The sequence below is a fragment of the Bufo bufo genome, chromosome 6 (genome assembly GCF_905171765.1).
Source record: "Bufo bufo chromosome 6, aBufBuf1.1, whole genome shotgun sequence".
Taxonomy (NCBI): domain Eukaryota; kingdom Metazoa; phylum Chordata; class Amphibia; order Anura; family Bufonidae; genus Bufo; species Bufo bufo.
In genome coordinates this window covers 277061774-277350131 of record NC_053394.1, presented here as the reverse complement: position 1 = coordinate 277350131, position 288358 = coordinate 277061774, and the positions used below count along the sequence as shown (strand labels likewise).

At 45.0% G+C, this 288358-nt stretch overlaps 2 protein-coding genes across 15 annotated transcripts; one reads left to right on the top strand and one right to left on the bottom strand.

Annotated features, from left to right (window-relative positions):
• Positions 1 to 81437: 81437 nt before the first annotated feature.
• On the top strand, positions 81438 to 179519 carry LOC121003737 (KAT8 regulatory NSL complex subunit 1-like). 4 transcript variants are annotated; one of them, XM_040435610.1, is made up of 17 exons: positions 81438 to 81454; positions 87246 to 87341; positions 89900 to 90014; positions 110787 to 111765; positions 160645 to 160786; positions 160942 to 161064; positions 163498 to 163559; positions 163649 to 163805; positions 165470 to 165629; positions 167059 to 167220; positions 167420 to 167560; positions 167639 to 167775; positions 176443 to 176561; positions 177034 to 177088; positions 177758 to 177867; positions 177968 to 178190; positions 178530 to 179519. In XM_040435610.1, the coding sequence occupies exons 4-17, from the start codon at positions 110882 to 110884 to the stop codon at positions 178731 to 178733; spliced, it is 2679 nt and encodes an 892-aa protein (XP_040291544.1). In that variant the 5' UTR covers positions 81438 to 81454; positions 87246 to 87341; positions 89900 to 90014; positions 110787 to 110881; the 3' UTR covers positions 178734 to 179519. The 4 variants fall into 4 exon arrangements, with proteins under 4 accessions (XP_040291544.1, XP_040291545.1, XP_040291546.1 ...); XM_040435611.1 differs by lacking the exons at positions 81438 to 81454; positions 87246 to 87341; positions 89900 to 90014 and adding an exon at positions 94704 to 94828; XM_040435612.1 differs by lacking the exons at positions 81438 to 81454; positions 87246 to 87341; positions 89900 to 90014 and adding an exon at positions 103000 to 103357 and having other exon boundaries at positions 167642 to 167775.
• Positions 179520 to 188686: 9167 nt separating this feature from the next.
• On the bottom strand, positions 188687 to 259084 carry LOC121005866 (microtubule-associated protein tau-like). 11 transcript variants are annotated; one of them, XM_040438673.1, is made up of 17 exons: positions 237655 to 237715; positions 235786 to 235858; positions 231912 to 232060; positions 222988 to 223074; positions 218659 to 218724; positions 216335 to 217063; positions 208010 to 208056; positions 205676 to 205864; positions 203703 to 203811; positions 203355 to 203408; positions 200636 to 200907; positions 200273 to 200365; positions 197232 to 197313; positions 196450 to 196562; positions 192858 to 192881; positions 190391 to 190523; positions 188687 to 189022 (listed from the first exon to the last, which is right to left on the bottom strand). In XM_040438673.1, exons 2-17 carry the CDS (start codon positions 235791 to 235793, stop codon positions 189018 to 189020), a joined length of 2160 nt encoding a protein of 719 aa, XP_040294607.1. In that variant the 5' UTR covers positions 235794 to 235858; positions 237655 to 237715; the 3' UTR covers positions 188687 to 189017. The 11 variants fall into 11 exon arrangements, with proteins under 11 accessions (XP_040294607.1, XP_040294610.1, XP_040294600.1 ...); XM_040438676.1 differs by lacking the exon at positions 200273 to 200365 and having other exon boundaries at positions 237655 to 237713; XM_040438666.1 differs by lacking the exons at positions 190391 to 190523; positions 192858 to 192881 and having other exon boundaries at positions 237655 to 237716.
• Between the last annotated feature and the right edge of the window lie 29274 nt (positions 259085 to 288358).

Here is a 288358-nt window from a genome sequence, read left to right as displayed (position 1 = left end):
TGCCATCAGTGTTTCACGGATCATTAGGAAGAGATGATTTGAAAATTATTTTCTCGCCCATATTCATTGGGGGACACAGAGACCGTGGGTATAGCTATGTCCTCTAGGAGGCGTTGACACTAGTAAAAGCTGTTAGCTCCTCCCCTGGCAGCTATACTCCCTCCAGCCTGGAGAGAGAGCTTCAGTTTTTTCTAGTGTCAATAGGAGGCAAGACCTCCCTGCTCTGCAGGGATCTCCTGAAGATTTTTTATTTTAGTTTATTTTTTTCCTTCTTTTTCAGATGGGAAAACAGTGGACGCCTCGCCTCCCTGTTCTCCCGGGGTCGAGTTGCGCCAGTGCCAGTCACCCGCACTGCTGCCTCCCCCACAGAAGACAAGGTGGACCAGGGCAGCCTCGCTCCCCTGCATCCCGCCAGCCAAGGGTTCACCCATCCAAGCCCCCCTTTTCCAGCGTCCTGCCACTACGGTGCCAGTAGCTGAAGGGGTGACCCTGCTGGACCAGAGGGGTGAAGATGGCGGCAAGACAGAAGATGAGGTGAGTATACGGGACTAGGTGAGTATTTAACCCTCTGGGTTGGTCCCCCCTCCCTCTTGGTGGCAATAGTCTGCGACCAGACAGGGCTTCAGTATAGCCCAGCACCCCTGAAGCATTCCCCTCCGGCACAGGCCGTTTGGTTGATTTGAGGGGGACATAGGGGGTTAATAGATGCGGTATTCTTACTGGCGCCAAATTAGGTTGCCTTATTTACATGCAAGGAGCGGCACATATTCCGCTCACAGACAAGGCGGCATTTACCTTTTTGCCACCAGTGGATACTACACCCCTTCGGGACAGGATGCCGGGCGCATCGCTTTTAAGGGGAGTTATCCACCCTGCAATTCTTTTTGCCCCTGCTCAAAGAATATGGCGGCCGTTCACACATGCGACGAGCTCCGCTCCCCGACACCCCCCACATTTACTCCCCTTGGAGCGGACGCCGTCGCACCGCTCCGGGAAGGGGTTAACCACCCTGCGTTCGGCCGGCACCACTTCGGTGCTCCGGCTGCGATTTTCTGCCGCCCTGCTCAAAAAATAGGGCAGCCGTTTACACATGCGACAAGCTCTGCTTGCGAAGGAGACTCCGCTCCCCGACACCTCCCACATTTACACCCCTTGGAGCGGACGCCGTTGCGCCGCTCCGGAAGGGGTTAACTACAGCGCGATTGGCCGTGCACCGCATCGGTGCGCCGGCCAGGCCTTCTCTGCTCGACCCCCGCTATCAACGGCCCGGCCGGCGGGGGGACGCCCGCATTCAGTCCGGCCGGTCTGTGACACAGCCGGTGCTGCAAGGGGGGGAAGGCAATCTCTGAATAGCCGCGCTGCGGCTTGCTGGGGCAGCGGCCTTCGTCCCTGGGGGCGAGTTCTTCCCGCCCCCCCTGCTGAGCTGCTGCCGCCTTAACCCTTCATGGCCACCCACCATTGGCTGGCACCTGGTTATCTGGGCCCCTTCCCCTGAGTGCACTGTACATAAGCGGAGGATTTAACCCCTTACTCCCTCTTGTCACTGAGGCCGGTTTCCTAGTTTTATTTAAAAAATATATATAATAATAATAAAGGATATGTCCGTCCATACGGGTCCCCCTCCTCAGCCACACTCTCATAGTTCCCAATACCGCCTCCGGGCCGTTTGGTTGATGATTCTCCACCTGGGCAATCCAGTGAGGGACCCCTGCAGGATCCCAATCAGTCCTCCTGGGCCGTTTGGTTGATGATTCTCCACCTGCGCAATCCAGTGAGGGACCCCTGCAGGATCCCAATCCGTCCTCCTGGGCCGTTTGGTTGATGATTCTCCACCTGCGCAATCCAGTGAGGGACCCCTGCAGGATCCCAATCCGTCCTCCTGGGCCGTTTGGTTGATAATTCTCCACCTGCGCAATCCAGTGACGGACTGCTGCAGGATCCTAATCTGTCCTACGGGCCGTTTGGTTGATAAATTCTCCACCTGCTCCATACAGTGAAGGACCACTGCAGGATCCCAATTCCGTCCTCTGGGGCCGTTTTTGGTTGATGATTCTCCACCTGCACTATCCAATGCGGGACCACTGCAGGATCCCAATCCGTCCTCCGGGGCTGTTTGGTTGATTATTCTTTACCTGCGCAACTCAGTGAAGGTTCTCTGCAGGATCCCAATCTGTCCTACGGGGCCGTTTGGTTGATAAATTCTCCACCTGCGCCATACAGTGGAGGACATCTGGGATTCCCAATCCACCCTCTTGGTTGTTGGTTACTAATTCTCTGGGGTCCGCTGCAATCTCCCATCCACCCTCCGGGGTTCTTTGGTTGATAATGCACTGCCTTCGCAACCCGGTGGAGAGACTTCTGGGAGTTTCTGTTCCACCCTCGGGTGGTTTGGTTGATAAGTCCCCGCCTGCGCAGTCCACAACTGCCAGGGGCGAGATTCTGAAGGGTAGCTCTACGAGCAGGCGAACCGCAGCAGGACAATTTTCTCCTCGAATATTTCCGCTCCCCTACTCCTTCCTCCCTAAAAATCATGCTCAGACACACCCTCCCTCACTGGGGCGGGTCCGTCCAGAAAGAGGGGAGAATCTCTGATTCGGATCCTGATACGAGTCCGAAGCAATCTTCAGAGATTGCGTCTAGTTGGCCAGCAGTACTGTCGTATGCATTACCCACTTCCTTTGGTGGTGTAACTGCACTACTTCAGGATACAGTACCTGCTTTATACATTGTCCCCTGCCATAGGTGGACTAAGTACACTGACTTGGGGTTCGTGACCTGCCATATGCAGATCCATCGGTGGCGCGATGACATTGTCACTGGTTACATTATGCGCTGTATGCATTACCCCCTTAGGTGCACTATTGCACTCCACGGGGTACAGGACTCGCCATATCCGCTAGTTCGCTGTGGGCATTCGCCCCCCTTCTTAGGTGGGGTATTCTCCCTACCACTGACCAGTACTTGCCGTATGCTCACCTTCCTTAGGTAGCTGATTACTCTACCATTGAATACGGTTCCGACTGTCCGCTATCCTTCCATAGGAGGAGTGTTGCACATCACCGTGCTTCTGTCGCATTTCCCCCCTCCACTAGTGATCCACTAGCGGGGAGTAACATCTTCTGCGGAACTACGGCTCTAGGTGCCTTCGCTTATTCCTAAGAGGGCGTGGCTACAGTTGGTTCTCGCAGGCGCCCGACACTCTTGCCCTAGTGTTATATGGGTGCCGTATCAGTGGCTATTCATCGTTACATTCTTCTTTTGGTGCTGGTTACGCACCTGATTATGACATACTCTGTCTTCCAGGGGGGTTCCTAGCATCACTTGTGGGTCTTACGGTCGTCGTCGTCGTCCCCCCCCCCCCCCCCCCCCCATCGGCCTCTGTTGCTCTGGTCGGTCCTGATATTGTCCGTGTCAATACATAATACATACTCCGTTGTACTTACCTAGTGAGTACGTTCCAGCGGGTTGGCTCTTTTCGCTGACTCCATATGCGCTATTCACCACTCCCCATTCTCTGGGGAGGTGGTTATGCTGGCGACTCTGATTTAGCTCCTACAGCTTGTTTTCCTCCACAGGTGCGGCTTGTCGCTAATATTCGAGTTCATGGTGGCTGCAGTGGGCACCCCCCTCTGGTAGGGGTCCTACCCTGGAGCTAGCTTGGCAGTTGCGCCTGTTAAGCGCCCTTCCAGGTAGGGTTCTTTAGGGTTAGCTCCACGTAACTGGGGCAGTGTGGCACATGGTTTCTATGGATAGTATCGGGCCACTCCCTCAGTTTTTGCGTTGCCGGGGCAAGCGCTGGCTACCACTGTGGTAGCGGTATTATTTTCCCTACATGCTTGGGTTCTTACTGCACAGCCCCTCGCTAGGCGGTGGACTCATTGGCACCGGATCGGTGGCTTCTACGGGTGTTCCCTCCTCTGCTGGGAGATGGGACTGGCATTGCAGTGTGACTTCCCTTGCCTGGCTTCCCTTCTCGGGTGGAGTTCTTTTGGCACGGCCGCTTGATCTTTGGCTACTTCTGTATAGCGTTGGTCTCTTACAGGGTAGGGGCTTAGACCTAGCCTATTGCTTCTCCTGTCTTACCCCTATGGCTCATGGTTCATTGTCACCCCATATGCCTTGGTAGTTCCTACGTTGCTACCTTCCCTCACCTGCGTTGCATGGGATATTTGTTTGGTGCCTTTCCATTCCAGACACGATCTGGTCCCAACTGGTGGGCCGTGCCGCCCTCCACATTCTTCCTCCTACAGGGACTCTTCCATTGGTCCGGGTGTGCTAACGGTATCTGCACAAGGGCTTCTGCCTTCTCTCCAGAGCCAGAGTTCCGGAAGCATCCGCCATGGAGGGTCCTGATTCTCCTTGGCGGGAGTTTCTTCCCCCTCCTTCTCAGGGTTCTACGGAAGGTCCGGATGGAGGACATTTAGACATATTCTAGTCACTCCGATACTGACCCGTCGTGCGTGATACGCCGACCTCGTTCTCCTGGAGACGTCCCTTGGTCACTGCCACTCAGAGATGTCCTTCTTTGAAGGGGTTCAGTCTTACTTGACCTTTTCGATGATGGTGTGGCTATTGAGACCGCCGTTCTAACGTGGAGGTTTTTTTTCCGACAGATATCGTCTTCACTATGATTCAGGACAGGAGTTCTGCATAGCCAGTATCTGTTCTGGGACCTGCAGGTCCTTCTGAGGCTTCTCTGAAGCCAAGACGTCCCCCTCACTTTGGGGTTTTCTCTCTCCTTTTCTACTTTAAGTGTTGGACCTTTTGTTTAGCCCTTGTTTCCTTGATGGGTCAGGTGTTGGCTCTTCCATCTTGGGCAGCCTTCCAGGTTCCCTGGTGCCCATGGGAATCTTCTTTTTAAAGGAGCGGCACATGTGGCTCCTCTGTATCGTCTTTACAGCCTTGGCATCTGAATATGGTTTCCTTTTTCTTCGCGCCCTACGGAAGGGAGTCACATTATGGACGTTGTCAGTGTTCTACTCATTATTAGCAGCCTCCAGTCCCTTTCGGCGTACGGACCCCCTTTTTTTTACGTCCGGAGGGTCATCGCTGGGGATTGGTGGCCCCCAAAGGGCGATTGCACGTTGGATTCGGTCTGGCAGTGCTACAGCTTACCGCGCTTGGAGCGGGGTTCCACCCTTAGGTGTCACGGCTCACTCCCCCAAAGTGATGGGTGTTTTCTCGTGCTAGGAGGAATCGCGCTTTGGCTGCAGAGTAATGTGAGGTGGATCCGGTCCTCCTTGCACATGTTCGCAAGCAGTCGCCAGGTGCATACTTATGCATCGATGGTCGCTGTGTGGTCTGCAGGCGACAGTTCTTAGTTGCCTGCACGGGCTTGCTTCATGGGTCTGTGGTTTTTCCCTCCCTGTTGGACTGCTCTCGGACGTCCCATGGTCTCTGTGTCCCCCAATGAATATGGGCGAGAAAACGAGATTTTGTAAAACTTACCAGTAAAATCTCTTTCTTGCTCTTCATTGGGGGACACAGCACCCACCCAGTATTGTTTTTCAGCCACAGTTGTGGCTGTTGCTGGTTAGAACCTGGTTCGGTTCTTGGCATTGTTGCTGTTCCACGTTTTTTCGTTGGTTTACTTCTCACAAACTGAAGCTCTCTCTCCAGGCTGGAGGGGGTATAGCTGCCAGGGGAGGAGCTAACAGCTTTTACTAGTGTTAACGCCTCCTAGAGGACATAGCTATACCCATGTAGAAAGAGTAGAGGGCCACAGCAGCATATCCAAAAAAATTCTTCTTTATTGTTCAATTACCGCATGCCACGGCATAAAAAGTAGCAGCAACGTTTCGGCTAAGGTTAGCCTTTGTCAAGCATATCTTACAATTAAAACAACAGGTATATAACCAACATGTCAATGCCACCCACAATGTCAATAATCCAATCAACAGACATTTCACTATGTTACACCCACCTAGTTAATATTCACCAAGCTGTTGTATCACATTCATTAACAATACCAACATACATGAACAAAGATCACACATTCACATAGTCACCTGCGTTGCCTGTCGGTGTATACACATCCTCATGGTGGCTGGCGTCTCAGAATGGAAAGTGCGCATGTCCGCGAGCGTCATCAAGAGGCGACTCACCCAGGGCAGCACCGCAACTGTTGATGACGAACTTCACAACGTGGTGGTTGGCGTCCCAATGTGCACACTGCGCATGTCCGTAAACGTCATCAGAGGGCGGCCGGCTAGCGTCACGACGCCGCACCATCAATTGACGTGACAGGCAGTGCGGCAGGGGAGGCAACCTAGTTGTGTGACAGTAGAGGCAACGCAGCTACAGAAATCGAGCATGTCAGCGTTGCCTAGAGACCGAACAGCGCGCACTGTAAAGGATACAATGACACATGGTATGAATACAATGTGTCACGTAACATCGTGAACACAGAGATCGCCCTACAGGAGGATAGATACAATGCCAACACAGGTGTATATACGTATAAAACGTCAGTATAAAGTATGGCACAGATATAACACATCACATATCATGGTTGGGACAAAGTTCACCTAGTGGCTGGATAGACACACAACCATCACAGGTATACACATGCGATGATGTGTATCCACACAGCAATATACAACAAGTGTGCCAGTATAAAGTAACATAATAAAGAAAGAATATCCTGGTTAATAACTTGTCTGTTGAAAAACAGTAATATGGTGGTTATCGATCATTAATCATACGGTATAGCATGGTCATGTATTAGATTGGTTTTCATATATAAAATGTAAAATCAAAGCTAAGTATACAGAGAAGAGTCTAACTAATTCCAGCCACATTGAACTCAAGATTGAGTCCCAGTGGTTGCAAGGACTTCAATGTAAAGATCCATTTGAGTTCCTTTTTTCTCAGTATCGCATCCTTGTCGCCACCTCTCCGAAGAAAACCCACACTGTCTATAACTCTGAAGCGAAGCTGGTTGACAGAGTGCCCAGCCTCAACAAAGTGTTTGGCAACGGGCTTATCCATGTTTTTATTGCGTATAGTGCTCTTGTGCTTATTAATGCGTTCCCTCACCTCCATGGTGGTCTCTCCCACATAGGTGAGGCTACATGGGCATTGGATCGCATATACCACATCCCGTGACCTGCAGGTATAATAACCTTTGATTTTATATTTTTTGCCACTGTATGGATGGAAAAAATGATCTCCTTTAAGTACATTACCACAATTACAGCAAGACAAACACGGATAGGTACCATTCTTGCGTGGGGCAAGTAATTTCTGTGTAGCCATTGTTTGGTCACAAACATCAGTTTTAACCAACCTATCACGTAGGCTAGGGTTCCTCCTGTATGCCATCATCGGCGGGAACTTAAATTCTTCTATATCTGGCAACCCCCGTTGGAGTATATGCCATTCCTTCCTGAGGACATGCGCAATATCGCCACTGTCCTGGCCGAAGATGGAAACAAAAGGAACCCTAGCCTTAGGTCTGGTCTTGGTGGATTGTCGAAGTGTGGAACCTCTGTCAACCAACTTCACCCTACGTCTAGTTCTGTCTAGAAGATGTTTAGGATAGCCACGTTCCACAAAACGTGTACACATGGCATCCACCCTTTGTGTACAAACATCTTCATCAGAAACTATGCGTCTAACCCTTAAAAGTTGACTCCAGGGTATGGAATCAAGCATTTTGCGTGGGTGATAGCTATCATGCATAAGGAGGGTGTTTCTATCAGTGGGTTTCTGATAGAGGTCCGTTGCTAAAAGACCCTCCATCACATAAACCCGTACATCAAGGAACTGCAATTCACTTGCTGAAACAGTAGCTGTGAATTGCAGTCCTGGGACACCCGCATTCAAATGTGAGTGGAAACTGTCCAACTCATCAGTTGTCCCTGTCCAGATCATGAAGATGTCGTCGATGTAGCGCCACCAACATAGGACCCTCCCAGCAAAGGAGGAGCGATACACCAGCTTGTCCTCAACCTCGGCCATAAAGATGTTAGCATAAGTTGGGGCCATATTGGACCCCATGGCCACACCCCGTTGTTGCTGGTAGAAGGTATCCCTGAAGAGGAAGTAACTCCTCCTCAGGACAACCTCCAAGAGGCTGAGGACAAACCGGCGCACCTCCGGGGAGAGTCCCATGTCGGCAAGGGCCACATCGACGACACCTAAACCATAAGTATGGTCAATAGATGTGTACAGGGACACTACATCAAAGCTTACCAATAAAAATTGGGAAGGTAACTGCAACTCATATAGCTTGAAAAGAAAGTGCCCTGTATCCTTGATATAGGATGGGGCGGAGGTCGCCCGGACCTGCAGCAACCTGTCAAGAAAGACAGACAATGGGTTAAATACAGAGCCCCTACCGGAGACAATCGGTCGACCCGGAGGGTTGTCCAATCGCTTATGGATTTTGGGGAGTATGTATAACATCGGGGTGATAGGGTGTGGCACCGTTAGATATTGAAGTAAACCATCATCGATGATTAAGTTAAGTCTTGCCTCACCTAATATCACCCCGATGTCCCGCATAATATCCCACTTGGGGTCCCCTGGCAACCGTTTGTATACTTCAAGATCACCCAATTGTCTGTCTATCTCGCAGGTATACATTGCAGTGTCCATAACGACCACCGCCCCACCCTTATCGGCAGGTTTGATGGTAATGCGGGTGTCACGTTCTAGTGATATGATAGCCTCCCGCTCGGATTTAGAGAGGTTATTCCTATCTGGAAAAGTGGTTTTCAAGGCATTGATCTGTCTGTGCACTATGTGTATATAGGACTCCACCACGTGGTTTGAATGAGGTGGTGAGAAAGTGCTAGGTTTCCTGAGCTGCAGCTCATTACATGTTAGCAAAGTATCACTAGCTTTGTCAGGTAACAATACTCTGCCATCAACATTTTTGGATGCAAAAAAACTTTTTAAATGTAAATTTCTAAAGAAACGCTGTAAATCAAGCTCTAAGGAAAAAAGGTCCCTCTCAGTGGTGGGAGAGAAGCTGAGACCCCGACTTAGTACTTGGATCTGTACAGGTGTAAGTGTCGTTGACGAGATATTCACAACGAGTTGTATTATCTCCTCGGATTGCGCCTGGTTGGCCTTCCAGGCATCGCCTGTTTCGTTGGCGGTTTCCCTTTTATATGACCGGTGATGCTTCCTTCCGCCCCGGCGGCATCCCCATCGCCTAGCTGACCTAAAAAAGGAGCTGACGTGGAGGGTTCATCCGTGGAGTCGGAGTCAAAGGTGGAAAAGCCAAAGTGGCTGCGGTCAAATCTTCTATTGCGTCTTTTCCTGGGTCTACCTTGTGACTGTTGAGAGCGCCAGTTGTACACCTTGCCAGTTTGATAGTCCTCAAGGTCCCTGTGCCATTTCTCCCTTTTAACCCGTTCGGTTTCACTTCTATGGCGTTGGACCTGTTGTACAACTTTGTCAGTGTGCGCTGTAAAATCCTCTGTGCTGCTGAGGCCTTGGATTTGCACATTCAAATCAGTCACAATTCCTTTAATATTCTCGACCTCTCTGCACAGATAGTCAATATTAAGCAGGATCAGGTCAAAGGAGTATTTGTTACTCACTGCCTCAAATTTGGCACAAAAGTCAGTGTCATTTGGGAAAAGGTTCGGCCGCAAATGGGAGCGCAATCCCCTAGGAATACGACGATTCCGATAGAACTCTCTCAAAGTACTAAGGTGTAGTTCCATGGTAGTCAGCCTCTTTGATTCCTGCTCACATTTGCGTCTGAGCAAATCAATGGAAGGAGTGCTGAGAAAGGAAACATCACTGGAATCTGTACCAATAAGTTTCTGTATCTCCTCGTCTGTATACATATAAGCCGTGTCATTTGGCAAATCAATGCTCTTACCGGAGCCTGAGAGGGGGTCCATGTTCACATATAGTGTAAGAAGGCAGGTCCACTCCCCGGTGCTCGCTCCCCAGAGGTGCGCCGACATGGGACTCTCCCCGGAGGTGCGCCGGTTTGTCCTCAGCCTCTTGGAGGTTGTCCTGAGGAGGAGTTACTTCCTCTTCAGGGATACCTTCTACCAGCAACAACGGGGTGTGGCCATGGGGTCCAATATGGCCCCAACTTATGCTAACATCTTTATGGCCGAGGTTGAGGACAAGCTGGTGTATCGCTCCTCCTTTGCTGGGAGGGTCCTATGTTGGTGGCGCTACATCGACGACATCTTCATGATCTGGACAGGGACAACTGATGAGTTGGACAGTTTCCACTCACATTTGAATGCGGGTGTCCCAGGACTGCAATTCACAGCTACTGTTTCAGCAAGTGAATTGCAGTTCCTTGATGTACGGGTTTATGTGATGGAGGGTCTTTTAGCAACGGACCTCTATCAGAAACCCACTGATAGAAACACCCTCCTTATGCATGATAGCTATCACCCACGCAAAATGCTTGATTCCATACCCTGGAGTCAACTTTTAAGGGTTAGACGCATAGTTTCTGATGAAGATGTTTGTACACAAAGGGTGGATGCCATGTGTACACGTTTTGTGGAACGTGGCTATCCTAAACATCTTCTAGACAGAACTAGACGTAGGGTGAAGTTGGTTGACAGAGGTTCCACACTTCGACAATCCACCAAGACCAGACCTAAGGCTAGGGTTCCTTTTGTTTCCATCTTCGGCCAGGACAGTGGCGATATTGCGCATGTCCTCAGGAAGGAATGGCATATACTCCAACGGGGGTTGCCAGATATAGAAGAATTTAAGTTCCCGCCGATGATGGCATACAGGAGGAACCCTAGCCTACGTGATAGGTTGGTTAAAACTGATGTTTGTGACCAAACAATGGCTACACAGAAATTACTTGCCCCACGCAAGAATGGTACCTATCCGTGTTTGTCTTGCTGTAATTGTGGTAATGTACTTAAAGGAGATCATTTTTTCCATCCATACAGTGGCAAAAAATATAAAATCAAAGGTTATTATACCTGCAGGTCACGGGATGTGGTATATGCGATCCAATGCCCATGTAGCCTCACCTATGTGGGAGAGACCACCATGGAGGTGAGGGAACGCATTAATAAGCACAAGAGCACTATACGCAATAAAAACATGGATAAGCCCGTTGCCAAACACTTTGTTGAGGCTGGGCACTCTGTCAACCAGCTTCGCTTCAGAGTTATAGACAGTGTGGGTTTTCTTCGGAGAGGTGGCGACAAGGATGCGATACTGAGAAAAAAGGAACTCAAATGGATCTTTACATTGAAGTCCTTGCAACCACTGGGACTCAATCTTGAGTTCAATGTGGCTGGAATTAGTTAGACTCTTCTCTGTATACTTAGCTTTGATTTTACATTTTATATATGAAAACCAATCTAATACATGACCATGCTATACCGTATGATTAATGATCGATAACCACCATATTACTGTTTTTCAACAGACAAGTTATTAACCAGGATATTCTTTCTTTATTATGTTACTTTATACTGGCACACTTGTTGTATATTGCTGTGTGGATACACATCATCGCATGTGTATACCTGTGATGGTTGTGTGTCTATCCAGCCACTAGGTGAACTTTGTCCCAACCATGATATGTGATGTGTTATATCTGTGCCATACTTTATACTGACGTTTTATACGTATATACACCTGTGTTGGCATTGTATCTATCCTCCTGTAGGGCGATCTCTGTGTTCACGATGTTACGTGACACATTGTATTCATACCATGTGTCATTGTATCCTTTACAGTGCGCGCTGTTCGGTCTCTAGGCAACGCTGACATGCTCGATTTCTGTAGCTGCGTTGCCTCTACCGTCACACAACTAGGTTGCCTCCCCTGCCGCACTGCCTGTCACGTCAATTGATGGTGCGGCGTCGTGACGCTAGCCGGCCGCCCTCTGATGACGTTTACGGACATGCGCAGTGTGCACATTGGGACGCCAACCACCACGTTGTGAAGTTCGTCATCAACAGTTGCGGTGCTGCCCTGGGTGAGTCGCCTCTTGATGACGCTCGCGGACATGCGCACTTTCCATTCTGAGACGCCAGCCACCATGAGGATGTGTATACACCGACAGGCAACGCAGGTGACTATGTGAATGTGTGATCTTTGTTCATGTATGTTGGTATTGTTAATGAATGTGATACAACAGCTTGGTGAATATTAACTAGGTGGGTGTAACATAGTGAAATGTCTGTTGATTGGATTATTGACATTGTGGGTGGCATTGACATGTTGGTTATATACCTGTTGTTTTAATTGTAAGATATGCTTGACAAAGGCTAACCTTAGCCGAAACGTTGCTGCTACTTTTTATGCCGTGGCATGCGGTAATTGAACAATAAAGAAGAATTTTTTTGGATATGCTGCTGTGGCCCTCTACTCTTTCTACACGTTCTTTGGATCACTCTGGATCTGTGGTCCCTTGCCCAGCTGCTGCATGACCTCCATTACCGCTCTACACTAGCCGTTTGATGTGCTGCTTCTGAACAACCTTTCTTTCTAGCTATACCCATGGTCTCTGTGTCCTCCAATGCTGAGCGAGAAAGAGATTTTACTGTTAAGGCTACTTTCACACTAGCGTTCGGGGCTCCGCTTGTGAGCTCCGTTTGAAGGGTCTCACAAGCGGCCCCGAACGCATCCGTACTGCCCCAATGCATTCTGAGTGGATGCGGATCCGCTCAGAATGCATCAGTCTGGCAGCGTTCAGCCTCCGCTCCGCTCAGCAAGCGGACACCCGAACGCTGCTTGCAGCGGTCGGGTGTCCGCCTGGCCGTGCGGAGGCAAACGGATCCGTCCAGACTTACAATGTAAGTCAATGGGGACGGATCCGTTTGAAGTTGACACAATATGGCTCAATTTTCAAACGGATCCGTCCCCCATTGACTTTCAATGTAAAGTCTGGACGGATCCGTCTGAACTACTTTCACACTTTCAATTTTTTTTAAAATATATAATGCAGACGGATCCGTTCTGAACGGATCAAAACGTCTGCATTATAGGAGCGTATCCGTCTGTGCAGACACCAGACGGACCCGCTCTGAACGCAAGTGTGAAAGTAGCCTAAGTTTTACAAAATCTAGTTTTTTCAGCTGAACAGTGTCGGTGAAACACGGATGACACACATACAGCAAAAAAACGGACACACGGATCCATTACGGACTACGTTTTCACGGATTTGAGCACGGACACGGGATGTGTGAATGAGGCTTTAGGGGGTTTGGAGCCCCACTTGCCACTTTACCAGAGAGTGGGTAGGTCCTGGGCCGGTTCGTCATATTTGTTATAATCTACGCCACGAAACTGGCATAGATTACAGTGGAAATCTATACCAGCAATAGACAGGGTAAGAGTGGCGTAAAATCCGCCAGGCTTAGTAAATTTCCCCTATAATGCAATAAATGAGACAAGTGATTTAGAACAGAACAATCAATATGGGGAGAGGAATTGGAGCAGTTCATAGAGCAGGAAAGTTTTATCGTTCTCTGACTGATATCTGGTGCATGGTAGTGATGCCCCCATCAGGTCTGACGGGAACACCATTAAGGCTCCATTCACACGTCCGTAATAACGGGTGCGGACCCATTCATTCTCTATGGGGCAGGAATGGATGCGGACAGCACACAGTATGCTGTCCGCATCCGCATTTCCGGAGCACGGCCCCGAACTTCCGGTCCGCGGCTCCGCAATTGCGGACAAGAATAGGCAGTTCTATGGGGGTGCCGGCCGGGTGTTTTGCGGATCTGCAATGCACTACAGACGTGTGAATGGACCCTTAACCACCTCCCGACTGCCTAATGCAGGGATGCGTCCTGCGGGCGGCCGGGTTATTCCTCCTAGACGGATCGGCGCGTCATCTCGCGAGACGTGAGATTTCCTGTGAACGTGCGCTCACAGGATCGCAAGGTAAACGAGTTGATCTACAGCCTTTTTTTTTTTTTTAACATCAGAAAGGTATATTAGACGCTGTTTTGTTAACAGCGTCTAATATACCTGCTACCTGGTCCTCTGGTGGTCCCTTTTGCTTGGATCGACCACCAGAGGACACAGGCAGCTCTGTAAGTAGCACCAAGCACCACACTAAACTACACCCCCCCCCCCTGTCACTTATTAACCCCTGATCACCCCATATAGACTCCCTGATCACCCCCCTGTAAGGCTCCATTCAGACGTCCGTATGTGTTTTGCGTATCCGCAAAACACGGAAACCGGTAATGTTCTTTCCGCATTTTGCGGATCTGCACATTGCCAGAACTATATAGAAAATGCCTTTTCTTGTCCGCAATTGCGGACAAGAATAGGACATGTTCTTTATTTTTGCGGAACGGAAGTGCGGACCCGGAAGTGCAGATCCGCAATCCCGGATCTGAGTGGGACAAAGTCTGTCCCCATAGAAATGAATGGGTCCGCAATTACGCTCCGCAAAATGCGGAACAGAATTGCGGATGTGTGAATGGGGCCTAAGGGTTCCTTATCACCGCCAGTTAGTTAGCCACTTGTTAGGTAGTTAGCGCCCACTGCACCGCAGTCGCTGATTAGCGTCATCGATGTCGCTAATCAGCACTAGTACTATACAGTATCTGTAAGTGATCAAGACTGATCGCAATCAGATCTATATCAGTACATTAGGGTCACCTTAGGCTCTAAATCACAGAGAAAATGCACCAAACGGATATGCCACTGACTATACTGGCTAGTCATAAATGCAGATATTAAAAGCTGAGACTTTCGCCAATATATTCCTGTCAGGAAAATATCGGAGCCCATCATTGCACCACGTCACGGTCACTCAGCATGGCAAAGGGTCCTACCACTACGCTACCTATGGTGTGAACACGGTCTGAAGGCGATGTAATCCAGCTCGCAGCCAGGCTTCCACACAAACGCCTAGCAGGACAACTAGTGCAATGTGAACAAAGCCAAGACTGCAAGCCACGCCCATATCAGACCCTGTGATGGAGGTCACCAGGTGCAAAAGAGTGTTTAAATGCCAGGTAACGGCACATACACTACATATAAAACAAGACAAAAACACAGAAATATAGTGGCAATACTGGAGGAGCGGCTCAACCCCTAACACTGTAGCGTGTTTTACATTGGGGGAGCAGCCCCACCGCGTGTGGACCGCAGCAAACGACTATCCCCAGCAAAAAATGCACCTTAGGCTCTACAAAAAACGCAGTGTTCGGCCGATCAGGCCTGATCTTGTGTGCACACTTGCGTTCAGTCCGCCCCACCGCAGTGACAGGAATGTTTTTTTTCTGATCACTGCAAAAACACCGTAAAATCGCTGCGGCGCTATAAAGATCACTTTTGAGCTTTTTGGATCTTTATTAGTGATCACAGCTTTTTTTTTTTTGCACATTTTTTGGCAGAGATTTTTTCATCCACATTGATCGATGCGAATGAAGAAATCTGTGCCGTTCATTTTTTCTTTCAGCCCAGAGGCTGAACGAAAAAAAAAAATTTCATTACCCGTATGCTCAATATAAGGCCTCATGCACACGTGCCTTTTTTTGCGGTCCGCAAACCGCGGATGTGCAAAAAACGGAAGGCGCCCGTGTTGACTTCCGCAATTTACGGAACGGGCGCCGGCAATATAAATGCCTTTCCTTGTCCGCAAAGCGTGGACAAGAATAGGACATGTTATATTTTTTTTAGCGGGGCCGCGGAACGGAGTGCTGTCCGCATCTTATGCGGCCCCATTAAAATGAATGGGTCCGCATCAGAGCCGCCAAAACGTGTGCATGAGGCCTAAGGAGAATAGCAGAAACTCCTAATGCTGGCCAAACATGTAATGATTGCTGAGACCCTCCATTGCCAGGGCAGTAAAAACACCCCACAAATGACCCCATTTTGGAAAGAAGACACCCCAAGGTATTCGCTGAGGGGCATATTGAGTCCATGAAAGATTGAACTTTTTGTCACAAGTTAGCGGAAAGGGAGACTTTGTGAGAAAAAACAAAAAAAATAATTTCAATTTCCGCTAACTTGTGCCAAAAAAAAATTATTCTATGAACTCAACATGCCCCTCACGGAATACCTTGGGGTGTCTTCTTTCCAAAATGGGGTCACATGTGGGGTATTTATACTGCCCTGGCATTTTAGGGGCCCTAAAGCGTGAGAAGAAGTCTGGAATCCAAATGCCTAAAAATGCCCTCCTAAAAGGTACGCGTTGGACTTTCGGCCCCTTTGCGCATCTTGGCTGCAAAAAAGTGTCACACATGTGGTATCGCTGTACTCAGGAGAAGTAGGGCAATGTGTTTTGGGGTGTCTTTTTACATATACCCATGCTGGGTGAGAGAAATATCTCTGTAAATTGACAACTTTGTATAAAAAAAATATTTGATATTTCTCTCACCCAGCATGGGTATATGTAAAAATACACCCCAAAACACATTGCCCTACTTCTCCTGAGTACGGCGATACCACATGTGTGACACTTTTTTGCAGCCTAGGTGCGTAAAGGGGCCGAAAGTCCAACGAGTACCTTTAGGCTTTACAGGGTTGCTCACAATTTAGCCCCGCCCAAAATGCCAGAACAGTAAACACACCCCACAAATGACCCCATTTCGGAAAGTAGACACCCCAAGGTATTCACTGAGGGGCATAGTGAGTCCGTGGGAGATTTTATATTTTTTTGCCAGAAGTTAGCAGAAATGGAAACTTTATATATTTTTCTTTTTCTCAGAAAGTGTCATTTTCCGCTAATTTGTGAAAAAAAATTAAATCATACATGAACTCACCATGCCCCTCCGTGAATACTTTGGGGTGTCTTCTTTCTAAAATGGGGTCATTTGGGGGGTATTTATACTATCCTGGCATTCTAGCACCTCAAGAAACATGACAGGTGCTCAGAAAGTCAGAGCTGATTCAAAATGCGGAAATTCACATTTTTGTACCATAGTTTGTAAATGCTATAACTTTTGCGCAAACCAATAAATATACACTTATTGGATTTTTTTTTATCAAAGACATGTAGCACAATAAATTCTGACACAAACTTGTATAGAAATGTAATTATATTTGAACAATTTAACCAGAGAAAGTTAAAAATACACTTTTTTTTTTGAAAATTGCGGCCTATTTTGATTAATATCGGAAAAACGAAAAATCTTAGCAGCAATCAAATACGACCAAAAGAAAGCTGTATTAGTGAGAAGAAAAGGAGGTAAAATTAATTTGGGCGGTAAGTTGTATGACCGAGCAATAAACCGTGAAGGTAGTGTAGTGCAGAATTGTAAAAAGTGGTCTGGTCATTAAGGGGGTTTAAGCTAGGGGGGCTGAGGTGGTTAAAGTGATGTAGAAGGACATAAATCCAAAGGTTGTTTTTTCATCCATTTTTTTTTTTTTTTTACTTTTAGTGAAGTATATGGGTAATGCCTGAAAATATCCAGAATATACTGTGTGTATGTATGTGTGTGTATACACATTTTTTTTATTTATTTTTATTTTTCCCCAAGGCGTTTTCCCAAAAACATTCCCCAAAAACATTTTGTGGCAAAAAAAACAACATCCCTAAAAACACTAGTAGAAAACGCCAGAACTTTTTCAAAACAAAAAAAAAAGACGGATTGGCAGCACCTTAGGGGGCTCTACACCCCTTTCTTTCACCACTAAAAAAAGCCATAGAAACCGCTTGTGTGTGTGTGTGTGTGTGTGTTTGCATTTGGCTTTTTATGGTATTTTTTTTTAGCTGCATTTTTTTTTAAACCTCTGTTTGAATCACTTCATTAACAAGTGCCAGTAGCGAGATAAACACTTGTGTGTCCCATATTCCATATTTCCCATAAACTTTCAGATAGAAGTGGGGTTTTTAAAGCAAAAAATGCAACAGAAACCACAGATGCAGAAAAGCCACTAAAACCTGTGTAAACCCACCCTTATGGCTGTATTACACAAACAGATTTACACACACAGATCGTTTGTTATATACACCAACTACTGGTCTGATTGGACAGAGATTGGTCAGATAATCTGTTGGTGTAATATAGCCCTTAGGCCCCTTTCACACGGGCGAGTAGTCCGCGCGGGTGCAATGCATGAGTTGAACGCATTGCACCCACACTGAATCCTGACCCATTCATTTCTATGGGGCTGTGCACACGAGCGGTGATTTTCATGCATCACTTGTGCGTTGCGTGAAAATCGCAGCATGCTCCTCTTTGTGCGTTTTTCACGTAACACAGGCCCCATAGAAATGAATGGGGTTGCGTGAAAATCGCAAGCATCCGCAAGCAAGTGCGGATGCAGGTGACGATCGGGATGGGGACCCAATCATTATTATTTTCCCTTATAACATGGTTATAAGGGAAAATAATAGCATTCTGAATACAAAATGCATAGTACAATAGGGCTGGAGGGGTTAAAATAAAATAAAAAATAATTTAACTCGCCTTAATCCACTTGCTCGCGCAGCCCGGCATCTCTTCTGTCTTCTTCTTTGCTGTGTGCAGGAAAAGGATCTGTGGTGACGTCACTCCGGTCATCACATGATCCATCACCATGGTAAAAAAAAAATCATGTGACGACCGGAGTGACGTCACCACAGGTCCTTTTCCTGCACACAGCAAAGAAGAAGACCGAAGAGATGCCGGGCTGCAGGATCAAGTAGATTAAGGTGAGTTAAATTATTTTTTATTTTTTTTAACCCCTCCAGCGCTATTCTACTATGCATTCTGTATTTAGAATGCTATTATTTTCCCTTATAACCATGTTATAAGGGAAAATAATACAATCTACAGAACACCGATCCCAAGCCCGAACTTCTGTGAAGAAGTTCGGGTTTGGGTACCAAACATGCCGATTTTTCTCACCAGCAAGCGCTGATTTTTAAGCATGTTTAAAAATCTGAGTTGCTCGATGAATAAGCATTTGCTCGTTCATTGAGCAATCTGCAGCAGTATTAGGCTACATGCACACGAACGTTAGGGCACAGACCGTGGGGCAGCCGCATGCGGATCTCGGACCCATTCACTTGAATGGGGTCCGCTATCCGCATCGCAAAAAAGTAGTGCATGCGCTACTTTTTTGCGGTGCGGAGGCACGGCCACAAACACCACGGAAGTACTCTGTAGTGCTTCCGATCCGTGCCTCTGTTCCGCATCTCCGTGATTGCAGACCCATTCAAGTGAATGGGTCTGTGATGCGGAATGCACACGGCCGGTGCTCGTGTATTGCGGACACGCTGTATGCAGGCCGCAATACGGCCACAGGGGGCACACGGTCGTGTGCATGTAGCCTTAGACTGCAAGAAGATCACTACCGAGGGTTCATGTGAACACTCGTTAGCGATTATTGACCAAAAAATCGGCCAGTGTAATACAGCTCTAACAGTAAATCTGCACAGATTTTCGTGCGGTTTTCTGTGCATATCCCTACCAAAAATCGTATGTGTTAGGCTACTTTCAAACTAGCGTTTTTGCTGGATCCAGCAGGGTTCAGCAAAAACGATTACATTACTGATAATACAACCATCTGCATCCGTTATGAACGGATCCGGTTGTATTATCTGTAACATAGCCAAGACGGATCCGTCATGAACTCCATTGAAAGTCAATGGGGGACAGATCCGTTTTCTATTGTGGCAGAGAAAACGCATCCGTCCCCATTGACTTGCATTGTGGGTCATGACAGAAAGCAAACCACAGCATGCGGTATGAGAACGCAAACAAACAGAACGGAATGCATTTTGGAGCATTCCGTTCTGTCCAGTTACGTTTTGTCCCTATTGACAATGAATGGGGACAAAACAGAAGCGTTTACTTCCGTTATTGAGACCCTATGACGGATCTCAATACCGGAAAATATTAACGCTAGTGTGAAAGTAGCCTTACTTGCTGTTTTGGTGCAAATTTTCCACAGATCTTAACCTTGCATTGAAAAGGATGAAATTCACACAAACAATTGACATGCTGCAGATTTCTAAATCCACACGGCACGTCAATTTCTGCACGGAAAGAAAATGCAGATTTGTCTAATCTCATACACTTTGCTGGTATAGTAGAGAATCCACTCTGAAAAAACGCCTAATCCGCAAAGTGTTCAGGTAGCGTAAGGCTACCTGTTAATAGGTCTGGGCTGTCTTGCAGAAATTCAGCCCGGATTTCTGTGCGCTTCTGTACTATATCCTCACCAAAAACCACGTGTTACTTGCAGTTTTGATGCAGATCTTACCCTTTTCATTGCAAAGGGTGAAATTCGCACAAACAATTGACATGCTGCGGATTTCAAAAATCCGCCAGGCAGGTCAATTTCCACACAAAAGAAAAAAAGCAAAGTATACATGAGTTTTGTCTAATCTCATACACTTTACTAGTGCTGTATTAGGGCTCATGCACATGACCGTATGTATTTTGCAGTCTGCAAAAAACGGATCCGCAAAAAATACGGATGACCTCCTTGTGCATTCCTTATTTTGCGGAACGGAACAGCTAGCCTTTAATAGAACAGTACTATCCTTGTCCGTAATGCGAACAATAATAGGACATGTTCTATTGTTTTTTTGCAGAACAGAAATACGGAAACAGAATGGTTCCGTATACGGTCCATAAAAAAAACGAATGGAAAGTGAATGAAAATATGTTCGTGTGCAAGAGGCCTTAGGCCTCATGCACACGACCGTTGTGTGTTTTGCGGTCCATAAAAAAAACGAATGGAAAGTGAATGAAAATATGTTCGTGTGCAAGAGGCCTTAGGCCTCATGCACACGACCGTTGTGTGTTTTGCGGTCCGCAAAACACGGATGGCGTCCGTGTGCGTTCCGCAATTTGAGGCCATTAATATAAATGCCTATTCTTGCCCTGTGCAATTCAGGTGAAAATGGGGATCTCCAGTACGGTCTTCTGCATAGTATGACCCCCTAAGCCTCATTCAGAAGGCCGTAATATAGGCACATTTTGTCGTCTGTGTTACTGCCACAAATCCTGGCATGACCGCAAGTCTAAGGCCAAGTTCAGACAGACAGAGCACCGGCCGTGTGAACGCTGTACTGCGGTGCGGACTCATTGACTTTAACGGTTCCGCAATCCGCAAGATATGGCAAAAGATAGGACATGTCCTATCTTTTGTGGTGCGGAGACACTGACCTGAAAGCCCACGGAAGGGCTTCCGACTGTTTCCGTGGGCTTCTGATCCGTGCCTCCATTCCACAAAAGATAGCATGTGCCCCATCTTTTGCAGATCGTGGACCCATTCAAGTCAGAGTTCATACGGGTGGGGCTGTGTTTTGCGGACCTGCTGTTTGTGGTCTGAAACACAGCCACGGCAGTCATGTGAATGGGCCCATGTTGTCAGCCAAAACCAGCTGTGAAGCCTACACCGAGATAAGGTATAATGGAAATAGGTGCACCTGTTCTGTGTTTTTGTCCTGACCTGGTTTTGGCTCACAATAACTGAAGTGTGAACTCGGCCTTAGGACCCTAACTACTACTAGCAGCATAGGGGTCGTTGATGCTGTAGGTACCGGTCATGAGCCCTGTGGACAGGCCAGGATTTGCAGCTAAGATGTGTCCACTTTACGGCCGTCTAAATCAAGCCTTGGTTTTGTATAATACACCCTTCATTGGTTATTACAAGATGATATTGCTACAAGATACCAGAGTGCCCATGGGGACAGCTTGCCGCCATAAAAAATGCTGCACACCTTGCCATTTGTGTTTCTCAAGCTGAGCTGAAAAACAATAGTTTTGTCTGAGACAAAAATGCAGAAAAGGCCACACCTAGAGCATGTTTGGTATTGACCACAAAAAAACAACATTTGTACTTTTTGTACTTTGGTTAATAACTCTAATAGACTTCCAACAAACAGCTGGAGCTCGCGTTTTTTTTGTTCAAAACGCTAAAGCAAAGCCTGTGTGTTAAACTACCCGAAGGGCCTGCTCAGAGAGCAACTGGACTTTTTCTATATTTTTTTTTCTTGAAGACATTTTGTTACTCGTCCAGCTGGTTTTCTCAATTAGAATGGTTTGTACAAGAATTCGTGTATGAATCATGGAGGTAAGATGTTGATTTCATTTGCATGACTAAAGCTATTAAACTCAGGAGGATAGTTTGATAACAATGAGGTTTGCATCTGAGGCTGTTTTGACACTACAGTCAGAGTTCAGTCAGTGATTTCCATCAGTGACTGTGAGCCAAAACTAGGTGCGGCTCTAAACACAGAACAGGTGCAGACCTTTCCTTTATACCTGATCTCTGTGGAGGCTCCACTCCTGGTTTGGGCTCACAATCACTGATAGAAATCACTGACGTGTGCATAAGGCCTTAGACACAGAGAAGCACTCGTTCAAAAGAGGTGTGAAAGAAGCCATTTATGTTAGGGTACTTTCACACTAGCGTTATTCTTTTCCGGTATTGAAATCCGGTAAAGGGTCTCAATACCGGAAAAAAACGCTTACGTTTTGTCCTTATGCATTCTGAATGGAAAGCAATCCGTTCAGAATGCATCAGGATGTCTTTCGTTCCGTCCCTTGTACGGTATTTGACCGGACAAAATATCGCAGCTTGCTGCTGTATTTTTTCCAACCAAAATTCCAGAATAATACTGCACTTGCCGGATTTCCATAGAGATGTATTAATGCCGGATCCGGTACAAAGTGTTCCGGAAATTGTCGCATCGCCGAGATCCGGTTTTCCGGTCTGCGCTTGCTACTTTCTCTTTTGACCTTTGAATTTTTTTTAATACCGGGTCCTTTTATTCTGGATGATACCGGATGAGATGGATCTGTCTAACGGATCCGTAAAAAAAAGCTATCCGTTTGTATACAGCTTGCCGGAACTGCCTGCCAGATTCCAACAATGCTAGTGTGAAAGTACCCTTAAATTGGAGAAACCAAGCTTGAATAGAGGTGGATAGGCATGGCATCTATTGTCTGCCACTTACAATACTGTTCTAACACCCTTCCCAAGGCAGTTTAATCACACCTAATAGCTTTAGTTATGCAAATACCATCAAAACTTGTTGTCAGTTGCTCTGACTTATTAACACTGATATGCCAGGACCTGGATAAATGAGAACCTTCACAGACACGTAAGGCCTCATGCACACGACCGCGTGTGTTTTGCGGTCCACCAAGGGCGGATCCGCAAAACACAGACACCGGCCATGTGCATGCCGCCATTTTATTTTTCCCTTCTGTAGAAATGTCCTATCCTTGTACACAAAATGGACACGTATAAGACATGTTCTATTTTTTTTTTTTTTTTTTTACAGGACTGCAGCATGGACATACAGATGTAGAGAGCACATGGTGTGTTGTTAGCATTTTTTGCTGCCACATTGAAATTAATTGGTCAACATATGATCCTCAAAAATGCGGATCAAATGTGGAACACAAATACAGTCGTGTGCAGGAGGCCTACATGTGAACTCTAGTAAAAACTGCTGCTCACTGTTCATGAGAAGAGAAAATTTAGACTAGCACATCCGTAGCCACAGGTGGACATCCATAAAGCGAGCATACAGACAGCAAACAAAAACGTATGGCAGCACACAGGGCCGTTTGAAGGAATTTGGGGGCCCCAAGCAAAATAGACATGGAGGCCCCCCCTCCACGCCCTCCCCACCTTACGCACGCAAAGCCTACAGGAACCACAGTATAGCCATACAGTTTAAGTTCACTCACACTTTATATAAATAAAAAAGGAGGTTTACAGTGCAAATACTGCTGTTGCATTTAATGTGCATGAAATTTGAACATTTTCAACAAATGTCCTACTTACTCTCCCCCTCCCTGTTTTTTTTTTTTTTTTTTACTCCCTACCCTACCTTAGATAAGTTCCTAAGTTAATTCAGTCCTCCGGCTCCTTCCCTGGACCCTGTAGCGTGGCCGAGCTCATCGCTCTCTACCTCCAGTCCTGGCTGTCACTCAGTCCGGCCGGGAACCGCGTGGTACAGGTCAGGAGATTCAGTTTCCTGTTCCTGGCCGCGGCCGGACTAAAAGGAAGTGAGCACTCAGTGTACACTTCCTGTCAGTCCGGCCGGGAACAGGAAACTGAATCCCCTGTTCCTGTACCGCGCGGTACCCGGCCGGACTGAGTGACAGCCAGGAGGTAGAGGAGGAGAGCTCGGCCACGCTACAGAGCAGCAGTCAGTAGAGGAGGAACTTGGGAGGTAACCAGGAGTGCTGCAGCCGCCTGAGGCTCTCTATAGAGTGCTCAGGCGGCTGCAGCCTTAAAGGAAGCAAAACAAGCACCGGCTCTGCTTGGGGCCCTGGGCCAGCTAGGGGCCCCAAGCAATTGCTTGTTTTGCCTGTCTGTTAGCGACGGGCCTGGCAGCACACCATTACACATGCAAACAATAGAACTAAAGATTGGGGATTATTCTGGATTAAAGTAGTACTTTACCTACTATACATTAAAAAATGGAAGCTCTTTGCGCACATTTTTTATCAAATGTGTGTCGGGCCCATCTACCGGCATCAAGGCGGCTTCCGCAGATGGGCATTTCTGTTAGTGTTAGGTACCCATCTGTGGAAGCCACCTTGATGCCGGTAGATGGGCCGGACACACGTTTGATCAAAGCTGTGCACTGCTCAAAAAAATTAAGAGAACACTTTAGCATCACACTGTTAACCACAAGTCACTTAAACAACAGAGAGATCCGTCTGCCTAGTTTGGAAGCATATGACATGTCATTGTGTTTTCAGTGAATTACACACAGTAAAGATTTTCAACTTGAATCTTTCATTCATTCGTACTATCAGCAATAACCTATTGTATAATACCAGTGTATTAATCAGCTTTGATCTGCTTTTATTAGCATTTGTGTTGGAGCTACTGCTCCACCTAGTGGTAACCAACAGATAGTACACATAAATTAAATTCATAAACAAATTACTGGAATGATGATTTATTCCTTGGCATAAAATTCATCCAAAAATTCTATATCGTACCTATATTAAAGGTGTATGCACTGATAAGTGGATTATTGCTCTGCAGTACTGAGTCACATTTTTCACAAGACAGTGGATATAGGAGTGCTCAGTGAAGGTAACATAGTATATAAGGCCGAAAAAAGACATTTGTCCATCCAGTTCAGCCTGTTATCTGCAAGTTGATCCAGAGGAAGGCAAAAAAAAAACAACTGTGAGGTAGAAGCCAATTTTCCTTCCCGACTCCAATCAGGCAATCAGAATAACTCCCAGGATCAAAGACCCATCTTTAGTAGCTATAGTCTATAATATTATTACACTCCAGAGATACATCCAGGCCCCTCGTGAACTCTTTTAGTGAACTCACCATCACTACCTCCTCAGGCAGAGAGTTCCATAGTCTCACTGCTTTTACCGTAAAGAATCCTTTTCTATGTTTGTGTACAAACCTTCTTTCCTCCAGATGCAGAGGATGTCCCCATGTCACAGTCACAGTCCTGGGGATAAATAGATGATAGGAGAGATCTCTGTAATGACCCCTGATATATTTATATATAGTAATTAGATCTACCCTCAGTCGTCTTTTTTCTAAAGTTAATAACCCTAATGTTGATAATCTTTGAGGGTACTGTAGTCCCCCCATTCCAGTTATTACTTTATTTGCCCTCCTCTGTACCCTCTCCAGCTCTGCTATGTCTGTCTTGTTCACAGGAGCCCAGAACTGTACACGGTACTCCATGTGTGGTCTGACTAGTGATTTGTAAAGTGGTAGGACTATGTTCTCATCACGGGCATCTATGCCCCTTTTGAAGCAACCCATTATCTTATTGGCCTTGGCAGAAGCTGCCTGACACTGTTTTTTACAGCTTAGTTTGCTGTTCACTAAAATTCCTAGGTCCTTTTTCCATGTCAGTGTTACCCAGTGTTTTACCATTTAGTATGTACGGGTGACTTGCATTATTCCTTCCCATGTGCATAACCTTACATTTGTCAGTGTTAAACCTCATCTGCCACTTATCTGCCCAAACCTCCAATCTATCCAGATCCATCTGTAGCAGTATAATGTCCTCTTCAGTGTCAATTGCTTTACACAGTTTAGTGTCATCTGCAAAAATGTATATTTTACTGTGCAAGCCTTCTACAATAAATATATTGAAGAGAATAGGGCCCAATACTGACCCCTGAGGTACTCCACTAGTGACAGTGACCCAATTTAAGTGTGTACCGTTAATAACCACCCTCTGTTTTCTATCATTGAGCCAGTTACTTACCCACATACAGACATTTTCTCCCAGTCCAAGCATTCTCATTTTATATACTAACCTTTTATGCGGTACAGTGTCAAATGCTTTGGAGAAGTCCAGATATACGACATCCATTGATTCGCCGCTGTCAAGTCTAGAACTTACCTCTCATTGAAATTGATTAAATTAGATTGACATGACCGATCCCTCATGAAGCCATGCTGATATGGCGTTATTTGCTTATTTTCATTGAGGTACTCCAAGATAGCATCTCTTAGAAAACCTTCAAACTGTTTACCCATGACAGATGTTAAACTTACCGGCCGATAGTTTCCAGGCTCTGTTTTTGCACCTTTTTTGAATATTGGCACTATATTTGCTATGCACCAATCCTGTGGCACACTCCCTGTCAGTACAGAGTCCTTAAATATCAGAAATAAGGCTCTGGCTATGACATTACTTAATTCTCTTAGGATACGGGGGTGTATGCCATCTGGTCCTGGCGATTTGTCTATTTTAATCTTTGTAAGATGCCGCTGTACTTTTTCCTGGGTCAGACAGGGCACTTTTAATGGGGAATTAACTTTTATATTCTGCATTTCATCTGACAGTTTATTTTCTTCAGTGAAAGTGATTGTTAAAGAGGACCCACCATCTCTCCTGACATATTGGTTTTAGTAAATACTGTACTTGTGTTCGTCATTTGCAATGAGCTAAGGAGGAGCTGGAGCAGAAGATGGGAGTGGTAGTGCGTTTTGCTGTAACAACTTTCCTTACACAGTTCTTCCATAGGGCCATGCAATGAAAGTAGGATGCCCCCTGATTCTGGGGCTCCTGCCTGATGTTAGCTATGGTGCTCCCTGCAAGGCAAGGGGCATAGAGTTGAATGGCTGGGATATGGTGCAAGAGTCAGTAATTAGGCCAGATTTAACAAAATAAAAGTGCAAAATAGAAGTTTTAGTACATCCAACTACAGCACAGTTCCAACTATACACAGTACAATTCTCTCCCAGATAGTGATTTATGCAAGAATGGGAGTTATCGCCATCTTCTGTTGACAATCTATCTTGAGAAAATCTCCTCCAATACAATTTTTGGCGGGCAATAGTACTTTTATAATGGTAGCTATAATGTGGGATACATGGCTTTAGTGATACGACTGGCCAAGTTGTGTCTAGGTGTGAAGGATGTCTTAACAGTGTCCTTCACAGCCACAAAGTCTGAATAGCTGAAGTAGCAGGTTACCTTGCTGATTCCTATGCTACACCATCTCTTGTTTGTCTTTCTCCTCTCCTTCTATAGACCATGCAAAGATCTGTCTTTGTAGCTTTCTGAGCCTAAGAAGAGGAAGCCTCCTTTGCCTCCTCTCTCTTCAAATTCAACTAACTAACTAACTAACTAACTGAGCTGGGGTGGATTCTGGATTTCATGCAACTTCATGCAAGGATTGAGCCGGGATTGTTTTTTTTAATAAATATATATTTTTATTTTCCAGATCATAGTATTAATTCATAAAACAATAATAATCACAACGGTATGCCTAGCATGGCAATCATAGACATCCTTACAAAAAATTGTATATAACATCCTAAGAACACCCTCACGACAATATATAATAATAACTATATCAACCCCCCCCCCCCCCCCCATTGGCTGCCGTCCACTCCATTCATTAATGTATAAAATAGTATCATTATTAATTATAGCTATGTAGCTCTGCGTGCAACTCTCCGTTTCCTTTCAATTTCCTCATATACTCTAATTTTTTGAAGATATGAACTCCACTCCCTTGTTGAGGGCGGGGAGACAGAGCCCCAATACTTTATCAATATAGCTTTAGCGACCATCAATCCCCGCATCCAAATCCGTCTGACCTGGGGCGGGACTTCCACTTCTGACCCACAATCTCCAAAGATCACAATCAAAATCCCCGGGTTATAGTTCATTGAACTCTCCTTTTGTAGAGTAGCGAAAACCTCATCCCAATAATTTCTTATTTTGCTGCAGCTCCAAAGCAAATGGACATAGTTTGCGTTAACATATCCACATTTAGAGCAGCAGCAATCCCGATCTTTATTTTGGGGAAATTTTCCTTGGGTTTTAGGCGTATAGTAGAGTCTATGGAGGATCTTAAATTGAATTAACCTATGCGCACTGAAAACTGTCACCTTTCTCACATTCCTATAAATAGTAGACCACTGTAGTGGAGGGCAATTCAACTCTTGCTCCCACTTATCTGTACTTTTGAAAGGTGTTACAGTTGCCAGTGCCATTCGGAGTTTCGCATAAAGTCTAGATAACTTCACTTTTTCATACTTCTGAGCGTCACAAAAATCAAAAAATATATTTTCTCGTGGAAAAATGAGGCCCCTATTCCTAGAGGCTTCAAATATATGTTTCAAACGTGAATACATGAATAAATCTAATGGTGAACTATCAGTAAAACCAAATTCCAAAAATGATTTAAACCGACCCATATAAAAAAGGTCAGACACCCTGTTGATGCCGTTACGTATCCAATAGTCAAAATCTATAATTTTGAAGAACTCCTCCAGCCCCCTATTCTCCCACAGAGGGGTGAAGACAAACGGACCAGAAGATTTAAGGACCTTCTTCAGTCTGTTCCAGACCCTCTGCAGTGAGCACGGGATCAGCAAGGACCTCCTCATTCCCATAAACCCATTCTCTAAACATGCAAAAATATTATCAACTGGTTTATCAAAAAGTTTTGTCAAATACCGTGAAAGCAAACTCTCTTTTGAGTAACAGCAGCGCTGAATCTGTGCACATAAATAATAACCTTGAAAAAAGGGTAATGACAGCCCACCATCTACCTCCGACAACCATAGATATCTCTGCTTTATACGAACCCTCTTCCTTCCCCAAATTAAATCATTAATCATAGTCTCCAACCTATGGAAGAAAATATCGTCTATCCAGATGGGGGAGGCACACAACGGAAACTAAACTATTGGTAAGATAATCATTTTAATCAAAGCTATTCGGTCCGTCTGTGCCAATAACAATTTCCGCCAAGCACTGATTTTGTCCCTGACTTTATTCAGAACCGGGGCCAGATTAAGATCATAAAACCTATTTATAGGGACCCCAATCTTAACCCCCAAATAATCTAAGGTGTCATTGGGGACCAAAACACGAACTCGCCTCCCCTCATCTACAGCTTTGCGGTTCAGCGGGAGGAGCGATGACTTTGACCAGTTGATTCTATAGCCTGATAGTTTACCATAATCTTCTATTACCTCTATGACATACGGGAGAATTTTCCATCCCTGATCCAAAAACAGAATCACGTCATCGGCATATAGACTTATTTTATCACCCGCTCCCGCCACCCCAAAACCGTCTATACGACTATCTAAACGAATCCGGGAAGCCAATGGTTCAATAAAAAGAGCGAAGAGGAGAGGAGACAGGGGACAACCCTGTCGCATCCCTCTCTGCATCGTAACGGGGGAAGAACTAATACCGTTAACACTGATATATGCAACTGGATGTGCATATAGCATTTGAGTCATTTCCAAAAAAGGATTCCCAAGACCAAAATGGGACATTGTAGCCCACAAAAAAGGCCACTCCATCCTGTCAAACGCCTTTGCGGCGTCTAAGGACAGAATGGAGTGGTCTATACTACCCCCAACAGACAGATTCAAATAAACCCTATATAGACTCATCTGTATTTGCCGTCCCGGGATAAAGCCCGTCTGATTGGGGTGTACCAAACCCGCTATAACCCTCTTTAAACGATTGGCCAGAATTTTTGCGAAAATCTTATAATCCGTGTTTAGGAGTGATATGGGTCTATATGACCCCATATCACACGGATCCTTCTCCTTTTTTAAGATCAAGATAATCACTGCCTCACCAAATGATGGAGGTAACGAGCAGCATGCACGAGATTCATTCAGGACTAGAAGCAGGATCGGCAAGAGTACTCTAGCGTGGTACCTATATAGATCAAACGGCAATCCATCTGATCCAGGGGCTGATTTATATTTTAGAGAGGAAAGAGTCGCTTGGAGTTCCTCTAAGAGAATGGGGGAGTCCAAGCGCTCTCTATCTTGAGAACATAACTGGGGGAGCTCTAACTTTTGAAGATATTGCTCCATATCGGTGCAACTAAACATAGACTCAGATTTATACAGAGTAGAGTAATATCTCGCAAATTCCTCCCTTATCTCCTCTGCAGAACTCACCCCAGCACCCTGTAAGTTCCTGATTTCTCTTATACTGGTAGACTCTCTCTGGTTAGCCACCAGACGAGCCAAAAACCTGCCCGTTTTACCAGATTCGCAAAAACGATTCTGGCCTTGAAATAGGAGCTTATGTTGTGCTTTTTTATATAGGAGCGTCTTAAGCTGTAAATTGGCTTCTTTTAACTGATTAATGGATTGCTCCGTATAGGAGTCAATTAATGCGGCGCGTAAACTCCTTATTAAGTCTGTCAATTGTTGTTCCCTGCGCCGTACTTCCGTTCTGAACCTATTAATTTTACTAAAGTATAAGCCCCTTATAAAAGCCTTCAAAGCATCCCACACATAGTGAATATGTGCCGATCCTACATTAAGGTCCCAAAATTCCTGAATATCTTGGTCTATTCGGGATTGCTCCCCTATCACATCAAACCAATGTGGGTTCAGTTTAAAAATTCTACCTGTATTTGGAGCCTCCTCAAATATAACAAGAACTGGGGAGTGATCCGAGATTCCATGAGGTTCATACCTCATTTTTAGGACACGACCGCACAGATCCCGACTTGCGAACGCCAGATCTATACGGGACATTGACCCGAATGACTGGCTAAAACATGAAAAGATTTTTTTATTGCCGTAGAGGTGTCGCCAGATATCAACCAACGCCAGCTCCTGGCATACAGCGGTCAAGGGGGATCCCGTGCGGCCGCGCCCAGAGAACGACGAGAACCGATCCAACTCAGGATCAGGTACCGCATTAAAGTCACCTGCCACTAAAAGTGCGCATTGATTTTTTGTGGATATATATTGGACCAGCTGTGAAAACACCGTTGCATTAAATGGTGGGGGGATATAAATAAAAGCCAATATGACCTCCTGCCCTTTCCAATACCCATGAAGAAATACAAATCTACCTTCTTTATCAATCAGATTATCTAGCGGTTGATACTCCATCCCATGATGAATATATACGCTAACCCCTCTTGCATAAGAAGAGTAGCAAGCGTGATACTCAAGAGAAGCCCATTTCCTTTTCAGTGTGTAAATCCTATCTACTGTAGCATGGGTCTCCAATAGAACCACAATCGCCGGCAGATGGCGGACTACGAGGTCAAATACCACCGTCCTCTTCACCCTGTCTCCCAGCCCTCTCACATTCCAAAATAGAATGTTACACGGCATATCCTATAAATAAAAGGATTTCCAAAACCCCCTTCCTTAACGGAGAGGCACGCATATCTACACAGCAAACGACGGCAGCTAAACCCTCCCTTAAGCCCACCCCAAAACCCCCCCCTACCTGGTTGACAGGGCATTTCACAATACCCATCAACCTCTCTCCTTCCACCAAACCTCCCCCCCGCCACCTCCCCTCATTAACCTTCCACCTCGCCCACCTTGCGTACATTTCATAGGCCCTTTAGGTCCAACCATTGCGCCACTTCCGTCTGTGTGGAAAAAAACTGCACAGAATCATTATATACCACTCTCAATTTAGCGGGATATAGCATTGAGTAGTTAATCTTAGCTGCAATCAATCTTTTTTTCACGTCAAAAAAGGATCTTCTTTTATTTTGGGTCTCTCGCGAAAAATCGGGAAAGATTGATATCAGATTACCATTAAATTGCATGTCTGCTACTTCTCTTTTGCGTCTAAGGACCCAGTCCCGATCCTTTGAGCAAACAAACTTTGCCAGGATAGCCCTGGGAGGGGCCCCTGGAGGGTTTTTTTTGAAGGGGATTCTATGGGCTCTTTCCACACAGAAGGTAGACACATCATAGTCTGGTCCCAGACTTTCTACCAGCCATTTCTGAATGAAATTCGAGGGGTTATCCTGCTCTGCCCCTTCGGGAAACCCTACTAACCGCAGATTATATCTACGGGATCTATTCTCTAGCTCTACCACTTTTCTTCTTAACCAAGAGCGATCTTCATCTATCTCTTCTAATCTGTTCTTTAATGCGACATTCTCTACGGTGACAGAGTTGACTGCAGATTCCAATTCCTTCACCTTTAGTCTCAACTTCGACATTTCGTCTTTTATTATGGTGACATCGCCTTGAACTACTGCAAGGGAAGACTTCAACTCTGCCACCGAAGTATTAGTAGCGTTTACTACTCCCAATATATCCTGGAGTTTTTTATTAATACTGTCAAAACCTTCACTATGGGAGGAGCTGGCCTTTGATAAACCCCGTTCTAACTGATCCGTACTATCCAATCCTGGCTCGATCTGAGAGGCGGATCTATGTACACCTCCTCTAGTTTTGGGTGGTGGTGACTTCAGAAATTTATCTAATCGGGCCTGTGGGCTCCCCCCTGATCCTCCTTTTGGGGAGGTCACTCCTCCTGATTTGCGAAACTTTGGCGGCATTTTTATCTAAGTAAGTGAGCTACCGTTATAAGCACACTTCAACACCCCAACTATGGACCCAACTCAGCCCCGCAAAAGGCCGGTTATTAATAGTATCAGATAAACATAAGCAGGAAAAGATAAGTTACAAGTAAACCTAACTCCCAGGGAGAGCGAGTACAGAATAAATACGCACCCCTAAAGACAAAATAATTACAGACTGAATAAATAGTTACATCCCCCAAATAAAGGACTATAAACGGTTACAGGTAATTATATAACACTCATCACCCAGAACAGAGAACGGTACAAAACCATTAACAAAGAAAATATATTTCTTAATCATTCTATGAGAATCATATTCATGAAAGTGTGCCAGGACCACTAAATAACTAGATAACGTATTGAAATTAAGTAGCTTATTGCAGTTAGGATTAGTGTGTGAATCCAGTTTACAAGTACGACAGCAGGATACCCAGTACTGACGCCGCTCTTGCTTCCTGATTAGAGCCCCAAAAATATAGCTTTCCGCCACCCCGCTATAATGACACGAGTACCCAAGTAAAGGCCCCCCCTGTCAAGTGCAATTTTCAAAAAGTCAGTCCATCTAGGCAATCCATCCAAATAGAAAAAGACAAAGGGGGTCCTAACATCTATCGGTGGAAAGGGATCCTCTTGGGCCTTGTTACTTCATCTGTAAAAAAAAAGGGGGGGGGGGAACCGTTCCCCACTGAATGACCCAGCTCCAGTGACCACTACGAGTCATACAGCTGACAGTCATACGAGGATCCAACTAGGACCACAGAAATATCGTGGAGTAGAGTATCCCCCAACCTCACAACGCCCCCCGCCAACCACACCAAACCACTGCCGCCTCCCAAAGGAATGTTAGTATGTCAGTATGTTAGTAAAGAAAAAATCACCGAATTCACCCACCGGTCACCAAGCCCGGGCTCTCCACTCCACCCACGGAAACCGCGGCTCAGCAATCCATCAGGCTCCCCAGCTCCAGTGCCCCCAATACTTCACAGGCTGCAGACCACATGCGGCAAGACACAGGGACATCACCGGTCAGAGGAAATAAACAGCATGAGGCGATTCACAGCCAGGAGGCAAACGAAGGGCAGAGGAAACACAATACAGCGGACCGCAGGCAGTGGAGCAAGGCAGGTACCGTGAGGCAGGCAGCAAGCGGCAGGACGAAGCGGATCACATCAAGTAGCTGGGGACCGCTCAGGGCAGGGCAGGTTACAGACGGATCCCAGCAGGCGGCAGGACGGAGCGGCAAGCGGCATGGCACATCAGGAAACCGCTCAGAGCTGGTAACGGAGCGGCAGGCGGCAGGCAGATCGCAATCCATCAGTCACATCTGGGCTCAATTAGTCAGGGCTGGTCTGGAATCGGTCTGGAATCGGCGCTCCTACCAGCGGTTACATCCAGGAACGAGGTGAGGAGAGAGGGGAGAGGGCGGCCAGAGGAGGAGCGCGGCACACCTACGTCATGCCGCTAGTTCCTCAGCTAGTTAACCCCCAGCTGTGCCATCTATACATGGCTATGCTGGGTACACATTACATAAAAATACAATACATTAAACAATGAACCATTTACAGATAACCCCTGCCCGGGGTACTGCACATGAAATCATTGTTGAGCATCTTTTCTTAGATTGCTGAGTTGTACCTTTCCACTGTTATTTCTTCTGGAAAGTTAGGAATTAATGATAACTAGGTGTTACCAGTTGGGGTGAGTGCCTACATGTCTGACATTGTCCAGTCAGTTATGACAGAGCTAAACGGTGTAGGGGCACACTCCTTTGAAAAAGGGAATGGTAAAGTCCAATGTATTCATAATTATTCAATAGGAATAGTAGAGGAATTGAACAAAGCAGAGTTCTGAGAAGAGATACTCTAGAATAGCTATTCCATGGGAATAAAACTATTCAGACACTAACAGACATGACAAGAGTGGTGATGGGTCCTTTGATTCTGTGGTAGAAGGGGGAAACAGCTGCCGGACACCTTTCCAACCCTCTTTCCCCATGACATGACTATGGATGAAGGTCTACAAAAATACTGTGTATGGCTGAATAACTTCAAGGAAGACTTCGTGCTTTGTATGGAAACAGCACCGGCTGACTATGTTATTACCTGACCCCGGACACAACCATGGCAAGCACAATAAAAACATCCAGGCCTGCGTTCTGTGGGAACAATGGCTGTGATTCACATGAGATTATGTCCTGTGAGACCTGCATGGTGATTTTTACAGGCAGGGCATAGGGAGAACTTTGCAGTTTCTCCGTGCCCTGCTTTGTTTGATTGACAGATCTCTTCTGATTTGCAAATAACAAAAGACTTGTCAATTAAGCAAAGCACATAGCAGACTTTTCTCCCCGCCCCTGCTATGTTTTCTCAGAAATACCACAGCATGTAATGAGGGAGCCTTACGGTTTTCATACTGCCTGTGAACTAGGAGCAAGAAATGGATGACGGGTTCCCTTTAAAGTGGTTGTCCTAATATGCCACATGCTCAGGAACCCCTTCATTAGCCTCCTGTGGATGACTTGGAGCAAGCAAGTGCAATGGGCGCCTCCCCCTATGGCCCTCTATATAACGCGTCCCAGGTGTAGGAAATGCCGAGTGGTATAGTGTGGCCTAAAATGTCTCTTTATGTGTCACTGTGCTCCTACCTGGATACGGCTGGACTCCAGGCTTTGGCTCCGAAACAATAAATAGGGGGAATAATTACGGGATTTGAAGAAATAACTTGAGTCCAGACCTTGAGAGGAAGTTCAATGGCAGCTTTACTTGAATAAACGTTTCTCCAAACAGTTTCAGGCTTTGTCTTGGTTCCAGCAGGCTTTAGCATTAAACTGGCAGGCAAACTCAACTCTGCTATATCTCACTTTGCTGTCCTGACAAACTTAATTAGTGTCTTTGCTTTCTTCGTGATGCTGTGCTCCACTGTTTGGTCGAGCTTATTTTCAGCCAAGGGATGTGTTAGAATCCGGTGAGCTCCAACATGGAGTACCTACCAGCACACACACTACCACTAGCACTAGAACCCGTTTTAACTGGTCCCCACCCTTACTGCAGGAAATAGGACTCGCCCACTTCTCTCCAGAGGGGGGTTAGAATGGAATGAGCTCCATTCTACATAATTACAGCTCTGCTGGGTTTGCTGCCACCTGCTGGTGAACCAGGCATATTACATGTTATAAACAGTTGCAAACATTATTATAGATGCACATTATGGAGAGGACCTGGAACATAATGCATAGATAACTTTATGTTAGACCAATTAAGGACAGTAGCAGGGTGTAGGAGTGGCAACACCACTCGGGGGTGTTACACAAGCACGGTCACAGTTTTTATGGGAGCTTTCAGCTTCCCAAGACGAGACACTCACTTAACTTTCGCTAGCAAGAGATTATTGTAAGCTGCCAAATAGCATCAGTCTCCAACAGTATGGCGCCAGGGTAGTCTGCAAGTTTATCATTTGAGGGTGCTAGGTTGCCAGGAACCTGAGAGCTAAAATGATTTTTATAAACTCCTTAAAGTTGGATGGTACTCTTAGCCGCACCTTTTATTGAAGTTTCATGCCTATATGGTATGCCATATTGAGCCCAAATATTACAACTAGTGTTGAACGAAGCAAAGCATTTGAAGCAGAATTCGGTTCGAAGTTTAGGAAAATTTTGATTCGCAACGAAGCCGAATTTTCTTGTGCTCCGTGATAACGAATAATTTTTTCCTAAAATGGCAGCTGCAGGTGTTACAAAGTGAAAGTAAGAAGCCCGGGAACGAGAGATCACCCATAATGCCGTGCAGCCAGCCAATCCACAGGTAGTCATCCTCTGTGATCCTCACAATCCTATAAAACTCTCATCCTGCACAGTTTCCACCATTGTCCTGTGAGCTGAGTATAGGGAGAGACGTGGCAAGTGTTTATGCGCTAGGGACAGTGTTGCTGAAAACAGTTTGAAAGAACAATATTGGAGAGTGTGAGTGTATCACCATGTGCATTATGTTCTAGTGCATCGACGTTCAGAGTTAATCCACTATTTTAGTGATACAATTACTGTTCCTCAGTATTAAATGCAGGTGTCACTATGCAGTCAACAGACATTCATAGCTAATCCATTCTGTTAGCTGTAGCATTATGTTGCGTCCATATTAGGGGAAGGTGTAATTTATTGCCCTGTACATAACTGTGCAGTGGAGCAAAATTTATCATAGCTAATCCCTTCTGTTACCTGTAGTATTACGTTGCGTCCGTATTACAGGCAGGTGTAATTTATCACCCTTTACATAACTGCAGAGAAACTAAATCTATCATAGCTAATCTGTTCTGTTAGCTGTAGCGTTATGTTAAGTCCGTATAATGGGGAGGTGTAATTTATTGCCCTGTACGTAACTGTAAATACCCAAAAATAGACTCAGAACAGCATGTAACATAGAATCACAAATTTTTTATTGGACATACACTTGTATAAAACATAGAAATCCATATACATTAGCAGCATTAAATCACACAGGATAGATATCCACAGGTCTGTCACATTATAGTACATATAACTTGCAATAAAAACCCCCGGGCTGTGAGAAAAGAATAATAAATCACAGCCCACAGTTAATATATATAAAGTGCATAGTGCCACAACTTACAAAATCACATAGGGGAGATAAATGCAGTCAAAATAAATACAGACCAAGACAGTCCTGGATCCCAACATGTGTTTCGCTGTCGCTTTCTCAAGGGATAGTGGTGGTGTGTATACACTGATCATATTTAGTCTGCAAATTAGGTAAATTGGGAGCACATGAACTGCCAACAAACGCCCAGGGACAGGAACCGGAAGTGCAATGCGTTCCACACTGGAACGCACCAAATCACTTCCGGTCCAGTCAGTGTCCGGACACTCATACATTCATACTATTCACACGTCATAATATGGAGAGGGAGAGACACAAGTCAAGTACAGAGAGGGTCACTCATGGCCGCAACCTGCATAGTGATCCTGCGGCGGCTGGCAGAGGCAGATCACTCCACGGGGGACCGCGCCGGCCATACCGGATATCCGGCATGCGGTCCACCGTGGAGCGCACCAGCCCCAAACCAGCCAACGCAGTCTCCTCCAACGTCAGGAAAAAGGCCGTAGATCCCGCGAGAACAGCGGGGCATGATCACATAATGCGTTCCACACCGGAACGTAAGCGGCACTCTGCGGCACAAGTTTGAACTGGAACTCTCCATTCATTGTGCATGTAACTATTAAGGAGACCATACATATACACTCACCTAAAGAATTATTAGGAACACCATACTAATACGGTGTTGGACCCCCTTTTGCCTTCAGAACTGCCTTAATTCTACGTGGCATTGATTCAACAAGGTGCTGATAGCATTCTTTAGAAATGTTGGCCCATATTGATAGGATAGCATCTTGCAGTTGATGGAGATTTGAGAGATGCACATCCAGGGCACGAAGCTCCCGTTCCACCACATCCCAAAGATGCTCTATTGGGTTGAGATCTGGTGACTGTGGGGGCCATTTTAGTACAGTGAACTCATTGTCATGTTCAAAAAACCAATTTGAAATGATTCGAGCTTTGTGACATGGTGCATTATCCTGCTGGAAGTAGCCATCAGAGGATGGATACATGTTCTCATTCTGTTTACGCCAAATTCGGACTCTACCATTTGAATGTCTCAACAGAAATCGAGACTCATCAGACCAGGCAACATTTTTCCAGTCTTCAACAGTCCAATTTTGGAGAGCTCGTGCAAATTGTAGCCTCTTTTTCCTATTTGTAGTGGAGATGAGTGGTACCCGGTGGGGTCTTCTGCTGTTGTAGCCCATCCGCCTCAAGGTTGTGCGTGTTGTGGCTTCACAAATGCTTTGCTGCATACCTCGGTTGTAACGAGTGGTTATTTCAGTCAACGTTGCTCTTCTATCAGCTTGAATCAGTCGGCCCATTCTCCTCTGACCTCTAGCATTAACAAGGCATTTTCTCCCACAGGACTGCCACATACTTGATGTTTTTTCCTTTTCACACCATTCTTTGTAAACCCTAGAAATGGTTGTGCGTGAAAATCCCAGTAACTGAGCAGATTGTGAAATACTCAGACCGGCCCGTCTGGCACCAACAACCATGCCACTCTCAAAATTGCTTAAATCACCTTTCTTTCCCATTCTGACATTCAGTATGGAGTTCACGAGATTGTCTTGACCAGGACCACACCCCTAAATGCATTGAAGCAACTGCCATGTGATTGGTTGACTAGATAATTGCATTAATGAGAAATAGAACAGGTGTTCCTAATAATTCTTTAGGTGAGTGTATGTAGCCTAGATAGTGCAAATAGTGCATATAGCATAATAATCCATTATATATATTCATGCCCATCATAAATAAATATATAAATAACAAAATTCTTATCTCACAATTCATATATCACAAGACCCAATAGAGGAAGATAAATATATAATAAAACCACATGTGATGATGCAATACGAATTTCAATAAATTTATATGTATATACTGTATACATTCTGATCAAGTGAATATAATCAGTAAAAATATATATATATGAAAATTAAAAAAATCGTGCAAAAATAAAAAGTGAAAAAAGTGATGAAATAAAAAGTGAGGTAAAAAAGTGATGTTAATCCAGTGACATACTCTATACAATAGCATTTAATAAATATAGTATTCCCTTATTGATAATATACAATATACACATATATGTATATATGATACAAAGAAGAATATAGTGATACGTAAATATATATGTCCATTCGGTGCAGAAAGTACTTTTGCCTTTTTCTTTTTCATTATTTTTTAGATTTGTTGTTTCAAAGACGCTCTGTGTATTCTCCATTTACACCCCCTCCTTACTGATGCTCTCCATCACATACAGTTCGTCTCGTTCATCACCAGGTTTTGTCAATCCATGTGTTTTAGTATGCTATCAAATGTAGCCATCAAGGCTTAGCAACCCAAGATAACCTAATAACACAGAAAAGTATTTATTAAAAGCACAATATAAAATTGTACATTAAAAAGGTCAAGAAGATCAACACCACTTAGACCTACAGACGAATTAATTAGCACAAGAAACAAATGGGAGTATATTTAAAGGACTAGCCCAAGAATGGTGAGAAACTTAGAGCCTCATTCAAACCAGATGGCATCACAGTATTAAGCTCAAAAATCCATTTCACTTCTTTCTGAGCGAGAACCTTTTTCCAGTTGCCTCCCCTCTCCCCTATCAGGACCCTGTCAATCCCTCTTACCTTGAGGAGAGAGGCGTCACTATTATGATGGATCTTGAAGTGTCGTGGGATAGTTTTTAAGTTCTGGGGGTCCTCTTCGTCTTTCGCCCCCATAATCCCGAGGATATGCTCTCTTGTTTGTCGTTTCAGTTGTCTCCCTACATAAGATAAATTGCAGGGACAGGTGGCAACATAAATCACCCCCATTATTGTGCACGATATTGTGTGCGTGATCTCATTTTTCTTCCGCCCAGTGCAATCTGTAAAAGTATTTGTTCGTACAATGTTGGGACATGCAACACATTTTCCACAAGGACGACAGCCCCATTTCGGACCCTTAAAACCGAACAAATTCTCTGTGATTTTACCTTCATAGTGACTATGAACTAGCATATCTTTTAAGTTCCGTTCCCGTCTAAAGGTGAGAGAGGGATGTTGGGGTAAATAACCCCGCAAGGTATGATCCATCCGTAATATATTCCAGTGTTTTTCAAGTATAGAGACGAACTCCTTATGGCCAGAGTTATATGATGTAATAAATCTCACTGTTTTACCACCATCCTTTTGTTTGCCTTGATCTTCCAACAATTTTTCTCTTTTAAAATGTTTGGCACGTACATACGGTTTCTTACCAAGCGATCACTGTATCCACGATCTTTGAATCTGTTAGTTAAATCAACCACCCGTTTCTCAAAATCATCATCCCTGGAGCAAATTCTTCTCAATCTCAAAAACTGTCCAATGGGTATGCCATCCAATCGTTTTTTTGGGTGATAGGAGTCGGCACGGAGGAGACTGTTCACAGCGGTGGGCTTCCAAAATAGGTCTGTGTGTATAAAACCATCATTATCCACATGTAAAGCCACATCTAGAAAGTCCATCTTGGTCCTCCCCATTTTATACGTGAGATGGATATTCACGTTATTCTCGTTGAGGAGTGCCATGAACTCTTTCAAATCCTCGCGGTGCTACCCTGCCAAATCATAAGCACATCGTCGATATAGCGGCACCACATGTGGACCTTCTCTATGTGCTTGATCAGGTCCGTTAAGAAGATATTTCTCTCCCACAGCCCCAGGAAAAGATTCGCATAAGAGGGCGCACAAGACGCCCCCATTGCGGTTCCCTGGAGCTGTATGTAGAAAGACCCCTTAAAGATGAAAAAGTTGTGTCGCAGTGTAAAATCAAGCAGATTGAGGATAAATAGAGCATACTCATTTCGTATGTTGGAAGTCATCAGGTAGTGTGTTGCCGCCAGGATGCCGTCGTCATGACGAATGGACGTATAAAGTGCTTCTACTTCACACGTGACCAGAAGCATGTCTTCATCTAATTGCAATCCATCAACTTTCCGTAGCAAGTCACCTGTGTCCTTAAGATATGAAGGTAGAACATGGTCAATCAGCTTGCTGACGGCTTCACACATGTTGTTATTACCTGAGACTATCGGGCGTCCTTGCGGAGTCTTAGCATTTTTATGGATCTTAGGCTACATATAGAATGTCGCTATAGTTGGATCAATGATGAACAGACACTTCTGTTCTTTGGGATTGATTATTCCCATATCGGCTGCTTTCTGCAAAATCCCGCCCAGGTCATCCTGGAACGCAATCAAGGGATTGAAGGTTAATTTCCAGTAGCAATCTGGGTTCCTTAGCTGTCTAAAAGCCTCCCGCTCATACATGTGGGTTGGCCAGAGGACCACATTGCCTCCTTTGTCCGAGGATTTAATTACCAAGTTCTCAATTTTATTAAGTTGTTTCAGTGCAAGACGTTGTCGTCTATTGAGGTTGTCCCCAGATGTAAATTTTTGGACCAACCTCAATTCATCTGTCACAACCTTAACAAAGATATTTATATTGGAGAACAGCGATATAGGAGGAAATTTCTTGGACTTTGGTGTCATCGCTGCTGGTAATCTACTCTCCGATACATCGTCTGTTTGTTCATCCTGCAGTTCCTCTAAAGTACGGATTGCTTCCAATTCCACCACTGTGAACAAAGTGTCCTCCGTGCCACCCCTATGATACTTCTTAAAAATTAGGCTTCGTGCAAACATCTGTAAATCCTTCACCGCTGTGAAGAGATTGAATCCAGTTTTAGGAATAAAGTTAAGACCCAGGCTCAACACCTCACATTGTTCATCACTCAGAACATGATTAGATAGATTAATTACCTGTAGACGTTGATTGTTGGGATCACCAGTTCCCTGAAATCTCCTTGTTGGGGGACGACTTCTTGCTACCTCCTTCCGTTTTCTCCCATACCGTGTGACATGTGGTCTCATATTCATATCTGAATTATTCCCCTCATTGTCAGTCGAGAGGAGTGACGATACCGATACACTTCTACTACATGGCTCAGACCTCTTCTGTTTCCACTTATAGATCCTGTTCTGATCCAAATCCTGTAGATCTCTTTGAAATTTACTGATCTTTCTTTCCTTGATTTGTTTTTCCCATATTTTAAAAGCTTCATCGACCTCACATTTGAACACCTCCCGTTCATTCTCATTCAATGTTTGATTTAATTGTTCTTCTAAATTCTTCAGATCATTATCCACTTCTACAAGCATCATATCATTCGTAGTAATGAGAGTCTGCATAAATGTCAAGGAGCATAAATTACATGCCTCTTCCCATTTCGTATTGAGTTGTACTGTACCAAGTTTATGGGACGGAAAAACTTGTACTCTCATGCCACGAGGGATCAAGTTCCTCATAATATACTGCTCAAGTGAGGTTCTATTCCACCATATTTTTAGGCGTCTATGTGAAAGATTTTTAAATTTCACCTTAATTTCTCGTGAATTCCTCTGTTCCACATCGTGTGAGCGGCTGCTGCCACTATAAAAGATGCTTTTTGCCTGGGACTTCCACGAGGCCTCCTGGACTGAAAAATCCATTGTAATGGATACTGAATATCTGCAAAGAGAATAAATTCACTTAACAGGGATAGAAACCCAAATCGCGAAGCGAAAAACGCCCAGAATATTGCTGTCCAAACTAACTACAAGTAAATACCCAAAACTAGACTCAGAACAGCATGTAATATAGAATCACAAAATATTTATTGGACATACACTTGTATAAAACATAGAGATCCATATACATTAGCAGCATTAAATCACACAGGATAGATATCCACAGGTCTGTCACATTATAGTACATATAACTTGCAATAAAAAACCCCGGGCTGTGAGAAAAGAATAATAAATCACAGCCCACAGTTAATATACATTCACCTATTTCTCATTAATGCAATTATCTAGTCAACCAATCACATGGCAGTTGCTTCAATGCATTTAGGGGTGTGGTCCTGGTCAAGACAATCTCCTGAACTCTAAACTGAATGTCAGAATGGGAAAGAAAGGTGATTTAAGCAATTTTGAGTGTGGCATAGTTGTTGGTGCCAGACGGGCCGGTCTGAGTATTTCACAATCTGCTCAGTTACTGGGATTTTCACGCACAACCATTTCTAGGGTTTACAAAGAATGGTGTGAAAAGGGAAAAATATCCAGTATGCGGCAGTTCTGTGGGCAAATATGCCTTGTGGATGCTAGAGGTCAGAGGAGAATGGGCCGACTGATTCAAGCCTAATAGAAGAGCAACGTTGACTGAAATAACCACTCGTTACAACCGAGGTATGCAGCAAAGCATTTGTGAAGCCACAACACGCACAACCTTGAGGCGGATGGGCTACAACAGCAGAAGACCCCACCGGGTACCTGTCACGACCATGGTCATGGTCGCGACTCCTTGAGCCGCACGCAGTTGCCTGCGGTCTGCTCTTGTTGTCAACCACAGGTGAGGGCTGTTAGTATGTTGCCTCACGTGTGGTTGCCGTTGGCAACATGAGGTTGTTGGCAGTGGAGCAGCCTGAGCTGGTTGCTAGGCGGTCCGCTGTCTATGCATACGGTTGCATCAGGCAATGTGTGTTTGTATGTGAGCACTTTCTTTGTTTGGTATGCACGGGATTAAGTTGTATGTGCACTTCCCCTTTAGGTGGCTACCTTACCTTGTCTGGTGTTGGAAGGGTTAACTCCCTTCCTAGTGTGTGTCTGTGTGGGTGTGGCTACTTGGACTATTTAGCTTCTGCTGGATCCCTGAAGCAGAGGGGTACTCCAGCCATGCTGTATGCTGGAGTCATCCTCCTGGTCTTCTTATGCCATCTATCCAGTGAGGGCCACCCTTGTGATCATAGACGTTAAGATGTTAAGAATATGTTAAGATGTTAACTTTATGTTCTTGTGATGTCTCACCTTTTGCAGCTATGGTTTCCTGGGTTCCTGTGTGATGTGTGGTGTGTGCTGTGTCCTTTTATGTTGGTGTGGACATCAGCACTTGTGCACGGGTTCCAGGCTGTGTGTCTGTGGCAGCTAGGTGTGGTACTAGTTTCACTTACCTGCCATTGCCATATGCTGTATATGTTCCCCTTTCCTTGCAGCTTGGCCAGTGAGACTCCTGTTCGTCCGTGTCTAGGAGGAACTGGTCGTCTTACCCTGCTCCTAGTCCAGGGATTTCCTGAGGGCTAGTAGGGACCCGAGGTTCCGGAGTATGAGTCCTCCTACCATCTGGGTTGGCTCATACGGTTAGGAGTCAGGGTCAGAGTTAGGGACGCATTAGGAGGTGACCTGCTCCCTGATTCCTGTCCTGGCCAAGCAGCTTCCCATTATCCCTTTAACATCGCACGGCGGGGGGTTTCCCCCACTCTCCGCCGTGACAGTACCACTCATCTCCACTACAAATAGGAAAAAGAGGCTACAATTTGCACGAGCTCACCAAAATTGGACTGTTGAAGACTGGAAAAATGTTGCCTGGTCTGATGAGTCTCGATTTCTGTTGAGACATTCAAATGGTAGAGTCTGAATTTGGCGTAAACAGAATGAGAACATGTATCCATCCTCTGATGGCTACTTCCAGCAGGATAATGCACCATGTCACAAAGCTCGAATCATTTCAAATTGGTTTCTTGAACATGACAATGAGTTCACTGTACTAAAATGGCCCCCACAGTCACCAGATCTCAACCCAATAGAGCATCTTTGGGATGTGGTGGAACGGGAGCTTCGTGCCCTGGATGTACATCCCTCAAATCTCCATCAACTGCAAGATGCTATCCTATCAATATGGGCCAATATTTCTAAAGAATGCTATCAGCACCTTGTTGAATCAATGCCACGTAGAATTAAGGCAGTTCTGAAGGCAAAAGGGGGTCCAACACCGTATTAGTATGGTGTTCCTAATAATTCTTTAGGTGAGTGTATATAAAGTGCATAGTGCCACAACTTACAAAATCACATAGGGGAGATAAATGCAGTCAAAATAAATACAGACCAAGACAGTCCTGGATCCCAACACGTGTTTCGCGGTCGCTTTCTCAAGGGATAGTGGTGGTGTGTATACACTGATCATATATAATCAGCAAATTAGGTAAATTGGGAGCACATGAACTGCCAACAAACGCCCAGGGACAGGAATCGGAAGTGCGATGCGTTCCACACTGGTAACTGTGCAGTGGAGTGTAATTTATCCTAGCTTATCCCTTTTGTTAGCTGTAGCATTATGTTGCATCCATATTATGGGCAGGTGTAATTTATCGCCCTGTACATAACTGTGAAGTGGAGCGAAATGTATCATAGCTAGTCCCTTTTGTTAGCGATATAGTTATTATACACTATGGCCAACAGACAGTTGTCAGGGCTCTCCAAAAGAACGTCAGTGGCAAAAATGTTGCTGTAGCCGAAACAAGTAATAGCAGCAACAGGCCGGAGCTGCCACTGTCATCAGGTGGTCATGTTGTTACCAACAATCCAGTTGTATTGGAATCGACTCGCTCTTTAACATCATCTCAAGTGACAATAGATACACACAGCCAGGAATCGGTGGGTTCCTCTGACACCACACTTATTTGGCATGGCAGAGGAACTGCCTCTATGCCCTCACCTGTCCTGAACCTGCCTCTTGCTTTTGCTTCTCTGTCTATTAGCCAAGTAATGGTATTCGCCGACTTTGCTCTGATTTTCAGCAACAATGAGCTTTGTGAGGACAGTCAACAGTTACAGGCCAGTGGGAGCACATGTTGCAAGAGGTCAGGGACCTGCGCAAGAGACAGATGAGGGTGACACAAGTGACGACCAAACATTTGTAGATGATGGGAGCCGGATAAAGAGGGGGCATCATCATCGGGGATGGGGGGGGGGAGGGGATGCCATACTCGGCAGCGAGGGATTTTTTCACCAAGTCACTGTGGGACATCAGCGTGGCAGTAAGCAGGATGTGTGGGCAGAAGGTGAGCTGCGGCCAGGGTTCTAATGTTGGCACAACGACCCTGCATCAGCACATGGAGCGTCAGCATAAAGTGGCGTGGGAAAACTATGCCACTCATTTAGTCTTACAGCCTGATGCAGCAACTGCATCTCCCACCGGCCCGCACCCCTTCTCAAGCAGTCAGGACTCGTCAATGTCAGCAGAAGGAAGCTATCATTCCTTCCCATCGACTTCAATGTCGTCTATTGCTCCTCCTTCTCACTTGTTTCTACAGCAATTGATCACCTAGGCCAGTGGTGTCTGAGGGCCGCACTAGACTTGGTATAAATTTTGCGGGCCGGAACCAGGTAGCTTTGCCAGAAAGAAATGCAAACGCTGTGAGGGGGCACGTGTGAGCATTACTACTGTGAAGAGGGCACATATCTGGCATAACTACTGTGAGGGGGCACATATCTGGGCATAACTACTGTGAGGGGGCACATATCACGGCATAACTACTGTGAGGGGGCACATATCAGGGCATAACTACTGTGAAGAGGGCACATATCTGGGCATAACTACTGTGAGGGGGCACATATCTGGGCATAACTACTGTGAGGGCGCATGTGCGAGCATTACATCTGTGAAGAGGGCACATATCTTGGCATTATTACTGTGAGGGCACAAAACTGGGCATAACTACTGTGAGGGGGCACATATCAGGGTATAACTACTGTGAGGAGGGCACATATCAGGGCATAACTACTGTGAAGAGGGCACATATCAGGGCATAACTACTGTGAGGGGGCACGAGTGAGCATTACTACTGTGAAGAGGGCACATATCTTGGCATTATTACTGTGAGGGGGCACATATGTGGGCATAACTACTGTGAGGGGGCATGTGTGAGCATTACTACTGTGAAGAGGGCACATATCTTGGCATTATTACTGTGAGGGGGCACATATCTGGGCATAACTACTGTGAGGGGGCATGTGTGAGCATTACTACTGTGAAGAGGGCACATATCTTGGCATTATTACTGTGAGGGGGCATGTGATGTATACATGTGTGTAATGTACAGTCGTGGCCAAAAGTTTTGAGAATGACACAAATATTAGTTTTCACAAAGTTTGCTGCTAAACTGCTTTTAGATCTTTGTTTCAGTTGTTTCTGTGATGTAGTGAAATATAATTACACGCACGTCATACGTTTCAAAGGCTTTTATCGACAATTACATGACATTTATGCTAAGAGTCAGTATTTGCAGTGTTAGCCCTTCTTTTTCAGGACCTCTGCAATTCGACTGGGCATGCTCTCAATCAACTTCTGGGCCAATTCCTGACTGATAGCAACCCATTCTTTCATAATCACTTCTTGGAGTTTGTCAGAATTAGTGGGTTTTTGTTTGTCCACCCGCCTCTTGAGGATTGACCACAAGTTCTCAATGGGATTAAGATCTGGGGAGTCTCCAGTCCATGGACCCAAAATGTCAAAGTTTTGGTCCCCGAGCCACTTAGTTATCACTTTTGCCTTATGGCACGGTGCTCCATCGTGCTGGAAAATGCATTGTTCTTCACCAAACTGTTGTTGGATTGTTGGAAGAAGTTGCTGTTGGAGGGTGTTTTGGTACCATTCTTTATTCATGACTGTGTTTTTGGGCAAAATTGTGGGTGAGCCCACTCTCTTGGATGAGAAGCAACCCCACACATGAATGGTCTCAGGATGCTTTACTGTTGGCATGACACAGGACTGATGGTAGCACTCACCTTTTCTTCTACGGACAAGCCTTTTTCCAGATGCCCCAAACAATCAGAAAGAGGCTTCATCAGAGAATATGACTTTGCCCCAGTCCTCAGGAGTCCATTCACCATACTTTCTGCAGAAGATCAATCTGTCCCTGATGTTTTTTTTGGAGAGAAGTGGCTTCTTTGCTGGCCTTCTTGACACCAGGCCATCTTCCAAAAGTCTTCGCCTCCCTGTGCGTGCAGATGAGATCACACCTGCCTGCTGTCATTCCTGAGCAAGCTCTGCACTGGTGGCACTCCAATCCCGCAGCTGAATCCTCTTTAGGAGACGATCCTGGCGCTTGCTGGACTTTCTTGGACGCCCTGAAGCCTTCTTAACAAGAATTGAACCTCTTTGCTTGAAGTTCTTGATGATCCTATCAATTGTTGATTGAGGTGCAATCTTAGTAGCCTTGCCTGTGAAGCCATTTTTATGTAACACAATGATGGCTGCACGCGTTTCTTTGCAGGTCACCATGGTTAACAATGAAAGAACAATGATTTCAAGCATCACCCTCCTTTTAACATGTCCAGTCTGCCATTTTAACCCAATCAGCCTGACATAATAATCTCCAGCCTTGTGCTCGTCAACATTCTCACCTGAGTTAACAAGACGATTACTGAAATGATCTCAGCAGGTCCTTTAATGACAGCAATGAAATGCAGTGGAAAGGTTTTTTTGGGATTAAGTAAATTTTCATGGCAAAGAAGGACTATGCAATTCATCTGATCACTCTTCATAACATTCTGGAGTATATGCAAATTGCTATTATAAAAACTTAAGCAGAAACTTTTCCAATTTCCAATATTTATGTAATTCTCAAAACTTTTGGCCACGACTGTATGTAGTGCAGTATGTGATGATCACACACTGCACTACATACATTACACACATGTATACATCACATACTGCGCTGTCACCTTCTTCTGCAGGTCTACCTTGATGTCTGGTCTTTAGGCTTCAGTCAGATCCTCCACCGCCATGCTTGCGCCGTGTGCCCGACACCACCAGGAGCTGGCCCCTCCTCCTTTTATCTCCTACAGCAGAGCGCTCTATCGCTCCAGTGCCCGCCCAATCTTACCAATCAGGTGCATAGCTAGAAATGACTGGGCCCTATAGCAAAAAAATGTATGGCGCCCCCCCTCCCGGATCTCCCACCCCCACATACCTATTGGACCTCCCACCCCTTCCAGAGCTCCCACCCCAACATCCCCACACCCCTCCCTAGATCCCCCTCAGTGTCATCGACAGATCCCCCCTCAGTGTCATCGACAGATCCCCACTCAGTGTCATCCACAGATCCCCCCTCAGTGTCATCCACAGATCCCCCCTCAGTGTCATCCACAGATCCCCCCCTCAGTGTCATCCACAGATTCCCCCCCTCAGTGTCATCCACAGATCCCCCCCTCAGTGTCATCCACAGATCCCCCTCAGTGTCATCCACAGATAACCCTCCCTCAGTGTCATCCACAGATAACCCCCCTCAGTGTCATCCACAAATATCCCCCCTCAGTGTCATCCACAGATATCCCCCCTCAGTGTCATCCACAGATATCCCCCTCAGTGTCATCCACAGATATCCCCCCTCAGTGTCATCCACAGATCCCCCCCTCAGTGTCATCCACAGATCCCCCCCTCAGTGTCATCCACAGATAACCCCCCTCAGTGTCATCCACAGATAACCCCCCCTCAGTGTCATCCACAGATAACCCCCCCTCAGTGTCATCCACAGATCCCCCCCTCAGTGTCATCCACAGATCCCCCCCTCAGTGTCATCCACAGATGACCCCCCCTTCCCTCAGTGTCATCCACAGATACACCCCCCCTTCAGTGTCATCCACAGATACACCCCCCCTCAGTGTCATCCACAGATATCCCCCCCTCAGTGTCATCCACAGATATTCCCCCCATGTCATCCACAGATACCCCACCTCAGTGTCATCCACAGATATCCCCCCCTCAGTGTCATCCACTGATATCCCCCCCTCAGTGTCACCCACAGATATCCCCCCCCCACCCAGAGCCGCTTCCTAGCTAATTTATTCACTGCACTTGCCTTGCCTCTGTGAAATTGAAGAAAAGCGCCGTAATCTCGCACAGGCGCACTGGCAGAGGCCAGGAAGACGGTACATGCGCACTTCAATGCCTCTGCCAGTGCGCCTGTGCGAGATTACGGCGCTTCTCTTCAATTTCACAGAGGCAAGTGCAGTGAATAAATTAGCTAGGAGGCGGCGCTGGGCGGGGAGATTGCAAGATTGCCATTCACAGCGCTCCCTGCGCTGATAAAGTCCGGTCACTGCGCGGGCCGCATGACACGGCTTCACTGGCTGCATTTGGCCCGCAGGCCATAGGTTGGGCATCACTGACCTAGGCGATTGCAAAAAGTCAAGAGTGTGCGTGTACTCATCCAACGGTGCAGAAGCTGAATGTGCACCTGATAATACAGTCCCTCCCTTTCCATGTAGTTGACTCTGCACATTTCAAGGTGAACCAAGGTGTAGAGTCCCAAGCCAACATTGCTTTTCCAAAAAAGCTGTACCAGCCCTGGGCCTCTTGGTGTCTGGTAGAGTTCATGCCAGCGCTGACGTAAGGAGTTGTAACTATGGTAAAGTACAATATACACTACTACAAAAAGTTAGGGTTATTTGTCTTTCCAGTGAAATTTATGGAAAATGTAAAAAGTTCACGCTACAGTGATATTATATCATGAAAGTAGGGCATTTAAATAGAGGCATGCAGTAGTGATTTCCTTATCACAAACAATTTATTGAAACAAAAGCCAACAACAGTGGTGGGTATACCCCCACAAAAAATGTCAATGTCTCAAAAACTTGTCATGTAACCTTGACTATCAAGACGTCTCATGCTGTTCACAAGTCGACTTATTGTCTGCTGAGGTATGGCATCCCACTCTTCTTGAAGGGAAGCCCTAAGGTCACTGAGGTTCTGGGGTACAGAGTTACGAGCCTCTACACGGCGACGTAGCTGATCCCATAGGTTTTCAATGGGATTCAGATCTGGAGAAACTGCAGACCACTCTATTTGTGGTACTCCAGTCTCCAGCAGCCATTTCCTAATGATACGACCTCGATGAGCTGGCGCATTGTCATCCATGAAGATGAAATTAGGCCTGTGTTGTTCATGCAGTGGCACAATGACAAGATTAATTATGTTATTCAAGTAGTATGGGCTTGTCACTGTACCATTCACAAAGTGTAGGGCAGTTCTGCATTGATTAGACACACCTGCCCACACTGTGACACCAACAAAGATCTTGACGTCTCCAACATCGTTGGCAGCCATCATTTCTGCTCAGCGTGAATCACATTTCATCAGTGAACAACACTGAGGACCACTGGTCACTCGTCCATCGTAGATGCTCCCTGGCCCATGCAAGATGATTACGCCTGTGCCTGGTGTTGTGGTCAGGTCGTCTAGCACGCAGACCACTCTGATGTAAACGGTTTCTAATGGTCTGATGTGACACTTGGGTGCCTCTCACCTTCCTTAAATGTGCTTGAAGTTGTGTAGCATTCATCATCCGGTTCCGTAGGGCATTGTTCACAATGAAGCGGTCATCAGTGTGGGATGTAGCGAAAGTAAGTCCACTTCTATGCCTTTCTGTGACTCTTCTAGTCTCTCTGGATCTCTGTTGCAACCTGCTGATACCACTACGTGACACTCTAAGCTCAGTGGCCACTTTCGTCTGAGAACATCCTGTTTGAAGCTTTGCCTTGGCGAGATACTGTTCATCAATTGTTATGTGTCGTCTTGGTCTCATGATGTCAAAATGTGAACAGCATGATGAGGAGGACTATTTAAATACCAATTCTAATTTAACCAGGAAATTTATTGGGTGATTCATGGATCAAACATCTGTTTTGAATTTTGCCATTACGTTCCAGCAACTTGGCCATATGTTAGACCACCTGTATGAGCAGAGGAGGGCAGTCAACAAGTTATTATTGCTGCAGGCGGACAGGTCTACTCCCAAGTGTAACTTACACATTAGCCAGTGGCAGCTCATTCGTGACGCGCCGTTTGCTAAAGCCCTTGCCACTTTATTTATCAGTTGGTAGAACTACGGGATGAAAGATGTCATTCCACTCATATTCTGGAGGAGATGTTGATAAATCTGATTGGCGAGGGAACAGAAGATGTGGCGCCTACATCTCATGGCCACCTGAGTCCTGAGGAATATAGAGTGGCAAAGGAGGAAGAGGACATAAACGCCCAGAAATTTTATACACAACTAGGTGGTTTATCTTCCCAAGTGACAGGAGAGGAGCATGAGGAGCTGGAGGGCGACAACAAACATGACACACGTAACCCTGACAGACTGTGGCAGTATGCAGTGGAGATAGAGGAAGGGAGGCCCTTCAAGTCCCTTGCGCAAATGGCAAGATACATGCTTTATTATTTGTGTAGTGACAACTGCATTTTCAGGTTTGGGAGAGGGATGACTACTGGCTATCCACATTGCTAGACCCTCGCTACCGGTCAAACATAGTTGCATTTTTTACACCGTCTGTAGTCAGTTGGCTGCTACCTACGAGCACAATTGCATGTCCTAAAGAAGGTCTGACCGGGGGGACCCTCTGTGCTCATGCACCACTACCATGACTGGAGGGCGGGGGGGGGCACAGAAACAGCACCAGCTCCATAAGCAGCAACTTAAGTCTGGAGTCTCTGACTAGCAGTTTTTTTTAGCTGCCTTCTAAAGAAACCAACTGGTAGCAGTGCAGTGGGCAGGTTTGGGGTGGCCAAAATGCTATACTGGGTCCCCCAGACACCGTCGAGGTGTCAGCACGTGTTGCTGCTCTCCGGAAGGGATGGTAAGGCGTGGTGCACCCCATTGGGAAATAAGTCCAGAGAGTCAGGGTCTGCAGTAAACCAGGGTGCTTCTTTACTGGAGGAATTCAGGTACAAAACAATGCAGGTGAGGCATTGGGCTGATTTCTCCAGTCTCCAGAAGAAGGGTTTGATGCTGAGGAAAGGCCTGAGAAAGCTGTCCCTTTATTTCTCTGGTACGATGGTTAAGGCTGGTGATCCAAGGTCTGTGGCAGAGTATCCACATCTCCAGTATCCAGTATCTTCTTCTGGTCACTCAGTAGTCTGGCAGAGTCTCCTCTTTCAAGCACTGTTCCCTAACTGCAGAACACTAGGGGCTCTGACTGCTCTCCTTACCGTTTTAGCTAGACTAGAACCTTCTAGTGGGAGGGGTGGAGTGGAGAAGCTCAGCACAAACAGATACATTGTTTCAACTCCCGTCTGGCATAGACTTACATTTAAACTTCAATGATACTCAATGGCAATGACACAGCAGTTTTTCCAGACAAAAACAAGTTACCAGACATAACAGGGTTAAACCAGACAGTCACAAGGTCAGGTTGTCTGGGTTTGGTGGTAAACAACGTCAGTTTTTTCCCCCTCCATAACTATGTATAAATATATCAGGGGTCAGAACAGAGATCTCTCCCATCATCTATTTATCCCCAGGACTGTGACTGTGACAAGGGGACATCCTCTGCGTCTGGAGGAAAGAAGGTTTGTACACAAACATAGAAGAGGATTCTTTACGGTAAGAGCAGTGAGACTATGAAACTCTCTGCCTAAGGAGGTGGTGATGGTGAGTTTACTAAAAGAGTTCAAGAGGGGCCTGGATGTATTTCTAGAGTGTAATAATATTACAGGCTACAGCTACTAGAGAGGGGTCATTGATCCAGGGAGTTATTCAGATTGCCTGCTTGGACTCGGGAAGTAATTTTTTTCACCTTAGGTGGGGAAAATTGGCTTCTACCTCACAGTTTTTTTTTGCCTTCCTCTGGATCAACTTGCAGGATAACAGGCCGAACTAGATGGACAGATGTCTTTTTTCCGGCCTTATAAACTATGTTACTATGTAACATGTTCTTCTTCAAACTGTACGGCAGCTGTGGAAAATTATCAACTTCTTATTCAAAGTCCTAACAGTCTTTCAGTATTCATTAACTCTTTCCACAGAGCCTTGCAAATACAGTGATAATGAACAGAATATATATCACAACATATGAAATGCAGTTACACAGTATTTAACAGTATAAGTTAACCTTTTCAAGTGAAATAAAGTAAGATGTTTATAACTTTGCATAGGGGAAATAGGCAAATGTCCAAACGTCAAAGTGCCCCCTGCTCCAGGGCACTACAACAGCAGTTGGACATGCAGCAGAACTGCAACCAGCAGGTGGTGGCATATTTGGACTGCACCCTGTCACTCATGATCCAAGATCCCCTGGACTACTGGGCATGCATTGGCCGAATTTGTCATGGGCATGCTTTCCTGCCAGTAGTGTGGCATCAGAGCAGATGTTCAGCGCAGCGGGGGCATAATGACCACTAAGAGAACTTGACTTTCCTCCCAAAATGTTGAGAGACTAACCTACATAAAGATGAATCAGGCATGGATCAACCAGGATTTCCAGACACCAGTGCCTGATGCAACATAATAGATCATTCTGCCACTAATGATTGGGCTGGGTATACCAGATTTATAGCAATTCATGATAAATTTATTTGGATCAAAACAAAATTCTTGGCGACCTTCGTTGAAGCTGCCGAATCGAATTTTTCTAAACTTCGCTTCTTTCTAATTTCAACCATGCAGTGCTCAAATAACCTTATCATAAAGTCCGTAAATAACACTGCCCTAGCAATAAATTGGATAAGGAAGTGTCATCTTGAGAACCTATCTTTCCATAGGTGTGGGACCTTAGGCGCAGACCAGTCTATAAAATTCAATGATGCCTCCTTCAGTTATGACAGGTGAGGTACCTTGTGAAAGCACACAGATAGACTTCTACCAGGATATGACTGTCACATTTCATGTTTACCATGAAATCCCATGCTATGGGATTTATTACAAAGAGCTTCTCTTCTTGAGGCAGTGACCGTTATCTCCTCTGGGATGATGATACATACAGCTGTCTAGTCTGTTTTCTGAAAAAATACTATGTCATTCCTTGGAGATGACTAATAGTCCATTACTTGAACCCATTTTGACAACGTAATTTGGAAACACAAGCACATAGACCCTTGGGTACTCTTATCAAATGCTGGATCTAGATAAGGTAATTAAATAATTATGTAGCATTAAAGGGGTTGTCTCACTTCAGGAAATGGCATTTATCATGTAGACAAAATTAATACAAGGCACTTACTAATGTATTGTGATTGTCCATATTGCTTCCTTTGCTGGCTGGATTTATTTTTCCATTACATTATACAGTTGTGTTCAAAATAATAGCAGTCAGACATCACTAACCTGATCAATCACTGTTTTTGGTAGAAATGATATTTCTGCATGGCAAATCATTTACTAGCAGGTGTAGTAGTGTAATAGAAATCCAACAGACCCAACAGTCATGACATGCATGCTGCTGATTCTGTATAATTTAATCACTAATTGAAAGAGGCATGTTCAAAATAATAGCAGTTCAATTAGTGAGGTCATTCATTCTTTGAAAAACAGGTGGCAATTATTGCCCTTATTTAAGGAAGGAAGGCAGCAAATGTGGTACATGCTAGTTACAGTGCATTTCTCTCTGAAATTCAGAGGAGAATGGGTCGTTCCAGACATTGTTCAGAAGAACGGTGTACCTTGATTAAAAAATTGATTGGAGAGGGGAAAACATATAAAGAAGTGCAGATAATAATAGGCTTCTCAGATAAAATGATCGCAAATGCTTTAAAATGGCAACCAAAACCTGAAAGACGTGGAAGAAAGTGAAAAACTACCATTCAAATGGATATAAGAATAGCCAAAATGGCAAGGACTCAGCCAACAATCAGCTCCAGGAAGATCAAAGAAGGTCTAAAGTTACCTGTGAGTACTGTTACAATTAGAAGACGCCTATGTGAAGCCAATGTCACGGATGATGTTGCAGATAGCTGGAACATATGAATAAACGTCCGACTAGCTTGATCCCAAACTAAGGAGCATATAGGTGAGCCCTATAAAACCCTAAGAGCTCTCCCTGACTGCTATGCCCATGCAAGGGTCTCAATGGTAGACGATTGCATGCCCACGTACCTAAGACTGTGTGACACCTGAAAACCCTATAATAGTGAGGGGACACGACCACCGGCTCCCTGCACTTAATACGGACGGAGTCAGGGTCACCTAGAATCAAGCCAGCAAGGAAACACAATACATGAAAAGACTTATCTGAGCAAACAGCAGCAGCAGCCTCCAGCAGTGAACACTTCATCCAGGAAGTAGTATAAACCGCAAAGTGAGGCAGTATGGGAGGGAATATAAAGGGAGATGATTAATCTAAATAGGTGACACCTGGGAGAAGGAAAGGAGATGACAAAGTGAAACCAAAACAAAGAACGTCATGCAAGAGGTAGAGAAGGACGTCTGCCAGACCTTCTCACAGAACTGGCGGTGACAGTACCCCTCCCTCTACGGGTGGACTCCGGACACTCAGAGCCCACCTTCTCAGGATGAGACCTATGGAAAGCCCTGATGAGACGAGTGGCCTTAATGTCCACCACTGGGACCCACATCCTCTCCACAGGACCATAACCCTCCCAATGACTGAGGTACTGGAGAGAACCGCGGATAATGCGAGAATCCACAATCCTAGAGACCTGAAATTCAAGATTACCATCAACAACAATCGGAGGAGGAGGCAAAGAGGAGGGTACCGTGGGTTGGACATAAGGTTTTAATAGGGACCTGTGAAAAACATTATGGATCTTCCAAGTCTGAGGAAGATCAAGATGGAAGGCAACGGGATTGATGACGGACAAGATCTTGTAAGGCCCAATAAACTTAGGACCCAACTTCCAGGAGGAAACCTTCAGTTTGATATTCTTTGTAGACAACCACACCAGATCACCCACATTCAGGTCCGGACCAGGCACACGTCTCTTATCCGTCACACGCTTATATCTCTCACTCATCCTCTTCAGATTACCCTGAATCCTTTGCCAAATAAATAACAAAGATGAGGAAAATCTCTCTTCATCAGGTAAACCAAAAGACCCCTCTCCAGAGAATGTCCCAAACAGCGGATGAAACCCATATGCACCAAAAAATTGTGACTTATCAGAGGACTCCTGGCGACGGTTATTTAAAGCAAACTCAGCAAGAAACAAAAAAGAATACCAATCCTCCTGATTCTCCGCCACAAAACAGCGCAGATTTGTCTCCAGATTCTGATTGACGCGTTAGGTCTGATCATTCGACTGCGGGTGAAAAGCAGAAGAGAACGACAACTGAATCCCCAAGCGAGAACAGAAGGCCTTCCAGAATCTTGAAACAAATTGCGTGCCCATATCAGAAACGATGTCTGAAGGAATGCCATGCAATTTAACAATGTGATCAACAAATGCTTGCGCCAACGTCTTAGCATTGGGTAACCCAGGAAAGGGATTGAAATGCTCATTTTGCTAAAACAGTCTTCCCCGAGGAACGAGGCAGGTCCGTAATGAAGTCCATGGACAGATGCGTCCAAGGACGGGAAGGAATGGGTAACGGGAGGAGAGAACCCGATGGCCGTGAATGAGGGACCTTGGCATGAGCGCAGGTCTCGCAGGCTGCCACAAAACCCTCAACCGTCTTACGAAGAGTCGGCCACCAGAATCTTTGAACAATGAGATCCACTGTGGCTCTACTCCCCGGGTGCCCAACAAGGACAGTATCGTGGTGCTCCTTAAAAACCTTGTGTCGTAAAGCGAGAGGCACAAACAACCTCCCAGGAGGACAAAGATCAGGAGCCTCTGCCTGGGCTGCCTGAACCTCTGCCTCCAAATCAGGATAAAGAGCAGAGGCGACCACCCCTTCAGCCAAAATGGGACCATGGTCTTCAAAGTTCCCCCCTCCCGGAAAACAACGTGACAGGGCATCCGCCTTCACATTTTTAACCCCAGGGCGGAACGTGACAACAAAATTAAACCTAGAAAAGATCAAAGACCATCTGGCCTGTCTCGGGTTCAGACTCTTGGCCGATTCCAAGTAGGCCAGATTTTTATGGTCGGTAAACACGGTAATAGGGTGTCTGGCTCCCTCTAACCAATGGCGCCATTCCTCAAAAGCTAATTTGATGGCCAACAACTCCCTATCTCCCACATCGTAATTTCTCTCTGCAGAGGATAGTTTCCTTGAGAAAAAGGCACACGATCGCCATTTGGCAGGAGAGGGACCCTGAGATAAAACCGCACCCACACCCACCTCAGAAGCATCCACCTCAACAATAAAAGGTAGAGAGACATCAGGTTGTACCAAAATGGGAGCCGAAGCAAAACTCTCTTTGATACTAGAAAAGGCTTTAAGCCAGGCATCCTCAAACTGCGGCCCTCCAGCTGTTGTAAAACTACAAATCCCACAATGCCCTGCTGTAGGCTGATACCTGTAGGCTGTTCGGGCATGCTGGGAGTTGTAGTATTGGAGGGCCGCAGTTTGAGGATGCCTGCTTTAAGCGCATCTACCGACCCTTTTTAGTCATATCAGTGAGTGGCTTAACAACAGAGGAATAATTCAAAATGAACTTTCTGTAATAATTGGCAAAACCCAAAAACCGCATCAGCGCCTTCTGATTCTCAGGAAGCTCCCAATCAAGCACAGCGCGGACCTTCTCAGGGTCCATGCAAAAACCAGAAGCGGAGAGAAGAAAACCAAGAAATTGAATCTCCGGAACCGCAAACACACATTTTTCCAGTTTAGCGTACAATTTATTCTCCCGCAGAATCAGCAAGACCTGACGTAGGTGGTCCCGATGAGTCTTGAAATCAGAAGAAAAAATCTAAATGTCATCTAGATACACCAGAACAAATTTCCCCATTAAATGATAAAAAAATGCTGTTCACAAAATGTTGGAAGACGGCCGGAGCATTCAACAAACTAAAGGGCATAACCAAATTCTCGAAATGACCCTCAGGGGTATTGAAGGCCGTCTTCCATTCGTCCCCTTCCCTGACCCTGACTAGGTTGTATGCCCCTCTTAAATCCAACTTAGAAAAACTTTAGCCCCAACAATCTGGTTTAACAGGTCCGGGATCAGAGGAAGCGGATATGGGTCACGAATTGTGATACAGTTCAGCTCCCTGAAATCCAGACAAGGTCTTAAAGAACCATCTTTTTTCTTAACAAAAAAATACCCAGCGGCAACAGGGTCGGATGTGTCCCTTTCTCAGGCTCTCAGAGATATAAGTACGCATAGAGACTCTTTCAGGTTGGGAGAGATTCTATAAACGTGATTTTGGCAGCTTGGCGCCTGGGATGAGATTAATAGGGCAGTCGTACTCCCGGTGAGGGGGCAACTCCTGGACACCACTCTCGGAAAACACATCCGAAAATTCTGAGAGAAAAGATGGTACAGTCTTGGTAGAAACCTCTGAAAGAGACGCAGTGAGGCAATTTTCTCTGCAAAACTCACTCCAACCATTTATTTGCCTTGCTTGCCAATCAATGGTGGGGTTATGTTTAGAGAGCCAGGGTAGCCCCAACACTAGAGGAGTAGGTAATCCGCTTAGGACGAAACATGACATATCCTCAACATGAGCGTCACCCACAGTCAAATGGATATTTTGAACTATGCCCTTTAACGATCTTTGAGAAAGTGGAGCGGAATCGATAGCAAAAACAGGTATATCCTTTTCCAAAGTGCATACCTGGAAACCATGCGTTATTGCAAATTAATTATCAATGAGATTGACAGCTGCTCAACTATCTACAAAAATCTCACAAACAATGTTCTTGCTGTCTAGCGCCATCCTGGCAGGTAGGAGAAAACGGGAACTACAAGCAAACGGCAAACCTTCAATTTCCGCATCAACCTTGCCAATAGTAGCAAATGGAAAGTTTTTAGAGGGTTTTTTTCTTTTTTTTTTTTTTTTTACCCTCAGAAAACTCCATGAATCTCCTAGAGGGACAAACATTAGCCAAATGATTTATACCCCCACAACAGAAACAAACCCTCCTCTGAGAGCTGAATCCTCTACTATCAGAGGCAAGCAAACCCAGCTGCATGGCCTCCTCCTCCGAGGGGATTGAGAGAGACTGAGACCTCTGTGCACTGAATGAGACAGCCCCACTGTCCTTGGGCTGAATATGACAGGAAGGAGTAGTCTCCTCTCTCTCTCTAAGACGCCTGTCAATACGAACAGCTAGAGACATGGGTGACTCTAACGACGCTGGTCTCTCATGAAAAGCAAATGCATCTTTCAATCTTTCCGAAAGACCATGGCAAAATTGACTTCAGAGTGCAGCATCATTCCAACCAGTATCAGCTGCCCATCTCCGAAATTCAGAACAATATATCTCTGCGGACTGTTTACCCTGGCATAAAAGACGCAGTTTAGATTCAGCCAGAGCAATACGATCCGGGTCATCATATCTCTGCACAAGGGCTACAAAAAATTCATCCGCCAATCAGAGGGGCCGTGCCCCCACCGGCAGCGAAAAGGCCCAAGACTGAGCGTTATCCCTGAGCAGCGAGATGATGATCCCCACCCTCTGCTCATCACCAGAGGAATGGGGAAGTAGGCGAAAATGGAGTTTGCAAGCCTCTCTAAAGCGAACAAAATTCTCACTACCCCCGGAGAACATATCCAGAAGCGAGATCTTAGGCTCGGAACAAACTCCATGAACGCCAGCAGAACCAGTCACCTGAAACTGAGACACAGTTTTACGGAGATCTGCTACCTCCAGCGAAAGACCTTGCATGCGGTCAATCAAGGCTGAAACCGGATCCATGCTTAAGTTTAGGCGGTTTATAATGTCACGGATGATGTTGCAGATAGCTGGAACATATGAATAAACGTCCGACTGGCTTGATCCCAAACTAAGGAGCATATAGGTGAGCCCTATAAAACCCTAAGAGCTCTCCCTGACTGCTATGCCCATGCAAGGGTCTGTCACGGCGGACAGGATATAGAAATGCAGATAAATAAACAAACAAGGTCACCTCCTGATAAATCCCTACCAGCTCTCCCTATACTGCTAAGCCCACGTTCAGACCCTAACGTGTCCTCGTGCCTGGGCTGAGAATACCCTAAAAATCCCTAAGATGATGAAAGGGGAAATAGAGGCAGCCTGCTCCCTCCGAACCTGGAGGGGCAGGCATCTCTCTAACAGCCTAGACCGCAAACCACAAGAGAACAAAAAACCAACTTATTTTTTGAGCAGGAATAGCCAATCCTTCCTTCCTTGCAAACACAGAGCCAGACAGAAGCTATAACCCGCAGGGAACACTGGGAGTGGGTGTGATTTAAACTGAAACCAACAACCCCACCCAGTGCACCTGAAGGGAGGCAGATCTAGCCTGACTCCAAAACAAAACAAAAGGCTAGACACGTGCTAGACATCTGGCAGACCTCCGCACATAGCCTGAGCAGGGCATGACAGTACCCCCCCTTCTACGGGTGACCTCTGGACACCCTGGCCCAACCTTATCCGGGTGGGATCTGTGAAAAGCCTTCACCAGACGGCTGGCACTAACATCCCGAGCCGGAACCCACATCCTTTTCTCAGGGCCGTATCCCCTCCAGTGTACCAGGTACTGAATGGAACCCTGAAGAACTCTTGAGTCAAGAACCCTGGAGATCTCGAACTCTAAATTTCCATCAACCAGAACAGGAGGAGGAGGAGGCAAAGGCGATGGTTCCACCGGTTTCACATATTTTTTCAGTAAAGACCTGTGGAACACATCATGGATCCTCCAAGTCTGCGGAAGATCCAGACGAAACGCCACTGGATTGACCACCGCAGATATTTTGTACGGTCCAATAAATCTTGGACCCAGTTTCCAAGATGGCACTCTCAGTTTAATATTTTTAGTAGACAACCACACCAGATTACCCACACACAGGTCCGGACCAGTCATACATCTCTTGTCAGCCATTCGCTTATACCTCTCAACCATCTTCTCCAAATTCACTTGGATCCTCCGCCAGACAAGGCAGAAGAAAATCTCTCCTCCTCTGGCATCCCAGAGGAACTAGTCCCAGAAAAGGTACCAAACTGAGGATGAAAACCGTATGCGCCAAAAAATGGCGACTTACCCATGGACTCCTGCCTACGGTTATTCAAAGCAAACTCTGCTAGGGACAAGAATGAGGACCAGTCCTCCTGATTCTCAGTCACAAAGTACCTCAAGTAGGTCTCCAGGTTTTGATTAGTACGCTCTGTCTGCCCATTCGACTGCGGATGAAAAGCCGAAGCGAACGAAAGTTGAATGCCAAACCGAGAGCAGAACGCCCTCCAAAACCTGGAGACAAACTGTGTGCCCCTATCAGAAACCACATCCGAAGGAATGCCATGCAATTTCACGATATTATCCAAAAAAATCTGCGTTGGGCAGACTAGCTAACAATATAAAGTCAGCCATTTTACTAAAACGGTCAACAACCACCAAAATTACTGTCCTCCCGGAGGAACTCGGCAGATCCGTAATAAAATCCATAGACAAGTGCGTCCAAGGACGAGATGGAATAGACAAAGCAAGAAGTGAACCAGCAGGTCGAGTATGAGCAACCCTTGACCGTGCACAGGTTTCACAGGCTGCCACGTAATCCTCAACGCTCTTACGTAACCCGGGCCACCAGAACCTCCGGGACACAAGATCAAAGGTGGACTTACCACCAGGATGTCCAGCAAGGACAGTATCGTGATGTTCCTTGAACACCTTATATCGCAATCCGTCAGGAACAAACAACCTCCCTGGGGGACAAGAACCAGGAGCCCCCTCCTGGGCTCCCAACACCTCCATCTCCAACTCGGGATACAGAGTGGAGACCACCACCCCATCAGCCAAAATCGGAGCAGGATCCTCTGAATCACATCCCCCAGGAAAACTGCGAGACAACGCATCTGCCTTAATGTTTTTAACCCCCGAGCGAAAAGTAACTACAAAATTGAACCTAGTAAAAAACAGTGACCATCTGGCCTGTCTAGGGTTCAGACGCTTGGCAGATTGCAGGTAAGCCAAATTCTTATGATCCGTATATACAGTAACGGGGTGAGACGCCCCCTCCAACCAGTGACGCCATTCCTCAAAGGCCAATTTGATGGCCAGCAATTCTCTATCTCCTACATCATAATTCCTCTCAGCGACCGAGAGTTTCTTGGAAAAAAAAGCACACAGAACCCATTTGCCAGGAGATGAACCCTGAGACAGCACTGCTCCAACCCCCACCTCTGATGCATCAACCTCCACCACGAATGGCTGAGACACATCGGGCTGCACCAGAAAGGGAGCAGACGCAAAACATTCTTTAATAGTCGAAAAGGCCTGCAATGCCTCATCCGACCAGACAGAGACGTCGGTGCCCTTCTTACTCATATCGGTTAGAGGTTTTACAATGGTAGAATAGTTCAAAATAAATTTTCTATAATAATTAGTAAATCCCAGAAACCGCATCAAAGCTTTCTGATTCTCCGGTCGGTCCCATTCCAGAACGGCCCGGACCTTTTCGGGGTCCATACGAAAACCAGAGTCAGAAAGCAGATAACCCAGAACGGAAGCTCCTGCACAGAAAACACACATTTATCCAATTTGGCATATAATTTATTCTCCCGAAGGATCGTCAAAACCTGTCTCACGTGATCCTGATGGGTCTTCAGATCAGGAGAGTAAATTAAAATGTCATCCAAGTAAATCACTACGAACCTCCCCACAAAATAATGGAAAATGTCATTGACGAATCGCTGAAATACCGCTGGCGTGTTCGTTAACCCAAAAGGCATAACCAGATTCTCGAAATGACCCTCATGTGTGTTGAAGGCCGTTTTCCACTCATCCCCTTCCTTGATTCTGATCAGATTGTAGGCCCCTCTTAAATCCAACTTGGAGAACACCTTGGCTCCAACAATCTGATCAAAAAGATCGGAGATCAAAGGAAGGGGATACGGATCACGGACCGTAATACGGTTCAATTGCCGGAAATCCAAACAAGGTCTCAGCGATCCATCCTTTTTCTTTACAAAGAATAAACCCACTGCCACTGGAGACTTAGATGGCCTAATATGACCTTTTGCCAGACTCTCGGCAATATACTTCCGCATGACCTCTCTTTCAGGTTGAGAAAGATTGTAAAGCCGAGATTTTGGCAACTTAGCCCCTGGGATGAGATTAACTGGACAATCATAGTCACGATGAGGGGGCAATTCCTGAGCCCCACCCTCCGAAAAGACATCCGCAAAATCTGAGAGATACAGAGGTAGAGCCATAGTAGACACACCAGAGATAGATGTGCGAAGACAATTATCTGAACAAAACTCACTCCAACCAATGATCTGTCTTGCTTGCCAATCAATAATTGGGTTATGTTTTGTCAACCATGGTAACCCTAAGACTATAGGAGCGGGAAAGTCCTTCATGACAAAACAAGACATAATCTCAACATGTGAATCACCCACCCTTAACAAAATACCATGAGCAATATGAGTGAGACTCCTTTGAGAAAGAGGGGAAGAATCAATTGCGAAAACCGGAATCTCTCTTTCTAAAGTGCAAGTACTTAGACCCAGATTTTGAAGAAAAAGAAAATCAATAAGGTTTACCCCAGCACCACAGTCAATGAATACTTCAACAACAAAAAATTCTTGAGTCTAGCGCCACCATAGCTGGAAGGAGAAAACGAGTACTACAGGGAGCTTGCATACCTGTTTGCTCCACCACTCAATTCACACTACCAAGTGTCAGGAATGTTTTTTTTTTTTCTTTAAGTAAACCTCTTGGTGATTCTTTCTCGTCAATATGCGGTTTAACGGAAGGACAAGCAAAAATAAAATGACCACTTTTTCCACAGTAATAAAATAGTTTATGCAACCTCCTAAAGTCTCTACGACCAGAACCGAAAGATACCTGACCCAGCTGCATGGGTTCCTCCCCTACCCCAGAGTTATATGTAATATCACTCTGGGGAGCAGGTGAGACGAAACCACTCACAGAAGAGATCCCTTGCACGGAGGGAGCCTTACACCTCTCTCTAATACGTCTATCTAACCATACTGCCAAAGACATTGCATTCTCCAATGTATCCGGGTACTCATGAAAGGCGAGGGCATCTTTCATTCTCTCAGATAACCCCTGACAAAACTGACTACGTAACGCGGGGTCATTCCACTCTGACTCGGTAGCCCATCTTCTAAACTCAACACAATAAGCCTCTCCAGTATGTTCACCTTGTAATAAATTGCGCAATTTAGATTCCGCCATCGAGACCCGATCTGGATCATCATATATTAATCCCAAGGCTTTAAAAAATTCTTCCACCGACCGGAGGGCCAGAGAACCGGGCGGCAGAGAAAAGGCCCAGGATTGCGCGTCCCCTTTTAACAGAGAAATGATTATACCAACCCTCTGACTTTCATCACCAGATGAAGATGGACGCAGCCGAAAATACAACTTGCATGATTCTTTAAAGCGGATAAAGACATCCACACCCCCTGCAAATCTATCAGGGAGCGCGACTTAAGGCTCCCCATAAATTTGACTTGCACCTGATGCCAGAGCATTCTGACACCGTGTGACCGAATTACGCAGATCCGCAACCTCTAGGGATAATCCCTGCATGCGATCAACTAGCGCATCAAATGACTCCATCTCAAAACCGCTGAGCAATGGCAGTTACAGTATTGGCGGGTTAGGCTACTTTCACACTAGCGCTTGATCGGATCCGTTCTGAACGGATCCGATCATATTAATGCAGACGGAGGCTCCGTTCAGTACGGATCCGTCTGCATTAATAACTTAGAAAAATTTCTAAGTGCGAAAGTAGCCTGAGCGGATCCGTTCAGACTTTCAATGTAAAGTCAATGGGGGACGGATCCGCTTGAAGATTGAGCCATATGGTGTCATCTTCAAGCGGATCCGTTCCCATTGACTTACATTGTAAGTCTGGACGGATCCGCACGCCTCCGCACGGCCAGGCGGACACCCGAACGCTGCAAGCAGCGTTCAGCTGTCCGCCTGGCCGTGCGGAGGCGAGCGGAGCGGAGGCTGAACGCCGCCAGACTGATGCAGTCTGAGCGGATCCGCATCCATTCAGACTGCATCAGGGCTGGACGGAAGCGTTCTGCTCCGCTCGTGAGCCCCTTCAAACGGAGCTCACGAGCGGACAGCAGAACGCTAGTGTGAAAGTAGCCTTATAATGTCACGGCGGACAGGATATAGAAACACAGATAAATAAACAAACAAGGTCACCTCCTGATAAATCCCTACCAGCTCTCCCTATACTGTTAAGCCCACGTTCAGACCCTTAAGGTGGGAATAACGTGTCCTCGTGCCTGGGCTGAGAATACCCTAAAAATCCCTAAGATGATGAAAGGGGAAATAGAGGCAGCCTTCTCTCCCCGAACTTGGAGGGGCAGGCGTCTCTCTCACAGCCTAGACCGCAAACCACAAGAGAACAAAAAACCAACTTATCTTTTGAGCAGGAACAGCCAATCCTTCCTTCCTTGCAAACACAGAGCCAGACAGAAGCTATAACCCGCAGGGAACACTGGGAGTGGGTGTTAAACTGAAACCAACGACCCCACCCAGTGCACCTGAAGGGAGGCGGATCTAGCCTGACTCCAAAACAAAACAAAAGGCTAGACACGTGCTGCTAATCTGGCAGACCTCCGCACATAGCCTGAGCAGGGCATGACAGGGTCTCAATGGTAGACGATTGCATGCCCACGTACCTAAGACTGTGTGACACCTGAAAACCGTAGTTTGAAAAATTTGACCCAGGAACAAGTAAATGTATAAAAGTCTCTTTTTACTTAATGCCAAATATAACTTGTGGCACTTCCAGCAGTATTAAGGAGATGAGGAGCTATTGTGGCTGGTTGGATGGAAATTTAATTGCACTTGCAGGAACTCGTAAATATAGTTGTCCACTGTGATACTGGCTTGATATTTGTATGGCCTGCTCGTTAGCTAGGTAATAGGTGTCTGTGATGTAGTCCCTCACGTGCAGCAGTGTCTGTAAAGCTGTAAGCTAATCACCCTGCTGTCTTGCTACACTAATGCTTTCTGGAAACAGTGTTGGTCTTAGGCTACTTTCACACTAGCGTTCAGAGTGGGTCCGTCTGATGTCTGCTCAGACGGATCCGCTCCTATAATGCAGACGTTTGTATCCGTTCAGAACGGATCCGTCTGCATTATAGTTTGAAAAAAATTCTGAGTGTGAAAGTAGCCTGAACGGATCCGTCCAGACTTTACATTGAAAGTCAATGGGGGACGGATCCGTTTGAAGATTGAGCCATATGGTGTCATCTTCAAACGGATCCGCCCCCATTGACTTACATTGTAAGTCTGGACGGATCCGCTTGCCTCCGCACGGCCAGGCGGACACTCGAACGCTGCAAGCAGCGTTCAGGTGTCCGCTCGCTGAGCGGAGCGGAGGCTGAACGCTGGCAGACTGATGCATTCTCAGCGGATCTGCGTCCACTAAGAATGCATTAGGGCTGGACGGATGCGTTCGGGGCCGCTTGTGAGCCCCTTCAAACGGAGCTCACGAGCGGACACCCGAACGCAGGTGTGAAAGTAGCCTTACAGGAGAATTAGATAGGATACCTAGGAGTAGGAGCTTACTCTTCCTTCACTGTGTGAACTGGAATTCCGCCTCCTGGCAGGAAGTTGGACAATCCCATTCTTACCAAGAGCGGAGGAACAGGGTGGTTAGCCCCATTAAAAGTGGCCTGTTTGACCCAGGAACAAGTGCAGCGGTGTCTTAAAAATACTAAAATAGACAAATCGCTGGGACTAGATGGCATACACCCCCATAAGAGAACTAAGTAATGTCATAGCCAGACCCGTATTTCTGATATTTAAGGACTCTATATTGACAGGGAGCGTTCCACAGGATTGGCGCTTAGCAAATATGGTGTCAATATTCAATAAGGGGTAAAAAACAGATCCCGGAAACTATAGACCGGTAAGTTTAACATCTATCATGGGTAAACTGTTTGAAGATTTTCTAAGAGATGCTACGTATCTTGAGTACTTCAATGAAAATAAGTAAATAACCCCATATCAGCATGGCTTCATGAGGGATCGGTCATGTCAAACTAATTTAATCAGTTTTCTATGAGGAGATAAGTTCTAGACTTGACCGCTGTGACTCAATCTGTATATCTGAACTTCTCCAAAACATTTGACACTGTACCACATAAAAGGTTAGTATATAAAATGAGAATGCTCGGACTCGGAGAAAACATCTGTAAGTGGGTAAGTAACTGGCTCAATGATAGAAAACAGACGGTGGTTATTAACGGTACACACTCAGATTGGGTCACTGTCATTAGTGGAGTACCTCAGGGGTCAGTATTGGGCCCTATTCTCTTCAATATATTTATTAATGATCTTGTAGAAGGCTTGCACAGTAAAATGTCAATTTTGCAGATGACACTAAACTGTGTAAAGTAATTAACACTGATGAGGACAGTATACTACTACAGAGGGATCTGGATAGATTGCAGGCTTGGGCAGAGAAGTGGCAGATGAGGTTTAACACTGACAAATGTAAGGTTACGCACATGGGAAGGAACAATGCAAGTCACCCGTACATACTAAATGGTAAAACACTCGGTAACACTGACATGGAAAAGGACTTAGGAATTTTAGTTAACAGCAAACTAAGCTGTAGAAACCAGTGTCAGGCAGCTGCTGCCAAGGCCAATAAGATAATGGGTTGCATCAAAAGGGGCATAAATGCATGTGATGAGAACATACACAGTAGTCCTGCCACACACTGCACATCGTAAATCACACACTACACTACAGTATATACATCACACACGGGCACTATATACATCACACACTGCACTACGTACATCACACACAACGCACTACATATATCACACACTGCACTACATACATCATACACCGCACTACATACATCACACACTGCGCACTACATACATCACACCAGGGGCGTTGCTAGGTTTAAACATTCGGGGTCTGGGCCCCTGATGTTTTGTCTCAGGCCCGAATGTCCTGCCTGCCAGCTAGATACAACTGTATTACTGTCCTCAGGACGCAATACAATTGAATGTAATGCACTGGAAGAGCTGAAGGACCTGTGATGACATCACAGATCATGTGATCAGTTCTAAATGCAGTAGCTGAAATCACCATCATGTGACCAGTGCAGCAAAGGACGGCTCAGCAGTAAAGAGAAGTCCTGGGAAGAAGCTGTGGTGAGGTCTGCTAATGAGGAGAGGTAAGTGAAGGGAGAGGCAGAGCAATGTTGGGAGTTGTAGTTATTTAACTGGGACTATATGTTAAGGCTGAAGGGAGGGAAGTTATTTACATGGGACAGTGGGGTGGAGTGATGTTATTGACATGGCAATGCATGTTTGAGGTGGCTGGGGCAGGGTTATGTTATTTACATGGGACTGCATGTTGGAGGCGGCTGGGGAGGGAGTGATGTTATTTGCATGGGACTAATTATTGAGGGGTGATTTTATTTACATGGGACTGTATGTTGAAGGCTGCTGGGGAGGGGGTGATGTTATTTACGTGGGACTGTATATTGGAGGGGGCTGGAGAGATGGTGTGATGGTATTTACATAGGACTCTGGCTGAGGGAGGGAAATAATGTTATTTACATGGGACTGTATGGTGGAGGGGCTGAGGAATTATAATTTCTGAGGACAGTAAATGGAGGAATATAACTACAGGGGGGCACTGCAGTGGGCATTATAAATACTGGGGGCGATTCCAGGCAGGCATTATAACAGTACGGGGCATTATAAATACTGTGGGCACTATAGGGGCTTTTTAAATTCAGGGGACACTATACGCGTTCTTATTACTACTGGGGGCTCTATAGGAGAAACGTATAGATCCGCCTTATTTCTAGTAAGAGCACTATGGGGGTCTGTAGAGAGCTTTATTACCACTGGGGGAACAATAGGGGGCCTTATTTCTACTGGGGGCTCTGTGAGGGCATTATTAATACTGTGGACTGTTCTACTAATGGAGGCATTCTTGGGGAGCATTATTGCAGCGTACTCAAGTTAGGTTTAGAAATGTTCCTGGGTGTTGTAGTGCAATAGACACCAGGGCTGGGACAAGGCCATTTGGTGCCCAGGGCGAAGATGGCAAACTGCGCCCCCCCCCCCCCCCCCCCCCCCCCGTTTTTAAGAAAGAATCAATGTTGTTTCAAAACAAGAATATACTTAAAGCAATAGAACAAAGGACTGTGGGACTTTGAAAGTCACAGACACTATAAAGTTCCCCCCCATCATCATGTGCCAGTATAAAGTCCCCCCCATCATCATGTGCCAGTTTTGTAATAAGCCCCCCCAATGTGCCAGTAACACTATTGTAAAAAACAAACAAAAAAAAAACACTTATACTTACCTAAGTGTCAGCGATGCGATGCAGCCTCTTCCTGTGTCCCACGCTGTAATGTAAGGCTCAGGCGGCACGATGACGTCATTGCGCCGGCCTCTGATAGGCTGCCGGCCTAGTGCCTGCAGCCAGGGGCGTACATAAAAATCACTGGGCCCCATAGCAGGAATCTAAATTGGGCCCCCATTCCCCTTTTATAGCCCCTCCCTTTGTTCCATGAACTATTCTTGCTGCTGCGTTTTATAATTTATGCCATCAGGGCCGGAATGGGATTACAAAACAGCCCTGGCACACAAAAGAGGTATAATAGATGCAGATGTATATTATATACAGCAGTGTACAGTTATGTGAGGTACGCGGTATAATAGATGCAGTGTGTACAGGTATATAGTATATTCCCTAGTGTTCTGATATGTGAGGTACAGGGTATAATAGATGCAGTGTGTACAGGTATATAGTATATACAGCAGTGTACTGATATGTGAGGTACGGGGTATAATATATGCAGTGTATACAGTATATACAGTAGTGTAATATGTGAGGTACGAGGTATAATAGATGCAATGTGTACAGGTATATAGTAAATACAGCAGTGTATTGACACCTCGTACCTCACATATCAGTACACTGCTGTACACCCTGTACAGAATTATTAGGCAAATGAGTATTTTGACCACATCATCCTCTTTATGCATGTTGTCTTACTCCAAGCTGTATAGGCTCGAAAGCCTACTACCAATTAAGCATATTAGGTGATGTGCATCTCTGTAATGAGAAGGGGTGTGGTCTAATGACAGCAACACCCTATATCAGGTGTGCATAATTATTAGGCAACTTCCTTTCCTTTGGCAAAATGGGTCAAAAGAAGGACTTGACAGGCTCAGAAAAGTCAAAAATAGTGAGATATCTTGCAGAGGGATGCAGCACTCTTAAAATTGCAAAGCTTCTGAAGCGTGATCATCGAACAATCAAGCGTTTCATTCAAAATAGTCAACAGGGTCGCAAGAAGCGTGTGGAAAAACCAAGGCGCAAAATAACTGCCCATGAACTGAGAAAAGTCAAGCGTGCAGCTGCCAAGATGCCACTTGCCACCAGTTTGGCCATATTTCAGAGCTGCAACATCACTGGAGTGCCCAAAAGCACAAGGTGTGCAATACTCAGAGACATGGCCAAGGTAAGAAAGGCTGAAAGATGACCACCACTGAACAAGACACACAAGCTGAAACGTCAAGACTGGGCCAAGAAATATCTCAAGACTGATTTTTCTAAGGTTTTATGGACTGATGAAATGAGAGTGAGTCTTGATGGGCCAGATGGATGGGCCCGTGGCTGGATTGGTAAAGGGCAGAGAGCTCCAGTCCGACTCAGACGCCAGCAAGGTGGAGGTGGAGTACTGGTTTGGGCTGGTATCATCAAAGATGAGCTTGTGGGGCCTTTTCGGGTTGAGGATGGAGTCAAGCTCAACTCCCAGTCCTACTGCCAGTTTCTGGAAGACACCTTCTTCAAGCAGTGGTACAGGAGGAAGTCTGCATCCTTCAAGAAAAACATGATTTTCATGCAGGACAATGCTCCATCACACGCGTCCAAGTACTCCACAGCGTGGCTGGCAAGAAAGGGTATAAAAGAAGAAAATCTAATGACATGGCCTCCTTGTTCACCTGATCTGAACCCCATTGAGAACCTGTGGTCCATCATCAAATGTGAGATTTACAAGGAGGGAAAACAGTACACCTCTCTGAACAGTGTCTGGGAGGCTGTGGTTGCTGCTGCACGCAATGTTGATGGTGAACAGAACAAAACACTGACAGAATCCATGGATGGCAGGCTTTTGAGTGTCCTTGCAAAGAAAGGTGGCTATATTGGTCACTGATTTGTTTTTGTTTTGTTTTTGAATGTCAGAAATGTATATTTGTGAATGTTGAGATGTTATATTGGTTTCACTGGTAAAAATAAATAATTGAAATGGGTATATATTTGTTTTTTGTTAAGTTGCCTAATAATTATGCACAGTAATAGTCACCTGCACACACAGATATCCCCCTAAAATAGCTAAAACTAAAAACTACTTCCAAAAATATTCAGCTTTGATATTAATGAGTTTTTTGGGTTCATTGAGAACATGGTTGTTGTTCAATAATAAAATTAATCCTCAAAAATACAACTTGCCTAATAATTCTGCACTCCCTGTATATACTATATATCTGTACACACTGCATCTATTATACCTCGTACCTCACATATATAGTATATACAGAAGTGTACTGATATCTGTACACACAGCATCTATTATACCTCATACCTCACATATCAGTGCACTGCGGTATATACTATATATCTGTACATATTGCATGTATAATACTGTGTAATATATGCAGTGTGTGTGCATGTATGTGTGTGTGTGTATATATATATATATATATATATATACAGAGCAGTGTATTGATGTGACACATAGAAGGTATAATACTGTAGATGCAGTGTTTATAGAAATATGTGGTCAGTTATGCATTATAGTCACTGTGAGGTACATGAGGTAGTGGTAACTGTCTGAAGTAGTATACATGAGTGAGCAATGAGTAAAAACAGGGCATGGAGGGGGGGGGGGGGGTAAATGATGAAAAGTGGAGGACCTCCTCTTACCTCTCCATTCCAGTCTGTATGGATCAATACAGAGCTGCTTGTGAACTTTTAATACTTGCTGTTAGGGGTTGAAGGACCTGTGATGATGTCATCACAGGTCCTGGCAGATGTACCTTTGAAACCTAGGAACTACACCATTTTTGGTGCAGTTCCTTTGCTAGATTCTGCAGGACCTGTGATGTTGAAGATGATGTCATCACAGGTCCTGGCAGATGCACTGTTCTAACCTGGGAACTACACTTTACACTGTGCAGTTCCCTTACAGGACCTGTGATGACATCATCAAAGGTCCTTTAGCTTTAGAAAGGTAAACAGGAGTAATTAGGGGGCGGGGCCTCTCCTCCACTTCGGTGCCTGCCTGCAGCCTATCAGAGGAAAGGGAAGGGACACGCCTCTCCCTCCCCTGCACCTCCGCTGGCACAGACAGTTTACAATGGAGATGAGCGCAATGGAAGCGCTCATCTCCCTGTGCCCGGCGGCGGCTGCTCACTTGGGGGGGGGGTCATTTTAGTTGGGGGGGCACATGGGGGGGCACAGCATGATGTAGGGGGGGCCGTGGCTGGCACTTCACCTGCGCCCCCCTCCTGTCCGCAAATGGTAGCGCCCAGGGCACCCGCTCCTTCGGCCCCTGCCTTGTACCGGCCCTGATAGACACTAACCTGAGACGGCTGACTCTCTGCAAGGGCAGGTGATGATGAGAAATGTTCGTGACGCCAGTGCCAATTAAACGGTGGCACGCCGTTTGCTGATAGCAGGAATAACTGAGGAACCACGTGATGTTAAAACAGAATTCAAACTTTAGTAGTCATTATTTAGGGACATTGACGGAAGCGCAGTTCCTTTGAAGACAGTTGATTTTCAATACAGTTGATGCAGGCAATATACATATATATATAGCAAGGTGACTTTAGAGTGTTAAACACAGGACTTGCAGTACAGGCAGCTTGCACTCTATTCCTGACTGATCCTGGAACATAGAAACTGTTCTCCAAGGTCTAATGCCCTAGCTCTGGCGTATATCCTTGGTTTTATCTCTATCAAGTACCTCCTCTGTTGTCTTGAGTACCTCTTGCTTTTCCTGACTTGCCTCTGTCTCTCTCTCAGTTTCCTCAGGCTCTAGAAACTTCTGAACTCTCCCAGTGTCCTCAGGCTGATCAGCTGTGGTGTTCCTGCTTCTGCATATATATATTTAGGAGGGGAACCTTCTCCTTGGATCTGGAACCCGGTTACAGGGACTGCAATACCCTCTCCTGGTCTGCAGGCTTCAGGCCTGGACTTGACTCTGACATTGTCTAATCTCTGGTTAGACTAGACTATCAACCTTAGACTGACTTTCCCTTCCCTGACTGGGCCTTATATAGACTAGGGCTCCCTAGCTCCCTCTAGTGACTAAGAGCTGGAATGACACCCCTAGCAGGCCTGTACATGCACATTTTACAGCAACAGGGAAATACATAGCATTACATTACATTACATTTTATAAAGACGACTTATACCAACTTCCCCATAGATAAGGGGGACGACAGCACACAAGTGACCCTTCTGTAGTGACGGGCATTACAGTCCCCGTACACTACATTATCACTGTTGGGGGCACATTAGGGAGCAGTATTACTAATGGGGGCATTCTAGAGGGGAATTACTATTGGTGGGACTATAAGGAGCACTGTTACTATGGGGGGGCACAATTTTTTTTTAAAGATCATATTTTGGGGTATTGGGCACAGCGAGCAGCAGGATAACACTGTGGGAACTCCAGGTTGGGGGATGATGATAGAAATGTGAGGAAGCTAAGATGTCTGTGTGTCACACTCTGCAAAGACGAGGCGTCTGAAAGAAGTTATACGGACCAAATGGAGAAGATGATGACAGGAGACATCACCTGGGAGGCTCTGGATGTGACAGGTATGTGCTGCTGTATAGCAAGTACAGCAAAATGTCTTCAGTGCTAGTGTTTGCGGGGGTAAGGGGGGGGGGGAGGCCATCATTCAACTTAGAGAATTGGGCCATATGCATTGGGTCTTGGACCAGGATCTTTTGAGAGCCTAGCATCACACACTGCACTACATACACTACTCTCCTGAGTACAGCAACTCTCGGGAGCTAGCCCCTCCTTACAGCTCCAGAATATGATATGGCTGCGGCAGCCCGCCTAAGCCAACCAATATCGAAGCTCCTTGCTTTATGGAGCTTTGTTATTGATTATTTCAGGCACCAGCAGCATCGCTGCACCACTTGTACCATTCACAGTGCGCCCTGTCCTGATGAATAGCAGGGGAAAGGCTAAGGCAGCGTTCCTCAACTCCAGTCCTCAGGGCCCACCTGCCGGTCATGTTTTCCGGATTTCCGTAGTAATGAGCAGGTGATATAATTAGTGTCAGTGCATCAGGACTTACCGCAGGTATTCATTCTGTGGGATATTCTCAAATCACGATTGGCAGATCTCTGGACTGGAGTTGAGGAACACTGTCTAAGGCGTATTGGTATTAGCCTTAGACTTTTTTTTAAGGGGTAAATGGCGTGAACAGGCATTATTGCAACTTGTGACTGCAGGGGTTGGAACGTTAAAAAAAAAAATAAAAAATCCAATGAAATTCATCTATTTTTAAAGGTCGTTAAAAACAGTCTCGAACTGCCCCTAGTCCCCCACCCCAAGTAGCACATGGCACAGTAGATTGATATACTACATACAGGTGGGCAACATACAGCATCTCAACCAGTCTATGATCATATAAAAAACTGGGTAGATTATTTAGCTAACTACCCAGTTTATTATTATACTGTAGATGCATTAGGTGGCAGAGAAGACTTCTAGGTACAGACAAGTCAGCATCTTCTTTCTCCAGAAAATTGCGTTCCTGAAGTCGCTGCAGGGACCCTCTATAATCAATCATCTTGCTGCTGTCTGCCGCTGTGTGAGCAGGTAAAATTTGCATGTAGTTTTACAGTTTTACAGTATCTATCTGTTTTTAATGGCCGTTAAAATGGATGAATTTTATTGGCTTTTTTTTAGCATCCCAACTTCTGCTGTGCCGTCAGTATATATAATGTCCCCCATAGTACCACTGGAATAAATAATGACCCCCATAGTTCCCCTGGAATAAATATTGCCCCCCTTTGTGCCTTTCTTTATAAATAGTGCACCCCCCAGTATAAATAATGCCCCTCTTAGTGTCCCCCAGTATATATATTTGCTCTCCATGTATCCACAGTATATATAATGCTTTACTTTACATTTAGTCTAAGGCTATATAGTGCCTTATTTTATCATCTGTCAGTTGAAAGACTAAAACTTCACTTTTATTTGGTTCATTAAAAATAAGTGTTTAGAGGTAGAAAAAAAAGATTAAAACTATCAGTGGTGGCACAGACAGTTATCATAGAGACACCGATGCTCATATATCTGCAGCAGTGTATGATGGTGGTGTGACACACTTCAGCGTCGGCGGCTGCGCGCTGCCACCGGCGCTGCTCCTGCTATAGTATCATTGCTTCTCCTTCTCTATCTTTCCCTCGTGTACATCATAGATCAGTGCCCCTGACTGCACTGAAAAATTCTCAAGCTCTGCGGCGTCTTCAGGGGAATTTGGCAGGGCATAACTATATATCTAGGTATATAAGATACCTATACAAATATATAAATATGTAGAAAAGCTGTTCCATGTAAAATCCACTCAAAAGACAAGGGGGCACTGCCTCCGACTGGAGAAGAAAAAGTTCAGTCTCCAGAGGCATCAAGGCTTCTTTTACTATGAGAACTGTGAAGCTGTGGAATAGACTTCATCAGGACGTGGTCACAGCAGGAACAGTCGACAGTTTTAAAAAGGGCTTAGGCTACTTTCACACCAGTTTTTGCTGGATCTGTCATGGATCCGCAAAAATGCTTCCGTTACTGATAATAAGAGATGAGCGAATTTTTCTAAAATTCGATTCACCGGTTCGCCATTTAAAAAAAAAAAAAATTGGTTCGATCCGAATATATTTGCAGCAAATTTCATTAAAAAACGTGTATTTCCTGGCTGCAGAGAGCCTCTATAGTGGTGTAGAACACTGTGCCTTGCAGTAACACGCATAGGGAGTCTGCTGTGGTAGTGAAATACTGTGAGTCAGTATGACATCCAGATGACAGGCTTCGCTCTTAGAATCACTGCATACTTTACTTATTTGGGCAGTCATGGGGCCAAAACTGATCAAATAACGCTTATACAAGTAGAGCCCCCCGACAGAGTGGAGAGGGTGTCAGCAGTAAGTTTGTGTTGACGTCACTGATTATTTTGCCCTTCCTCTGATCCATCAGAACAATAACCCCCAAAAAAACGCTGAACGGAAAATATATTTTACTTTTTCCACTAATACACAACAAAAAGGGCTTTAGAACATATAGCTGCACCGCTGAATGGCAAATATATTTTTTCTTTTTCCACTTATACACGCCACAAAAGGCTTTATAACATATAACTGCACCGCTAATCGGCAAATAGATTTTTTCTTTTGCCACTAATACACGCCACAAAAGGCTTTAGAACATATAACTGAACCGCTGAACGGCAAATATATTTTTCCACCAATACAAGCCACAAAAGGCTTTTGAACAGATAACTGCACCGCTGAACGGTAAATACAGTATATTTTACATTTGTCACTAATACACGACAATAAGGGCTGTAATTTTCGCACTCCACCACACAACGGCTAATAAGCCCTTTTTTCCCACTAATACAAGCCAAAAAATGCTTTAGAACATATAACTGCACCGCATAAGGGCAAATAAGACGTATAAATATTTCCTTGTAATAAACCCTGTTAATGGCTGTATCAAACAGCATTTGCTCCCCAATAACAAGAACGGTTTGCTGGAATTACAGAGCTGTATAATGGCAATTTGGGTCCCCAGTCAGTGAAGCAAGGTGTGATAGGATTGTTCCTATTACCCAGGCTGTAAACTCCCCTACTGAGCATAAATGCTATGGAATGATTACTCCCTATCATTTCCCTACACCTTGAATAATCTTTCCCTAGACTTGTATATTGTTTTTTTTTTAGCACAATGAAGTTTTTTCTAGCACTGTCCCTAGTGCCTGCTGACGTCTCTCCCTGCACTAAGTACACTGGAAAATGGCAGAATCCAAGATGGCTGAGGCTATTTATAGGGCTGTGACATCACAGGGCTGGCTTCTGATTGGCTGCATGCATGGCATTATGGGTGATCCCACCCTCCCAGAGTTCTTGCTCCATGTCCTCACACGTGCAGCAGCCATTTTAGGAAAAAAATGCGAATTGCAAGGAAATTCAGCTTCAGTGCGAATCGAATTTTTCCTGAAATTCGGATCAAATTCCACTTCGTCAGCTTTGACTCGCTTATCTCTACTGATAATACAACCGTCTGCCTCCGTTATGAACGGATCCGGTTTTATCTTTAACATTGAAAGTCAATGGGGGACGGATCTGTTTTCTTTTGTGTCAGAGAAAACGGATCCGTCTCCATTGACTTACATTGTGAGTCATGACGGATTCGTCTTGCTCCACATCCCAGGACGCACTCAGAAATGCTGCTTGCAGCGCTTTTTTGTGCATCATGGGATCGCAATGAAACGGAACGGAATGCATTCTGGTGCACTCTATTCCCTTCCGTTCTGTCCCCATTGACAATGAATGGGGACACAACTGAAGCGTTTTCCCCCACTATTGAGATCCTATGACGGATCTCAATAGCGGAAAGGGAAACCGCTGGTGTGAAAGTAGCCTTAGATGAATTCTTAAAAGTGAATGACATTAATGCTTATGAAATTATGTAGAAATTTGGTTCTCACTCCCCTTTTCTAAAATTGACATCCTCACCCTTTCCTTGGTTGAAGTTGATGGACTTATGTTTCTTCTCAACCGTATTAACAATGTAACTATGTGACTGTGATGCGACACTCCAAAAAAGATTTAAAGGGTACATTCATACGACCGAACGGTAAGTGTTCTGCAACCTGCATAGGATAACGTGTGCTTCTGTATCCATGTGCCCCCGCCGCAACAGATAGGACATGTCCTATACTTCGCCACAATATGTGGACCACGAACACATTGAAGTCAATGGGCCCACACCGTAATGCGGGCATTCACACGGCTGGTATCCGTGTTTTGTGGATTTGCGGTTTTTGGACGGAGAACACTTACGGTCGTGTGAATGCACCCTGATGCTGTTGAATTTCTGGTTGCAGGTCACAAGTCGAACGTGATTTTGCCATTATAAACCACAACGCAAGTCGCGTTTTTACATCACAGCTCTAAAATAGCCGCCAACTCCAGACAAGTAGCACAGCTATCCTCAGATATGCCATATAGCCACGTGACCCAGTGATATGACACATGAGTGACACGTCAACTCTGCGACCAGTCATTAACTACAGCGGTCACATGACCCATCATCAAAACGGATGTTGACGCGGGGAGACCTATGACCTACAGAGCTGGAGGGACAGCACTGCAGCCAGAAGCCAGCGGTGGGGATCAGGTAAGAATTAGTACTACAGCGAGTCCAGCACTGCTGGGTGGGGGGCGTCGGGGGCTGTAGCGTAGCATGTGACCATAACCATGCTGCACCAGATGTCAACATTGAGGGGACCGGAACATGGAGGCAGTGCGGAGAACTGGAGTGGTGGGGAGCAGGTAAGTATAACTCTTCTAGTCAGAGAGGCAGGCTGTGGGCACTTGACAAAATGTAATTATTCCCTGAAGACCCCTTAAACCAGGCGTGCACAACCTGCGGCCCAGGGGCCACATGCGGCCCTCGATACCATTCTGTGTGGCCCCCAACCCTCTGGTCACAGACATGTAAGTCTATGTCTCATGGATGCTTACATGTATCTTTTATGTATTCTCCCATTAGATGGGAGTCCTGGAACTGTAACTAGACATTTATAATATATACTGTATGTACAATATGCCAAAAATATAGTTTTCAGTTGGTAATACCCCTTTAAGTTTTATTTACGGTCCTTGGAATTGGTTCAGAAATGTGGCCCCCAACCAGAAAAGGTTGTGCACCCCTGCCTTAATGCAATAGCCTGACCTTGGTGGTGGTAGCTATTTTATTTCAAAAGAAAAATGCACTCATCAGGCTACCTGCACACGGGCGCGGGCTTCAAATCCGTGCATTGTTTCTGTGCGGATGTCTGGGCACTTACGCACGAAAAACCGCCTGTGTTACTTGCAGGGTTTTTTTGGTGCAGATTTTTCCACAGATCTCCCCCTTGCATTGAAAAGGATGAAATCCGCACATAAAATCGCACAAAGAATTGCCATGCTGCGGTTTTCAAAATCAGTATAAGGGTCCATTCACACGTCCGCAATTTGGGTCCGCATTCGTTCTGCAATTTGCGGACCCATTCACTTTCAATGGGGCTGGAACTGATGCGAATCTGCATTTTCGGGATCCGCATCCGTTTTTTCGGGATCCGCAATTCCGTTCCTGAAAAAAATAGAACATGTCCTATTCTTGTCCGCAATTGCGGACCAGAAAAGGCATTTTCTATTATAGTGTCTGTGATGTGTGGTCCGCAAATTGCGGATCGCACATTGCAGGTGTCCGTGTTTTCCGGATCCGCAAAATACTTACCCTGCAGCTACTCTTATAGAGCGGCCCTCTAACTTCTGATGCCCTAGGCACCTGCCCTTGGTACCTACTGGCAAATGCAGCCCTGATGATGGGACACATCCCTTCTTATGATCCTCCCTGAATAAGGGTTCTGATTGTAAAGCATATCGCGCTCGTCAGATTGTCGGAAATCTTTACGTCTATGCCAACATCATTTGGAAAGATGAAAAGCTGCAAATGTCAGCTTTGCCATGCCAGACTAGAGTCTTACATGGGGGGCACATATGTGATTAACAAATGATAGTGGTGGCCCTGTGAGACTAAGTCTTTTGAAAGCGGTGATGTTCCAACAAAGGATTTCTTATTAAAAAGGCGTTTTCTGACCCGAATGAGGACTTCTTATCAACGGTAGGTCTGCGGCCAACTCTACCCATGTACAGCTATGTAAACATAGGCCCAGTATGCTGTATATGGCCTTTTCTGATGGGCCGAAATACACAGCGCAGGATGAATGGTGACAGAACCTCAGAAGTTCAGCACCACTGGGAATACAGGCCAGTATGTGACCATTCTGACCCATGGAAAGTGGGGGCACAGATACCTGATGTGTTACATTGAGATAAGGGTGCATATCCCCACTAGAGCTGCCACCCTCCTCACCCATAGAGAGGGTATACAGGGGCATGGTGGATACACAGTGGGGGCCAGTGTCACATAGTCATGGGTCACTCTCTCATACCAAGACATGCTTGCCCCCCTTCCCCCCTAACAAGCCCGAACCCAAGCACACAGTAACGGCGCTAAACCCCGCCCACCAGCCCGCCCTTAACGGCTTGACTGACAGCTCGACAGCCAATCTGGTTTCGAGTTCCGCACCATTCTCCAATCAGAATCTGGCAGGGAGGGTGATGGGAGAGGCCGTAGCCAGCAGTCCTGGTTGAGCTGTGCAGGTAGGTGCAGACATAGGGGTGCGTGGGGAGTGGGGTTCATGCACCAGGTGGCACTGGGTGGGGGCAAGATGGGCACCCTTGGGTATGTAGGGAAGCAGGGGCAGGTCCAGGTGTGGGCCATTGTAGTGGCTGGGTATGGAGAATGACTGTAATATATGCCTCCGTCTCTCCCAGCAATAAACAGGCCAGATACTGGAACTTTGTATGATCAGCTGGGCTATGACACTCTGTGCCAGTGCACGGTGCAGGATGCAGCTGGTGCATGACAGGAGGGGATGCCTAAAGAACCATGGCTCACTGGGCACCAAAGAGGTGATCTATAGATTGACAGATGGGTAGCATGCCTGTATGCATGCACATTCATATACTGACATCTATACATAGTGATAATGTCTGTAAAGCGCTACCGAATATGTCAGCGCTATATAAGTAATTCAAATAAATAGACACATATATGCATATAGTCATGTGCGCAAATTTTCATATAGACATATATACACACACGGGCACAAGCTGGATGAGTTATTTGGAAATTTAAAACCCCATCCACTGTTTTTGATATATTCGCACGTTGCCTAGGCTATTTATTTCGGACATCTGTGTCACAAAAAGGGTCTTTAGAGTTGGACACGGACTCTTCCACTCCTTATTTGTAACTTATTTACCCCAGAAAACTGTAAAGACATCATAAATGCATCACAGATTTGCACCTATTATGTACAGATTCGCAGCCAAACATATAGTCATACACTGGCAGTGCCAGCACAACCGAGCTACAATACCTGGCACTGCCACTGCCAAATGTACGGAGCTGACCTTCTGATTGCTGAGGCCCCCTTTAGGCCTCATGCACACGACCGTTGTTGTGTCCGTTGTTCCGTTTTCCGTGATTTTCTGCGGACCCATTGACATTCAATGGGTCCGTTGAAAACTCGGATAATGCACCGTTTGTCATCCACGTCCGTGATCCGTGTTTCCAGTCCATCAAAAAAATATGACCTGTCCTATTTTTTTCACGGCCAACGGTTCGCAGACCAATTCAAGTCAATGGATCCATGAAAAAACACGGAGGCACACAAGATTGTCATCCGCGTCCGCGCGTCCGCGTTCGTTTTTTCCTATCATTTGCAAGGCAAACTTGACTTAGATTTTTTTTCACTTTCCTTCATGTCTGGTGATCCTCCAAAAATCAAGGAAGACACACGAAAACGGATCACAGAACAACGGAACCCCGTTTTGCGGACCGTGAAAAAATACTGTCGTGTGCATGAGGCCTTAGATGATCAAGCGGGTATCGGGAGTTGCACCAACCTCATATTGAATCCTTATCCTAAGGCCTCATGCACACGACCGTGGTTTATTGGGACCGAGTCCGAGCCGCATTTTTTATTTTTTTTTTGGGTGGGATGCCGACCCATTCACTTCAGTGGGGCCACAAAAGATGAGGACAGCACGTTTGTTCTGAGCCTCACAAAAAAATATGGACAAGGATAGGTCTGCTCTATTGAGGGCTGGCATCCGCAATTTGCAAACCGCAAAATGGACACGGTCGTGTGCATGAGCCTTAAGGTCCCCATCACACTTCTGTGATGACATCCGTGTTTGGTCTGTGTGTCCTTCTTTTTTAATTTTTTTATTTCAAGAGCATCTCCTACCAATGGTCTGTGAACATCAGGGACCAAACATGGACGGCATACGTGTTGTGGACGTTGTTTTCACATAGACTATAATGTGCGTAATCACGGACATAGGGCATGCTTCAGTGGTGAATACACACGTTAAAGTCAGTGGGTACGTGAGATTCACTGATTTGTGAAAGATATTGATGGCCTATCATCAGGCCTCTTTCACAAATCGATATTTTGCTGTATTTTCTCCAGCCAAAATTCCGGAACACTTGCCGGATTGCCGGATCCGGCATTAATTTCCATTGAAATGTATTAATGCCGGATCCGGTACCAAGTGTTCCGGAAAAAAATGATCCAGTTTCCCGGTCTGCGCATGTGCAGACCTTTGAATCTGTGAAAAAGATAAATACCGGATCCATTTTTCCGTATGACACGGATCCGGTATTGTAGTGCATTTGTCCGGATCCGGAAACAAATGATATCCGTTTGCATACGGATTTCCGGATCTGGCAGGCAGTTCCGACAACGGAACTTCCTGCCGGATTCTTCTAACGCTAGTGAGAAAAGTACCCTAAGGCTGGGTTCACACTTGAGCGTTTTACAGCGCGTTCAAACGCGCTGTAAAACGCTCAACACATGAAAACCAATGCTTCCCTATGGCCCTGGTTCTCACTTGAGCGTTTTACAGCGCGTTTGAACGCGCTGAAAAACGCCCTACGCTCAAAAAAGTTCTTGAGCTTCTTTGGGGCGTTTTGTCGCGCGTTTGCAGCCATAGGACACTGCTGTCAATCACACAAACGCGCGTAATACGCGCGTTGACTATAGACAAAAACACGTGACAAAATATGCGCGACACAAACGCGCGTTAAACGCGCATATCAAATATGCTCAGGTCTGAACCCAGCCTCAGTCTTGCTGCACACATACATTTCTATATTTTTTCTATAGCACATGCACTTTTTATGGGTTGTTTGTTTGTTTCTTGTTCAATTCAGATGTGTTTGGATGGTGTTTCCGGGTGTTTTTCCCCTATAGAGAAGGAAGTGAAAAATGTTTGAAAAAATGTCATCACTTCAGCATTCTGTGTTGCTGAAAATGCCGCAGACACAAAAAAAGGCACTAAATAGAAAAGAAAATGGCAGTAGCAAAAAGAAAAAAAAACATAAAATAGCAAATACTACTTCTTTTTTGGCAAAAGCTGACTGTGTACAAAATGGCGCTAAAACCTGTGTGTGAATCCAATCTTAGGGCTGTTTTGCACGAGCGAGTCCATTGCGGGAATCGTGCTCCGTGTGTGAGCGTGATCCTCCGTTCTGGACTTTTAGGAGCGCAGGGCATTATCATGATTTATAATGCTGTTTGCCTCTGCTTCTACAGAATCCTAGTGACATAAAGCTGTCAGTATGAGGTCAAGCAGAGACACACAGTATTAATGATAAATCATGATAAGGCTACATGCACACGACCGTATGTGTTTTGCGGTCCGCAAATTGCGGATCCGCAAAAAAAAAACGGATGACGTTCCGTATGGCATCCGTTTTTTTTGCGGATCCATTGTAATAATGCCTATCCTTGTCCGCAAACTAGAAAAAAATAGGACATGCACAATTTTTTTTGCGGAGCAATGGAACGGACATACTGATGCGGACAGCACACGGTGTGTTGTCTGCGTTTTTTGCGGACCCATTGAAATGAATGGGTCCGTATCCTATCAGCAAAAAAAACGGATCGGACACAGAAACAAAATACGGTCGTGTGCATGAGGCCTAATGCCGTGGGAGCGTGATTCCTGCAGTGGACTCGCTCTTGTGAAACAGGCCTTAGTGTATGTTCACAGAATGTCTTTTGCCATGGAACTTTGGCGCGGAAATCCACTCTGAATTTTTTTTCCAGTGGCCACGTGGTTTCTGACAACCATTCATTTAAATGGGAGGAAGCACTGAGGATCATGGAGTGGAGGCGTAAAGCCGTGACCCAGCCGAGAAGGGACTTCTCAGCGTGGCCATGGCTTTAAGCCGCCGCTCTGCGGTCCTCATTGCTTCCTCCCACTGGGAGGCAGAAAGGACACAGCTGCCAGTGGGATTTCAGTGACATTTTGGCGTGGCTGTCTGCGATAAAAATGCGAGAACCACACTGACATTGACCTCTGCTTCCCTGACAGGATCACACGGTATGATAATGATTTTTGTAAAGCTGTCCCTGCCAGACCTGTATCTACTGAATTACACAGGTGGCAATATGTCAGAACAAGTCAGTAGATTCCAGGTCTGGCGGGGACACGCCGTGTGATCCTGTGAGAACAGGAAATTACGCTGCCACATGCACCGTGTTTGTGTTTCTCACACTGAACACGCTTGCCTGTAACTAGGCTACATTGACACGGCAAAACGGTCCTTTTTTTTACGGCTGCTTTTTTCACTGATGCCTTTCTGAGAAATAGACATTAACAGTCACCTTCAATTGTTTGGGGGCTGTCCGTCCGTAAAAATGGACAAAATAGGACATGTCCTATTTTGTAAAGAAAAACAAACAAAAAAAACGGCTGTGTGAATAACCCCGTGGACTACCATTGTTCTTAAAATGGACATGTGACGGCCATTAAAAAAATGTAGCCTTAGGCCCCTTTCACACGAGCGTGACGGATTAGGTCCGGATGCGTTCAGGGTGCATTCAGTGAAACTCGCACTATTTTGCAAGCAAGTTCAGTCAGTTTTATCTGCGATTGCGTTCAGTTGTTCAGTTTTTTCCGCGCGGGTGCAATGCGTTTTGATGCGTTTTTCACGCGCGTGATAAAAAACTGAAGGTTTACAAACAACATCTCGTAGCAACCGTCAGTGAAAAACGCACTGCATCCGCACTTGCTTGTGAATGCAATGCGTTTTTCACTGAAGCCCCATTCACTTCTATGGGACCAGGGCTGCGTGAAAAATGCAGAATATAGAACATGCTGCGATTTTCACGCAACGCAGAACTGATACGTGAAAAACAACGCTCATGTACACAGACTCATTGAAATAAATGGGTCAGTATTCAGTGCGGGTGCTATGCGTTCACGTCACGCATTGCACCCGTGCGGAAAACTCGCTCGTGTGAAAGGGGCCTTATAGAGGTTAGGCTGGGTTCACATCATGTCTTTTCCATCCGTTTAACATAATGCCTGAGACAAATGCCATACAGTGGCATCCGTTCACCATAGAGTTCCATTTAAAAAAAAAGGTATATTTTAACGTATACATTTTTTACCAGATAGAAAATCGCGGTGTGCGTGTATGTTAAACAGATGGCAAAATCATGATATGAACCCACCCTTAAAGCGTTATTCCAGTTTTAGCAAACACATTTTATTATATGATATATTTATTTTTTTGGTATGATGAACAGTTAGGGTCCATTCACACGTCCGTAACGTTTTTTAGTCGGATCCGCAAAACACGGACAGCGGCAATGTGCGTTCCGCATTTGCGGACCGCACATTGCCGGCAGTAATAGAATATGCCTATTCTTGTCCGCAATTGCGGACAAGAATAGGACATGTTCTATTTTTTTCGGGAACGGAATTGCGGACGCGAAAGTGCGGGTCCGCAATTCCGTATCCGGGCAGCACATCGTGCAATGAATGGGTCCGCAATTTCGTTCCGCAGGCTGGGTGCACACGTGACTGAATACCTGCAGATTTGCCGCAGTAGATTTTTGTGTCACAAATCCGCAGCATTGTACAGTACCAGCATAGCGGATGAGATTTCTTAAAATGCAGATTTTTAAATCCACAGTCGATTTAAGCCTCATGCACAAGACCGTATGCGTTTTGCAGTTGGCAAATGGCAGATCCGCAAATCACGGATCCTGGCCATGTGCATGTTTACACCTGTAGAAATGCCCCATCCTTGCCCACAAAATGGACGAGAATAAGACATGTTCTATCTTTTTAGCGAGGCCACGGAATGGTGGTGTTTTGAAATGAATGATTCTAGCCTCATTTTGTAAATAGATCAGAGAGAACAATAGTACTGTACATAACTGGTTAAAAGTCGACAGAGAAGCGCAAATTATGTTTTTCCGTAAGCAAAAATAATAATGTAGAAGATGTGTTCACACAAAAAAATTGCAAATAATTTAGTGTAGTAAAATCAAAAAGACATTTATTTAGCTTTTTTGTTTTATAGGACAAAAATATCCCACCGCTGGTGTACTTTATTATTTTGAAGGCACATTTGGAGTCTGCGTTGTGTGACCTACAGAATGCCGCAGCCATCAGGGCGGTAAGTATACAAATATATATTTTGGCATTGGGGCTGGGAATAGGCCTTCAGATTGCAGCTTCCTAGCTTAGACCCACAGCTCACGCCTCCTTGGGTTGGGCCCCTGTTGTTGGATTACAGCTCCCAGCATGCTGTACTAGATTATGGTAGTAGTTCCATTTCCTCTTAAATAATATAGGCTGCAAAACCAGCCTTTTAATATCTTCTAATGAGCCATACGTTCTTCTGGCTTCTCTATCCCCAAGGGCCCTTGCACACGACCGTATGCCCTCCGAGATACACGGTCCGTGAGCGGCCTTGATCGTGCGTATGGGAGTACACAGCATCATAGATTACAATGATGCTGTGCACGTCGGACTGCCCGTGGGACTATTGTCCTGCACTCATAAGATCATATGAGTGCAGGACAATAGCCCCGGTGGCGGCCTGATCTGCACAGCATCATTGTAATCTATAATGCTGTGTACTCCCCTGTGCACAATCAATGCCGCTCCGGGACATATGGCCGCTCACGGACCGTATGTTTTGGGGGGCATATGGTCAGGGCCCTTAGAGAGATAAGTCTCCCCCCCCCAGCGGTGTCTGGAGGCAGCTTACTTCCCTCTCAGAACACATGCACACTCAGCCGAGTGCATGGGGCAGCCGAGGTAGCAGTCAGCTGACTCTTGAAAACCCGACCGTGTATCTCTGAGGGCATACGGTCGTGTGCAAGAGGCCTAAGGGTACGGCCACACGGTCAGGTTTCTGATGCAGTTTTGGTACCAAAAGAGGAAGTCGTACCCTTCCTTTCTACTTTCTTTCCTTTTATGATCCACTCCTGATTTGGGTTCCAAAGCTGCATCAGAAAACCTGACCGTGTGGCTTCATGTAAACGGCCATGTCCATATTTCAGTCTGGAAAATACAGATATCTTCTTTGTACATTCTGTATTTTTCTCACAACCATCAGTAGAAAGGACTGTTGCGATACTCGATACCATTCGGTAACACACATTTTATGGAATGTCCGGCCCATAATAGAACAGTCCTATCCTATTTTTTGGGGAAGACAAGGTGATAAAAAAAATGGCGAATCATGTATTTATTTATTTTTCCTCTTACGACGTTCACCGCATAGGAGATATTTTTCAATATTTTAATAGTTTGGACTTTTTTGGACGTGGCGATATGTAATGCGTTTATTTTTTTATTGTTTATTTATTTTATATGTAAAATTAGAAAAGGGGGTGAATTAAACTTAATATTTTTATGTTTTTAAAAAACATTTTTATTTTTATTTTATTTTATTTTTTACTTTTTATTTAATAACTAATAAGAGGTGCGGCACCTGAGGAGTTAATTGCCACGGTTCGGCGGATCACAGCGCCGTGTCATAGAGGGCGGGTGCCGGGTATGTGATACCGCGGTGCAACCCTAAATAGGACAAGTAGAATCATAGAGGCCTAAGGCCTCTTTCAGATGAACAAGACGGATTGTGTCAGGATCTGTTCAGGAAAAAACGGATGGTTTTGCACGCAAGTTCAGTCAGTCTTGTCTGCGATTACGTTCAGTGTACTGTCCGCATCAGTATGTCCGTTCCATAGCCCCGCAAAAAAAAAAAAATATAGAACATGTCCTTTTCTTGTCCATTTTAGGCATTGTTTCTGTATTTCCGTTGTTCCGTTCAAAGATAGAACATGTCCTATTATTGTCCTCATAACAGACAAGGATAGGACTGTTCTATCAGGGGCCAGCTGTTCTGTTCTGGAAAAAACGGAATGCACACGGACGTCCATCCGTATTTTTTGCGGACCACAAAATACTGAAAAACCATATGGTCGTGTGCATGAGGCCTTATTATGTAGATAGGGGATACATTTCTAATTTGGCACATCCCCTTTAGTCCTCTCGCACACGGCCGTTGCCCTGCCGTGGCCGTATTGCGGCCCACATTCAGCGGGTCCGCAATATACAGGGCACTGGCTTTGTGCATTACGCATCACAGATGCGGACCCATTCACTTGAATGGATTCCGCAAATCCGGAGATGCGGTGCAGAACGGAAGCACGGAACTACGGAGTGCTTCCGTGGGGTTCCGTTCCGCAAAAAAATAGAACTTGTTCTATCATTTTACAGAATGGACGGATCGCGGACCCCATTCAAGTGAATGGGTCCGCGATCTGCATGCAGCTGCCCCACGGTCTTTGCCCGTGCATTGCAGACCGCAATTTGCGGTCCGCAGCAAAAGGCCCGGCCAGCACACGGTCATGTGCAAGAGGCCTTAAGGTAAGGCCGAATGCACACGGCCATGAGCGGTCCGTGGTATCTCGGCCTGGCATCCTGCTGACAGCAGGAGTTCATGGCGTCATTGGTTGCTATCACGCCGTGCACTTCATGCCGCCGCTGCACTACAGTAATACACTCGTATAGATCATACGTGTGCATTCGGCCTAAGGAAAAGCTCATTGGTTGCCCTTGGGGAACATTTGCACCTTTCTTTGATCTAAGTAATTCATTTTGATTGGCGCCAAGTACATTTAGCTCTCATACATGAAAACATGTCCCTTCTTATTTCTACAGATGCTTCATGGCCAAACTGGATTTCTCCATTGGATTGTTTGTATGTGGAATCAGCTTCATGACTACATATGTATTGAAACATCTAGCCATCAACATGTGGCTCTTCTGGATGCAGGTAACCAGGACACACTGTATATCTACCAGAAAGCTTCTGGACGTTCTGGCTGAGAGTCTATGACCAATAATCTAAGCGAAGGCTGAGACACTTTATGCTCTGTGGTCCAAAGATGGGCAGATGTATCACATGGCTATCACTATGCAACTACTATCATGTAGGTTCAGGGTCAATGGTAGCTTACAGTCTCGGTAAAAACGCTAATTACTACAGCCATCTTCCCTATGGGGAAGAAGATAGGTAAGCCCTCTTTCACACCAGCGTGACGGATTAGGTCCGGATGCGTTCAGTGAAACTCGCACCATTTTGCAAGCAAGTTCAGTCAGTTTTGTCTGCGATTGTGTTCAGTTGTTCAGTTTTTTCCGTGCGGGTGCAATGTGTTTTGATGCGTAAACTGAAGGTTTACAAACATCTCTTAGCAACCATCAGTGAAAAACGCATTGCAACCGCACTTGTTTCCGGATGCAATGCGTTTTTCACTGAAGCCCCATTCACTTCTATGGGGCCAGGGCTGCGTGGAAAACGCAGAATATAGAACATGCTGCGATTCTCAGGCAACACGGAAATGATGCGTGAAGAAAAAACAACGCTCATGTACACAGACCCATTGAAATGAATGGGTCAGGATTCAGTGCGGGTGCTATGCGTTCACGTCATGTGTTCTCTGTCCCATATGGAAACTTTGGGGTAGATTTATAATTTAAATGTGCTGGAATTCTAGCTTAATTTGAAAAAAAATAATAATTATGATTTGCACCACATTTATTTCAGGGGAAAGGGTTGAGACAAAGGGGTGTCAAAATATGGCCACAAATTGGTGCAAACTATTGGAGTTAGACAGTGTTTAAAGATGTACCAACTTCATTAGAGCCACTTTGATACATTTTGTACATTTTTGGACTCATTCACACGACCGTATGGAAATGGAATACTCACGGAGTTCATTTAGTTTTTTTTGCGGACCCATAGAAATGAATGGTTCCGTATATGGAACGCAAAAAACAGCCTGTATACGGAATGCAAAAAACGTTCGTATGAACAAGCCCTAATAGTGTTGAGCGAACTTGTGTTTTAAGTTCGGCGTCTAAAGTTCGGAATCAGGTTATCGAAGAATCGATTATTGATTCCGCTACCACGGACCACAATGGAATTCGGAATCCATATCGGGATTCTTCGATAACCCGAAGCCGAACTTTAGACGCCAAACTTAAACCACAAGTTCGCTCAACACTACTCTCTAAGGGCTCATGCACACGAACGTATTTTCTTTCCGCTTCCGTTCCTTTTTTTTTGCTTTCCGTTCCGTTCACTTCAATGGAGCTGTAGGAAATACAGAAGTTACTCCGTGTGCATTCTGTTTCCGTTTGTCCGCATGGCCGTTCTGCAAAAAAGTAGTGCATGTCCTATTATTGTCCGCAAATCACGGTCCAAGGCCCCATTCAAGTCAATGGGTCCGCAAAAAATACAGAACGCACAGGGAACACATCCGTATGTCATGCGTATTTTGCGGATTCATACTGTAGAAATTCTATGCCCAGCCCATATTGCTCATGTGTTTGGTGATTAATAAGTTACTGTTTCTGTATGCGATCCGCAAAAAAAGGATCAAATACGGAAACCATACGGATATGTTTTGTGCAATAACGGAAGAGGACTTAAATTGGGGAAAAAAAAATACGGAACATCAGATCAGTGAAAAACGGACTGCAAAACAACAACAATAGTGATGAGCGAACTTGTTTTCAAGTACAGGTTCGGATTATCTAAGAATCCCGTTATGGATTCCGCTACCACGGACCATAACGGAATTCTATGACGGCATGCTCCACCGAAGCCTGTAAGAGGCATTCCGTATCGCATTCTGTCACAATAGAAGTCTATGCTGGCCATTATTGCTATTTTGACAGAATGCGATACGGAATGCCTCTTACAGACTTCGGTGGAGCATGCCGTCATAGAATTCCGTTATGGTCCGTGGTAGCGGAATCCATAACGGGATTCTTAGATAACCCGAACCTGTATGCCGAACTTGAAAACACAAGTTTCCTCATCACTACTCTCTATTCTAAAGGTCCACATACACATTGTTGGGCGAACACACCGAGAACAATGGTTTCAACCAATAGTTTAAGGCCTCTTTCACACTACCGTTTTTTTTTTCCGTTTTGCGGGCCGTTTTTTGCATTCCGTATACGGTACCATTCATTTAAATGGTTCTGGAAAAAAAAATGAGTGTACTCCGTATGCATTCCGTTTCCGTATTTCCGTTTTTCCGTTACGTTAAAAGATAGAACATGTCCTATTATTGCCCGCAAATCACCTTCCGTGGCTCCATTCAAGTCAATGCAAAAAAAAACGGTACACATACGGAAATGCATCCGTATGTCTTCCGTATCCGTTCCGTTTTTGCGGAACCATCTGTTGGAAATGTTATGCCCAGCCCAATTTTTTCTATGTAATTACTGTATACTGTATATGCCATACGGAAAAACGGAAATACAACAGAAACAAAAAAAACGGAACAACGGATCCGTGAAAAACGGACCGCAAAACACTGAAAAAGCCATACGGTAGTGTGAAAGAGGCCTAATGTGTACAGGGAGCCCCCAACTTGTTCCAACATGGGGTATTGTTAGGAGAGAGAAGGATCAGGCAAAGTAAATATTTTTTTACCCAAACCTTTTGTTCTCTGAGAAGTATCTGATAGCAGCTTTCTGCTCTCCCCCATTGACAACACATGCACACTCAGCTGAACTGAATTGAAGCTTAATCAGGTGAAGGACCGTTTGGCTGACAGCTGTCTAAGGCTACTTTCACACGAGCGTTCGGAGCGGATCCGTCTGATGTTTCATCAGACGGATCCGCTCCGATAATGCAGACGTTTGCATTATTACTTAGAAAATTTTCTGTCAGAAAGTAGCCTGAGCGGATCCGTTCAGACTTTACATTGAAAGTCAATGGGGAACGGATCCGCTTGAAGATTGAGCCATATGGTGTCATCTTCAAGCGGATCCTTCCCCATTGACTTCCATTATAAGTCTGGACGGATCCGCTCGCCTCCGCACGGCCAGGCGGACACCCGAACGCTGCAAGCAGCGTTCAGGTGTCCGCTCACTGAGCGGAGCGGAGGCTGAGCGCTGGCAGGCGGATGCATTCTCAGTGGATCCGCCTCCACTGAGAATGCATTAGGGCCAGACGGATGCGTTCGGGGCCGCTCGTGAGCCCCTTCAAACGGAGCGCACGAGCGGACACCCGAACGCTCGTGTGAAAGTAGCCTAATGGGTATGGCCATCTTAGGGCTCATGCACACGACCGTTGTTTGGGTCCGCATCCGAGCCGCCGTTTTGACTGCTCGGATGCGGACCCATTCACTTCAATGGGGCCGCAAAAGATGCGGACGGCACTCCGTGGGCTGTCCGCATCCTTGGCTCCGTTCCGCGGCCCCGTTAAAAAAATATAACATGTCCGCAGATGTCCTATTCTTGTCCACGCTTTGCAGACAAGAATAGGCATTTATATTGCCGTCTTCCGTTCCGCAAATTTGTGCAAAAAACTGACGCAAATTTGCGCAAAAAACGGCACGGCCGTGTGCATGAGGCCTTAGGTTTACACTGCCACGTGTTACTGTTAGTTGTCCAATAATGCTATAGAGCAGCCATGGCCAACCTGCGGCTCTCCAGCTGTTGTAAAACTACAACTCCCACCATGCCCCGCTGTAGGCTGATAGCTGTGGACTGTCCGGGCATGATGGGAGTTGTAGTTTTGCAGCAGCTGGAGAGCCTCAGGTTGGCCATCCCTGCTATAGAGCATTGGTTTTCAACCTGTGGCCATCCAGCTGTTTCAGAACTAAAACTTCCAGCATGCCCATACAGCTAGAGGCTAAGCTGTAGTTTTGCGGATAGCAGAGAGCTGCAGGTTAGACACTACTGCTCTCGAGCATGCTGGGAGTTGTAGAGACCACTGTGTAGAGATACTGAAAGCAAGAGCTGTTTTTGCATCTAAATCACGTGTTGCATATTCTGCGTCGGCACTATAATAGAAAATGCCTTTTCTTGTCCGGGAATGGAATTGTGGATCTCGAAATGCGGACAGCACATAGCATCCGTTCCGGCCCCATTGAAAATGAATGGGTCCGCAAAACCCGGAACGGATCCGGGAAAAAATTGCTGACGTGTGAATGGACCCTTAGTAGTAGAACAGTGTCTGGATTTCATACGACTTTCTGAAGGAAGCTTATTCTCGGGATTTTCTCTTATGTTCAGAGATGTTAGCAGCTTGTTTGATTCTTGCATTAGGTGCCTGTTGCATAATAGGTTCTGTGTTATATGAACTTCAGCATATGACACGTTGTGTTCGCTTTGATGCCCTCTGGTGGTCACAGCCCTGTACTGCACTCTCATTTTTCTGAGCAAGCAGCAGTTGGCAATACCATTGAGGCTGCACAGAGGGTAGAGCTGCCCTCACGTAAATGCAAAGGTTTCGCTCGATTGGCCCCCCCCTGGGTAGACTCCTATTCATGGGAATGACTGCGGTGCGGACGCAAGCTGTTCAGGCCTCGCTTAGACTGCTTTACTTCCACATTGTGGTTGTGAGGCTTTGATGTCCTTGGTGTCCTCCCCTGGGGGTTACGTGGACTCATCCTGGTGTGGGGAGAGGGGAGGGGGTGTTGCAGGAGCTCACATTAGTGCAGCTTGTGTGTGGTTAGTGCAAAGCTGGAATATGATTCAGAGACAGCAGCAATGATCTGCGTTGTCTCTGTGCTGAGATCTGCAGCTTTTCTCTCGCCAGCACACAGGAGCCCCCCTCGTCTGCCTGTAAGTACACGCTTTGCCTTTAATAGGGCTTCCTTACACATTTGCTGTGGGTACACGCCTTCCACCTCTATTGTTTTGGAATTTCCCTCCATGCCAGCCTGCCATGCTTAGGAACCTCCCCACCAACCCCCAATTCTGCTGCAAAAGTGTAAGCTCTGCAGACTAGCCCCCCTACCCACCCCCTTTTCACTTTTTGCATGATGCCTACTCATGAATAGACTTTTTTTTTAACTACGCATTTATGTAACTTTTTTTCTTTTTTTAAGATCTTATAGATTTGTATTTTTATTTTTTTCCTGTATTTTTTTTATTTTTTATATTACAGCATGACATGCCCTGGCGTGATTGTCATTATTATTATTCATTATTAAAGCGCCATTCATATGATGAGGGGTATACATACATAATACAGACAATTGCACTGAGCATGAACAAGACGAGTTACAGACTGGTACAGAAGGAGAGAGGGGCCTGTCTAATCTTTTAGGTTTTGTTCCTATCCCAGAATGGGTTTTGTTTTATGTTTTTTTTTAATAATACTCTTTATATTGTGTCCTGCAGCAGAACATATTTTTACGTTCCATTTAGGAAATACAACTCTTATGTAACAGTTGTAAGTGAGGTACCAGTTTGTTTTGTTTTTTTGCTAATATAGTATTTAAAATATTTTTGGAGCAAAGGAATGTGAAACGAGCTTGAGAGAGGGCAGGTTGGTGGCGGCATAAGCGGGCACATTGGCTGAATGGTATGAGGGCAGGCTGGGTTTTTTGCCTAATGTACTGTGACCTCGTGGTTGGTGTCTAATGTGATAGAATGACAGACTACGGCACTGTGCGCTTTGTTTTCCATTAGCACAATGAACCCCCTGCCTGCAGATTACCAGGACACCCCTGGATTGTATAGAAACAGGAGATAATTATTCCGTAGAGATTGTCAAGGCCGCTCCGTATAATGACCGGAACGGTGACGGCTTTAATCCAAAGTGTATTGTGTTGGGATCCTTCCACGCAGGGTTGTGACATATGTTGCACTGTAATGGGAAGGGATTAATTTAGAGAAAATATGATATTTTTTTGAAAGTGTCCTAATCTAGAAGTGTTTCGGATGGTAAACTGTTTGAACTGTTACAGTATCCTACATGTCCTGCATTTCTATTGGATTGTAAGCTCTTCTGTACAGCGCTGTCATTCTGTGTTATACGTCAAGTTCTTGATCTCTCCGAATAGGCTGACCCCTTGTAAATGTAAGGGAACTGATCTGCAGTGTCAGATGGAAGGGTTCTAGATCATGCATGCAATGCCGCGTGAGTCGGTTGAAATTCTACGATTATAGGTGTGTGCTTCACTGCAGGCGTCCAGTACAGGCTGCTGCAGTGCTGTTTTATGGCATCCTCCTGTCTATTGAATGCTAAGGCAAGTGCTCCTGCAGTGTGGGAGTCAGCTCCAGCCCCTATCTGTAAGCAGAAGCATGCTGCACTGAGCTGTAGGCAGCAGCATGCTTGTTTTGCATTGTGCCTGTGGGCTCCGCCAGGACTACATTACCCTGCATGCTTTGCACTCTCCCCCCCTCTCCCCTCTGTGATGTCACGCCCCTCCCTAGGTTGTTTGTGTTGTGCGCGGGAGGCTCTTTGGTGCATTCCTGGTGTGTGGCTCCCTCTAGTGGTCAGCGCTGCGGCTGCTGACAGTGTGCTTTTATTTATAGTGTCAACATATCCTGCAGGGTTGTACAGTAGAGAACAAAGACTAGTGCTTATGCTAAGCTCAGTGTGCTGAGGTGCTCAAGAAAATCGAGGGCCGGGAAGTTTTACTTGATGTGTCTGAAGGCTCGTGCTGGAAAATCATTGAAATTCGCCAGATCCTCTGAGAGTATTACTAGTCCTACACTGACCCATATAGAGAGAGAGAGAAGGAAATTGTGGCATGCTCCATCTTGAGCTGCGGTACCATACGGCGGCACCATATGGCAGCACACAGTATGCCTACCGGGCTGTAATCCTACATGTTGGTATACCATGTGAATGGACAGTTTAGACGTACTGTATCTGCTGCTGAAAACATGTACCGCGTGTTGTGCTTTATTTTTTATTTTTATTTTTTTTGGCCTGTATATGGTTGTTTAAAAAATTTCTGTGTTCTGGTGCTGCGGGAGCCTGACGTATCCCGGATGCAGAAAGGACACTCCCTTTGGCATATGTTCGCCCATCAAAGTGTATGGGCATGTCGGGAGAGCTTGTGTTGGCAGACCATAGGTTGATGCCGTAAGCTGCATATGTAAGGGTTTCCCATTATGGAATTGCACTGCTGTATGGATGCAGTAAGGAACAGCCGTAGTGTTATTGGCCTAACGTACAGATAAAAGGCGTCTCGCAGGCCAGAGCCTAGTGATTAACATTCCCAGGCTGTGGCGCAATGCCATACAGGTGTGTATGTGTGCACTGTAGCCACCCACAGCCGCACCACTGTGTGCACTGAGTACAGGCACAGTCCTCCGCCTGCAGCACTGACTGTGTTATGTGCATGTAAGCTCACCGTGGATGGGATTGTTTGCTCCCAATCCAATCAGTGCTATGATATTTGACTATCTAAAGCCCATCACGTTAAAGGAACCTACACTGCCAGTGATTTTTCCATATGGATAATTGCTCCCAGTACTGTAAGGGCTCATTCACATGTCCGTGTCGGTGCTCAAATCCGTGAGAAGGTGGTCAGTGATGCATTCGTGAAGGATCCATGTTGGGTCCGTGTGTCCGTTTTTTGCTGTCCGCGTGCCATCCGTGTTTCACTGTCCCTGCACAGCTGAAAAATTAATTTTCAAAGCATCTCTTCCTAATGATCCGTGAAACACGACCCATAGACTATATTGGGCGTGATGGATCCGTGAACACGGAAAAAATAGAGCATGCATCCGTGCTATAAACAGACCCACGGACTGTGCTAAAACACTGATATCTGAATACACACATTAAAATGAATGGGGACGTGTGCTGTGCACGGAGAACACAGACAGCACACATCCGTGGAACACTGACGTGTGAATGAGGCTTAAAGGTATATTCGGATGGAGCAGTTGGGGTGCGGTTCTTATGGGCTGTTTCACACGAGTGGATGCCGTGCGTGACATCCGCTGCGTGAATGACAGCGAAGACCCGATGCGGACAGCAGAGACACGGAGCATTAACATGATTGATAATGCTCCGTGCCTCTCTGTGATCTCTTTACTACAAAATCACAGTGAGATGAAGTTGTCACCGTGATTTTGTAGTAAAGAGATCACAGAGGCACGGAGCATTATCAATCATGTTAATGCTCCGTGCTTCTGCTGTCCGGAACAGGGCTTGGCTGTTATTCACGCAGCGGATGTCACGCACGGCATCCGCTCGTGTGAAACAGCCCTTATTTGGTCAGTTATTTCCATCAGTTATTGTGAGCCAAAACCAGTAGTGAAGCCTACACAGAGATAAGGTATAATGGAAAGATCACTTGAATCGGTCCGCAATCTACAGAGCAGAAGTCCACGGAAGCACTACAGAGCGCTACCGGGGGATTTTGGTGCGTGCCTCCGCACCACAAAAAATAGAATGTTTTATTTGTTCGCGGTGCAGACTGAATGTTGTGGATCGCGAATCCATTAAAGTGATCAGGTCCTCCTACGCAAACGGCGAGCACACGGCCAATGCCCGTGCGTTGCTGACCACTATTTGCTGCCTGCTGCATGGGCCGCACACGTTCATGCGCATGAGCCCTTACAGGTAAAAACGCATCAAGGACTGCAACCCAACCAGTACACTTAAATATACCCCAAATCTGAGAGCTTGTGAAAATTGGATATGCCTTTCTGGTTGTGGAAGTCCCGATGATCCCTAGAATTGTGTGCGGGGAAGGGGCTGCAGTTTTTTTTTTCTTCAAAGCACTGCTTCTGTCTAAGGCCTCTTGCACACAAAGCTTGTGTGGCCGTATTGCGGCCTGCAACTTGTTCTATTTTTTTTTTGGCGGTGCGGAGGCACGGACAGAAACACAGCGGAAGCACTCCGTAGTGCTTCTGTGGTGTTCTGATCTGTGCTTCCGATCTGCATCTCCGTGATTGCGGACCCATTCAAGAGATGGGTCCGCATCCGTGATAGTCTTTGTTGTAGTTCCAGTACTCAGAGTAGACTTGGGTCCATGCTGTCTAGAGAAACTTGTGAAGTGTTCTCTGGATAGGTGGGGGGGGTCTCCGAGGTTGGACCCCGCCAATCATAAAGTTTAGGGGTTAAATAACACCTTTTAGGGGTTAAATAAATTACTGGGTTTTCTATAATTAGAGATTGTAAGGCTGGGTTCACACCTGAGCGTTTTACAGCGCGTTCCTACGCGCTGTAAAACGCTCAACAGGCAAGAACCAATGTTTCCCTATGGGAATGGTTCTCACCTGAGCATTTCACAGCGCGTACGATCGCGCTGTAAAACGCCTGACGCCCCAAGAAGTACAGGAGCTTCTTTGGGGCGTCTTGTCGCGCGTTCCTGTACATAGACTTCCGGGAACGCACGACAATGGGCGTTCGCTTGTTCCGGAGCCGCGTCTGTAAACGCGCATAAAATCGCGCATACAGAGCGCTCCATCCCGTACGCTCAGGTCTGAATGCAGCGTAAGAGTCTGTCCACACAGTCGGGTTTCCTGATGCGGTTTTGGAAGTCGTATCTGTCCTTTAGGCCTCTTGCACACGACCGTATGGCTTTTTCAGTATTTTGCAGTCTGCAAAAAACAAATCCGCAAAAAATACGGATGACGTCCGTGTGCATTCCGTCTTTTGCGGAACGGCTGGCCCCTGATAGAACAGTACTATCCTTGTCCGTTATGCGGACAATAATAGGATGTGTTCTATCTTTGAACGGAAATACAGAAACGGAAGGCATACGGAGTACCTTTTTGCGGATCAATTGAAATGAATGGTTCCATTTATACGGTCGTGTATAGGTGTACACTAAGTATCCCTGTCATTTAGGATAAGATGATTCCATCACACTGGGAGCACCCATAGCAACCATATCTGGTTGCCATGGGCAACACCTTTGCTTTTTCGTTGCACTGGTTTTTCTAAATCCCCTCCACGGCTGCTTTTTTTTTTTTTTTTAACAGTGTATGACAGGGATGCTCAGTCTGCGGCCCTCCAGTTGTTGCAAAACTGCAAGGCCCCTCTCACATGAGTGAGTTTTTAGTGCGTGTGCGATGCGTAACGTGTTCGCATAGCACCCGCACATTCATTCCAATGGGTCTGTGTACATAAGCGCGTTGTTTTTCACGCATCACTTCTGCGTTGCGTGAGAATCGCAGGACGTTCTATATTCTGCATTTTTCACGCATTTGCCCCATAGAAGTGAATAGGGCTGCGTGAAAAACGCAGTGCGGATGCAATGCATTTTTCACTGATGGTTGCTAGGAGATGTTGTTTGTAAACATTCCGTTTTTTATCACGCACGTGAAAAACGCATCAAAACGCATTGCACTTGCGCGGAAAAAACTGAATAACTGAAGGCAATCGCAGACGAAACGAACTGAACTTGCTTGCAAAATGGTGCGAGTTTCACTGAACGCATCCGGACCTAATCCGTCACACTGGTGTGAAAGGGGGCCTAACTCCCAACATGTCCTGATAGCTGTAGGCTGTCCGGCATGCTGGGAGTTGTAGTTCAGCAACCGCTGGAGGGCCGCAGGTTGGGCATCCCTGGTGTGGAGAAATTATGTACATACATAATCATTTTCCATGACTGTTGACCAACTTTTCCATCTTGACCTGAAAGGTTGTTTTTTTTGCCCACCATAATAGGATGTGGCCCACAGACATAGTGATGAACGTGTTTCACCCAGCGTGTTGTTCAGTACAGACAGGCGCTGCCTCTTTTGGCTTGAACTTTGCCCCTTCCATAAAATGCTCTCGCTGTTCCTCCACTTGGTAATTGCAGTAAAATAATTATTCATGACGTGAGATAGGAGTCTAAGGCCTCGTTCACGTTGGACTTCCATGGGAAATCTGTCGTATTTCATCCAGGTTTTTTGCGCTCCATGTGTCATCCGTGTTCCACGGACACTGCTGACCAGAAAATTAATTTCCAGAGCATCTCCTACCAGTGGTCCGTGAAAAACCACTGACAGAACATGGATGCCATCTGTGTTGTGTCATTGTTTGTTTTTACAGACCCGTGGGTGTGTTTGGTGCACGAACTTTCAGATGAGCGAGTGTCACGCTGTGGACTCGCAGCTCCCGCCCTGAACTTCCAGCACTGCTGGGGTCACATAGCATTATATTAGTTTATGATGCTATGTAATCCTTATAGAGGTCTGGAATGTACTGGATAACACCGACATAATACATTCCAGAACTGAAGGGTTACATAGCATCATAAATGAATATAATGCTATGTGACCCCGGCAGTGCTGGGAGTTCAGGACGGGAGACTGTGCTGCAAGTCCAGAGCGTGACACTTGCTCGTCTGAAAGCGACCTTAAAGTCAGAGTGCTTGTGCTGTCCGAGATTCACTGAAGTGTGAACGAGGCCTTAGGCCTCGTGTACACGACCCGTAACTGGCCCGGGAAACGCGGTCTATGTGACGCTGCCTCTCCCGGGCCGACCGTGGCTCCCCTGACCCGAGCTGACTGTAGTGATAGTCAATAACTGATCGCCGATCTGTTGCACTGTACTCACATCATCCTGTGAGTACACAGCAACAGCCGCACAATCACAGAGAGATTGCGGGTCATAAAGCACTGATACAGTCAGCTCGGGTCAGGGGAGCCGCGGTTGGCCCGGGAGATGCAGCGACTCCATGGTCTTTGTTTCCCCGGACCAGTAACGGTCGTGTACACGAGGCCTAAGGCTACTGTTAAATCTGTGTTCTGTTTTTCAAAATGCAGAATCCACGCAGCCGTTATCCGTGTTTTGCGGACTGCAAAACAACCAACGGTGGTGTGCATGAGCTCTTATTCACACGTCAGTGATTGTGAGCCAAAACCAAGAGTGCAGCCCACACAGATATGAGGTATAAGCGAAAGCTCTGCACCTGTTCTCTGTGTAGAGCCGCACCTGGTTTTGTCTCACAGTCACTAATGGCAATCACTGACCGAACTCTGACGTGTGTTAAAGTGGCCTAAGCCTGGCCTCGCACATGTTTCAGATTTGTATGCAGAAAATCTGCACTATTTATCGCGGTTTTGGTGCGGATTTTCTCTTTAAAAACCTCCATTAAAGTCTGTGCGGAAAAACCACTCTACACAAGGTGCCGAATCACACAAATAATTGACATGCTGCCGCATGGAAGAATAAAGCAAAGATTATTAGACCTACAGTAGAATAGTCTAATAAAATAGTCCAGTGTGTGATAATCCAGAAAGTCTAATGATTGAGGCCTCCGCCGAAAGGGCTACCTCAGGACAGTAAGGACGCCATCACACACCGCGGATTTTGTTGCAGAAATCTCCATGACTGAAAATCGCTTCCATTCACCTGAACGAGGCTTGCAGAAATCCATGTGCTTGCCGCCCTGTTCAAAAGAATGGAACTGGTTTTCAGTCACAGAAATTGCTGCAACAAAATCGCCAGCGTGTGAAGGCGTCCGTTCTGTCCTGAGGTAATCCTTTTGGCGGAGGCCTTTAATTGAAGCTTCTACACCCCCAATGCAAAGTCTGCAATTAAGGGTTCCCACATACCATGTGGCATTTGGGCCCCCTGAGGCTCCAGGGCCTGGGTGCGTGACTACCCCTGCGTTTTGGTATCTAGCTACCCCCGTTTATCTCCATATGGTCGTCACAAAGTTAATTTACGCCTTGTTGGTAGCTTACAGGCTGTCAGCGCCAAATGAGGCAAAGTTTCTGGACAATTTTAGCTTGTGTGAATGGTTTCTCCTGGAAAGTGGTCATGGCTGAGGAGAGTACCCAGCCCCTTCTTTTACTAACACAATGGAGGCTTGTCACCCTGATAAACACAGCAGGGAGAGAACTGCGGCAATTGTATTACTCCATGTCCTCATTGTGCAATAGACTTCTGATTCGCAGTACTCTGGGCTCATTCTGTGTGCTGCGCTGTCGTCCCTCGGGTTGTCCACACGGGGGAGCCTGGGAGCAGCCGCCTTTAGTGTCAGTCCCCTCCTCTCCACACTTCCTCCCCCCGATCTATTAGAGTCTCCACCTCCCCCTCCCTCGCAGTCTTCCTCTCCGTCCGTCTCTGTGACGGCGCCATTTTGCCCCTCTCCTCCCCAGGATCCGGCGATAGATCGGGGGGGTCACTGCAGCACCCCCGTACCCCGCTGGGCCGCTCGGGGAGCCTCTGGGGCCGTTTTCTTCCTCTTGGGGCTCGGTGCATTCTGTTCTGGGAACTCTTGACTAGAAGCACGTTACATTTTTTTTATTACCCCCCCGACCTTCCCTATTGCCCCCCTGTGGGGGGGGGGGGACGTCGACACAGAAGAATTTTGTTGGGTAGTAAGGCCTCCGAGTGCAGGAGGGGCCCCTGGCTGGACTGCTGGACCCTCACACTTTCCTCCGCGAGCTGCATCCTGTGTAAGTCTCCTTTTCATTCTCCTCTCCCCGCCTTTAACCCCTTCCCGTCCCGCTCCGACTTTAAATGCCCTTATTTAAATAGCTCTTAAAGGGCCCGGGCCCTGTGTGGTTCCCTCCAGTAACCCTTGGCGTGCCGCCGCCCTGGCTGGCGGGGGAGGAGGGCTGATGCCTGTTTTGTTTGCCTGTAGTAGTAGTCCAGGAGTAAGTCCTGGAGGTATAGATCACAGCTGGATTTCTGGGGCTGTCATGTGACAGATGGAAGTGTGGTTAGCATTGCCGCCTGCCCAGTGAGGCCACTGTCCCCCCCTGCTTGCTCCATCTTGCTGATTAATAAGGCTTTGCAGTCCTTGGCAGCCTTGCCCGCGCTCCTTTTTATAATCTGGATCCCTGCATGCTGCTCTGCCATGCCCCCCACTTTTATTTCTCGCCTGCTTCCTTCCTGCCGGACCCCCTGAGAAGTCCCCCCCCTTTTTGATTTTCTGTAGTTGGGAGCCCTGCTTGCTTCCAGTGAACGCACTTTCCTTGTGTTGCTATCTCATCCGCAGATCACTCGCTGCAGCTTCCCACCCACCTCTTTCTCCTTTCGGGTCCTTTGTGTTCTGCATTGATCCATCCTTGCCCTCTCTTCTTTCATTTTCTAGTCTCATCATTCTCCGGGTGAATGTCCCACCTTTTTTTTATTTTTTTTGGACCCTCTGCGACTGTCGCCTTCTCTGCCACTTCCAGCTCCTCTCCTGCCCTCACGTCCACCATGCTCGTTGCCCGGGTGGTTGACTTGTAGTCATGTTTCCATTTACCTAGCCTTTTTTAGGCGCCCTCTAATTAAAGTGTGCCCACTCCATTATAGTCTCCATCTGGAAGATCCATGTCTCCATAACCTTTATGGAACCTTTGGCGGTCTATGATCCCTGGCATTTTCCGTGTGTTGCAGTATACACTGACTTTTCTTCTAACATTGTATCTCCATGTCTTTGTGGACCCCTCCGCACACGTCTTACCTAGATTGCAAGCTTTGGAGTCCTCTTAGCTCGCCCTTTGTTTCTGCCTTAGTTCCTGCAGTGCTAGGAATGTATTCTTCTGCCCTAGAGCGCTGATGATCATGTTGGTATTTCTTGTAGCCGTCTCGTATGGCATGTCTGTCTTCATAAAACAGCACCACAGCTGTCCACAGGTTGTGTGTAGTATTTCATCTTGGTCTCATTCACCTTAATGCAGCCTAACTGACTCATGCTGCTGTTTTTGAAAGAAAGCAGCCATATTTTTATAGTCTTGGACAGCCCCCTTTAGTCTCTAAAGGGGTTTTTCGAGACTTTTATACTGGTGACCTATCCTCTGGATGGGTCATCAGCATCTAAATGGTGGGGGTCTGGCACCCTGGACCCCTGATGATCAGCTGTTTGAGAAGGCACTTACGGCCTTCCTGCAGCTTAGCCTAGGCCATGTCACGTTCATCAGTCGCATGGCCTAGGCACAGCTCAGCCCCTTTGCTATACAATGTACGGCGCTGTGCTTGGTGAGCTGGGAGAAGGCTGCAGCGCTGGTGCCTTCTCAAACAGCTGATCAGCATGGGTCCCAGTTGTCGGACCCCCACTAGTCAGATACTGATGACTTATCCAGTGGTTAGGTCATCAGTATGAAGGTCTCAGAAAACCCCTTTCACAGTGGTATTATGGGTGTGATGGTGATCCACCATTTTTGTTGTTCTTGGCTTTGCAGAAAGTCACACGTCTTGTGTGTGTCGCACCCTAGACAGGGTATGCTTGTGTAATTATTTTGTTGTGTGCGTGGAGAACATTTTGGTTTATTTTATAGAATAGAATCTGTATAGAAAGGTTTGTTGATGAAGTTTCTTTATGTGAAACCAGCCCTGGATGACCCTTTGTATGTGGTCTTCTGAGGTGGCCTTTATGCCCTAAGATCTGCGGATCTTCTTTGGTCCTGACAGTAAGTCAGTGTGGTCCATCAGGCACCAGTGGTATCCAGAATTTGACTGATCTGGCACTTCATCATTGAATCACCGTTTCTCGTTTCAGAATGTAGAAGTGTCGTAAGTTGGAGACGGAAATCAGGGCCCAGTTAGCCCAGTCTCAGGCAAGAGTGTTCACTGCGTGAAACGGTCCATGTAGGAGCATGAGTTCCCCTACTGGACTCTGCTCTTTTGTCCAGACCCCCACGACATTATAATGCTGTGTGTCCCTTCCTGACATCATCTGTAATGGTTTGTACTGACACATTATGTGAGTACCAAACATTACAGCTGATGTCCGCTATAAACACGTTTTTTTCCTGAAACTGGCCTTGAGGGTAGCAATTCAAGATAAGTCAGCTGATGGCACAACGTTGGGTGTAGGCTGGTTTGGAGCCTTTCAAGGCCTCCATAGAAAATAACCGAAACCTTAGGTGCCCATAGCAAACTTTTGGAGGGTTGTTCGGCCTTGATATATAGGATAAACAAGCAGAGAATTTGTGGTGTTATGGTAGCATTTAAGATGGAATGTGGAAGTAAAGGTGATAAAAAAAAAGCGAGGTGCAATTCGGAGGGCAAGTCAGAAAAATTAGTCGTGATTTCTTAGATGAGACAGCTTGGTTCAATTATGATGGTCTAGATCAGGCATGCTCAACCTGCGGCCCTCCAGCTGTTGCGAAACTACAACTCCCAGCATGCCCGAACAGCCTACAGCAGGGCATTGTGGGAGTTGTAGTTTCACAACAGCTGGAGGGCCACAGGTTGAGCATGCCTGGTCTAGATTGTACAGTTACGATTACTGTGTTTTGACCACATTAGGTAATTTTAAAAGTTTTGTGTGATGTTGTTCAAGGGTGGGTGGTACTTAATAAGAAAGTAAAGTGGTTGTTTCATGCCCTGTTAGGCAATATGGACATTATGGGGTGATAGGGTACCCGAGAGCTGCTTTCGGTGATGTGGACCTGAGCATGTATTACGAGGACGGACATTCATCTGTAGTGCCACCTTGCCATGGCAGGGTGAATGCTTGGCAGACCACAGCTTCCACCTGGCAGGGGCTGTATTCTGGAAAGGGTTTATTTCTAAGACAACCCCTTTAAGGCTTTGATGACTATCTGGTTGACGCTGAAAGGCCAGATGTGGGTATGCTATTGCTGACCTAGCAATCTGACAAATGCAGTACTGTTTTGTCTAACAGGGTCCTGTTAGACACGAGTGAGTATTCCGCGCGGGTGCAATGTGTGATGCAAACGCATTGCGCCCGCACGGATTCCGGACCCGTTCATTTCAATGGGTCTGTGTACATGAGCGTTTTTTTCTTTTCACGCATCACTTGTGCGTTGTGTGAAAATCGCAGCATGTTCTATATTCGCATCCGCTCTTTAGGGATCGACCGATTATCGGTTTGGCCGATATTGAGGATTTTGAACGTTATCGGTATCGGCATCTATTTTGCCGATATTCCGATAACGTATTGGGAACACAGAACGCGCTGCTGACAGCGCGTTCTGTGTTCCCTCCGCAGCACAGGGGAGAAGAAAGCAGTGTCTCCTCCCCCTCTGCTGCCGCTGCCGCCAATGGCAGGAGAGGAGACAAGAGGAGGGGAGGGGCTGTGGCCGCTGCGCCACCAATGAAGATGAGTCTTTCATTAATTCATATACAGGAGGCGGGAGCTGGCTGCAGAATCACATAGCCGGCTCCCGACCTCTATCAGCGGCAGCTGCGGTCCGCGGTAGTTAACCCCTTAGGTGCCGCGGATCGCAGCTACCGCTCATAGAGGTCGGGAGCCGGTTATGTGACTCTGCAGCCAGCTCCCGCCTCCTGTATATGAAAGAGAGGTATCTTCATTGGTGGCGCAGTGCGCCCCCCCAACCCCATCCCAATAGTAAAAACATTGGTGGCGCAGTGCGCCCCCACCCCCCACCCAGTATTACTCATTGGTGGCAGTGGCCACAGGATCCCCTCTCCCCTGCTCCTCCGATCGGAGCCCCAGCAGTGTAATCCTGGGGCTCCGATCGGTTACCATGGCAGCCAGGACACTATTGAAGCCCTGGCTGCCATGCTAAGCTCCCTGCTGCCGTGTGCACAAAGCACAGGGCAGCAGGGACAGTGTGCGATCCTATTCACCCTGATAGAGATCTATCAGGGTGAATGGGACAAGGGTTCTAGTCCCTAAGGGGGCTAAAAGTTTTATAAAAAAAAAAACACCAAAATATTAAGTATAAATGAAAAAGATTTACAAAAAAAAAAAAATAATAATACACAATAACAATAAACATTAATTTTCAGCAGATTTGTGTAGGAAAAAAAATTTTTTCTCAAAAATAAAAATACCCAGAATATCGGTATAAATTATCGGCTATCGGCCTGAAAGTTGACAAATTATCTGTATCGGCCCTAAAAAATCAATATTGGTCGATCCCTACCGCTCTTGCTTGTAGTGCGTTTTTCACTGATGGTTGCTAAGAGATGTTGCATTAAATCGCATTGCACCCACGCGATAAAAACTGAACTGAACACGATTGCAGACAAAACTGAATGAACTTGCTTGCGAATGAATGCATCCGGACCTAATCCGCTCGCGCTCGTCTGCAAGATGCCTAAGGCCCCTTTCACACGGACGTTGCGGGAAAATGTGCGGGTGCGTTACGGGAACATTGTAATGCGTTTTGCACTCGCGTGAGAAAAATCGCGCATGTTTGGTACTTCTTCACAGAAGTTCGGGCTTGGGATCGGTGTTCTGTAGATTGTATTATTTTCCCTTATAACATGGTTATAAGGGAAAATAATAGCATTCTGAATACAGAATGCATAGTAAAACATCGCTGGATGGGTTAAAAATAAATAAATTATTTAACTCGCCTTAGTCCACTTGATCGCGAAGCCCTGCTTCTCGTCTGTCTCCTTTGTTGAACAGGACCTGTGGTGAGCATTAATTACAGGAACAGGACCTGTGATGACGTCACTCCGGTCATCACATGACCCATCACCATGGTAAAAGATCATGTGATGACTGGAGTGACGTCATCACAGGTCCTGTTCCTGTAATTAATGCTCACCACAGGTCCTGTTCAACAAAGGAGACAGACGAGAAGCAGGGCTTCGCGATCAAGTGGACTAAGGTGAGTTAAATAATTTTTTAATTTTTTTAACCCCTCCAGCGCTATTTTACTATGCATTCTGTATTCAGAATGCTATTATTTTCCCTTATAACCATGTTATAAGGGAAAATAATAATGATGGGTCTCCATCCTGATCGTCTCCTAGCAACCGTGGGTGAAAATCGCACCGCATCCGCACTTGCTTGCGGATGCTGCGATTTTCACGCAACCCCATTCACTTCTATGGGGCCTGCGTTGCGTGAAAAACGCAGAATATAAAGCATGCTGCGATTTTCACGCAACGCATAAGTGATGCGTGAAAATCACCGCTCATGTGAACAGCCCCATAGAAATGAATGGGTCGGTATTCAGTGCGGGTGCAATGCGTTCACCTCACGCATCGCATCCGTGCGTAATACTCGCCCGTGTGAAAGGGGCCTAAGGCCTCTTTCACACGAGCTTGATGGATTGGCTCCGGATGCGTTCAGGGTGCTTTCAGTGACACTCGCACCATTTTGCAAGCAAGTTCAGTCAGTTTTGTCTGCGATTGCGTTCAGTTTTTTCCGCGCGGGTGCAATGCGTTTTTCACGTGCATGATAAACTGAAGGTTTATAAACAATATCTTCTAGCACTGCATTGCAGAATACAGAACGTGCTGTGATTCTCACGCAACGCAGAAGTGATGCGTGAAAAACAACGCTCATGTACACAGACCCATTGAAATGAACGGGCCAGGATTCAGTGCGGGTGCAATCGCGCGGAAAACTCGCTCGTGTGAAAGGTGCCTAAGAGTGAATCTGGATCGCATGTTCTCATACTATGCTTTGATCTAATAGTTGCTTCTCAGCATAATTGACATCGCTTCTCAGCACAGTTAGTGGTATACCGCCCCCCTATGTAAAATGCTGTACATGAGGCATTAGTTTACATTTTGATCAAAAAGCATAGTCCCACTCACCACAAGGTTGCCTCCTCGAGTGGGAACCTACTCTACATTTGGCGCAGCGATGCAGAGCAGTAGGTTCCCACTCGAGGAGGCAACCTTGTCGTGGTGAGTACAGCATTTTACATAGGGGGCGGTATACCATTAACTGTGCTGAGAAGCGATGTTAATTATGCTGAGAAGCAACTATTAGTAATTAGTTCAAAGCATAGTATGAGGATGTGCGATCCAGATTCACTCTTATATTTTAGATATGTTTTGGAGAATCTGTCCCTTTTTTTCTTCTTCTCTGGTATCAGCACTCCTCCCCATTCGGTCCAGGTGATTTTAATTAGCAGGAGTCTGCATAAGGCTGGGTTCAGACCTGAGCGTATTTGATATGCGCGTTTTTGTCGCGCGTTTTTATGCGCGTTTTTTGCAATAGTAAACGCGCGTTTGACGCGCGTTTGTGTGATTAACTGCAGTGTCCTATGGCCACAAACGCGCGTCAAAACGCCCCAAAGAAGCTCAAGAACTTGTTTGAGCGTAGGGCGTTTTTCAGCGCGTTCAAATGCGCTGTAAAACGCTCAAGTGAGAACCAGGGCCATAGGAAAGCATTGGTTTTCATGTGTTGAGCGTTTTACAGCGCTTTTGAACGCGCTGTAAAACGCTCAAGTGTGAACCCAGCCTTAGGGTTTACAAATCCCTACAGTTGGAGTTCCTGAGAGCAGGTTATCAGGTGAGCTTTGACAACTCTTCACATGGTGCGGTGCTGTTCGGCGGCCATTGTTGCTTTGGTGCTGTGCTGGTGGGGCCCAGTGCCAGGGTGGCTTAGCCAGGCAGCGGGGGCGCTGTTTTGCTGCTGGATCCTGCCGCTTGCCGGTGCGGTGCTGCGGCGCCGCGCCAAATGTAGAGTAGTAGGTTCCCACTCAAGGAGGCAACCTTGTCGTGGTGAGTGGGCCTATGCTTTTTGATCAAAATGTATACTAATGCCTCATGTATAGCATTTTACAAAGGGGGCGGTATACCATTAATTGAGCCAAGAAGCAGCTATTAGATCAAAACGTATTATGAGGATGTGCGATCCAGATTTACTCTCATATTTAGACTATATTTTGTCTAACAGTTTGTATCTCTGTGATGGCTCAGCGCAGAGGCTTTATGATTTTTTATTTTTTCTATTTGTCTCTAATGTTGTTTTTAGATTGTATAATTCTTTTATTCTTGTTTCTAACCATTTTCTGTTGGGTCCTCCCACTGAACAGTGTGGAGGCCTAGAAATGGATAAAACAGGGGTGTCAAAGGGAGTACCTTGGGTGCCATTAGTCAATTTGATCTCCTTCCAGGCTGGGACATGTTTGCATTTAATGCATTGTAATATATATATTTGTTTTTATTGCATCATGATGTTAATTGTTTGTTTTTAATCTTTTCCTCTAGGTACGCCTCATTGGAGTTGCCTGGAGGCAGTGTGGCCAACGTCGGCTCCCCCACTGGGGAAATATCCCCCTCCCCTGCCCTATTCCTTGTGCTGAATGGCTGCGATGGCACCTGCTCTCACTGACCCTGCCCCTGACGCCCACAACCTGCACTTCAAGCTGGCGCCCCCATCTTCCTCCCTCCCCCTTGGTGAGACCAACGGCGGCTGTCTATCCCCACCGGCCCCGCCAGACCTGGTAACAAATTATAGTGGAACACCTGGAAAATTAGCTGGGGTTTTCACTCCACGGTCTATCTTGTCTCAGTCACTGTGTCGGGGGCGTTCCTCCATTTTGGAGCTCAACCTGGAGGAGTTGAGAGGAATTGCCAATTCTGGAAGAGGGGCCCAAGGAGGACCTTTAAACGGACTGGCTAAAAGACCTGCAAAGCCAGCTGTGGACAAGCCCCCAAGCCTTTCCATTCCTGCATTGGAACCTTGGGTCAAAGCCCCAGTTGTTCCTCCAGGATCTCCTGTTGAGGTACATGAACAGAAAGGGTCTCGTGTTGAGCATAGTTCTGATACACGCTTGAAAGCCTTGTTACGACGACATGGGGAGATGGAAAAGCGGGCACGGTCAATTCAAAAGAGGCTGCAGCTAGTCCAAGCAAAACAGGTTGAACGTCATCTCCATCAACAGCTAGGCGGTCTGGTGGGGGCAGCCTTTGGTCGGGGCCCAGACACTCCTCGCAATCGTTTGACTGTAGTGACCCGTAAAGCTGATGCCCAGCGTAGAGGAGAAGTGGGAAGTGCCAGTGTGGATGCATTTTTGAAAGGAACAGCTGGTGAACTAGAGAGGCTGAGCTGCTCGGGATCTTCAACTCTACGGGCATGTGAGCGAGGATTTGACTCTGATGCCACAGAAAGTAGTTCAGGAGGGGACTCTGATGTGGAGGAGGATGAACCAAGACAAGCGGACACCCGGCAGAGCCACATCCCTCTGTGAGTAGATTTTTATTCCTATAGTCTGGTATTTAAAGTGACCTAATGTTTCCATCTGTTCTTAGAATCCGAGATTTCCCGTTGCTGTAGATAGATGCTTCATGAGGTTCTTCATGTTTTAGGTCTTCATGATTTGAAAATTCCTCAATCTCTGTCATTAGAGGGATTGCCTGGTATTGACACCCACTTTTCTATGAGGATCATTTTAGAAGCATGTAAAGTATTATTATGTTAGTAATGGCTCCAAAGTGCAGCATTGTGCAGTACGAACAGCGTCTAGACTGTTGTAAATATTAAAGAGGCCGCATCACAAGCCTGAGCGCCGCAGCTGATCAGCATGGACGCTCAGTTGGAGTCGGACTCCCACCGATGTTGTTTGACTATCGTTAGGGTATTAGAAAGCTGGAGAAACCCATTTAGTGGGGTTCTCTGGGAACAATTTAAAATGGTCCCCATCATGCTCACTGTCCTAGAATGTGAGCAGTACTGGCTACCTCCTCTTGCAGATCTCTCTTGCGGGTGAGGGCCCTCACTACACCTCACTGCTTTACAGTAGATGGTAATGATGTGATCCTACCTGCGGTATGCCATCATGGCGGGACAGCCTAACAGGAAAACTCACCAGTATGTATGTAGTATGTGGTAAGGCCCCGCACCCTCGCCTCTCCTTCCCAGGCTGCTTTTCAAGTGGTGGTAACTGGTTCCAGAGAACCTCTTTAAGGATCCTGGAATTTCACCTTAAAGGAGTTGTCTCGCCTTTAGACATTGGTGGCATATTGCTAGGATATGCCACCAATGTCAGATAGGTGCGGTTCTCGCCTCTGCCTCCGAAGTGCATGGAGGGCAGCCACACAATCCCGACCACCCTCCCTTCATGTCTATGGCTCTCCTTCACTTTTCGGGTCCAGTTCTAGCGATAGTTGCGGGTCCCAGAGGTAGGACCCGCACCTGTCTGACTTTGATGGCATATCTTAATGATATGCCACCATTGTCTGAGATGATAAAACCCTATTAAGCTGACCATGATGTGAGTGAAGTGAGTTGTTTTAGTTTAAAAAACCAAAATCCCATGAAAGGTCCACTTTAAGGAGCAATGTCATGCTCCACCGAATGTACATGAATATGGGGAGTTGGGAGGAAAGCTGGTGAATCAGCATACATTGTGTTAAGTCTCGACCACCTGTCCAAAATGAATAATATCATTAAGCCAAGAAGCAATTTGTATTTCTATAAAATGCCAAAAGACTCCTTGCTCACCTGTCTTGATCCTCTTACGTTCCAGCGCTGCTGCTGAGGTGTTCCCCGGTAGCCTGTGGTTAAGGTGCTGCTGCAGTGATGTCCTTGATTACCCCACATGAATGCTGCAGCCATTCAATGGCCTTAGTGGTCATGTGGTGTAGTCGGCGACATCATTGCTACGGCACCCGTCTCTCTGCCTCCATGATGTGGCTGTGATCCCTGCTAGATCTGTACTGATGACCTCACGTTCATCTGTCCTGTGACTGTTAAAGGTGGTTATTGTCCTCATCAGTCACATGTGCATGAATGGCATGTCACAGCTGAGGCCAGTGTCTGGCTGCAGCGGTCATGTGCAGGCGCAACCCGCATACATTGTTGGTTATAGCCAGGCCTGAATCACGAGCCGTAGATGGTGCTGAGAGACTAATTACACCGGAGAGCGCAGCGCTGGCCCAGTAAGGACACTGTCAATATAAGGGGATGATGTTAATTTAAAAATACAAAATGACAGGTAACTTTTTAAGATTGAACATCTGGGAAGGAAGTTTGGTTTTTCAGAGGCGCTGCGGTTGTAATGAATGCACGTAAGTTGTGTCACGTCTTAAGTTAATTTGCTTTGGAACATCCTGAACTTCGTGTAGATCTCTCGTATTAGAGCTGGATTGCAAGCTTTTCTGGAGCAGATGAAGTAAGCGTCTGCTTCTGCTGAATTAGTTGGGTTGTGTAAGTTGTCGGTGTTTTCCTAAAGTCGAGCGGTTTAAAGTTCAGATTGCAGAACTCGCCCTACGTTCTCATGCAGGGTGTGCACCTTCTCGTGCTGCAGCTGGTACCGGAAAGCCAAACATTACCTTGCTGTGTGCATATCCTCAACATGACTGCGTCTGATAAGAGTCCATTAAAATTCACAAGATTGTGGAAAAAGAGCCTCCCTCCAGACCACAAATGCAAACAGCTCTTCAGAAACTGTAGCGGGCATGGCCTGGAAGATGTGTCAGTGACCACTGCAGGTAATGCACCGTGATGATCGGCTGTGGTCACCTGATGCGTGCATGGACTGTTGCTATGCAGTCAGCAGGTCTCTTAGGCCCCTTTCACGCGGGCGAGTATTCCGCGTGGATGCGATGCGTGAGTTGAACGCATTGCACCCGCACTGAATCCTGACCCATTCATTTCGATGGGGCTGTGCACACGAGCAGTGATTTTCACGCATCACATGTGCGTTGCGTGAAAATCGCAGCATGCTCCTCTTTGTGCGTTTTTCACGTAACGCAGGCCCCATAGAAATGAATGGGGTCGCGTGAAAATCGCAAGCATCCGCAAGCAAGTGCGGATGCGGTGCGAATTTCGTGCACGGTTGCAAGGTGACGATCGGGACCCGATCATTATTATTTCCCCTTATAACATGGTTATAAGGGAAAATAATAGCATTCTGAATACAGAATGCATAGTACAATATGGCTGGAGGGGTTAAAAAAAAATAATAATAATTTAACTCGCCTTAATCCACTTGTTCGCGCAGCCATCATCTCTTCTGTCTTCATCTGTGAGCAATAGGACCTTTGATGACGTCACTACGCTCATCACATGATCCGTCACCATGGTGATGGATCATTTAATGGACCATGTGATGAACGCAGTGACGTCATCAAAGGTCCTATTGCTCAAAGAAGAAGACAGAAGAGATGCCGGCTGCGCGAACAAGTGGATTAAGGTGAGTTAAATTTTTTTATATATTTTTTTTTAACCCCTCCAGCCCTATTGTACTATGCATTCTGTATTCAGAATGCTATTATTTTCCCTTATAACTAGGGGTGCACCGAAATTTCGGCAGCCGAAAATATCGGCCGAAAATGCACCTAATCCACTTCGGCCGATATTGTTACATATCGGCCGAAAATATGGGGTGTGGGATTTGTCACCCACCATCTGCGGGCGGGCGCCAGGCGGGCGGTTTACTTTGTCACTGCATCTTTATTTTACCTTACAATCGTGAGGCTCCAGTAACTAACAACTCTGCAGGCAGAGCGGAGGCCGGCGTAACGTCACTTACTCACGTGACGCGCCTGCTCCGCCTCCTTCATTCATAAAGTGGGCGGAGCAGGTGCGTCACGTGAGTAAGTGACGTTACGCCGCCCTCCGCTCTGCCTGCAGAGTTGTTAGTTACTGGAGCCTCACGATTGTAAGGTAAAATAAAGATGCAGTGAGTGATGCTGTGAGCAGCAGGGCCGGGGCTGTTATGGGTAGGGGGATCGGTCTATGGCACTGCTATGGGGAGGGGGGATCTGTGCACTGCTATGGGGAGGGGGGATCTGTGCACTGTTATGGGGAAAGGGATCTGTGCACTGTTATGGGGAAAGGGATCTGTGCACTGTTATGCCCATAACAGTGCACAGATCCCCCTCTCCATAACAGCGCCACCCACAGATCCCCCTCTCCATAACAGCGCCACCCACAGATCCCCCTCTCCATAACAGCGCCACCCACAGATCCCCCTCTCCATAACAGCGCCACCCACAGATCCCCCTCTCCATAACAGCGCCACCCACAGATCCCCTTCTCCATAACAGCGCCACCCACAGATCCCCCTCTCCATAACAGCGCCACCCACAGATGAATTTCATTCATGAAAAAGAATTATTAATAAAATCATTAAAAAAAAAGTATTTTAAAAGTATTTGGGCAAAAAGGCAGTTTCGGTTTCGGTTTTCGGTCAAGGGCATCCTGAATTTTCGGTTTCGGTTTCGGACCAGAATTTTCATTTCGGTGCACCCCTACTTATAACCATGTTATAAGGGGAAATAATACAATCTACACAACACCGATCCCAAACCTGAACTTGTGTAAAGAAGTTCGGGTCTGGGTACCACAGTCGGTTTTTTACCACGCGCGTGCAAAACACATTGCACCCGCGTGGGTTTGCCGCAATGCATCGGGACGCATCCGGACACGCTCGTCTGCAAGGGGCCTTAGGATGTGAAACTTATTGTAATGTATCTTGTTGAGGGAAAAAATGCCTCTTTCTCCACATATGTGCAACCCCCCCCCCCCTTCCTTTGCACTGTTGATTCATGTGCTCAGTTCACTCCCAAAATCCATTTTGAGAGACCAGATGGGTTATCAAAGGGTTGGCCAGTGGTGGGAACAGTCTGAGGCAGGTCACCGCAGTGGCAGAGCGGGCTTTGTGTGTGTTGAGATATGGATGTAGAGACCAGTGTTGACCCAGTAAGCTTCAGAACGGAAGCAAGGGGAATCATTCGGGTGACTAAGTATCGATTCTTTTTTTTTCTTTTTTTTTTTATCTAGCCCTTTGCTAAAAAAGTTAGAGGTTTTCCTGGTTTGCATCAACATCCTTAAAATAATCATTAACGGAGGCAGCTGGATTTTGGAAGTCTACCGTATTTTTCCCTTTATAAGACGCACCTGGTGATAAGATGCACCTAGGCTCTAGAAGAGGAAAATAAGAAAAAATTAAATAATTTGTACCAAAAGGTGTGCTAAAATCTGTGCAGTACATGGGTGTATTCCCATGGATGAGGGGGGTTATAGTCACATTTAATATAAACACTTAGGCCAATTACAGTACAATCTCTGTACAGTGTTTATATTAAATGTGACTATAACACCCCTCATCCTTAAGAATACACCCATGTACAGTACATTGGTGTATTCCTATAAATGAGGGGAGTTATAGTCATATTTCATGCATATTTAATGTCCAGGTCGGCTCCTGAGCTCCCCTTCATTTCGTGGCTGTCACTTACCTAGGAACTTCAAGTGTAGACAGTCAGGAGTCCCAGGGGATAACAGTGCTGACTCAGGAGGACCGGAGGGCCAGTAACACTCCCTCCCTCCTTCTTCCTCTTATCTTACAGCTTAGGGTTGTCACAATACCAAAATTTTGATTCGGTTTCGATACCATAAAAAAGTATTGCGATACTCGATATCACGCAAAAAAAAAAAAAAAAACGCCAAAAAAGCTATGTGCATTCCGCATTTTTTGGAACGTCCGGCCCATAATCTAACAGTCCTATCCTATTTTTTTGGGGAACAAGGTGACAAAAAAAACGGCATTCACAGCATAGGAGATATTATTTTTAATGTCTTAATAGTTTGGACGTGGCGATATGTAATATGTTTTTTATTTTATTTATTGTTTATATATTTTATATGTAAAATTGGGAAAGCGGGTGATTTATACTTAAAAGGGGTATACCCATCACAGACAATGGGGGCATATTGCTAGGATATTCTCCAGTGTCTGATAGGTGCGAGTTCCACCTCTGGGACCCGAACCTACGAGAACGGAGCGGGGAGAGCTGTGGCTGGAGGACCCCAGATTTCCCGGGGTTCTTCCACCACCAAGCGCTGCTCCCATAGAAGTGAATTGGACAGCACCGCGCAATCGCAGCCTCAACTCCCATTCATTTCTATGGGGCAGACGGAAATAGCTGCACCAGTGCTCGGCTATTTTCGGCGGCCCCATAGAAATGAATAGAGGGCAGCTGCGCATGTGCAGTGCGTCCTCCGTTCATTTCCCTGCTCCGTTCTCATTGTAGGTGTGGGTCCCAGAGGTGGGAACCACACCTATCAGACAATGGGGGTATATCTTAGCGATATGCCCCCATTGTCTGTAATGGGAATACCCCTTTTAATATTTTTATGTTTTTTTTATTTATTTTTAAACTTTTTATTTAATAACTATTTCCCCCCTTAGAGGTTATAGCCCTTGTCCTATTCACCCTAGTAGAGCTCTATTAGGGTGAGTAGAACTTCACACTATCCCTGCTGCCCTGTGCATAGTGCACACAGCAGCAGGGAGCTTACCATGGCAGCCAGGGCTTCCTGGCTGCCATGGAAACCGATCGGAGCCCCACGTTTCACTGCTGGGGCTCCAATCGTAACTGCCACTGCACCACCAATGAGGAGGAGGGGACCCTGTGGCCACTGCCACAAATGATTTAATACTGGGGGTGGCGCACTGTGCCACCAATGATAACCCATTAATACAAATACAGGAGGCGGGTGCCGGCGGCAGAATCACATAGCTGGCACCCGACCTCTATGACAGGGAGCTGCGATCAGCGGTAGTTAACCCCTCAGGTGCAACCGATACCCAGTGCAACCCTACTTACAGCAGCGGCCGGGCGGGCGACTGATTGGTGGAAGCAGCCGAGCAGCAGTTCCTGCCAGCGTTCACCACCATCAGTTTAACATGCAGAGGAGAGAGAGGATCGCTCCTCCTCTGCTTTGGAGCGGCATCCCGGCTGCAGAGCAAAAGACATGATGGTTGGCGGCATTCGGTTTCAATGGCTGCCGCCTGCCCCACACTTCTAGAGGGTGCCATCTCGCTTCTTAAAGCTGTCAGTGCCCTCCTGGATGTCAGCCAGCCAGGTTTCTGGGCAGGTTTGCTTTATAAGATACGCTGATTTATCATTATTATTTTTTTCTCCCCATGTTGGGGGAGGTGCATCTTATAAAGCAAAAATTATGGTATTTCTTTCACTTTTATTATTGCTGTGTTCCAGTTTGGATTGTGGTCACATGATCATGTCCATACAGCTCTTATTTCCTGTGATATGTCCATAGCTATGTCAAAGTGGCAGTAATAGGGGAGTGTCTATGTAACTAGCAGGGTGGGAGGGGCTATAACTTAGTTGGGTGTGGTTATGATGTTGGAGCTGTGGCAGAGAAAAGAGAAGTGCATCATGGGTTTGGTTGGATACAACAACAGGAAGTGCTGCATACTTGGCGTTAGCAAACCAGAGTGAAAACGGGTCAGAGTTCAAATTGAAAAAATCCGTTCATAACTTCGGATTAATGCTGTACGGAGATCTGTCTCAGTACGGTATTAGAATGTATGGGCTCCGATGAGCCGAAGATAGTCATTTGCGAAGTCGCAAGTGACTTAGGCTTCATGCACACGACCGTTGTTTTATTCTGTGTCCGTTGCGCCGTTTTTCATGATTTTCTGTGGACCCATTGATTTTCAATGGGTCCACTGAAAACTCGGCTAATGCACCGTTTGCCATCCGCGTCCGTGATCAGTGGTTTCAGTCCGTCAAAAAAATATAACCTGTCCTATTATTTTCACGGAAAACGGTTCATTTAAGTGAATGGAACCGCTAAAAAACACAGAGGCACACAAGATTGTCGTCCGCGTCCGTTTTTTTCCTATCATTTGCATGGCAAACCTGTCTTAGACTTTTTTTTACATTCCTTTATGTCTGGTGGTCCTCCAAAAATAAAGGAAGACACACGGAAACAAAAACGGATCACGGAACCCCATTTTACGGAACACAACAACGGTCGTGTGCATGAGGCCTTAGTTGAATAACTTTTGTAATTGATTTTTAAAGTAGAAAACCACTTTAAAACTTGGAACCAAACTCGGGTTCTTATCTGACTGGTGCCTCGGAACCGAACCCGTTTTCCACTGGACGTTCATTGCAAACTGCAAGAATAGATGTTCCAGTATTGTCATTACAAGGGAAATGTAAGTAGTCACTAAAACAGACATGTCAGGACAGGTTGTTGGTCCTCTTTAAAGGGAACATGTCACCGGGATTTTGTGTATAGAGCTGAGGACATGGGTTGCTAGATGGCCGCTAGCACATCCGCAATACCCAGTCCCCATAGCTCTGTGGGCTTTTATTGTGAAAAAAAAACCGATTTAATACATATGCAAATTAACCTGAGATGTGTTCTGTCCCTGAGAGGAGTCCTGGTATGTGAGATGGGTCAGGGACAGGACTCATCTCAGGTTAATTTGCATATGTATCAAATCATTTTATTTACACAATAAAAGCACACAGAGCTATGGGGACTGGGTATTGCGGATGTGCTAGCGGCCATCTAGCAGCCCATGTCCTCAGCTCTATACACAAAATCCCGGTGACAGGTTCCCTTTAAGGTCCTGGCTGCACTGCCACTTTTTGTAGCGCTACTTATTTTAATTTTTAAAGGGGTCGTCCAGCCTAGGAGCTAATAGCTCCAATGGTGGTAACCTGTGGCCAGTTTAAACAAAAAACTCCACTTCTGCATCCATCGTCCTGCCATTCCCACACCACAACACCATTCCCTGTCCCCGTTGGGTGTCAAGTGGCAGTGACATGCCATCCTAGCACATGTGATTGGCTGCAGCGGGCAGGGATCAAGGCCGGTGCTTACTACCATTGGGGTTGTCGATTCCTGGGCCAGAAAACCCCTTGAGTGACAGCTGCCGTCCACAACATTGCATACCACCAGGTGACCCCGTTCGCCACCGAGGTAGGACCCTGCTCCATCAGGTATATATGCTGAGAATACCCCATAAATTGGATATCTTGAGCGCCTAGATAAAAATGTTTAGTGTGAAGAATACGTCCGTGTGCGATCTTTTTGTCTAAGATTCTCTGTCCTTTTCAGCCAATGTATATTTCATGTCTCCAGCCTCTCCTAATTGTGTATTCTCTCCGGGCGTGTAGGCCGCATGCATAAGTATTTCTTCAATGCAGCCTTTGGCACAGCTGTTGTTGAATTGGATTGTGGTCGTAGTGTATGGCACAGAGCTGTGTGAGGCTCTTTGTATTCGGCTAGGTGGGGACTGACGGAGCTCTGTTCTCCTCTACAATACTGAGTAAGTCAGCGTGGCCGGCTCTCGCTGAAAACCCTACCCTATGGTCAGTAATTCTCGGATTGTATCAGTTACCAATGGAGAATGCCCGCCAGTGTCGTGCCTTCTGCGTCTATCTGGGATTGTGTCTCACCTTGTAGATTTACTGCATTAGTGAAATTGATTTTGCCTTTGCCATCTTCGGCAGGAGACGTGCCCGTCTTTATTACACAGGCAGTGTTTGTGCTTTTTCTTGCAGGCCCTTGTCGATTCTCACGCTTCTCGCTGTAATGAGCTGCATCATTTAGTGCCGCTGCCGGTCCCTGTGGTTGCAGTTCGTCCATATAGCTCTATTTCCACTCTTTGCATTGCTCCCCATGCCCACTGTATACCAGAGAGGCGGGCATTACTACCATGGTAACCTGTATCTCCCTTCCAACCAGTAGTATGCCTGGATTCTTTGGCATTCCTGGAATTCCTGGATGTGGGGGTGTTAACTCTGCCACTGCCGTGGTGAGCAGATGACAGCCCCCCATGCAGGTGGCCTAGATTGCGGCAATGCGTTCTTCTCCATGTATAGAGCCAGGAGTGCATTTACCCAGTCGCTTCCATCGTAATTACTTGCCAACTATAGTAGAGCTGCAGTTTCCCGTAGCATCGAAGGAAAAGCATACCAGTGCTATACGGTGATGCAGCGTGCTGGTTTAAAGCTTCACTTTTGCATCTTGATATCCTGGAGACATCTCCTAACTGCTTCAGATGCTCATTGGCAGCTCTACTAAGGCTGGCGTTACATTCGCCAGTCTTTGTCTAAACTCCCTTGGTCTGAAACGCACCAAATGTATCGAGGCACCTGCGCATCTTCTGGCAGTCTGTGTGCCAGAAATTCTAATTTGTGGGAGCTCTGAGCGCTGTAGACTGGAACGATCATTTACTGCAGTTTTTGTAAAAATCATGCAGGAGATGCATTTCAACAAGGGGAGGAATTGCTTTTCAGTGTACTATGTGATGCAACTGATGCCATCTGCAGATACAGTTGGCATCAAGCTCCATTGGGCTTGCAGGTTCACACTGCCATTTAATGGATCTGGCAGGCTTGTTCCGGCAGAGAATAGCCCTCAGGAGTTCACTGCATCTGACCTTGCCAGATACTGCCATTTGCCCCTGGACCTCGTTCAGTATCGTGGGATCCAAAGGGGATTCGGTGGCATTCTGGTGAAAGTGGCCAGGTCCTTGCTGGATCCCATTATAGGAAATGGGGTCCAATGATGAACAGCAGTATCCGGCTATGCTGGAGCTGGTGAGTCTGCCAGAGCTGCCTGCTGAATCTGTTATACAGAGGTGTGACCCTATCCTTACTAACCAGGGAAGACTCCACCAGGATTCTGTTCCCCTTCACCCACTACTTGATGACTTACTTTCTCCTACATTGTGACATTCATGGTGTCATATGACATAAACATGTGACCATATTGCCTATGGGCTCTTGCCAGTATGCACATCTGAGTGGGAAGTTTTTGAGGATTATACTAGTAAGTTACTTCCTGGTCCTGGAAAACCCGTTAACATTTTTAATGCTTTTCTTGTGATGCAGAACAAGTTTTAGGGTTGCTTAAAGGGGTTGTCCGGGTTCAGAGCTGAACCCGGACATATCCCCATTTTTACCCAGACAGCCCCCCTGACTTGAACATCGGAGCAGTTTGTGCTCCAATGCTCTCCTTTGCCCAGCGCTTAATCGCGCAGGGCAAAGGCATTTTCTGGAGTTCCAGTGATGTACCGGGTTCTCCTTAGGGCTGCCAGGCAGAGGTTTCCGCCCAGCAGTGAGCCTGGTGATGTCACCGGTACTGATGGGCGGGCTTTAGCGATGCCCTAGCCTGTAAAACTGCCACGGCAGCACTAAAGCCCGCCCATCAGAGCCGGTGATGTCACCGAACACAGTGCTGGGCGGAAGCCTCCGCCCGGCAGTGTGTTATAGTAAATAAAAGAGCCCTTGCCCTGCGCAATCCTGCACAGGGCAAGGGAGAGCATCGGAGCATGAACTGCTCTGATGCTAACATCAGGGGGGCTGCCTGGGTGACAATATGGGTATGTCGGGGTTCAGCTCTGAACCCGGACAACCACTTTAAACTGACACAAATTTTGGCTTTCACATAGTTTACTGCTTCAGTGTTTTTTTGATATTGTTGTCAGTTGTTTCTGTAGTACAGTTATAGGCATTTCAGAATTTTTTTTAAAGGGTTTCTGTCACCCCACAAAACTCATTATTTTTTTTTGGATAGTTAGATTCCTTATAGCGCGATATAGGAGAATATAATAGTCTTACTTACTTTCATGCGGCCGATTCTTTAGAAAACGAAGTTTTATAATATGTAAATCAGGGCTCTACCAGCAAGTAGGGCATCTACTTGCTGGTAGCCGCAGCAGAAATCCGCCCCCTCGCCGTGTTGATTGACAGGGCCAGCCTGTCAGTATTTCAAAAATCGCGCGCCTCTGGTCATTCGGCGCAGGCGCTCTGAGATGAGGAGGCTCGTCTCCTCAGCACTCTCTCAGTGCGCCTGCGCCGATGACATCACCGAAAGAGAAGACGTCATCGGCGCAGGCGCACTGAGGGAGTGCTGAGGAGACGAGCCTCCTCATCTCAGAGCGCCTGCGCCGAATGACCAGAGGCGCGCGATTTTTGAAATACTGACAGGCTGGCCCTGTCAATCAACACGGCGAGGGGGCGGATTTCTGCTGCGGCTACCAGCAAGTAGACGCCCTACTTGCTGGTAGAGCCCTGATTTACATATTATAAAACTTTGTTTTCTAAAGAATCAGCCGCATGAAAGTAAGTAAGAGCATTATATTCTCCTATATCGCGCTATAAGGAATCTAACTATCCAAAAAAAAAAAAAAGAGTTTTGTGGGGTGGCAGAAACCCTTTAAACTTTTATTGACACACCGTTTATGCAAAGACTCAAAATTTACAGCGTTGATTTTTTTCAATACTTAAAGTGGTTGTCCCACAAAAAATATTCTACATTTTTCAAACCGCACCTGGATCTGAATACTTTTGTAATTGCATGTAATAAACATTTTGTATAGCCACTGAGTTATTCAATAAAATGTTTCTGTATAGCACCACCTGCTGTTTATTTCTTTCTTATGTCTTTGTCCAGCTCACTGAGAAGGCCGCACATGGTCAGTTTCATCCTTCAACTTCCTGAGCTGTGATAGGGAGAGAGCTACACAAATAAGACACGCCCCCTGAGAAAGACTCTCCCCTTGAGGTGCCTGCTTGATATACACTGTAAATCTAGTAGAGCAATGAATGGGGAGATCTCTGCACCTATGTGAGGTACAGGGCTGGGTCTAGCTTTGTTAGAAATAATTTGTCATATACTATATGATGTCTAGTTTTCATTTTTTACTTTAATCATGGGATAACCCCTTTAAGTGATTCACCCTGGCATGCTGGGTATCAGGTTCTGGGCCAAATTCTGACTGATAGCAAACAATTCTTGCCTAATCAGTGCTTTTGAGTGTATCATAATTTCTGTGTTTTTGTTTGTCCACCCACTTTTTGAGAATTGACCACAGGTTCTCAATGGGTTTGAGATCTGGGGTTTCCTGGCCATGGACCCAAATTTTCAATGTTTTGTTCACCGAGCCACTTGGTTATCACTTTTTGCCTTGTGACCTGGTGATCCATCATGCTGGAAAAAGCATTCTTCATCACCAAATTGCTCCTGGATGGTTGATCTTGGAGGATGTTTTGATACCTATTTATTTCTTTCAATGTTCATAGGTAACATTGTGAGTGAGCCCACTCCCTTGGATGAGAAACAACTCCACACAACTGGTCTCAGGATGCTTTACTGTTGGCACGAACAGTGAGGCAAAGGCTTTTGGAGGATAGCCTGGTGTCAAGAAGCCACTTCTCTCCAAGAGAAACATCAAGGACAGACTGACATTCTGCAGGAAGGACTTTGATTGGACTGCAGAGGACTGGGGTAACATTATTTCCTCTGACTGTTTGGTAGGGTTCACCTTTTCTTCTCTTGACAGTCATTTTTCCAAATGTACCAAAGTCCTGTGTCATGCCAACAGTAAAGCATCCTGAGACCATTCATGTATGGGGTTGCTTCTCATCCAAGGGAGTGGATTTACTCACGATTTTGCCTAAGTACCCTGAAACTGGTATAAAAATATCCTCCAAGAGCAACTTTTCCCAACCATCCAGGAGCAATTTGGAGATGAACAATGCTTTTTCTGGCATGATGGAGCACCATGTCACGAGGCAAAGGGGATATTTAAGTGACTTGGTGAACAAAACATTGAAATTTTGGGTCCATGGCCATGAAATTCCCCAGATCTCAATCTCATTGAAAACCTGTGGTCTATCCTCACAAAGCAGATGGACAAACAGAAACACAGAACTTGTGATAAACTCCATGCACGGATTAGGCAAGAATAGGTTGTCATCAAGGCAGATTGTAGAAGTCTTGAAAAAGGATCAACACTGGAAAGATTGAGTCCTAGAAACCTCTGACAAAAGGATGTAAAAAAACACTGAAGCAGCAAACTTTGTGAAAACCAAAATTTGTATCCGTCTCAAAACTTTTGGCCACAACTGTATTATAATGATGACGAGTAGCATAAAATCTTGGAGGACTTACATGTGGGTGTGGATGACTATAGTGGGTCAGTACAGGCAATGAACCTCCTAGACTGTGTCATAATACTGTTAACATTATGATAAATCGCCATCTGAGCGGGTTTTGTGTTAAACCATAGCAGTGTCAGATGCTGCAGCTGTAGACTGTATGGAGCACTTGTATTTAACGTCTGCCTCTTATCCATCTGCTTACCATCCATTTCCAGTCTGATAGCGACCTACTTCTTTTCCTCGCGGTCCACCCTCCCTCACAAGACATTCCCGCAACCTTGGATGATATCAGCTGGGGTTTGAGGACAAGGTTGGCAACTGACAATCTGTTTCAGATATGTCTTTCTCTTACATTTTGCCATTGTGGTATTGTCGTCTACCTCCTGCCACCTTAGTTTGTGGCTATGGAGCAACTTTTGTCACATGCTTTTGAGATCCGGTGACCGTTTTTCTACAACCCAGTTCACGTGCAACTGAAAATCCCCACGCAGATTTTGTCCTCAGCGCAGAGATTTAAAAAAAAAAAAAAGTATTAATAAGTAGCTACTGCTTCCATGGATTCTGTGCGGAAAAGCCCTCTTCTATTATTATGTGCATTATCGAGAAGTTTAATAGGCTATTAATATTAGATTGGTGGCGTGCTGACTCTATGCACATCTTCAATCTGCTGTTTGAAAGAGGGCACAGCACTCCAGTAAGCGTCAGTGCTCTGTACCTTCAGGCCGCCGTACAATCCCTGATACTGCAGTGTTATCCTATGAGCTTGAATTGGAGCACTGTAACCACTGCAGACAGCTGATCGGTAGGGTTTTCAAGAGTCAGCTGACTGCTACCTCGGCTGCCCCATGCACTCGGCTGGGTGTGCATGTGTTCTGAGAGGGAAGTAAGCTGCCTCCAGACACCGCTGGGGGGGGGGGGGGGGAGACTTATCTCTCTAAGGGCCCTTGCACACGTCCGTGAGCGGGCCACATGTCCCGGAGCGGCATTGATCGTGCGTATGGGAGTACACAGCATCATAGATTACAATGATGCTGTGCACGTCGGACTGCCCGTGGGACTATTGTCCTGCACTCATAAGATCATATGAGTGCAGGACAATAGCCCCGGTGGCGGCCTGATCTGCACAGCATCATTGTAATCTATAATGCTGTGTACTCCCCTGTGCACAATCAATGCCGCTCCGGGACATATGGCCGCTCACGGACCGTATGTCTCCGAGGGCATACGGTCGTGTGCAAGGGCCCTAAGAACAACAGAATTTTATATGTTGAAATCCAGCTGATGGCCCTACTCTCCCCTTAGTCGAGAGGACTCCATAGCCATTAGATGGTCATCCTGTCTCGCTAAAATTGTCAGTTTAGGCAAACGTTTCCTTATGGTGTATTCTAAAGGGAATCTGTCACCAGGAAATTCACTGTTAAACCAGGCACATAACGCTTCATTCTAGAGAAAAATACTTTTTAAGGCTACATTCACACGAATGTATTTGGTTTCCGTGTCCGTTCTGTTCTTCTTTTTTTTTTTTTTTTTTTTTTTTTTGCGAATAGGATGCAGACCCATTCATTTCAGTGGGTCCACAAGTAAAAAATGCAGACAGCACACTGTGTGCTATCAGCATCCGTATGTCTGTTCCGTACCCCCACACAAAAAAAAATAGAACATGTCATATTTTTGTCCATTTTGAGGACAAGGATAGGCATTGTGACAATGGATGCCATACGGACGTCATCCTAAGGGCTCATGCACACGACCGTATGTATTTTGCGGTCCATAAAAAATGCGGAAAGGAACAGCTGGCCCCTAATAGAACAGTACTATACTTGTCCATAATGCGGACAATAATAGGACCTGTTCTATTTTTTTGCAGAACGAAAATACGGAAATGGAATGCACATGGAGTAACTTCCGTTTTTTGTTTTTTTTGCGGACACATTGAAATTAATGGATCTGCATACGCAAAAAAACTAAACGGACACAGAAGGAAAATATAGTCGTGTGCATAAGCACTAATCCAGATGCAAATGGCTAGTTAAAGGGACTTTCCATGCCCCTGATATTGATTATCTATCCTCAGGGTAGGTCATTAATATCTAACCAGTGATTGTCCAACACCCCGCACCCTCTTTATCAGCTTTTCCCTGTAACCTCCAGCGATGGAACTAGCACTTTAAGTGGAACAGGAACGGCAACTACACTGTGAATGGAGCTGTGCTTCCTGATCAATTCAAGAGCTAGTTCTGGGGCTGGAGGCTGCAGGGAACAGCTGATCGGTAGGGGTGCAGGGTGCCGAACCCCCACCTATCGGATATTTTTGACCTGTTCTGAGAATAGATCTTCAGTATCGGGAGCCTGAAAAACCCCTTTAAAGGGAACCTGTCAGCTACACAATGCTGCCCTCACTGTGATGGCATTCAGTACTTTCAGAGTAGTGACCTGCCGAACCCTACAGCGCTGAGAGGGTGATGGGTCTGATGCTGTTTGCTGGGCCTGCCCGCCCCGTCTTTATACGACTGGTTTCTTTCCACAAGAGGAAAGAAACCAGTCACTCATCAGTACGGACTTCCATTGTAGAAGTGACTGCTGAAATCTGTGGGTCTGTCATTACACCATACTGACCTCACTGAGGGCAGCATAGTGCAACTGATAGGTTCCCTTTAAGTGCACCAAGGGCGGGCCCAAGCCATTCTTTGCTTCCTCTGCCCTCTCTACGTCTTCTTGATTGACTGGGCCACGGCCCTGCATAGTCATCCTGCCTGGCCCTGTCAATCAAGGAGCTGGAGGGTCCACAGAGGCAGGCGGAGGAGCAAAGGTGCACAGAGTGGCTTGGGTCCGCCCTGAGTGCACTTAACTGCTCATTTTCGTATGGATTAAAAGTACCTTTCCTCAATAATGAAGCAATGGATCACAAAGTGAAATGTATCATTACATTCAACTGAGCTAGCCCTACAAGACATTGGCCCATATGGATGGCATAATCTTAATCCGGCTGTCCAGAACGGCGCTAGATTTCTGGTCTTACAGTGAATTTCCTGATGACAGACTCCCTTTAAAAGTGATTGCAAACGAACCCCTCCAGTAAAGAAGCCTGTCTTTCTAGCGCCACCTGTAGATGTGGCCGTGACTATACGAACCACAGAAGAGCCTTAACACATGACTAGTGACGGAGATGGCGTCTCATGGTTCTGACCTTTTGTGAGTCCAGAGCAGGATGCTGGCTGGGTAAGAAGTAGTTGACCTAGCTCTTCAGGGTACTGAGCTTCAGTGACGTCTTGTAATGGCCAGGTATTGTGTAGTTATAGTACATTATTCTAGGTTTATCTTTGGTTGCAGCAGACAGATGGTGTTGTGCGCCACATTATTGCATTTAGTTGTCGGCCATGTTTGTATAGGAAGGTGCTACATACTATACTTGCATGCAACATTTTACGACTGCTGTTTTCTAATGCGGGTGTATTTACACAACCGCGGAATATTGTGACGACGTATAATTCGTGGTTAGTAAATATTACTATTATGTTGTATAAACAGAGTGCTTTACCCAGAGAATTGTTTCTTCTCAAGGTGACTTCATAGCAGAGCGCCACCTTGTGGACGGAGGCCAGGCTTTCTCGCATGGCAGATTACATACAGGAGTGGGCATTAAAGAGGGGACCTCCCGTGGATAAAAGCTGCTGATTTGGCCCTGTCTGAGCAGAGATTTAATTTGCAGACAGACTGCTCTCCTCTTGCCGTGCATTCATGCATCAGGCTCTGGGAAATGGCTCTCTGTGGTTTTGTAATTCCAAAGAAAATAATTGCCCTTTGTGAAGCCTAGGAGTGTCCGTAGCTCGGCAGAACGAGAGACAGAGTTGCTATCAGCAGGCCTTTATGTTGTGTGTTTCACAGCTTCATGCCTGTGTGTGAGTGTTGAGGGGGTTAAACCTGTCTAACATCTGTGTAGATTAAGGATGGAATGAGGATCCTTGACTATGGCTAGGGAGGCCAGCAGTGTATGCCAACTGTCCTAAAGCTCAAGGGCTTCTTCTTTGTCGTTTTTTTTTTTTTGTTTTGTTTTGGGGGGGGGGGGGGGGTCCTCTGGCCCACTACTGATTTGAATTACGCAGATTTTATAATTTTGCAAGTCCTGTTATTTCCTTTGATAGACACAAACATGCAATCACTGTTGGAGGGAAGAGAGCAGTTCTAATGTGAGACCACCTTGAGATGTCCATGTCTACTGCTGTAATAGTCACATAACAAGACTCCTTGCCTTGTGCTTGTATGATCCACATGACCATCCTGCTCAATTATGCACATGGCTATCCCTATTAAGGTCAGTTAAGATGTTAAAGGGAGTTTCCAGAAGTTAAATATTGATGACCTAGCCTCAGGATAGATAATCAATATCAGATCATTGAAAGTCTAACACCCAGGACCCAGACGGTCAGCTGTTTGACGAGGCCGCAGCGTTCAGACAAGTGCTGCAGTATTTTCATAGTATGCCAAACATGGTGGTGCTGTACATTGTATGGCGGCTGTGCTAGCCATTGGAGAGTTTGCAATAATGCTTGTACAGGTGACCTAGGCACCTGTACAAGCAATTTTTACAATCTGGAAAAAATCTAAAGAGTCTTTCTATGTGCAAGGCTTTTTTTATATATATTTTTTGTCCCAAGAAGTGTGTCAGTGCAGCCTCTCTTTAGTCCCTGTTGCCAGCACCATTATTCCTGGCACGGGTGGCGTGGACAGAAAAGAACCCACACTAGCTGCAGTCAGGCTCCCGCTGTAATGGCCTGGATTAAAGGTAACTATGACCCCAGCTGCTTAACCCCCTAGATGTCCTGGTGAAAATTGACCTCGGCATCTAAGCAATTAGGAAGGGATGAGGTTTTCTCTGTCACAATCAACTTCACAAACACCATCTTGAGGTGCAGATGCATTGTCATGGCACTAATGCATTTTAGTCTCTAATGGGACAAAAAAATAAATAAAGGTTAATAAACGTTAAAATAAATAAATCAGGGCTGAGTCGATGCTAGTTTTGGGAGGAATCGGAGTCATTATAAATGCATCAGTTCTTCCCTGTCCTTATGCTATAATCAGTGATAAGCAGGATGTTCTAGTGGAGATAGATCATCAGTTCTTGCCTCTCCTGTATTCTCTCCTGCCGTTCTACTATAATCGGTGATAAGTAGGGTGTTCTAGTGGAGATAGATAATCAGTTCTCACCTCTCCTGTGTTCTCTCCTGTCCTTATACTATAACCAGTGATAAGCAGGGTGTTCTAGTGGAGATAGATAATCAGCTCTTACCTCTTCTGTGTTCTCTTCAGTCCTTATACTATAATCAGGGTGTTCTAGTGGTGATAATCAGTTCTCACCGCTCCTGTGTTCTCTCCTGTCCTTATACTATAACCAGTGATAAGCAAACTGTTCTAGTGGAGATAGATAATCAGTTCTTACCTCTTCTGTGTTCTCTTCTCTCCTTATATTATAATCAGTAATGAGCAGGGTGTTCTAGTGGTGAAGCACCACATCACGGATGTGGACCCATTCACTTGAATGGGTTCGCAATCCGGAAGGTGCAGTGCGGAACGGAAACACAGAACCCCATGGAAGCAATTCAAAGTGCTTCCATGGGGTTTCTGTCCGTGTGGACCGTTGGATGCGCAACGCGGACCACTTTCAAGTGAATGTGTCTGCATGCTGTGGCCCTACGGCTGGTGCCTGAGCATTGCTGATCGCAATTTGCTATTTTTCTAAGACACAAAAGTAAACCGGCGCCCATTGACTTAAAATGGTTTTAGTTCCAGATCCGTCTTGGTTATTTTAGAGATAATATAACCGGATCTGTTCATAACGGATGCAGCTGGTTGTATTATCCTGACAGAAATCATTTTTGCTGATCCATGACTGATCTAGCAAAAACATAAATGTGAAAGTAGCCTAAAAATGTTATGGGAGTCAGAGTTTGATGCAAAGAAAAAAAAAAATGTCTCCAATCCCCCCCCCCCCCCCCCCCCCCCCCCAAAATTAAAACACAAGAAAAACTATATAAATGTGGTATTACTGTAATCTTACTGACCCAGGGAATTAAGAGAACAGGTCACTTTTGCCGCATAGGGAACGCTAAAAAGATGATGGCACAAATGCTTTTTTATTTCCATCCCATTTAGAATTTTTCAATCTTCCCTCTACATTGTATGCAATATTTAAATCGTTCCATTAGAAAGTGCAACTTAGGCCTCATGCACACGGCAGTTGGGCGGCCGTGGCCGTATTGCCGGCCGGCAAACGGCGGGTCGGCAATCCACACCCGCCGGCCGTGTGCACCACGCATCATGAATGCGGACCCATTCACTTGACTAGGTCCGCAATTCCGGAGATGCGGAACGGAGTCACGGAACACCGGAAGCACTACGGAGTGCTTCCGTGGTGTTTCTTTCCGTTGTTCCTCACCGCAAATAAATACGACATGTCCTATTTTTTTGCGGTGCGGACAGACCACGGACCCATTCAAGTTGAATGGGTCCGGCTCGCTGCACGGAACGGCCGCACAACAGCCGTGTGCATATGGCCTTATTCTGCAAGAAAACAAGCTCTCATAAGTCTATATGAAGGGGTTAAATGGAATCTGTCACCAGTGACCTCCCTATCAAACTGTTTGCATAGACACATAGCTGTGGTTATCCGAGGTGCCACACCTGAGTTATGATACTTTTCTTAATATGCAAATTAGGCCTTTAGTGCAATGAGGGAGTCACCATTGCTCTTGTTGCACCCAAGCTGCACTCCTTTCTTTGGCCAGCCCCTTCCTCACGGCTTTGATTGACGAAAGCAGTGAGGTAAAAGCAGACCACAGAAATGAGCAAAGCTTGGGTGCATCAAGAGCAGTGGCTAAGAAAAAGTATCAAAACTCTGGATCAACAAGAGTTTTAGGGTACTTTCACATTAGCGACAGGGAAGTCCGGCAGACTGTTCCCGCGGGTGAACAGCCTGTCGGATCCGTTCTGCTGCTAGTTCACGTGTGCCCTCGGACTGCTGCTGAGCAGCAGTCCGGGGGCACACGTGAAATAGCGGCAGGATGGATCCAGCAGGCTGTTCACCCACGGGAACAGTCTGCCGGACTTCCCTGTCGCTAATGTGAACCATAGCTATGTGTCTGCAAACAGTTTGATAGGGAGGTCGCTGGTGACAGATTCCCTTTTAAAAGGGTTTTCCAAGGCTTTAACACCGATGACCTATCAACTGGATCGGTTATCAATATGTTTTCGGGTCTGACACCAGAGACCCCCGACAATCAGCCATTTGAGAAGGCACCGGTGCTCCTGTGAGTGCTGCAGCCTTCTCCGTGCTCACCAAGCACAGCGCCGTACATTGTATAGCGGCTGTGCTTGGTATCGCGCTCAGCCCCATTCACTTCTAGGGGGCTGAGCTGCTCCTTGGCCACATGATCTATGAACGTTTCTTCACTGGGCTTCGCAAACAGCTGATCAGCGGGGGTCCTGGGTGTCGGACCCCCACGATCGAATACAGAGGATAGGTAATCAGTATTAAAGTCTCGGCAAACCCCTTTAAGTAGAGCACTTTCTGAAAGCACAGCTTTTTATCTACTGCCTTCATGGGAAATATAAATAGTATGGCAGGGATAATTTTACTTTTTGTGTAGGGTGATGATCAGTAATGACAGGAGTGAATCCTCCCCTTCTTTCCTTCCTTCTTAAGCAGTTTAGACTAAAGACTTGCTGCCTCACCTTAAACATCAGTGTACAGTTAAACATGTATTTAGCGTGTAAAAATGGAGGACTTGTTACAGAGCTATTATATCTTCGCTTTTGTCTTAAAACGAGTTGATAAAACAAGACATTAATACTAGAAGACAACAAATGTGCCCATGGTGTTTGTCTGCAGAAACAGATTGCAGAAAACTTGCAGTGAACACGAGTTAATTTCCTCCGCATTCCTTCCATATCAGCTACCAGACAGCTGAGGAGGCAGGGCTAAACCAAGGTGTGTATGTCATCATTCCTTTTTTTACTCATTGTAGACCGCAGTGGGGGAGGGCTCCTGCTGCAGTCTGTTGCCTTACAGCCAGACAGCACTGTGAAAGGTTAAAGGGGTTATCCAACCACTATATTGCCCCCCCCCAAAATGCCCTGGAACCTCATACAGGTTATACTTGCCCTGCTCCCCGGCACCAACTTCGCTCCTGATGCCCGCGCTGCCTCTGCTGCATTTCCCAGTCATGTGAATCAAACATCCGACAATGGGGGGCGGCCAATAGCGACTGGAAGAATCCTCCCTAGCGTCGCCGTTTTTTTTTTCAACGGACCAATAAAGGAATTTTATATATTTTGCTATCTCGCAGTGCTAGATTTTTGCTTCTGTGTTGGACTATTACAGTTCCACATGGTGGTAAACCAGCTTTCCTAGGAACCTTAAAATCAAATCTCCATAGCTATGGCACTATTTAGGAGGGGGAGGGAGATTTATCTTGGCATTTGGCGTTCTGCTGTCAATTACAGTTCCACTTGGTGATATCCTAACTTTCCCAGGAATCTGAAAGGCAATTCTGCCCAGATGTGGCACTATTGAGGAGGGGGATTTTTTTTGGTAAATTTAGAATTCTGCAGACTCCATGACAGGTCCATATGGTAATTACCCAGTGTTCTCAGGAACCTGAAAGGCAAATGTACCTAGACTTGGTGCTATTTAGGAGTGAGGAGTGGGATTTATCTCGGTAGATTTAGTATTGCAGTCTAATACACCTCCACATGGTGGTAACTCCACTTTCCTGGGAACCTGAAAGGCAAATCTGGGATTTGTAGTAATGGCCAGTGGCCACTGATGCCACGTAATAACAGTCTGGTCATGCTGGGAGTTGTAGTTATCTCATCTTATATCCCTCTCCATGTAATGTCCGCTAATACCGCATGATAACAGTCTGGATATGCTGGGAGTGCAATGGCACTATTTAAGAGGTGGGGGGGGATTTATCTTGGTAGATTTAGTATTCTGCAGTCTATTACAGTTCCCCCATGGTGGAAACCCAGCTTTCCCAGGAACCTGAAAGGAAAATCTGCCTTGCTATGGCACTATTTAGGAATGGATAGTGGGATTTATCTTGGTAGTAGTCTATTACAGTTTCACATGGTTGTTACCAAACCTGCTTTGTACAATTATGACTAGGAGATTTCTTCTAACAAAATAGCGACTCTCTCTGTGTAGCCTAAACTCTGCACCCCCCTTCTATACTTCCTGGCTCACATGCACTAGCATGTGAGAGGGAGAAGACGTGCAGCCTGGAAGAACAGTGTACTGCCTTTCTCTAGTATTTTTCATGGTCTGCAATTGTGACATGTAACGAAAAAAAAACAAATAACAGACCCATAACGAGATTATGTTACGTTTTGCTCGGGGGGAGGGGGGTGTGGATTCTGGGTTTAGTTCCTCTTTAAAGTGAATGAGTGGCTGCAGTTCTCTGGATAGCTGTAGTGGTGCTGTGCACGTGAAACATAAGTGGATGCCGATCTTAACTGTGTGGCCCTTTTTCATTCTCAAATTTTTGTTTCTTTGGTTGGGGAAGGGGAGCTGCTAGAGGTTTGACCTAGCAATACTGCAGATCAGGGAGAAGCTTAAATCTTGGGACAGGCATTTTTAAGTTGGCTGGAGATGCCTGTGCTTATAGTTGGGACTTCCCTTTAAAGCTCAGGCTGTCAAATATGGGCGACACATTGAGTTCTCCACCTTTGCGTGACTCGCCCATTATTTCACAGGGCCAGCACTCTCAAAATACAGTTTCTGTAAGTAGGTCTATGACTTCTGGTTTTTGTGAGGGAAAGGTTCGTGTTGTCAATGCACTTGTTGCAGTCCTCAGTATCTCGTCGGCTCTTCTAAATATGGAGTTGTCGCCTTTGCTGGTCAATAATCCTAATCGCATGATAAAGAATAGCAGACATGAGGCTTGCGGATAGCTGCTGTTTTATTTCAATGGAACTATTTCACTGGATAATTTGGTGCAAAGGTAGGAGGTAGAGGGGATACATGTGACCTCACTGGAATCATGATGTAATTAATTGATATGGTCCTTGTCCTAATAAGGAGTTACAAATTGAGGTCCTATATTGTGGTCCTGGTCATCTGGAAATCTTCCGCCACAGCTCAGGGTTCCTTTTTGAAATTTTGCCTTTGTTCTAGAGCTGGGCCCGACCCAGCGCTGGAAGGCCTGGAGCGTTTCCTGGATAAGTATTGTTTTAAATATATTGTTCCCCTCTGTGTTTTTTTAGACTACAGAAAAAGATTGGAAATCGCAGTAGAATAGCTTGTGCCTGTGATCATGGCACTTTTCTTCAAGAGGACCTGTCACCATAAAAATGCAGTGCAGTAAGCAGACAGCATTTTATCAAGCAGGAGGAGCTGAGCAGATTGATGTATCGATTTGTAAGAAAAGATTCAATAGAAGCTGTATTTTAATTTAAATCTCTGCTCTTTCTAAGCTTAGGAGTCCAGTGGGCGGTTCTATCAGCCATTGACAATCTCTGTGTATGAGCGTGCACAGAGGTACCTGTCAGTCACTAAGCAAACACACTGCTAAAGCAACACTTGAGTGGTTTAGGGGAAACATATAAAGTCAAAGCCCAGATCTCAATCCAATAGAAAATCTGTGGTCAGACTTAAATATTGCTGTTCACAAGCGCAAACCATCCAACTTGAAGGAGCTGGAGCAGTTTTGCAAGGATGAATGGGCAAAAATCCCAGGGGTAAGATGTGGCAAGCTCATAGAGAGTTATCCAAAGCGACTTGGAGCTGTGATTGCCACGAAAGGTGGCTCTACAGAGTATTGACTTTAGGGGGGTGAATAGTTCTGCACATTGACTTTTTCTGTTATTTTGTCCTATTTGTTGTTTGCTTCACAATAATAAAAAAGAAACATCTTCAAAGTTGTGGGCATGTTCTGTAAATTAAATGATGGAAATCCTCAAACAATCCATGTTAATTCCAGGTTGTGAGGCACCAAAATACGAAAAAAGTCAAGGGGGGGGGGTGAATACTTTTGCACCGTATGATGCTGTGTGATTAATGCCGCTCCAGGACATATGGGCCGCTCACGGACCGTGCATCTCGGAGGGCATACGTTGGCCTTACAGACACACAGGAGCTTCTCTGCTCTTCAGAAGCAGCGTAGAAGCAGTGCTTCTGTCTGGCTCAGGGTCTCAGCTAGCTCTGACACCCCACCCCCATTTTCTGTGAACCGTCTTCTTAGTCTGTTACTAGGGACGGACCTTGCCTGACAACAGGCATTGGACTCTAAATTAGGTGGAAGTGAGACCCCTGGTGGCCATAATTTACAGTGACTCTAAGGTGTGTATAAACAGTCACACGTTTCCCTTGCAGCAGGATGTGGGTCCAAGCTGCTGTGAAACTACAATTCCCAACATTCTGGAATTGTAGTTTCAGAACAGCTGGAGTGCCCTAGCAATAATGTCTTTGCGTTCATGTGCGACTGGCCACTCCGTTCATTTCATGGGGACTGCAGAGGGTACAGGACCCCCATTATCCCTTATTCTGTGGATAGGGGATCATTTGAAACAACCAGAATACACCTTTTAAGTGTTCTCCCCATGTTTTCTTTGGTTTCTTCTAGGTGCTTCCAGTTCTACACATACTGGTAGATTGAAAGACCCCCTAATAGATATCCATTAACCACAGGATAGGGGATAACTTGTCTGATCTTTAGGGGTCCGATCCCTGGGACCTACAGCGATCACTGAAGTGGAGGTCCCAGATCCTCTATGAGAATGGAGTGGTGGTTTACTTCTATCTGACTCCCAGAGATCAGCCGGTTATCCTGTGGATATGTGATATCTGTTAGTAGGAAACCTCTTTAGTACAACTCAGTGCTACAATGCAAAGCTGTATGAATGCTGCCCATTCATGCATCAAAACCCACATGACCCCTATTCTTTTCCTGGGTGCCCCAAGCATTGTCACAGGGAAGAAGTGCCCTTATTTCGATGGACACTTCTTATCCTTCAGAGTGAGAGCAGCCCTTTACAGCGCGCACACACACACACACACACACACACACAGATTTTTAGGGCCTCTCAGTCCAGCCATCCTGCTGAATGATATGGCAATCAAGGTCTCCCTTACAGGGTTAGGAGGATTACGATTTTAATTGCTTATTCTGTACATAAAGTTTCAGAAGGTAGCAAATATGATTTTTTTTTTTTATGTCGCTGCAGCTTTCCAGTCACACACTTAAAGGGATTATCCCATGACTACTGTAAAACATGTAAATCAGACTTATAATACATGACAATCTCTTTCTAACAAAGCTAGAACAAGCCATGTACCTCACATGGATCCAGAGATCTCCCCATTCATTGCTCTACTAGATTTACATCAAGCTGGAAGCTCAGGGGAGTGTCTTTTCTGCTGCAGCTAAGGGGGCGTGTCTTTTCTGCTGGAGCTCTCAGCCAATCATAACTCAGGAAGCGGTCGAAGGATGAAACTGAGCATGTGCAGCCTTCTCATTGAGCAGGAAAAAGAAATAAGAACAACAAACAGCAGGTGGCGCCATACAGATACATTTTATTGAGTAACTCGTCGCTGTAGTCAATTTTTGATTACATGCAGTTGCAAAAGTATTCAGATCCAGGTGCTGGGTTGAAAACTGTATAATATTTTTAATGGGACAACCCCTTTAATTGTGGTCATTGATGGTACTGTTTGGCATTACCAGATCGCATACAGGATCGTTCATAAGATCGCTTCCTGCGCACAAAGGCAGGGTTTGCTCTTGACTGTTCCTGTGCCGCGAAGGCACCTTTTGATGGCCGTCGGCAACACCCTAGATGCCCGTGATGTCCTCCCAGTTGTTTCCCTGCACAAAGGAGGACATTGAATGTCTTCATATAACAAGCTGGTAAAAGATCAAAAGTATATGCATTATGGGGGAGATTTATCAAGCTGGTGTAAAGTAGAACTATCAACTAATCAGATTCCACCTTTCATTTTCCAGAGGAGCTGTCAAAAATGAAAGGTGGACTCTGGTTGCTATGGGCAACTAAGCCAGTTCTACTTTACAGCAGTTTGATAAATGACCCCATATATGTCTACAAGTCATACACATACTGCCTAGAGAATATACAGAAAATCCTATTCAGTCTGCCATTCATGCAACCTGATGGGTGCCAAATTATCAGATATGCTGGATCATTGGAAGCCCTGCTCACTCATTTGTGCTGCGGCATTCTTGTAAAATTCAAGATTCTCGTGCCGTTTTAGGCTTCCTTAGAATTTCTGGATTCTTTTTCTTCTGCCGGTTCTAGATGGGAGAGAGAGGAGGATTTTCCTTGCATGGAGGGAGGTTGTTTTTCCTGGTGTAGCTGACTCAGCAGTAAATAATTAGAACCATGAGCAAATGAACATCCTGAGGGTTAAAGGTTTAAGTAATGGCTGCGGGGCTGCTAGTCAAGCGGACTAAGATGTTTGGAGGCTTTGTACAAACAAACTGTATTAAAGTAATATTTTCTTTTGTTGTAGCACCTCTAGGTCCTCTCTCTGTTATTTTAACAGGGATCGGATGAAGCGCCCCCTGCTGTGACTATTGAGCCCTGTTCCCCTGAGGATGATGGGGTCTAAAGATGCAGGCGTCAACAGACCTGGTTCTTTGTTCTAAAGGAATATGGCCACTTTCCCTTGTTGAGTACACATGTACTAAATAACCTTATCTTAGAACTCTGCCTTTTCAGCCCTCTGTTATTCCTCTTTGAAATGTATACACAAAGTGACTACTGCTTGTTGACTTTCTGCTGGTCCTGTCGGCTCTGAATGGGCAGTGTCAGACTGTCTATGGACATACTCCATGCAGAGGAATGGGAATGCCAAGTTGCCAGTGTATATGCACATTTCCGGGAGGAATAACAGAGGGATTGCATAATGTAGAATGCACGGTGATTGTTATTTCATATATTACAAAAATTTTATAAAACGTGCACATCAGCAAAGAGGTTATGTCCTCTTCAAAGAAACGCTCCAGGCAAAACTGATTAACCGTGTTAGGCTACATGCACACAACCATGCCATTTTTTGCGGTCCGCAAACTGCGGATCCGCAAAAAAACGGTAGCCGCCCGTGTGCCTTTCCGCAATTTGCGGAACGGGAGGCTCATTGTAAACATGCCTATTCTTGTCCGCAAAACGGACAAGAATAGGACATGCTCTATTTCTTTTTTGCAGGGCCACTGAACGGTGCAACAGATGCGGACAGCACAAACTGCAGCTCTGATGCGTACCCGAAAAACTGTAGTGTGCATGAGGCCTTAAGGTGCATTTAGGTGATAAGAGGAGCAGCCAATTGTCAGGAAGGAAGCATTTCTTCCTGACAATCAGCTGCCCGTGAAGTGCAGTATTTACATGCAGCAATCCCCTCCATAGTATGAGAATGAGCAATTGCTGCTGGTATCACTCGTCCCCATACAGAATCGTTGCTCCTGGGAAGCAGAGCACCGTTTAGACGGGATCTGCTCCCCGGGAACAAGGATTGAGGTGTCTGCACCTCCAATCATTTCCCCCGATGAATGAGTGTTTCCCTCAGTCATCGGATGATCTGCGGCACCTTTAGACTGACAGAATATTGGGTACGAGTGTTCATAGTAACGTTCATTCCCAATAATCAGCCCCAATATCGGCCCGTGTAAATCCAGCTTTATACTTGGTGTGGAGCCTGAAGGGAGCAGTGTACTACTGTTAGAAGTCTTTCCAGAAGTCTCTAGTACGGGCAGTGAGTTATGAGCGCCTGCTGCACTTATCATTTATTCTTTATTCACTGGTAACATCTTGAGAGAGGCAAAGATCAAGACAGATTATCAGCTCACTGAGGGATCAGGTTACAGCTGCTGCCATAGAAGTCTACGGAGAGGTGAGGAGGGAGTGTAGAAAGTTGAAGTCTCCATGACGGTTCAAGTAATTACAGGCAAAATGCAGAAAAGTTGCAGTAGTGAGCTGTTTGTGTCCATATCTTTTTGTCCTGAAGATGTCTGGGGACCATGTGCCTCTTTATTGTCCCCTTCTCCATAGATGGCTCTGTCAGTCATATATACCAAAATATAGGCACAACATTTAGGTGCTTTTATCTCCACACATATGAAAACTACAAAGGTAGGACTTCCATACAGGACTTCCATCTGCCTATTGTACTGGTATAGATGTATACATAAGCAAAGTGTGTAGTTAACCCATTACATTGACTACTGTTTATATTATTCTTGTAACACATCATGTTTAACAGTGACACTGCTGCTACTTGTAAGTTTTCTGTATCGCCTCACTGCTGGATTCACAGCTACACTGTTGATTACTTCTGTATAATGTCCTTCATGCTGCTGCTTTAACGGGTGTGTTAAAGAGGGTTAGAGGAAAAGGATCTGCTTTCCTCTGTGTGCTGTGTATGGGAGATATTATAGCAGCTAGTCTCTATCCACTAGCTCAACGAGAGCAGTTTTTATATGGAGCCTGCAGACACTTAGGGGGTTATTTAGATGCTGGTCTTAATAAAGCCCCTGCACAGGCTGTGGTTCCACCAAAGTTTTGAAGAGGAACTGGTCTCTATACATAACTTTGGCGCATTCACCGGCGCTTCTAAATGTAAGACAGCTGACTTACATTTAAACCATGTTCTAAGCATAAAACAGGCGTAAAAAATGATGAATGAGATTGGCCTGCCACGACATGTCCACTTTTTTAGACCTGGCATGAACGGGGAGAAGTCGCAGATTGTGGCACAACTAATTGTTGCGCTGCCACCCGCGCCTGAAAGTATTTCACTATAATAAATGACCCCCTCAGTTCAAATGGCTGTGGCACCTTCTAGCATCAGAACGGTTTCGGACCCCCATCTATCTGATATTGATGACCTATCCTCCTGAGGATACATCATCAATTTCAAAATCCTGGTGAACCCCTTTAAGTCGTCTGTTGTAGAAAAAGCTTCTCATTGCATGGGCTTCACACAGCAGGTCCAAAAATAATATTCCTGAAATGATCCTATTATTGCACAGGTTGGAGAAATTGCAGTAACAGGCCTTTTACTGGCAGGTCATCTGGCTGTGTGTGTATTAGTAGAATCCGATGTTAGTCCCATGATCGAGGGGCAGGACGTGTCTGCCTACAGCTAGCGCTACCTGGTATGAAAGTGAGCCTGTACAATAATGTGTGTGTCACTTTTACTCTCCACTCCCTCTGACTAATGCTTGCAATCACAGAACTGGTCATAGATTTCATCATTACTCAAGTATGTGGAAGAATTTCGGAGCAGCCTCACATATTTACAACCAGTTCTCTTCTGCATTTCAGTGTACGTGCCCGTTGGATACTTATTGTCATTGTTTGTTTGGCTTATTTTGTCGTTCTGCTTTCCTGAGGAGGTCATTGTAAGGTGGATTTTTTTTTTGTGAAGTTTGCTTTTTGGAATTGATGAGCAATATAACACCCGTCATCTGGGGTTCTGCCTAGTGTCCTTGTATTTTACAGTGCGCCATAACATTTATGATTGGTTAGCGTTCGACCTCAGGGACTCCCAGCGATCCCATGATCAAAGGGATAAAGTTCCTTAGGCTTTTGCCCTGCATAGTGCCCCCCCATCTACTATTCTTCATGTGAATTAGCTTTATGCCGTCGCTTAATATGAAAAACACCACAATCTTGTCTAGTGTTTATATGTTCTATCTTTACCGAAACTGCAGCTGCATCCCCCTCCTCCCTCTCTACTACTCTATTGCCCAGCTAATCCAATGTAAAAAAAAAATGTTAAGCTGTACTTTAAAGATGGGTGGATTTAGTGTAGATAATATCAGAAATTAAACTGCCCCTTTGCGTGGGTATGTCTACCTGAATTCTGGGGCGGACCCCTTTTTGTTTCCCAGTTATTCCAACAAAGCACAATTCCAACATTAGACTTGGCAAGCACATTAGTTCTCTTTCATGTTATAGGGCAGGGATGGGCAAACTGCGGCTCTCCTGCTGTTGTAAAACTACAACTCCCAGTATGCCCAGTCTGCCTACAGCTATCAGCCTACAGCAGGGCATGATGGGATTTGTAGTTTTACAACAGCTGAAGAGCCGCAGTTTGCTCAACACTGTTATAGGGCAACCAAAAAATCAACAACTGTGAACATCACAGGGTCTGGAAAACCAGCTAGTTTTTGGGTTAATGTCTATTGCAGTTGTCTTGAAGGTGACGTCCAGCATCTTCCGGTATGACTGTAGCTTTTGTATTTTTATTGCTCAGTTTTTCTTTTGCTGGTGACGAGGCGTCTTAATTTTGTATGGTTTGCAGCATGTAAGCTGACCCTGTCCGCTGCTCAGATGTTGCTCAATGAAGCCTCTGACTCGGTGCTGACAGTCTTGTTGTGGACAGCTTGGTCACATGACCAGCGGCCTCCTAATGTCATTTCCAGGGCCGTGCAGGTTCCCCCTGTGAATAAGTACAGTGCATATTATGTCTGCTTGTTGTACTCTCCTTGTGCAGGGATGACGGGTGACATTAGAGGCGTCTTATTTTAAGGGCAGGTAGCATCCCTGTGTAGGAGTGGGCGATATGGCCTAAAATCTATATTGCAATATAATTTTAAGCATGTGCGATATATATCGCGATATATTGTTTTCTATATGTTTAAACTTTATTTTTTTTTACTTTTTATTTAATAACTATTAGCCTCCTTAAGGGCTAGAGCCCTTGTCCTATTCACCCTAATAGAGCTCTATTAGGGTGAATAGGACTTTACACTCTCCCTGCTGCCCTGTGCTTTGTGCACGCAACAGCAGGGAGCTGACCATGGCAGCCAGCCTCTCATGTGCCCCCCAGCCCCTGATCCGCCCCTCAGCCTCTCATGTGCCCCCCAGCCTCTGATCAGCCTCTCATGTGCCCCTGATCAGCCCCCAGCCTCTAATCAGCCCCCCAGCCCCTCATGTGCCCCTAGCCTCTCCCTCTTATCAGCCCCCTCTGGTTACTCAAACCCCCCCCACTATTAATCATTGGTGGCAGTGGCCACAGGGTCCCCCCGATCATTGGTGGCAGTGGGCAGTTCCGATCGGAGTCCCAGCAGTGTAATGCTGGGGCTCCGATCGGTTACCATGGCAGCCAGGACGCTACTGAAGTCCTGGCTGCCATGGTATGTTAGTGAGCAGCATTATACTCACGTGCGCCGTGGCCGCCGGGCGCTCCTTCTCATAGGTCTGTGCGGCGCGTTGCTAATGCAATGCGCCGCACAGACAGAAGAAGGAGCGACCAGCGGCCACGGCGCACGTAAGTATAATGCTGCTCACTAACATACCATGGCAGCCAGGACTTCAGTAGCGTGACTCCTGGCTGCCATGGTAACCGATCGGAGCCCCATCATTACACTGCTGGGACTCCGATCGGAGCTGCCCACTGCCACCAATGCAGAGACTGAAGAACATTCCCGGCACCCGACCTCTGACAGGACGCTGTGATCCGCGCGATTAACCCCTCAACTGAGGGGTTAATTGCGGCGTATCGCAGCATGCAGTCATAGGGGCCGGGATATGGCCGGCACATGAACGCTACGTTGGTATTCAGGCATTCATTGGTGGCGCAGTGGCCACAGTCCCTCCCCTCCTCCTCCTACTCTGTTCTTATTAGTGGCGAGCGGCAGCCGCGCACAGTGGGGAGGGAGGGACTCCCTCCTTCTCCACTGTGCCGGCTCAGGAGAACATGGTGCGCGCCGAGAGTGCGATCATTCACTACCGCTCCGTGGTCATATCGCGGTCCGGCGATATGCACAAAATCCATATCGTGGCACAAATTTATATCCTATATCGCCCACCCCTATCCCTGTGCATACTGAAGTGTTGCAGTAAAGCAGCTGCTGTAGACTGTGGCGCACCACGTGGCTGCAACTTTTCATGGTTGGCACTCCATTCTTGCTTTGTAAGCCGGTTTTAGTGCAGAACCTTTTTTGAATATTGTGGCCTCTCCAGTAAGGACCGTGGGGGCAACCTACAGGCCTTTTTACACTGGCCGAGGATTAGACCAATTATCGGGAATATTGCCCCGTGTGAATGTGGAGCCTATCACCCTACAAACAAGCAGAGCACTCATTTGTCGGTTGGTCATACCTTTTATGCAGCGCCTATAATAGACTATCCACAGGAAATGTACTGCCGACAATATGTAGGGTGAATAGAGGATGATCGTTAAAGGGGTTCCCCGGGATTTACGTATTGATGACCTATCCTCAGGTTAGGTCATCCGTATGAGATTGGCGAGGGTCAGACCAAATGTACAAAGAGGCCACGGCACTTTGTAGCCCATGTGACGTCAAGTTCATCGGTCACATGGCCTAGACCAGTGGTCGGCAAGCCGCGGCTCGCGAGCCACATGCGGCTCTTTACACACTTTAATGCGGCTCTTCTGCAGGGCTCCAGATGCCATTAGCGACTAGACCCGCCGCCGCAGCTCTGCTCAATACAGCGGCGGGCACAGGAGATGATCGTTCTCAGCAGCGCAGGAGGAGTCTCTCCCTCCCCCCTGTGCTGCTGCTGTCCCCGCCGCTGCCAATAAGAAGAGGCAGGAGGAGGAGGGGAGGGGCTGTGGCCACTGCGCCACCAATGAAGAAAACTGACCTGTTAATACAAATACAGGAGGCGGGTGCTGGAATCAAATAGCCGGCACCCGACCTCTGTGACAGGGAGCTGCGATCCGCTGCAGTTGAGTTAACCCTTCAGGTGCGGTACCTGAGGGGTTAACTGCCGCTGATCGCAGCTCCCTGTCACAAAGGTCGGGTGCCGGCTATTTGATTCCGGCACCCGCCTCCTGTATTTGTATAAGAAACGTTGGTGGCACAGTGCCCCCCCCCCCCCCAGTATAATAAACGTTGGTGGCACAGTGCCCCCCCCCCCCCAGTATAATAAACGTTGGTGGCACAGTGCCCCCCCCCCCCAGTATAATAAACGTTGGTGGCACAGTGCGCCACCCCCCCCCCCCCAGTATAATAAACGTTGGTGGCACAGTGCGCCCCCCCCCCCCCAGTATAATAAACGTTGGTGGCACAGTGCGCCCCCCCTCCCCCAGTATAATAAACGTTGGTGGCACAGTGGGAAGTGCCAATGAGGGTTAAAAATAATAAAAGAAAATTAACTCACCTCCTCCAGTTGATCAGGTAGCTGCCGGTCTCCTGTTCTTACTTCTTTCTAGTTTCTTCAGGACCTGTGGTGACGTCACTGAGCTCATCACATGGCCCATTACCATGGTGATGGATCATGTGATGAGCACAGTGATGTCACCACAGGTCCTGCGTCCTGAAGAAACTAGAAAGAAGTAAGAACAGGAGACGATCAATTGGAGGAGGTGAGTTAATTATTTTTTTATTTTTTAACCCTCATTGGCACTGCCCACTGCGCCACCAATGTTTATTATATTGAGGGGGGGCGCACTGCGCCACCAATGTTTATTATATTGGGGTGATGGGGGGGGCGCACTGCGCCACCAATGTTTATTATACTGGGGTGTTGGGGGGGCGCACTGCGCCACCAATGTTTATTATATTGGGGTGATGGGGGGGGCGCACTGCGCCACCAATGTTTATTATACTGGGGTGATGGGGGGGGCGCACTGCGCCACCAATGTTTATTATATTGAGGGGGGGCGCACTGCGCCACCAATGTTTATTATATTGGGGTGATGGGGGGGCGCACTGCGCCACCAATGTTTATTATATTGAGGGGGGGCGCACTGCGCCACCAATGTTTATTATATTGGGGTGATGGGGGGGGGGCGCACTGCGCCACCAATGTTTATTATATTGAGGGGGGCGCACTGCACCACCAATGTTTATTATATTGGGGTGATGGGGGGGCGCACTGCACCACCAATGTTTATTATATTGGGGTGATGGGGGGGCGCACTGCGCCACCAATGTTTATTATATTGACCTTGTACTAAGCATTCTGTATTCAGAATGCTATTATTTTCCCTTATAACCATGTTATAAGGGAAAATAATACAGTGAATAGACTTTCATCCTAGGAACCATGCGTGAAAATCGCACTTGCTTGCGATTTTCACACAGCCCCATTAACTTCTATGGGGCCTGCGTTGCGCGAAAAACGCACAACAGAGCATGCTGCGATTTTCACGCAACGCACAAGTGATGTGTGAAAATCACCGCTCATGTGCACAGCCCCATAGAAGTGAATGGGTCCGGATTTAGTGCGGGTGCATTCCGGTATTTTGAATGCCGGATCCAGCACTAATACATTCCTATGGGGAAAAATGCCGGAGCCGGCATTCAGGCAAATCTTCATTTTTTTTCGCCGGAGATAAAACCGTAGCATGCTACGGTTTTATCTTTTGCCTGATCAGTCAAAATGACTGAACTGAAGACATCCTGATGCATCCTGAACGGATTACTCTCCATTCAGAATGCATGGGGATAAAACTGATCAGTTATTTTCCGGTATAGAGCCCCTGTGACGGAACTCAGTGCCGGAAATGAAAAACGCTAATGTGAAAGTACTTTAAAATATTAAGTTTAAATCCCCCCTTTCCCAATTTTACATATAAAATATATAAACAATAAATAAATAAACATATTACATAGCCTTTTTAGTCACCTTGTCACCCCAAAAAATAGCATAGGACTGTTCTATTATGGGCCGAATGTTTCATAAAATGCGAAATGCACACAGCTTTTTTTGTTGTTTTTTTTTTTTTGCACGGTATTGAGTATCACAATACTTTTTTATGGTGACGAAAGCGAATCAAAATTTTGGTTTCAAAACAACCCTACGCCGATCTGATCGGCGTAGCGTTGTCACGATACCAAAATTTTGATTCAGTTTCGATTTGGCAACTAAAAATTTGATTTGGCTCCTAAATTTTTCAGTTCAGGAGCCAATGGCTACTTGGAATTTTTTTTTAGTCTGGAGCACTGTTCTGTGTGCCCGGCGCCCGCTCCCCTCCCTCCTCTCGGGGGCGGCAGCCTGCGGCTGTCCTGCCTACATGTGTGCCGTGCGGCGCTCAGGCCAAAGGAGGCGTCACTGACTGTCAGTGGGGCCGCGGCGGAGGGAGGCGAGGAGGCGGAGCTGCTCTGTCTGCTATGACCTGTAAAAGCTGCCCCTCCAGGCTGGCAGCAGAAGAACACAGTCACAGAGTAACACTGAGGCACGACTTGTTGGAACTTGGCCGACCCTGCTGGACTCTAGTCTGGACTCTGGAGAAGACACCTTAAGGCAGAGCCAGCTGAGATTGGAGCCAGGACCAGACCGACCCCACTCCAGCCAGACCCCAGTGATATATCAGGTACCGACTTCAACATTGTCCCTCATCATGTCACCCCCCCGATGGTGCAGACTCCAACATTGTCCCCCATTAGGGAGCATAATGGATGGGGGCTGACGGCTGTCATGGGGGGCATGATGGCTGACATGGGAGTAATGATGGATGGGTGCTGACGGCTGACATGGGCATGATGGATGGGGTGCTGACGGCTGACATGGGCATGATGGATGGGGTGCTGACATGGGGGGCTGACGGCTGACATAAGGTCATGATGGCTGACATGGGGGGCATGATGGATGGGGGCTGACGGCTGACATGGACATGATGGATGGAGTGCTGACATGGGGGGCTGATGGCTGACGGCTGACATGGGGTGCTGACGGCTGACATAGGGGCATGACGGCTGACATGGGGGGCATGATGGATGGGGGCTGACAGCTGACATGGGCATGATGGATGGGGTGCTGACGGCTGACATGGGGGGCATGATGGCTGACATGGGGGGCTGATGGCTGACATGGGGGGTAATGATGGATGGGGGCTGACATGGGCATGATGGGGTGCTGATGGCTGACATGGGCATGATAGATGGGGTGCTGACGGCTGACATGGGCATGATGGATGGGGTGCTGACATTGGGTGCTGACGGCTGACATAAGGTCATGATGGCTGACATGGGGGGCATGATGGATGGGGGCTGACGGCTGACATGGACATGATGGATGGAGTGCTGACATGGGGGGCTGATGGCTGACGGCTGACATGGGGTGCTGACGGCTGACATAGGGGCATGACGGCTGACATGGGGGGCATGATGGATGGGGGCTGACAGCTGACATGGGCATGATGGATGGGGTGCTGACGGCTGACATGGGGGGCATGATGGCTGACATGGGGGGCTGATGGCTGACATGGGGGGTAATGATGGATGGGGGCTGACATGGGCATGATGGGGTGCTGACGGCTGACATGGGCATGATGGATGGGGTGCTGACGGCTGACATGGGCATGATGGATGGGGTGCTGACGGCTGACATGGGCATGATGGATGGGGTGCTGACGGCTGACATGGGCATGATAGATGGGGTGCTGACATGGGGGGCTGACGGCTGACATAGGGGCATGACGGCTGACATGGGGGCATGATGGATGGGGGCTGACATGGGCATGATGGATGGGGTGCTGACTGCTGATATAGGGGGCTGATCTGAGGTATGATTAACATTGGGGGTCTGATTGGTGGTCTGACCTGAGGTATAATGGAAAATATTGTTTCTGATTATACTCCTCTAAAACCTATGTGCATCTTATAGGGCGAAAAGTACAGTCCTCAAACCAGATCGAAGATATCAGGACCACACAGAGGAGAAGCCAGCTGCTGCAGACAGAACCAGGACCAGGTGAGCTGCGGGCGGGGCGGTGGGAGAAGGGGGTCACCGAGATGTAGCTTCGCTTGTGTTGCCAAAAAATCCTTGCACAGGCTCTGGTCACGTCCACGTGACAGGGCCGGTGCAAAGAGTCCCACAGTACCCGACCTATGTGGATACTTGCATGCACAATATTCTCAATAAAAACTTATTGAAACTAAAAACAGTGTACCATCCTATGTATTTTCGGTTTTAAAAATGTGGCTCTCAAAATAAATTTCAATCGTGGTTTTGGCGAGATTTGGCTCAGTTGAAAAAAAAGGTTGCCCACCACTGGCCTAGACGCAGCTCAGCCCGTTTCAAGTGAATGGGACTGAGCCGCAATACCAAGCACGACCACTGTACAATGTACGGCGCTGTGCTTGGTAAGCTGCGAGGAGGCCATGGCGCTCACCGGGGGTCCAGGGAGTTGGAGGATAGGTCATCAATATGTAAATCTCGGAGAACCCCTTCAGTCCTCCATCCATTTTGCATCAGGCCTTTTCAAAAGGTGCTTTAAACAAGCTCCTTTTAACTGGAATATCTTTGAGCAACGATTATTAGCCCATGAAGAAGCACTCTAAGGGTAAATGCACACGACTGCAGGTGAACGCACATAAGGTCTGCACGAATTTCCGTGGGGATTTATGTACGTTTCTGCACCATATCCGCACCAAAATCCGCAATGACCAATTGTGGATTTTGGTGCTGATCTGATAGGGTTTTGCTGCAGATCTCGCCCTTCATTGGAAAACTGCAAACCTAACTGACATGCTGCAGATTTGGAAATCCACACGGAGAACATCTGCAAAGTCTACATGAGATCTGTGTAATCTCTCACACTTTGCTGGTACCGTACTACTCTGCGGTTTTTCTACACGAGAATCCACCATGTGTATTCTGCGACGTCTGCAGGTTTCTTAAATCTCTGCTGCTCTGTATTTCATAGCTGTAGGTTCTCCATGTTCCACTGCATGTAATGGAAAACGCATCAATCATCTTTTCAGTTTCCATATAAATCCATGAGAAATAAGTGCTGCGGACGCGGCCAAGTAGCGTGCAGCCATACAAGCATATTAATTGATTAGAATCAGATTGTTTATTCAGTGATCTTTGCTAATGGTAGCGTGGTAACCTGCAAAACCGAGCACCCATTAAAAATGATCACCAAATAAAACAAATTGGTTCTAATCGGTTAATATGATCCTGCAGCGCCGTTTTACGGACGCGCAGTATTCGGCTGCGCAATGTCCGTGTCCTCACTGCAGCTCAGCTGCGCCTTGTGGCTGTACCATTCATTCCCCTTGTCAGTAGGGCGTGTCCTCATTGATTGGACACCGTCAGACTGTTGGGGGACATTGCATTGGTAACACCAAGGGGGCGTCCCACTCTCTTGTTTGAAGATTACGGTGAACTATAGGTTTGCACTTGCCTATAATTTGTTGCTCTGTCACAGTGACGACAGTATCGTCTTCTAGTCCTTGTATACGGCACAGGCTTTGTTCTGACAATGCTTATGTGCTGCATCCATGGGAAATAAAAATTGACAGCATGCAGTTGAGATAATGGACGAATCCCGCGAGTCATGTGCCGACAGTATTCTTGCTGGAGTCTGACTTTTCCCTGACAGCCATTTATATACACCAGATGCGCGGTTCCCTTGACTCCGTAAAAGATGCTGACGATCCCTGCATTTTCCTACCTTGTTTTTCTGTTTTCCAGCTGCATCACGTATAGTATGTATGCTTGGTAGAGCAATATTGTAGTGAGAGAGCTCAAACACATGAGGTGGAATGGGCTGAGCGGGGGAGGGGTTGATGTAAAAAAAAAAAAAAAAAAACTTTTACATATATATATATATATATATTTTTTATCTGGTCACCTGTAGACATGGTGCGCATTTCTTTTAAGGAATTTTTTTTAATGGGCATTTCAGCTACAGCGACTCGTTCTCCCTTTTGCAAAAGTTATACAATTTTCTAATATACTTTATCAGTTCCTCACAGCTTTCAAGATCACTGCATGCAATTATTGAATAGAACTCACGTTTGCTCATTACAGAAGAGCTATCTAATGACTATGATGAGCCGAGTTTGCGAGTAAGATTTTTCGGGTAAGTGTACGCGTTGCAGCAACCTCAAATGGCTGACCAACCTGATTTGGTGGTAAAACTGAGTTATTGGGGGAGATTTATCAAAGAAAAACTGGCTTAGTTGCCCATAGCAACCAATCAGATTCCACCTTTCATTTTTCCAAGGCACTCTGTAAAATGTAAGGTGCAATCTGATTGGTTGCTATGGGCAACTAAGCCAGTTCTACTTTACACCAGCTTTGATAAATCTCCCCCTATATCTTTACAATTGTGCAGCCACATGAAGTCGTTTTTCCCTTAGGCGACATTCACACAACAGTGGGAAAAAAAACTGCCGTTAAAAACAGACTTGCTGTAAGTTTTTCATGGCTATTCTGCATCCATATGTGCATCCATTTTCTGGCCGTTTATCCATCTTTAATGGCTTATTGCATCCGTTTTTCATGGTCGTAAAAAACGCATGAGTTTTTTTGTTAATTTTTTCATAGTGGCCCCGCCACATCCACCTGAACGCGCTTACGATTGGTCAGCACTGAGGGGAACAGGAAGGACTTCATGACATCACATGTGCCGTCCTGACTCGTGACGCTGGGAGCATCGGGTCCTTCCAGTGCAGAGCGTCAGCATCTTCAAGTGGATGAGATTTTTGTATTATTATTTTAACCCCTGAAGGGAGACGGGTGAACTCCTGTCTATACAGCCATTAAAAACTGGCCCATTGAATTCCATGGGGTTGTGTCTGGATATGAAAATTCCAAAAATAGGACATCTCTTAATTTTTGATGGCTGGTATTTACTGGCCCATTGAATTCCATGGGGTTGTGTCTGGATATGAAAATTCCAAAAATAGGACATCTCTTAATTTTTGATGGCTGGTATTTACTGGCCGTTAAAAAAATGGCCATGTGAATTGCCCCCATAGACTTTGATTGGTTTTAAAGACGGCTGTGTGATGTCAGTTACTAAAATGGCGGCTACTTTCACCGTCGTGTAAATGTAGCCTTAACTTCTAGCAAGCAGAGGTCTGAAGAGTGTGAGGAATGCATAATGGCTAATACACACAACCGTGTGCCAGACGCAATCCGGATTTTGGACCGTTCCTCTGCACCGCAAAAAGTAGAATATGTTCTATTTTTTTGCAGAACGGAAAGATTATTGCGGATTGTGAACCCATTCAAGTGAACGGGTCTTCATCTGCAAACGGCGGCCACGTGTCGTTTAGGCTTGCCTAGTTTTGTGTGCATGTTTATATGCTGTATGTGGGAGCGATTGCCGTGTCGGGGCCACAGAGGTGCACCCTTCTCAGAGCAGCGGGCGGTGAGGTCACTTGTTTATCTGGGAAGGGTTCTTGCGCATACGTCCTGCTCTCCACTCCGAGAGGCTTTTTCTTCTTTCATGCACTCGAGCAATTCGGCTTGAAATGAGGTAAAACGTGGAATTCCTGGGCATGATTGGATGCCCTCTTATTGTCATGGCTGGCTGACAAGTAGCTACAGAACCTGCTGTTCCAGGAACAAAATGAATTTCACTGTAAAAAGCTTACAATTCTGGGAAAAAAAATACAGCAGGAGTGAGTCATTGTTATAACAGATGCCTACAATTTGGGGCCATCCAGCTGCTGCAGAACTACATCTCCCGACATGCTGGGAGTTGTGGCTCTCCAGGTGTTGTAACGCTTCATGCTGGAGACCTCTGATGCCAGACAACATGGGGTTAATGTGCGGAGGTGCTTACTATTAACGTGAGGCACATTGAAATCTAAATTGGTAAAACTGCGCCTCACATTGATAGTGACGCCATCAAGAGCCTGCTCACCTAATGGACAACGTGGAATTAGTGCATGAGGTACATGAGGGAGTCCCTTCCTGTTAATGAAGGGCCCCTGTGTAGCAGCCATCTCTGATGTAGCACACCTTGCGGCCCCTATACAGCAGCCATTGTGTCTGAACGGTTCCTAGAAGCATCTACAGAAGGTGTGTGCACCACCACTGGCACATGTGAACCCAGTGCCTACATGCCACCCCCTTTAAGAAATAGAAGTCTTTAGTGTTAACAGAGCAGCAGTAGGGATTTTGTCTGAACCTCACCACATTCCTTTGGATACTACAGATGACGTCTTGGAAAATACGGTTGGAAGATGACCGCTCAGTTAAAAAAAAAACTGGGAGGGAGGCTTCCCCCGAATCCAGTCACTTAGCTTTTACACAACACAGCCTCAGTGTTATTTCAGCCCATACGGAAATGGCATTAACATGAAATTGACTAATTCTAATAGCTCTTATGACTTGGCGTGGTGGCACTGCTCATTTAAAGGGGACCTCCGTTAGTGGTAGTAGATGGCACAACTAAGGAAAGAGTGTCTGCAGGTCATTGGTTCCATGGTGGAGGGGAATACTTCTTTTGCTGGGCAGGTCTAGCATTGAGTGGTTTCCATTTGTGATATGGTGATTTAGGTCCAACCAGCTATGGGCAGTAGAACATATTTCCATAGGTCGGAACCGAGGAAAATGGGATTGTTTAACCTTATCCTTGTGTATTCTTCATGTTCCAGTATTTGAGAGCTGCATATATCTGTAAGAGGAGTGTATGTCGAACTGCTTCCCTACTGGGCCGTGAGCCTGTTAATGACATGTCTGCACAATGTCAAGAGCGAGCATACAAAGCCAGTAAATGCTACGCACTTCAGTTCCTCCTATGATCTGCTGCACCCTTCACAAGGGTGGAGGGGTGTGTATGTGTGCGTGAGATAATGGCTTTGTAGGACACTGATAAATAGCACTTGTTTCCTTTATTTATATAGCACCAACGTATTCTGTAGCACTGTACAGGGGATGTCTCCAGTAGTTCTCTTAGGCACATACATTAGACCAGGTCCAGATTTGGCAGATAAATTCCTCTGTGCCTTTCCCATGAATCCAAACCCAATCTCCATGTATTAAATACACGATTTTTCACCCTTTTGCACTGTGCTGCAAATCTGCCCCGTCTGGAGTTGGCCTTAGGGTCTATTCTGAGCCAGAAGGTCACATGTTAGCACCTTGATACTAAAACCACTAGGTTTGACGATAGCATGGTCATAATGGGAATTGTAGTTTTGCAACAACTGGAGAGCCACATGGGATCACTGTAGGGAGGAGGTAGCTCCACAGCTTTATGGAGCAGTCAAGTTCTCTGCATGGGTCTAACATGCAAAATGCCATTGATTTGCTTGGCACTTTGGCACCAGTCAGATTTCACTTGTTGGAAATTCAATCCAAAGGGGACTGGGTCTGCTCTTTAGAGGCTCACAAAGTCCACTAATGTGATATTGGCATCCATGGCATCGTCACTTTTGGGTGAATTTCTCACATCTGGTTGTGTCTTCTCTCAGGTGCAAGACCTAGCGGCTCCTCAAATACATGAGCCTGCAACATCCTCCAGCATGACCGGTTTGGCATTGGGTCAGTAATGGTGTGGGGTGGCATTTCTTTGGAGGGCCGCACAGCCCTCCATGTGCTCGCCAGAGGTAGCCTGACTGTCATTAGGTACCAAGATGAGATCCTCAGACCCCTTGTGAGACCATATGCTGGTGCGGTTGGCCCTGGGTTCCTCCTAATGCAAGACAATGCTAGACCTCATGTGGCTGGAGTGTGTCAGCAGTTCCTGCAAGACGAAGGCATGGATGCTATGGACTGGCCCGCCCGTTCCCCAGACCTGAATCCAATTGAGCACATCTGGGACATCATGTCTCGCTCTATCCACCAACGTCACGTTGCACCACAGACTGTCCAGGAGTTGGCAGATGCTTTAGTCCAGGTCTGGGAGGAGATCCCCAGGAGACCGTCCGCCACCTCATCAGGAGCATGCACAGTCGTTGTAGGGAGGTCATACAGGCACGTGGAGGCCACACACACTACTGAGCCTCATTTTGACTTGTTTTAAGGACATTACATCAAAGTTAGATCATCCTGTAGTGTGTTTTTCCACTTTAATTTTGAGTGTGACTCCAAATCCAGACCTCCATGGGTTGAAAAATTTGATTTCCATTTTTCAATTTTTGTGTGATTTTGTTCAACTATGTAAAGAACAAAGTATTTCAGAAGAATATTTAATTAATTCAGATCTAGGATGTTATTTTTGTGTTCCCTTTATTTTTTTGAGCAGTGTGTATATATGTGTATATGTATGTATGTGTGTATATATATATATATATATATATATATATATAATCAAGGAAAAAAGGCGGCACTGGTACAAAATCAGTTGGAGTTAGGGTGCACGTCCCAAGGGGAATAGGCTTCTTACCCCAATGTGTAGTTCCAGAAAAACGGGCGGCACCCCAAGAGATAAAAGAAAGTGAACCTTTATTCACCCAGGAGGTGCACCACCTGGGTGAATAAAGGTTCACTTTCTTATATATATATATATAGATATAGATATAGATAGATATATATATATATATATATATATATATATATATATATATATATATATACACACACACACACACACACACACACACACACACACACACACACACACACACACACACACACACACACACACACACACACACACACACACAGTCCTGATCAAAAGTTTAAGACCACTTGAAAAATGGCAAAAAAAAAATCATATTTAGCATGTCTGGATCTTAACAAGGTTCCAAGTAGAGCTTTAACATGCAACAAGAAGAAATGGGAGTGAGACAAAAAATTTTTTTGAGCATTCAATTTAATGAAAACAACAAATAAACTGAAACAGGCTGTTTTTCAGCTGATCAAAAGTTTAGGACCACACCTCCCAAAAAAAAAATAACCCCCCCCCCCCCCCCCAAAAAACAGAAATCCAACTTCCAAACATGAACTCAGTAATGAGTAGCTCCGCCGTTATTGTTTATCACTTTCAAAATTTGTTTCGGCATGCTTGATGCAAGCGTTTCCATGAGGTGAGTGGGAACATTTCTCCAAGTGGTGAAGACGGCCACACGAAGGCCATCTACTGTCTGGAACTGTTGTCCATTTTTGTAAACTTCCCTTGCCATCCATCCCCAAAGGTTCTCAATTGGATTTAGATCAGGGGAACACGCAGGATGGGCCAAAAGAGTGATGTTATTCTCCTGGAAGAAGTCCCTTGTCCTGCGGGCATTGTGTACTGTAGCATTGTCCTGTTGAAAAACCCAGTCGTTACCACACAGACGAGGGCCCTCAGTCATGAGGAATGCTCTCTGCAACATCTGGACATAGCCAGCGGCCGTTTGACGCCCCTGCACTTCCTAAAGCTCCATTGTTCCACTGAAGGAAAAAGCACCCCAGACCGTTATGGCGCCCCCTCCACTGTGGCGCATAGTAAACATCTCGGGTGGGATCTGCTTGTCATGCCAGTAACGTTGGAAACCTTCAGGACCATCAAGGTTAAATTTTTTCTCATCAGAGAATAAAACTTTCTTCCACCTTGAATGTCCCATGTTTGGTGCTCTCTTGCAAAGTCCAAACGAGCAGTTCTGTGGCGTTCAAGGAGACGAGGTCTTTGAAGAAGTTTTTTTGTTTTTGAAGCCCTTCAGTCTCAGATGCTGTCTGATGGTTATGGGTCTGCAGTCAGCACCAGTAAGGGCCTTAATTTGGGTCGAGGATCGTCCAGTATCTTGACGGACAGCCAATTGGATCCTCCGGCTCAGTGCTGATGAAATTTTTTTGGGTCTTCCACTTGACTTTTTTGTTCCATAACCCTCAGGATCATTTAAGAAATTCCAAATGACTGTCCTACTGCGTCCCACCTCAGCAGCGATGGCGCGCTGTGAGAGACCCTGCTTATGCAGTTCAACAACCCGACCACGTTCAAAAAGGGAGACATTTTTTGCCTTTGCCATCACAACGTGTGACTACCTGACAGAAAATGACAATGAATCCACATCTTTGCACGGATTTGGCCTTTTAAAGGCATGTGGTCCTAAAATTTGGATCAGCTGAAAAACGGCCTGTTTCAGTTTAATCATTATTTTCAATTAATTGAATGCTCAAAAAATGTTTTGTCTCACTCTCATTTCTTCTTGTTGCATGTTGAAGCTCTACTTGGAACCTTGTTTAGATCCAGCAATGTAAAATATGATTTTTTGCCATTTTTCAAGTGGTCTTAAACTTTTGATCAGGACTGATATATATAATATATATATATATATAATGTGTCATTCTAATCCTACCTGGAAAGATGAGCAGATAACTGCAGTAAAGTGCTCTGCACTGACCAAGAAGTGGCACCTAATGTTAGGCTTACTGGCAAGTGTGAAAACTGCAGGATTTTATGTCTTGTTTTTTATAGATATAGATATTGACATTTAAAATTCAAAATAAGATCACCAAAAATTCTTTAAAAAAAATGTTTAACATAAAAACATGATCTCAACACAGTCATGTAAGATGAATGTAAATGGTTAAGTTTCCATGATGGATTCTCCATGACATTGGATGTCACCTTCTTATCTTCCTCCCAGCGAGCGATTGTCCCCTGTTATCGGCTGCTTTATTTCCAAAAGGCTCCCTGCAATATCTTGATGTCTGCAGGCCTTTTCTCCTTAACACACCAGACGTCTCATCAGTAAGCCTATTTAAAGCCTGCTCTCCGATATCTTTCTATTATTTATTTTTTCCCCCAATCTTATTAGAAGTCATCCAGATGTCGCAGCCACTATTCAAATGAAAGGTTTTTATATGCACCATACCTGTCCCAGAAGTGCAGTACTTTCCTTGCTGTATACTGTTGATGAGTGGTATTTGGGCAGTCGGAAATATAGTTTGCACCGACCCCAATGACTGACCAGGTGTAGCAGAGCTGAGTGTCATAATGTGTTTGTGGTTTTTACATGGGACTGCATGTCAACCCTAATGCGTTCTCATGGCTAGCTTTGATGCACTAAAAGTCAGAGCTAAATGACACCATCAGCCCTGCTGCATTTCTCTTCTCTCTTCGGTGACCTGTGTCCTCCCAAAGGGGCTTAGTACGTTACATAGAAATATCGTCCCCCAGGATGCTTCAGGTGCAACATTGCCGTCTCGAAGGAATGCAGTATGGTAGTGAAATATAACTATGTAAAGCTGGTTATACAAAAAAGTTCTCTGTATTAAAGTGCCTGTACTGTCCTAGCTGTTCATCCTGAGCTGCCAGGTTCATGAACAGAATGATACGTGCCACAGTGAAGACCTTTTCCTCTACGCCTGCTCGCCCAGGTCATTGCATTGCTATATTTCTTAATATGACAAGCTTGGGCAGGGTTGTTATACTTGGAAGACATTATTTGCATGTAGTCTGTGCCCTTAGGGACGTGCGGAGCAGGAAGTGAGGAGGCAGCCATGCTTCATGCGTCGTAATCTTATTTCCTGTGTCCTCTATGGCTACCCCTGCTGATTTTGGAGTAGACATGGCTGCTGATTTAGCCCTCTCCATGGCAAAGGGTTAAATCTGCACCATAGATTCACATTTAAAGGGAAGCTGTCACCATGAAAATGTAAAGTAATCTGCAGGCAGCATGTTATAGAGCAGGAGGTGCTGAGCAGATTGATATAGTTTTATGGGAAAATATTCAGTATAATTTTATATTTTTTATATCTCTGCTCGTTCTGGGCTTTGAAGTTCAGGAGGCGGTCCCATCAGTGATTGACAGCTATCTCCGTATACACAGTCATAGAGGGGAGGCTGCTTGACTTCAAAGCCCAAAATGAGCAGAAATTTAAATGAATAAAATACAGTTTATCCTGAATCTTTTACTATAAACCTGCTCAGCTCCTCCTGCTCTATAACATGCTGCCTGCAGATTACACTGCATTTTCATGGTGACAGGTTCCGTGTAAAGTCAATTTACACTATGGATTTTTTATTTTTTTAGCAGCGTGTGGGAGAGATTTCTAAAATCTCATTCACATTACTATACAGCAGCGAGGCCCTCTGGGCAGATGTGCTGTGACGCTGGCCATGCACATTAGGCCCGCTCAGATGGTCCGTTTTTAAACGGCCGCGAGTTCCATATGCCGTTTGTAGGACGGCAGAGACAGTTGTCTCCAATGGCTTCCAGATCTGTGTTCCATGAGAAACAAAGTGTTAATTGCACCATTGCCGAGAATTTACTCTGCACCGATGAAGCGTTCCTTCTCAATAACTGCCTGCTCATCAGTGGAGGTGGGCATTTACATGCAGCGATCGCCTCCTCAGTATGCGGGCGAGGGATCGCTATTGGTTCCTTGTTTCTGGGCAGCAGATCACACTGAATGTTCTGCTGCCCAGACACCATTTTTGCAGCACAGCAGAATGGACTTACGGATGCAGACGGCTCACATTTTTTGTGGCCCCATTGAAATGAATGGGTCCACATCCGACCTGCAAAAAATTGTACAGTTGTGCGCATGGGGCCTATTGATGAATGTCATCCATACCCACAGATTTCAACCGTCTGATACATATGGGGGTCTTCCTGACACTAACCTTACAGCAGATGACAGGGGAGGCAAAGGCCCCTTTACACAGGCAGAGGGTCGGCCAGATAATCGCTGACCAGCGTTCATAGGAACACTCGTTAGCGATTATCTGGTGTTGATTACCCAATGTACGAGCGAAGTGCTTGTTCATCGGGTAATATGATCGTTTGTGCTGTCATCTAAATCATGATTTGCCGGCAGTAGAACATGCTCTGCTGCCGTCGAATAACAATTCTGTATGGGGACGAGCAATGGTATTAGCGATCCCTCCTCCCCGTACTGTGTCTCCTCCACTGACGGATCCGTCCAGATTTACAATGCAAGTCAATGGGAACGGATCCGTTTTTCACTGACACAATATGGTGCAATTGAAAACAAAAACAGTTTTGACTTAGACTTTTTTTTTTTTTTATAATGCAAACTGATCCGTTATTAACGGATACAAGCGTTTGCATTATTGGTGCGGATCCGTCTGTGCAGATACAAGACGGATCCGCACAAAACGCGAGAGTAAAAGTAGCCTAATTCTTAAATAGGCCCTGACCTTTTTGTGTTCCCTGCCCCCTCGCTCCAGTCCTCTGGTCTGCTGACCGTACAGTAAATCACATCTCTGGAGTGGGGGTGGTACAGGTAATGAGGGTGGAATGATCTTATCTACACAGAACCACCATGGCTTTTGTTTGTCTCCCGCCGGCAGTGCACAAAGCCTTTCTGGACACAATGTGTTTTTTTTTTTTCCTTTATTGCTGTTTGTGAGGAAGCTGGGCGACAATTGATACCATTCACCCAGCTTTCCGTGACTCCTGAGTGAAATATATAGCTAGTTATGCAGATGTTGTTGCCTCCATGTATAAATGTCTGTTGCTTGGAGCTGCCCTTTAAATTTCTTGGTGGCTTTCATTACTGATGAAATATCTGGTCAGATGTAAGCTTCTCCATTCATTGAGGCCGACTCTGCGGAGCAGCATTTGGTGTGGTAATGGCCCTGCTGCCGTGTTGCTCTGCAGCGCAGCGCAGTGCTGGTGCTGCAGGATGAGCAGGTGCTCTATGAATTAGTAATGACTTGTAATTCCCGGTTCCTTTTTTTTTTGGTTAAATATTTCCTCTATACGGTTCCACCTCGGAGCCTCCATCTTGAGTCCTAGTCCTGATGATTTTACTTCTTCTGTTCCTCCAGGAAGAGACGATGCGAGTGGGTTTGGGCTCAGGAACGAGCCGATGTGGTGAGTCGGTGGAACTGGCTGCAGGCTCACGTGTCTGACCTGGAGTACCGGATCCGGCAGCACACTGACTTCTACAGACAGCTGCGAGCAGGGAAGGTAAGCATGGGGAGTCACCTGGGACAGCACTTCTCTCTCGTCTGGTGACAGCCAGCGCCACGAGGTGTCATGGGACTGTCTTGTGTTCTGACTTGGCTTACCTGATCCTTTGCTGAAATATTAAGCATTATGTGCACCTTGTCTTCCGCTCACAGGGCCAGGTTGTCTTGGGAGATGCCAGTCCAGCAGAAAGTAACCCAGGGAATGCTCTACAAACTTCTCCTACAGATGCAAGAACAGCCGCCTGTGCATCCACTTCACCAGACCCTGAAAAAAAGGTGAAGAACCTGGCATACAAACGTGTGTTTTTCTATGTAAAGAGGGACTGTTGACTTTACAGTTGAATAACGAGCCCAGCAGCCATGTGGACAGCTCAGGGATTGGATAAGATCGTTCCAAGATACTGGGGAATTGCCTAAATAACCATTCCCTGATGTCATTTTATTATCAATATAAGGGCATCTGTCAGCAGATTTGTACCTATGAAACTGGCTGACCTGTTACATGTGCACTTGGCAGCTGAAGGCATCTGTGTTGGTCCCAGGTTCATATGTGCCCACATTGCTAAGAAATATGATGTTTTAATGTATGCAAATGAGCCTCTAGGAGCAACGGGGGCGTCGCTGTTACACTTACAGGCTCTCCTCTATCTCTGCAACTGCTCCGCCCTGTGCACTTTGACAGCGCCAGGCAGGGAAAACATGATCCTACCTGACCCTGTCATATAAAGTGGGGAGGGCACAGCACAGATTGCTGAGCCTCTAGGTGTAATGGCAACGCCCCTTTGCTCCTAATGGCTCATTAGCATATATTAACCCTTTCACCCCGGAGGTGTTTTGTTTTTTTCTTTTTGTGTTTTTGTTTTGCGCTCCCTGCCTTCCCAGAGCCATAACTTTATTTGCCTGTTCACATAGACAAATGAGGGCCTTCTGCGGGACAAGTTGTACTTTCCAACGCCACCATTTAATATTGCATATGATGTAGTGGGAAGCGGGAAAAAATTTCCAAATGGGGTGAAATTACAAAAAAAAAAAAGCAATTCCACCACAGTTTTACGGGTTTTAGATTTACAACATTCGATATGCGATAAAACTGACCAGTTACTTTTATTCTATAGGTCAGTACAAATCCGGCGATACCTTTTTTATATGTATAGTTTTTCTAGTGTTTTGATAGTGATAAAAAAAAAAAAAAAACTGGGGGGAAAAAATCCGTTTTTTTTTTATTTTACCCCTATAACTTTTTTTTGTAATTTTGTGTACGGAGCTGTATGGGGGCAAATTTTTTGCGGGGCGATCTGAACTTTTCTTCTATACCATTCTGGGGTGTGTATGACTTTTTGATCACTCTTTATTTATTTTTTTGTAGAAAATGAAGCGACCAAAAACGGCGAATTGTCTATTTGGACGCTTTTTTGGTGTTTGCCGTATGGGGAATATATTTTTATACTATGGGTGTTTTCGCATATCACGACACCCATGATATGTATTTTTATTTTATTTTTTTTATTGTGGGAAAAGGGGGGTGATTTTGAATTTAGTTTTTAATTTTTTTTATTTTATTTATTTATTTTTTACACTTTTTTTTATAGTTCCCATAGGGAACTATAACATGCAATCATTAGATTGCTATTATCATAGACTCCAATGCACTAGCATTGGAATCTATGATGATTTTACTCGTTTCCTATGGAGACCTATTACAGGCAAGGGCTCCATAGGAAATACTATGCAGCAGCCTCCTGTCATTAACAAAGACAGGGGCTGCTACACACACGCTCTGGCTCCTCCGATCGCTGCACGGGGGAGCCGGAACACCACCGGAAGCGCGCGCATCTGGTGTTTTAATGCGCTCAGATACCGTGGTCCGGATTGACCACGGCATCTGAGGGGTTAAATGTCCGCGATTGGCATTACTGCCGGTTGCGGACATGAGCCGCGGGCGCCATCTTTAAAGACCCGGGCAGCGCAGTACTATTACGGCGCTGGGGGTGAAGGGGTTAAAACCTAATTTTTCTCAGAAATGCCAACACAGGTCAGTCAGTTTCATAGGTACAAATCTGCTGACAGATGCCCTTTAGGTAGAGCAGGGATCACCAACTTGTGGCTGTCCAGTTGTTAAAAAACTACAACTCCCAGCGTGCCCTGACAAGCAACAAGCCTATAATTGTGGTTTTGCAACAGCTGGAGAGTCACAGGTTGGTGATTTCTAGTCTCTAGTTTCCACCACGTTTATTACTACACAAGTCTAGTTTGTCTTCTCCACATCACATTGGGGAGGGTCAGCTTGTGCTTCATCTTCGAATTCACCAAGATGCAGAGGAGCTTCTAAGTCACTTCACAAGCTGCTGCCTCAACTTGAGTGCTGAATGTTTTCTACCTGCAAACGGGCATATGTTACATCCCCATATAATGAGGGAAGCTTTTATTTTAGCTATTGTCATGCATCCTATAATCTGCTTTCTCACACCCCTCCCATCTGGTGTAATTACTGCAGCATATTTCCAGCAATCTTCTGGCAGCACAAGTGGTCAATGTAAAGTCACTGGTGCCTGCGCTTGGGCTCCCTCTGCTGGCAGTTTGAGAAATTTCAGGCACACATTGCATGATTCAATTCCATGTAACTGTGCGTGATTGTCTATATTATATTTCTTCATCCTTGCCTAGCTTGGAGTGCACGACCTTACCACTGTTCTGATTTATTCTCTGTAGGCTGACTTAGGAGCTGCAGAGGCTAAAATCTTACCGAAACCCATTAATGGAGTCGTTACAACGTGAGTATATAGTGTTTTTTGTTTTTCCAATTTACTACAGTGTGTGCATATAGACATTGATAACTGTGCATGTCACATCCTCCCAACAGGCTCCCGTCACGCTCTGAGCTGGAGGAGCAGACAACGGGTAAGCCCACAGCGGCCTCTGTGGACAACAGCTGTGTATGTGCAAGAACCAGACCAATCCTCCACTGTAAGAGAAGGAGGGTGGTGAGACCAGACAGGCTTCTACCCCTCCAAAGGAAGGTAAGGGTTAAATATGGCGATCTGTGTAGATCCTGAGGCAGACACTGGGATCCAGCCCTTAATAGTATTAGAAATGTTTTTTTCTAATTTCAGGGACCAAGCCAGGTATAGTGTCCACGTGAGGCCGATGCCAGGGCCCTCTGGTCTTGGAGTGGCCATGATGGCCTTAGTAAACATGCCCCTCTAACGGAAAAGGGAATTCCATTGATGTGTCAGCTTGCTCCCCCTAGTGGTAGACCACCTGGACATATAGTCTGCCAATAGACTTCACAATCTATTGACGTTTGTCTGCTATAAAATAAAATAAATAGATTTAAAATGATTTTTGGCATTAGAAGGTAGCCATTGGGTGGGATTTCTAAATGCTACATATGATGGGATCTTCAAAGATTTCTATGAGGCGCTTATCGATCCTGCAGTCTGGGCAGGTGTGGATAGATTGGTTGTTTCTTTGAGCTTCTAACACTCAGGACAAGCCCTGTCATTGTGCTGTATTAGGACATGGCGCCATCATATGGGGGCGCTCCTTTGTTAGAGTGGAGATCAACAGCAAAAAGTGGATTTTGCTCTGAATTACTTGGAGTGATTATTTTACATGCTCACCCATTGATTTTTATGGTAACCGTGTAATACATCATATATTATTTCAGTAGCTGGAGTAGCTGATCATCCCTGGGGTTGCATTTAGAAAGAGAGGACTATTACTAACTGCCCATATAATTTAAAGGGGTTGTCTCATCACAGACAATGGGGGCATATCGCTAGTTTATGTTCCCATTGTCTTATAGGTGCGGGGCCCACTGCCGGGACCCGCACCTATATCAAGAAGGGAGCCCCGCAAAGTGGTGGCTGGAGGACTCCTGTCTGCTGACCACCAAGTGCGGTCCTTATAGAAGTGAATGGGAGTGCACTGCATATGGCCGGCCACCGCTCCCATTCACTTTTATGGGCTGGACGGAAATAGCAGAGCCAGCGCTCGGCTATTTTTGTCTGCCCCATAGAAAGTGAATAGAGGGTGCATGCGCAGTGCGCCCTCCACCATTTTCGGGGATCCGTTCTCGATATAGGTATCGGACCCGCACCTATAAGACAATGGGGGCATATCCGAGCGAGAAAGCAGGAGATGTTCTTAAATGTCTGTTGCTGTTCTGCAGTGATGACATTGCGACTACCCGCAGGTCACCGCTGCAGCCCGTCACTGCTGATTGGCTGCTGGGTTCATGTGTGGTTAGTTTGCTTAGTTGCAACGTCATCACTGCAGGGCAGCGACAGAGGCTGACGGGAGCTCTGGAGCGGCAGCAGATTTTCCTGGGGAGTAACTTTTTGTAACACATCTTCACCTTTCTCTGTGACTTTAAAATGTCCTGGACAGCCCCTTTAAAATTAAAGGATTTTTATAAATCCACTGACACCCACTTGGCAGATAGTCAGTCCAAGGAATCCATTAAGTTGGATTTTAATCTATCTGACCGTATGGTTTCCATGTTGTAGTATAAATGTGAAATTCTTGGGCAACTTCCCTTCCAAGTGACTCAATAGCATAAAATAAGGGAAATGTATCGTTGTTTGCTGTGGGAAAACTGGATGTTTATCGCCCTCTGCTGGTTCTCAGGTGTTAATGTTAGTATTGTTGTTTTTTTATTTTTTTATTGCCATCTGCACAGGTTCAACGCAGTGTTCCCCGGCCCTGTGAGATCTCCTCATCGTGTGTAATGTGTGCCACTTACCCAGGGGTGTCAAGCCAATTTCCATACAGTGATCCACTGTCTGAACGCCTGACCCTTCTGGATCCAGCTGTGCATCCTGTACTCTCCTTTCCAGCTGGTAAGTGTGAGATTACTGTCTTGTGTGGGCAGACTATGCAGATGTGGCATACTGTGGGAATTACACTGCAGTTTCATAAAATGGGCGACAACTAAGCATAAGTTATAATGAGGCATTCTGGGTGCTGACATACTGAGCAGAGCCGACATCCTATAATGTAGTGCTCTCTCCATTGCATTCTGGCAACAAAAGACTGAATGAACAATGGGCTAAAGGATGATGGGAGTCCTGAGACCAAACAAGTTGAATCCTGAAAGTATCACATGAATAGATTTTAAGACTTTCTAGTAGGGGTGCACCGAAATGAGAATTCTGGTCCGAAACCGAAAATTCTGGATGCCCTTGACCGAAAACCGAAACTGCCTTTTTGCCCAAATACTTTTAAAATACTTTTTTTTAAATGATTTTATTACTAATTATTTTTCATGAATTTAATAAATCATATTATATATGGAGAGGGGGATCTGTGGGTGGCTCTGTTATGGAGAGGGGGATCTGTGGGTGGCGCTCTTATGGAGAGGGGGATCTGTGGGTGGCTCTGTTATGGAGAGGGGGATCTGTGGGTGGCTCTGTTATGGAGAGGGGGATCTGTGGGTGGCGCTGTTATGGAGAGGGGGATCTGTGGGTGGCGCTGTTATGGAAAGGGGGATCTGTGGGTGGCGCTGTTATGGAGAGGGGGATCTGTGGGTGGCGCTGTTATGGAGAGGGGGATCTGTGGGTGGCTCTGTTATGGAGAGGGGGATCTGTGGGTGGCTCTGTTATGGAGAGGGGGATCTGTGGGTGGCGCTGTTATGGAGGGGGGGATATGTGCACTGTTATGGGCATAACAGTGCACAGATCCCCCCTCCCCATAGCAGTGCCATAACAGCCCCTGCCCTGCTGCTCACAGCATCACTCACTGCATCTTTATTTTACCTTACAATCGTGACGCTCCAGTAACAACTCTGCAGGCAGAGCGGAGGGCGGCGTAACGTCACTTACTCACGTGACGCACCTGCTCCGCCCACTTTATGAATGAAGGAGGCGGAGAAGGCGCGTCACGTGAGTAAGTGACGTTACGCCGCCCTCCGCTCTGCCTGCAGAGTTGTTACTGGAGCGTCACGATTGTAAGGTAAAATAAAGATGCAGTGACTTAAAGTAAACCGCCCGCCCGCAGATGGTGAGCTACTTGGTGGGTGACAAATCCCACACCCCATATTTTCGGCCGATATTTTCGGCTGCCGGAATTTCGGTGCACCCCTACTTTCTAGGTGAAAACTAGAAATGATGTTTAAAAGGGAAGCAGTTGACCATAACTAAGAACTGTAAGACACTACTGGAAGGATATGCTGGCATTTGTAGTTCCCCATTGCCAGAGATTGCGACTGCTCTATATAGCTATAATATGCCCTACACAGAATTTAGCAGCTGTTGTGTCTTCCTCCCACAGATGTCCCAGTTGGTCTACAACTTCACTCTCTTCTTCGCTCCCACAACAAAATGGACAGGCTAAAATCCAGCAAAAAGTTAAAACAGCGTCCCCAAAATCAAGTCCTTACCACCCCCGATGGTCCTCGTACAGACAGAACACCTGGGATTTTCCATCCTCACAGTAAGTCTGATGTGACCTTCCCCTCATATGTTTTTCTTTAGGACAAGGCTCTGTATGAGATGGCTCTCCAGTTGTTGTGAAACTCCAACTCCCAGCATCTCCTGCCAACAGTTGGAGAATCACTACTTTCAGACCTGACCTTTTATTATGCTTCCTGTCCCTGGTGGTGTGTAATCAGATTTCTTCCTTCCAATTTCAGGACTAACTGTCCATAGGCCTTCTTCAGAGAACCTCTTGAAACAGCACTTGGAATCCTTACCACGCACCTTAAAGTGTGAGCGAATGTCCATCCCCATTACCCACAACAAGAAGAGGCATTATAGTCCCTTGGAAAGAGATGGTAAGGTTGGCCATCCAGTGCCTCAGTTATCTGTGTTCACAGTCTCTGGCCTCTAATTCTCTTGTTGTGCTTTTTCAGCAGCAAGACATGAGTTGGAGAGCGGTAGGTCCAGTCCTGCTGCCGAAAGCTTTTCCAGCCTGTCTCACACACCTTTATCTCGGCAACAGTCAACTTCATCTGAAGGGACTTCGGCATCGCTCAGTGCTGCTGCTGCGGTATGAAATGTCTTCATTTGATTTTCGGTAACCATATTCACTCTGAAATGATCTGTCGAGCAAGTTTTTGAATCCTCTGTTGTGCTTATTGGATAGGGGTATACAGTCCGAGCCCCATTATATGCCCAGTCTGTGATGATATTTAAAGCCTTATTCACACATCAGTGATTTGGTCAGAGATTTCCATTGGTTATTAAACTAGGAGCGGAAGCTATACATAGATAAGGTGTAAGTGGAAGATTTCCTTCCCGACAATTGCCCGCTCATCAGTGAAGGAGACTGATGCATTTACATGCAGCGATCTCTACAGTATGAGGAGCGATCACTAATGCCATCGCTCGTCCCCATACAGAATCATTACTTGTCGGCATCAGAGCGTGATTAGACAGCAAACGTTTCTTTAGTCCGCATAACAAATATGATTGCCCGATGAAGGGGTAATCGGTGTCACATTTACGCAGGCAGATCATAGCTAACGAACGTTCCTATGGACGCTTGTTAGCAATGATCTGACCGACCCTCTGCCGGTCTAATACAGCCCTAACTGATCCATGTTAGTGTCTAGGTTGCTGTGGTGTTGCTCTGCACAGACTCCAGATATGCTTACCCTGTTCTGGTTAAAGGCGTTGGCCACTTTCTGGTTACTGTTGACCAAGTTGTCTGTGAGATGATTATATGTTACTTAGGCTACTTTCACACAGGGACCTCCGGCGGGCTGTTCCGTCGGGTGAACAGCCTGTCGGATCCGTCCTGCTGCTAGCGAACGTGTGCCCCCGGACTGCCGCTCCGTCCCCATTGACTATAATGGGGGAGGCACGGCGAGAGGCTGCCGGAATAAATGTCGGACATGTCGTAGTTTTATTCCGGCAGCCTCTCGCCGTGCCTCCACCGGAACTCCGCCCCCGCCCCCATTATAGTCAATGGGGACGGAGCGGCAGGACGGATCCGACAGGCTGTTCACCCGCGGGAACAGCCTGCCGGAGGTCCCTGCCGCTAGTGTGAAAGTAGCCTTACCAATGTAGCGTTTGTTAAAATTCTGCACCATTTTGTATATTTTATAAGATATGCTCCCCTGTAGGGGTGGGCGATATGGCCTAAAATCTATATTGCAATATAATTTTAAGCATGTGTGATATATATCGCGATATATTCTATTTATTTATATTTTTTATTTTTACTTTTTATTTAATAACTATTAGCCTCCTTAGGGGCTAGAATCCTTGTCCTACTCACCCTAATAGAGCTCTATTAGGGTGAATAGGACTTCACACTCTCCCTGCTGCCCTGTGCATAGTGCACACAGCAGCAGGGAGGTGACCATGGCAGCCAGGGCTTCAGTAGCGTCCTGGCTGCCATGGTAACCGATCGGAGCCACGCGATTACACTGCTGGGGCTCCGGTCAGAAGCTACCACCCTGGGGCCACTGCCACCAATGATTTAATCGTGTGGGAGGGGGGAGGGGGGGGAGGCCCTCAATTAATGTAATACTTCGAAGAGGGGGAGTAGAAGGGAGGGGCTGTGGCCACTGCGCCACCAATGAATATAGTTAATGTGCCCGAATACAAACGTAGCTGCCTGCATATGCTGGCCATATCCCATACCTGACCTCTATTACTGCGCGCTGTGATCCGCCGCAATTAATCCCTCAGGCTACGTTTGTATTCAGTCCCTCCCCTCCTCTCTGTTCTCATTGGTGGCGCAGTGGCCACAGTCCCTCCCCTCCTCCTCCTAGTCTGTTCTTATTGGTGGTCAGCGGCAGCCGCACACACTGGGGAGGGAGGGACTCTCTCCTTCTCCACTGTGCCGGCTCAGGAGAACATGGTGAGTGCCGAGAGCGGCGCATGTCATGTTCTACTGCGATATGGCGATATAAACAAAATCTCTATCGTTGGCCAGATTTATATTGCATATTGTCTATATCGCCCACCCCTACTCCCCTGTTTACAAAGTATTTTGTGCTTTCCACACAGAGGTCCTGTCCATAAAATGGCCGCTGATGGAAGGTCATGTGATCAGACAAAGCACCTCCATGTGATGCTTCCTCCATTCAAACACACTGCACCTGCACTAAACTCCCAAAGAACAAGTGCAGACGGCAGGTGCAGTGTATTTGAATAGGGGAGACATCACATGGAGATGGATCTGCCTGGTCACATGACCCTACATCAGCGGCCATCTTATGGACAGGACCTCTGTGTGGACCGCACAAAATACTTTGTAAACAAGTAAGCATATCTTAAAATATAGAAAATAGTGGAGAATTTCAACAAAGACTATATTGATAAAAAGTGGCCAACCCCTTTAACCCCTCTTTATTTGTAATCTGCACAATTTATACACCCAATTTTAAAATATGTTAAGATATCTTATGGCAAAGGAGGTGTCATATTCACCAGAGCAGAATGACAGAAAGAGCAGCCGTCATGTGGAGGAACACATATATGTGTCGTGTGAACTTAACTTGCAGGCAATATTAAATATCTGCTTCTGATCTGTAGGCAGCATGTTATAGAGCAGGAAGAGCTGAGCAGATTGGTTTACAGTGTTGTGGGAAAAGATTTAGTAAAACTTGTAATTTATACATTTATATATCTGACCTTTCTGTGCTTAAGAGTCCAGTGGGTGATTCTACTCAGTGATTGACCGCGATCACTATGCACACTTGTAAAGTGAAGGCTACCCGTCACTGGGTAGGACCGCCCACTGGACTCCTAAGCATGTATAAATCTGCTCTGCTCCTCCTGCTCTATAACATGATGTATGTAGATCAGACACCATGTTTAATGTGACAGGTTCCCTTTATTTTTATGCTGCTTCCTCGTTTTCATGTCTCCAGGAAATGTTAGTTGTCCAGAAAGATATGCAAATACTGCAGAGACTATAATGGATACTGTGTAATGCTACATATAGGATATATGGCTGTCCTGCTAGCTTCCACTGGTGGAGTTTACAGGAGTTGGACCCCCGTCTCATTGCTGAGTGAGCTGCTGAAAAAAGGGATTGTCCTAATAGGATAACACCCATTAAAGGGAACTTGTGACATTGAACATGGCGTCGAGCTAAAGGCAAGCACCTTATAGAGCAGGAGGAGCTGAGCAGATTAATATATAGTTTTATGGTAAAAGGTTAAGTATAACTTGTGTTTATTCATTTAAATTCCTGCTGATTCTGGGCTTTGATGTCAAGCAGGCGGAGCTATCAGTGATCGACAACGCTTTCTTTATACACAGTAATAGAGGGAAGCCTGTCAATCACTTATAGCCCGCCTTCTTGACTTCAAGGCCCAGAATGAGCAGGAATTCAAATCAATGAAATCTAACTTAGGCTACATGTACACGACCGTATGTGGGTTTTTTTTTGTGGGGTTTTTTTTGTGTTTTTTTTTTATTTGTTTTTTTTTTCGCGGATCCATTGTAACAATGCCTAAAACGCACAAGAATAGGACATGTTCTATTTTATTTATTTTTTTGTGGCGCTACAGAACGGACATACTGATGCAGACAGTACACGGTGTGCTGTCCGCATTTTTTTCTGACCTATTGAAATGAATAGGTCTGCATCCTATCCGCAAAAAAAAACGTAACGGACACGGAAACCAACGTTCATGTGCATGTAGCCTTATACTGAACATTTTCCCATGAAACTATACATCACTCTGCTCAGCTCTTCCTGCTCTATAACATGCTGCCTGCAGATCACGTTGTATTTTCATGGTTGCAGGTTTCCTTTAAATGTGTCAGGAATAGATATTGTTTGGCCGATATCATTACACTGTGTGATGTCTATCATGTAAAATGAAGGACCTGCACCTGATTGTCAATGCAGGATTAGTTGGCAGAAATCTGAGGAACTTCTGCTCCTTTTAAAACCACCCCACCCCCCAGAAAATGCATAATTGAAATTGATGTGTCGTCTAATGTGCTGAGGACCGACAGGGATTGATCCCTGAGAAATACAGGGTGCTGACCCACTGCGTGCCTTTTATTGGGTGCAGTCCATTCATGTAAATGTTTCCCTGTCTCTGGACTGTAAGCCCCATGGTAGCATTCTGGAGTACAGCATGGCATGAGGATGATATTGCCCTCTGCTGGCCAAAATGCAGAACTTTTGTGAGCTGCAGATGTTTCCCTGTCGCTCACATAGTCATTCTACAAGTGCCTTTTTATATATATTTTTTTTGCTAATGTGTAAGGGACAGGGATATGGAACATTTGCTTTCTAATATACTTTGAAAACGTTTATTTATAGTAGAAGACTTGGTCTGAAATGTTGCTAAGGGACACCCGTCTTCCTAACAGCGCAGTGCTGCACCAACTAGGAAGATGGGGAGCCGGGCTGGGGTCTGGCCTCACTGCTCCCTCATATAGTGAGGACCATACAGTCATAACTAGATTAAAGGGAACCTGTCATCAACTTTATGCTGACCTCACTGAGGATAGCATAAATTTGTGACAGAAATGCTGATGTCAGCGATGTGTCACTTGTGAGGTAAAAGTAAGTGGTTTCCCAGAACCAGCATCATAATCATTGGAGCCCAGGCCTTGAGAAGAGTCAAATCTACCTGAGAAGAGTCCTGGTTATTCATAATCTCCTGCTCTCCCCGTCCATCTGCTGATGATTGGCAGTTCTCTCCTGGAGACAAAGGGAGAAGACTAGGTAGAAGCCGGTCAGTCATCAGTAGATAGGAGGGCAGGAATTCATGAATAACCATGACTCTTCTCAGGTGGCCGGGACTCTTCTCCAGGCCCAGTCTGTAGATGTTGGTTCTCGGCAACCACTTACTTTTAACTTGTAAATGACAGACCGCTGAAATAAACTCGCCTGTCTCTACATTATACTGCTGTTAGTATGGGCAGCACAAAGGTGATGACAGGTTCCCTTTAAATATACATTCATACAGTGGGGGAAATAATTATTTGACCCCTCACTGATTTTGTAAGTTTGTCCAATGACAAAGAAATGAAAAGTCTCAGAACAGTATCATTTCAATGGTAGGTTTATTGTAACAGTGGCAGATAGCACATCAAAAGGAAAATCGAAAAAATAACTTTAAATAAAAGATAGCAACTGATTTGCATTTCATTGAGTGAAATAAGTATTTGAACCCCTACCAACCATTAAGAGTTCTGGCTCCCACAGAGTGGTTAGACACTTCTACTCAATTAGTCACCCTCATTAAGGACACCTGTCTTAACTAGTCACCTGTATAAAAGACACCTGTCCACAGAATCAATCAATCAAGCAGACTCCAAACTCTCCAACATGGGAAAGACCAAAGAGCTGTCCAAGGATGTCGGAGACAAAATTGTAGACCTGCACAAGGCTGGAATGGGCTACAAAACCATTAGCAAGAAGCTGGCAGAGAAGGTGACAACTGTTGGTGCGATTGTTCGAAAATGGAAGGAGCACAAAATGACCATCAATCGACCTCGCTCTGGGGCTCCACGCAAGATCTCACCTCGTGGGGTGTCAATGGTTCTGAGAAAGGTGAAAAAGCATCCTAGAACTACACGGGAGGAGTTAGTTAATGACCTCAAATTAGCAGGGACCACAGTCACCAAGAAAACCATTGGAAACACATTACACCGCAATGGATTAAAATCCTGCAGGGCTCGCAAGGTCCCCCTGCTCAGGAAGGCACATGTGCAGGCCCGTCTGAAGTTTGCCAATGAACACCTGAATGATTCAGAGAGTGACTGGGAGAAGGTGCTGTGGTCTGATGAGACCAAAATAGAGCTCTTTGGCATTAACTCAACTCGCTGTGTTTGGAGGAAGAAAAATGCTGCCTATGACCCCCAAAACACCGTCCCCACCGTCAAGCATGGGGGTGGAAACATTTTGCTTTGGGGGTGTTTTTCTGCTAAGGGCACAGGACAACTTATTCGCATAAACGGGAAAATGGACGGAGCCATGTATCGTGAAATCCTGAGCGACAACCTCCTTCCCTCTGCCAGGAAACTGAAAATGGGTCGTGGATGGGTGTTCCAGCACGACAATGACCCAAAACATACAGCAAAGGCAACAAAGGAGTGGCTCAAGAAGAAGCACATTAAGGTCATGGAGTGGCCTAGTCAGTCTCCGGACCTTAATCCAATCGAAAACCTATGGAGGGAGCTCAAGCTCAGAGTTGCACAGAGACAGCCTCGAAACCTTAGGGATTTAGAGATGATCTGCAAAGAGGAGTGGACCAACATTCCTCCTAAAATGTGCGCAAACTTGGTCATCAATTACAAGAAACGTTTGACCTCTGTGCTTGCAAACAAGGGTTTTTCCACCAAGTATTAAGTCTTTTTTTGTTAGAGGGTTCAAATACTTATTTCACTCAATGAAATGCAAATCAGTTGCTATCTTTTATTTAAAGTTATTTTTTCGATTTTCCTTTTGATGTGCTATCTGCCACTGTTACAATAAACCTACCATTGAAATGATACTGTTCTGAGACTTTTCATTTCTTTGTCATTGGACAAACTTACAAAATCAGTGAGGGGTCAAATAATTATTTCCCCCACTGTATATAAATAGATGTCTTCACTATGTTACTTCTCACTGATTAACCAGCCACCGGGAGTTAAAGGGGTTGTCTCACTTCAGCAAATAGCATTTATCATGTAGAGGAAGTTAATACAAGGCACTCACCAATGTATTGTGATTGTCCATTTTGCTTCCTTTGCTGGTTGGATTGATTTTTCCATCACATTATACACTGCTCGTTTCCATGGTTACGACCACCCTCAATCCATCAGTAGTGGCCGTGCTTGCATAATAGGAAAAAGCACCAGCATATGTGAGCTCCTATGGTCTTAGCTCCCAGAGAGGCCAGCACTTTTTTCTACAGTTTGCAAGCACGGCCACTGCTGATGGATTGCAGGGTGATTGTACCCATGGAAACAAGCCGTGTATAACGGGATGGAAAAAGGAGTCTAGCCAACAAAGGAAGCAAAATGGATAATAACAATATATTATTAAGTGACTTGTATTAACTTTCTCTACATGATAAGTGCCACTTGCTAAAATGAGACATCCCCTTTATTTTATTAAAAAATTGTTTTTATTGGGGTTTTAAAGGTACATAACAACAAAAATGAGAAATCCCCTTTAAGCCTGACCGATCTAGTAAAATAACTTCCTCCTGCGATATATATATATAGGAAGACAGTTGTTCCTTAGCAACAGCTCTGAAAAAGATTACTGCTATGTAACATTTCAGCCCAAGTTTTCTACTATAAATAAATATTTTCCCTAAATAAAGTATATTAGAAAAAAATGTTCCCTATCGCTGTCCCTACACATTAGCAAAATAAAAAATAGGTAAGTATTAAGTACTAGTTAAGTATAGTAAATGTCTAAGATGCACAATTGAGGGCAGCAGCTTAAATCATATGGTGTTAAGCTGCATTAGAATGTATGTAAAGTTGGATTTTGACTTGTAAGGAGCCACTTCCAAGAGGTGGAGCTGGCGAAATGGTTCTCTTTCTTAGGAGGTAACTCTGTGCATATTAGTTTCCCATGGAGCATTGCCAATAAGTCTCCATACCCAGGAGTACTTACAGTAAGTATTACTATTGATGACCGACTCCCAGGACCCCCACCGATCAGCTGTTAGAAGAGGCAGTGCGCTCCATGAGTGTCGCAGCTTCTTCCTAGGCTAGTGACATCACTGTACATCGGTCACATGACCTAGTTCAAGTTGACTTGAATGGGGCTCAGCTGCAGTAACAAACACAGCCACTATATGAAGTACGGCGCTGTGCTTGGAAAGCTGCCAGGAGCCCACAGAGCTCTGTAGAGAGCAGCAGCCCCCTGAAACAGCTGATCAGCGGGGTTTCCGGGACTGGGACCCCTGTCATTACCCGGATAACCCCTTTTAAGGAGACTTAGCACCCTGCCTAAGTGTATAGCCCAAAACGTTCTTTAATATTAGGAGAGGTGGACATATATATATCATATATGTGGATCTAACTACATTTTACTTTTCATACTAATTTATATATTTTATTTTATTTGGGTATTGCATTATTTATGCATTTTATGTTTGGGATTTTAAGTTGATATGTATTTGATATGTACCAGAATAAATAAGGATTTTATACATTAATTTAAATCTGACCAAATCATCCCAATTATACCAGATGTTGAGTGCCTGCCTATTATATTGTTAAGATTTCTCCTTTTTAGTGACTGGGTGAGTCACTCAAGTCAGAGCACCATTTCTACGGTGATAGTCGGTGAGCCACTATAAATATTCTTTCATCAGCATAAGAAAAGGGAATGTATACTCGCCATACGACTGCAGAGGTTTGCTCCATGCTATAATTGATGTTGGCACACTGCAGTATGTGGTCTTGTTCGGGGCTGTGCCAGCAGTCTGACGACTTTGCAAGCTTGCATTATAAAACCCATTAATTTTGCTAAGCAAGAATAGAAATTCCAGTTATAATTCATATAACCTGAAGAGTTTGGGGATTTGAAGAGTGTGTCACCAGATCGTCCTCCATTGGTTTGGGATCTATGAGATTCCCTATTAACTGTAAGCTAATGGGTGTATTTGCATCAGAGACTCTCATTAATCCCCCCTGCCAAATCTGCCTGTAATTTAGGACATTGCATTTGATGCTCCTTTTTGCCACCTTTGTTCTTGTATTAAATCTCTCTCCTAATACCCCACAGGCTGCCAGGAGGCGACGGATGGAGACTTCCTACGACATTGACAACATTGTCATACCCATGTCTGTGGCAGCCACCACCAGAGTAGAAAGACTTCAATACAAAGAGATCCTCACTCCCAGGTATATACATCTATTATGGATATGTTATAGACTGTATACCTTCACCCCAACAATATGTAAAGGGGTCATTCAGAAAAGACATGATTGATTATAAAAACATGGCTGCTTTCTTCCAACAGCACCACACCAGTCTACAGGTTGTGTATGGTATTGCAGCGCTGCGATGTTCACATCAGTGGAGTTGAGCTGTAATACCAGGCTCAACTCATGAACAGGGGCTGTTTCTAGAAGAAAGCAGCCATGGTTTTTCTACTCCTGTCACCATATCAATTACACCCTGTAAAAGATGCCCTTATAAACATTACTACAGACATGAGATGAGGCCTCTAACACATGCCACTTGGCTGATCCTTGGAATTGCATCTTCTTCCAGCATCTTCTAACTTGCACTGCTGGATTTTGTTGTTCTTCATTGTACTAGAAATCATATTGGGTAAAGTGAGTTTAACCCATTTTCACTTTGATTTCATAGCTGGCGTGTCGTGAAGATCACCCCACTGATGAATGCAGATGAAGATTTAGAAGGGGTAAGTGCTTTCATTAGAGGTCCTGCAGGTGAAAGCAGTTTTATTGAACGGGTGCCGCATGCTCAGCTTCTGTCTATATGTCCTAGACCAAGTAGGTCATAGGGATTTCATAAGGAGGGGGGTGGTCCCTTGCCCAGGATCCACTCTACTACCTAGTGTAAAGTTCTGCTGAAAATGGTCTCTCTCTCTCGTGGACCCATCATGTCCAAGTTGGATGGCCGTTCTTTTGAATATAGAAATTGGGGAATAATTTGCAAACCTTTTTATGCCACTTTGTGGAGTAAAAATGTCGCACGACCCCGTTTTTGAAACTTTTTAATATTGAGCTTACATTTTCGTGCCAGACTTGACACTTAGGAGTGTCCAGGGACATCGACCCCAACCGATTTACCAACATTTCTGCCTAAATCAGGCGTACATGTTGGCGAATAACTACTCCAGCCAGGGACTGGATTGTTTTTTCCACTATGCACACGAATTGCTGAAGGTGCGCCTAATCAATGATGAGGCGCACGCCCTGTAATAAATGATGGGCATCTTCCAGCAGCAGTGCCAGGGCAAAGTTTTACTATGAAATGGGTTTGTTGTGATCAGACAACTCCTTTAAATATATGTATTACGGTTCTAAGGCTTCGAGATACACACAGACTTACTGTTGTTTCCTTTCAGCTGGAAGATCTCTCAGACGCTGCGTATACGGCATTGCATGCAACGTGTGAGGAGACGGAGAGAGCACGATGGGCCAGCAGCAGTATCCTGCCACAGCGTCGAGGAAGCAGGTACTTTTTTATTGCTCTGATGCCTTAGTGGAGAGCAGTAATGTACTATTCTGTAGTCAATGTACCACAGTGGGGTAACACTTTTTTATTTTTATCCCAGGACTCATAGAACATCTGAAAGCTCCATGACCCTTCAATATTCACAGCCTCTCACACCACAGCCACCCTCCCCTGACACAAGTAGCTGGCAGGCCTTGCAAGACTTTTCTCCACTCAGCCCCGATGTCCTATCAGCCCCTCCTACACCGACTTCAAGAGACACCCCGCGTCTTATGTCCGAGGAGACACAGAGTTCAGTGTCAGACTCAGGGTTCGAGGAGACGGTAAGTACTTTCAAGGGTTAATTATGAGAGAACTTGTAGATGATTCATACATCCTATGGGGCAATGCTGATTCATGTCAATGGTGCCAAGGTCTTCTAGGACGGTGGACTGAATCCTACAGCTCTCTACCTGTTGTAAAGTTATAATATGCCCTGACACCCTGCAGATCTCTGCACCCTCTTATTTACCCCCTCGGCATGCACTGTCTTACACTACATATGCCAAGAGCTTATATGGCATTTGTAATATGCCTTCTGGTTCCCTTTATTTAGAAATGACTGTATACTAGAGCTGCCACTCCCTTCCTTGTTGCTTACCATTTTTTCTTCTTCCTTTCAGATCGTACAGCCGTGGGAGAGACGACATTTCCCCCTTCCTTATCAACCCAAACAGGATCTTGTGGGAACCAGTGAGCCAACAGACTGGGGAGGGCCTCGTCCTCCACGTAGATCTTCCTGCAGCTCCAAAACTGCCAAAGATACAGAGGGACACCCATCCTCGCCGCCCTGCCCTTCGCCCAGACCCCGACCCCTCCACAGATAAAGAGGAGGCGGGGTTGTGACGAAAGCGTTAAATGGGGGGTGGGGGAGGGAAAGAAAAATTATATATATATATATGAACCCGACAAGACAATTTGGTTTAAAGAGGAATCCGTTTGATATTCAAACTTTATCCCAGGAGCAGAACGCCAATTTCACAGTTTTTAGTGAATTTAAGAACTTTAGATACCTGTTCATTCTTGTCTCCCATTGTGTTTTCTTTACTCTTCTTCCTTTTTCTCAGTTTCTTTTAATCAAGAGACGTTCTAAGTGTGACACTGTGTATGTAACCCGCTGCTGTAACTCTCTGTGCACAAGGCAAGTAACAGAGGTGTAGTCACTAGAGTCTATCACACTTATCTCCCATTGTCTGGGTAAAGTAAGCTTTTTAAATGGTGTGTTCCTGCTGGTTGGCTGGAGAGATCAGAGTTAAAGGGGGTAGATGCATGTTAAATGTAAAGGGGTTGTGTCACTAAATGTGGCCATACACATTAGATAGAAGTTACGTCATCTGGTGAAAGATCTGTTCGCACATGTGGCCATACACATTTGAGTCCGAATTGGCTCTTACTGTTCAAATTGCCCATACATGTTCAGTGATTCTTAGCAAAGAACGAAAGATCTTTCTGAGAAGAAAATTATTTTGTTCACAAACAATCATTTATATGACAAAAGATTTTTCGCCCTGTTAGATGAAAATATTAACAGAAACATGTGACCATCAAAATGCAGTGCAGTCTGCAAGCAGCATGTGAGGCTTCGTTCACATCACCGTTCAGCCTTTCTGTTCTCCTGCGGAGAAGGCACATAACTGAGTCAAACGGAGCCTAAGGGCCCCATAGACTATAATGGGGTCCGTTATGTTTCCGCTCAGAAGATGATTTTGAAGCGGAGACAAAAGTTGTGCGCGCAGGACATTTGTCTCCGGTTCAAAATCATCTGAGCGGAAACTTAACGGACCCCATTATAGTCTATGGGGTCCTTAGGCTCCGTTTGGCTCAGTTATGTGCCTTCTCCGTCCTTTCCATTCCCCTGCTCCTAAACGGAGCAGGAGAACGGAAAGGCTGAACGGTGATGTGAATGAAGCCTTATAGAACAGGAGGAGCTGAGCAGATTGATATATAGTTTTATGGGAAAAGATTCAGTACAACTTATAATTTATACATTTATATTCCTGCTTATTCTGGGCTTTGAAGTCAAGGAGGCTACAGAGAGCTTACAGAGATGGCTGTCAATCATTGATAGGACCGCCTCCTTGACTTCAAAGACTAGAATGAGCAGGAATTCAAATTAATGAAATACAACTTATACTGAATCTATTCCCATAAAACTAAATGTCAATCTGCTCAGCTCCTCCTGCTCTATAGCATGATACCCCCATACATCATTTTTAACATGACAGGTTCACTTTAAACACAGCCAAATGACAATAGTCTGTCATCAGTCGGTTAAAACTGGCCATACATTTGACATAATGATCGGCCGCATTGCAGCTGCTCAGTCGTCCATGGGATCATTTATACAAACAATCCCACCTACTGAACTGGCCAACCAGGGAGTCCGTTATTTATAAAAACTGACTCCCTGGGGCTTGAGCACAATGGCAATTGATCGGCTAAATTCAGCTGATCATGCCATCAACATGCAATTTCGGATGATGACTGGCTGTAGTTTTCCAGCACAGCGTATTACATTTTCAGCAGACAAGAGTCTACTGACGGCCATCGTGAACAATCGTTCTCACTAGTTTGTCACAAAATCTACCATTCCGGCCAAATTTAATGTTGTGTATATATGTCTACCTTTAGGCTAGTTTTACATCTGTGACAGTCCTGTCTGGCAGACTGTTCCGACCTAGAATTCCCAGGAACCGGCCGGACAAAAAAAAACGTTGCGTACAGCATTTTTTGTCCAACCGATACCCAAAATATTTGCTGGGTAGTGGGCAGATTTTTGCCGGACCCCATTATAGTCAGTGGAGTCTGACGGGCAGGCAGCAGTATCCGGCAATGCCGAATCCAGATAATCCGGGAGGCTGTTCTATACCAGGACAGCCTCAGGTATGAGGTATTTAAAGTGTATGGCTACCTTAAGGTGAATAATGGCCTATCACAATGTCCGACTGCTAGAAAAAATGGCAGTGCCACACAGGCTCTTTTCCTCCAGTGCCATATGGTCGGCAATTTGCTGTCGGCCACTTTGTTCTAGTTGTTATGAAAGTTACCATTTTCAAATCTCCACCATCATCGATAGTGACATGCTATATATGTCTTACGTGCAACAACCCTTTTAACCCCAAGTCACTTCAGTATATTCCTTAAGTTGTAGCACTTACTGCTGTTAAAGGATGAATTTGTTAATCAAGACACTTCAGACCTATAATCATCGTCTCTAATGGCATCAGATTGATATGATCCCCATAGATAATGGCAGAAGAACACAAAGATTTGTGAATTATTTTTTTTCCATGTAAACATGATTGGCCAATGTACACGTCCTGTGTTGACCATGACTGATCACTGGGTACAAATCATGTTTTATCTTTACAAAATCCTAAATAAAATAGACATTTACCTATGTGTAGCAATTGTGACCTTGCTCGCCGTTATCCAACTGCCCTGTGTGTTGTAAACCTTGTCCATAACATCGTGACCTCATCATTCCTGTCCCCTGATGTCACAAGGATGGCATTTGATGCTGTGGTGTTTATATTCCAGCTGGCATTTGGACAATAGCAAGCACAATAGAAATACGGGTGAATATCTTATTTTATTTCATGTATTTTTGTAAATTGAGAATTCCTCATCCGGAAACTTAGAAAACAATCTGCTTCTTTTCCCAGAAACGATGACGCCATTGTCAGTAGGCTATGTCTGGTATTGCATTTGCATGAAATAGGCTGTTGCAATAACAGACACAGCCAATGGCCAAGAGTGGGGCTGTTTCTGTAATAGTAGATCTTTTTTCTACTCCCACAACTCCCTTAACACCACCCGATTCGCCAGCCAGCCTTTTTTTTTGTGTGTTAGCATGTATCCAATTTGAGTTGAGCGATGACCAGACATGGCCACCTCTCCACTAGAAATGGGGACCGGGACTCTCCCTCTGTATTCTTGGGCATCCCAGGTGTTGCACTCCCACTTCTGTGACTTTTATATAGTGTGATAAAAGTTAATAAATCTTCAAAATCCACATTTACAATGCACATAAACCCAAAATGTGTCATCACTAGGATCTGTTCTGATGCATTCCTTGGTTCTGGAACACTCCACGTTACCAATATGTTTATTGATGATGCGAGACAGGAATTTAAAATACCCTGTAGTAATGCTAGAGCCAGATTGTTATTTCTTTATAGTAGCTGACTAGTAAAGGGAAGTTCAGGTTGTTAGGAGTTAATGAATAGTGTTTTTGTTCTGAAATTCCATGTATGCCATTATAGCTTGTTCCAGTCTACCATTTTTCCCTCCAGAACATATCAAATACATACATGTTATCTGCACATATTAAACTTTATTTGGCGTCTATGTTGCATGTTTAAATCTGTTTCTCTCAGTTCCACTGTTGTCCTGAAATTATTGGTTTAAAAAAATCAACTTTGTCTGCATTTGCAAGGCTAAATATGCAATGGTCATTCAAAGATCGCCATGGTTACAGAATGTCACCCCCTTCTTGACTGTGGCCTCCACTTTTGCAAACTGTCACCTGATCCTCTTTGTACACAGTGGGTTATAACAGATCCTGTATTTATCACCTGCTTCTTGTTTAGTTGTAAATATTTTTTTTCCCTGTCCTTTATTTTTTTATGTAACTTTTTTTTTTTTTTTTTTTTACCTTTTGTGCAGTCTTTGGCACTGAATGGGTGATTGTTATCGATGTTGTTTTAAACTGTTTGTCCACTTCTTCTAAGCATTAATGGCTTTAGTTCTCCAGCAAGTTAAATATTTTGAAAAGTTTGAGAACTTTTAGCATTGTATAAAGAAAAATAATAATGAAACACAAGACTTGTATTTTGTAAATAACTTTTTATTAGCTTTTTTTTTTTCCTTTTTTCTTTCCCCCCCCCCCCCCCCCATGTCCCTCCCCCGAGAACGATGGGAGAATCTGCACCATCTTCTGGGGTGTATAGAGTGATTATTATTTCTGGTTTAACATCCTTATTCTGTTGGGGTAAAATAAAAAATGTGCTTGAAAAAAAAAAATAAACCCGTTAAATATGGTGTCGTATTACAAGTAATTTTCAGGGGAAAAACTGGCTGATGTGTGAAACTGGATCTATTAAATTCATTAAATAACGTACCCAGCCCAAGGACAACAGTGGCACTGGTTGTAGGGTCTCAACCGGACACGTGGATCCTCTTCTGCACAATGAAATGGATAAGCAAAAGGATATTCCCAATTTAGGATATCTTCCCTTGCACCAGATTTGTAGGATACATTTCTGAATGGCTCATTAATCTGAAATCTGTGTAGAGAGACATTCTTCACTGGCATGTATGCAAAGGATTTTCTGCCACATGTGAATATACCCATAGACAGCATTGGTGGCTCAGTGGTTGGCGCTCTTGCCATGCAGTGCTAGGCTGCTGGGTTGAAATTCAGCCAAGGAACCAGTGTTTGAGTGGGTTTTGTCCCACACTCCAAAAAAAAAGTTAGTGGGCTTTCTTATGAAATTGACCTCTGAACTTTAGCTTTTTCAGCTTACCGCAAGTCCTGTTTTCCAAGGGGAAATGTTGATGGCTGCATTGAGTTTGTGGGCCCCACATTAAGGACCCTCCCCTATCAAGCAGTTAAAGGCGTTGTCTGACATTTTGATACTGAGGATAGGTCGTCAATATTAAACATGTGGAAAACCCCTTAGTGACCACTACACCTTTTTATGGCGATCACTAAGAGGCCTTAGGCTGGCCCGCTGCCTTTCCATGATGGCCTGGTCTAAGCTCTGCACGGGTCCCCCGTGCAGCGGAGAGCAGGGGCTCGGCTCTCGAATGAGAGCCACGTTCCTGCTAAGTTTTTAACCCCTTACATGCCGCTTTACGCGTATATAAGTGGTGACAGAGGGAGCGGACTCCCTCTGTCTCCCATCGGCACCCAGCAAAGCGCGGTGCCAATGTGTGTATAGTGCATGCGCAGTTAGTTCCCTGACGCTGATGCCAGCACAGGGAAGGAACACTATGCCGACACTGACATGTGGCATACTTACGCATGCGCGAGATTACAGCGCTCTGTGTGACGTCGGGGGAGCAAGGAGGAGATTCAGAGGATGCGGGCAGTGCTGGGCTCCTTCACAGTAGGCGTTGCTGGGCTCCTGAAACGTTGGTAACAGCCCCTTTGGCTCCTTACTTGCCTCACTTGCATATATATATATATATATATATATCGTATTTTTTACTGAATAAGCACTCAAAGCTATGGGAAATGTATATTGGACGTGCTAGTGGCGATCTAGCAGCGCATGTCTTCAGCTCTGTAGGCTATATCTAGCTGACAGAATCCCTTTAAAATGCAATGAACTATAGGGATAGTGCATTTTTTTTTTTTTAGAAGCAATCAAAAGATTGCCTGTTATAGTCCTCTTGTGGGACTATTAAGTGGTTTAAAAAATAAATAAATAAAAATTCCAATAAAAATATATTTTCTAGAAGTGGGGCGAATCCAATTTTTTTCAAATCCGAAAAGGTTCTCGAATATATAGAATCTTTCGAATCTCGAATCCTGTACATAATTGTGTGAACGGTGTAAGAAACAAAGTCAGACCGCTTCAGTTTGTCTGAACCTCCACCTCCCAGTCACCTCGCACCCTATATGACCGCGATTGTTACGCCCCTGCTCCTATCACTACAGAACATACAGGGTAATACAGCTTCACATACCTCTTACATCCAGTGACGTCTCCTTTGATGTAGATGTTCTCTTTCCTCATCTTCTCCTTTCAGACCAGACCACCATTTTTCAGCCATTTTTCGTTTCTGCAGTTTGACAAAAAAAAAAATCTTAGTTTACTACTTTTCCATCATCCTCCCATCTTCTGGACAAATCATCCTAACACCCCCAATACTGTTCCGCTGTGCTCCCCAATACTATACTGCAGAAACAGATAATACCCCTGATAATACTAGTACCACACAGAGCCCCCCATATAAAATACCCCTTCTTTGTGGCCTCAGTAGATGCCCCCATAGTGCCCCCCAATAATGTGCCAATAAGAAGTGGCCCTACAGTGCCAATATCAAATGCCTCTCTCCTCCCCCTATGTGCCAGTATCAAGTGCGGAGTGCCTCTCTCCTCCCCATGTGCCGATATCATAGTGCCATCTCCCCCCCCCCCCCCAAATGTGCCAGTATCATAGTGCCATCTCCCCCCCCCCCAAATGTGCCAGTATCATAGTGCCATCTCCCCCCCCCCAATGTGCCCGTATCAGTGCCATCTCCCCCCCCAATGTGCCAGTATCATAGTGCCATCTCCCCCCAATGTGCCAGTATTATAGTGCCATCTCCCCCCCCCCCCCCCCCCCATAATTTGCCGGTATCATAGTGCCATCTCCCCCCCAATGTGCCAGTATCATAGTGCCATCTCCCCACCAATGTGCCAGTATCATAGTGCCATCTTCCCCCATAATGTGCCAGTATCATAGTGCCATCTCCCCCCATAATGTGCCAGTATTATAGTGCCATCTCCCCCCATAATGTGCCAGTATTATAGTGCCATCTCCCCCCATAATGTGCCAGTATTATAGTGCCACCTCCCCCATAATGTGCCAGTATCATAGTGCCATCTCCCCCATAATGTGCCAGTATCATAGTGCCACCTCCCCCCATAATGTGCCAGTATCATAGTGCCATCTCCCCCCATAATGTGCCAGTATCATAGTGCCATCTCCCCTCATAATGTGGCAGTATCATAGTGCCTCCCCCCCAATGTGCCAGTAGTATCATAGTGCCATCTCCCCCCATAATGTGCCAGTATCATAGTGCCTCCCCCCCACCCCCAATGTGCCAGTAGTATCATAGTGCCTCTCACCTCTCCCCCTCGCCAATGTGGCAGTAACAGATTAAAAAAAAAAAACGCTTTTACTTACCTCCGCTGCGATGCAGGCCTCTTCTGGCCTGTGTCCCACGCTGTACGGCTCAGGCGGCGCAATGACGTCATCGCGCTGCCTGCACCGGCCTCTGATAGGCTGCGGGCCTTGTGCCGGCAGCGTATCAGAGGAACAGGGAAAGGAAACGCCAGTCCCTTTCCTGTCGCAGCAGCGAAGCGCTCATCTTCTAGAGTGCCCTGCTGCCACCACCAGTCTGGGCACCACCGGGATTCGTCGGATTCGTATCCGGTAAATTACGTCTGTATTTGAGTCCACGAATCCAGAGGGATTCGTGGATTCGACGAATCCCCCGTCCCATCTCTACTATTTTCCATTGACAATACGCTTTTCAATGAAAAAAATTGCAAAAATAAAATTCCCCTATGTTTGGTATCGCCGCATCTGTAACTACCCGCACTACACAAATATCACGTAAATTATCCCCTACTGTGAACGCAGAAAAAAATAAGCCTTAATTGCTAATTTATTCATAGTCGCCACCGAAAAAACGGAATAATAAGCGATCAAAGTGTTATTTACCCCAAAATGTTACCAATTAAAACTACAAGTTGTCCCACAAAAATCAAGCCCTCACAACTCTATAGAAAGAAAAATAAAAAAAAGTTTTAAGTCTTGGGATGTGGTGATGGGAAAAAAAATAATATATATATATATATTTTTTTTTTATCATTTTTTTTAAAGGGGTTTTATTGCACAAAAGTAGTAAAATGTTAAGAAACTATTTATTTGGTATCACTGTAATCATACTGACCTAAGTGAATAAAGATATATAGTTATTTATGCCAAAACAAGAATGCTGAAAATGAAAAGAGTTAAAAGTTAATCAGAAAGTTATGTGTACCCTCAAATGGCACCATTAAAAAGTACAACTTGTCCCGCAAACCAAAAGCCCTCAAACAGCTACATAGATGGAAAAATATAAAAGTTAGCTCTTGGAAGGCAATGATGAAAAAAAGGAAGAAAAACGCTTGGTCAGTAAGGCCCAAAACAGGCTGGTCACTAAGGGGTTAAGGTATATTTTGTAGATAAGTTATAGGAGTCTAAGAACCCTTTCAAAGCTAGATATATACTACTTGATCCATGGGTTCTAAGCTACATTATGATTATTCTTTAGTGCTGCCATTCATGAAGTAATGAATATGTTTGCACTTGGAAACCTAATGGACCCCATTATAGTCTATGGGGCCCGTGGGCTCAGTTCGGCTCGGTCATGTGCCGAATCGGTCCTGTCTGTTTTCCTGCCAGAGAACGGAAAGGCTGAACGGTGATGTGACCGAAGCCTAACCTGAGTTATGGACCATCAGTTATGGAAATTGGCTAAAGCTTGATATTTCAGGGGTGAAATGGACCCTATGCAAGCGCTGATTGGCTACCCTCAGATCCAGAACAAAATGAAGCCACGAAGATCCATGTTGTATTAATAACTTTATTTCCAAATCCACTTATACAGCAACATACCGTGTGAACCAGCTGGTCAGACACGACACAGAATATGGACAGCCACAGACACAACGGAGAGAAAAGGGGGTGTATATTCGAAGGGCAATCGTTAACGATGACGTCAACAGAGGGGAGAAAGGAAGGCAATACTGAAATTAAGAAACGAGGGATGATGGGGCTGCAGATGAAGGACAGCATTTAAAAAAAAAAACTAAATAGATAAGCTAGCAGCCACTGCAAAAATCTTCAGTTCCATTATTAATCACATACTGAGTTTAGAAAGAAGCAGACTTCAGGGCAAAGTGGAAATGTAATGGAGGGTCAGACAGAGCACACCCAAGGACATGAACTCTGGTTATAATCTGAAGAGTGGTGTAACCTGTTCACGGACAGTGGTGCTAAACACCTTATCGCAGCATGCATGTCAATGCTGGAGTGATGTATCATCTTGAAGACATGAAAAATGGGTGCAGGGAACATGCACCTACAGATTTGGCATAGTACAAGATGTGGGTTGTCCCTGTGAGCCCATTAGAGCTGAGACTATGAGAAGTCAAATGTTTTCTAATGACTAAACAAAGAGTCAGAATTATTAGTTCCCCATTTAATTGGAAACATGGATAAAATGAGTAAGGCCTCATGCACACGACCGTGCCGTTTTTTGCGGTCCGCGTGCCTTCTGCAATTTGCGGAACGGAACGGGCGGCCCATTGTAGACATGTCTATTCTTGTCTGCAAAATGGACAAGAATAGGACATGCTATATTTTTTTTGCGGGGCCTCGGAACGGAGTGCTGTCCACATCTTTTGTGGCCCCATTGAAGTGAATGGGTCTGCATCCGAGCCGCAAAAACTGCGGCTCTGATGCGGACCATAACTACGGTCGTGTGCATGAGGCCTAAGTCTGTCAAAGTTTAGAGGCTTGATGTCAGAAATGGGTTCACTCTTGTCCATAAATTGTGCGTGGTGCTAGTAGCTAAGCCTCATTTGCTTGAACAGGCTTAAGTTGCAATATCAGACGCAGAGCATGGATAAGAGTGGAGCTGTTTCTGAAGAAAAGGCCGATTCCTCTTTCTTTTCCAGGTCACCGATCTGATGTTATGCTGTGTTTAGAGGAAGTAACTATCGGGTAGTTTAAGAAATGATGTCCATCTGTGCCTGGAGGGTGGTCTCTTCTTTGCATGGTGAAACATGATGGCTGCTGTGTCCCCACCCATGCTTAAGACTGCTCTGTCCCTGGAACCCAAACCCATTGTAATTGGGCAATTTTATATGACACTCACCTTTTATAACCCCTTTGTGTCTTAGAATAAAAACAAAATATACATAACATCAGTGAATAAACCTGTTTTTTCTCCCCTCTGCTACTAGTGAGTAGGTGGAGATGTTCTTCCAAGAATGGGTCGTGTAATAAATAAGTATACAAGAGACAGTTTAATTATTCAATTGAGTGTGGGCAATTTTATGTAACTTTCCCTTTTTGTTTTAAATCTTGGATACGTTTCTCGAACCTCCAGCTCCCGTTTAGAAATCAGCTCATCACAAGCCTTGCTTAGCGAGGGAGGCAGAGACTTGGTCAGCCAGTGTGGAGAGTTGTGGGGAGTCAGACATGTTAATGCTGCCAGAAGAGGAGACGTTGCTGAGACGTCGGGGGGACGTTTCTCCAGAAGGGTTGGGAGACTTGTAGACAATCTCTGCTCCGTGGTCTGTCTTGGCTTTAGCATTCTCCCTGAAAGTCAGTTTGTGGCTCTCAATCTGTATGGAAAATGAACACAAGAAGATGAGTGCTATGTACCCCAAAATTTGTAACCAATTATTAAAGGGGTTCTACAGTTTGTACAACCTAGTAGTGGAGCTTTTTCCAAGAGAGGTGTGGAGGCATTGTGCAGAATCTGCAGTGGTCATTGAAATTTATGGACAAGACATAAAGAATCACGTGCCTAATTGCCGCCAATGGGGAAAGTTGGGTTTACATTAGTAGTGAAACTCCACTCTGTGGCAACTTAGAATGGGGTAACTCCACCCTAATAAAATTGTGGCTTAGGCTACTTTAACACTGGCGTTTTGGCTTTCGTTTGTGAGATCCGTTCAGGGCTCTCACAAGCGGTCCAAAACGGATCAGTTTTGCCCTAATGCATTCTGAATGGAAAAGGATCCGCTCAGAATGCATCAGTTTGCCTACGTTCCGCAGCATTTTGGTGTCCGTCTGACGAAACTGAGCCAAACGGATCCGTTCTGACACACAATGTAATAAGTCAATGGAGACGGATCCGTTTTCTATGATACAATCTGGCACAATAGAAAACGGATCCGTCCTCCATTGACTTTCAGTGGTGTTCAAGACGGATCCGTCTTGGCTATGTTAACGATAAAGCAAACGGATCCGTTCTGAACGGATGCGTCTGTGCAGATCCATGACGGATCCGCACCAAATGCGAGTGTGAAAGTAGCCTTACACACAAAGCAGTCTACTAGACTCCTGCCATGGCCAATAGTCTATCCATTTAAGAACTTCCAGACATCACCAAGGTTCTTCTAGTAAGTCGATACAATTCAACAGATTGTCCAGTATTGGAAAAAAGACCTTTTTTTTTTTTTTTTTTTTTTTTTTAAACAGACATACTCTAATGCAGAGTCAAAACTAATAATGGTACTCGGTAACCCCACAACGTGGCACTGTTTAAATCAATGTTCAATATTTTATTGTACTACTAGTACTACAATCCCACCATCCTATCCAGGGAGCTACACCAGCTTGATAAAGGGCACTGAACACAGGCCCGAAACATTGCAGCAACACATGTAACTAATGCACACTGGTGGCGGATGAAAAGTAAGAATTAAAATGACAATTTCATCGAATTCACCAAGAGCTGTCCTTTCACTGTACCAAGATCTTGAATTCTAACCCTACAGCAGAAAGGTTGAATTAAGACACACACCAATCTCCTGTATCTAGACAGGGCCGTTGCGCTTCTATTTGACTGATACTACTGGTTGGATAATCCTATCTGGATCCAACCTTCATACATCAGACTTTTCAGATATGTTTGCGTACATATTTGAGTTAAGCGCTCACATTGTATTTGGCCAAGGAACCACACTCTGCTACACGGTACTTACCATTCTTCAGCTCTTCACACAGTAAGTCAGGCACCTCAAGTTCTTCTGGCAGAGGTGGTGGTGGAAGGCCCAGGTAGAGCCCATTTGTAGGGGAATTGTTTCCCCCTGACACTTCGCTGTTCCCTTTCTCTCTCTGAAGGTGATAAGATGATTTGGGGAAGGATGAGGTTGAGGACTGGTTACAAATATATGAGGAGAGAAGGAAGGACTAGTATGCCATGAGATGTGCGGCGTAAGCAGAGGGTTAAGTGCGGAAACCAGCTATAGGGTACCTGCACACGGGGGTGGTTGAACTTCCAGAAGGTCCATACGAATTTCCTTGCTGATTTCTGTTCGTTTCTGCACCCAAACCACATCAAAAACTGCAATTTCTATCTGCAATTTTTAGCGCAGAGTTGTTTTTGCCACATATCTCACCCTTCATTAGATAAAAAGGTAAAATGTGCCGCTAAAAATGCAAATATGAGTATTTGGAAATCTGCAATGCAGGTCAATTTCCAAGCAGAAACAAATCTGTAAACTGTATAGGAGATTTGTTCAATCTCATACACTTTGCTGATAAATGTACAACATTTCTTTTTTTCTGCGCGGGCATCCAAAAAACGTGTACTCCACAACGTGCAGGTACCCACAGAGACATTGCAGATATGAAGGAGTGTGGTATGCATCAGTGATTGCCTTCCCTCTGTCAGTAATCCACATCCTGTTTATTATCCCACAGAGTCCAAATCTCTGGAGGTATGTGTAAAAAGCACAGTTAATATATACATGTGACAGTGGGGGCAGCGTCTCACGACAACACATGGTCCTGGCTCCTGGCCTTATTGCATACATGTCTATACCTAGAGCAGCACATCAGATACCGCTGTGGAACAGTTGAGACTTGCCACTGTTCTTCATGTTATGGTATGTCTCAATATAGAGAATATTATTGTTATTGGGTCCAACATTCTGTACTGATTAATTGAGTCAGAGATCCAAATCCCTACATCTCTACTAGAGGGAGAGTAACGTTTAGTGTGTAAGTCACATGCAGTAAGCTAATAAGCTCCCCCTTGTGGTGGCTTCGGGTAAGTGCCATCTATAAGGCAGCAAATATAAAGATTCAGATAGTCAAAAATTATCTCAGACTTTAAATGACCTGTATTAATTGCCAGCACACAGTCGGGCCACAATCCTACAGACCAAATAGGGGTTAATTTGCTGAATCTTATTTGATCTGACAATAATCCATGTCTAACAGCAATGTAAGAGATTTCCCCCTGAGTTTGGAAAATGATGGTAATAGTGAAACAATGGCCCATATGAAATGTATAAGATAACAGGTTTATTTAGTGTAAAGAGTAATTCACCACTAAATATATAATAAAATCATTCATTGTATGCTAAAATCTTTGGTCTGCCGTACTGGTTATGACCTGCATGTGCGATGGAGATGTTTCTAATGGAGACCTCATCTTCTAACTATTCTGCTGGTATAAAAGGCAAGGCATACTTTGAATTTGTGTTACTGTTTGTCTCTATTGCTCAATTAAAAAAATTGTGAAAACAAGGTTCTCTAGAGAATCACCAAGAAATTGGAAAGTCCTACTGTTTGAAAGGTGTAGTTTTTTTAAGATCCAGGGTCAGGTAGGCCAGATTTCATTCTATGTGGAAGTGATAGTTAACCCATCTGAATGATCTTGAAAAAGATCATGCCGCTATGCCCTACTTCTCTTTTAGGACCTTTTGGGTTGGTGAGGTTAAGGAATTTGTATGGTGATCTGGGGATTAATATTGTTGCTTATTATTACATTTTTATTAATAAAGAAATTAAAACAATTTGCTAACCGACGATACTTCAGCTATTTAATGTTAAAAGCAATGTTTGAGCCCAGTTAGCAGGGTGGGAAGTTGTTTGTGAGAGAGAAAGGCAACAAGTCAGTAACAGTGGCTGAAGAATTGAAAATCCAAGAAAAGTGCCAGAGACGTGACAGTTTGAGACAGAAGAAAAAGAGACCCGTCTTGCAGAGTATGGAAACTAAGGCCTCGTTCACATCTCTGTTTGGAGATCCTGCAGGCTGTTCTGGCTATTCCAGAGCAGCCTGCCAGATCCCCATTGTCCGGCGGTGATCCAACCGATTTCTGGTATAAATACCGGGTTTAGGCTAGACAAACACCGTTGCATGCAAGTTTTTTGGTTGGCATTTGCGCCGGATCAGACTGCCGAATCTCCAAAACGAAAATGTGAATGCAGCCTTAGGCATGTTATCAACAGTGAGCAAGAGAAGCAGAGTTTTCAGAAGTGTTCTCCAGAAAAAGTGCATAGCAAAACGCGAAATCAAGTGTATGGTGCACATAGTTACGTAGTTAATACAGTTGAAAAAAGACATAGGTCCATCAAGTTCAATGCAGACCCAACAAATGGATCTACAGGGAAAGAAGAGTGGAAAAGGATGATGGAGCACAAACCCAGGCCTATACTTACAATGGCAGAGCCTGCTCCACAAATCTAGAAGAAAACACTTGTAAGAAGCATCATCACCTGAAGACAGGTTAATCACATTGTGTAGGAAAACTGAGCCGGGGCAAGAAAAGACCATAACTGTCCCTCCAAGAATCTATGTAATTTCTTATGCACACGAACGAGTGCTGGCCGGGCCCATATTGCAGCCCGCAAACATCACTGCATCACGGATGAGGACCCATTCACCCATTCTGGTGCGGAACGGAGGCAGGGAATCGCATGGAAGCACTACCGAGTGCTTCAGTGGGGTTTTTCTCCGTGCCTCCGCACCGCAAAAAAGTAGTGCATGCACAACTTTTTTGAGGTGCGGACGGATCACGGATCCATTCAAGTTGAATGAGTCTGGATCTGTCTTCGGAATCCACGCAGTTGTTGGCCGTGCATTGAGGACTGCAAATTGCGGTCCACAATGCACTGAACAGCCGAGCAACGGCCGTGTGCATGAGCCCTAATGTTGTGACTGATTATAGCAGGAATCAGCAACCTTCGACAGTCCAGCTGCTGTGAAGCTACAACTCCTAGCGTGCAAACATGCTCAGTTATTCTTCTAACTCCCACAGAAGAGAATAAAGCATTCTAGGAATTGTAGTTTCTGAACAGCTGGAGTGCCAGAGGTTGCTGATACCTGGATTATAGTAGGTCCTCTTTAGCATTATACAGTGGTCCCTCAAGATACAATATTAATTGGTTCCAGGACAACCATTGTATGTTGAGTAATCGGTTCCAAAGCCCCAAAATGTCATCCAAGATAAGAGAAAATTAAGATTTAAGAGAAATAAGCAGATAACTAAGACCGATAAAACGAATACAGCTGTTTTACCAGAGAAGGGGCCTTGATTGGTTGGATCTGAGTCTGAGGCATTGTATGTTGAAAATATTGAGGCCATTGTATATTGAAGGATCACTGTATGGGTACAGGCACTGGGCGTTTGTCGAGTAGCAGCTGTGTTTTGGCGAGAACCACACCAGTATTCAAGTAACTCATCATCCGTTTTCACTGTGAACCGTTAATGGCCATGTGTTATCCCACAAAACAGTGCAGCCATTAACCAAGCACAGTGAATAACCAATCAGTTTTAAATGATGTACCTGAATACCGACACGGTTTGGATAACCACGCAGTTCTCACCGCACCACTGCCACTACAAGGCCACGCTGTGTGGCCCGTGCGTCTAGGGTAAGTCTCTACACAGGGCGGGTCTGCTGTGGATTTTCAGTGGCATATCTGCCAAAATTCTGCACTGACAAATTCCACGCCAAATAATGTCAATTTTGCTGTGGAATTCATAGTGTGAATGCAGGTTTGCCACAGATTTCACTGCCTGGATTTAAAATTAGCACCACAGGCCATGTTATGTGGAGATTCTGTTGCAGAAATGTTCTGCCAAGTGTGAGCTCATGCACACAACCATTGGCTGTTTTGCGGTCTGCAAAACATGGATACCGGCTGTGTGCATTCCGCATTTTGCAGAACATACAGCCATAATAAAACAGTCCTATCTTTGTCCGTAATACGGACAAGAATAGGACATGTTCTATAATTTTGCGGATGCCACGGAAGCACATACGGATGCGGACAGCACACGGAAGGCTAACAAAATAAAAAACATGGAAGGCTGTCTGCATCTTTTACAGCCCCACTGAAGTGAATGGGTCCACATCCGACCCGTAAAAAATGCTATATGCTGCATACTGTCCGTGCAGAAAATCTGCAGTGTATACGTCACCTGTGGCATTCCCTTCAGGTATGTTCACACGGACAAAATCAGCTGCAGTAAGGGTGGGTTCACGTCACGTTTAGTCTCCGTTTGACATATACGTTAGAAAATAAAAGGATTACACTACGTTCTTGTATCCTGCACAGTCCTGTAAAAAAAAGTATACATTTTTTTTACAATGGTAGAAAAATGTATACTTTTTTTTCCCAATGGAACTCTATGGTGAACGCATGCCTTAGTCTGAGGCATCTGTTTAACGTATACGTTTTTTTGTATACATTAAACAGAAAACGTGATGTGAACCCAGCCTAAGCGACAGTTTTCTGCAGTGTAATCTGCAGTCAAAGCACCAACAGCTTTCCATTGACTTCTCTGGGAAAAATGCCACCATGTGCTCATGATGGGGGTTTTTTCATCCACGATTTCGAATCCACTTCACAAGTGGCAGGTTATGTCTTTGAAGCAAATTTTATCTGCATTCCCTAATGAAGTCAATGGGAAAGGGCTAAAATATCTAGCATTTGTTTGCGGATCAGCCTAGTTTTTTTGCGCAGGAGAAAAGTTTGTCTGTGTGAACAAACCCTTAAAGGGGTTGTGGAGTGGGTTAATATGGATGATATTATCGATATCAGATCAGTAGAGGTCTATCTCCTGGCACCGCTGCCGAACAGATGTTTTAAGGGGTAGAAGCGCTTGTGCAAGAACAACTTCCTCTTCAAAATGAACTGCACGTCATCTCCTTTGTAGAGGTGGCACAGTGTAATTACAACTGCTACATCCCATTCAAATACAAAGGAGACAAAGCATAGGTAATTTTGAAGAGGGAGTAGCCGCTATCAATTCAAACAGCTGATTGGCGGGGGTGCCGGGAGTCAGACCTCTTCAGATCTGATATTGATGGCCTATTCTGAGGAACCTCACCAATATCCCAAGTGTAGGTCATGTGTGTTAACCCACGGTACCACCCTTTGGAAGTTCTGGTACTAGCAAAGAGGGAAACATGTGAACATAAACCTCCAGCATGCAAACATCAGAATAATGGGAGCAGGTGTCTTCTAGGGTGCCAGTGCCCACATTGCAGTTAGGCTCACATCAGGGGTTTACACCTTGGTCATTCCTGTATTTTTAGATGTGGTATTCCCTCTAAGCTGTGCCCTATGGAAAGGAAAGAGTTAAAACAACATTCAGGCCCAATATCAGCGTTGGGCTACATGCACACGACCGTATGTGTTTGCGGATCTATTGTAACAATGCCTAAAACGGACAAGAATAGGACATGTTATATTTTTTTTGCGGGGCTACGGAACGGACATACGGATGCGGACAGCCAACGGTGTGCTGTTCGCATTCTTTGCGGACCCATTGAAATGAATGGGTCTGCATCCTATCCGCAAAAAAAACGGAACGGACTCGGAAACAAAATACGTTCGTGTGCATGAGGCCTCTATCGGCAGCATAACGGATCCGTCCTTGTTTCCATTATGCAGGAGTCCAGTCCTGCATAGTGGAAACCAGGACGGATCCGTTATGCTGCCCATAGACTTGTATTATGAAGGATCAAATCAGAATGCCTCTTAAAGGCTTCCGTTTTGACTTCCGTCTTATGGATTCCGTTATTTTCCGTTATAACCATGTTATAACGGAAAACAGAAACGGAATCCATAATGCTGATGTGAACCCACCCTTATCTGTCTGAAATGTGCGTGAAATGTTTAACTCTTCAATTTCCAGAGTGGACAACTTAACGGGAACAGTATTCATGAAGGGGGATAATAATGGCCATTTTTTTACAACCCAGGTTTCCTGTCAACCAGTATTCAGGTGACACTTTATACCTTCTTGTTTCCTCCACCGGGCGTGTGAGTGACATTGTCCAGTGATCCAATCTTGGACGAAACCTTTTCTTTAAAGTCCAGTTTCTCGGATTTCACTTCTATGTTTCCTCCGCCTGTGTTAGAAGGATGAAGGTCACAGGTTAGGTAAAAACAATAGCATGATACTTTACAACATGGGAGGAGTGTGAAGCCACTGCAAATTCACATGGTGGCCACTCCTCTGCAGAGGTTACCCAGAGCTTCTGTTCTTAAAGGGGTTGTCTCTCTTCAGCAAGTGGCACTTTTCATGCAGGCAAAGTTAATACCAGGCACTTACTAATGTATCATGATTATCCATATTGCCTCCTTTGCTGGCTTGATTAATTTTTTTCCATCGCATTATACACTGCTCGTTTATGACCACCCTATAATCCAGCAGTGGTGGCCGTGCTTGCACACTATAGGAAAAGGAGGCAGGCTCTCTGGTGGCCAGTGTTTTTTCCTATAGTGTGCAGGCACGTCCACCGCTGCTGGAATACAGGGTGGTCATAACCCCTGGATACGAGCAGTGTATAATGTAATAGAAAAACGAATGAACCCAGCAAAGCAGGCAATGAAGACAATCACAATCCATTAGTAAGTGCCTTGTATTGACTTTCTCTACATAATAAATGCCATTTGCTGTAGTGAAACAACCCCTTTAAGGCTCACCGCCAGGCCCAGCACTACCTCAGACCTCCTTTGTAACATACAGGTGTCCCAAAAGGACGTTTTAACCCTTAAAATATCATAGGAGGATTTACCTGGCCTGTGGTGGATGTTTGACATGGATCCACACTTGGAAGTCACATGTTTCAGATCGACTGGTTTGTGTGTTATCTGCACCTATACAGTGGAGACAGCAGACCTAAATTACCTTAATGTAACTCTATTTTTTAATAAATATGATTAAGTTTTGCTGGAAGAAAACACACCATAAATGCAAGTAAGTTGTTGCAAAAACCACCCACCATAAATGCAGCACAGCCACAACGTATGGCAGCATTCTAAGTATTGGAGGAAGCCATTTTGAGAGAGAAGCATGCAGAACATAAGTAAAGGAAGCTATATTCCATGATAACTATGGTTCCGCCCCCAAAATGTCTATTTAAAGGGAATCTGTCACCAGCGACCTCGCTATCTAACTGTTTGCATAGACACATAGCTGTGGCTCTCCTGATTAAATGTTGTTCTTCTTTTGTTGATCCGAGGCTATGTTCCCGAGTTATGATACTTTTTCCTAATATGCAAATTAGGCTTTTGGTGCAATGAGGGGTCACCACTGCTCTTGTTGCACTCAAGCTCCACTCATTTCTGTGACCAGCCCCTCCCTCCCTGTTTTGCTACTGCTTGGCCCTGTCAATCAAAGCAGCCAGGGAGGGGCTTTCCACAGAAAGGAGTGGAGCAATGGTGACACCCTCAATGCACCAAAGGCCTAATTTTCATATTAAGAAAAAGTATCATAAGGGCTCATGCACATGGCTGTAGCAGTTTTCAGTCCACAAACTGTGCATCCGCAAAACACGGATACCGGCAGAGAGCCTGGAGACATTCTTTTTCACCGCAAAACAGACAAGAATAGGACATGTTCTATTTTTTTGCGGGGCCGCGGAACAGAGTTACGGATGCGGACAGCACACGGGTGTGCCCCGCTGAAGTGAATGGGTCCGCATCTGATCTGCGAAAAATGCGGATTGGATACGGACAACAACCACGGTCATGTGCATGACCCCTAACTCGGAAACGGAGCCTCAGAACCATAAAAGAAAAATTGTATTTTAATCAGATGAACCACAGCTATGTGTCTATGCAAATAGTTGGATAGGGAGGTCGCTGGTGATAGATTCCCTTTAATAAAGATGCAATTTAGAAGCACCTCAAGCAAGAGGTTAAAAGTCATCAGAGTGACGTAAGAATTTATATTCTAGTGTCAGAGTGGAAGAAGAATTTCTCAAGTAATCATTAAAGAACATTTTCTCAAACACATATGGACATATAAGTACTTGACTAGTTCTGTCAAGATGATTTGAGTTATATCTGTTTTAAGACATCCAATATGGCCGCCATTACAATGGGACCTAAGGGTCCTAAATGGTCAATCTGCTACATTACACAGCCACCGAGGAGTCTGGAAAGGCTGCACAACAGCCTTTGGAAGCTATAATGATGTCTATATTGTCACTCATCTTTAACAGACCAAAACACTATGGGCCGTGTTCACATCTGCAATGCAGATCCAGTCGGTTCCGGCAGAAAGCAGCCTGCCGGATTTCACTGGATCCGGATGCTATAGTTCACTTCCAGATCCCCACTGACTGACTGCAATGGTTTTTGGTCCGGCCGACAATCGGCATTTGCACCAGATCAGCTTGCTGCAGATGTGAACGCGGCCTGTGCTAAGTTAAAAAATAAGTAGTAAAAACAGAATTGTATATTCATAAGCAAAATCTAATAGTCTGTGTGTTCCCACCTTCATTCAGTTTTTTAAAAATTATTGCCCTTTTGAAGCTTTAATTATATTAAAGGGGTTTTCTGAGATTTTTCTTTATTGATGACCTATCCTCAGGATAGGTCATCAGTATCTGATAGGTGGAGATGCGACACCCGGGACTCCCACGGATCAGCTGTTCGAGAAGGCAGCGGCGCTCACAGTAGTGCCGCAGCCTTCTCTCAGCTTTTCCTAGGCCATGTGACGTCATGTTCATCAATCATATGGCCTAGGCACAGCTCATCCTCGTTCAAGTGAATGGAACTGAGCTATGCAATGTACAGCGCTGTGCTTGATAAACTGCGAGAAGGCAGCGGCGTTCCTGCGAGAAGGCAGCGACGTTCCTGCGAGAAGGCAGCCGCGTTCCTGCGAGAAGGCAGCCGGGTTCCTGCGAGAAGGCAGCCGCGTTCCTGCGAGCGCCGCTGCCTTCTCCAAACCCGGGACCCCCACTGATCAGATAGGATAGGTCATCAGTATAAAAATCTTGGAAAACCCTTTTAATATAGTTGGTAAAAGTTGAAAGAAGGAACATACTAAGTTAAAGTTGTCTGAAGGAGATAAAAAATATATGCATGGCACATTTTATGCATGCAAAAGCGGAATCAATCAAATTTGAACTTTGCAAATGATAAGAAAAGCTGATTTGCAGAAAACATCTGTGGTGTGTAAAGCCTGAAGACTAGAATCATTATAAACATTATTATTATTATTACTTATTGTTAAAGCACCATTCGTTCCATGGGGCTGTACATATGAAACATAAAATATAATTATTACTTATGATCTAGTGGTAGGATGTACAGTATTATTACTTCTATATTATTTATACATTTTCTATAAATAACTCTCACAGTAAACGACTGTCATTTACCATAAGACGTTACTAGAGCACACTGGATAAATTTAGGTAGTATAATTTATTACATTTTTATATTTTTTCTAAAATCGATTCGATTAGTAGAATTATGTTTCAGTACAGATAATTCTTATATAGTAGAGCATAACCTCCTTGTGGTAAAATGTTAGTAAGGTTCTGTTCACACTACCATTACTGTACCATACCTTATTTCCATATCCATAGAGGACAATGGTAAAAATATATATTGCAGCTACTTACTAGTGCTGGTTTCTGATTTTAAAAGAGAAGCGTAGTGTGAACATAGCCTACAATGTGTGGTGCAAGCAGCTGGAATGAGTAAATCAGAGGCCAACATGCAAGCAGTGCAAAGGAGTGATGTGCAGTGTCTACGGCAGTTTGTATCTTGGTGTGTTGGGCATTGGGTGCTTGTGTCTCTGCACACAGAGGATTTCACTCACTGCTCCTCCCCCAGCGACATGCTTCAAGTTCTCCTTGGAGCCACACTTTGACTGGACATTACTCAGATCGACTTTCTTGTGGACGATCTGCACCTATGGGAGGAACGAGGTTGGTGCGGGTGGGAAACCAAAAATGGGGCAGCAGATGTAAGACAGCAGGTAAATGGATGAATGCAATGAAGTGTGGAAGTATATGGAAATGTGATGTGATGCCGGGAAAAGTAAAGAGACATTGAGTCATGAGAAATCTTGGAACAATGCGTCTTTAAAATAATTCTCTCCTACCCCCTCTCCTTATCTATCTCCTTTCCACACCTCCACCCAGCTATAGCTTTTCTCTAGGTAATAATACTGCTCAGATACCTTGCCACCTCCTGGCTGGTGCCGAATGTTGTCAATTGAGCCAATCTTAGATTTTATATTTTTCAGGTCTGGGAGTGCTACCGGGCTTGGAAGCGGCTGTAGGCGACTCTTGATAGAGGCAGGAGATTTGGGAGGAGTACGCACAACGGCGACCTTTTTGGGCTCCCGGTTAGGCGGCATATTTGATGAGGGTGTGCGGGAACGGTTTGTTGGTGTACTAGGCGATCCAGGACTACTGTATCCACTTCTTTCACCAGATTTTGGAGATTCAGCTAAGTGAAAATGAGAGATTTTGTTATGTTAGCACTGCATATATTACCATTATAAAGCATACACATAAAATATATGTAACACGGGGCTGGACAAAACCCAGTTACCAGGGTGACCCCCTGATACTTAATACATGGAGCTGGATGCTGTCACTCATTGGGGAAGGGGGATTGCTGTAACTCTTAGGGAAGTGGAGGGGCTGCTGTGATTTCTAGGATAGTTAGAGATGGCTGCTCTGACTACTTGGGAAGTGGTGTGGCTGCTGTGATTTCTAGGATAGTTAGAGATGGCTGCTCTGACTACTTGGGAAGTGGTGGGGCTGCTGTGATTTCTAGGATAGTTAGAGATGGCTGCTCTGACTACTTGGGAAGTGGTGGGGCTGCTGTGATTTCTAGGATAGTTAGAGATGGCTGCTCTGACTACTTGGGAAGTGGTGGGGCTGCTGTGATTTCTAGGATAGTTAGAGATGGCTGCTCTGACTACTTGGGAAGTGGAGGGGCTGCTGTGATTTCTAGGATAGTTAGAGATGGCTGCTCTGACTACTTGGGAAGTGGTGTGGCTGCTGTGATTTCTAGGATAGTTAGAGATGGCTGCTCTGACTACTTGGGAAGTGGTGGGGCTGCTGTGATTTCTAGGATAGTTAGAGATGGCTGCTCTGACTACTTGGGAAGTGGTGGGGCTGCTGTGATTTCTAGGATAGTTAGAGATGGCTGCTCTGACTACTTGGGAAGTGGTGGGGCTGCTGTGATTTCTAGGATAGTTAGAGATGGCTGCACTGACTACTTGGGAAGTGGTGGGGCTGCTGTGATTTCTAGGATAGTTAGAGATGGCTGCTCTGACTACTTGGGAAGTGGTGTGGCTGCTGTGATTTCTAGGATAGTTAGAGATGGCTGCTCTGACTACTTGGGAAGTGGTGGGGCTGCTGTGATTTCTAGGATAGTTAGAGATGGCTGCTCTGACTACTTGGGAAGTGGTGGGGCTGCTGTGATTTCTAGGATAGTTAGAGATGGCTGCTCTGACTACTTGGGAAGTGGTGGGGCTGCTGTGATTTCTAGGATAGTTAGAGATGGCTGCACTGACTACTTGGGAAGTGGTGGGGCTGCTGTGATTTCTAGGATAGTTAGAGATGGCTGCCCTGACTATTTGGGAAGTGGTGGGGCTGCTGTGATTTCTAGGATAGTTAGAGATGGCTGCTCTGACTACTTGGGAAGTGGTGGGGCTGCTGTGATTTCTAGGATAGTTAGAGATGGCTGCTCTGACTACTTGGGAAGTGGTGGGGCTGCTGTGATTTCTAGGATAGTTAGAGATAACTGCTCTGACTACTTGGGAAGTGGTGAGGCTGCTGAGATTTCTAGGATAGTTAGAGATGGCTGCTCTGACTACTTGGGAAGTGGTGGGGCTGCTGTGATTTCTAGGATAGTTAGAGATGGCTGCTCTGACTACTTGGGAAGTGGTGGGGCTGCTGTGATTTCTAGGATAGTTAGAGATGGCTGCTCTGACTACTTGGGAAGTGGTGAGGCTGCTGAGATTTCTAGGATAGTTAGAGATGGCTGCTCTGACTACTTGGGAAGTGGTGGGGCTGCTGTGATTTCTAGGATAGTTAGAGATGGCTGCTCAGACTACTTGGGAAGTGGTGGGGCTGCTGTGATTTCTAGGATAGTTAGAGATGGCTGCTCTGACTACTTGGGAAGTCGTGGGGCTGCTGTGATTTCTAGGATAGTTAGAGATGGCTGCTCTGACTACTTGGGAAGTGGTGGGGGGCTGCTTTGACTACTGGAGAAATGGGAGGGGCAGCTGTGACTACCGAGTAATGGGGGGGGGGGGCTAATATAACCACTGAAGCAATGGGAGGGACTTCCACGACTACTGAAAAGGTGGGAGGCTGCTTTGGGAAGTGGGATGGGGTTTCTGTGACTACTGGGGAAGCGAGTGGGGCCTGCTGTGATTCCTGAGGAAGTGGTGGGAGGCTGCTGGGACTACTGGAAAAGTATGAGGAAGCTGCTATGACTTCTAGGGTAGTGGAAGAGGCTGCTGTGGCTACTTGTTAAATACATGCACTTTTTGCTGCCATTGGATAAAACCACTGCACAAATCCACTGTGTGATAATGGTGCTGGTTTCTGCAACACTGCTATCGACCAGTGTGAATGTGTCCTTTGGAAGGGGGCAATTCTTACAATTGAGGAGGCACTTCTCTAACTAGCAACTACTGACCACTGAGAGTAAAATGATGTTGCAGAGTGGATCCGGCCTGTTTGGAGCTGGCGCCTAGAACTGGCAAAGTTTTGTAATAAATCTGAGGTAACAAACCATGTATAAATACTCTCACTTATGTATAACCTGTGCAGTCCTATAAAGTATGACAGCACAATATAACATAGGATGATCATGAGCTATGGCATCACACTGCACGACAACATAATCACTGCACCATATCTGGTCATTCTTACCTCTTTCACCTTTGTTTATGGTGGATGGTGGCTTCCTCTGATCTCTTTTCAGAGCTATGAAAACGAAAAACATTCTGTTAAATTAAGATTGGAATGTGGGTTCCATAGACAGCCAGGCCAAAAAATCGAATTCCCACTACTGTCCTGCAAGCCTGTGAGGTCCTGCTCAATTATTATCCTTCCATCTACAGGTAGTGAAGTCCATAGCACACAAGTTTCAAGCTTTTGCTGTTTATTTTACTGTATTCTTTGTCTACCCGTTACTGAATTATTATGTGCAAGTTTGCTGGAATAAGAAAATATTACAGAACATAGATTTTCACAAACATATTCAACTTGTTGCCTTACCGGTAGGTGGAGTCTTAGGAACTGTGGGAGTCTTGGATGGGATTCTAGTTGTGTTGGCAGGGCTCTTGATAGGTGGCTGCTTAACCCCTGTGCCATCATGAACACCATCCTGTTGTTAGAAATAACACATTACCTTTATGGCAAAAGTCTCTTATGTTAGACACTGCCCTATTGCTTAGATTTACTAGATATCTACTTTCTCCAATTACCGATATTTTACAGCTCAATCATTTAACTATACACATTTGCAAGTCTTTCTTTCATATCTTTTTCTGTTGTCACAGCATAAACTGCACTTATCCAGCTGCTGGCATTTGTGCTGAAGATTTGCAGACTAGATGATCCTACAGATGTGGTTATGGATCATACCAACTAAAAAATGTACTGTGTAATAGTTAAATATATGTTCCTGCACGCAAAAACATAATGTTGAGTTCATAGAGTTCACAAACTGCATCTATTATCATTGGATTCTTTGTGGTGTCTCACTATATTAGTGACCTTAGGCGAAAAAATGTGGTCTAGACCTTCTTCAATGCTAGTTGTCATTTCAAAGGATATATGTGCCTTTTCCAATGATTGTTAGATATGTGTTTGTATACCTTTCAAGCTACACTAAAGGGGTTTCCACTACTCAGATATTGATGGCCTATGCTCAGGATAGCTCATGAATATCAGATCAATGGGGGTCCGATACCAGGCTGTTTTAGGCAACCACCAGTGCCAGAAACGAAGCAGCGGACAGAGCCAGAAGTACAAGGTTCTGTCCAATGTGTAGTAGATGTACTGGGGTACTGTAGCTCAGCTCCTATGTATGCCAGCTCCAGAAACTACGCAGTGGATGGATACATCCATCCACTGTATAGTTTCTGGCACTGCTGGACTGCTCGAAACAGCTGATCAGTGGGGGTAGACCACCTCAGACATGACACTTCCTTCAGACATGACAGTCCAAGCTGTGAACTCTGTGAAGAAAAGCAGCAAGGAAGTTACCCTATGGTTATGGGCAATGTAAGCCCGGTATAATCCCCTATACACATATTTAATACCATTCACTTAAAGGGCTTCTGTCACCCCCCAACCCCCAATTTTCAGTTTTTGACTTATTATATTTGTTAATGTAAGCAGATTCCATATATGCCCCTCTTACCTCGGGCTGTGCAGTAATTACAGTAAAAAACGTACTTTTATTATATGTAAATTTCTTCACTACCAGCAAGTTGGGCGGACTGTTTGAAAAAACGCCCCCTCCTCCACTTGGTTGACAGGGCCAGCGAGCGCTCTCCTCCTCTCGCTAACCCTGCCTGCAGCCTCAAATCCCGCGCCTGCGCCGTACCAGTCGTCATTCGGCGCAGGCGCTCTGAGAGAAGGACGCTCGCTTGGCCGCTCCTTCCTCAGTGCGCCTGCGCCAATGACGTCAGCCCTACACCCGGAAGAGAAGACCTCTCTTCCGGGTGTAGGGCTGACTTCATCGGCGCAGGCGCACTGAGGAAGGAGCGGCCGTCCTTCTCTCAGAGCGCCTGCGCCGAATGACGACCCGCGCAGGCGCGGGATTTGAGGCTGCAGGCAGGGCCAGTGAGAGGAGGAGAGCGCTCGCTGGCCCTGTCAATCAAGTGGAGGAGGGGGCGTTTTTTCAAACAGAGGATGCGGCGGCTACCAGCAAGTCCGCCCAACTTGCTGGTAGTGAAGAAATTTACATATCATAAAAGTACGTTTTTTACTGTAATTACTGCACAGCCCGAGGTAAGAGGGGCATATATGGAATCTGCTTACATTAACAAATATAATAAGTCAAAAACTGAAAATTCCGGGTTGGGGGGTGACAGAGGCCCTTTAATGCATTTGGAGACATAATATAGAATTCAATCTGGTCATATTACTTCTCATTTAATTTACAGGATAATATGTTTTCTGAATTGTGGTATACCTTTACCAGTGGGTTTTATTAAACATCATCCTGGTTCTCCCCTTACCTTAGCCCGTGGTGAAGGACCCAGCGGGCGATACGTCGCAGGGAAAGTCCGCTGCGTAAGGCTCCGTGCTGGAGGTACTGTTGGAGTGGAAGTTTTTTTCTGGGTGACTGTGCTAGCAGAAGGGGATCTTTTGGGGATTGTGGAAGTTCTGCCTGTTGTGAGTTTGGCAATGCGTGGAGTAGAAGATGTCTTCCAAACGTAAAACAAAACATTAAATGAACAGAAAAATAAATGGTGGAAATAAAATTAAAAATGTGATGCATGATGACATTGCTAGATCAAGAACTAAAAGTGCAATCCTTGAGGTTCCACACAATGAGCCTCCCACACCCACCTTTCCCCATAGTGGCATTGGAGCACTGCCTGTAAAATGCCTCTTGCTTCTGCACAGGATACAGTATGCATCCTCTCACAGCAAATACCATGCCTTGGACCAGAATTCATAGGGTATATTTATTCTTAAATGACTGGGCATCAGTATCACCGATATCACTAGGCGACATAGTGCTAATATACTTGTTCCTTCCACTTGAGGAAAACATAGAGGAGACCATCTTTGGCTTATCTAACCATTGACAGGGTTTTCACTGCTCAAGCTTTTCTTCAACAATGAATGTGCCATTCTCTAGCTCCGGGACCAATTACAACTTTCCAGTACTTGCAGCCATAAGACATAAGAAAATGAACTTTGGGAATTCATACTGCATTCTGTTCAAGGGAAGAACACAAACGAGACGAGTAAAAATATGGCCACTGTCCTTGTACTAGGCAGAACATCACTTCCCCGTCATATGAAGGCCGCGGATTAACTGTTTGACCCTCAGGCTAGGTGCCCTCGTTTGCTAACACTGTACTGAGTGTGAAGCTGGAGACACCTATAATGGAGAGAGGGAATAACGTCTATCTGGGATGAATTCCTTTTAATCTCTCCAGTGGCCCCAAAAGAAGCAGTAGAAGGGACATTATTGTGTGAACATTCCATTATCTATGGTATGTGCATAGGTCCAGTTCACACTTTAGATTTTCAAAGCTGCTTATGTTCCTGTTGTTCTGGATTTTTTTTTTAAACCAAAACTATAAAGCTTTCCGTTTTCAGCCCGTTATGGTCAGCACAGCCTTTGAATTGCACTTTTAATAAAGTTCTAGCACAAATTAAATAAAGCAATGAAGTAAAAAAAACTGAAATGATGCAAAGTAAACACAAAAAGGTAATGGAGAGTGTAAGTCTACCTCATGGTAAAAGGGATATGGATATTCTGAGATCCACAGTAGTTTCCAACCTGTGGGAATTTTTTGTTACAAAACTACAACTCCTAGCATTCCCAGACAGCTGCAGGTTGAGGATCATGGGTCTAGATCAATAATTAAGAAGTTCTCTCCTTGTTGAGCCTTAATGATCTCTGTACTTTCTATCATTATTAAACATGATTGCAGATGAATTCCTGGTGTATTCAGGAAAAAACATGAAATCTTGCATTTGAGTTGCTCTTTGGTGAATGTATGAATGTTGGTATCCAAGCTGAATGCACTATGTACATGTACAATAAACACTGGCCAATTACCGGAATAAGCGTTCATACAATCATTTGTTCCCGATAAGTGGTCTGTGTAAATGGGTCTCAAAGAGTTTTTTACTGATGACATGATGATCTCTCCTCCACTAGCGATGAACAAATTGTTCCTTCCCAACAATCTACTGATTGCAAGCATAGGAGACCGGGGCATTTACATGCAGCGATCTCCCCCAGAGTATGGGGAGGAGTGATCGCACTTCCCCATACTGTCTCGTTGTTTCATGGCAGCAGATCGTGTATACACAGCACCATCTGCCACTGGGAAACGATGATCTTTTGTCCTGCACAAAAGATCCAATTACCCGATGAACGAGCTTTCTGCTTGTTCATCGGATAATCAGCGGTGCATTTACACCGCCAGATCAACGCTAACAAGTGTTACTTGTAACGCTGTTTAGCAATGATCTGTTTAATTGCTGGTCCGTGTAAAGGGCCTTTAAAGGAAGGCTTTTATCTCTCAATCATGGTAGATCAAACATCAAAGAAAAAAAAAGGTAAGGAACTCATGCAAAGTGACAAATGATCACCTGTTCATGCTACACACGTTGTTTCAGCCAACCACGGCCAAAATTTTCCAGCATGACAGATCACATTTTTGGTAGTCAGCAGCCTGCAATTGGTCATCGTGAGCACCTACACTACACAAAATTTTTGAATGATGGTCGGCTGAAATGGCCAATTTCAGCAGACTTTTTTTGTGCATGGGCAGCTTAAGAGAATCCCCTCCTAGGAAGGTTGGTGTCGGGTCCTTCACACTTACCTGTACTTTCTCTTGAGAGTCTCTTTCATGCTTCTCTTGATCATGGGCTGCAACACAGTAAAAACAAAATATATAATACATATTTCAAGATTTCATGTAGCACCAGCTCCAAGTCCTTGGCCATGAAGGTGCATCCATCTCCTACAAGTAGTGGATGTTCTCCTACAAGTAGATGTTCTTAAAAAGATCTGTTTAGATATTTGCAACCGATGACAATGTTCAATGTATACTGTAGGTTGCATCTAAATAAACCATACTTTCCGTTGAGCAACAAGTATGTGTTCTATGTCTTTTATACCAGAGGTCTTACCTGTACATACCTTTTGTGGTCCAGTTTTCATGCATAGCTAAGTGCAGCTGTATTGTGTTATCATACCTATCTACATATTCCACTGACAAAAATCAAGACAATCTTAACCAAAGCCCCTAATGTACAATCATGCCAAAACAATAGACAATAGAATATGGCCTCTGAGTTGTTCTACATTATACATACTTAAAGGGATTCTGGCACCAGGATTTACCCTACAGACATATTCATATGTGCCCATCAGTCTCATTGTTTTGTATTAAATGATCACACTCTTACTGCTCTGTGTGTCTTTTATTCATCAAAAAGCGATTTTATTGCTATGTAAATTACCTTGATAAGGAGCCCAAGGGGTTGTCCCACAATCCATTGGAGACCGGCTGCGCCCATCGTTCCGGAGCCCAGCACCGCCTACCAGTTAATTTATTCACTGCACTTGCCCTGACGTCATTCCTTCCAAGCGCTGTAATCTCGCGCAGGCGCAGTGTACACAGTGGTCTGCGCCCGTGCGGACTACTGACACAGGCTCCAGTGATCCAACTGCGCATGCGCCGGCTCCCTGCGCACGCGAGATTACGGCGCGTGGAAGGAATGACGTCAGGGCAAGTGCAGTGAATAAATTAACTGGTAGGCGGTGCTGGACTCCGGAACGATGGGCGTGGCCGGGCTCCAATGGATCGTGGGACAACCCCTTGGGCTCCTTATCAAGGTAATTTACATAGCAATAAAATCGCTTTTTTGACGATTAAAAGACACACAAAGCAGTAAGAGTGGGATCATTTAATACAAAGCAAGGAGACTGATGGGCACATATGAATATCTCTGTAGGGTAAATCCTGGTGACAGAATCCCTTTATGGTGGCCTTACACATTAGAACAAAGTTGACCAACGATTTCAACTAAAACGACTGTTCATTGGGTGAAAGTTAAAAATGAATGATCGTTTTAGCTGACCGATGACAGACTAGCATCATCTAAAAAGAAGTCGGCCATGCTTAATATATTTGTCCAGTAGTGGGACAAAAGATCTTTTGATCAAAGAAAGACCATTCGTGGAAAAAAGATCTTCCTTTGAAAGAACGTTCATCCATCGCCCAGTTTCATTGAACAAGTACAGGTGAAACTCGAAAAAAAATTGAATATCGTACAAAACTTCATTTATTTTAGTAATGCAACTTTAAAGGTGAAAGTAATATATGAGATAGACTCATTACATGCAAAGCGAGATATTCCAAGCCTTTATTTGTTATAATTTGGATGATTATTGCTTATAGCTTATGAAAACCCAAAGTCACAATCTCAGAAAATTAGAATATTACATGAAATCAATAAAAAAAGGATGTTAAATAGAATAATGTAGGACCTCTGAAAAGTATAATCATGCATATGTACTCAGTACTTGATTTGGGCCCCTTTTGCATCAATTACTGCCTCAATGCGGCGCGGCATGGATGCTATCAGCCTGTGGCACTGCTGAGGTGTTATGGAAGACCAGGATGCTTCAATAGCAGCCTTCAGCTCTTCTGCATTGTTCGGTCTCATGTCTCTCATCTTTCCCTTGGCAATGCCCCATAGATTCTCTATGGGGTTCAGGTCAGGCGAGTTTGCTGGCCAATCGAGCACAGTAATTCTATGGTCATTGAACCAGGTTTTGGTACTTTTGGCAGTGTGGGCAGGTGCCAAGTCCTGCTGGAAAATGAAGTCACCATCTCCATAAAGCTCGTCTGTGGAAGGAAGCATGAAGTGCTCCAAAATCTCCTGATAGACGGCTGCGTTGACTCTGGACTTAATGAAGCACAGTGGACCAACCCCAGCAGATGACATGGCTCCCCAAATCAACACAGATTGTGGAAACTTCACACTGGACTTTAAGCATCTTGCATTGTGTGGCTCTCCATTCTTCCTCCAGACTCTGGGTCCTTGGTTTCCAAATGAGATGCAAAAGTTGCTTTCATCAGAAAAGAGGACTTTGGACCACTGAGCAACAGACCAGTTCTATTTTTCTTTAGCCCAGGTAAGACGCTTCTGACGTTGTGTGTTATTCAGAAGAGGCTTGACAAGAGGAATACGACATTTGAAGCCCATGTCTAGGATCTGTCTGTGTGTGCTGGCTCTTGATGCACTCCAGCCTCAGTCCACACCTTGTGAAAGTCCCCAACACTGTTGAATGGCCTTTTCCTGACAATCCTCTCCAGGCTGCGGTCATCCCTGCTGCTTGTGCACCTTTTTCTTCCATACTTGTCCCTTCCATATAACTTTCTATGTACTCTTAATGTGCTTTGATACAGCACTTTGGGAACATCCAACTTCTTTTGCAATTACCTTTTGAGGCTTTTCCTCCTTATGGAGGGTGTCAATGGTGGTTTTCTGCACAACTGTCAGGTCAGCAGTCTTTCCCATGATTGTGATTCCTAGTGAACCAGACTGAGAGACAATTTAAAGGCTCAGGAACCCTTTACAGGGGATATGGATTAATTAGCTGACTAGAGTGTGACACTTTGAGCCTAGAATATTGAACCTTTTCACAATATTCTAATTTTCTGAGATTGTGACTTTGGGTTTTCAGAAGCTGTAAGCCATAATCATCCAAATTATAACAAATAAAGGCCTTAAATATCTCGCTTTGCATGTAATGAGTCTATCACATATATTAGTTTCACCTTTTAATTTGCATTACTGAAATAAATGAACTTTTGCACAATATTCAAGTTTTTCGAGTTTCACCTGTATGGCCAGTTTGAACTAATATGTGTATAGTTGTTCAACTGATGTTCAACCATCAACCACTTCTAACTAATGTGTATGGCCACCTTTAGGACCCTTTCACACGAGCGAGTTTTCCGCGCGGGTGTGATGCGTGAATTCATAGCACCCGCACTGATTCCTGACCCATTCATTTCAATGGCTCTGTGTACATGAGCGATGTTGTTGATGCATCAGTTCTGCGTTGTGTGAGAATCGCAGCATGTTCTATATTCTGGGTTTTTCACGCAGCTCTGGTTCCATAGAAGTGAATGGGGCTTCAGTGAAAAATGCATTTCATCCGGATTGCTAGGAGATGTTGTTTGTAAACCTTCAGTTTTTTTCACATGCGTAAGTTGCAAAACAGATTACAACCGCCTGGAAAAAACTGAACAACTGAACACAATCGCAGGCAAAACTGCTTGCAAAATGGTGCAGGTTTCACTGAGCACACCCTGAATGCATCCGGAGCCAATCCGTATCGTTCGTGTGAAAAGCGCCTTAGATAAACACATCTTTAGAAAAGCAATTTATTATTCAATCATTTTAAAGGGGTTCTGCACTTTCATTTAACTGATTATCTATCCTCTGGATAGATCATCAGCTTCTGATCGGCGGAGGTCCGACACCCGGGACCCCCGCCGATCAGCTGTTTCAGAAGGCAGCAGCGCTCCAGCAGCGCCGCGGCCTTCTCACTGTTTACCGCCGGGCCGCCGGCCCACTGACGTCACGACTACTATCAACTAGCGTGGGCGCGGCTAAGCTCTGTTCACGTCAGTGGGCCAGCGGCCCGGCGGTAAACAGTGAGAAGGCCGCGGCGCTGCTGGAGCGCCGCTGCCTTCTGAAACTGCTGATCGGCGGGGGTCCCGGGTGTCGGACCTCCGCCGATCAGAAGCTGATGATCTATCCAGAGGATAGATCATCAGTTAAATGAAAGTGCAGAACCCCTTTAATAGTTGAGCACTGAAAGATAATTAACGGGGTGACTATAATAATGAGTCCTATGAATATAGCATGCATGGGATATGGATCAGCTAGATAAGTACTAAAACTTGAGGCCCAATGATCGGCTGAATAAATGTTCATGCCAGCCATCAGCAGTTGTTGAGTCTCCTCCTGTAAGTGGAGGATGTGCTGTCTACAAGCAATCTACTCCATGAGAGTATGAATTTGAATGAATGATCACCAGAACCAAAAGCACTGATCTACTTCCTACATCATCATTCGGCACTCAATATTGGCTATTCATCTGCCAGTGTAAAAGGGCCTTTAGTTCATTGATCCATCTCACCGGAGTCTAGATATGACATATTTAATACATTGCCGTTGACAATGAAGCTTTAGAATAGCTATTCACACAAATATGACGTTGTGCCATTCCTCCTTGATCCCTCCTGGAAATGAATGAATAAATTGACAACTGGGTATCATCATCACTGCCTGATTGCTTCTGCACAGCAAATATGATGTGTCCCTACACAGCCTGAATTGTCAGCACATAATTACTCATAGATGTCAATGTAGTTATATATTTCTAGGAGGAATAACAAAGGAACTGCACAAATAGATGCTCCACACTTATTTTATGGAAATACGAGTATAAGTATTTATACAAAGAGACATGTCAGGAGAGCCTCCCTTCAGGTGATCAAACGTCATGCATAAAGTCCTAATAAAATAAGAATATAGGGGGTCATTTATTAAGACCGGCATTTTAGAGGCCGGTCTTAATACCCCTTTAGCTGGTGGTGGATGTGCCAAATTTATGTAGACGCACCGCCTCTACATAACTTCAACATATCCAACACCTGTCAAAATCTATGCCAGCTCCCTAGCAGAACCAAATACCACATTGCAGCATAAAATACTGCCGCCTGCGCCACAGTATGAAACTGTGTCGTCATCCTGAGGATGGCAATATAGTTAAATTCAGCCACTGGCCAGGTGCATAAGTGCCTGAGGCTCCTACATTAATGAACGCTGAGAGCATCAGATCTCTATGTACCTGGCTGCTGGCCGAAAGGTGGCCCCCTAGACATCGGCCAACCAGGAAATTTCCCAGTAGGGTCTATGGCCAGTCCGCCCCGCCTAACGCTCTCTACTGCAGTTGGGTCACAGTATAAAGATTACACTAGATGGCACAAGTCACCAGAGAAAGATCTGTATTGACACAAGACAAGTGTGGAATTCTGGGAGATGTGAGCTAAGGAGCCTGCAGATTGGGAATGGAGGAGGAAAGGCTATACATTTTTTTAAAAGGGGATTCCCCATGATGGACATTTATAACCTGTCCACAGGATAGGTGATACATCTATTACCTGACTGAGGTCAAAAGAATGTCCAATTGGCATCCATCAGGATGGTATACATCAGTATATGGTTTATTAGGTATGTGTGATCTACTATACTTTTCTATGCAGAAGCATATAATAAAGTGGACAAGGCTGCAATACTCTGTCCAATGTAAACAATGAGGAGGCAGCACTGCTTGCACAGGCGGCTTAGCCCCTTGAATCGGCTGTTTTGCGGAAGTGCCTAGGTGACCACTTAAAAAGGGTTTTAAAGGGCCTTAAAGCTGCTGTTATTTAATGTGTATGTAAGAAGACTGTATGGCATTTGCTATTATAGGGGGTCATTTATTAAACCGAAATTCGCCTAAATGAGGCGTATTTCTGATGCAGATTGCGGCGCAAAGATTCTCTGTGCCACAGTGTGCGACTTCTCCCTACTTACGCCAGGCCTAAAAAGTGATAGTGGTGTGGGCGGGGAAGTGCTGGCAGACCCGTCTCAATTACCACTTCGTACATCTGTTTTAGGCGTAGAAAATTGTCTAAATATAAGACAGCTAGGAAACTGTCTTATATTTAAAAGCGGCGGTGGATCCGCCGAAGTTATGTAGAGGCCTGCACCTCTTCATAACTGCAGCGGATCAACCGCCAGGTATAGGGGTGATTAAGTCCAGCGTCTAAAATGCTGGTCTTAATAAGTGAGACTTGTCCTCTACTTGGGCAAATGTCCTGTGCTGTCCGCGCAGAGGTCCTGCCCATAAGATGGCTGCAGAAGGGTCATGTGACCAGACATTACTCCTCCTCCTCCTCCATTCACACACAATACACCTGCATTAAACTCCAAACGGTGCAGATGGCAGGTGAAGTGTAGTTGATTGGAGGAGGCGGAGTGCCATGTCTGGTCACATGACTCTCCATCAGCAGCCATTTTATGAACAGGACCTCTATGCAGACCGATCAGACTTGCCCAACAAGATGCATGGTGCATAGTATCAACAAAGGCTATATTAGTCGTAAGTGCCATCCAGTCATCTTACATACACACTGGTCAACAGTAACCAGAAAGTGGCCAATCCCTTTAACTATTAATGATTAACTGTTATCAGGAACGGCCGTGCTGGAACCAAGCACTGGAAATACTCATCTTCATACACTGTGCAGTGGCTACTGCAGAGCTGCTCCCATTCACTTTAATGGAACGTTCCTTTAAAGGCCAGTATGGACTATAAAGGAGTAGATACTGGGATTTAATGTCTGGCACTGATGAGCAGAAAGTAGAGGATGCTTACAGAACACAAACACTATGGGTCAGATTTATCATAGCCCAGCGGCTATGATAACCAGGTGCGCTGCCGGATACTGCGCCTGGTTTATGATGAGGTGTGCGCCTCATGATAAATTAGGTCCAGCATCCGGCAGTCCCTGGCTGGCATAGTTTTCAGTGTTCTTCTTCTTGAAAAAGTCAAACAAACGTGACAAATCTTAATGATAAATTTGGCCCTATCTGCCTTCACAATGCCGACTAATGACCTCTGCATAGATCAGGTAGTAAGAAAGATGGGAAACATCAGTAAAAATGTCAGCATGCTTGTGGGATGCTCTCAGGATTATTTGTGTGTTCAGTCATCCTGTATTTCTATTCCTCATGTTTATACCTCATGGTATGTTTATTTTCCAGACTGCTGGGACGTATGTTGCTGAAAATATAGTTTAAAGGCTGCAGCCCCAAATGGCAGAAGTTTAAGTGGTGACATCATGGATAATGTCGGTGTTAACCCACTCAGTACTCTGCAGCTGCTACTACACATTTAGTAAATGCCAATGTAAGAAACACATACAGATATAAGAGGTAAAACAGAATCCAGAAAGTTGATTCAGCAAAGCACAGATTGGGCTGGATTCGAAAGGAATGGCATGTAGGTAGGTAGTGGGATATGCCATTCCCTCCCACAATCCGTACACAACTTTTTCCTAGCCTGAGGCGATCCCAGGCATGGCTACTGGGATTGTTACTGGGAAATAAATGGAAGTCTCAAAGCCTCAGTCAGGATCAAAGCACGGTGGCTGTTTGACCATGTGATTGTGCAAAGCCCGTGAGAGGTTGCGAGAGAGAGAAGTCTCTGTATAGTTAGCGCCCAGACGGGCAGGTGTTTATTTGATGTTTTATGTTATACTTCATATGCTTTGTGGCAGAAAGCACCTGGATTTCTGCAAGCCTCATTAAGGTGAATGGAACTGATTGGAATTTTCTGACACAAAATCTGCCGCATGTGAAGGCACCCTGATGGTTATTGGATGCCCTGTATTGTGTTGGACGGCTGTCTTTTTTATGTGGAAAAATAAACATTGTTTGGACTTTTAGCCCTTTCCCTTTTCCACCAGGTACTATTTCTTGGATATCCATATAAGTTAATATTCATTTATTTACCTACCTAGGTACACAAACCTCTCTGAGAGGCAGGGCCCATCTTTCTTCCTTTGACATCTATTGTTGATGTAGACATGAGATTCCGTATAAAGTGCACTATTATAAAACGCAATCACCAAGGAAATCCTTATACATTTACCTTGCAGTATTTTTCAGATACCATTTCATTTACTCATCAAATGTTGAGGGCACAAACTCGACATAAATATTAGTCGCACTAAAACACATTCATTTCTGCTTGATTGTCCATCTTTTTGATCTAATAAATTTATTGTACACACAAATTTTCTTAGTGCCTCTCGCTGTTAGATGAGTATACGTGGCATGACATGCAGTGAGGTAAGTGGAGATCATGCAAAATGCGTCATGCGCTGGGAGGCAACTGCAAACCAAACAATGATAACCATACGAGGATGTGAAGAAGGATGGAGCAGGTGGTGGGCATGTGCTATTAATTCTGGTGCCTTCTCCAAGCAAGTTAGGAAAGCAAAAGGCAGCCCAGGGAGATTGGAGACTTTAGTAGGCTGGTCACTAGAAGATAACAAGTGGGAACACACCTTTAAATACAGGAACCCTGCTGACGGGTATTCCAGATCCATGTGGAGATACTCGTTTCCTAGGGATTCCCACAACCTCACCCAGAGATGGCGAATGTTTTTCTGATGTGTCCTGGCTTGGTGTAATGTCATCTTCACATGGTGATATCTTGTTGCCGTCTATTGGCTTGTTGGCATCAACCTCTACCTGGTAAATAGATACAGATGGCTGTCGGCGAGTGAGCACTAGCTGGTCTTCTACTGGAAAAGAATCAGCTGCTATGTCATCATGTGGCTTCTGTTCATGTTTGTTGTTTGATTCTGTAAAAGCTGAGCCATCGAGGAGCTTGTTGGCTTCTTCTACGTCCAATGCAAGGCCATTAGTCTCAGGCTGTAGACCAAATTGTAGTTCCGTAGATACTGTGCTATCCTGCTCCTCTTCCCCACCTTCATATCTGGGTTCTTCCAACCTACCATCATCATCATCATCATCCCTGTGAGTAACAATCCCATTGGATTCTTGGATTAATGCATGTTTGTCTTGAGTTTCAGAAGGTTCTGTAAATTCATTACTCAATGTTGTCCAGCCGGGACTGACATCTTCATATGTGTCTCCAGTAATGACACACAAATCATCCACATCACGTTCTGTTATAGATTTATCACCTCCCGTACCCACTTCTGTTACTGGTGTGCTACTTGAGGACTCCTGAATCTCCATCTCTCCTGCGGCTGCCGGAATTTTTATCTCTAAGATTCAGGTGAAATTGCACATTTGACATGAAAAGAATGTAATGAATATGCATCATCATTTGTCAAAGAAAACATATACCACCACAAAGAACGTCTGACAGATGACACTGAAATGCACAATGGGAATCAATACAGTTGGCAATTATCTCCATCCATACTTTCATAATGGATAATCAATGGTTATAATGTTTCTTTTGAGAACATTAGCTTAGAGTATTAACCCTATTACTTTACTATGCAAATCTGAACTCGGATCTTCTAGGACTGCACCCTGAAAGCCATAGAAACATACATAGTCTTTAAAGGGAACCTGTCATCAACTTTATGCTGACCTCACTGAGGATAGCATAAAATAGTGACAGAAATGCTGATTTCAGCGATGTGTCACTCATGAGCTAAAAGTAAGTGGTTACCCAGAACCAGCATCATAATCATTGGAGCCCAGGCCTTGAGAAGAGTCAAATCTACCTGAGAAGAGTCCTGGTTATTCATAATCTCCTGCTCTCCCCGTCCATCTGCTGATGATTGGCAGTTCTCTCCTAGAGAGAAAGGGAGAAAACTAGGTAGAAGCCTGTCAGTCATCAGCAGGTGGGCAGGGAGGGCAGGAATTCATGAATAACCATGACTCTTCTCAGGTGGCCGTGACTCTTTTCCAGGCCTAGTCTGCAATGATTGTGATGTTGATTCTCAGCAACCACTTACTTTTAACTTATAAATGACAGACCACTGAAATCAACTCACCTGTCTCTACCTTATTCTGCCGTTAGTATGGGCAGCATAAAGTTGATGACAGGTTCCCTTTAAGACATATTTGAGCCTCGACCAGCATAGTTCTTACGATTGGTAAACTAGAAGGTTGCTCAATAGATGGCATGGAGAACTTTAACGAAAACCAGTATATCACCACCTCAAATAGTCTTTGAGAGTCTTTCAAGAGTCTTTGAGGGGACCTACAAAACACAAGCACTTGTCCAATGGAACTCAGTATAAAAGATTGTCTGAGTATATATGCTTTCTACCTGGCCTTCCCAACTGCAAGTAAAAAGAAAGAGTAGCTGGTGACGCAGGCTACAATAAGCATTTTACAATAAGCAATGTATACAGCTCATTTTGTAGTATGGTAATATTATTGGATATTGGAGATATAAATTTTCTTGTGGCACTAGATGCCAAATCTACCATCTCCTCTGCATATTAAAAGATCAGGGGTGCACCACAAATGAGGCAAGGTGAGGCGATTCCCTCAGGCAGCGCCAGTTAGGGACAAGAAGGGGGGGGCAGCGGAAGGGGGATTATCTGTTTCTGCAGTATAGTATTAGGAAGCACAATGGGCACCGTATGTGTTGCTGTATTACCCTGTATGTTTTATAGCTCTGTATGTAATGTTTTCCAAATATTTATTTAACAGTAGGGCTGGAGGGAAGGGGTTAGGTTAAGAAATTGGCATTGGGGGGTTGGGGCGCGTTTCAGTTTTTGCCTCAGGCAGCATAAAGGCTAGATGCACCCCTGTAAAAGATTACAAATATGAAAAAATGCTCAGTAAAGAATTAGTATTAACTTATAGGTTGTAGGCATGTGGATCTAACAAGTACCTTTCGCTGCACTCTCTGCAGCCTGGTCTTCTTGGCTGGGGGTGTTAACGACACCAGCTTCTTCGGCTGAAGGATATAAAGTGAAGGTCAGTGAGAAGTCCTCAGTAACTATAACTGACTGATCTCAGATGCCAAGAAGCTAGCCACAGCAATGGTAATGCATGACCAAGTGTATGGGCAATTTTCCCCATAATCTTGGAGGCCTAAACCTGTTTTCAATAGTCTTGGTCATTTCTAAGGAATCACACCAAAGACCACATATAAATAAAAGTAAGGTTGTACAACTTTAAACTAATAAATTGACACTAATAAAGTGTGCACTGAGCTAGGGGCATCTTATAGATGCTGGTATCAAGCCGATATAGCTTCTCTTTGCCCCCACTAAATGATTAACCAAACTGTGACATTGAAGGCCTCAACCAACATGTATAGGAAGCTGAGGATCGGGTGCATCTGTCAGTGTGATACTGCCACTGGGGGAAAAGAGCTGATGATTCTTCTAGAATATAGAAATAGCCCTGGTTCTTAGTCTATAATAAGTGCAAACTGTGTTTGGTCACAATTATCTTGTTTGGTGACAATTATGATCATTTATTACCACAGGAACTAAAAGTGTCCATATACATTAGATGAAACTAAACTGGAATTGGTAGCCTGTCTAATATGTATAGGGGTGTCCCAACTCTTCCCCAATCACAGATGTTGAGGGGAAATAAAGGTATGTTGGATGTTACCAGGCCCGATCCTATCTTCTCACAGGGAAAGGCCACTGTCAGGTGACAGCAGCTTATTACCTTCTCTCCACTGAAAATACATGTACACAGGCGAGTCACATTATTATAACCACTTACTGTTTTGGATATCGGCAGTGATACTGATCTTCCAGCAGGACAATGTAACATGTAACACAGCTAGAAATTTCCGACACTGGTTCGAAGAGCAAGACTTCCAAGTTCTACCCTGGCCCCCTAATTCCCCACACTTGAACCCAAATGAGCATCTGTGGGCCACCTTGATCTCTACCACGCACCCTCCAGTAGCTGTGGGATGCACTGCAGTCAGCATGGCTTCAGATACCTGTGACAACCTACCAGGGCCTTATTGAGTCACTCCCAGCCCCTCTAGCTGCTGTCTGTGCTGCACATGGTGATTACTCTGGATATTAACTGGTGATCATAATAATGTGACTCTAGTGTGTATATAAGGGGGGTCTGAACAAATAGCTGTTGGCCTGTTTGGCTGACAATTACAGTAACTAAAGTTACTACCTTTCAGCTCTGAACCCAGACATATCCCTGTTTTCACCCAGGCAGCCCCTCTGACATTTCATGCTCCGATGCTCTCCCTTGCCCTGCACTGTATCGCGCAGGGCAAGGGTTTTTGTTTACAGTTTTCACTGCTAGGTGACATCACCGGCACTGATGGGCAGGATTTAGCGCTGCCCTAGCTGTTTCACAGCCTAGGGCTATGCTACAGCCCACCCATTAGTACCAATGATGTCACCGGGCACTAACTTACCTATGGAGAGCCCGGTACATCACCAGATCTCCAGAAAAAGCTCTTGTCCTGCGCGATGAAATGTCAGAGGGGCTGCCTAGGTGAAAACAGGGATATGTCCGAGTTCAGCCCTTTAATTCTTTGCCTGAAGAAAGTGCCCACCTCAAGATGAGTCAGGCATCTGGGGGCCCTGGTTCTCCACATATGTAAAGTCCCAATGGGGGTGGTACCCACATCTGTCAGTATGAAGTGTGGACATGACATAAATGTCCAAGTTGGAAATACCCCTTTAAGGTTATCTTCAATAGTTCATAGCTGTCTAGCGAGACGTTGGCTTTATGTGGTAATAGGCTGGTAAAGTTGGTCTTGCATAAATGAACACACCCATAATAACTACATTTTAAGTCACTGTTGCATCCTCTAATAAGGTACTGTTGTTTAAACTTAAGAGCAGTCATCAGGAATCAAGCCCCTGGTTGCTGTCTATCTTAGCTGCTGCTATTCTAGTTTAACAGGATGGTTTTATGATCAGCTCTCAATAGGACAGAAATAAAATAAGAGGCAGGCAAGAAAATTAAGAATAATCGCTGTAGAAGATAGAGGAGAAGAGAAGACTATTTTCCAATAGCAATAGAGTCAGCAAAGCAAAAAGAAAACCCAACTGCAGTAAACCGGCAGAGAAAAAAGTCCTCATGCTGTTAGAAAAGTGAAGTTAGATTTAAAGGGTTTGTTCATGTCTTATGTAACTAAAGCTTCAACTGTTTATAATGAAAAGTTAGGCTACTTTAGGCTAAACACATTTTGTTTCAGTTTATCATTTTGTAAAATCTCAGCTTGAGCAACTGAAACAAGAGGTTGATTTAATTTACATTATACAATGATAAGCTTTATATAAAATGGGAACATGCTAGGAAACTGCTAGGAAAACACAGTAGTGAGCAAAGTTAGTAGAAGCAGCAAGGCAACTAAAGTGTGTGATAAAAGAAAGCAATGGGACAAAGTCATATATGAGTCTGTGTGAATAAGAGGAATTATATCAGTAGCTACAGTGGAACACTCTATCTACCGACTCACTATCTCTTCTCCTTAAAGGGGTTGTTCCATCTTAACAATTGTAGCATATTCACAGGATATGCCATATAACAGAACTATGTCAAGAAAGGGACCACACCATGAATGAAGAGGATGCTGCGCATGCGTGGCTGACCCCATTCGCTGCCATGGGACTTCCGAATATAGCCAAGCATGCTTACATGCTATTTCTGAAGTCCCATAGCAGCAAACGGAGAGTGGCATCCTCTCTATTGAAGGCAGGCATATTTTAGGAAGTCCGATAGTAGTGAATGGAGAAAACCACGCTTGCACAGCTTCCTCTCCATCCACGGCATGGTCTTTAAGACAGGAGCGGAGATGAGATCCTGTGGATAAGACATACATGTCCAGATAGGACAAGCCCTTTGAGGTGGCATTACATATTAGATAGCTAAGCTATCCTTGCTGCCAGACACCTCAGATGGTAGCTTATCTCCCTTAAGAACAAATGATCGTTCATGCTGAATCCAACAGCCCGATCCTTCTTTCTTCTGTTGCGGAAAAGCTGGGACCAACAAAATCGCTAAGTTAAGATGACTAATCTACTGTGTGTAGCTACCTTAAAGGGGTTGTCCGCTTTCTGATGACCTATATCAGATCGGGGCCATCCAATAGAAGTGAATGGGGACGCCATAGTAGTAGTTACACCTGCTCACCAGTGCAGTTGTGAAGGCGAGCAGGTAAACAATGAAGAGAAGGCTGTGCTCATACGAGCACTGCAGTCTCTTCAAACAGCTGATTGGCAAGGGTGTCGGGAGTCGGCCCCTCGTCGATCTGATATTGATGACCTATGCTGAGAATAAGTCATCAATATAAGTAAAGCGGACAACCTCTTTAAGTATTCTAATTCGATCCAAAGTGGATGTCATACAGGAATGGTCTACACTCTGTGGCTCTTGTTTTCCAGAAACAGCGATACTCTTGGTCACAGGCTGTCTCTATTATTGCAGCTCAGACTTGTTGTACCAAACATAGCCCAGGGCCATAGCCACACTGTTTCTGAGGAAACAAAAAAGCAGACCCTCACATCCAATATCCCTCACATGTACCTATAAGGCTCCATTCACACGTCCGCAATTCTGTTCCGCATTTTGCGGAACGGAAATGCGGACCCATTCATTTCTTTGGGGCCGAACTATGTGCAGCCCGGATCTGGAATTGCGGATCCGCACTTCCGGGTCTGCAATTCAGTTCCCGAAAAAAAAAAGAACATGTCCTATTCTTGTCCACAATCGCGGACAAGATTAGGCATTTTCTATTAAGTGCCGGCAATGTGAGGTCCTCAAAATGCGGAACGCACATTGCCGGTGTCCGTGTTTTGCGGATCTGCGGATCCGCAAAACACACACGGACGTGTGACTGGAGCCTAACTCGGGTAGGAGCACAAAGGCAATAGTGTACTTGACATACATCCCAGTTACTTTATGGGATGCTACTGTTTATGTGGCTGCCATCAAGATGGTGGCATCGTGAGGAGGATTCCCTCATCACTGGTGCTTTTCAATAGTGAATGGAATATACTAGCCCTCTATCCTATTGGATGTTGGGAGTCAAGGTTGTCTGAATGCTTTTGATCCATAGCCTGCCTTTATCACACACAATGCACACATGCTCTGCATCAAGAAGTTCTGAGCAGAAATGTAAATTCAAGCATAGGCGACAGGATGGCAGAGCCAAAGGCAGCGCCGTACCAAGAGAGGCAACGGCATGTAACTGTTCCCCTGCCATCTTCTGCCTTACCAGTGGTTGCCTCAGGGATCTCAGTATGACCCTGTTCTTTTACTGCTTCACCAATAGCTAGGTCGTCCTCCAGACCAATGCTTCCGTCTGTAACAGGATAATAAAACAGCGTGCGTTAAGGATGTGTACAGTGAACATGACCCATGCTGAACTTATCTACGTAACGCCTGAGTGCCGGCATTGTCTCGTCTCCAAACGCAGCGCTGGTCAGGGATAGCTTTTACTAACAAGGTGCCAATGTGTGCCAGTGCCCAGGGCAAGTATAAAGACGCTTGATTCTTCTTCTGGTATTGCATGAGATTACCTACGGCCTCCCGCTGTCTAGCTGGTGTGGATTACTGCAGCTTTTAATAACCCCTTATGTCCCTGTTATTTTAGTGTCAGTAGACAGGTTTATCAATGTGTCATGAATGAAAAGCTGACACAAGAGGCCCAGGGTGACGTGCGCCACTTTTTGAGTTGGCTAACAGTGTCTAAAGGGAGTCATATAGGAGACTGACTGGCGAGTGGTTTATGGCACATCCGTATAACGTATTTATCAGTGTATGACATCGAACAGAATGGGAGGTGCACAGCATACGTCTGATTATAGAACCCTCTGTACTAGGCTACATTCAGACCACTGTATGTATTTTGCGGTACGCAAATTGCCTATTCTTATCCGCGATTGCGGACAAGAATAGGACATGCTCTATCTTTTTTGCCGGGAATAGAACTATAGATGCAGACAGTCCACTGTGTGCTGTCCGCATCTTTTGCGGCCCCATTGAAATGAATGGGTCCGCAACCGTTCCGCCAAACTGCAGAACGGATGAGGACCCATTCATTTATATGGTCGTGTGAATGAAGCCTTGTTAGAGACATTAAATACTTACCAAAGTTGAAATCTCAAACTGTGGGACATGTTTAATCCTTTTATACAGAAAACTAAACTTGCTGTACATGGGACTGACCCAAGAAAATGTGGTATGCTTTTATTAAAAAAAATATTTAGCAGATCAATAAAATAATGCCAAGTATTACATACCACCAGAGTTAGAATTAAAGGTTTTGTCTCACTTTAGCAAATGGCATTTATCATGTAGACAAAACTAATACCAGGCACTTACTAATGTATCGTGATTGTCCATATTGCCTCCTTTGCTGGCTTAATTTATTTTTCCACCGAATTATACACTGCTTATATGTAGGGGTTACAGCCACCGCTGCAGCGCACATACAAGGTGGCAGAGGCGGGACCTGCTGCGCCTGTGTCCCTAGGCGGGACCTGCTGCGCCTGTGTCCCAAGCGCAACCATCGCTACTGGATTTTAGCGATGTCTGTGACCCCTGGAAATGAGCAGTGTATTATGTGATGCAAAGGAGGCAATATGGATAATAGCAATACATTAGGAAGTGCCTTGTATTAACTTTCTCTACACGATAAATGTCATTTGCTAAATTGTGAGACAACTCCTTTAAAAGGATTATATCGGACTACAAAGACATGGCTTCTTTCTTCCGGAAATGGCACCAATCTTGTGCTTTTGTTGTGTGCGGTATTGCGGCTTACCATACCATTATACCGATCCCGTAACAGATCTGCCACAAGGTGTAAGTAGTATATGCACAGCACCACTTCTTTACAAGGTAAACTGCGGCCTGCATACTGTAATCACAGCGGTGTATGTCTTCCAACAGTAAAGTTCTTAGAGTGCTGTACTGTAATGTGCTTCAAGATTTTCATTCTCAGTGACTGCAAGCAGAGATCTTGGGCAATTTAGAAAATTGTAAATCTTTGCATCCTACAATGGATAGTCTTTTTTTGCCTTTAAACAGACTTTTATAAGATTTAAATTGGGGCTGGACACGGTTGCATGTCTTTATAGGATGACAAGTGACACAGGTTCATTGTGTAATCTGGAGGAGCATTCATGCAGTAGCTGGGAACCCGTTTTTGGCAATCCGTGTCTTTTGGTCTCCAGAGTCCACACCAGTCTCAAGCTGTGTCTTTCATTATCTTAACAGAATGGGGTCACTCTAAATGAAGTCAATGGAGATGAAATGCTGCTTTCTATTAATTCCCTGGATTTCCAATGTGTATTCTTAGAGAATGCATCATCTACATGTTTTTTACTAATTAAATAAGGCATGAGGAGAAATATTACTTATTTCTAATCTCTTTTATTTTCTTATAGATTTTCTGTACAAGATCTTGACATCTTGACACCCGCCCTAGGTTCTTCAGAAATGCAGCGCCGTTCACAAGATTCGCTGCGCCTGCCCACTTCATTCCCCATTCCGGCACATGCGCATTAAACGCTCTTGTGCCTCTGCCCATAATGGGGAATGAAGTGCGCAGGTGCGGCGAACCTAGGTCGGGCCAGAGGGGTGAAAGGGGGAAGGTTTCATATGAATAGCAACGAGGGGCCTGGGCACCGGCCGCTTGAACGCCGCCCCTGGGCACCTTTAGACCTAATTTGCATATTGAATAAAACTTTTTTTTTTTTTTAAAATAAGCGACGGACAGCTAAACAGTAAGTAGCATTCCAATATGGGGACTATAATGCTGATAATGGTGTTAGTATTCTATAATGGTCAGTATAGGTGAAAGGCTCCCTTTAAGCCTGACCACAGATTTTCTATTGGATTGAGATCTGGGCTTTGACTAGGCCATTCCAACACATTTACATGTTTCCCCTTAAACCACTCAAGTGTTGCTTTAGCAGTGAGTTTGGGGTCATTGTCCTGCTGGAAGGTGAACCTCCGTCCTAGCCTCAAATCACGCACAGAGTGGTACATGTTTTGCTCAAGAATATCCCTGTATTTAGCACCATCCATCTTTCCCTCAACTCTGACCAGTTTCCCAGTCCCGGTTGCTGAAAAACATCCCCACAGCATAATGCTGCCATCACTATGTTTCACTGTGGGGATGGTGTTCTTTGGGTGAATGTGTTGGGTTTGCGCCAGACATAGCGTTTTCTTTGATGGCCAATTTTAGCCTCATCAAAACCAGAGCACCTTCCTCCATACATTTTTGGAGTCTCCCACATGCCTTTCCGCAAACTCACAATGTGCCTTTTTGTTTTTTGCTGAAAGTAATGGCTTTCTTCTGGCCACTCTGTCATGAAGCCCAACTCTATAGAGCATACGGCTTATTGTCGTCCTATGTACAGATACTCCAGTCTCTGCTGTGGAACTCTTCCGCTCCTCCAGGATAACCTTAGGTCTCTGTGCTGCCTCTCTGATTAATGCCCTCCTTGCCCGGTCCATGAGTTTTGGTGGGCAGCCGTCTCTTGGCAGGTTTGCTGTTGTGCCATGTCCTTTCCATTTGGTTATGATAGATTTGATGGTGCTCCTGGGGATCATCAAAGATTTGGATATTTTTTTATAACCTAACCCTGACTTGTACTTCTCAACAACATTGTCCCTTACTTGTTTGGAGAGTTCCTTGGTCTTCGTGGCAGTGTTTGGTTAGTGATGTCTCTTGCTTAGGTGTTGCAGCCTCTGGGGCCTTTCAAAAAAAGTGTGTATATGTAATGACAGATCATGTGACACTTAGTTTGCACACAGGTGGACATCGTTTCACTAATTATGTGACTTCTGAAGGTAATTGGTTGGACCAGAGCTTTTTATGGGCTTCCTAACAAAGGGGGTGAATACATACGCACAAGCCAATTTTCTGTTTTCTATTTCTAAACAATAGTTTTATTTATATATTTTTCTCATTTCACTTTACCAACTTAGACTATTGTGTTCTGATCCATCACATAAAATTCAGATTAACCAAACATTGAACTTAAGGCTGTAATGTAACCAAATACGAAAAAAAGTCAAGGGGGGTGAATAGGCACTGTATGCTCTGTGATCTGTACAAAAATCATTGTGCAGGGAGGGGGAGGAGGCAAGCTTTGACCATTGCTTATTGTGAATGGTGGATTCTGTGTTTTCTGTATATAGATGTTACTTTTTATGGTCTCCACAGAAAAGGAAATGTCAGGAAAAATGTTTGCATTTTTTAAAAATATAGACAAGAAAAATGTAAAAAAAAAATCATTAAAAAAAGTCTAAAGAAATAAAACTTGATTCAATAGGTTATTCTCTAATGACATATTACTTTTAAACTTTTACAAATTAACTAGTGTTGCACTTTCACGTTTGAGCCCAGCCGGTTTCCCTTTAACAAAAAGAAACTCTAACTTATTTCCTGCGTCCTCTGGTTTGGGCACAGCTCTGTCCTAGTAACAGAGAGGGTGAAAAGAACATGGAATGCCAGTGCATCCGGTCAAATGTTGAAATGTGAATCTGATCTCCAGGGTAATGTGGAAGACCTGTGCCTGGGGTATTTGGACTGGCATAAAGACAGACAAGTCATAGTGGAAACAGCAAGTGAGGTCTACTCTTCAGAATTTATTAATATCAAATAAAAACCTATGATTTTATGTACAGTTATATTTTTATTTACATTTCAGTACTTTTGCACATTAAAAATGTATTTCATGGAAAAAAAAGTCATTTTGATGTTGCATACCTTTCTTAATTTTCTGCCAATGTAGCAGAAGGAGAGCTTGTTTTTGTCGAAAGAGGTGTAGGTTTTCTTGCTGTCATCTAGGGTCAAATATAATATATTGCCTTTGGCATCGCCTAATATGCAGATACCACTGGGAGACCCAGGGGCCTGTGTTAGGCCCCCCTGGCTACAAAAATAACCAATGAGCTTCCATGACCGCCTCACATGAGCTCCTTCATACTGCAGTTGCTATTAAATGCAGCATATAAGGAGTTAAACTGCCAGGATCTGGGTTACTTACGATCCTGGCATTTGTTGCAGGAGCAGGGCTGTGTACTATAGAGCTGATCCTAATGCAGAACTCGCAGGTGCACTGACAGCACCTGAGATAATCATGGCAAAAATGTACGTCATGGTTTACATTTTAAAGGATTTAAATGGGTTTTTTAGGGATTTACACTGATGTCTTATCCTTATGTTTATTTGTGGTAGGTCCAGAGCACAGTGGTTTGTTCCTACTGTACCTGTGAATATGCTTGGCACTGCACCTCATCTACGAACAACTGAAAAGTCCAATTTGGAGTAAGGTCTTTCGAAAATTCTGAAGTCCCTAATGTATGTCCCTATTATGTACTCCCACGAAAACCCTTCAATCACTGAGTAATGAAAAGTGTTGCAACTTCCTAATATTCTTTGCGTACCAATTCCTCACCACCTTCAAGATCTCTTCTTGCAGTCAGTGAATGGAAGATTACAAACCTTATCTGACTATGAGCACCTGACACAGGTGCAGTGTTTGTTAGCGCATATTCACATGTTCAGGAAGTGTGATGTGTGGTCAAAAAAATGATGTAACACATTCAAGCAATGTACAATCCACGGAATCAAAATCCATGCTTCAAAACCATGGCAACTTGAGGTAAAAGCAAAACATTCTTACAAAAGAAAACTCCCATTAATAAATCTAGACAGTGCAACACAGGCTTCGTTAACACTTATGTTTTTCCATTTATTCTTTAAATAGTCGCTAACGTTCCACATAACTTTGCATAAATCAACAGTACAAGCGACCACAAGAAACTTTGTAATATGTTCTATTAGTGAGAAATGTCTAGTTCTCATGTCATCAGCTGTTTACACCCCCCTTTGCTATTACTTTTCACTTTGAAAAATGCCTTAATCCCATCCAAGACAGACCAGCTTCACAGGAGGATCATATTACATATGTCTATGTAAGTCTATGGAGAGGGGAGGGGGGTGCACAGAAGCACAGACAGACAAGCAGACTGCTGGAGCTACAATACATGGGGTGAGATACAAACTTTGTAAGTGATTTATTCACAACCATACAGGTCAGTACCTCTCTGTAATGTCCTCCATGATCCCGATGCTTCCTCTGAGTGCATAAGAGAAGGTTAAGAAGCAGATTTTCCTCTACTTTCTGTGTGCAGTGGATGGCAGCTAGTCTCCACCCGCCAGGTCTGAGTGAACTGCAAATTAGACATTTACTATGCACAGAGGAAAACTGCCAGATACAAGTGATATAATGTCCAGAAATGGTGTTATTTCCCTGTGTGCACACTCTGTACTATTGATTAATGCAAAATTTGTTGAAAGGTGAGTGACACTTTAAGCCAAAAGCAGGAGTGAAACATAAACACATAAAAATATATGCTAAAAAAAATTTGAATTCTTTTTTATAAGGGTCTTTTCTGTCTGTAGTCCATTGCTGCAGCTACTGTAACAATGCCATATTCACTGTTGACTTCAGTGCTATACAGTATGTGCCACCCCATCAATATACTATGCGGCATGAATGACTCAGGCTTATTAGCAATCTTCTTCAAGATAAACATGACTTGGGCTTTAGACTAAGTATACATTATATTAATTATAAAACAATCAGTAAGTGAATAAGCCTACAATATTGTAATGTAATAAACTATGCTATCAGAATGTCACAATTCCAGACCTCATACAATGGGGTAGATTTATTAATGCGAATGGCCCAGAATTATGACTCAAAACACATTTATTAGGCTGCGACACAAGGGTTTTCCAGGCTCCTAATACTGATGCCCTATTCTCAGGAAAAGTGAGAAGTGGCTGTAGATAATGGTGGTTAAATCTACAGTAGAGTGTATAGGCTAAGTTTATACTAAAGGAGTTGTCCAAGATAATAACAAATCTCAGACAACCCCTAAAATTGCTTAAAATAGAAATCCATTATATACTCACCCCTTTCTCCAGCTCCATTCTGGTCATATACTTCTGATGCTGTCTGTTCACAAACAGCAACAGCGACGGCTGTAGTCAATCATTCTCCCCAGCTGTAGACCACTGAGGACAGTGATTGGCTGCAGTGGTCATGTGTCGTATCCAGTAGCAGGAGAACTGGACTGCAGAGAACAGTGCTGGAGAAAGGGATGAATATATCATGTTTTTTGTTGTTGTAGTTTTTTTGCTTTTTTTCCGAGATTTTTAATTATCTCGGACAACCTCTGTAAGCTGGCCATTCACATTGTTCAGATGACAGTTATCTCTCCCAACTTCCCCCGACTCCCCCATACAGAGACACTCTTGTTTTGGCTGAGTATATATGTGTTGCCACTGGGGAGAGAGGAAAAAGCTACCTGACAGCTACCTTTCATCTATCAGGGAGAGTCAGGAGCTCCTAATACACATTAGTGGGTTCAGCTCACAATGCATTGTGTATGGGGGCCTTTAGACAGTATTAGTAAATCTGCCCCAATATTCTCTATACTCTACATGTACACATCTAAACACGCACAGGATCTAAATGATCACTACTTCCTACAAGTAGATAGGAGACCTTACCTGAGGAACTACAGAAAAACTGTTCCCCATCCACAATGGGGTCATAAAGTTCTTCAATGCCAGCAAGAGGAGCCATTGTGATGGGGTTTAGTAAAAGGGGAGGCAATGTATAACAAGGTAGTTCTGCCATGGTAACAGCAGGGGGCGTCAGCAAGATCAAGATAAAAGGAGACATTTTTAGGCTTCGAAGGATTGTGAAATATGGTGGAAACTCAGAGAAGCATTAACAGTAAAATCTAAAGACAAACAATGATGACTGGGAGAGGACTTAAAAATCTATGAAATGCCAAAGGCTACCTCCATGGTGCCATCTCATATTGTAAGGATACCTAAATACTACACTAATTGAGACTAATTAAGATCTATATCTACAAGCAGGGGCATAGCTATAGGGGGTGCAGAGGTAGCAGTCACTACCGGGCCCAGGAGCCTGAGGGGGCCCAAAGACCCTTGTGCCGCATAAGAAGACACCAGTATTATAGAAAGTGTATGCTGGTTAAGCTGCACTTCTGGCTGGAGGGAAGGGGTTAGGGCAAGAATTTAGAATGGGGGGGCGCCATTTAAATTTTTGCCGCAGGCAGCACGAAGGCTATGTGCTTCCCTGCCCCTGGCTACAAAGTTCTGAGGGAAGGGGGCCCAAGCTGAACTCCTGCACCAGGGCCCATGAGCCTTTAGCTACGCCCCTGTCTACAAGGATGCGTTTTTCTCAATGCCATCTGTCTCCCACAAGCTTACTGGTGGATATTCCCATAGATCATAATAAAAGTGATCTGTTGCTACTGTTAACCTGGCTCCCCATGCCTGCGATTCTGTCCTCACACGCAGGTAGGGGCGCCGGGCTTCCTCACTCCGCCTCGCTGTTGCACGCCATGCTGACAGACACGGGCAGCGGGGTTCTTAGCTGTGGTCTGCACTCCTGCCACCAGCATCTCCCTCCTCTGGCTCAGAGTTCCTTGTGTGCATTTAGGGTGTGTGTTGGCGTGACTGTCCTCCTTATGTGAGGCAGCATGCACACGCCTCCTATCTTCCCCACGCTATGGCTGGTCTGCAGGAGGTATTTAAAGAAGTCTCCATCTACAGGAAGGCACCTGAGCAACGTTGGTTCCTAGCCTTGTCTAGTTCCTGTGAGTGAAGGTGTTCCTGTTGTTTCTACTTTACTGTGTAACGGACCCTGCTTCTCGATTAAATGGACTTTGCTTGATTTCCGCCTGCCCTGACCTTGGAATTCGATTACAGGCTTTGCTTGATTGTTGCCTGCCCTGACTGCGGACTTCCTGACCATGTCTTTTCCCTCTGTGCTTTGCACCGGTATCTCTGACCCTCAGGTCAGCTGCCACTGACCCGGGGACTGCTCTGGAGTGGTAACTACCCTAGACTAAGGGTAGTTACCCAAGACTATCCTATCAGAGGAAGTTACTTAGTTAAGCTCCTCCAGGGTATAGGTGCTCAGTGGCGCAGTGGGTCCACACCCGCTTGCATAACAGCTACACATATCTGCAGCTCTGATCTACTAACCCAAAAAATAGGGTTGGAAACTAACTGGTTGCCAACGACAACACCATTGCTTGTTGCCCTGCTTGTGTAAAGTATCCACTCACCATCTCCATGTTGTGATGCAGTTGGCAGCCTGATGACACCCTCTTGTGCGTGACCGCCTTCATTTCCACCAGCGACTACTGAGTTGGTGTCATCACCGGCGTGGTCCCCCACTGCATCATAATCCTGATACTGCTCAGTCATGGTGAACCTAGGCAACAGAGAAGAGAATACGTTAATCAAGCTTCAAGCAATAGACAACCACCAATGACAGCCAGCAGCTACCTCTGCAGTACCAACAAAGGTGGCAAGATGGCAATAATGTGCCGAGGTTCAAATCTAGCTCCTATATTTCTCTGTCGGACAGACTGAGGCATCAGGAAAATCTCAAAGACATTAATGTACTTTTACAAGCCGGGCTCCACCATAACCCATAGGGAAACGTAAATTACTGTGCGGCTGCCATGAACCAGAAGGAGCGCAATGACTGTGCTCGGAGAAAGTGCACAGACAGGATACATGCCACAGTCTGTAACAACGAATACTGACATCAGAGTTATTAATGTGGACATTTTAGCGATGAAGGATTTAAAGCTGCATATTCAAGTTATTCTACTCTCAGAGGTAACATCATCTGTGATTAACAGAGAGTTGCATCTGAGTGATAAAAACCCATTGCAAATTGCAAGCTACTCCCTAAGAATATGGTGATGAACTACTGTACTCCATTCAATTTACATGGTATCTGCATAATATGTGTGCATATTGCAGGAAGCACTGCTTTACCCATATTACATCTCATCAATGTAGCATACAACAAATTAAGGTTGCCATGAATTCAGAAAGGGGGCGGACAGGAAAGCCTATATTCCAATGTGGGTGCTTTGCAACACTTTAGATTCTTTGCATTTGATTTTTTTCTGCATCTATAAAAAACATAAGGTATTGCTTCCCATTGGTTAATTCTGTCTTTACTGACCAGGAATCTGTATCACGTTTTTTTCTGGACATGGCTAAAAGATGAGGATATAATACACTGTGTATCAGGGCTGGACTGGCCCACCATAGTACAAGGTGATCCATTAGTGGGACCAGACTCTGATGCCATAATGGGCCCCAAAATCACCTACCACTATGGTCTATTTCTTTATTAAAAAACTATTAACCTTTACTGCAGATATAGGGGTTGGGCCTCAAGATTTATTCTCTCTGGTTGGCCCAGTCCAACACTGCTGTGTATTATAATGTATGGGAACACAATGGTGGACTGGTCCAGCCTTGGACCTGGAAGGGTGTCTGTGGGCCCACATGACAGTACCATTTCTCTGTGATGCTTATCCTCAGACAGAAGACTACACTGTCCATCTGCAAGACTTTCTGTAGCCTTCTAAAATGGGGCATACATTTCTGGCAGAACAAGAAATCTTTGGAGACCTTCCGTTGGCATTCGCTTGCATACGTTTTTTGGGTATCTGTAAGTGGATGCTAGAAACGTGAGGTGACCCCAGACTTTCGCAACATGGGTGTCCAAGCGGGATCAGAGCAAGAACCTTTCCAAACCCACAAACCACACAGATCTGCCATCTCCCCATAAACGGCAAGGTCCTAAAGTGGCTGCCAACATGAATCACTGACTCAGTTGAAAACCGACACAAGAGACAATGACACGTAAATAATAGTGCCACGGCAATACAAAAAAAAGCCACTTGTGGTGCAGACTACCAGTTTTGTAGTTAACTATTTCCATACCCTCTGACAAAACTAAAATACGGAGAGAGTCCTTTTCTACAAGGCTGTGTGTATTTCGGAGCAGACTGAGGCGCCTGTCAGTAATCTGTGCAGTATTTATAGACCCCCGAGAATGAGATTCATGAGTCATGTGCTCCCAGCATTTATGGGTAACATGGGGCTGTAGCTGTAAATAATGTCTACATCTATTTTAATGAAGGCCATTTTCTCTGACTGCCACATAAAAAGCTGTATTGTGATCTGTTCAGATGCCGCTACATAAGAGCTTATGGGATAAAAAGTCCTACCCCTACTTACAATATCATTAAGAAATATAAATAAAAGCACTGAAACCAATCACTTTTGTTTGGAAATAATTTTTTCATAAATTGGCCACGGCCTTTTCTCAATTAATAAATAACTTTCATAACTCAATTTAAACATATTTATTATAAACTCTGATAAAAAAAACAATACACGAGCTCAGCCATAAGCTCAAGCTCAAATTGAAGATTTACCAACAACTTATATCCCATAAACTTTAAAACAAGCCATGACCCGAAAAAACAAAAACAACATATTGGGAGGGCGGGCGGGGCAGCAACGATCTTCTTATCTTCTCAGAGGAGGTAGCGTCCCAGCTTCTGCTGCACCCGCATATTTATTCCCTCAAGCTCCTATGCCATAACCAATCACAGCCTTGTCACAAAGGCAAATGAATAAAAATATCCAGCACTGTCATTGGCCACACTTTTAACCAATAAAATAAAGGTTGCCACACCAGGGCAAAATTGCCCAAGCGGTGGCAACCTCAATCAAATCCATGTTGCCATCCCAGGCACTAAAAATGGTGGGAAATGTTCCCGCCAAAACTATCAAGGGAACCAACATAGGGATGACCTTGATCCCATAAAGATCAGTCCTTAATGTCCGGGATCCTACCTTCTCTCCAACACGGATGGATCCTACCTTCTCTCCAACACGGATGGAGTAAGCCTGGTGTAAAAATCTAAGTAGCGATACATCTCAGAGACGTGTTAAAATGAAGAAGCTGCCGAGAAATCAGTTCAGTGGGAGGATGAGGTGTCTGCTGAGTCGAAAACACTGCGGCCATGTTTGGACTGGAGACATTTTATTACCATATTTCACTGTCAGGGTATGAGAAAACATGCACCGGCAACAAGATGTATTGAGTCTCTCATCACCCGGGGAGACATTTACCAAAGACTAAGAAATATCTGCTGCTTTCGTTTGAAGTGGTAAAATTGCTTCAAGGGAAACCTTTGCTTCAGTTTATGACCCAGATACAGGGAACAAGTGTTTTGGGAATGAGGTTTTTCAGTTTAATACAGCACAGCTTAAAAAAAAAGTTACATCTCTATTTGGAACCATTATGTGGCGCCTGCAGGGGCTGTCATGCCCCATGCCTCATACAAGAGCGAAGGGGTAAGGAACCCTTAGCCCAAACAGAGGCCAGCAGAAGGCATCTATGGAATATACCCAAGAATACCCAAACTAGAAAAGGAAAACCAAATAAACTTCTAGGAGTCAATTTGGGAGAATTTGTTCTAAGGAAATGTTGGATACATTTACTTACACATAGGACCCCCTTACGTGCAGCCTGAGCCCCCCAATTAGTGTATGGCCAAAGGTAGCGGGTCTACTATGCATGGGTGGACTGGGAACTTAAAGCGGCCGTGAGAAATACCTACAAATGGTCCAATGTTGTAGGCGGGTCCAAATTGACAGAAGGCGGGGCAACACAAGTAGGCAGGGACAACAGAAGCAGACATGGCCTGCAATACTGTAATGCAGCACAAAATACCACCCCAGCAGAACCAAATAGCACAGTGCAGCACAAAATACTGTTACCTTCACCACAATATTCAACTGTACCACTGTCCTGAGGACGGTGTTACAGTTGAATTCAGGAGGGCACCAGCGGACATTGGACTAGCAATAATTAATGCTTAGAGCATCAGATTGTTATGTAACTGTCCGGCAGCCGTGAGAAGGGCTCGGGTGCCCCCCTGGGCATTGGCCCTTTGGGAGATTTCCCTGTAGGGTCTATGGTCAGTCCGCCCCTGCTGCTATGGATTTACAGCAGCAGAAAATCTGCAAAGTATCTGGCCAAAATCTGCAGTGGCAAAATCCACACAAATCTCATCCACACACTGCAAAAGTATCAGCACTGTAATCTGTACATATCGCGACATGCTGTGTGGTTTTTAAATCCACAGGATATCAATGCATGTTGTGGATATCTGCCGTCGATTTCACCCTTTGCCATGAAGAGGGTAAAATTTATGGCAAACCTGTAGCATTTCCACAATGAAAACCACAGCAAAAACAGAACAATTTGGTGCAGATTGTACTGCTGCAAGTTTTGGCCAGTACATGTGGACATGCCTGCGCAGTGCCAGAATAATCCTAATAGATCAGGGTGGCTCCGTAAGCAGTGCCAGTCCTCTGTTCATCTCACAAATTTTAGCACAACTAGTGCCATGAGCCAAAAAGTGCAACTCCTATATAGGTAAACTTAGGCTACTTTCACACTTGCGGCAGAGTGATCCGGCAAGCAGATCCGGCAAAACGTATGCCAACTGATGGCATTTTTAAGACTGATCAGGATCCTGATCAGTCAGAAAAATGCATTGAAATGCCGGATCCGTCTTTCCGGTGTCATCCGGCAAAACGGATCCGGCATTAATTTTTTTCACCTTGCATGCGCAGACCGGAAGAATGGATCCAGCATTTCGGTATTTTGAATGCCGGATCCGGCACTAATACATTCCTATGGGAAAAAAATGCCGGATCCGGCATTCAGGCATGTCTTCAGTTTTTTGGCTGGAGATAAAACCTTAGCATGCTGCGGTTTTATCTTTTACCTGATCAGTCAAAATGACTGAACTGAAGACATCCTGAACGGATTACTCTCTATTCAGAATGCATTGGGATATACCTGATCAGTTCTTTTCCGGCATTGAGCCCTTTTGACGGAACTCAGTGCCGGAAAAGAAAAACGCTAGTGTGAAAGTACCCTTAGCTGTGAGTGGAAGTGGGGGCAGGGTCTGAGAAAAATATCTGTCACTGACAGTGGTTGGAGGTGGTACGGCAAGTGGTAGCAGAATCAACAGGAGACATTGGCTACCTGGGTGGTGGCCAACCAATTAAACTAAGATTAATGAAATATGGTGGCTCATTATCAATTAGGTTGACCAATGTGATGGAGTGATTACTGCTGTGGTTCCATGTATGGTCATCTGTTATGCCACAACTGGTAATAGCAGATTCAATCGTGCCACATTTAGATTAAGTTATAGGAGCTGTCTCATCACAGACCACCCTTTAATATGAGAGCTGCACCTGCGAACAGATGACCATCAGAGAGACTCCTAGCAGATCTCTGATTTTGCAGCGTAAATGTGGCATTATATGCGGTCATTGAAATAAACAGCCCTGAATGTATTAGATGAACAGACAAAGACCAGCAGAACAAGAGAAGATGCCTATTAGCTTGGTGATCTGCTCTAGCTCATAGACAGGGGCGCCTAAGGAAGAGCCACTTTTATGATGTTCATATCCCTAATAGATACTGTAAGACAGCCCCTTTAATTCTGATATTTTTTTTTTTACTTGCACTGTTCTGAATTGGAAAAAAAGACTATCCAGAGACTTTGCTCAAGTTATTATCTAATTTCAATGAACATAACTGAAAATGCACAATAGGTGCCAGTTCTAATATTTCACATTTGCAGGTTAAATGAAAAGCTGCAAACGCCACTATGCATTTCCAGCCCTTCAGGTCAGTCCCAACCCGGCACATCAATGGTTAAAAATACCCCAGGAACCCTTGTACTGCCTATAACAGGGTAGAAGGTTTTCTCTAATTTCTAGTTACGGGAACACAATAAAATGCACAATATTCTCTGACACTCGCCAGCCCAAACCCAGATCATGAAAACCCGAATGCAATGCTAAGTTCAGTTTGAAACTACTCTAAAACTGCTTTGCCGTGAAGACGCAATAAAAAGCTTATTATAAGTCCCTCTGCACAGTGCCAAACCCCACACCTACCTTATATGAAATGGGCCCCAGTGCAATAAGACACTTGTGTTTCAATGGGCAATATCTCCTGTGTATGAAAGCTCTACAAGAGACAGATAAATGCAAAGGGAGGACTCTGCCGTTTATCTCACCCAGCAGGGAATCCTCATGACATGGCGAATGCTTTATCTTAAGGCTGCAGGCTCCCCCTTCTCCAAAACACTCCAGAGAGTCAGCAGTTTATCTTTACAGGCTGGCAGAATAGGGACAATATTGAAAAGCTCTGCGAGTGCTGCTCCTGGGAATTTGAATTTAGTCAGTGGCTGCAGTTGAGTGATGAAGTTACCTTTGTCTTTGCTGCATCAAGACCCAGTGGCCACAAGTTACGCTTCTGAAAACCCATGCCATAAAAAGGTATACAGGTAAAAGAAACAGATTAATACAAGCACCTCATACTAGCCAAAGAGGGAATCCAACATCATTTGTAACATTTTGTTTCTACAGCTCTGGTGTAAAGCCATGCATCTCCATGGCGACAGACTACAAATAAGTTCTGTGTAGTCTGATCCAGCAGTTATGGTTCCATTTGCCCCCACCTTCTTGACAACCTACCATAATGTATGTTAACAATAACCAAGGACCGCTGGGAGTATGACCGCAGGTTCAGAATACAAGGGGAAACATAGGTCTGCACATGCGCAATAAACAAACAAAATTGAAAAGTTTCTACCTATTGGATTTAGATTTAAGGCCAGAATTTTCAGACTGATTCAGTGCCTCGAAACACACATCCAGTAACTTTTTATAATGCAGAGAGACCAACAAGACGAGGAATTGCATATCAACAAATTGTTCCTCAAATACTCCTCATCTCTGTTCTTTGCAGAGCATTACCCACTGCCCATAGCTGATAGATGAGACGTCACCCATTATCGCGCCTCATTTAGTGGAGTCATTTAGCTGTTGTCTCAGTAACAGGATTACATTTAATGCTAAGCACATAACAGGTTTCTTTAAAATGCAGCTACAGACAGCAGTGGATACCACCAAATAGCTGGGCAATCACAATTGTGTAGATGAGATGTCCACTCTGCTATCTTCATTTCACGGGGAAAAAGCTGATGGTCTATAAACTACTTCAAAAAATCATTGTGGACACACTTCTCCACTGTAAACATCACCACAACGACCATCCAACTAAAACTTTTGAGGTCATTTATTAAGACCGGCGTTTTAGACTGCGATGGCGCTTGATGGGCCTAAATTATGTAGAGGTGCTGGCCTCTACATAACTTAGGCTCATCCACCGCCGACGCCTAATAGTCTTAAGATCATTTTCTACGCCAAAAACTGGCACAGAAAATGCTAAATGAGAAGGGCCTACTGGCCCCGCCCTCTTCCCCGCTCCCCTTTTTTTTAGAATTGGTGTACATGGCGTGGAAGGGGAAGAAGTCATAGATTCGGTCGCAAATCCCCTTTGCAACTGAAGCTACGCCAGATATACGCCAAAACGTGGCGTATATCTATTCATAAATGATCCCCTTTATCTTTGTATATTTATTTATTATTTTTTTCCCCTAAAATTCCAAAGAAATACAAAGTTCACGTCTGGGTGGAGTTTGCAGCAATGGGCAAGATCCAAGAGCCAACATTTTAAGGGTACATTCTCACGACCATGCCGTGTTTTGCAGTCCGCAAATTGTGGATCCGCAAAACATGGATTTCAGCCGTGTGCACTCCGCATTTTGCGGAAAGCACAGGGCCGGCACTATATAGAAAATGCAATTTCGGACAAGAATAGGAGATACTCAATATTATTTGCGGGGCTGTCGAACGGAAGTACGGAACTCCTACTTTTGCGGCCCCACTGAAATGAATGAGTCCCTATTCTTGTGAACATCAGTGGTATCAGCGGTCAGACCCCCACTGATCCAGTGCACAGGGGACAACCTACTGCAATTGGAATACCCTCTTAAAGAGGACCTTTCACCGATTCTTACCCTATGAACTAAGTATACAGACATGTGGAGCGGCGCCCGGGGATCTCTCTGCACTTACTATTATCCCCGGGCGCCGCTCCGTTCTCCTGCTATGCCCTCCGGTATCTCCGTTCCCTAAGTTATGGTAGGCGGAGTCTGCCCTAGCGCTGGCCAATCGCATTGCAGAGCTCACAGCCTGGGAGAAAATAACCTCCCAGGCTGTGAGCTCTGCGCTGCGATTGGCCAGCGCTAGGGCAGACTCCGCCTACCATAACTTAGGGACTGGTATCTCCGCCTACTATAACTTAGTGAGCGGAGATACCGGAGGGCATAGCAGGAGAACGGAGCGGCGCCCGGGGATAACAGTAAGTGCAGTGAGATCCCCGGGCGCCGCTCTACATATCTGTATAGTTAGTTCATAGGGTAAGAATCGGTGAAAGGTCCTCTTTAAATAAGAATGTTCTGGCTACCTGCAGTCACCACTAGAGGGATGAGCTTCTGGTTTATACGTGTGTATGAAGAAAGCTTACAAATTCCCTTTAGTGGTGACTTCCTACGTCTACGCAAGGGAATTAGAGCTCTATGGCTTAAAGGGGTTCTCCCATGAAAAGTATCACTATTCAATCAATAGAACATTTCCTATTAAAGGGGTTATCCCATAACCAATGCGAAAAATTTATATCAGACATCATATAGAACACGACAATCTCTTTCTAACGAAGTTAGAACCAGCCCTGTACCTCACATGGATCCAGAGATCTCCACATTCATTGCTCTACTAGATTTATATCAAGCTGACAGCTCAAGGGGAGTGTCTTTTGTGTTGCAGCTAAGGGGGCGTGTCCATGCTCTGCCTATCACAGCTTAGGAGGCAGTTGTAGGATTAAACTGAGCATGTGCGGCCATCTCAGTGAGCAGGTCAAAGAAATAAGAAATTAAGTGGCACTATACAGATACATTTTATTGAATAACTTAGTAGCTATACAACATTTTTAATTACATGCAATTACAAAACTACTCAGATCCAGGTGCTGGTTTGAAAACTGAATATTTTTCATGGGACAATCCCTTTAAGTATTATAGTGGTCCAGACACCTTTCATTCATTCATCCCTACTTCTAATTTCATAGAAACATATAGCTATATTTCTTTAGACAGTGAAGAATGAAGTTCAGGGTGCATTATATGCCATATATATCTCTGGGGCTGTATGCGGGGGACTAATTTCTATGCAGGAAAGGAAGGGGGTACCAAAAGAGCAAACTGGGAGATGCAGGTGCTTGTTGAGCTGCTGACCATCTACAGTAAGGCAAGCGACTCCTCCAAATAAGTGAGTAAAAAAATGAGTTTTACATTTTTGGAGTTTAATCTCTTTAAAAAAAACAGAGCCTTGACCACTATAAAAAATATTTGAAGGGATGAATCAGCACAACTGATCACCCTCTAGTTCAGCATTATTATCCTGTAAAATGCCCTGATCTGTGCTTGGTGACTCCCTATTACAGGCACCAGAGGTTTAGGACATCAGTACACATGCAACATATGGACAAAGGGTCTACAGCCAATGAAAATTGCTCTAAAAATCCTAGTAAAGTCCAAGTGAAATGTTGTATAATAACAACTGTGCATAATTTGGATAAAAATGTTATTGAAGGGGGTCTATTAAGTTTCCTATATGGATTCTTTACAGTAAATACAGGAATATCACACATATAAAACTGTGTAGTGAGTTTGCACTTTTCGTGGCCTATATAAAAAGCTGCAATCAGTCCAGGATGCCCTTACCTGCCAGCTGCCAGTCTCCCTATACTCAGCTCTGCTTTCTCTGCTTTAGGTGAGTAAATACTAAATAGCTCCCCACTTGGACAGAAAGCCACATAGAGGGATCCCAGTGTTTTCTATCTGTCATATGTGGAGCTACATGAGCCGCTGGAACGGCAGCTTGGGTTTCATCAATCCTTCCTGTGTCACATCTATAAATAACTCTCAGCATGGAGGGGAGGGGGAGACGACAAGCTTTACAGACATGCCCACCACACTGTCACTTCCACAGGAGCAATACATGGCCTGCCAATCAGACGTGCTGCCTTGTGCCAGGAGAGACCAGGGGCACAGCAGTGACAGCGAGAGGCAGGGACAAACTGATGTCACTCAAAGCCCAGGGCAGATATTTTCTGGACTGCTGTTCTGCTTTACACAAGCAACAAAAAGGAAGCTGTTTGGCCTGGTATTGTTGTGCAATTCTGCCACCTACAGAAGAGGAGGACACAATATGATGAAGTAAAGAAAATTAAAAAATTTCTGTAAGGAAAATTTTTAAAAACGAGGGGTGAATGAATAAATAAATGGATGGCCTCCTTATATTATTTCAGTAATCTGCAGAGTGACTTCTACTTACTTCTGAGCTTAGATTAAAGTATCATCATGCTGGTTCAGTCTCTGTTAAAATTCCTTGGAGATGAAGTGTTGGTCTTTGGCCCTATACAGTAATCATGTTTCTATACAGTAATCTGCATCTTAAAGGGGTTATCCCATGACTAATGTAAAAAATTAAAATCAGACATCATATAGTACACGACAATCTCTTTCAAACATAACTAGAACCAGCCCTGTACCTCACATGGATCCAGAGATCTTCCCATTCATTGCTCTGCTAGATTTATATTAAGCTGGCAGCTCAAGGGGAGTGTCTTTTCTGCTGCCGCTAAGGGGGCGTGTCCATGCTCTGCCTATCACAGCTTAGGAGGCAGTTGTAGGATGAAACTGAGCATGTGCGGCCATGTCAGTGAGCAGGACAAAGAAATAAGAAATTAAGTGGCACTATACAGATACATTTTATTGAATAACTCAGTAGCTATACAATTTTTTTAATTACATGCAGTTACAAAAGTATTCAGATCCAGGTGCTTGTTTTAAAACTGTAGAATATTTTTCGTGGGACAACCCCTTTAATTGTGGAAATCAACCCTTGTCCTGTGCGCTCTACCTCATGTGGTATTACAGCTCACCCTCATTGGAGCTGAGCTGCAATGCCAGACACAACCCATGGACAGGTGTGGAGCTGTTTTTGGAATAAAGCATCCATGTTTTATACAGCTGATTATGATCATCTGACCTGTCTTAGCACCATGTTCTTGGAGACAGGTTTCTACAGTCCCATCTATAAATGCATCTACTCCCCATACAGTCTACAACAGCACACCCAAATGTAATGTAGATATACGGCTGTAAGGCATCAAACTCTCCATGTCCCCCTACCGCCTGCATGATTTGTACACATCAAAGGAGTCTGGAATTCTGCTTACCTGCAACTTACAGCTTAGGAATTAACTGAATACTGTTTTACCATTGAATTCAATTTATAAATCGTAGGCTCCTAAACTACCCCTTGTGGTGGCTGCAGGGAATTAAGGCCAGTGGGATGCATTAGTCTCGTGGTGTTCTTGACAAAACAGGCAATGAAGAAAATAAGATATTAGATCTTATGCTATCTATAGCAGAATCATCCTCCAGCACTCGTCCTCTGCATGTGAACTTGACTTTATTCTCGGGTCGGCTATGATAAAATCTAGTTCACCTTGGCCGTCCTAGGAAGTCAATCAACCTCTGCAACTGCTGAAGCCGCACTGGCATCTATTATAAGCTCAGTGTATCTTCAGAAATGCATATTTACTGCAAAAGAACATTTTCATGCGGCCCCTGCAGCGGTTGCTAAATCATTATTAGATCAGCAAAAAGTAGCATCCTTGCAGAGTTTCCAAGCAAATCAATGTCATATGAAGTCATCATTTTGTGAGAAGAACCAATAGTTGTGCTACCGAACTGACCAAGTTACATGTAAGGTGCAAAGCACTATTCATATACACAGAGGATTCCAATTTTCTGTTGGTTGCCATGGGAAACAGACAGCAGTTACATCCTCCGCGTTGTCAAACATGTGACCTTACAGTATAGCTCTAACTCTGTACCTACAAGCTGAACAAAAAAATGAATTCTGTATTTTGCTTTAGGCTTCGTTCACATCACCGTTCCTGCACCGTTTAGGAGCAGGAGAACGGAAAGGACGGAGAAGGCACATAACTGACGCCAAACGGAGTCTACAGACCCCATAGACTATAATGGGGTCCGTTATGTTTCCACTCAGAAGATGATTTTGGACCGGAGACAAAAGTTGTGCGCGCAGGACTTTTGTCTCCGGTTCAAAATCATCTTCTGAGCGGAAACATAACGGACCCCATTATAGTCTATGGGGTCCTAAGGGCTCCGTTTGGCTCAGTTATGTGCCTTCTCCGCAGGAAAACAGAAAGGCTGAACGGTTATGTGAACGAAGCCTTAGATGCAGACGGAGAAGAAAACATCATACTGGGGAAATGATCAGCACAGGACAACCTTGGGTCCGGCAGCTGTACCTGTGGTTGTCAACCACAGATCGCCCCCACGGCTGGCCTATTAATGGAGTTGTCTGTGATGAGCCAACCCCTTTCACGATCATCTATACATCATAACTATTAGTCTACTATAAAATGTGGCTGAGTAATAAAATGGCATTAGCTCCGGAGATGAATTCTACTTACAATCCTTAAAGCCTGGTTTATACATTTTTGATGAGCCTTTCCACAAAATTATCCATCCATTATGGCATCTCTTTCTTTGGACTGATAAGGTGTTAATAAAGCTGAAAGTCAAAGATCAGGCTTCTAAACAAGTTACTCACTTTATATTAGGTAGCAGACATCTTCAGAAGCCCTGCAATTGCACTGGAGATGCTGGAACTTTCCTTGACTACTGATCTATTGATCGCCATATTGCTAGGAAGATCTGCCATTCAGGATTAATAGGTGACAATCAGTGGCGTACATAGAGAAGTAAGGTCCCCATAGCAAGGATCAATCCAGCTCACCCACACAGGACAGAAGGGTTTCTGCCTAAAGCCTTTCCAATGACCCTTGGGTCATTTTTCCACTGCTTCATTTGCTAAAAGTTGTTCCTTTAGAGCAGGCATCCTCAAACCGCGGCCCTCCAGCTGTTGCAAAACTACAACTCCCAGCATGCCCGAAAAGCCTACAGGTATCAGCCTACAGCAGGGCATTGTGGGAGTTGTAGTTTTACAACAGCTGGAGGGCCGCAGTTTGAGGATGCCTGCTTTAGAGGGTAGAGTCCTGACCAAGCTTTCATCTCCAGTAGAAGAGGAGATAATCCTGACTAAGACTGGACCCCTCTTGCCCTGGGCCCCATAGCAGTAGCATGGTCTGCCACTATGGTAGTTACGCCCCTGGTGACAACCACTATAAGGAATGCAGTGGTTCATAGTCGTGACTTCAAGGGGATCTCTGTAGGCTGTCCAGGTATGCTGGGAATTGTAGTTTGGCAACAACTGATTTTCTACACTTCCAAACCTAGGCTGCCAGGTACGGAGCCACAGAGAGGTGTAGGGGAGAACAGCCTCTCAACATTTCTATGCAGCCTGGGTGACTCTGTGACTACACTACTGCCCCGTAGCAGGTCAAAATGGCTGCGGTCATTTATACTGCCGAGAGACATCGGAAAAAAAAGCAGACAGTTATAGAAGAAAAGTTGTTTCTGATGTCTGAGCAAAGATTATATAGAAGAACCGTAGACACCTGACTGCTGTATTCTCGATGGAAGGATGAGACACATGGCCCAATGAAAATGTGTGCCCCTAAATCCAGCCTTATAAGTAGGTATATCTACATTTAATAATATATTCCCAACTGCTGGACTTTGCTGCATGGCACTAAGCAGGGCAATATGCCATACTCCCATGGCAATAATATACGTTGGAAAAATCCGGCATGCATTTTTGCCATGGCTGAAATCCGTGGCTGACCCTAGGTTTGCAATACATATGGATTTCGCCGCCAAAATCGTCCTCAGTGATCTGATATGTGAACATGTCCTAAGGGTTAACTGACAGTCCTGCGATGTTAGTGTGTGGGGTGCTTTGTAAGACATTAGTGAAAGTTTACTAATGGATCCTAATTTCCATAATGTGTTCTCTTTGACTGAGCCGGATATACAAATGAGCACAAGTATACAATCCATGGAGAGATGTAAGACATATACAGCTGGGCCTACACCTTGGGAATACATAAAGGCATCTTTCCAGTGTCTGAGTATGGTTGGTTTCAGAGCTCCATAATAATGCCATTTAAATTACTGCCACATACTCAGATCCGACCTGCTTAACAATGTGCCTGGTCTAAGCTCTGTTATCAATACGAGCAGGAATGGAGGTTCTGATACAAGAATGCAATAAAGCTAGTAGAATTCAATCCCATCTGAATCTGACTTTGGAGCCAATTGCTTGCATATACACTCATTTTAAAAAAACTCACCAAGAAGAAGTTGTTGGAATGGAATGAAACTTTCTAGGTGTGAATGTATTGATGATATACTGTATGTAAGTGATTACAATATTAGAGCGAGAGGATAAAATTATCAGGGAAAACTGTACAATTGAAAGAAGGTTCAAGAACCTTGCTGGGCCACCTGTAGCCTGGATACAAGATACGTTTGGGCGTGGAGGTAAGCAGTTTTCATATTGGCATCCTTCTGCACTTATGCCCACAATCCACTGTTTTTCACTCTTTAACCCCTATACAGGCAACTGGTCTTCGCTACTGGAGAGCCACCAGGCACTATCTCTTGAAATCGTCCCAATATGGTTGGCAGGTGACCTACTGCGGTTAGAGACACCTGTGTAAAGCAGCAAAGAGTCAGGCAATACTCGTAGACATAATATGGGCAGAGGTAAGGATGGGAAAAGTCTGAGGTCAGATCAGGAAGAGAGGGTCAGAATCGGTAGATAGGCAGAGGTGGTACATGGGCAGACAAATAGAACAGCACACCTTCACTTGGTACTAGGCCTCCATAATAGAACTTTCTTCTGCTAAGCTCCTGGAAATAGTCCAGGTAGAGACTGGGCAGGGGTGTGTAATGAAGGTGTCACCTGTGTCTGAGCTGAGTGGTGGACAAAGAAACTGTAGAAGCCGCTTGTGCTTGTGCATGCGGGCCAAAATGGTCGAGAATCATGTGATGTAATAAGTATGATCGATTAAAAGATGAGTGATAAATCGCTCGTTTCTCATCCATTGTGATCTTTCAGCATGCTATAAAATTATCGTTAGTCTTTAATAGATCCGTTCGCATAATATGTAGTCGTCCAGTCACTAACGATCCACTGCATGGCTTGGGGGAGTGGCAAAGTGTCTTTGAAATGTACATGTTTTTTTAAATTGGCTACCTTGAAAGGGAAATACATTACCGGATGGGGAATGGGACAGTGGGTGGTGTAGTAGGTGGCTATCACCATGATGTCAGCCACTGTCACACCTTTTATTCCATCTGAAAATCAACCTCTTGACCAAGAATCTGTCCACCATCTTACATGTGATAACAACTAACGATTTAAAAGCGAACGAGGGACGATCGCAGGTATGAAGTTTTGTGGCTAATGAGTTGCTACATCTTCGATCGTTTATCGTGATCTGTAGGACATCTGCTATCTGTCAAGAAGAGGTACACTACCCAAAAGTGGCCTCTAAGAGCCTTTTTATAGGGCAGTAGTGGAAGCACTTCTACTCCCTCTTGTGACAAGACCCTGGCTAAGACATAACTGCATGTCAAGTTTTCCAGCAATCTGGGTGCATAATTTTTTTTAATCAATGAGTGTATATATGGATTGATTCAAAAAGGATGCAACGACACCACCTTTAATGAGCATTCTTTATAATAGCTGCAATTCTACCTACTGTATTAATACCAATAAAAAAATAACAAAAGATTCATATGAAAATTTTATTCATACTGCTTTCCTTCCTAGCAGGGCTAACAATTTCATTGCCACCTACAAACTGTGGCTAATTTCATAGGCAAATTTACTCACATGTATATTTTTAGAGGGAGAAAAAAGCTAGATGAGCACTGGAATTCCACCAGTCAGACCCAATGTCGGTTCTGCCTGTCTAAGCAGAAGTACAGTGCGTATATCACTGTACTTCTATGTGACTGCAATTTGGCTACTTGACCCTTAAATTTGTCCAGCATTAATTTAATTGTTATTATTTTTCATATTTTTATGATTTTTTTCAATATTTTTTTTGTTGGATTTTGTGACCCTTTTCACAATCCTGCTCGCTCCTCTTTACACTCTGCAGGTTTGAACCTTTCATGTGAAATCCTTCTCTCTTCGAATGATTTTGCATTAATATTTAATACCATAGGACAAGGCTCAGAGGGATCTGATCACTTCCCAGAGGTGTGTAAGCATTCACAGGCTCCAGCTAAAAGCACAATTTACTGCGTAATTTGCAGAGAAGATGAAATGTGCTGATGATGCATTACAGTATAGGCACCATTCTCCTGTGTACATTAAGGTCTTGTTCACACACCCACCATCAGGGGTAAAAAAAAAAAAAAAAAGATGAGAGGCTGTATTACACAAAAAACTGCAGCAAAAGTACATTTTTTTAGGGTGGTTTCACACCACTTTTTCCTGGCGGGTTTTACTGAAAAGCAGCTTTTTCATCAATTTTTCCTAGGCTTCTCTATAGTACTGTAAAAAGGCATGAAGAATACTCATAGAAAAAATGTCTGCATCAAAAAGCTACCTCCCAAAAAAAACAAACCCAAAAAACACTTGCAAAAAAAGCCTGAAAATCCAGGATGAACATTTATTAAAGACTTTACGCCACAATAGTGCACCATCTGTGTGTCATAATTTGTGACTTTTTAAGTTAGTCACCATTTTTCCGAAGTGTAGAGAAAATGGGTGGAACTTATTGGGAAGAGATGGGGCTTCTCACTGCCTGCCGGGTTTACTGGCAGGATTTATAGCTGAAGACTACACCTCTTAAAAATGTAGGTGCATCTCACGCCAGCACAGAGAAATCAAGACTGGTGTATAGACTAATCTGCCCCATGGTGTTTTTGACAAGCCAAAAAAAGTCACTAAAAAGTCTGTGTGAAGGAAGCCTTAGGGAAGCTTCACCCACAGCATGTCCTTGAAGGTTCTTGATCATCTGGTCACGGTAAATCAGTAGTAATAAGTCAGAGCAACTGGAATTGTTGTATTTTCTCTCGAAGACGCTAAACCAGTATGGAATGCCGGAGAAATGAACAAAAAGCTGAAGAATTTTTCAAAAAATGCGAGAGTCAACTAAAGCAAAATTTGGCACATCTAGTTAAAGAAAAATCCACTGCGCCTAGGTGCGTGGCTTAATGGGAAGCAGGTGTGGCTCAGTGGAAATGGTGTGTGGCCTAAGATGATATTTTGCTAAAAAATTGTGCCACAATTCTGCCGTAAAATTCACAAAGTATGCTACAAATAAAAACTACAATGTTGCCCACATGTATGGACTGAAAAGAATTAAAGATTCACTGAAGAATGACCACGGCAAAGCCTTCACAGGGGCGGACTGGCCATAGACCTTACAGGGAAATTTCCTGGTGGGTCAATGCCCAGGGGGCCACCCGAGCTTTCCTCACCCCCGCCAGCTGAATATATAAGGATCTGATGCTCTCAGCATTAATTAAGGATACTTGACAGCCGCAGGTGCCCTCCTGAATTCAACTATATGGCCATATGGTGCCCTTGTACATAGTACAAATGCCACGTTTTTTTCTGCTAGATTCATATGGAAATCCGAGGCATATGGGGTACAGTATGGATGGCTAGCACGCTATGGGTGTATTCTGTACATGTATGTTGAGCACTACGCTCATATACACCTGCTTATATAATCCTGGTGATGTTTTCATTTTTGGTGGTGATGTTCTTGGACACATAAAACTGTATTTTATCCTGTAGCTCAGATTATGACATAACTTCTATTATAGGCTCTTCTAACACACACTGGATAAAGCCATAATCTGCAGCCCTGAGAAATGATGAGCATAAAGCGACTGAGACTATAAAGCACACGCTGAGCTGGTAAGGTCAGGAACGTCCATCAGTCAGAGACAGCATTTGTAGGACTCTGATTAGTCTAATCATCATATAATAAAGCAATTACTACTGCCACATAAATGACCAAACATGTGAATCGCACTAGGCTCTTTTCTCCTCTCGCTGCGCTGTCCTTGGCCTGTCGAGGCCACTTCTTTCCCATAGAACATGACATAGACATATGGATAAAAAAAATTGGAGATGTATTGTTTTGTGGTGAACTGTTTGATGGATAAATATTTTTTTTTAAAAAAATCTAACAAATCATGAGCTTTGCTTTATATATAGGGGCAAGGCTGGGGTCTAACAGAAATGATCCCAGAGTAGCACTGCCTGCAGTGCACCTAGTGGAAGTAAATGGAGTCACGTGCAACTTGCCAGTTACTGCGACCTGCTGGATTTCTTGCGACTGCTGGGTCTTGGTCATTGGGGGGGCTGACATTCCACATCCCCGATCAGCTGTTTAGTTGCAGCTCCAGCACTGGAATTACATCGCTCTGTCTATTGTGTAGTGGATGGAGTCAGTAACTGCAGAGCTGCTCCCATTCACTTCAAATAACCAGCTGATCAGTGGGGAAGGGGGGGGGGGGGGGTTGTCGGACCCCTGCCGGTACAGTATTAATCCCTTTAAGGTCCATTGGTTACATTACAGTACACAATTGTTATATATGCTATTGTGTTCTGTAAGGGGAAGATTCATTTATAAGGGTTTGTCTCAAGAAGATAACATAGGTCATTAATGTCTGTGGCCCAGACAACCCCTTTAAAGGGTCACTGAGTTTTCAGAAAACTTTTGATATGTCATAGAGACATATACACAGTTTTGATCATTGGGGGTCTGTATGCTCCGTCCGATCGCTAGAATGGGGGAGACAGAAGCACTTGCATAGCATGCTCCTCACTGCAGGGAATAGGGCCCATAGACTGTCTATTGTGTCGGTCTCGCTTCCTCTCCTGCAGTGAGGATAGACAGAGTGATATACACGCGTTTCTCTCTCCTCATTCTAGCAATCGGTGAGGGTCTCAGCGCTCAGAGCCACACCAATCAAAACTTTTGATATGTCTTTATGATATATTAATTTGTTATTTATTTTATGCACTTAAATAGCACTACTATATTCCTCAGCGCTTTACAGACATTAGCATCCAACTGTCCCCAATGGGGCTCACAATCTAAGGTCCCTATCAATATGTCTTTGGAGTGTGGGAGGAAACCGGAGTACCCAGAGGAAACCCACACAAACACCGGGAGAACATACAGACTCCATGCAGATGTTGTCCTTGGTCGGATTCAAACCTAGGACCCCAGTGCTGCAAGGCACGAGTCCTAACCACTGAGCCACCGTGCTGCCCACTATATCAAAAGTTTTTTTTTAAACTCGGTGACCCTTTAAGTCCACCAGGCTCAGATGGCGGTCCTGAGTGGGGACATCCACTACACGGGGAAAGACTGGGAACTTGGCCCTGAAACAAAAGCCATCACTAGCTGCCATCTTCTGTCCTCCTCCTCCTCTGTCTCTAATATTGATACAGTAGGAGGCTTAGGAGGTGAGATGTGGGCCTCGACACCAAGCCAGCCATACCTTTAGCATGCTGCCTGGACTTTCTCTAATAATGACCCCTATAGTTCCCTCAGTTGTATGTACCTGGCCAGAAGCAATAAGGTGGGCTCAAGTGGCACTATGGTTATCAGCCAGACGGCCCCTGCCACTACAACATTCAAATTCCTTAATGCATAAGCCATAAAGTACGGTATCATATATGCATCTCGCAGAGTCATAGCCAGGCCTTCCATCACTTTAGGCAAAAATTCCATTCCCTAGCCATTTCTGTAAATTTCCTGGCTGGCAACCAGGGCACATGCCTGCTATCCCCTCCTGGCTATGCTCCTCTTCCTTGTCCCTTGCCATCCTCTTGCTCTGAAAACAAATGAATGCAAACCTGAATGGTTAAGTAGAAGATTACGGCAGGATTTCTAATCTAGTGTGTGACCCCAGGGTACCTCGCTCAGAGAACTGAGCCAATATCCTACATATTTGGAGAGCTGTGCCACAAAATATTCCTCTAGAGCAGAGCTTGTAGCCCTTCACACCTTGACATATGGACTAAGCTGGCAATATCAGCCATGACATACATTAAATGTCTCAAAATCAATCAGATCATCTCCAAAAATCCAGTCAGCAGATAAAGGCTGCTTTGTGAGGCTGAGCTTGCCGATTTGGCACTTTGGCATCATGTTAACCCACTTGCTAGAAATTTCTCTTGTCCATAGGCACTCCATTGGCTCCCTGCCTTGACTGCAATAGGAGTGTGAAACTGGGCTGTCAGACATCACCATGCCCCTATTCTAAACAATGACAGGGTCCCTGAGATCCAAGAGAGAAGCATTCACATTCTTATACCCGGAGAGCATTTTAATAAGGTGATGCATGACAACTCCATTCCCATGCCTTCTATCCAGGTCAGGAGGACAGTCATCAAGAAGATCCCGATGATCTCAGCAGCTGCAGGCTCCAGGTAAGTAAAGCTTTCTAACGCACTTTGTTAGGGTTTATCGCACAAAAGATTACACAGGAAGGAGTCTCAGGCTCCCACAGGGAACCCTAATGTACATGATGGAAATGATGTACTCTCAACTGTAAAACTGAAAGACAGTAACATGGTAATGCAAAGCAGAAGGCTTGGTTCAATGCCAGGCTGCAATTTGTCTGCACCAAATTCAACGGATGGATAGCATCCATGAAAAGAAGGCTTCGTGTCCTCATTTACCATGCTTTGACCACATGCTCCTCTTCAATCCTAAATCCAGGATGTGGCTATAAGGGATGTAGATGGGGTCCAGAAGCCCCTCTGCCACATAAGAGGACTGCAGTGCTATAAATGGCATGTGTTGGTAGGTGGACAGGCTGGTACCAATTTTTTTTATTAAATTTCATTGCGTCAAGCTATGTGCAGAGGTGTACATAGGGTAGAGAGGGCCACATGGTAAAAATCTAATTGTGGCCCTCTTGCTGGCACCAAAGTGTCATTGCTAGTTGGCTCCTTGCCTCTTTTCCATTCTTTTTGGAAGAAAGATAATGGAACCTTTTGGCTGGTTCTTCTGTGCTTGTGATGCAGAGTTTGTTACAAAAGCCGATTTGTGTTGGTCTCCTAATTCTCCATGGGCTCCATGACAGCTGCATGGGCTTCCTCAATGATATATATACCCATGGCTGTGCGTTAAAGGGGTTGTCTGAGTTAAAATAAAATAAAAGTTAAAATAATAAAGCAAGTTCTACTTAACGTTTTAAACCCCCTCAGCCCCAGTGGTGCCACTGCAGTCAATCACATGATCTTCTTTGCTGCAGCTATGATATCACCGCTGCAGCCAATTACTGGCCTCAGCAGTATATGGCACAAGGGTTAGGGAGCAGTACAGGCCCAAGGAAAGATTGGGAAGTCCATGAGAAAAGGTACCCCTGTATCAGGGGGATGATGACTGGTGCCAATGTTCAGCAGGGGGGACTGAAAGACAAACGGAGTGCCTGCAAGGGGATTTGGGAGTTGTAGGCAGAAAACAGAGAAACGGATCATGTCACATTGCCAGCAGCCCTAACACTATAGCACAGGTTAGCAGTAATGCTCAAGGGGACACAGAATAAGAAAAAAGAAAAGCTATAAGGGAAATTCATCATTCCACTAGGCTTTTTTTTGGCCCAAAAAGTTGCAAAACCTGGTTTTGTGACTTTTTTTAGTTGCAACCAGCATTTCACAATGCGTTCGCCAGGTTTATGAACAGGCGGCGTAGTAAGGGCGGGATCCTGGTACATTCATTGGTATTTTCATATTGATAATTTCATTCTGGCACATGGACTACCAGTGGTGTCATGTAATTTATGGCGAGGTCTCCGTCTGGTTATAAATGTCATATCAAGAACAGCGCAGCAGATGGCAGTCTTGATAAACCAGGGCCTATATTTTTGGGGGGTGGAATAGAAGGCAAAGAAATTTAAAACTAGGGCTTAATGGCAATCTTGGCCACAATAACTGAACTGGGTCACAACGCGACACGCAAATTGCTGCTACTGCAATCCCAGAATCGCAAAAAAATTAAAAAAATTAAGCACTGCTGGATTTTTAGCAATTCTGCGATTACTTGCGAGTCGCAAGTAGCAACCCCCAGTCAGTTCAATGGCAGCATTGCTACCTCCAGTCTTGAATTTGCAGGGACTATTCCTAATTTTCAGAGACAGTCCTTGCAAATTTGGGCCCCCGTGGTGAAAATGAGCAGATTTATATAAGCCCCTCACATAAATGAGGGTCTCTTACTGTTTGGGGCCTCTTTGTCCCAAATTAACCAAATGCAAGAAAACAGATTAGCCCCCGCATGAAATAGTCCTTATAATATGAACTTGATTTGTGAGATCGCCCCTTTAAAGGAAACCTGTCACCATGATTTTGCGCATAGAGCTGGGGACATGGGCTGCTAGATGGCCACTAGCTCATCTGCAGTACCCAGGTCCCATAGCTCTCTGCGCTTTTATTGTGTTAAAAAACCGTTTTGAGTGATATGCAAATGACCTGATATGAGTCCTGTATCCAGAGATGAGTCAAGCGGAAAGGAGCCCAGCACCGCCCCGCGTCCTCCGAATCTCCTCCTTGCCGGCTGACGTCACAGAGCTGGAGCGCCGAAATCTCGTGATGCGCGAGCTAGCGCATGCGCAGTGTCGGCATCATGTTCATTCCCTGTACTGGCATCAGCACAGGGAACGAACTACGCATGCGCTAGCTCGCGCATCGCGAGATTTCGGCGCTCCAGCTCTGTGACGTCAGCCGGCAAGGAGGAGATTCGGAGGACGCGGGGCGGTGCTGGGCTCCCTTCCGCTTGACTCATCTCTGGATACAGGACTCATATCAGGTCATTTGCATATCACTCAAAACGGTTTTTTAACACAATAAAAGCGCAGAGAGCTATGGGACCTGGGTACTGCAGATGAGCTAGTGGCCATCTAGCAGCCCATGTCCCCAGCTCTATGCGCAAAATCATGGTGACAGGTTTCCTTTAAAGTCTCTAAATGCATTTCTTGCATTCAAACACCACAATAGGACCCCCACCCCCATCACTTTCTGTCTTGCCTAGACCTCTGGGTCATCTGCCATCAAACAAAATGACGGAAGCACAAAGAACGATCACTGATATTTGATATACAGCATTATTACCTAAATGTGATAATGTTTTGACAAAATATTCAAAAATGAGCTCAAGCACTGGGGAAGGTGCGGGCCTATCATGGAAACCAGGCCTAGTCCATCCACCACAGGCAGTACCTGCAGCTGACTAGTAAACCAGCGGTATACCGAGGCGATGCCTAAAGTGACCAATAAGATTGTGTCTTCATTTTCCAACCTGTATTGGAGAAATGAAGGCTGGAATCTGATTGGTTGCTATAGGCAACCCTTCCTACATGAGGCCCAGTATGTCCACAATCCCATTACTACATCCGCCTGTCCTTATTGTGCTTATAAATGGCAGCCATATACCTCAGATAGCTTTTGGATGAAAGCTATATTCCTCCCCCCTCTGCCAAATGTGCACATGCTCTCACTGGGGGGAGGGGAATTAGCTGCTGCCAGACACCTCTGGTTATCAAGTTATCTCCTGTGAGAACAAAGGATTGGGCATGATGAAATCCAACATGCCCGATCCTTCATTCCAGACACCTGCTGTCAGGAGAGAGTTAGCACACCTCCATACACAATGGATGGTTGGCCGGTTCTTCCAAAATTGGCAGGTTCGCTAATGGTCCTCTAATGTGTATGGGTACCTTTACAGTCTTGTGAGATTCCAGCAGGATACGGCTGGATTAGGCCTCATGCACACCACCGTATCTGTTTTGCGGTCCGCAAACCGATGGCATTCGTGTGTTGACTTGGTGGTGCACATTTTTGGGACCAGAATAGGACATGTTCTATCATTTGCAGAACAGACATACAGATGAGGACAGCACACGGAGGACATCCAGAAAATGCAGACAGCGCCCAGATGGCATCTGTATTTTGCGGATCCGGGGTTTACCAACCACCAAATGGATACAGTCGTGTGCATGAGGTTATTGGGGTTTTCAGATTACTGAAAATTTGAATCTATTACACATGGTATAAGCGGAGAACCTGCAAGCTACTGGACCCTAATACAATCCTATCTATCTACCTATATCTATCTCTATTTATCTATCTAATATCTATTATCTATCTATCCTGCACAAGACAGTCTAACTATTATCTATCATCTATATGCCTATGTATGTATCTATCTATCTCATATATATTATCTATCATCTATCTATCTACCTATCATCCATCTATCTTCTATCTATCTTACATCTATCTTCTATCTATCTTACATCTATCTTACATCTATCTTCTATCTATTTAGGGCTATCTGTTTATGTATATCATATATATTATCTATCTATCTATCTATCCGTCTACTATCTATCTCTCTATCATCTATCTATCTTATATCTATCATCTATCTATTTAGGTCTATCTATCTGTTTATATATATCATATTTATCATCTATCTACCAGATTCCTATCTACTTAATGCTAGGTAAGAAAATATGGAGGGCCTTCACTGACATATTATAATGAATATATTTCTAATCCTACACTGCACTGCTTGTTTATAATAGTGCCATGTATTATTGGCCCCCCTCAGTTACCAGGGGCCTAATGGCCTCTGCAACCCCTAAGTACCCCTGAGCCCCCAGCAACAAGCACCACTAGCATGCCTTATCCATACTAAAAATGATTATAAAATCCTACAAGTAACATATACAGAAATACATCCCCAACCGTCACGTGTAAGACAGGACGAATGACTGCTTGAAGCATGGGCAGAACAATAGACTGATGTAAATGACACAATGCACGGAGGCGTTAAGGGAAAATGATTCCAGACACATTCAAATAATCTAGGAATACTATATGGCGGTAGCCTTGATAATGCAGTGGAAATATCTAATAAAATGCATACAATCTCGCTTCATTCCAATGACAATTTTGCAGATTTCCTCGCCCTCAGCTACAAATGACCATATTGTATTTCATTGCTTTTCCCACAGCAAATCTCATGGCTATGAAAGCTATTATTAAACGCTCTGTCCGCCGTACTACACAAAGAGACAAAAAGAAAATAAGCATTCCCAAAGCGAGGGACAAGAGAGGAGACACAGACAGTCCCCTTGTGTATTCTCCAGGATGGTTAGGGCGAGTAAACTACCAACAGATGTGGTGGAGGGGGCTCTGTATACCCAGGGTTTGGGGGGGCTGAGAAACAAAAGCCGGGATTGATAGAGCCAGGGAGGGCACAGCCAGGGCTGGTGTGTGAGAGGGATGGCGGAACATCTGCAAAGTGTGGAGGACTGCGCTGCAAGGGGTGTGTCCACGCACGATAGAACGATATCCTACCGAAAGAAAAACCCCACCACAATCCGCACCGCCACGGCCAAACCACCATTGTTTCTACGCCACGCCAGTGGTCATGATTTGGTAACAGAGGAGCTAAAGGGAGCACCTTGGCACAGAATGGGGGTGGGGTTGGGGTATAACCAGCATGCATTTAACCCCTTGCTGCAGCCATGGAAGAAAAACACAGAACAGTGCCAAAATGTCCCCAAATGTAGCAACGGCACAAGGCTGGCACGTTAACCAATGCACAGCTCCGTGAGAAATTCCTGTGCCCTACCTACTGCACAGTGAGGGCATGCCAACGCCCCACAGGAGCTGTGCTCGCGCCTGATGCCAGATCTGCACAGAAGTGACCTGGCTGTACGACATTTCTCAGGATTACCAGGCATTTCCCTGCATCTCAATGAGGCACGATATAACGCACCCTCCAAAATTCGGATTTTTTATTTCTTTTTTGCCTGCTGCATCCTATGTATGCTGGGAACATGCTATACACCAGACCTAGCTACATGTGAATATCTTGTGCGTTCGATTATTTTTTTGTATTGGTCAACTCCGCCAGCAGCAAATGTGCAGACAATGCACCTGATCCGGCAGTATGTGCTGGCGGTAGCCCCCTCCTGTCTATAGGATGCACTGCCACACCTCACCCCAGCATGTGCCCGCAGCTCTATGTGCCATAACCTTTATCCACCCCGCTTAACTTGTTCATTGCCACATCAAGTGGATGGCAGAGGAGGGGTTAAGATACATGTCATAAAGACCTCTTCCTGAGTGATGCTCCAGGGATCTGCCATCAACCTCTTTGTTCTGGTCCCCACCTGCCTGTCCATGTGTGGATTCCAATATGAAACATACTAATAACTATAGAGTAGCCATAGACTATACACAATATATAGACATATCACACGGCACCTCTCAGCAGAGACATGCAATAAGAGACTGCAGCAGACTGCCAGACACATGTCCAGTCACATCCGTAGCGATGTGGTTCTACACCCAGCCCATGTCATGAGAAGACATGCACAATGCCGTATGTCACCTGCTCGGTACCTGGCCGGTGCTGTCCTGCCGCTGCTGGCCGGGGCTGCTGTCTCCTTGGTCCGCAGAGCGAGAGGAGCGAGGGCGAGCGGCGGCGGCGGGGACGAGCAGGGGAGCTGTCAGGAGAGCTGGTCACGTGACAAGAGGGGGGGGGCGGCGGCTGTCACCAGTGGAAGAGGCTGAGCCAGAGCGAGGGATTAGCAGACAGCTGGAGGGACTGCAACTCCCAGCGGAGCTAGGCATGCTAGGGGTTGTAGTTTCAGACCATTTATATTCTATCTAATTTTATCCTACCCTAATCTATTATTTATCTATCTGTCTATCTAATTGAATCTATCTATCTATCTTTCTATCTTTCTATCTATCTATCTATCTGATATCTATCTATCTATCTATCTATCTATCTAATTGAATCTATCTATCTATCCAGTATCTATCTATCCTTCTATCTATCTATCTATCTATCTATCTATCTATCTATCTAGCCCTTGATGCCTACTCTCCAGCCATGTGTATACAGATGCCATAGCAGATGTAGCCTGGCCTTCCCACCACCCTGTATGTGTAGTGAGATAGGGAATGGCTGCTGCATCACATCTGGGAAAGCTGGGTTACATGATGAGTCTGAAACCACTGACTGATCTGCACCTGTTATGGAACTACAACTCCAAGCATGCCCCCAATAGCCGGACAGTACCAGACCCTGGCTGTAGAAGACTGCAAATAACCTACCCAGTACGTTACTACATTTCAGTACATTCCCAATGCCAACCAATAAGCGCAACTACAATTCCCAGCATGCACTGACAACCTGTGGTCTTCAGGGTATGCTGGGATTTGTAGTTTCCCAACAGCTGGCTCTTCTTCACACCAGAGTGCAGAGCTGTGCAATAACAACTCACCGTCCTGCACCGTAACACAGGCGGGGAGGAAACGTGGCCGCGCTTCCCCCTAAAAAAACAACAAGTCGTACTTTGCTCCGGTCCTGCTAATGCGCGTCCCCGCGGTGGGCTGGGTTATGTGACCACTCCCCCTAGCGGCGGCGCGCTTTCTCGGTCCTGCTGCTGCTGCTGCTGCGGCTGGTGGTTACCATGGAGACAGGATCAGCAGCAGCCAGAACCTCCATCCCTCCCCCTACATACAGATCCTTTGTGTGAGGGATCTGTCTGAGGCGCCCACCCCGATGGGAGAGATTTTTTTTTTCTCCCAGGGTGTGATTGTGTGTGCCTCAAGCAGGAAACAGGCAGTGAATAATGTAAAAATAAATGGCAATTATAGAAGTTCCTCGTTGTAATTAGGTGTTAGAACCTATATTCATTATACATCCGCACTTATATGTCCTCCATTTCGTGGGGGGATGTAATGAGGTCCCTGAGGTTCTGTACAGAGCGAGGTGCAGGCAGTCCTTCCCAGTTCTGTCTGTGTGGGAATCTCATCCACTGTATTCCGAGCCAAAACGGAACCGGCACTGACAGGAGAATGTAGTTTGGGAAATGTCCTTTTTCTCTCCTCACGTTTGGCAGATGTGAATATAACCTTCGTGTGATGCAATGTGCGCCGCTCAAGGGTGCACCTAGCCTGTCTGATGCCTGAGGCAAAAACTGAAACGGCACCCCCCTTCCCCCCAAGCCAATTTCTTAACCTAACCTCTTACCACCAGCCCTACTGCTAAAGACATACTTGGAAAACATTACATACAGCACTATAAAACATGCAGGGTAATACAGCGCCCCATACCTCTTACATCCAGTGGTGTGTCCTCTGATGTAGACGTTTTCTAGCTTTATCTTCTCCATTCAGACCAGACCGCCATGATGATTTCTCTCAGCCATCTCCCGTCTCTGCAGAGTTTGACAAACATCTTAGTTTACTACTTTTCAATCCTCCTTCCCACCTTCTGAACATCCTGCCAACTCTAATACTGTGCCCACTGTGCTCCCCAATACTATAATGCAGAAACAGATAATCCCCCTGAAAATACTAGTACCACGCAGACCGTTCTCCTATAATAATTATTTGCACACAGTGCCCTAAAAAATAAGTGCTCCAACCAATGAGTGTCCCTGAAACTTATAGTGCCATAAACATATTATCCTCCAAAAATATTTGTGCTAAGCTGATACTGTGTCAGGGTCCTCCCAATGTAACAGTCCTCCCAAAAGTCCCACTGGTAAAAATGGTAATAATTATCTGCCAGAGTGCACTATGTGGTAACAGTGCACCCAGTAGTAATAATGTCCCTCATTTTGCCTCCAGAATAATAATGCCCCCATAGTGCCCCCAGTAGTAATAACGGCCCCTATAATACGCGCCTGTACAAAAAATACCCCCTTATAATGTGTGCAGTACAAAAAAAAGATCCCTTATAATGTTTGCCAGTAAAATAATTCCCCCTTGCAATACTCCATTATTACATGTGCCAGTACAAAAAATCCTTTTAGTGCCCCCTGTAGAACAAATGTCCTCATAGTGGCCACCTTAGAATGTGTGCCAGTACAAAAATGCTCCCTTACAATGTGCGGTAAGTACAAAAAAATGCCCCCTTATGTGCCAGTACTTATAATTAGAGAAGAGCGAATTTTTCAAAAGTTCGATTCGGTTGATTCGACGATTTTTACAAAAAAAAAAATCACCATACGTCACCACTAGAGATTAGCGAATTTGTTTGTTGGTAAAAGGTGAATTGCGTTATGGATTCCGTTACCACGGACTAACGTAATTCTATGACGGAATGCATAACGGAATGCCTCTAAAGGGAGTCCTCCCCTGCATAACGGAAACCGGACGGATCCATTATGCAGGCCATAGACTTCTACTATGACTGAATGAATAACGGAATGCCTCTAAAGGCATTCCGTTATGCATTCCGTCATAGAATTACATTATGGTCCGTGGTAACGGAATCCATAACGCAATTCACCTTTTACCAACAAACGAAGTGTGAAAGAATTTCAAAATATTAAATTCGCTCATCTTTAGTCACCACGCACCAGATTTCGGCCAAGATCTTCAATCAAGATGGCGGCTGGTGGCCCATCGCGAGCAAATGGAGGAGGTAAGAATGAATTTTTTAGTTTTTTATACTATTTCAGGTTAAATCGATTCGCTTACACGAAGCACGAGGAAATCCGGCTTAGAGGAGAATCAAATTTATCCTGAAATTCGGATCGAATGCCACTTCATGGGATTCGATTCGCTCATCTCTACTTATAATGTGTGTCATTGCAAAAAACTACCCCTTTTAGTGCCCCTAGTAGAACGAATATCCCGATAGTGGCCCCCTTATAATGTCTGCCAGTACATAAAAAATGCTCCTTTTTACAGCCACAATGTCCCCATGTGCTTTCTCCAGTTACAAAATAATGACCTCCCCCCTTTGTAGCACAACAGCATGTTCCCAAATAAAAATAATAAACTCAAATACTTACCTTCTGCTGTCAGCGATGCAGTGCACGACACAGACCTCTTCCGGTATGTGCCCTGAGCTCTATGCAGCGCGGCTTAGGCAGTGCGATAATGATGACACCAGCCTCTGATAGGCTACAGGAACTAGGACTAAAGCCTATTAGAGCAGTGTATCTTACTGGCCCACCGATTCCTCTAATTAGAGGAACCGGTGGGCCAGTAAGACATCACTCCCATGCCCCATCACAGCATTCAACTGTATTTCTGTCCTGAGGACATTGATGCAGGTGAATATGTAGAGATAAGCATTTCCACAATGGAAGCACTCCTTGCCCATGGACCTTCTGCTGCCCCCTTCTGTGCCCCTTCCTAAGGCAATCGCCTTATCTCGCCTCAATGGCGGCGCACCTTTGGTGCCAGCACAGACCAGTCCTCAGCTACCGGCGTCGTAATCATTTATTGTAGCTATGTTCTTGCACCAAGATCGTAAGGAAAATTAATGTGACATATATGCATAGGATCATTTCTATTGCTTTAGAAAACAATATTTTGCTCAAAGGGGTTGCCCATCTTTGGGGGGCCTTTTGGTCAGACCCTCTATGTAGCTGACCTGCAGAGGGAAGCATACTTACCTGGTTTCCATTCCCCTGCTGCCACGATCCAGTCCCTGCTGGTAAAACACCCTGTGTGTCACATGGCCGTAGCAGTCAATGGCCGGCCGTAGTGGTGACATGTTCCCAGTGATCATGTGACCCAGTAACATAATGCATGTCAAGAGAGCCCCAGAGGAGCCAGTGCCACAGTGGGCTACGTCAGGCCGCCACTCCCTGGGGTTCAGCGCAGTGAAAAGTTGACAATGTGAAGAAACCAGACAGAGATTATAGAACAAGGAATGTCTTTCATTAGTGACTGCAAAATATAGACAGCAGCACATTCAGGAATAGTTTGTACAAAGTACAATTTCTCTCCTCCCAGGTGATGGGGTATAGTGGCTGGCAATGCGTCAAAATAACACTCAGAAACTTGCTATATGACGTGGTCTCTCTCTGGATTTCCTTTCTTACAGCTGTAGTCTATCACATGTAGCTATAGGAGTCCACTGTATGACGCAGGCTTCCAGCTATGCTTGTCCTGAACTGCAGTGATGGTGTCTGAACGTGTTTCCCACCACTTTACAGGAGTCTTGATAGCTTGGATGCTTGGTCACACTGCTGACTAAAATACACTGTAGTTAACAAATCTTCCTTGGCCTAGGACCCCAGTCTCCTAGGTGAGCCCACTTCATGGTCCAAACGTCCTGAAGGAGTGGGACATGGAGCACATGTTCCCTCACTCTTCACTTTCCACATTCTCAGACTAGGGCCTTGTTCACATTTCCGTTCTTCACTGACGTGTGCTGTCCACATTTTCTGATGATGCTATTATGCTTTGAATAAAAGTCTCTTCATATCGTCAAGAAACTGAGTATTCTGACTCTGATTGTTGTGATAGCGTTCTATCCCTTGTGAGACCTCTATGCCTGGCCTGTATAAGCAGATATAATCACTGCGGACAATCCTTATCAGATAGCTGAACTCACCAATACCTTGTTCATCCACAAAGTTGCCTTATTCTGTACATCAGACAACAGGATACAGCAGAATGAATGGATCTCAGTATTGTGCGGTCCAAAGATGATACTTTCTTTAGCGTACCATGAAGAATACATGTGTCCCTGTTACATGTGGTCTATTAGCTGCATCCATGACACAGGAAGTGCTGTACTCCAGAAGAAGCGTGGAGCATTTAAAAAAAGGAAATGAGTCATAGATCTCAGGGATAAAGAGATGATCCCACAGCGCAAAAGACCAGGCTTTGTTGTCAAACAGGAACTTTTTTTTATTGTTATGGCAGGTGGTACAACGTGTTTCAGGGTAAAAAGAACCCCTTCATCAGGTACAGACTGCTTATAGTTAAAAGAACACTATACACATGTTTAAATATACAAAAAGACCGCCAAAACAGCCAAAATGGAGTGTAGGGGGAGGTGCTAATAGTGCCCACATGTCACTTTAATATACAAGACACATTTAAAAAAAACACATTAAAAAGTACATTTCTAATGAGTAATCATATAAAATATAGGGTGAAGGGAGTGAAAATATAAATAAAATATATAGGGATTGGAGCGATGGTCAGCTGGGGGAATGGTGCCGAGAACATCGCTGCACATATTGCGATCATGTGACTTAGAGCGGCGGTCACATGATCGCATGTTGCCCCAGTAACTGGATGCCGCAGGTACTGGCCCATTTAGAATGTATGGGCGGAAGGGAGGGAGCGTCGTGCGCTCATCTCCCTGGCAATGGGACGCCAGGAGAGTAGTATAGGCGGAAAGGAGATGGGGGCGTGTCTATCACACGGGGATGTAGCGATCCCGGGTGTCGTGTGTGGGCGAGAACAAGGGCTGGAATATGTTAGGTGGGGAGGGGGCCATGGGGGCATTTGTAGGCACTTACATCTGCAACTATGAGTACTGGACCAAGAATATAGTATTTTACCGTCGATACATTGACGATTTAATTTTTATATGGGATGCATTGATGAGTTTACAAAAAAATTCAACAACAACGACTGGGATATAACACTCTCAGGAACCCATAATACTGTTACTGCCGAATATCTTGACCTAAAATTGAATACTGTGAGCGGAAGAATTACCACTCGTATTTTCTTTAAAAAAGTGGATTGTAACAGTTAGTTGGATTTTTCCAGCGGCTATTACAAGTAGTGGAAAATTAATATTCCTTTCAGTCAATTTAAGTGAGTTAGACGAAACTGCTCTGAAGATAGGGATTTCATCACCCAAAGCAAAATTATCCGCACCAGGTTTTTAAAAAAAGGCTTCCCCCCTGGACGGATAGAGGCAGCTTTCAACAGAGCCAACGTACTCACACAAGAAGACTGTTTACCAAAAGAAAGGAATGTAACCACCAAGAAGGACGCCCCTGAGGAACAACACAGCACTAATTTCATTACTACGTTCAATAGCAATCACAAAATAATCAAAGAAGTTCTTTTAAAACATTGGTTTATTCTGAAACGGGACCCCGTCTTGAACAAAATTCTGCCGGGAAAACCCTGTCTCACATTCAGAAGAGCCCAAACTTTAAAAAATATACTGGCATCCAGTAAACTCAAACAACCTTTAGGTCAAGGCACACACCCAAGTGACACTATACCAGCAGGGAGCTCCAAATGTGACCAGCCAAATTGCCTTTGCTGCAAATGTATTAAGACTGTAACTTTGTTCCATAGCCCTAACGGTGAAACCTTTCCTATTAAAGAACATCTGAATTGTGGTTCCACAAATATCATCTATTTGCTCGAGTGCCCATGCAGCCTCCAATATATAGGATGAACAATCCAGACTCTCCGGAACAGACTCAATAAGCATAGATCCAACGTCAAAAAGAAATTCTTACAACATAGCATTTTAAAACACGCTACGGATCACCACCAGGGCTCATTTTTGGGGTTTACCATCACCCCATTTGGGAGAATCAAACCCGACGGTTACAATACCATCTAAATATTGCGGAAACGAGAAATGTTTTGTATCTATAAGTTGAACTATTTGAACCCACGTGGCTTAAATGAGGTTTTTGAGGTTAACCTTTAGACTCATGCCCTGATTCCTTGGGCACACACTAATAACCCCCGAGTTTGGACTCCAACTAGGACCCTCACCTATCCATGTTACCCAACCAGCAACCGTTAAGCTGTCCCTAAGATAAATCCATTTGGCTTTCACATCCATACTGATCTCCTCTAACTTTTATCCATATGACACATCATATAATCTCCTGGGTACTAGCACTTACGTATATACGGCGTCCAGTTACTGCGGCGTCCAGTTACTGGGGCAACATATGATCACATGAACGCCGCTCTAGGTCACATATATCGCAATATATGCAGCGATGTTCTCGGCACCATTACCCCAGCCAACCATCTTATCTAACCAATCCCTATACCAATCCCTATATATTTTGGGTATAGAGCTGAGGACATGGGCTGCTAGATGGCCGCTAGCACATCCACAATATCCAGTCCCCATAGCTCTATGTGCTTTTATTGTGTCCAAAAAACGATTTTATAGATATGTAAATGAGGCAAATAAGAAGCCCAAGGAACTGTTACTAACGTTTCCGGAGCCCAGCCACGCCCACTGTGAAGGAGCCCAGCACCGCCCCGCATCCTGCGAATCTCCTCCTTGCTCCCCGACGTCACAAAGCTAGAGCGCCGTAATCTCGCAATGCGCGAGCTAGCTCAGGCGCAGTGTCGGCATAGTGTTCCTTCCCTGTGCTGGCATCAGCCTCAGGGAGCGAACTGCGCATGTGTTATCTTGCGCATCGTGAGATTACGGCGCTCTAGCTTTGTGATGTCGGGGAGCAAGGAGGAGATTCTTAGGATACGGGGCGGTGCTGGTCTCCTTCACAGTGGGCATGGCTAAGTCAGAGAACGCTGGACTCATCTCTCAAGCATGGAGGAGACAGGACTCATATAAGGTTCATTTACATATCTATAAAATCTTTTTTTTTTACACAATAAAAGCACACAGAGCTATGGGGACTGGATATTGTGGATGTGCTAGCGGCCATCTAGCAACCCATGTCCTCAGCTCTATACCCAAAATACAGGTGACAGGTTCCCTTTAAAGTGACATGTGGACACTGTTAGCACCTCCCCCTGCACTACATTTTGTGTGTTTTGGGGGTCTTTTTGTATATTTAAACATGTGTATAGTGTTCTTTTAACTATAAGCAGTCGGTACCTGATGAAGGGGTTCCTTTTACCCCGAAACGCGTTGTACCACCTGCTATAACAATAAAAAAAAGTTTCTGTTTGACAACAAAGGCTGGTCTTTTGCACCATGGGATAATCTCTTTATCCTTTGAAATTATTTACCTCCTGGGTGACGCCAGGCATCCCAACGTGGAAGCAATCATACCCCTGGCTGCATGGCCATCCGACCTTTGGGTCTCACCACCCCTGACAAAGCCTACATTAGCGTTGTGCCTATTATTTGCACAAGCTGACAAGGTAAGCCTCCATTTCGGAGTCATCAACATATTACCTGCCTGATGCTATTACCCTATGGCGCACCTGTTTCGTTTTTCTTAGAAAAACACTGCCTGTTACACTGATAGATCTCAGGGAGGGAACATGGAAAAACAAGCACATTACCAAAAAAAGGCCACTAGATGGCAGCATGTAACTAACCATAGAAATATCCATAGAAAATGGTACAAAAGAATAAACTATATAAATTCCCATGTACATTAATGTAAATATTAACTGTGTAACAGCATACTCCCCGTCTGGCATTGTAAATGTAACTATTTATACCATAACGGTAGTAATACAAATGCAAAAAAAAAACAACAGTTCAATTTGCTTTGATGTCTGAAGACCTGAAAGACATAAAAGAGAACATGCATATAATGCAACAACTATAATGTAAGGCTTCAAGTTGTATCACTTAAAGTTCAAGACACTTCCTTCTTTAAGTGACAGGTAGGATACAGCAGCATACGCAAGCAAGTTCATTCTCCAAAGGGCAAGAGCAGAATAAGTTCTGTGATAGGTCTGATAAAAGTCTTTACAGTCCCTTGTCTTGCAACTTTCATCTCCACCTTGCGTACTTTACTGTCATCACTAGGAATGCTCTTTACAATAAGTCCCATAGGCCACTCGATTCTTTCGGCTTGCTGGTCCTTGAGCAACGAGATCTCCAACTTGTATGTTAGGGTTCAGGTGTTGCCATTTCGTGCGTCCTTGCAGAGTAGTAATATACTCCATCTTCCAACGATTCCAGAAGCAGTTGGCAAGGTGTTGTACTCGCTTCCACTGGTCATAGCACAGATTTCCTGCTTTAAAGTTTCCAGGTGGAACAGGAACACACCTGAGCTTCTGGGTAAGCAGGGTAGCTGGGGTAAGGATAGCATAGAGTCCAGTATTTTACGTGTGATCCCTATCATTCTCTACCGTGAGCCACCCATGTGGGAAGAATGAGGAGGATTGAAAATCCATGTACAGCCTTTTTCAGCTAAAAGGTCTTGGATTGGCCTAGAGTTGAGCTGTAACTCTCGACAGGCTCCAGCGAAGTTAGTTCCACAGTCAAACCTTAGTATCCTCTGATGGCAAGAAATCGTCTTAGAGCCTTAATGAAGCTTGAGGCATCCATAGATTCTATTACAATGTGTACTGCACGCACACTCATGCAAATGAACAGCACTGCCCATCGTTTGCTATTTGCTTGGCCACCTCGAGTTCTGCGGGCTGCTACCATTAATGGTCCAAAGACATCCAGACCGACTTGAGTGAAAGGTGGGTCAGTACTTAACCTGTCAGCTGGCAAATCTGACATTTGCTGTTGCTGATGTTTACCTCTTAGTTTACAGCACTGAACAAAGCTGTGCAGTGTAGCTGTAATCTGTCTTTTTGCTCCTATAATCCAAAGGCCTGCAGCTCTTAGGGCACCCTCTGTGAATTGTCTACCTTGGTGCTTAACCCCTTCATGGTAGTGCCGTGTGAGAAGAGTTAGGATATGATGGCGAGCAGGTATAATGAGAGGATTCTGTTCTTGCTCTCCCAACTCAGCCTTGTTTAAACATCCACCAACCCTTAACATGCCATCATTGTCAATGAATGGGTTCAGATTAGCAATTGGACTGTTTTTTGGAATGTCCCTCTGTGACAACTACCCGCCAATCCCGTCATACTATGCCACAGTTGCCATACAGGTCTCGTCTACTAGAGACTTCTATAGGTGAATCCACTGTGAGCACAGTAGACGTTTAAGATTGGTTGGTGTGCCCATACATTATACAATTGCGATTGTATGTACAATCTGTAAAATAAAATGATCGATTTCACGTGGGAAACCAACTTAATTTGCTGACACCACTCTTATTTGATAAAGATGCCCCTAATCAGGGCCGATCACGTTTGCTCTGCTCCAAATTAATAGTAACCCAAGGGTTTTACGTGCACGGAAGAAAACTGTGACACACACTGGGGTCAAAGCAAATTCTTGAACTATGTAAATATCTAACTACAGGCGCCATCTTGTAATGGAGTTCTCTAACAGCAGAAAAAGCATATATGACTTAGCAAGGAGGCATGTTTTCTTGGGTAGGATTGAACCTTTGTGCTCTGGAGAAGATAAGGTGTTGTCTGAGAGCTAAAGTACAGTCAGGTCCATAAATATTCGGACATCAACACAATTCTAACATTTTTGGCTCTATACACCAACACAATGGATTTGAAATGAAACAAACAGGATGTGCTTTAACTGCAGACTGAGCTTTAATTTGAGGGTATTTACATCCAGATCAGGTGAACGGTGTAGGAATTACAACAGTTTGCATATGTGCCTCCCACTTGTTAAGGACCAAAAGTAATGGGTAGAGATGGCCTTGCGGTTCGCCCGGCGGTCGTTTCGCGGCGAACTTTGCGTGTTCGCGATTCGCCGAACATATGGAGAAATTCGCGCCCGCCATATTCTTTTACATTATGAAGAACTTTGACCCATGACACATCCATCAGGTACTACAGGAAAGTCAATTGAGACATTTCAGCACATGGACACACCTTATAAATAAACCTGATCTGGCCGCCATTTTACATTCAGTGTTTTGCCAGTGTAGGGAGAGGTTGCTGTGTGGAGCAGCGACAGGCTGTTAGGGACACGAAACGCTAACTAATACGGCCACAAAAGTCATTTTAAGGACTAGTATAGGTGTGCTATCTATATGTGTGATACACAGAGGGGTGCGATATACTTATAATATATTTTTATAATGAGTCAAAAACACATAGATCTATATAGTGATCACCTGGAAGTCAGGGGCTTACTAGGGTAATTTTTATATAGGGTAAGGTTCCAGACGGGGTCGCTCTTATCAGGGCAGGTGTCTGTGGTTAGGCTATCAGGGCCAGAATAGTGCATTCACACGTCCGCAAAATGGGTCCGCATCCATTCCGCAATTTTGCGGAATGGGTGCAGACCCATTCATTTTCAATGGGGCCGGAATGTGCTGTCCGCATCCGCATTTGCGGATCCGCACTTCAGCATCTGTGCTTCCGTTTCCGCAAAAAAATAGAACATGTCCTATTTTTGTCCGCAATTGCAGACAAGATTAGTCATTTTCTATTATAGTGCCGGTGATGTGCGGTCCACAAATTGCAGAATGCACATTGCCGGTGTCCGTGTTTTGCGGATCCGCAAAACACTGACGGACGTGTGAATGGACCCTCATAGTAAAATTATTAAAGGTTACGTTTTATCTTTATGTATATTCTAATGGATTGCCTTCCTTGTACAATGTTATAATATACTTTCTATGTTAGAAAGTATATTATAGTGCATTTGTACTGTGCGGCAGTTGTGTGCGGTTCTGCTGCGATACTGCAGGTATATAGAGGGAAAAGCGTTATTGGAACAAATAATTTCTACTGGTGTGATATACCAGTCGCCCCCAAAAAAACAGATTGAAGCGGGGTGTTATATACCAATATACTTTCTTTATAGTGCATTTGAGTACTGTATAGTGCATTTGCGCATGCGCGTACGCGAAAATTATATTGCCGATATTTCGCATTGAAAAAAATAATGAATGGAGTTCGCAAATTCGAATAATACATCTGGTATGTCACTGTCCATGTTGTGGGACTATTTGTGCACTTCTAGTAATTATTTCTTGGCTGCAAATATGAGCTGAAGGTTTTTCATTGCCATTAAAATAAATGGGACCCGCCGCGAACTTGCGGTTCGCGAACATTTGATCGCGTTCGCGAACCGTCCCGGCAGATGTTCGTCCATCACTAGTAATGGGGCAGAATAATAATCATAAATCAAACTTTCACTTTTTAATACTTGGTTGCAAATCCTTTGCAGTCAATTACAGCCTGAAGTCTGGAACGCATAGACATCACCAGATGCTGGGTTTCATCCCTGGTGATGCTCTGCCAGGCATATACTGCAACTGTCTTCAGTTCCTGCTTGTTCTTGGTGCATTTTCCCTTCAGTTTTATCTTCAGCAAGTGAAATGCATGCTCAATTGGATTCAGGTCAGGGATTGACTTGGCTATTGCATAACATTCCACTTCTTTCACTTAAAAAACTCTTTGGTTGCTTTTGCAATATGCTTTGGGTCATTGTCCATCTGCACTGTGAAGTGCCGTCCAATGAGTTCTGAAGCATTTGGTTGAATATGAGCAGATAATATTGCCCGAAACACTTTAGAATTCATTCTGCTGCTTTTGTCAGCAGTCACATCATCAATAAATACAAGAAAACCAGTTCCATTGACAGCCAAACATGCCCACGCCATGACACTACCACCACCATGCTTCACTGATGAGGTGGTATGCTTAGGATCATGAGCAGTTCCTTTCCTTCTCCATACTCTTCTCTTCCCATCACTCTGGTACAAGTTGATCTTGGTCTCATCTGTCCATAGGATGTTGTTCCAGAACTGTGAAGGCTTTTTTAGATGTCGTTTGGCAAACTCTAATCTGGCCTTCCTATTTTTGAGGCTCACCAATGGTTTACATCTTGTGGTGAACCCTCTGTATTCACTCTGGTGAAGTCTTCTCTTGATTGTTGACTTTGACACACATACACCTACCTCCTGGAGAGTATTCTTGATCTGGCCAACTGTTGTGAAGGGTGTTTTCTTCACCAGGGAAAGAATTCTTCGGTCATCCACCACAGTTGTTTTCCGTGGTCTTCAGAATTTTTTTGGTGTTGCTGAGTTCACCAGTGCATTCTTTCTTTTTAAGAATGTTCCAAACAGTTGTTTTGGCCAGGCCTAATGTTTTTGCTATCTCTCTGATGTTTTTTTTTTTCAGCCTAATGATGGCTTCCTTTACTGATAGTGACAGCTCTTTGGATCTCATCTTGAGAGTTGACAGCAACAGATTCCAAATGCAAATAGCACACTTGAAATTAACTCTGGACTTTTTATCTGCTCATTGTAATTGGGATAATGAGGGAATAACACACACCTGTCCATGGAACAGCTGAGAAGCCAATTGTCCCATTACTTTTAGTCCCTTAACAAGTGGGAGGCACGTATGCAAACTGTTGTAATTCCTACACCGTTCACCTGATTTTGATGTAAAAACCCTGAAATTCAAGCTGACAGTCTGCAGTTAAAGCACATCTTGCTCTTTTCATTTTAAATCCATTTTGGTGGTGTATAGAGCCAAAAATGTTAGAATTGTGTCGATGTCCCAATATTTTTTTTTTTTTTTATAAAGACTTTATTATTTTCTGAACCAAATATACAGATTTCCATATCAAGCAGTTCAAGTCTACAGAAATACTTTACACAGATTAGTACACTTGATCCTTTTTAACCCACCCCTCCCCTTTTTAATCCACTGCTGCTGGATCCGCCCGTATTTTGATATCTACCTTAATTTCTGTTTCAAAAAAATTCCCACTATAAGGGGTCTTGGGAACATGGAGCGAAGAAAAGAACCTGCCCTCTCAAAGTATCGTCACTCGGTCTCCTTGCTACTCTTCTATAAGCCTCAATAGTGTCTAGCCGGGCCCTCCATTCGCAAAAGCTTGGACTATCAAAGCCCTTGCGACCATGAAGCCTTCCATACTGACTCGTAGTTGGTGGGGGGGTCAACTCAGAACGGGGAAAAAGACCCAGTATTGCCTGCGTAAAGCTTCGGTTCAGTTTTATCTTGTATCTTTTGTATAATTCCTCATAAATACTAGTCCAGAACCCACTCACTTCTGGACAGTTCCATAGTAAGTGACCCAAATCAGCATTTTCTGATGAACATTTCCAACACAAGTCCCTCCTTTCCTTATATATTTTGGCGAGGAAGGCGGGGGAGTAGTATAGGCGATGTACAATCTTGAACTGAATCAATCTATATTTCTAAAAGATCGATACTTTTTTTATATTTTGATATACTGTATCCCATTCCAAGATGCCCCCATCGCCCAGTTCAGCTTCCCAGCCTCCGTCACTTTTAAATATGGTTATTTCCCCCAGACAGTCCTGAAATCTATGATATATTTGAGAGAGTGTGAGTTGGGTGTCCTTAAATCTGAAACAGTAATCCAAAAAAGAACTAGTCCCAATGGCCAATAGACTTTTATCCTGAGTGCTGGTATATACATGACTAATTTGTGTGTACCTATATCTATCTAAGAGAGTTGGTGTACCTTTTATTAATTCATCTAAGGAAATAATATTACCGTGTGATATTATATGAGTTAAGCGGTTAATTCCGCGTGAATTCCAGTATTTATAATCTACAATTGACTTAAATTCCTTTAAATTATGATTGTGCCAAAGTGGGGTAAAGTGAGTAGGGCTTGTTACACCCAATATTTTTTTTTTATCTTGTTCCAAACCCTATTTAATGTATCACTAATCAAACAGTGTTTTTTCGGATGGCCAGTCTCCAAAATAGAAAAAATATGCCAATATGGCCCCTGAAAGTCCCTTGAGAGAATACTTAATAGCAAAGCGGCCTGGTGATCCGCCGCCCCCCCCAAACACCACTTTATCTGTGCTGTGATATAGTATCCCTGGAGGAATGGAAGGGAAAGGCCACCCCTTCTCTCTGATAGACAGAGATATTTTAACTTAATCCTAACCCTTCCCCTCCCCCAGATTAACTCATTCAACAGTTTATCCAATAACCCAATAAAAGGAATCATCAATCCATATCGGGCATGCTGTCAGAGGATATAGTGCAATGGGGAGGACCACCATCCTGACCCGTGCAATCCTTTCCTCCTGTGACAGGGGCAACTTCTGCCAAGTCCGGATCTTCTCCCTGATTGTCACGAGGGTATCTAGAGCCACATCTGACTCCGTTATACCCGGGGTCAGGAGGTCGCAGCGGGTGGCTGCGCGCTCTATATCTAAAGATCACGTTGTTTCTTAGTGATTGTTTTCTGTGTTTGCCTTGCTATCCTTTTTGTCTCAATCAGGGATCCGTAGCTTCTCCTCCTCAGCTGTTTCTTGTCTGCCACTCCCAACCTCCTTATATTCTCCCCTCACTCTTCTCTAGTTGCCAGTTATAGAGCTTCCTGCCTGGACATCTATACTGACCCACTGGAGTTGTGAATCCTGGTTGTCGTTCCAGAGTGCTACCCTCCGGATCCCTGTTGGGCTTCTTGTTGTCTCCTGTTGTCGCCCACCGGGGATTATATGTTGAGTTTGTATTGTCTGTCCTTCCCTTGGTGTTTTCCTTTAGAGCTAGTGGTGCGGGTTTAGTGTTCCCACCGCCCTGTTCACTATCTAGGGCTCAGCTTAGGGAAAGCCAGGGCTTTAGGCACGTGATCGGCGTACGGGTGAGGAACCCGTCTAGGGACGTCAGGGCAGCCAGGTGCCAGCCGCTAGGTGAGTCAGGGGTCACCACCTTCCCTCTCACTTGGTCAGGGCCTTCCTTGTTCCCTCCCTCTGTGTCACGTATGTGATAGTCACGCCGACCGTGATACTGATCTTATTAATCATAGGAATTATGTTTAAGGAATTATATCAGGACAGATCCGCGCTTATGCTAATACCCAGATATCGAATGGAGTCAGTTGGTCCAAGTAACTTAATACCTAAGGGGCTGTCAGGGGGTGCTCGGACAAGGGGGAGAAGTTCAGATTTATCCCAGTTTACTTTATACCCTGATAACTCCCCATATTCTTTCAAGATATTCATAACAGGTGTAACAGCTTTCCATCCCTGCCTCAGAAATACAAGGATGTCGTCCGCGTACAAACTGATCTTGTCTTCCTCTCCTCTCCCTCCAAATCCTACGATCTGATTAGATTGACGGATTTTACAAGCGAGAGGTTCCAAAGCCAGGGCAAATATCAAAGGTGAGAGGGGACAACCCTGCCGTATACCTCGCTGTAGGGGGAACTGTTGCGAGTCAATCCCATTTATCTTAACCCTGGCCGTGGAGTCAGAATAAAGCAATTGTATCCATTTGATAAAATGTTCTCCCAAATTCATTCCATCCAAAGTTCCCCACAGGAAGGGCCACTCCACCCTGTCAAAGGCCTTCTCGGCATCCAGAGACAGGATGGAGCGGTCCTCCCCCTCCCCAACATACACATTAAGAAAGGCCCTACGGATATTAGATTGTATATCTCATTTTGGGATAAAGCCCGTCTGATCCGGGTGGATCAGGCGGTGAGCGACCCCCCTCAACCTGTTTGCAAGCACTTTCGCTAGTATCTTGTAGTCGGTGTTGAGTAATGAAATTGGGCGATATGCCCCCACCTCTGTCTTATCTTTATCTTTCTTCAAAATTAAGGAAATGGAAGCCTCCCTCAAGGAGGGGGGGAGTAAACCACTCCTCCAAGATTCATTAAACATCTGAAGAAGAAGGGGCAGTACCGTTTTGCGATATGCTCTATAAAATTTATAGGGTATACCATCCCTGCCCGGAGCCGTATTGCTTTTCATACTGTCGACGGCTTTCTCCACCTCATCAAGAGTAAATGGCAAATTTAGTTTGGCGCTATCTTGATCAGAAAGGCAGTTTTATTTGCTTTATTGGGATTTGGATCTTTTGATTAGCGATTACGGATGCCAGCATTCTACCTGTTTTGCCTTTCTCAAAAGAATCTTGTTGTCCAGCAAAAAAGCGTCTGTGCTGCTCCTTTTCATAAAGAAAAGTCTGGTATTTCCTCTTTGCTTCCATTAGTAATGATCGAATATTATTCTCATTTTGTTTGGCCAGATCCGCCTCAAGAGCCCCAACCCTCTCTACCAATTCCTTTTCAGGGTTAGCATACTCTGCCCTTTTCTGCCTAATCTTCATACTATATACCCCTCTTATCATGGCCTTCAGGGAGTCCCACACGTAGTGTATGTGTGTAGATCCATAATTTAGTGCCCAGAATTCTAAGATATCTTTCCCAATCCTTTCTTGGTCACCAACCACCTTTATCCAATGTGGGTTTAACCTAAAAGATTTTCTCCCTACTGAAGATAGAGAGTCAGCCCTCGAAAATAACATTGGAGTGTAATCGGATATACCATGTGGTTCGTACTTCATTTTTTGAGTCAGTTCCAGGAATTCTGAACTTGCTAGAAATAAATCTATCCTAGACATGGCTTTGCAAGATCTACTAAAACAAGAGAAGGCCATTTTTTTCCCATACAGAAACTGCCACACATCTATAAGGCCCATCTCCTGGCAGATCCTGCTAAGAGTCGTGGGCTGCTCGTTGATACTCCCCCTTCCGCTATGCTCGGATACCCTGTCCTTATTATCCATGACGGAGTTAAATCTCCCGACACTAATATAGGGCATGGATCCCACTTACACACATACACATACTCTGCAAGTTTCCTCAACACTTCCGAGGAAAAGGGGGGAGGAATATACAGTACAGACCAAAAGTTTGGACACACCTTCTCATTCAAAGAGTTTTCTTTATTTTCATGACTATGAAAATTGTAGATTCACACTGAAGGCATCAAAACTATGTATTAACACATGTGGAATTATATACATAACAAACAAGTGTGAAACAACTGAAAATATGTCATATTCTAGGTTCTTCAAAGTAGCCACCTTTTGCTTTGATTACTGCTTTGCACACTCTTGGCATTCTCTTGATGAGCTTCAAGAGGTAGTCCCCTGAAATGGTTTTCACTTCCAGGTGTGCCCTGTCAGGTTTAATAAGTGGGATTTCTTGCCTTATAAATGGGGTTGGGACCATCAGTTGCGTTGAGGAGAAGTCAGGTGGATACACAGCTGATAGTCCTACTGAATAGACTGTTAGAATTTGTATTATGGCAAGAAAAAAGCAGCTAAGTAAAGAAAAACGAGTGGCCATCATTACTTTAAGAAATGAAGGTCAGTCAGTCAGCCGAAAAATTGGGAAAACTTTGAAAGTAAGGGCTATTTGACCATGAAGGAGAGTGATGGGGTGCTGCGCCAAATGACCTGGCCTCCACAGTCACCGGACCTGAACCCAATCGAGATGGTTTGGGGAGAGCTGGACTGCAGAGTGAAGGCAAAAGGGCCAACAAGTGCTAAGCATCTCTGGGAACTCCTTCATGACTGTTGGAAGACCATTTCAGGGGACTACCTCTTGAAGCTCATCAAGAGAATGCCAAGAGTGTACAAAGCAGTAATCAAAGCAAAAGGTGGCTACTTTGAAGAACCTAGAATATGACATATTTTCAGTTGTTTCACACTTGTTTGTTATGTATATAATTCCACATGTGTTAATTCATAGTTTTGATGCCTTCATAGTCATGAAAATAAAGAAAACTCTTTGAATGAGAAGGTGTGTCCAAACTTTTGGTCTGTACTGTATGTGTATGCCCTATACTACAGCGTTACCATTTCCCTGTTGCTGTCTGTTCTGTTCTTGCTGAGTTAGGCAAAGCTCTGTGTATGCTTTACACTACAGCGTTACAATTTACCTGCTGCAGTCTGACCTGCTCCTGTTGAGTTTGGTCTAGCTAGGTGTAGGCTTTATACTATACGGTTAACAATTATCTGCTGCTGCTGTTTCTCCTGATCCTGCTGAGGACTACCAGCATGGACCACTTATTCGCCCTTGGACTTTATTAACTATCGAGTATTAGAATTCTCTTAAACTGTTGTGCATGCTTAATTTTTTTGCGAATGTGCTCTGTTCATCATAGATTGCCAATATTTAGATATATTTATATATTAAGATTCGTTTGAATAAAATATAATCATGTGGCGTTACGCTTCATTCACCAAAAAAAGTTTTTTTTATTTATTTAATTTCATATGTTATAATTTTGCTTTACTTGGGTTTTGGGCGGCCCTAGTGGTGGTTTTTACTAAAATTAGGTGGGGACCGCATGTGGGCTTCACTTGTCAAAAGGTCTTGTGCAGTTAACATTCTACAGGACTGATTGAGGACTAGTGTTGAGCACGAATATTCGAATAACGAATTTTAATCGCGAATATCGGCACTTCGAGAATATTTTGAATATAGTGCTATATATTCGTTTTTTAGAATATTCGTCATTTTTTTCCATCTGAGCACATGATTCCTCCCTGCTTCTTGCTTGTGTGCCAATGACGTAATTGGCCCACAAGCAAGAAGCAGGGAGGAATCATGTGTTCACTTCAGATGGAAAGAAATGACGAATATTCTAAAAAACAAATATATAGCACTATATTGAATATAGTGCTATATATTTGTTTTTTAGAACATTAGTCTTTTTTTCCATCTGAAGTCATGAATCATGACTTCAGATGGAAAAAAAGACGAATATTCTAAAAAACAAATATATAGCATTATATTGAATATAGTGCTATATATTCGTTTTTTAGAATAATCTGCATTTTTTTCCTTCTGAAGTCATGATTCCTCCTCCTCTTAAGTTGCTTCTGGACAAATGACTCATTGGCTCACAAGCAAGAAGCAAGGAGGAATCATGTGTTCATATGGAAAAAATTTGTGCTATATATTCGTTTTTGACCCACGCCTGTATTGAGCGCGCAATATTCGCATATTACGCAATCATTACCTTGCTGATTTTTGCGTAAAAAATATAATTATGTAGGATATAACGAATATACAAATTTGCGAATATATGACGAATATTCTACAAAATATTTGCGAAATATCACGAATTTGAATATGACCCCTGCCGCTCATCACTATTGAGGACCCTAATTAAATTTGATTATTTTCTTGTTTGTTTTAATCAGGATATAGGTTCGAACATGGTGTTCTCTGTCGTCCTGAACAGGATGCCTGACTTCCATGTTGACCTCTCCACATGGTTGGGTGTGACTGGCGTTCTACTCATCCGTGTGGTAATCCTGTTTGGGCAATGGAGCGTTATTGCCACATGTATATATCTATATATACACATTTTTATTTGATGCTAATTCTTGACAACTATGTAATGATAATGTGCACATACGATTTTTATAGAATCAAAGCTTTTCACTTTACAATATAAAAAGCTGTATATATAATATTATTGCAGCCATGTCACCATTTTGGGAGTTATTCTTATCATTTCCAAGGTTTGCTATCATGTGACCGCATAGACTGGATGCGTTTGTGGCTCAGCTTGCGTTCACTTTCTGGTGCGAACACGCGATCTGTTATCATTTGAACGCCCTTTCTATGGACACTTGCGCCCTGTGTGTGTTACTCCTTCGATGCGATCACGTTATTGCATCACATTTTTCTTTATGTAATGTGCAAGCAATGCGCCAACCTGCGCAGTTAACCAAAGGCGACGCTATATTGGATCCATGCTGGTTAGTTCTTGGCCCCCTCCATTATGTTTTTAATCAGTACACCTGATATTTTAATGACAAAATAGCTTTTTTATATATTGTTTTAATATTTTAATTTGATGAAGTAAGCAGATAATATGAATTCACATATGTTAATGGAGGTTATTAATCTCTCCACAGTAAGGATACTTGTCACAGTCACTATCTCTGGCTGTGACTTTCCGTCCTTGCTCGTTCGGCGCTCCTCGCTGAAGTTTTGTTTCTGTGTGTTATTTGTAGTTCTGTATGGGTTAACTCCCCTGTGTTCCTATTAGGAGTTAATCCTCTGTCTGCTCCATGGGTGTGGCTTCTCTGCTGCACCCATGGAACCTGTATATAAGGCCTCATGCACACGACCGTATTTTTTTGCGGTCCGCAAAACGAGGTTCCGTTTTCCCGTGATCCGTGACCGTTTTTTCGTCCATGGGTCTTCCTTGATTTTTGGAGGATCCACGGACATGAAAAAAAAGTCGTTTTGGTGTCCGCCTGGCCGTGCGGAGCCAAACGGATCCGTCCTGAATTACAATGCAAGTCAATGGGGACGGATCCGTTTGACGTTGACACAATATGGTGCCATTTCAAACGGATCCGTCCCCATTGACTTTCAATGTAAAGTCTGGAGTCCCTTTTATACCATCAGATCGGAGTTTTCTCCAATCCGATGGTATATATTATAACTTGAAGCGTCCCCATCACCATGGGAACGCCTCTATGTTAGAATATACTGTCGGATATGAGTTAGATCGTGAAACCTCATTTCCGACAGTATATTCTAACACAGAGGCGTTCCCATGGTGATGGGGACGCTTCTATTTGGAATATACTACAAACTGTGTACATGACTGCCCCCTGCTGCCTAGCAGCATCCGATCTCTTACAGGGGGCCGTGATCAGCACAATTAACCCCTCAGGTGCCGCACTTGAAGGGGTTAATTGTACTATTATATCCCCCTGTAAGAGATCAGGGCTGCCAGGCAGCAGGGGGCAGACCCCCCTCCCTCCCCAGTTTGAATATCATTGGTGGCCAGTGCGGCCCCCCCCCCCCCTTCCTCCCTCTATTGTAATAATTCGTTGGTGGCACAGTGTGCGCCCCCCCCCCTTCCTCCCTCTATTGTAATAAATCGTTGGTGGCACAGTGTGCGCCCCCCCCCCCCCTTCCTCCCTCTATTGTAATAAATCGTTGGTGGCACAGTGTGCGCCCCCCATCGGCCCCCCCTCCCTCTATAGCATTAACAACATTGGTGGCCAGTGTGCGGCCTCCCATCTCCCCCCCCCCCCCCCGATCATTGGTGGCAGCGGGTTACTAGCAATAGTACAATAGTAAAAGATTCATACTTACCTGGGAGCTGCGATGTCTGTGTCCGGCCGGGAGCTCCTCCTACTGGTAAGTGACAGTTCATTTAGGAATGCGCCGCACAGACCTGTCACTTACCAGTAGGTGGAGCTCCCGGCCGGACACGAACATCGCATCAGCAGCCAGCAGCAGGTAAGTATGAATCTTCTACTATTGTACTATTGCTAAGTAAGCATGGCAACCAGGACTGTAGTAGCGTCCTGGTTGCCATGGTTACCGATCGGAGCCCCAGCGATTAAACTGGGACTCCGATCGGAACTCCGCTGCCACCAATGATGGGGGGAGATGGGAGGCCGCACACTGGCCACCAATGTTGTTAATGCTATAGAGGGAGGGGGGGCCGATGGGGGGCGCACACTGTGCCACCAACGAATTATTACAATAGAGGGAGGGAGGGGGGGCGCACACTGTGCCACCAACAAATTATTACAATAGAGGGGGGGGGGGCCGCACTGGCCACCAATGATATTCAAACTGGGGAGGGGGGGGTCTGCCCCCTGCTGCCTGGCAGCCCTGATCTCTTACAGGGGGATATGATAGTACAATTAACCCTTTCAGGTGCCGCACCTGAAGGGGTTAATTGTGCTGATCACGGCCCCCTGTAAGAGATCGGGTGCTGCCAGGCAGCAGGGGGAAGTCTTGTACACAGTTTGTAGTGTATTCTAACTAGAAGCGTCCCCATCACCATGGGAACGCTTCTGTGTTAGAATATACTGTCGGATCTGAGTTTTCACGAAGTGAAAACTTAGATCTGAAAAAGCTTTTATGCAGACGGATCTTTGGATCCGTCTGTATGAAAGTAACCTACGGCCACGGATCATGGACACGGATGCCAATCTTGTGTGCATCCATGTTCTTTCACGGACCCATTGACTTGAATGGGTCCGTGAACCGTTGTCCGTCAAAAAAATAGGACAGGTCATATATTTTTTTGACGGACAGGATACACGGATCACGATCTCGGCTGCAAAACGGTGCATTTTCCGATTTTTCCACGGACCCATTGAAAGTCAATGGGTCCGCGAAAAAAAACGGAAAACGGCACAACGGCCACGGATGCACACAACGGTCGTGTGCATGAGGCCTAAGGCTGAGGTTTCCTCAGTTCTGGGTCAGCTCTCCTGGTGTGTGTTGTCCTGTCCTGCTCCTGGTTAGTACTCTCTCTCTCCCATGCTGCTGACCCATGGGATCCGTGTCTGTCTGTCTATGCTCTGTGGGTTTCCCTACTTGTTCATTAACGTCGTCTTTCTGTTATCTGTTCTGCCTGTTATGTTTTAGTTACTTTGTGTTTATTATTATGTCTGTGTTCAGCAAACCTTTGCAGCAGAGTGGCATGCGCAAGGCCATGCAGTTTACTACTGGTAGAGCAAGTCCTTCTCTGCTCATTGCCACTCCTGCTCCCTTGCGTGAACTCCTGCTTGTATTATTAGTTGCCCTGTTTTGTATTTGCCGGTCTGTTATGTTTGCCTATGTGGCGTCGGTACCTTCTGGTACCTGTTGTCCATTCGTTCCTGCTGTCACTGTCTAGTTCACGCTCCAGAGTGGACCCTGGCAACTTCCTGCGGCAAAGCCTAACCCTACCTTCTGGGGCCCTAGTGAAAACCAGGAGTTGCTTAGTCACGCCCCTCTGGAGTATTACTAGACAGTGGCGCAGTGGGGGTTTTCTCCCACTGTGCTGACGGTACATAGAGCTCATGTTTTGTCTGTGCTGCCTTCCATGTTTTTGTCTGTGCAATAAACTCTTATGTGTCTGTACCTGATTTCCATTTATTGCTTGACGACGGGGTGGTCTCTCCTGGGACCTCCAACTCGTGACAATACTAGTATATTATTGCATTTTTCTTTACATTTTTTTGTTATTTTAGACACAATACGAATCAAACACATTAAATCAATTCTATTATTAATAGTTTTCATGAACTAATCACCTGTTGTTTTTTTTTTATTATTTCTTGTGGGCTTTACAATCTGAAAAATGCTTTAAAATAAAAATTGTCAAAGGAATATATTGAAATTTGTATGCATGGGAACACATTCCTGCTGCCAACAAAGAACATGCTGCTGTCAGAGTTGTATAAGTTTATTTTTGGGGCCCATTCGTGGGAACATATTCATCCTACAAACAAAGAATCGGCTCCTGTCTGTTCTGACTGAGTTTGGCCCAGCTATGTGTAGGGCCTTATACTACACCATTACCATTTACCTGCTGCTCTCTGTCCTGATGTGTTTGGCAGAGCTATGTGTAGGCCTTTTAATACACTATTACCATTTAACTGCTTATGTTTGTCCTAATGAGTGTGGTGGAGCTCTGTGTAGGCCTTATACTACCACGTTACCATTTACCTGCTGCTGCCTGTCCTGATCCTGATAAGTTTTACCCAGGACTAAAGGGTCCTTACTGCAACCTTATCGGTTTAAATTACATGAAAACATAACAATATTAACCTGTTCCGGACACATGACGTACCGGTATGGCCTGATGTCCTGGTACTTAAGGACACATGCCGTACCGGTACATCATGTGTAGTTCCGATCACCGCCGCCAGGTCAATTCAAACCGCGGGCGGCGGTGCCATCAGGACCCGTGCGGCTGTAGGGGGGACCCGATGGCATGGAAGGCAGCTTGATGCCTTTCTTAGGCATCGGCGCTGCCTTCCGGTAACGAGCCTGTGAGATCCAGCCCCCTGGATCTCACAGGCCGGAAGCTGTATGAGTAATACACACTGTATTACTCATACAGCTAATGCATTCCAATACAGAAGTATTGGAATGCATTGTAAAGTGGATTAGACCCCCAAAAGTTGAAGTCCCAAAGTGGGACAAAAAAAATAAAGTGAAAAAAAAGTTGAAAAAAGAGTTTTCCCCCCCAAAAATTAAAAGTTCCAAGTAAAAATAAACAAAAACGTCACTTTCCCCAAATAAAGTAAAAAAATAAATTGGTAAAAATTAGGGGAAAAAAAAAAAGTTTACATATTAGGCATCGCTGCATCCATATCGACCGGCTCTATAAACATATCGCATGACCTAACCCCTCAGATGAACACTGTAAAAAATAAAAAATAAGAACGGTGTAAAAAAAAGCAATTTTTGTCACCTTACATCACAAAAAGTGTAATAGCAAGCGATCAAAAAGTCATACGCACCCCAAAATAGTGCCAATCAAACCTTCATCTCATCCCGCAAAAATCATAAACTACCCAAGATAATCACCCCAAAAACTGAAAAAACTATGGCTCTCAGACCATGGAAACACTAAAACATTATTTTATTTTTTTTATTAAAAAAATGAAATCATTGTGTAAAACTTACATAAATAAAAAAAAGTATACATATTAGGTATCGCCGCGTCCGTAATAACTTGCTCTATAAAAATATCACATGACCTTACCCCTAAGGTGAATACCGTAAAAAAAAATATTATAAAACGGTCTAAAAAAAGCAATTTTTTTTGTCACCTTACATCACAAAAAGTGTAATAGCAAGCGATCAAAAAGTCATACGCACCCTAAAATAGTGCCAATCAAACCGTAATCTCATCCCGCAAAAATCATACCCTACCCAAGATAATCGCCTAAAAACTGAAAAAACTATGGCTCTCAGACTATGGAGACACTAAAACATGATTTTTTTTTGTTTCAAAAATGAAATCATTGTGTAAAACTTACATAAATAAAAACAATAGTATACATATTAGGTATCGCCGCGTCCGTGACAACCTGGTCTATAAAAATACCACATGATCTAACCTGTCAGATAAATGTTGTAAATAACAAAAAATAAAAACAGTGCCAAAAACAGCTATTTCTTGTTACCTTGCCTCACAAAAAGTGTAATATAGAGCAACCAAAAATCATATGTACCCTAAACTAGTACCAACAAAACTGCCACCCTATCCCATAGTTTTTAAAATGGGGTCACTTTTTTGGAGTTTCAACTCTAGGGGTGCATCAGGGGGTCTTCAAATGGGAAATGGTGTCAAAAAACCAGTCCAGCAAAATCTGCCTTCCAAAAACCGTATGGCATTCCTTTCCTTCTGCACCCTGCCATGTGCCCGTACAGCGGTTTACGACCACATATGAGGTGTTTCTGTAAACTACAGAATCAGAGCCATAAATTTAGAGTTTTGTTTGTCTGTTAACCCTTGCTTTGTAACTAGAAAATCTGCCAAAAAAGTGAAATTTTGAAATTGTATCTCTATTTTCCATTAATTCTTGTGGAACACCTAAAGGGTTAACAAAGTTTGTAAAATCAGTTTTGAATACCTTGAGGGGTGTCGTTTCTAGAATGGGGTCATTTTTGGGTGGTTTCTATTATGTAAGCATCACAAAGTGACTTCAGACCTGAACTGGTCCTTAAAAAGTTGGTTTTTGAAAATTTCTGAGAAATTTCAAGATTTGCTTCTAAACTTCTAAGTCTTGTAACGTCCCCCAAAAATAAATGATCCTAACATGAAGTAACTAACATATGGGGAATATAAATTAATAACTATTTTTGTAGGTATTACTATGTATTATAGAAGTAGAGAAATTGAAACTTAGAAATTTGCTAATTTTTCAAAATTTTTGCCAAATATAGTATTTTTTTAGAAATAAAAAAGAATTCTTTTTTTTACTCCATTTTACCAGTGTCATGAAGTACAATATGTGACGAAAAAACAATCTCAGAATGGCCTGGATAAGTCAAAGCGTTTTAAAGTTATCACCACATAAAGTGACACTTGTCAGATTTGCAAAAAATGGCCTGGTCCTTAAGGTGAAAATGAGCCCGGTCCCTAAGGGGTTAAAAAACGTAACCACACGTTTTAACAGGAAAACAATATTTATTTACAAACAGGCCTCTAAGGCAACTTTTTACAACACTTCATGGAGGTCTGACATTTTCTTCATTTTTTTTCCATGCAGCACCTCCATCTTGCACAGCTGCCTGCTCATGTCCTGCATGCCTGCATCGTGTTGGGCTTGCAGATGGCCCTTTTTTTTTTTTGCAATTGAATTAGTACTGTTAGGATAGAATTATTATTATTTTTTATTAAGTGCATTTCAGATTAAGATGCATGGATGCCGAATGATATTGCTGTGTGAACATATTTACCCTCCTGGCGGGGCCGGTGACAACTTCCTCCTCCTAATCAGGAGCCGGGTGTGTGGAATCTGGCTTCTGGGAGGGACCAGACTCTGCAATCTCCACCTCCTCACCCACTTCAGGTGGTGTTGGGAGGGTCCGGCCTGGTCTCCCTCCTCCTCCTCGCTGGACACTACCACCACCTCCATCTCGTCTGTCGACGACCTGCAACTGGAACCCCTGTAATCACACAATGTTCAGAATTTAGACAAACAACTCAGAACTCATAACATATGCAAATTCACCCTTTAATCACCAGGGCATTTTTCACCATTCTGGCCAGGCCATTTTTAGCAAATCTGACATGTCACTTTATGTGGTAGTAACCTTAAAGGCTTCTGTCACCCCACTAAAGTGATATTTTTTTTTGGGGCTAGTTAAATTAGTTATATAGCGATATATGAAAATATAATTGTGTTACTTACATTGATCCAGTAGTTTATTCAAAAAACGAAGTTTTATCATATGCAAATTCGGTCTCTACCAGCAAGTAGGGCGTCTACTTGCTGGTAGCTGCTGCAGAAATCCGCCCCCTCCTCTTGTTGATTGACAGGGCCAGCCGGGATCTCCTCCTCCGGCCAGCCCTGTCGGCATTTCAAAAATCGCGCGCCTGTGTTGATTCGGCGCAGGCGCTCTGAGAGGAGGAGGCTCGTCTCCTCAGAACTCCCTCAGTGCGCCTGAGCCGATGACGTCTTCTATTTCGGTGATGTCATCGGCGCAGGCGCACTGAGGGAGTTCTGAGGAGATGAGCCTCCTCATCTCAGAGCGCCTGCGCCGAATCAACACAGGCGCGCAATTTTTGAAATGCCGACAGGGCTGGCCGGAGGAGGAGATCCCGGCTGGCCCTGTCAATCAACAAGAGGAGGGGGCGGATTTCTGCAGCAGCTACCAGCAAGTAGACGCCCTACTTGCTGGTAGAGACCGAATTTGCATATGATAAAACTTCATTTTTTGAATAAACTGCTGGATCAATGTAAGTAACACAATTATATTTTCATATATCGCTATATAACTAATTTAACTAGCCCCAAAAAAAAAAAAAAATCACTTTAGTGGGGTGACAGAAGCCCTTTAAAACGCTTTTATTTATCCAGGCCATTCTGAAATTGTTTTCTCGTCACATATAGCATTTCATGACAGTGTTAAAATTCATTCTCAAAATGTAATTTTTATATTTTAAAAAATTGCCAAATTTACCAAAAATTTTATCACTTGGAATTACGCTTTTTGTGATGTAAGGTGACAAAAATGTTTTTGTTTTTAATTTCTTTTTTTATGGTGTTCACCTGAGGGGTTAGGTCATGTGATATTTTTATACAGCTGGTTATCACTGACGTGGCGATACCTAATATGTATACTTTTTTGGGGATTTTAGTATTACACAATAATAGAATTTTGGAACCGAAAAAAATAATGTTTTAGTGTCTCCATATTCTGAGAGCCATATTGGTTTTATTTTTTGGGTTCATTTTTAGGGGCTCATTTTTTGCGTGATGAGGTGACGGTTAGATTGGTACTATTTTGGGGGTCATATGCCTTTTTGATCGCTTGGTGCTGCATTTTTAGTGATGTAATGCGCACAGTTTTTATTAAAAAAAAAAAATTTGAACGGTGTTCACCTGAGGTTAGGTCATGTGATATTTTTATAGAGCCGTTCGATCCGGATGCATCGATACAAAATTTTCCTGTTTTTTCCAACTTTTAACCACCTCCGGACCGCTGTACGCACAGACGCGTCCTGGAGGTGGTTGATTCATTCCTCCTGGACGCGCCGGCGCGTCCTCTCGCGAGACGCGAGATTTCCTGTGAACGCGCTCACAGGAACGGAAGGTAAGAGAGTTGATCTCCAGCCTGCCAGCGGCGATCGTTCGCTGGCAGGCTGGAGATGTGTTTTTTTTAACCCCTAACAGGTATATTAGACGCTGTTTTGATAACAGCGTCTAATATACCTGCTACCTGGTCCTCTGGTGGTCCCCTTTGTTTGGATCGACCACCAGAGGACACAGGTAGCTCAGTAAAGTAGCACCAAGCACCACTACACTACACCCCCCCCGTCACTTATTAACCCCTTATTAGCCCCTGATCACCCCTGATCACCCCATATAGACTCCCTGATCACCCCCCTGTCATTGATTACCCCCCTGTCATTGATCACCCCCCTGTAAAGCTCCATTCAGACGTCCGCATGATTTTTACGGATCCACTGATAGATGGATCGGATCCGCAAAACGCATCCGGACGTCTGAATGAAGCCTTACAGGGGCATGATCAATGACTGTGGTTATCACCCCATATAGACTCCCTGATCACCCCCCTGTCATTGATCACCCCCCTGTCATTGATCAACCCCCTGTCATTGATCAACCCCCTGTCATTGATCACCCCCCCTGTCATTGATCACCCCCCCTGTCATTGATCACCCCCCCTGTCATTGATCACCCCTCTGTAAGGCTCCATTCAGACATTTTTTTGGCCCAAGTTAGCGGAATTATTTTTTTTTTTCTTACAAAGTCTCATATTCCACTAACTTGTGTCAAAAAATAAAATCTTACATGAACTCACCATACCCCTCACGGAATCCAAATGCGTAAAATTTTTTAGACATTTATATTCCAGACTTCTTCTCACGCTTTAGGGCCCCTAGAATGCCAGGGCAGTATAAATACCCCACATGTGACCCCATTTCGGAAAGAAGACACCCCCAGGTATTCCGTGAGGGGCATATTGAGTCCATGAAAGATTGAAATTTTTGTCCCAAGTTAGTGGAAAGGGAGACTTTGTGAGAAAAAAATAAAAAATATCAATTTCCGCTAACTTGTGCCAAAAAAAAAAAAAATTCTGTGAACTCGCCATGCCCCTCATTGAATACCTTGGGGTGTCTTCTTTCCAAAATGGGGTCACATGTGGGGTATTTATACTGCCCTGGCATTCTAGGGGCCCCAAAGCGTGAGAAGAAGTGTGGTATCCAAATGTCTAAAAATGCCCTCCTAAAAGGAATTTGGGCACCTTTGCGCATCTAGGCTGCAAAAAAGTGTCACATCTGGTATCGCCGTACTCAGGAGAAGTTGGGGAATTTGTTTTGGGGTGTCATTT

Coding starts and splice junctions, on each gene's coding strand:
- LOC121003737 (XM_040435610.1), top strand. CDS start 110,882: ATGGCTGCGATGGCACCTGCTCTCACTGACCCTGCCCCTGACGCCCAC. Junction 111,766..160,644: donor CGGCAGAGCCACATCCCTCT/GTGAGTAGATTT, acceptor CTGTTCCTCCAG/GAAGAGACGATGCGAGTGGG. Junction 163,806..165,469: donor TTCTACCCCTCCAAAGGAAG/GTAAGGGTTAAA, acceptor CCATCTGCACAG/GTTCAACGCAGTGTTCCCCG.
- LOC121005866 (XM_040438666.1), bottom strand. Junction 223,075..231,911: donor TGCATCACAACATGGAGATG/GTGAGTGGATAC, acceptor ATCCTGTTACAG/ACGGAAGCATTGGTCTGGAG. Junction 217,064..218,658: donor TGCAGAGAGTGCAGCGAAAG/GTACTTGTTAGA, acceptor CCTGAATCTTAG/AGATAAAAATTCCGGCAGCC.